Genomic DNA, 288,358 nt, shown 5'->3' with positions numbered 1-288,358 from the left:
AAATACCAGGAACATACTCGCCGAGATATGTGACATATGAAGAGCAAATAAACCAACAGAGAGCAACACTGGGGCTCTGCCCAGTGCCCATCAGAGGAGCAATACCTGTTGAAGTGCCAATAACCAAACAACCATGGGCTGCACGGCACCCACTGAGACAACCATTCCGGCAGTTGACACGAAATGACTACTTACAAACTGTCCGTGAAGAGACCCAAAGGGCACTTATTGAAGGCGAATGATGACGACATAATGGCCCACACAGAATTATAGATGAACCAAACAACAAACAAAGGATGACACGCAGAGATGAATAAAGATGTAAAGGACTTAAAAGAAGAGACGATGTTGAAATATAAAGAAACGTAACCATAAGCAGGATGGAAATATTCAACCGGCTAATGCCTGTAAATAGCCTTGGAACGCAAGAAGCTAAGGAAACAGTACTGCTTGCTATGCTTAGTAGAAGAATAGAGCGGCAAGCGCCAACTATATATCTACCTCAAAAGAAGCACATTATTCAAGTGTGACTCCATTTTACAAAGGCAGAACTAAGCCCAGAATGGTAGGGGTCAAAACAAGCCAGGATTCATATACCAGCACAAAGCCAGACGAAAGAGCGTAATCGAAACTTAGCAGGAAGCAGCTCATGCCTAGGAATTCGAGTTCACCCAAGGATGGGAGGAGAGCGGCTACTTCGAAGAATCGAAACTTAAGAGCATAGCAGCCTGCCAGTGAAGGTCAATATAAAGAGGCCCAGGCAGGTGGCAAGGCTAAAGGAAGAATCACATACGCAAATGGAGGAAAAATGAAGCATATTCACGGTGTACTGACATGTGACCAGCCAAGCGCGAAGAGGTACCAACATCTGATGTCATCCAAACCCAGAGGATGCCATAACTTCTCCTGATAAGAAGCTACAGTTTCGAGGCCATCCTCTGTCAACTAATTGACACATAGCCCTAAAGTACTGATTGATGGAAGGGAGGCAGGGTGAATCTTTGGGCACGCTGCATCTGGGTGAACATTCTGCATGCTGCTAATTAAAGTGGAGATCTATGCCTAGGGGTGTAACCCACCCAATCACAATGGACCAAATAATCTAGGGTCCTATAGCTAGTAGACCCAATGAGACGTCATACCTTTTGTGATGCCTAGCACAAGTGATGTAGAGGGATGGGCTTAGACGCCCACCCGATAAGAGTTATCCAATCCTCACACTCTGTTACCATATACAGATATAGCACCTATACTTAAGTTTTCTCTTTAACCAATAGAATTGCATGACAAATTTTTGAGTGTGACGCGTCAATGATGACGAGAATTTACTATAACTATTGCTGTCTGAATGAAGAAGGGGGAAGTTGAAGCGAGACGGGCGATCGCATCACTGAAGATTTCCTGTTGTTTCCCGGTTTTGTACTTGTCATTAAACGAACCTCCCTTTGCCAAACCATTGAGTTATCCTTATTGATTGGTGTTGGAGTAAGAGAATCCCGCAACTCATCCACCTCAAGGTGCAGCTATCTAGTCTTAAGGTACTCGAGGGTGAGCTCTGATCCCATTGGCCCGTCAGAGGTCTCTCCGCCCTCCTGTACACTTGGTAGCAGAGGATGGTTATTCACCATCTATTATTGACCATTGATTAAAATGAGACACCTATTGACCGTCGACACGAAGTAACTCTCGGTCTTTGGCAATATCACAAGTCCTTCGCCATTTGGCCGAGTCGACTGTGAAGCTTCCCATGGAAAATGATAGTTAAATCTATCCAAAAACTGCAGTGGGTCTGAAGGGACCCGTTTTATAACATAAACCCTCCCATTCCTATGGGCAGCAGAACAGGCGAAAGACTAAAGAAGGCGGTAACGGAGGCAATGATCCCGAGGATCCAGAGAGGAACCATGCGAGTGGTGAGCGAAACAAAAAATTGAATGCTTTGGCAAATGTCATAGGTATTAGAACAAGTAAGGGAACACGTAACGGAGGAAGGTGGAGAAAACAAAATAGTCAGAAGTAGAGAAGACTGTATACATATATAAGGGGATAATGACTTGAGAATAATGGAATAAAAAGAGAAAATACTGGGGTAGACACCCGAGAAAAAAGAGAATACCGGGGTAGACACCCGAGAAGAGAGAGGATACCAGGGCGGACACCTGAGATAAAAGAGAGAGGATGCGCCTTATTTCCTGCGCTTTAATATAGCGGTCAGAAGAAACGTGAACTCAGAGCCCACATAATAAGGGACGACTAGGCTACTACTGTCAGGTTTCGTGGGATTTGGATGAATGTGGTGGAATAAGGATATGATTAACAAAGTATGGTTTGGGCCTTAACTTTCTGTGCAGAGTGTGGAGAGCTTCCCAAGTCAAAATGGAGAATTCCAAAAGGATCAGTGATTGGTCAGAAGTAAAAGAAAGGCATTGTTGGAACATTCTAAACCGCCTTTCATTGTCAGAAGCCCAGCTGGAAGGTCTTATGTTTGAAGCTCTTAAGTTTTTAGAAAACTTTAGTTAGGCCCTTGTGCCTAAAATTAGTTACTTGGACCAGGAAAGTGTTGGAGATTTAAGAAGAAACTTAGAAAACGTTCCGGTGAAAGAAAGAAGCAAGCTAAGTGAATTCATTATCTTTTATGGAATTTTATTATTTTCAAGCAGGAGTTAAAAATCAAAACCATTAATTAACTTGTTCCTGTTTTTCTTAGTTTTTGTTTATATAGTAGTGCATTTCGTTCTTTCAAGAATTTATTTTTTGAACTTCTAGAACTGTATTTAAATTAATTGAACTGCGTCACATTTTTTTTGCACCTGGCAAGTTGGAGTGAGGAGGTCTGTTTATCTTTTTAGCGTCGTGTGTTTTTTCGGCCGTATAAAAGTTTATTGAGTATTGTACCTTTTGTCGGTAACAGTGCTTTTCTTAGCGTCGGACTAGCGTTAGAAATCTTACACTGTCTGCGCAAGTGACAGTGTGGTAGCCACGCGACTCCGAGGCGTTATGTTTAATTTACTAACATTCTAACCTGGCGCGTGATCTTCACTGGGCTGCCTCTTCAAGGATTAGTGTCTGGAACTGAGGAATTTCTTCTTTCATGTTTGAACAATTCATATTAAGAAGAGTGGAATACTATTCCTTTACGCATGCGCCTATGCCAGTTTCCTTTTTGAACTCAATTCCTTGTTCATGTGCGCTTCCATTTTAGAAGGAGTAAACAATATCTTCACGCATGCGCATATTTTGGTTAAAGGAACGCTTCTTTTATGAGCGATCTTCTTTGCAAGCAAAAGATCCAATTAATGAACACTTTTACACATTCAGGAAACAAACAATTTGAAATTGAATAGCTAGAGTGTCATTCTTGGAATTTGTGTTGAAGCTAGACACTAATACAAACTTTGAACTGCTTGAAGACAAACTCATTAATCTGAGAGAGATTAGCAGTTTTTTGCAAAACTGAATTGAAGAAATTAGTAAGAGCATCTGAGACTCTATTTTTAAGTTTTCTTCAGTAGAATTCATACTCATCCTCTACGTTATTCACAGAGGATAATCAGGTATGGTGGCGTGTTTATTTACTTAAATTTATAAAGAGAAGTCAGAGCCAAGGAATTCAAAGGTTAGTGACTAAAGTGAATTTGTTGTTATTTTCACCAACAGGTTGACAGATAAAGAAGCTGAGCAAAACCTGAAGTTTATTATTTTGTCCCATTTTCCCCCTTTCCCTTGGGGGTGCTCTCAACTGAACTGTTTGATACCAGTTAGGAGGTTAGCATCCAAAGGGGACTGCGGGGTTCAGCAGCTTCCGGGGACAACATCAGTTTTGAGAAAGCCTGACAGAATGAAAGGCCAGAAAAAATAGTCCTCCTAAGCTGTCATGAACCCCGAGTTCTCAATGGAAGCGTTAAGTGTTTTAGTGAGGGAATTACAGGAGGAATTAAAGGTGGCATATCAAGAGAATAAAAAATTAGGACAACGAGTAGATGAGTTATGTGAAAAGGTGGCACAGACGCAGGGGATTGGGAGAGAAGAATTTCCCCCGGAATTGGTAAGGGCTGGTGAGGAGAGAGGTGTGGGTAGAGGTGATGGGGCAGAGGGAGGTTTTAGGGCATTAGTTATGCCAGTACCTTTGGCAGCTCCAGAGCGTTACTATGGAGATTCAAGTAAATATCAGACATTTGTAACCCAATGTGAGTTGCACTTTCTTAGTAGGCCCGAACTATTTCCTTCTGATGCTTCCAGAGTTACTTTTATGATGTCTTATTTATCTGGAGAGGCTTCTACTTGGGCAGGTTTATTGGTCAGGCAGAAGAGTTTATCTTTAAAAAATGTTTCTCTTTTTATGGAAGAATTTAAGAAAATGTTTGATAAAAGACAAATGTCCTTAGAAGTTGATGGGGAATTATTAGATTTGCGTCAAGGAAACAGAGACTTGGTCACATATATCACACAGTTTAGGTCTTTGGTTTTAGAATCCCAGTGGCCAGCAGATAAGAGGTCTTCTCTTTTTTATAGAGGCCTCAAGGAGGAATTGAAGGATGCCTTGTCCAGTGTAGCCCAACGCCCTTCTTCTTGTGAGGAATTGATTGATTTAGTAGTTCAGTTGGACTATCGTATAAGTGAAAGAAAAGCAGAAAGGCGTCGTTGTACTCAGGGGGAGGCGAGGTCAGTCATTAGAGGAGATCGTTCAAGGCTTGAGGTGGGTAGTAAAGAAGTGAAACCAAGGTTAAATGATCAACAAATTAGAATAAAAGGTCCTTTATCAAAGGAGGAAAAGACTAGGAGGCGTGAGAATAATTTGTGTTTATATTGTGGTAGGGGCGGTCATTTTTTAGGAAATTGTCCCTTTACACCCAAAAAATTTTCATCAGCCGGAGGAAAAGGACAGCAGGTTGCAAATACAGTTCAGTCAGCGGTTCCACACATAACTGTAAATGTATCCTTGTATTTGAAGGAGGAAAGGAAAGGGTATGGACCGGTAGTGATTGATTCAGGAGCCACCGGGAACTTTATGGATTGGGGAGTAGCTAAGGCATTGGGAATACCACTTGTGAGGAAGGAAGTGGTGGAACAGGTTCGGGCTGTAGATGGAACTTCTCTTTCATCAGGTCCTATAACTCATGAAACTGGTGTCTTGGTTATGGAATTACTTGGCGGTCATAGAAAAGAAATCTCATTTGATTTAATTGATACACCAATTTTGAAAATAATTTTAGGCATGCCATGGCTAACCTTGCATAATCCTCAAATTGATTGGAGTAGGCGAGTGGTAGAATTACAGTCTAGTTTCTGTTTAGAAAATTGCCTTTTGAAAGGTAATCCTGGGAGGGAAGAAACACAAGGTTTGGTTTCCTTTTTTCTGACTGATGCAGGTATTACAGGACATAATATAGGAGCGGTGTTAGGACATCTTCCGGAGTGCTATCAAGGGTACAAGGAGGTTTTTGATGAAAAAGAGGCAGGAGAATTACCTCCACATAGGAGTTTTGACTGTAAAATTGATTTGGAGCCCGGGCGGTTTTACCAAGTAGTCGAGTGTATGCATTAACTGAAAAGGAGAATGATTATCTTAAAGAGTACCTTGCAGAAAATTTGGCTAAGGGTTTTATTCGTCATTCTCAATCTCCAGCCGCATCTCCATTATTTTTTGTACCAAAACCAGATGGGTCTCTCAGAACATGCATTGACTATAGAGCTGTGAATAGGATTACAATCAAAAACAAGTATCCTCTCCCTCTAATTTCGGAAATCTTGAATCGGGTCCAGGGAGCCACAATTTTTTCCAAACTAGATTTACGTGGTGCCTATCATCTGGTGAGAGTCCAGGAGGGTGATGAGTGGAAAACGGCATTCAAAACCCGATTTGGGCTTTATGAGTACTTGGTGATGCCTTTCGGTTTATGTAATGCACCAGCTGCCTTTCAATTCTTTATGGATGAAATTTTAAGAGATTTTTTAGATATATTCGTAGTAGTATATATTGATGATATTTTGATTTATTCTCAGGATTTAGAGTCTCATAAAATTCATGTGGGAAAGGTTCTACAAAGACTCAGAGAGAATCATTTGTTTGCTAAATTAGAAAAATCCCAGTTTCATACTAATTCTGTGAAATTTTTAGGATACATTGTTTCTCCCAAGGGATTGGAGATGAATCCGAACAAAGTTCAAGCCATCACGGATTGGCCAGCACCAACGAAAGTAAAAGAAATTCAAAGCTTTTTAGGTTTTGCAAATTTTTACAGAAGATTTATTGAAGGATTTTCTCGGTTGATTACTCCCATAACAAAACTCTTAAAGAAAGGTGCCAAATTTGTGTGGTCGACAGAGGCAGAGGAGGCATTTCAAGAATTAAAGAAAAGGTTCAGTTCGGCCCCTATTTTAATTCATCCAGATCCATCTCAGCCTTTTTATGTAGAAGCGGATGCATCGAATCTTGCTATGGGGGCTGTTCTTTCTCAGAGACATCGAGAGACAGGACAACTTCATCCAGTGGCTTACTATTCTAAAAAATTTTCTATGGCAGAACAAAATTATACGATCTCAGATCGAGAACTATTGGCAATCAAGTTTGCTTTTGAAGAGTGGAGGCATTTTTTAAAAGGAGCAAGACATACAGTGACTGTGTTAACAGACCATAGAAATCTGCTTTTTTTGAAATCAGCCAAGACTCTCACACCAAGGCAGTTAAGATGGTCATTGTTCTTTGCTGATTTTGATTTTGTAGTGACATTTAAGCCAGGTAGGCTTAATGGAAAAGCTGATGCTTTATCACGTCAATTTCCTGGAAGTGAGATGGAATCAGAAAAGGAGATGATATCCATTATCGATCCATGCTGTTTTATTTCTGCCGGAATACAGAAAATTGAGGATGTTGAGGAAGAAGTTTGAAAGTCCATGTCAATTGCACAAATGGAGGAATGGGTTCGAAAGGATCCGGTTTGAAAAATTGAGAAAGGATTGCCGTTTTTTGAAAATAAACTTTACTTACCTATTTTGGAATTGAGAGAGAGAGTAATAAGAGACTGTCATGAATCTATGCTGTCCGGACACCCAGGTTTTAGAAAGACGCTGGAATTGGTCAGGAGGAGCTTCTGGTGGGAAAAAATGCGTCAGGACATCTTAAATTTTGTAAAAACCTGTGCTATTTCCGCTCAAATGAAGAATCAAACCGGAAAACCAGTCGGGTTGTTGGAGCCGTTGCCTATTCCACCTTGTCCTTGGCATACAATCTCCCTGGACTTCATTACAGATCTTCCTTGTGACAAGGGTTGTACATCTATTCTAGTTGTGGTGGACCTCTTGTCAAAAGAGGCTCACTTTGTTCCAATGGAGGGAGAGGTTACTGCAGACGTTTTGGCCAAAGTCTTTTTGCGAGAAATAGTTAGACTGCATGGTCTTCCTAATCAAATTATCTCAGATAGAGGTCCTCAATTTATTTCTAGATTTTGGAGGGTTTTTTGTAAGGATTTGGGTGTGGAAGTCAGTTTATCATCAGGTTATCATCCCAAGACCAATGGACAAGTAGAAAGGGTAAATCAAGAACTGGAGAAGTATTTGAGGTGTTATCTACAGGCAGGGGAAGAATGGGTGGATTTGATTTGGCTTGCCAAATTTGCTTATAATAATTGTGCTAAAGATTCAACTAACATGTCTCCGTTTTACCTTGGAAGAGGTTTTCACCCACGGTTTTTAAGTTTTGAAATTACTGAAGAGTCAGAGAATCCTGGAGTTGAGGTTCGATTAAAAACTATGAGAAAGAATTTGGAAAGAGCAAAAAGGGTACTTTTTGATAGTAAACAGAAGTACAAAAGATTTGCAGATCAAAAAAGGAGGTTGGGTCCTAAATATGAGGTTGGTGACTTGGTTTGGCTTTCGACTAGACATTTGAGAATTAAGGGCAAAAACAAATTTACTCCACGTTTTGTAGGTCCATTTAAAGTAGAAAAGGTGATCAATCCAGTGTCAGTACGGTTAAAACTACCTACTTCCTTGAAAATACATCCCACCTTTCACATTAGTCTATTAAAACCTGTGATTCAGGGAACTAGAGTTGTACCTCTACCTTCCCCAGTTCAGTTAGAGAATTCATCTGAAGAGTTTGTAGTGAAAAGAATTGTAGATTCCAGGAGGTTAAGAGGGAAACTACAATATTTAATAGACTGGGAAGGTTTCGGACCTGAGGAACGTACATGGGAGGATGAGGTGAATGTGCATGCACCACAATTAGTCGCAAAATTTCATAGAAAGTATCCTTCTAAAGTTGGCCCTGGGACAGGGCATTAAGGGGGGGGTACTGTCAGGTTTCGTGGGATTTGGATGAATGTGGTGGAATAAGGATATGATTAACAAAGTATGGTTTGGGCCTTAACTTTCTGTGCAGAGTGTGGAGAGCTTCCCAAGTCAAAATGGAGAATTCCAAAAGGATCAGTGATTGGTCAGAAGTAAAAGAAAGGCATTGTTGGAACATTCTAAACCGCCTTTCATTGTCAGAAGCCCAGCTGGAAGGTCTTATGTTTGAAGCTCTTAAGTTTTTAGAAAACTTTAGTTAGGCCCTTGTGCCTAAAATTAGTTACTTGGACCAGGAAAGTGTTGGAGATTTAAGAAGAAACTTAGAAAACGTTCCGGTGAAAGAAAGAAGCAAGCTAAGTGAATTCATTATCTTTTATGGAATTTTATTATTTTCAAGCAGGAGTTAAAAATCAAAACCATTAATTAACTTGTTCCTGTTTTTCTTAGTTTTTGTTTATATAGTAGTGCATTTCGTTCTTTCAAGAATTTATTTTTTGAACTTCTAGAACTGTATTTAAATTAATTGAACTGCGTCACATTTTTTTTGCACCTGGCAAGTTGGAGTGAGGAGGTCTGTTTATCTTTTTAGCGTCTTGTGTTTTTTCGGCCGTATAAAAGTTTATTGAGTATTGTACCTTTTGTCGGTAACAGTGCTTTTCTTAGCGTCGGACTAGCGTTAGAAATCTTACACTGTCTGCGCAAGTGACAGTGTGGTAGCCACACGACTCCGAGGCATTATGTTTAATTTACTAACATTCTAACCTGGCGCGTGATCTTCACTGGGCTGCCTCTTCAAGGATTAGTGCCTTGAACTGAGGAATTTCTTCTTTCATGTTTGAACAATTCATATTAAGAAAAGTGGAATACTATTCCTTTACGCATGCGCCTATGCCAGTTTCCTTTTTGAACTCAATTCCTTGTTCATGTGCGCTTCCATTTTAGAAGGAGTAAACAATATCTTCACGCATGCGCATATTTTGGTTAAAGGAACGCTTCTTTTATGAGCGATCTTCTTTACAAGCAAAAGATCCAATTAATGAACACTTTTACACATTCAGGAAACAAACAATTTGAAATTGAATAGCTAGAGTGTCATTCTTGGAATTTGTGTTGAAGCTAGACACTAATACAAACTTTGAACTGCTTGAAGACAAACTCATTAATCTGAGAGAGATTAGCAGTTTTTTGCAAAACCGAATTGAAGAAATTAGTAAGAGCATCTGAGACTCTATTTTTAAGTTTTCTTCAGTAGAATTCATACTCATCCTCTACGTTATTCACAGAGGATAATCAGGTATGGTGGCGTGTTTACTTACTTAAATTTATAAAGAGAAGTCAGAGCCAAGGAATTCAAAGGTTAGTGACTAAAGTGAATTTGTTGTTATTTTCACCAACAGGTTGACAGATAAAGAAGCTGAGCAAAACCTGAAGTTTATTATTTTGTCCCATTTTCCCCCTTTCCCTTGGGGGTGCTCTCAACTGAACTGTTTGATACCAGTTAAGAGGTTAGCATCCAAAGGGGACTGCGGGGGTTCAGCAGCTTCCGGGGACAACATCAGTTTTGAGAAAGCCTGACAACTACCATGTTTAAAGATGTCATAAAAGGGGTTTGTTTAAACTCCATGTCGGGGTACAGATTAGAGGCAGAGATATTTGTGTCCAGCTGGTGTCTGTCTAGACTGTCAAATGTCTGTTGTACGTGTTCTGTTGTAGGCCACATGTAAGGACATTTGTCTCCTTGTTGTTTGAAATTAAGTATGGTTTTTACGCAATCCTATAGTTGAAAGGGAATCGCACATGGATTGATGTTCTTGAGGAAATTGCTGATACAAAAGTTTTGGCGGGAAAAGATTGGATTGGAGCTTGCAGTATTTGGTGCTCGCTCATATTGTTGGGCGTCTTGAATTTGCATGAAAGTATTGTTAGAAACAGATCTAAACATGGAAGACATTACTCCATTAGCACACCTATGTAAACAACTGCCGAAACATGCACCCAAGGTTAAGAAATATAGCACCGAGTGGGTTAAGGGTACTGCCCATAGATGTTTATGCCATGGCCACAAAATGGGTCTTTATCTAAAGCCGTCTTACAGCATATGACGACTTACTTGCATGCCACATATACAGGAAAAAACTAGAGAAACGCCTTGCTGTTCTAGAACTTTGGAAAATGTTCGAACAGTCGAAGGAAGAAGAGCCACCTGCTGACTGCATATTAAACGTATGCACAGAGGGGGGTGATACGCCTAACGTGCCACCTTCCCCACCTGACAGAAACCGAGGGAAGTAAGCCTGAGGGACTCTGTCCATTAAGAGAGCTTAAGGCAGCCACAGGGTATAGCAACCCTGCATATGAGTCACCTACGTACAGTAGTGACAAAAATAAAGGGAGGGATCAGGATAAGAATCTTACCTCTGCAATCCCGAGGGACAAGGAGAGGCGTGATGATGAGAGGAAGGAGCAGGCACAGACAAGTGCATCTCTCGATAAAGAGAGAGAGGGAAAGAAATGGAAAGGAAGTGAAGACAGAACTGATGAGGTAGCACTCACAAAAGATGAATGGATCGGGGGACAGATATTGCTGAAACTTGAAGGAAAAGGAAGTGATGATGTGAGACCTAAAGAGAAGTCAGATGAGGCACAGAGAAGGGAGATGGAGAAGGAAAAGGAGTTAAGAGACGAAAGGATAAGAAGGAAATATAGGCTGAGGTGAGAACAGCTATATCACGAGGAGCAAGAAAAGCAGCTCAATCGCAAACAGAAAGCAGCCTATGACCAGTACAGACAGAAACAGCTAAAGTTGGAAGAAGAGCAAAGGGTACGTGAAAAAAGGATAAGGAGATGAAAAGATGAGGAAGCTCGAAGGGCAGATGAACGTAGAAATGAAAGGAGAAGGGAAGAAGATAAGGTCAGAGAAGAGGCGAGGAAGCGCAAAGAATTTGATGATGACATTGAACGTAAGCGTAGACAGAGGGCACGCAATCTCGAATATCGTGGGGCGGGAAGTTAAAAAACCTGATCCTGTTGTAGAATCGGAAGACATTGAAGAATTCTTTCCTGCGTACGACTCAATAGCAGGCATGACCAGGGCAAATATTGAAGATGACTTCGACACCAGAAGCATCAAGGAAACGATCGATAAAATATATGATGAAATGGGGCCAGAGCAAATATCCCAAGGGGAAAGGGAAGACGGGCGCCTGGAGAGCACTCAGCTGTATGACACCGAGGATGTCACCCGAAGTAGTGGGAGCAGGAGACTGTCCTTGGACAGACTAGAAATCAGTAAAAACGATGATGACACAAGCAGTTGTGTGAATTGGGAACAATCAGTGTCTGACTTCGGAGAAGAGACGGAGAGCAAGACAAATAAAGAAGGGAGATGGTGTGAAAGAATGCTCCCAAGGGACAAAGGGGTAAGATGGTCAGACGCTTGCGAGTCCGCACCAAGGACATCAGAGTCTGCCACGCAATCCGACCAGCATGAAGGGACACCCCATTGTCAGAGAGGGGTGTCGGCACCCACCTATGCAGACAGGTTGAGGAAATTGCCAGGCAGATGGCGATGCAGGAATATTACCCCAGCAGGAGGCAGGAGAGCTATGAGGTAAGAGAAAGAAGGCTGTGCATTCCAATTTCCGCTATTAGAAAAAGGGGGAGCAAGACCACAATATATTCCATGGCCACACATGGATCGGGAAAACCTGAAAACAAGCTTCCAATGCTGACCTCCAGAGCCGGGAAGCGGATACACGAGTTAGAAAAAATGACAGGAGGTGTCACATTAGCTATAGGGGACATTAAAGGTCTCTTGATTGCCATACTTGGTGAGAGAGCAGACGATGTGTGGACACGGGCAGGGTACCCTGGCGTAACCATAATCAACACTGCACACGACAGAGCACCATTCAATAATTGAAGAGCAGCTGTATGGAAAGCACTACGAGTGCTTTACCTGGACACTTCCGATATGGGAGCTATAATGACTCGTAAAATGAAGGAGTCAGAAGACCCGTTGATTTATATCCAGAATTTCCAAGACGCGTGGGTGCTCGAAACGCATGAATCTTGGACCAAATCTATTCCAGTGTTTTACCACATTTTATGCCAAGGGTTGCCAGAACCAGTGCAGAAACAGCTCAAGAAATTGGTAGGGTTTCAGGCTAAACCTTGGGCTGCAATACAGTTAACTATCGCACATTACTGTAGATTGTTACAAGAGAAGAATCGGAAAAAGGAGGCAACTTGAAAGGGTGAGGAAGCGAAACTGATGTAAAAGAAGTTATCAAAGTATGCTCTTGAAGGAGAAATGCTACCAAACCCAGCTGAACAGAACATGCAACAGGTGGCTAACCCACTGCAGAATAACCCGGGTAATGTAGGACAGTACCCAAGGGGAAGAGGATTTAGAGGAAGAGGATGGCAGAGCAATCAAGGAGGGTTCCAAGGCAATCAAGGAGGCTTTCAAAATGTGCAAATGGGCAGCCTAGATATATCAAATGGGCAAATAATCCGACCACCACCAATATGTTGGCTGTGTGGACTGGCGGGGCATTTAGCGTGCACGTGTAGAAGCCAAGACGAGCAGCAGAATAGCCAAGGAATGGGAGCAGGCACGGAAAATCCGCCAGCGATCTCACAACACGGCAATGCACAAAATCACACAGTGCAGCAGCAAGCACCAGGCGTGCAGCAGGGTGCGCAGCAAGGGGCTCAACCCTCAAACATGGGGAATTTGCCACAAAAGCAATTTCAACAGGCACCACTGCAACCGTTTCAGGGCACAAACTCTGGAAGGGGAGGCAACACTGGGAATAGGAAAAATCCACAGTGCACAGTGGGCCAAACTTGTATATGAACTAGGACAGCTCACTGGGAACCCTAATGTGCTCTATCCAGTCAGTGACACCAGACCCTAATAGGGAACATAGGGTGAATGTCGTCATAGGGGGTATTTCTTGGCACAGGTGCAACACGCTTGTGCATACGAGAAGGCAAGTTTTCCTTGTCCGGCGAGGCCATAGATACTCAGAGTTTTACAGGAGCTCACAGTCGAGTTCCCTTTACAGACGCACTCCCAGTCTCCATAGGAGAGTGCGACATGAATGTACCGTTATTATATTCACGTCAGACCCCAGTAAACATTTTGGGTCAAGATTTAATGACAAACTTGAACATGACGATCTCGTTCACGGAGGAGGGCATAGTATGCTCCACTCCAGGAATGCATTATTCAAATGTGTGTGAAATGATCAGGGAGTACTCAGGACATATAGCCATGAGAGCTATACTATTAGAGCCAGAAGTTTTCACATATGGCATGCATGTGCTTATGGCAGGATTACCAGGCCTTGCCGATAGAACTATGAGAACCCCTGATGAATTTCTATTCAGACCAAGAATATCTATGCATGAAGAGGAGGGACAAGTATTTCCCTTGATGATACATGCCGCAGCAGTGCGAGGGAAAGTAGCATTGGTTGAAGGTTACGATGATGAGGGCAGACAATGGTGCGCGATTATTGCCATTGAAGAAGAGTGACTGACGTCACTGATGATGATCTATTTGGAGAACAACCAGACTCAGAAGAGACAAGAGCGCAAGTGAGTCTCATATTTTGGGTAAAATTGATCAAAAGAGAAGTGCCTCAGAGAATGATGTTGGCACTGATATGTCCAGAATACTTTGATGACGACATGGCCCAGGTGCCTGTCTCAGTATGGACTACAGAACCATATGACGTAGGCCTCCTGGAGGGGGTGGGTGAAGTGAAAATTAAGCTGAAGCCAGGAGCAATTTTACAGAGAGCGCGACAATATCCCATGTTCAGAGAAGCAGATGAAGGGATCGTGAAGACAATTTCCACCCTGATAGATCAGGGCATTTTAGTGATGTCAGAGTCACCCTGTAATACATTGATTTATCCCATCAAGAAATCAAAGGGAGGGTCTTGGCGTTTAATCCAAGATTTAAGAGCATTAAACGATATTGTTGAAGCCGAGTTCCCTCTCGTCCCTAATCCATCTACAATCCTATGTAACATACCCATTGAAGGCAAAATATTTCACGGTGATTGATTTCAAAAATGCCTTTTTCTCAATCCCGTTGCACCGTGACTCTCAAGATCTGACGTCATTCACATTCAGACAAATGCATCTGAAGAGCACGAGGTTGCCACAGGGGTACTGTGAGTCCCTGTCCATTTTCAACAGAGTCCTACAGATGGACCTAAGCAATATTACATTAAAAAGTGTCGTCTTGCAGTATGTGGATGACATCTTGATCTGCAGCTCCACGGAAGAACAATGCAGACGCGATTCTATTCAGCTACTGACTATACTGGCTGAGAAAGGTTATAAGGTTGACAAGGAAAAGTTGCAATATTGTCAACAGGAGGTGCTGTACATAGGCCAGCTAATTTCACGTGAAGATAAAAAAGTGACCCCAGAAAGGGCTGAAGCCATCATGAACACGGCTTAGCCACTCACGATAAAACAAATGCAGAGCTTTTTAGGCCTGTGCAATTATGTTAGAGCATGGATCTTCGATTACAGCTTGTATACCAAACCCTTGCTTCAGGCTCTAAAAAAGGCCCAGGTGACAAAGGAAAAGATTGAATGGAATGAAGCAATGGAAAAGGGGTTTGCAGAACTGAAGAGAGTGATTTGTACGGCTCCAGTTCTCGGGATTCCTAATTATGCAGAGGAATTCTACCTGTTCTCGCACACAGATGGAAGTGTCATGATGGCAGTACTCGTGCAAAAAACCTCATTGGGGTACAAGCCCCTGGCATACTACAGTGGAAACCTGGACCCAGTAATGAGAGGCCACCTCCCATGCGAACAAATCTTAGCTGCCGCAGCGTTCGCCATAGAGAAAGCGACGACCATTGTAATGGGATGTTCTATGACGTTATACGTTGAGCACTCATTATTCGCCATTTTAGAGAAACCAAAGGGCACATTGACATCTCAAAGAGCTTCTGCCTATGAAGTGATTATTTCGAATCCATCGATCAAAATACTTCGATATAAACAGTCAACCCAGCTATGTTCATAGCAGAGCCAGTCACTGAAGGAGAGCCGATACATGACTGTGCAAACTATGAAGAATTCTATGATGAAATCCCCAGGGTGAAAGAAAATGGAGGAGAGATCATTTTCATTGACGGTTCTTCGAGAATCGACCAATAAGATGGACAAAGATATACAGGCGTCACCTGTAAACACATGGCAAACAGAGAATTTTGAGTACTCGTCAGTGCACGATTACCACCTCATTATTCAGCACAGGCTGCAGAATTATTGGCGTTGATACTCGCCATAGAGAATCACGCAGAACAAGAAGTTACGGTGTACAGTGACTCCGCCTATGTGACTATGTGACTATGCAGGGCTAGCACGCTGGAAAGGAGGGGCTAACTCCGAGCAGACAGCACGCCAGTGCAGCATGCAGCCTTATTGGACAGTCTGATTAAGGCACTACAGCTCCAAGTGGGCATAGCGGTCGTGAAATGAGCCGCCCACACCAAAGGGACAGATTTCGTGTCATGCGGAAACCAATAGAAATTAATGTCTCGATAGCACACTGTTTGTCACACGTAGCAATGTGCAACAACATAGTACAGTTCATGGGAAGGGATGCCTCATTGATATGGGCAACTGAAACGGATTACCCCGATGAAGATGACTACGTCCAGGACATAAAGACAAGAAATAGAGCCCATACTAGGAATCACATGATCAGATAGAAAAGTCAGGATTAACCCAAGACTGATCGTCCAAGGAAAAACTCCAGAAAAAGCTCAAATTGTGAAGAACATGGGCCAGATGCAGATTTGGGGAACAGTGCTTTCACCAAACGGATGGGAAGAAGGAGCGGTGATCTGCCGAGCATGGATGGTCCTTGGAGCCTGCAAAGAAGCAATAGAAAACTCACAGAGATTTTGTAAACCTTTATGGCCGAAACTCACAAAATGACTGACATGGGTCGAAGACAGAGGAGGACCCTTGCAGATAGTGCCACTGGAGAACCCAAAATTGTGCTTCAGGAACAATGGCACAAGGAAGATGGGATAGAATCAGAACTGTGGACACATTTTTGAAGCTCCAGGAATGACTCACGGAACCGCAGTTATTATGGCTCATTACTGGGCGTGTGGAGTCAAAGCATACATAAGACTGCCGAAAAACTGGGGAGGCATATGCACAATAGTGAACGTCCACATTCCTGCACTAGTGATCCCAAAAAGTTACCTGAATATAGACAGTTTTCCAAAAGCAGATGCACACTTGAGGAAAAGGAGATCTGTGGAGCTGGTATCCCGAATGAAGAGAGAAAACTACTTTTCTGCCGAATTAGAAGAGGCATTCCATGCAATCCCGTATGAACACAGGCTTTTCAGCCTCACCTCATCAGTGTTCACAACGATCTTCATGCCAAGAATCCAAGTGGGAGTAAATACCAAATGGTTGCATATAACCAGATGGGAATTACTGCAGACCATCAACACTACCATAAAAGGATTCAATGTGATTAAGGAAGAACTAAGAGCAATCCGATTGATGACTCTACAGAACAGATATGTACTTGACATGATCACAGCAATGGATGGAGGTGTTTGTGCAAAAATCGGAGAATCATGCTGCACATTTACACCTTCACATGATGAGGAAAATGGAACGTTAACAGAAGCCATAAGTATGCTGACAAACCTACAGAACCAGATGACCAATGAAACTGACGAAGTTGATGATAACACTATTCTGATGGGTCCCACAATGGATGGCAAACATATTCAAGTTCTTGGGAGCCCTGCTTTTGATGATACTATTAGGGTTGTGTGTCATTAAGATAATAATCTCACAATGCCAGAAGATTGCGAAGAAAGCCTTAGGGATGAAGATCATGATCAATGTCAAACCAGGATGGAAGCACAGAGACCTGACTGATAACGAAATATAGACTTTGTGAAGGCCAGCGAATATGTACCCCAGGAAACGTAGAAATTATGAAGGAAAATTGATCTATTGTAGCCCAAATGGACAATGTCAGCTAATGACATGAAAAAAAGACAAACATGTGAAAACAGCAGGAATTTTGAAAGGAGTGATAAAAATATGGACTCTAAAGAAACACACGTTCACACCATCATGTACAAACACAGAAGACGAAGAATTGGATGCAGAAGAACGAACTAAGAGTAGTCCAAAGGAAAAAGAAGGAGTGAACCGACGAGAGGGGGGAGTGTAGAGGAGGTCCCAGATATAGCCTGCACTCCAGCCACCCATTTTGAAATACCAGGAACATACTCGCCAAGATTTGTGACGTATGAGGTGCAAATAAACCAACAGAGAGCAACACTGGGGCTCTGCCCAGTGCCCATCAGAGGAGCAATACCTGTTGAAGTGCCAATAACCAGACAACCGTGGGCAGCACGGTACCCACTGAGACAACCGTACCGGCAGCTGACACGAAATGAAGACTACTTACAAACTGTCCCTGCAGAGACCCAAAGGGCCCTTATTGAAGGTGAATGATGACGACACAATGGCCCAGACAGAATTATAGATGAACGAAACAACAAACAAAGGATGACACGCTGAGATGAATAAAGATGTAAAGGACTTAAAAGAAGAGACGATGTTGAAATATAAAGAAACGTAACCATAAGATGGAAATATGCAACTGGCTAACGCCTGTAAATAGGCTTGGAACGCAAGAAGCTAAGGAAACAGTACTGCTTGCTATGCTTAGTAGAAGAATAGAGCGGCAAGCGCCAACTATATATCTACCTCAAAAGAAGCACATTATACAAGTGCAACTCCATCTTACAAAAGCAGAACTAAGCCCAGAATTGTAGGGGTCAAAACAAGCCAGGATTCATATACCACACAAAGCCAGACGAAAGAGCGGAATCGAACCTTAGGAGGAAGCAGCTCATGCCTGGGAATTCGAGGTCACGCAAGGATGGGAGGAGAGCGGCAACTTCGAAGAATCAAAACTTAAGAGCATAGCAGCCTGCCAGTGAAGGTCGAGATAAAGAGGCCGAGGCAGGTGGCAAGTCTAAAGGAAGAATCAAATATGCAAATGGAGGGAAAATTAAGCATATTCACAGTGTACTGACACGTGACCAGCCAAGTGCGAAGAGGTACCAACATCTGATGTCATCCAAACCCAGAGGATGCCATAACTTCTCCTGATAAGAAGCTACAGTTTCGAGGCCATCCTCTGCCAACTAATCGACAAATAGCCCTAAAGTACTGATTGATGGAAGGGAGGCAGGGTGAATCTTGGGGCACGCCGCATCTGGGTGAACATTCTGCATGCTGCTAATTAAAGTGGAGATCTATGCCTAGTGGTGTAACCCACCCATTCACAATGGACCAAATAATCTAGGGTCCTATAGCTAGTAGAACCAATGAGACGTCGTACCTTTTGCAGTGGTCGAAGTGTACCAAAAGAAGTAGTGGAGCTATGTTCCCTGCTGGACTGCTCTCGCTCCCTACAAACCCCATCACACGCCCCCTCCCAAACACAATACACACACCCAGACACTTACACCTGCTGTTTAGGGGAACGTTCAGTGCAGTGCACTGAAACTGCAAGTTTCAACTTCTCCCTACACTTTTATTTTAAAACTAAACCATTCCGGAACGGTCTCTTTTTAAAATAAAAGTATAGGAGCTGTAAAAGGTAATTAAAAAAAGAAGAGGAGCACCGCTCCCGACCGCTCCCGCTCACTTCGACCACTGACCTTTTGTGACTTCTAGCACAAGTGATGTAGAGGGATGGGCTTAGACGCCCACCCGATAAGAGTTATCCAATCCTCACACTCTGTTACCATATACAGATATAGCACTTATACTTAGTTTTCTCCTTAACCAATAGAATTGCATGACAAACTTTTGAGTGTTACACGTCAATGATGACGAGAATTTACTATAACTATTGCTGTCTGAATGAAGAAGGGGGAAGTTGAAGCGAGACGGGCGATCGCATCACTGAAGATTTCCTGTTGTTTCCCGGTTTTGTACTTGTCATTAAACGAACTTCCCTTTGCCAAACCATTGAGTTGTCCTTATTGATTGGTGTTGGAGTAAGAGAATCCAGCACTCCATCCACCTCAAGGTGCAGCTATCTAGTCTTAAGGTACTCAAGGGTGAGCTCTGATCCCATGGGCCCATCAGAGGTCGCTCCGCCCTCCTGTACAGTGTAGTGGTAAAAATGCAGCAGTAACACTATTACCGCCGCATTAATGCATTACCGCAACTATAAGTTTGCTGGAAAGTTGTGGATTCACCTACAGCTCTCAGCTGGGGTATGTCCGCTGACTTTCCACCCACAAATTGTTCCGGAAATGCCCTATTGTATAAATGGGGACTTACCACCCCGCCGCAACTTGGGACCCATTGCTAATAGCTCCAAACCAAGTTACGTTAATGCTAATAGCGTAGGGCGGTATCTATGTGGATTTAAAGCCGGGATACCACCCACTCGTGATGAGGTGCAGATGTGTGCCCTAAGAAGTTTCAGTGGGGGAAATTGAAGTTAGGTTTCATGAAAATGTCATCCAGAGTATGGTCTGTCATGTGGGTGGGTTCACTTTTCAGGAGATGTAGAGCTAGTGATTCCAGCATCAGTATTATGCTTTGGGCAAGGCCACTACATGTGAGTTCTAGCAAGTATCCACCAGTTAATCACTACAGATTTCATTAGGTTTCTTTGAAGTATGAGAACCAGGAGATGGTCATGTGATCCTTGAATGCTACTGCCACCCCTCCGGCTCTTTCTTATCTGTTTTTCAGGATTATCTTGCACTCTGAAGACATAGTTTCAGTAATAATTGGCCTCTACTCTTATTTGAGCCAGGTCTATGTATGGAATGTTGTATTTCTTTTGATGTTTGGATAAGAATTGGACATTTTGGAGAACTGTGTTTTTCCTGTGGCCAGTTGTTCAACATATTGACGGAATTAGATGGTAGGAGTCTACATGTGGGGCAAAGCATAAGGCCCTGGTCCCAGCCATGTGAGTGCTCTGAGTATGACTGAAGAGAGCTTTGCCAAGGAGAGGATTAAAAAGGGGCTGCACAGCATAACCGTGTCGCTGTTGGAGGCAGAGAGTGAGAAGGAGGTTGAGAGAGGGCTGTAGGAAGAAGCATAAGGAACCATAGTGACAAAGGTCCTGGGGAGCCAAGTGTAAAATAGGAGTACATCTGGTCTCATATTTGCAGTGGATGGGTTCTGAGAGAGAGTTATATGGTGTCAAAGATTTGGTGGTTCTGAGAAAGGTAGTGGAGTGGCAGGGAGTCGACAAATGAAGTAGGGGCTTTGTGTTGTTGGCAATGGGTGTTACTGTTTTCACATGGGCTGGGCAGCTTTGTACTAATGGTGTAGTGCCTTGCTAGGTATTAGGATATTACTGTGTCATAGGCCATGGATTCTGCTGCTCTGGGAAATAAGGTTAAATGTAGCGATACTTGAGTAACTAGTCATGAGAAAGTAGGAAGAGTGTCTTATTACTGGCTTTGAGTTCGGGACAACTAGTTGGTAGGTAGCAGGCACAGCTGCAGGCGATGCATGTACAGCTAAGCAACACTGCGTGAGTAATCATAGCTAGCAATGAATAGGTAGAATGATCACTATGCGTGTGGCACAGCATGCCTACAAAAAGGTAAGAAGTACTCTGCTCACATTATAGCATCTGGTGGGAAATAATGATCACATGGCGTCCAGGGCTGTACTACAGCTGCAGAAGGTGTGATTTCAAATCTAAAGACTGATGCTCAGGTCAGGTCAGAATTGAATGTTCTCCAAAGGAATACAGTTATAGGGTGTGGATGGAGCAGGAAAGAGAGCTATGTGAGTATGAGGAAGTATAGAGTTGAAAGATGCGTCACCAAACTTCTGTTGGTACTTTAACTGTCTTAGTATGCAGTGAAATCCTTGCTACCCCAATTTCAGTTCAATCTAGTTCAACAGCAGTCGCCAGTATTCAGGAAATATCTGGTATCGGTCGGAGGCGATTCCCCCATCTCCTTACATAGCTTTGTTTGATTAGCAAAAGAAGATAAAGTCAAGTAAAACAAACATCCACACACAAAATAATGAATCAAGTAAAATCCTACATTGGAACTGTTTGCTGAGCAGTTTTACATATCATACAATCTTCTATACATCTAATAGCGGAAGAATTATGCAAACCATTTCAATAGGTAGAGAAGAGGGCCACCTGCCTTTGGATATGCAATGTCCTCACAGCATCTATCGCAACACAATAGTCACTTAAAATAATTACACATGAAGCCTCTAAAAATGATTCTTCTTTGTAGTTTAAGGCCAATTACATGTGTTCTAGCCTGGGCGTCGATTTAACCTTAAAGAAATACAATTGCATCATTTACAGTCTGAATTCCTTCCACTGTCAGCCAAGGGAGTATCCTATTATTTCTCAACGTCTTATACAGGGAACAAATAAATGAAGTATGTAAAATGTTTCTACCATTTACTGTTGACAACTGCATAGACTGGTATGACTCATTTTCCATTTCTTATCATTATTGTTTAGCAACAGCCTGCTACATCTAGCCGGTGCGAATAATTGCCTCTCTTGCAACCGAGAAAGAAGCTAAATGTAAAGCTGATTAAAGTCTTCGGAAGAACATATATGATCCCATTCTGGAGGAACCAATTTGCAAAGGTTGTTCAGGCGACATTGTTTTAGCTTCTCAGCTTGCTACATTGTATCTCTCTTAAAACCACTTCTCTCGAGCCGGACAGATGTATTTTTAGCAACTAAAGGACCTTCATGTCCAGCAAATATATTCTGCTGGCAGACGTTTCACATATGAGGGCTGAGAAACATGTAACTGGTGCCTCCATGACTTTTCTGCCACATTTCCATAATTATAAAATATGATTCACTGCAGAGCATGCTGGGCTGGTGTGGGTCCAATCTGCACATGATACCGAAGCCACATCTTTCCCAACTGCACCATTTGGAAAGGTCTTCAGGAAATATCGTTTTTACTGCAAGAGATTTTATGTGATTGCCATTGTATGTTATCTAAAACGGTCACTCCCAGGTAGGCATAGGTGACCTGCTCTAAGGGTGCACGCCTTCCAGAGGAATGGCCTCACTCTTCTGCTTCTCGTAGATTGACCAAACATCAGAATTTTAGATTTGTTCTCAATTATTTTGAAATTGTTCTGTTTCCATTATTGACCTATGGCTTTTACCTGCACTTGCAGAGCTGTTTGCATTCTGGCCAAGGGTACACAGTCATCTGCATATAAAAGCAGAAGTACCCCTTTGCGGGACATCCCCAGATACAGCTAGTATGTTGTCAGTCATGTCAATTACATCAAGTGAGAATAAGACGTGAGCAAGAGAGACAACCCTGCCCAACTCCCATTGAAGTGCTTATACTGCTAGTTAGCTACCATGAGTGACCAAAGCGAACATGTGCGGTTGTAGTCTCATACAATCCTTTGACAATATTCAATGAGGAGACCTCCATAACCATATTCACAAGCTTTCTACATAGTATGCCCCTATCAACTCGGTCAAATGCTGATGAAAAATCTAGAAAGACAACATATAGGGGCCTCTTTTTTAAGGTTTAAAATGTATGCCTTGTATGTTGCTTAACAAAAAGCTAGACAATGGTCTATAGACATGGTCTGAAACTGCTGTATTTGGGACTCAATAAAGACTTCTTATCTAGCCAATTGTTTATCACCTGCAAAGTCATTTGGCAACAGATTTTATAATCAATATCAATTAACCTCATTGGCCTATATAATGTTGGAATATTTTGTGGGCATTCTTTATACAAAGGTACAAGAGTAATATTATGACAAGACAATTCTCTGAGAAGCACAATGAAAGCACTTTTAAAAAAAATCAAAAGTGACCACCATGAGAGCACATTGGACAAGCTTGTGGGGACTCACATTGGGACCAGGGCCTTTCATTTTGCTAAGCTGTTGATTGCTAATTCAATTTTCTCTAGTGAAAACCAAGTCCATAATCTGTCCTATAAATCATAAAACTCCTCCAAGCTAGACATATTTTTTTTACTAAGGATGGGCCTTGTGGGACCCCAATTTCTATGCCATGAGACTGCAAAATCGGTACCATTGGGTGTTGCACTGTGCCCATTCCTCCCAAACCCATTACAGAAAAAAATCCTTAGAGAATCTGAGGCATTCATCGTCGGACCAGCAGAAAGACCTTCTACCCTTGTCTGATTTTCCAGATCCTTGTCATAAGCTACGAATCATACAACACCTTTTTGTTGCATGTCAACCACTCTTCCGCTCTTATCCTAGCATCTATATAAGACCTATAGGGTCCCACGTGATTCTGGTAATTGGATAGTCCAACACACTCAGACTGAGCTACTTAATTCTCTTCTAGAATTTACACAAGAAACGTTGTTTCCAATAGATTTTGCCAATCATTAATGATTCCTTAAGCTGGGGCCCCATTTTACTCTAAATTTAGATGTGATTTTGAAATAGTAGTTGACTGCATCATCTGAGTCAAAGGGGTTTTTACAAATATATTTCTTTTGAAGGGATAAACCATTGTGATTGCTTTTCATTCTCTTATGTATTTCAAAATGTTCATATTTGATTTATTCATCCATGTTTATCAGAAGTTTTCTTGAAACCACATTGGCATAGAGGTAAAAGATGGGTTACTGGACTGCTGTTGGTAACATAGCTGTTTTAGTATGCAGTAAAATCCTTGCTCTCCTAATTACAGTTCAATCTAATTCAACAGAAGTCATCAGTGTTCAAGTAATATCTGGTTTGTTTATTTTTGTAAAGCGCACCAAACCCGGAGGTAACTGGGCGCAAGCAGTACAAGAAAGCTTTAGGCTTAGGTTACAGAGAATTACAATCATAGTATTACAGGCACAATGTTGGAAATATTCACAGTTCACATATCGCAGATAAGCATTAGAGATATATACAATTACATTTGCTGGATGCTATCTACCTATCTCCCTACATGGATAAAGCTCCAGCAGGTAGTCAACTTTCCTACAGTGGAAAGGGGGGATAGTCCGGGACCTATTTGCAGGGAGGCATCCGTATTTGGTTATGATGGAAGCGAGATGCAACTGTTTGCCAGGCAATGAAGAAGGCGGAGGACACTCTCTTAATTTCCCTCTCCACAGGCAACATATGGGGTTAATGTTCCAGCATGATCATCTCTGCCTAGCTATGTGTGGCAACTTTGACATGGTGGGGTACTAGAAATGTTTTGTTTGGATCTGATGCTTTTTCATTCTTTTTGAATGGTTTATTATCTCAGAATCCTGCTGTATATGGGTTTTGTAACCGTACACTATTCATGCCCTAGCCAGGGGAAAATCTGTCTATATTGTGAAATATAATCTAAGGCATATTCACCATGTCAAGACTATACATGAGATAAACTCTCTACTAGTTAATTTATTGAATTGTGATTTTGCAGGTTATAAAGACAGAATGTATCGGCTTAATGTATGGACACAATTTGGTGTGATAAGAATCTTTATGAATTGTGGGTATATGTTTGTTTTTAAATTCTTTAATATTTTGTATTTTAAGATATGATTGTTTATGATGTGTTCTCAAATAGGATGATGTCGCATTGAAGCTCTTAAGCATATTTCATATGTATTGAAAGTTTACTCTGAGTGGGCATTGTATTTGGTATGTGTATTTTCTTTCTTTTTGATCTGATTTTTGATGGGACAAATTGTCCTGCAATATAGAAATCAATGAATGAATGGTTTTGCATTGAAGTATCATGTGAACTCATGTTAAACATAACAAAACCAAGTTTTTTATTCAAAACTAAAATTAGTTAATGCAAAGGAGCAGCTGTATACTGCCATGTGAAAGGGACTATATTGAACTGTGTGATTTGTATTTTTGTATTGTGCAAGGACATGATATGAAGTTAATTGCAAATCACATGAGAGCTTTAGTATGTTTATAAACAGAGCAATGTATTATTTAAGTGTTATGGTAATAAAGACAAGGTAAACAGTGCATTTTGTAGCATGTGACAGAATCGCTGGTATAGTTTTAAGCACAGACCCAATTGCATTCAATCCCTTAATCCAATGTAATGACACAGCTGTGTATATCCAGGACAAAGACATGTGTGTAAAATACAAAAAGCTAAGAGGAATTACAAATCCAGGGTTTTCATTTTGTTTAAGCTTATGGGACGGTCTACACGATCAACGGCTGGTGGAATAGTAGAGTACATTCTTGGGAGAAGAGTATTGAAACGACCCCGGAACCTGACCCTCGCAGAGCAATACGTTCAGAGGTAGAATGCATAGACTCCATTACAGCCGCCTATTCAAATGATCCTTTTGTTTTACAAAATTACTGTCTGAGCAGATAAATTCAGCTCATAACAATGGGCCAAGACGCACATACACATGGTATTCAAGTTGACTTGTTCAGTAAAATGTGCACTGAAAAAATATTTTTGATAATGACAAGGAGGAAATAGATTAGTGGCTCTAGTTTTAGAACTGTTCTCCACTTTGGAGAAAAAAAATAGATCTGGTTTTCAGAGTGAATGGGAAAACAACATACACATTAACAGGATATATTTAAATGTATGAATTGTTGATAAAGTTGCATATTCTAATACATGTGATATGCCCGCATCCACAGAAACATAAAGTATGTCTCTGGATTGAGACAATTCGTACACATTTTAATACATAATTATTTTTAATTGTATTGTTCCATACCGGAGATTATAATGAAAAGTAATATTTAATTCCAATTTTAATTTGATATTCCTAAAAGGCGATTACCTTATAGCTCCCTTATAACATAAAGAATGCAATTGGTCAATCAAATCGAAGTGGAGGTTCCGAGTGGGTTTGAGTCAATGAAAGAAACCTATCACAGGCTCTACCCAATCCAGAATTGATAGCTGTATCATATGATTATGCATTGGTTGACTTTGCTGGAGTATTTAAACTCAAGTAGAGCTTTTTTGCAAAAAGTGACTGTTTGCCAGGTGAAAAGCAGTGTGGAGTTCCACATAAATGTAGCTGATTGAACATCTCATTAAGAAAGACTTTTCCAGATGGGGCTGAATGCAGAGGCCTTTCCTGAGGCATATCCAGATTAATTTAGAGGGATTTTGGGAGCAGGTGGATGGACTGAAAGGGACAGACTATCTTTCAGTAATACCAGAATCTCTTTGATGGTCATACCCATCTTGGGTCTTTCAAAGACAAACCAGAAGTAAGAGCAATAATCCCAGAGCATTTAGATAAGTGTTCCACAAATTGATTAAATCCGAGAGTGTAATGTGAAGTAGTTTGGGGAAACCTTGTTTATAAACTATGTTCATGACAGCGGGTCATTGCCAAGGGTGCTTCCTTTATTTCTCCCACACATTGAAGAAAAGGCTCCAGACTCAGAAGAATCAGACCTTGCATGAAGCATGAAATGTCAACTCTGCAGCATGTGCTTTTGGGAAAAGCTTGATGCAGGAAAAGTGGCAGAGTGCACTCCCTTATATACTCCTCCAACCTTAACTTTAATCTAGAGCTTGGAACTTTGTCTGTGAATCTCTTAGTGTGGTAGCATGAGTGGATATAAAAAGATATGCAAAGCAGCACGGTGATAGGGCAGCTGGTTAGCCATGGTCACTGATCTCCTATGGGGTCCATAAGAGATGGGCAACTGGGGCAAGAGGGAGGGATGAAAGGGGGAATGTGCAAAGCGTATGGAAGTCATAGAGCATTCATCTATTGTGGAGGAGTCAGTGTGAAGTGCGGTGATCTAGTAGTCACACTCGAGGATGACATTTTAAGATTGTTTATGAACTAAAAAAGGAAAATGGCTTCCCTGTCACTATGAGGAATCCCCTACCTATAAACTAAACCAAGGGTGCTCGACGTCTGCCAGAAAACCCCCAAATCAGTCCTCTGTCCAAAACCTATCCACTACCTAGTCCTACCACTTTAGAAAGAAAACCAACATAAAAACTCAGCCAGAACAGTAGCCTTCTAGCTCAGGCTTTTTCCGGCCAGTGCTATTGGGACTTCTCCCTAAATAATGTTTGTAAGGCAACTGTGTGTTCTTGATAATTCCTCAAATCAAAGTGCTCTGACCTTTTAACTCAGGCTTCTCAAAACAAAAGTTGTAAATCCTTATACAAAAAAAGTCTCAAGTTCGTGAAGGGGATGGAGGATTCCCTTATTTCGTTTCCAGAATGTGCCTTAGTTCTCTAGGGCTGTCCAAACTCCTCTGTCTCTCTGGGTTGCTTAACTCAGGAGATTATCTCTTGGCCTCTGTCAGTGTCCAACACTCTGATTTGACATAGTGGATCCTTCCAGGTTCCCTTCTTCTCACAGGTTGAAAAATATCACTTATCAGAGCTAATGTTCCTCTTACCTCATGAAGGCTATCTATACCCCTCTGGGTTTTTACTTTCTTGATTCTTGGGGCTGTCCATTGGCTTCTCGCAATATTCAATACTCAGGTTTCTAGGGCTCTCATTACCCTTTGAATATTCTCCCACTGGGGTCTGGCTGACCCGATTGAATACTCCAGGTTCCCTTCTTCTTGCATGTTGCAAAATGTCACATTTTCTTCTAGGCCTCTCCAGATCCTTGCAGCCCTCTTGCACTCAAAGAGCTGTCCCTTGTGCCGCTGTCAGTCCTCACTATTCAGGTGTATAAGGCTCCTGTAACCCAGCTGGATGTTGAGCCTCTGCAGTCCTGGTTGACCTCTGTGTGGTGTTATTCCACTTGTTTTCCAACTTCCTTTCTTGCTCTGTATCCTTCACAGATTTTTTACCATCAGATATCATGTCAGAGGAGGGTATAACAGTGGTGTTAGTCAAACAAACAGGCTATAACACATTCCGAGAGGCAACATGCTTCTGCTTATAAGAGTTTGGGTTTGAGGAGGGTTCTGCGGTGATGGTAGTAACACGACAACATCTTAACATATTTTTAACTGTGATAGTTCCCATATAGACAGAGTACATATTGTATAGGGGCTCTCATTCTATCATGGGACTCCTTGTCCACAAAGAGGGAGTCAATCCCAGTGAGGTCCTGCTTGCCCAAACCCTTAGAGAGGATCTTGCGCAGCTGGCTCACCTCACTAGCCTCAAAGTGGTGGCTCCCATTTGGCCATTCTTTGTGCAAAAACATATGTCTTGAAATGTGTCGAAGTTTGAAAATAATTCTTTGCAAGTTCTACATGAGCACCTGTGGTCAGTGAATATCATAATCTGCAGATCTACATTGTGAAAGACTGTACTGTATTTAAAACATTTAGATTGTGGGTTGGTGGTCGTTATAGTAGGATAATTGCACACCCCTGTTATATCACAAAATGAGCACAAGGTCTGTAAATTAAGCAAAGGCAATTATCCAAAGAATTTGGAGTACTCGCGAGGGACATAATGCTGATCCCACACAGTGCATAAAGTTATTTCCAAAAGAGCAGATCTAGTGTTTACAAACTAGGTGCAGACATGTGCATAGTACAAATAGGGAGTTTACCCTAAAATGTGTGCCTGCATAATGTGGCACATACGATAATGAAAATGTGGAGGATGAGTGTGAAAAGAGGAGTTGTGTCGTACATAAGAGGGGAACAGGCAAGAGTGAGAAACACTTTTAAAAGTGGATGGGCCAGTTAAAAGTAAAGGACTTTTTTTAAGTTTTAGGGAAAATTTGAAGGGAATCAGCATGAAGTGGTAAGTTTAAATGAACTATGGGTCATTGAAAAGGAGAGGTCAAGTTGATGCAAAACATTTACTGTTGTTTTCCCATTTGATGTTACTGTCAGAATGATTAGGAGGCAGTCTTTAGCAGAGATTATCGACACTGAGGATTCTGATTAATTCAGAGAGCATCAGTTTTTTAAATCATGCACCAAAGTCCTTTACACGCTGGGCTTCATGATGTGATCTGTACCCTGGCATCCTCCTCGAGCACGGGAAGCTGCTGCATCAGGTAGCGTATTACCTCCTCCCTCTGCCCCCCAGCTAGTTCTGGCTCAGGGCTAGCTAGGATTCACATATTGGGCACACCAAATATTTATTTTTCTGATCATTTAGTATTTTAACTTAGCCTGACAAGTGTTTGCTGTAAATATGATTCAGTCATTTTTTGTCCAACCCTCCTCCAGCTCCGATGTACCAGCTTGACAGCTTGACAGTTAATTGAGCTTTGCACTCAACACTCACTACTGTCACATCTGCTGGCACAAAGCAGCAACATAGTAGGCATTGTTATATGTACCAGTAGCCAATAAGATTGTTGCACTACTATCAGATCTCCCTGCACACATCCTAGCAAGCTGGTTGCAATTGTTGACGTAATTGACCAAAACAGGGCATTGGCGGATGGTCCTTGCAGTGGTGTAAAAAGGCAAGCTTTGCCTTTCAAGTGCATGCAGTTTACTGATTGAGCTTGACAAAAATGTGTACCACACGCTTGGGAAAAAGAAAATGTCAACGAAAAATGGGGACTAACGAGATGGGCGAAGAAAATTGATGCCAGGGAAAAGAAAGCCAAGATGACAGATTTTTACTGCTATCGGGTCATGAAGGCAAAGAGAATGAGTTATAAAATCATTAAGAACGAACTTAAGAAACTCCACAGGGAAGCCGTAGAAAAAAATAATAAATCAAGACCTTTCAATTGAATAAACCAGTAAAGTTATTTACTATAAAAAAAAATTAAACAAAAGACATCCCTCACAGTTCTGCTATTGAAAACTGCAATTCCAATATACAGAGACCACTGGTCACCAGGGTACATTCCAGAAAATATTTGGTTTTGTGGGGCCCCTCCACACATGGATTATATTCGCAGTACACAGCCCTAGCAACCCAATATCTGCCCCTTTAGTTGTGGCAGTGTCATTGGTGTTTGTGTAGGTGTTTCCAGCCAATGAGATTGTCGCTTTGCCAGTAGGCCTCTGTTATAGCTCCTCTGCTGCTAGCCAGAGATCAAGGGTAGACCGCTGGTAACTGTGACATTTGGCCAAAAACAGTCAGGGACCCATAGAAAATGCGGCTGCCACCATCTTACCTTCTCAGCCATGGCAGCACCATTGATATTTTAGTATATGACACCAACTATTAAGATTGCTGCATTGCAGTCAGACACTTATCGTTTTAGGGCATTGAGCTTCCCAATCAAAACTGCAATTGCAGGACATCAGCAGGGTTCCATAATAGTTTTGCAGGCTGTCACCCAACAAGGGGCTCCTTTCAACAATTTGTTATCAGCAACTGCTTCTTGGCTGTAGTAGCATCATCATTATTTTGGTATGCAATGCCAACCAATGAGATTGGCTTTTTTGGGAATACTTGTATCACTCCCCTGTGGACCCCCTTGACTACTTGAGAGCTACTGGAAAACAGCAAGAGACATACAGCAGTTTTAATGGAAACCTCCATGTGGTTATTTCCTTCCCGTGATGCAACATCAGCAACTCCTTCTCAACCTCTTCTCGCTTATCTTGTGCCATTGTGAGGCAAAAACCTCAGTGTCATCTTTGATTCCTCTCTCTCCTTTTCTCCTCACATCGCATACTTTACCAAGAAGGCCCTCTATCAGCTGCACCTCTTCAGAGGTATTCTCCCTTTCCTCACGTTCCCACAGAAACTCAATGTCTGCAGAGCTCTGGTCCTCTCTAGGCTTGACTACTCTAAAAGCCTCTTCCTCAATCTTCCTTCATCCTCCCTCCGTCCCTTCAATTAATCCAGAATAGGACTGCAGACATTTTCTTGGCCTCAAGCCCAGGGATCGCATCTCTCCATTGCTAATTTCTCTCCATTGGCTCCTGGTTGCTGCTATGATAGAATTCAAGACCCTCTGCATCATCCACAAGGCTTTCTGGGGCCTGGCACCCTGCTACATCCAAATCTCTCTCCCTAAATACCTCCCTGCTAGAGCCCTTCGGTCTGCTAGTTCAAACTCTCTGTGAATCAGATGCTTCTCTAAGAAAACAGTGAGGGTAGATGCCTCTCCCCTGCCTGAGCCTCCTTCTGCAATGGTCTCCCTGTCCCTCTCAGGCTTGAGCCGGATCTCCTTAAGTTCCCGAAGCTCATGAAGACGCTCCTTTTCTCCTCCTCCTTCACTCTAGATCTCCCCTTAACACCTTCTTCTGCTTCAGTGATGGGGTGCATGTTTCTCTCTGAGTACTACAGGGTCCCAGCCCACCCTCCCAGTTCAGCTCCCCCTTACCTGCACTTAGCTGCCTTCCCTGGCACTTGCCCTCACTTGCACTTCTCCCCTTCTCCCTTTTCCCTTCCCACCTGAGCACTTCGTTTTGCGCTGACCGGCACTTCCGCCTGGCCTGCCTCACTCGCAATTATTGTTCTGCACTTGCACAATCCGAATGTCACAAGGCCTAGTAGGACTGTTATTGTTATCTTTCTCCCGTTTCCCCCTTGTTGTCTTGTGGTGCCTTGAAACACCATTTGTTGTATAGGTGCCTTACACCTATCCAATAAATAAATAAATAAATACATTAAATCAGTTTTGCCCAGATCTGATGCCAATCCCATGTGCATATTTCATTTTACAACACTGGTGAGCATTAACATACTTTCTCAAGTTCCAAAAATGTAATTTTTATTAAAGTCATGAATACACCATGAATTTAAGCGTTAGAGACAACCCCTGTATTCTGTTTCCAACTTCTTTCTGACGTATTTTTGAGGGTACCTCTATTGGTAAGACATTGAACTTTCAGGCAGGCTTAGAAATAGAAACACAACGGGCGAAGCAGGTTTTAACATCAATGCTAAACAAATGAAAGCAAGCAATCCTTTACTATATTGTGCAAGTAGGTCAGGCCTATAACAAAGGCCCAGAACACATGTCAGGGAACCTGGAAGGACAGGCAGCAACTTGCAATCTCCTACACGCTGTTTGCATTCTTTGGTGTCGCCTACTCCTGCAGCAACACACCCTCTCAATGCGTGTTTCCTTCGTCACTGTTAAAAACAAAGTACATCAAATGGAAGATTCCGTAACTAATGTCTGCAATATATATGTGCATCTGCTCCCAGTGACAGGAAAACTAAAATATGGCCACTCCCTGGACCCTGTTTTCATTGACTTGTGGAACACGGTGTCCTGTGTGTAACAGGAGATGTTTGCAAACACAAAGTTCTTGGCACAAGCTAGTGTCATTATTTCCTAAATGAACATTGCCAAGCGGTGTGCAATGAACGGAAAATGTTAATCCACTTATCCCTGCTTATCCACTTATCCAAAACATTAAGATACTCCTCGACTCCATTGCTTCATTACTTAAATAGCTCTCCAAAAAACAAACAAAAACACAATCCGCAAGACCAACTTGCCCCGCCTACTCGCACCGGCTGATCACCCAAAGATTCAAGCGAACAAGAGCAGGCGGGACGAGCTTCCCAGTAATCGCCACCAGGAACTGGAACGCTCTACCTACAGCGCTGAGAGCAGAGCATTTCTACTGAACCCGTTCGAAACACCTTATGACACTGCTATTGTCCCAGGGCCCCTCGCCAGACTGATCGCCGACCGCTGTTTCTGACTCTCTTTACCAGACATGGTTTCATTAACCTGTAACGAGCGCTTTGATGCCCATAGGTTTAGTGTGCTTTATAAATGCATGAATAAATAAATTAATAAAATAATGCTTTGCATCGATTTACTGTGGCATTCCCTGGCGCTGTGGATCCAGGGCTGGATGTGGCTATATGTTTGTGTCTTACTCTGGCCTCAGGAACCCAAGTGTGCTAATAAGTCATACCAATAGGGGTTGAGGAGAGCATAAACTAGATGAAATCTTATTTTGTATGTCGATTCTTACCGACTCTTTCTAAATGCCTCACGGTTGAATCGCAAGGATGTATGGTGGTGCTTCTGAATGCATCACGTGTAATTCTGGTACTGGACACAGGATTGGGCAAATGGTGTTTTTAAGCAGATATCAGTATTTGTTTATTCCTGTTCCACATTCAAAGGTCGACCATCAGAAATAAGACTGCCATGTTTTTTTGTTATGTGAATCAAAAATCCATCCTACAAAAGTCAATAATTTTCACAGCCAACACTTTTTTAATGCTGTTTCCTTCTTTTAAGTCTGGATCGACAAAGCTTTGCTCCCTACCAGAGCTCTTGCTGCTACATATTAAGACGGTCCTTGGATTCTGTCAATAGCTTGGTCATGCATAGAATGCCCACATGGAGCACATTCAGAGCTGCCATCTTAGATTGCCTCAACACCCTTCATAATTAATGACAATTCATGTTTTATTCAATGCTTGCATTGCTGTAAAAATAATACACTTAAATAAGCATGTGTAACTTGTGTGTATTAACCTTTCTGTCCAAGGCAGCTGGTGGCAAGCAAGCTTTTATCATTGTGTCATTGTATCAATGCATTTCAGCTAATGAATTTCTGCAGTGTACCTTGGGGAACAAGGCACTCGAAGACACAAGTGGTGTCACTGTTAATGTGAAGTGGTATTGTGGCTGAAAAATAACATCGTCAGGAGAACAATGATTTTCTCTGACTATCCAGCACCTTCTCGGCATATTCTAGGACTGGAGTTTGTTTGTACAATTACACCTTCACTGGAATGTACTGGTAAGGCTATTTAGAGGGAGACAAAATGTCGATCCTGAGTATGGTTTTGTAGTGGAAAATCTCATATAGAACTGCTACAAAGATGCTGGCTGGAGGGCTGTGTTGGGTATTGTTTCTGCTAAGGCAAAGGCAGATTGTCACTGAAAAGTAACTGCCTGCCGGCCCATTTCGAATGTTACTTTACGCCTGACAAGGAATTATTGTCTTAGGAATGGGGAATGGTGGTTCGAATTGACTTGAACAATGAAACTATTTGGATCTAGATTTTGAAATGGTTTGAATCTTTCAAGCTGGAATTCGAGCCGCTCATGAGTGTTTGAACTGAGATTGAATGATAGTGTGTGGAAATACTGAGTTCTGGGATCCTGGTAGCTTAGGAAATGTGGCAATTGGGCTATTATTTCCTGCCTGGGAAGATTTGGTTGCAGAGAGAGCAGAGAGAGTCCAACCTCTAGGCCCAGTGTGCTTAATTCCAAAACCCTACTTAGCACAGTCCTAGTTTTAAAATTAAACAACTTCACTTTATTTTTGTAGTTTAATTCTTTTATATTAAGAAAAGCTGTTTATTTTGGTTTACTTTTGGTTTTTACTTTGTGTAAATTAAAAGAAAATAAATCAGTGCCTGATTCCAGGTTCCAAGCACTAAACACTTAACATCCATTGTTTGGAGCCACTTTCAAATCAAACCTGAAGATACTACTGCGGCTACCTGTACTATATGTAATCGGAAAGTGAGCCATAGAATACAGGCACGCCGAATCAGTACCTCTTCACTTAAGCACCACCATGATTAATGTGAACCAATGGCTCTTTCTAAACATCAAAGAGACAGCACAATGTCTTGTGACCAGATAATCTTGGTTGAAAATGAGAAGAATGATGACAGTCCTTTGAGAAAGACTGATCTTCAGAATGTAGTAGAACACAGTTTTGCCAGCTAACTATAAGTCGTATGGTAGAAAAGAGGACAGCCTGTGACAAAAACCATAGGGTGTAGCTCTGAAAATCAACCAGTTGAATGGAGAGCTAATAGCCATTTTCATACAGCGCGTCAGTGTTGGCAAGACAGTGGTTCCAAAGCCCTTATAAATTACTTTGCACCGTGCTGCAACAGACCAAGCCATTTGTTTGTTTGCGAGCTGTGTGTTGGGAGTGAAGCAGTACCTGCACAAACCTATGTGTGCCTTTCCAGGAGCCTTGCTACAGTTTTCATTGCCAGAGGAGGTTGAGTGAAAACTACAAAGTCCTCACACTGGTGCAGAGCATGCGCAGTGTGTGAGCTGTGTATAGGGAGTGAAGCAGTACCTGCACGGACATCTGTGTGCCTTTCCAGGAGTCATGCTACAGTTTTCATTGCCAGAGGAGGTGGCGTCAAAAGTACAAATTCCTCACACTGGCGTGGAGTGCGCGTGGTGTGTGAGCTGTATGTTGGAAGTGAAGCAGTACCTGTACGCACCTCTTTGTGCCTTTCCAGGAGTCTTGCTACAGTTCTCATTGTCAGAGGAGGTGGAGTCAAAACTACAAATTCCTCACACCGGCGTGGAGTGCGTGCAGTGTGTGAGCTGTGTGTTGGGAGTGAAGCAGTACCTGAACAAACCTATGTGTGCCTTTCCAGGAGCCTTGCTACAGTTTTCATTGCCAGAGGAGGTTGAGTGAAAACTACAAAGTCCTCACACTGGTGCAGAGCATGCGCAGTGTGTGAGCTGTGTATAGGGAGTGAAGCAGTACCTGCACGGACATCTGTGTGCCTTTCCAGGAGTCATGCTACAGTTTTCATTGCCAGAGGAGGTGGAGTCAAAACTATAAAGTCCTCACACCAGCTCAGAGCGCGCGTGGTGTGCGAGCTGTGTGTTGGGAGTGTTTGGAGTTTTTGGAGTGCTGTTATTGGCCCTGCTGATCTGGAGGTCTGATTACTTAAGCAACAAGTGCCAGTGAGTGACCTTGAGACTTGTTCATGCTGAACATTACTCTCTCTCTCTAACTCTTTCAACCCAGTGCTACTGTGATTTAAGTGTTGCACCTTGCTTAATTCTTGTGAAATCCAGGGCTGCGACATTCCCTAAAACAAGGGCTCTTGCAGGTATTTAATCCTCACTGCATAGTAGTTGTTACCTAAGTGGCACAGTGAGCGCGGAGTGTGGATGTACGACCTTAAAAGTGGAAATAAAATGACGCCACCTTTTGTGCAAATAATGTTGCACTCTGAAATGTTAGCCGCTGTGAACCTTCCTCTTCCACTTTCTCCAGGGCAAGGTTGATGGTCAGAGACTCAGGAGACACAAGTGATCTCTTCTGACTTGACACATTGGGCCTCATTCATGGAACGTTTTCCTATGGGATTGCGCCATTATAAAACACTTCCATGAATCCGGCCCATTGTAATGACATCCATGTAACAAAGAAAATAAATAACCTCATTACATCGTTCTTTTCTCTGGTAACAGGGGTTATTAACTCTTACACAACTGTAGCTATCGGTACTCCTGCAAGCTCCTTGGAGCTCCTAACAATGGCGACCGTTGAACCTACGGGACCCTCAACAACAGCAAATTCTCGCCTCCCTTTTGCAACCAATGATATAGCCTCATTTAATTTAAGCCTGCGAGGATACTACTCCTGACCTGAGCCTCATGTCTAATCTGCCTGTACAAGACAAGCTGCACCACTCAGGGTCGGATGTGTTCTCATCCTCTCCAGCCCCTTCTCCAACTCTCTTGTCTCCTCAATTGCTTTCAGCAGTAATGAGAAGAATGGAAGATGGCTTGCATGATGGCCAAGAGGGGCTGTTTGCAGAAATTAATCAAGTATTGTGCATTTTGGGGATCGCTGCTGGAATCACTACTGTTTAAGTTTGATCATATGAACCTTTATGTTGCTGCAAAATAAATGTTATTCTCATGGATGAAAATTCTTGCAGAACCTGTTGAGGCGGTGGTAAACAGGGAGCAACAATTTGATCCTTGCAACGCAGCAGGTAGGGGCCTCCAGGTACAGGCCGATAGCATGGCCACATTTTTACAGTATGACCACAACCCTAAATATCCATCTATCCCTAAAGAATTGGTAGGGACTGTTCATCAAGAAAGTGTCTGTCAGCCCTCTCTTGGCTTTGTCAAATCTCCACAGGGACAGGCGATGCCAACAGCCTCTAATAAAGAGGTTCATTCAACGGGCAATATATATGTGTGGTCAAAGTGATTGGGTTTGATGGTGAACCAACAGAAGAACCCTCAAATCTCACTGTGATTTCAGAGGAGTCTGAGTTTCGGAAACCTCCAATACGGGCCAAGAAGAGTAGTGCGCATGTTAAGATATGTAAAAATTGTAATCATAAACACTCAAAGAAACAAGTCTCGCACAACTTCTTGCATTCTCTTTTTCCAAGCCCGTAGTGAAGACAGCATTGGCTAATCATCTGGCCATATCCTCCCAGGTGAACGCTTCAAAAAGAAGCCCAAGTGGTTATATTAGCGGGATAAGAGCATGATAGACTTTTTGTTTGCTGTTATCACAAAAAATGAGTTCATATATATCATCCTATTAAAATAGTATTCTCTATTTTAAGTTCTGTAGATCACTGTGCGTTTTCGCACATGAAAGAAAAACACGATCAATAGCTCCTGAGGTAGGGAATTGCTTTCCCAAAACACCTAGTGCACATTATTCACTGCTTGTTGATACTGAAAATGTTTATTTCTTTGAAATATGTAAAAATGGTTTTGTAAAATCCTGTTTTGTGCATTAATCATATGAACAATCAAGATTGTAAAATGTAACTTTGAGTGAATGATTTTTGATAAAATTGACAATATATAAGGTCTTATTTGTTGCTTATTACACATTTACCATAGGTGTGCAGGGTACGGGAGAGTTTCACAATCTGTGGACACCTGTTTGTTTGTCTCATTTGTATTACAACACATTGTCATGGTTGTTTTTCTCCTCTGCACTCTTCTACCTGATAAAAAAAATGCTAACCAAGACTAAAACATAGGTGTGCTCCTGGCTGATGGAGAGAGTATTGCAGACTTACTCCCTTCTCCATCACCATATCCATGGATGACAACCCATGCAGTTACCTCTGCTTCCATGAATTGAAATATGCAGCAAACTTTACAAGAGAGTTTTATATGTCTGCAAATTAAATGTCAAATCTATTCAGCGTCTTTCACTGTGTTGTCCATGAGCAGTCCCCACAGCCACAATTCCCATCTATTGCCCAACCACAGCTTCTTCCTATGTCTTGCATAACAATAATGGCAAATAAATGTGATCTGGCATGTAAATGCTAACCAGGGCAATCGAAGGGGAATATTTACAAGCAATTACTCAAAGGGCATTGTGGGCAAATGAAAGGGGCTGTGCACCAGTTAAGGGTAGGAAAGACAATACAGAGTGAAGGCATGGCAAAAAAATGTAACATAGGTATGACATATTATTATAAGTAATCGTATAATGAAGGGGCAGCAAGGAAATGTTGCAATGGAAGAACATCATATGGTGTGGTGTATTTAAACTAGGGTAAATAATATAGAGATATACATCATGAACGCTGTCTAATTACATTGAGTGGCTGTTGTAAAATATTTATTCATGACTTTCAAGCCAATGAAACTCCTGCTGGAACACAATTAATAGTTATTGTTCCATCAATCCATGCCCTGAGTGCAGGATGCATTTTAACAATTGTAATACATCATTCATTTGTTGTATTTAAAATATTCAAGTGTGTGATTGCATTACTTACTGTGGATGTTCTATTTCTCATAATAAACAATGTGCCGAGACTATTTACAAATTGTTTGAGAATAAAAAACAGATGTATGTAGAAATGTTATCAAAAAAGATTTTACAATTACTTGGGAAGTCGCATACTTAAAGTTATCAAATTGACACTTATTGTTGTAGTATAAATCAATGATATTGAGGGAAATAAATAAAAAAGGCAAATAAAATACAACTATTAATGCCTGTCTAGTAACATTCATTCACAGAAATAATGTCAAATAAAGTATTGAACAATTGCATTGCAAATCATATACTATTCAATTTTTTGTATAATCAAAACAGTTTCCAAATATTGTGCAGAAGCTCCAAACTGGCTTTGTTAAAAATTGTGAAGACAGCCACACATCATTTGAATCTTGAATGCAGCAAGTTCAATTTTGGGAGGACAAACCTCTTTTGCAATGTTCTGTGGCATAAACTGGGCTCTGGCAACATAATCTAGAGCAATTACATTTGTTTGCATGACAAGCACATTCAATGTCAGATCTTTAAGTAATTCAACTTCCAACTGCTGGAATATTGGCTTTGCCACCCACTGTTGGCTTCTTTTGGTAAACTCCATGCTGTAACGAAGCATCCCAAAAGTTCCAGCAGTTCTTGCTTGTTCCGTAGCAACATTCTCATTGTGTGCAAGTACAGCCAGTCTTGTTCTGGCCTCACATCGTCTTAGCCAAAATTTAACCTTTTAGGCCTGCACTTTAGGCACATGCTATGGAACACCTCTAAATCTCCAGTGTGGCAGAATTCGGTTAGTCCCCTCATGTCTCTTGAAAGCATTGTGTCATACACAATCTTCTCAAGTTCTGTGTGAGGAGGGGAGCCTGGCACCAGCCACTTTTTCTTAAGCTTCTGTCCCTTGCTCAATGATCCATGTGCACATTCATGGAAATGTTTGTTCTCTTCCAAGGAGTGCATGTTTGAACAATCGTGCAACACTGACAGACATTTTTCAAGCAGAATATCTACTTATCCATCACACATTTTTGAGCCACACCAAAGATGGTTGCTGATAGACTCTGACCAATTTAAAATGTTTGCTGTAGCCTTTTTATTTTTACCAGCATCTGTAATTTGTTTAGAAATGTATTTTGCAACATGCCATATATCATATTGATGCTTTATGTGTGGGAACTTCTCTAGCATGACCTTTGCTATTTTTGCGTGCCTGTTAGTGGCTATCAAGACTATTTGCATTCCTCGGGATTGTAGAAGTTCAATTAATTTAATGAAACCATATGTTTCCATGGCAACATAGGATGTGCATTCAGACACTTGCACACCGACAGAACTCACTATATTTCTGCTCTCCCTGTATTGGAAGTGGTAAGTGCAGTATTTAGCAGAAAAACCAGGCCTGTCACACTGTCCATAAATAGTTTGTGTTGTTGTCTGAGTCTTTAACTTCTGGGGCCTCTAATCGATTGAAGAAAAAACATGATTCATTTGTAGCACACATACCGAATCTATGAATTACAACCTCAAAATGTAATATCATTAAAATAACTTCCCAAAAACTATTTTTGTTTGTCATTTGCCCTTGTTTTTCTAATTTGCCTTGTAGCTGTAAATTTTTATTTGTCGACCTCCAGAACAAGCTGAAAAACAGCATTTTGAAAATGTATAAACCATGCAATTTTCTCTTGCACTTCAAGAATCATATATACATATCTACCAAATGTCCCAATGGAAACCATTAAAACAAATTAAATATTGCATGATAGGTAAAATGTATTATAACTGATACTTTACAATATTTTATGCATACCTATGGTCCATGTATCTCTTCAATATTAACCGCTTCAGTAGTACATTGCTTGTACATAACAAATTCAACAAAAATGGTTCATTTGTTAAACAATTTAATGTTAAAATCTTTGCTCTCACAAAGTACATCCGGAGAAAGTTGATTTAATGATTGTCGACCTTACAATATCAGTTACATTTTAAAATAATATACGGTTAGTCGACAGATTACAATTTTTACATTATTACTAACATAAGACGAATATTCTGTGCATGTAACATTTTAAAAAGACATATGTGAAATTGTACCTGATAACCTTCCGAGAATTTGCAGAGAGTTGGTGTGAGATTATCCTGCAAATCATAGTGAGTAAATGATGTCCCTTTAATGTATGATGCATTTCAAAGTTTTTTTTAAACCGATTACATTTTTCGCTAGGCAGCAAATGTTAATGAACAAAAACATACACCATTCATATAGTGAAAGGGTCTATGTTATTCATTAATAAAGAACGTTTTAGCGAAGGTTTACTTTCATTGTTGTACATGTTTTTGCGATAAATAGCACTAAACAAGATATTGTTAATCAACAACTATTAATACAATTCAGTACATTTTCACTTCTCATACCTCATACCGGTTGCAGTAGAAGAATAGTATGTTGTTGAAGTTCCAACATCTCCCTAATATCAAAGTAATTGTAACAATAAGGATATAAAAGCAAAATACAAAATAATTACATGCAAAAGATGGTCGATATTGACAAACAAGCCTACATGCCACTATGTATCAAAAGCTAATATAATACATAACAATAATCAATATGTTTTAAGCTGAACTTGACCATATACATATATTGTGTAGTCGCATCTGAAGAAGTAGTTTAAAAAAATGAGTTGAAAGGTGAGTGTGGTTTTGTTGAATCCGGAATAGTGGTCGATGTAGAATCTCGGTCCTTTAATAATGAATGTATATATTCATACCAGTGTTCAATAGAAAATGTACATTAGTATTATAATACAGTCCACATCAAAAGCTACAAAATTAGTTTATGTGCAGGTCGCTTGTCCTCACCATATGGATGTTGGATGTGTCTGTGGTTTCCTCCATGATAACGGTCTCTACTTCCATCAGTGTGGTCTCATAAAGACAGACATGGAAATTAACACATGAAACAAAATGATCTATTTTTAAAGGACGCAATGTAAGTGTTTGGAAAGGCTCCCATTGCACTAAACTATTAGTGTATCCTTAAAGTAGGGATACATAAAGTAATCTAAAGTGAAAAATATATATTGTGTCACTATGGAAACTTGTGTAGTAAAATATCAATGATATTGTTCCCAAAAAACTTAAAACCGTTCATTATGTTACCTGTTTAATATATTGATTGATCATTTAGAAGACATAATATACAGACACTATTAGGAATTAGTAAAATATATTAAGACATTCAGTGTCCACTACTCACCTGGGTCAGTGTGTGCTGAAGTTCAGTTGGAAATGCATTGGGAAGTAATTTGCAAAGGAGTCTGGGGTGATGCATTTTAGTGTACTTTGATGGTTCGTACATATCTTCTGAGAAGTGCATCAATTGCCTCTCATGTCATCCAAGACATCCATGGCTCTCCTTCAATCTTAGATACTGGAAATCTGCAGTTCAACAGCCATGTTCCTATTACATTTAAATCCTTTGACAATACATGCAGGACAATACTATGGGCCTGATCACGACTTTGGCGGTAACCCTTAAATCCGGCGGAAGCGCTATTACCGCCAGATTTAAGGGTCCACCAAATCAGGACTTCGGCGGATTTCGCCCCAGCTCTGAGCTGGGGGGAAATCCGCTGAAAATGTGCGCTATTACCGCCGGCGGGAAATCCGCCGGCGGTAAGAGTGCGAAAATTCCCCATTGAGCCCAATGGGGAATGGGGCATTCCCGAATGGGCTCAATGGGGAATGGGGATTAGCATTACCGCCAAACTCGTGATCCGGCACCATTAGCGCCGGGGAGTTCGGCGGTAAGGCTAATACCGCCGGCGGTATTACCACTGGCGTTACCGCCAAAGTCGTGATCAGGCCCTATGACTTTTGGCATGGCTGATATTAGGGCAACCCAAAACGATACATGAAGGCATTGGTAGATTGTCCATATGATATGTTAAAAATATATAAAGAAATATTACTATTACAAAAGTATCAAACATCACATTGCTTTGATATTACATTTTTTGTACATTATATAAAATATCACAAAAGGCAAACATGCATTGAAAACATGCACCACGAAAGATTAGATTTGAAAACAATACTCTTTAATGTTATGTGCTCATCCCAGAGATAAACTTACATAGGACGATTGATAATGGTGAAGAATTTTTTAATCAATAAAAATGAGAATAGGGTGTACATTGAGTAAAAAGCAATAGAAAGTGGCCAAGCAGAGAACGTTGACACTACAAAAACAAACGTAATATTTGACTAAGCGTTACTTAGAAGAAAAGATGAGCCGATGCAGCAAGCAAGGTGAAAGTGGATAGATGGTGAGATCTGCTGTCGATTTCAGAGATGTTTTCTTGGTAATTTCCACAGTGTTTATAAAGGCTTACAGAAGTGGGTGTGAAGGTGAATGTCTGACATGTTCGTTGACAACCACCAGGCCTCTATGACAATGTTTGACCTCCTCAATACCTCCAGTGTAGCCCATGTCACGAGCGCACAGCCACAGGTGCAAACTGCCATTAATATGAGAGGGGGATGGATGTGGATGAGGCAAGTGCAGTAGGCCCAGAACATAGTCAACAGACACATGCATATGATCATTGCAGAGACCAGGTCTTCAAAGGGGTGTCCGACGACACCACGACTGTGGTGGCCATGTGGCCAATAGCCCCTGTGTGTAAACACCCTTTGAGGTGCACATGGTATTCGGCACCTTCAGTGTTCCCATCCACCCACTCCCCTTGCGAGCACATGGTCATAGGCATGAACTGCCATTGATACTGGAGGGGGAATATATGTGGATGAGGGGAGTGCAATGTGCCCAGAATCAATATTCAAGGGACACCGAGATATGCAGATTCCAGGGACGGGGTCTTCAAAGGTGAGTCTGGCCAATTGGCCCCCATCCGAAAGAACCCTTTGCGTTGTACATGGTATTCGGCACCTTGAGCATTCCCATTCACCAAGCCCCCTTGCGAGCACATGGCCATAGGTGAGAATTGCCATTAATACTGGAGGCGGGATGAATGTTGCTGAGGGGAGCGCAGTAGGCCCAGAATCAATGTTCAAAGGACACTGATCTTTACTGATTCTTAGATGTGTTGTGGACTTACAAAAATTGTATAACAACCTTATTAGCTCTTTTATTTTTTTATTTTCTTTGGTGAAGTGGATGGCAATGACAAACTACAAATTGTACTGCTGAAGCTGAGGTACTGTCTGTATAAATCCCCGGTATTGCCCATAGCCACTGGGGAATGTCTCACGAATGGCTCGAACCACACAGGCAGGTATTGTATTACTTGTCGAACACTGAATCCCAGTCTTCCATGAATACACCATGTACCCCCGACTCAAAGCAGCATTGAGAACAGTTTTTTCATGGAGGTGTCCCCTCTGGTGGTGCTATCACCGCTAGCTCCCATAGAATTGTTTGTATCCGGATCGACCGACATGTATCTGGTTTTGAACGACAAGTTGCTGCATCTAGCATCTAAAATAAGAAACGCTGATGGCACCAACATCGCAGCTTGCGCACAAGTAGCCACAATCACAAATCCAATAACCACCATGTTCAAGCAGGAGGACATGACACTTGTTGATTGAAGGATAACACAGAATGATAATTATAGAGAGCATATTAAATGATGGCACTACATGCAGATCTTTTCTAACAGGATAAACTATTGTTCAATGAGGTTGACCTTAAAGTGAAACTATCTTGAAACTGACACTTTCTGTCTCATGAGCAGGGATACCAAACTATACAAGCTAGTCATCATAGTGGCTAGTTTTTTTCGTTAAACGTGTGAGTGTCTCCCCAACCATTAGACAAAGATGTTGCAAATATAGTATCCCATTGAGTGGGTAGCCTTTAAAGTCTTCAGCATTCCAACAGGTAGCTGGAATACCAATCAAGACAACCCGTTCCTTGAACTGCTGCCAAAAATAATCATCATGGGGATTGTTGAAACAGTGTCACTCACTGGTGTATATGATCGAAATCCCTTCAAATTCAAACACTGTAACATGAACTATGCAGCACTGCACTTGGATGGTGTTTTCATCCTAGAAAAAGCATACTCTGCTAACTTTGGAGTACATGGGGCTGGTGTCTATTACGTAGAAGCGCATGTGTGTTGCGCTGGTTGCACTCACATGTAGCAACTTTGCCCTCAGATAAACGCTACTGGCCTTCTAGTCTACGACCCAACAACGATTCAGCAGGACATGTCAACCTATTGAGAAGTGGGAACCTACGTGCTGAGATAAGGTTTGAAGGCAACCTAGCTGCTATGCACTCCTTGCTAGTGTGGAGCGTTTTTAGATAGCGTTCTCTAAATCAATGCGCAAAGAAACATACTCTTTGGTATTTAATGGATACTCTAAAGATAAAAGATTTCTGCATAAACATAGACATGCTCTGAAAACATTTCATGTTGTGTATGCCAGCGAAACATATCCCATGCTACTACCCAGGAATTGCCCTGTTAGCCTGGTGGTGAACACTAATCCGCAGGCCCAGGGCGGAACTAGAATTGGAAATATATTGTTCCACTATCTATAATCCTCTAAAGTCGCTGTTTTTAAATCAACCAACAGATACCCGTAGGGTTGACTGGTCGCGTCTTCAAAAGCCTCCAGGAAGAAACGTGTTTGGACGGATACAGCTATTGGTGATAGTTGTTCAGTATCACAGGGGGGGTAAAATAACATTGTATAACTAGCGGTTAGCATTAAATGAGCTGTTGCTCTTACCCTTTTTGAACAGGTTCTGCATGATATAACAAATGCTCAGATTGCAGTAATCGGAATATTGAGTAAAAGCTTTCTCGAGTTCAGCACTCTAACCTCCCTCTGTTATCAAATCATCAACGATTATCATATTCACCATGTTCAATGGTAGTAATGATCATCATTGAGACCTTCCGGCATATCTTCTACAAATCAAAGGTTTTTAAACTGTTGCTGTAAAGTTGTATAAAGAGGCAGCCAGCAGCTGTACAACCATGTAATATTTAACCGACATGTGAGTCATCGTGGTGTGGGCATTTTCTAGAGGTTTTCTGACAAAATAACTCTTGCTGCAGCTGGAAGGGCGAGCCAGCACGCACACAAATGGATGTTGTAGCCTGGAATCCATAGCACCTGGTAATCAATAGCCGCAGGGATGCGTCAAGACCCTGGGGCCAGTGCCCTTTTATTAAACATGATGCTGAGAGTCTTCTGTAGAGTGCTCGTGCTAATCTTCTAATGTTTTTTGTCACGTACGATACACAGTTGTGTAATGGTATTAGCCCTCGGGGTGTTACAGCATTTTCCTGTGTATAGGACTGTACAACATCTTTCAAACTGTCAAAATGTATCTTGGCTTTATTTTTAACATTCAAAGTTATGCCTTTCACTTTCATACTGACTGTCCCTAGCAATATGCGGTAGGCGTATGTTTTGGGGCCTGCGAATACAAACTCCACAATGTATTCATCAGGGGTTTACTCCAAAGTTAGATCCCCTAGATAATCTCCAGTGCACTGGTCGACATCTCCTGGGGTACCTACAAATCTAACACTATCAGTGTCATGATATAGAATCTTCTCTTGCAATTGCTCCATAACAGCATACAGCTTTAAGCGTGTGTGACCAGTTGTGAACACGTCAATGAATATATTGGTACTGTTAGAAGTTGTTGGATATTTCCCGGCATATCGCCAGCATGAAAATGCTGTTTCCTCATCTATGAACATGCAGCTGTTCATGTCGTAAGAATTATCGAACAGATAATCGTGAAGCACATCGGGGTCTGTGATGATGGTTGTGTTTGGCAAATGAACTCTATGCGCAAACATGCCCCACAGTGAATTAAGGCATTGTTTTGCCAACAGCCGCTGAGCATGGTTCTTCTCAATGTGTTCCATATTCAAGCGTATGCCCTGATGTTTTACTAATCATCCACATTGGCCTATTTAGTGGCATCGTCCACACAACCCGGAGGACTCTTATTTTTGTTGGATGAACATCTAAATATAACTACAGAAGAGCTCTAGGGTGATTGTTTTAAAATGCCATATCTCGTGTATGTGCCTCAGTCGATGGCCTGCAATTTAATCATACAATAAGTGCCTGTCAGCCTCTGAAATTCATTCAATCATTAATTGTTTTGTCTTGACGTATGTGCGAAAAGCAACTCAAAGGAACTTTAGCTTACCAGCACATCTACAGGGCAGCATGGGTAAATAACGATTGCGGGTGTGTAAACCTTGCACCTGATCAAACCAAAATACTCGTCTATATGTGCGCAAATTGTCACAGATGATCTCGGGTGTCCTAGAGCATATGGTTTCTCATTGTTCACAGAGGGGTAGAGACCCCCAGCTCTTTTGCTGGACTTAGGACTTTTCAGTTTTAACCCTGAAGTGAGTGAGACCTTTTTCTCACTCTCTAATATATTTTTACCTGATTCAGATTTTTTGTTTTCACTGTCATGGAGTCTGACAAACTCCATAGGGATCTGCTTTTTGTATGGTGACACACAGCACCTTCAGTGCAGTGTCACCGGTTTAAATAACTTTTCTTGTGTGAACTACAGTTCCCAAGAATAGCAAAGTGAAATTGACTTAACTTCACTTTTCTCTTTGTGGGTCGAGCACACACCATTTTATTTGGAGTGCTGGGGGCTATTAGTAGCCCCTTATCCTACTTTCTCATGTAACATTTTTATGTTATTGTCTACTTTAAATGGCTGGTGGTAGTGGTTTAATTTTTCCTACCATTGTGATTTTATACCGCAGGCTGAATATTCAGCTGCAGTACAGCACCCATGGGGGACCATTTTGTCGAAATGGCCCCAGTATTATTATTTTGCCATTTTGAGTTTGTGAGGTGTTTCTTGCGTTTTACGTTGAGACAGGTTTGAGCCCTTTGTTTGTCTTGCCTTCGGCGGGCTTCAGCCCTGAAGCCCGCCCCTAGCTCCAGTGTGTCTGTACGTACAGGATGTGAGGGAAGGTCCAGAAAACTCCCCTGTACTTGGTCTCTAGGAATTCCTGATTGCAACTAATCCTGATTGGCTGGCTGGCTGTCCTTGCAGGACAGCCACCCTGCTGTTTGATTGACAGCCTAGGCTGTGCATGAATGAGAAAAACCGTCTTAAAAGGTGAGGGTTTTGGGACTACAGGGAGAGTGGACCACTGGAAGAAATACCCGAGAAAGAAACCGTGAACAAAGCTTGCTGCTACCTCCTGGACCTTTGAATTGCCCGGTGAAGCCCTGCTGCTTTGCTGAACTCCTTGTTCACCTCAATAGAGAAGCTCTGGACAGAACAACTTCTCCCCTTGTGTTAGTGGGACCAACTAACTCCGAGACATACTCATCTGGACCACCACCTCCGACTTGCTGTGCCTGTCCGTTGCTTCGGAAGCCCAATGCCAGGGGTCCAGTGTCTGTAGTCGAGTGCAATGTCTGTCGCAGAACCAATCCGGCTAGAAGCTCCAGGAGACTCCAAAGTACCATCCTGAAGCAGGACCTCTGATCCAGAGTCCCCTCAACAGAGTGCAGGACTAAGGGAGCAAAGAGAGTCCAACTGGCATCCAAGATCTGCTGCAGTGCTGTTAGCTAAGCGCTGAAACTGAAAAAGGGCCGCTCAACCGAAAAGAGCCCTTAGCTGCCAATGACCACCCAAGTATTGCTGCAGGAGCCCTCCAGACGTCCTCCCTCTTGTCCTTAAGACTGAGGCTGAGGGTCCAGGGTCTGCACCGCTGTAGCAAGCCGAACCACTATTCTTCAAACCAGAGGTATTGTTTAGGCTTGGGGTACTTATCTTATTGCTGTGTAGCTGTGCTCTTCTCAGTTGGGAATTGCATTGGCTTACTTTTTAGAGTTGATCTCAACTCTCTTTTCACAGGCTTAACAGCTTGTGACCCTACAAGTGATTTTTCTACAAACTCTCTAACCTTGTGCAGGACTTTGATCTAAGAAGCGTATCAGATCCATAGACTATGTTCCAAATGACTTTGGCTGTCCTGGCTCCCTGAAGACTCTTCAAGTCCATTGACATTGATACTGTTTGTCCCTCATACGTGTTAGCTTGTTGTATACTGGTGCTGCTGGGAAAGGCTTATCTAGATTTCATTGGAATATTTAGTTGTCCTCATATATACTGAGAAACTGTCTAACCTTTTTCCTTTCCTAACCTTTCCTTTCTGCAAACTCAGAACCTGAAAATAAATGCCATTACTGTCCTTGTGATTGAAGTCATCTCAGGGTGTAGGAAATGTGCTAGAAACATATCTAAAGATTATCCACTAACTTATTTTGATTCTGAAAAGTATTTTAAAGTGTATTTACATTGTTACAAGGAATTGCCTTTTTAAAGAACGCTTATTTAAAAAAAATGTATGTTAATTAAATAAATAACTATTTATAACTGAAATCTTGAGTGTAAGTGTTACTTGGCATACGTACGCCCTCCATATCATGTGTAATGGGTTCAGGCAGTTTCTTCTCTTTAAGAAAATGGCCCACTTTTGGATTGTTTTGTACCATCACGCGACACTCATGATCCCAGATACTGACAACACGAACACCCTGGCTAGCCAGGAAAGTCTTTTTCAATAAGGTGCATCTATACAACTGCTCGTAAATAGTACTCTTCAAAGTATTGAAACCCCCGGCCAGATACCAATCGGGCCATCCATGATTAAAGCTGTCATTGAATTCGTAGGCTGCTTCCACACCTCGAACTAGAGCATATCCATCCAACCAGTATGTACTGTAGCTTTTGTCACCACACCTGTTAAAACATGTTGTATAGCGATGTTCTCGGTCTCAGCCACTGTATAGCTCATGTGGAATAACATTTCTAACACCCTAGGTATAAATCCTAGGGCAGCAGCACGATTGTTTCAGGCTTTATTTATTTTGTATTATTTTTATTTTTGCATTTATAGCAGCACACAAAACCCTAAGGCATCTAGTCACTAGGTACAGGAAGTGCAAAGTAGCATTAAAGTGCAAGACCCTGCACAGCAGTTACAGCATACGGGGGGTAATTGAAAGTACAATCTTGCAGATCCACGCCTCAAGATGCGGGGTGCTAATACAGGTGTACAAATAGGCATGAAACACAAGTTTGGGGTAGGTGCACAATCTGGTAAAGCCACGCCTCATGGTATGGGGGGGCTACATCAGATATGCAGATACGGAGTAGGACAAAATTAGTGTAGGTGCATGGCCTGGCAAAGACACCCCTCATGGTACGGGGCTACATCAGTATGAAGATACACAGTAGGATAAAATTAGGATAGGTGCACGGTCTGGCAAAGCCACGCCTCATGGTACCGGGGCTACATCAGGTATGCAGATACGCAGTAGGACAACATTAGGGTAGGTGGGTAGTCTGGCATAGCCACACCTAATTTTACTGGGGCTACTTCAGGTGTACAGATAATCATAAAGGACAATGTTAGGGTGGGTGCACAGTACGGGGGCTACATTGGATATACTGGTTTACAAAAAAGAAAAAAAGTAGACAGGCTCAGTCTACTAGTCCAGTGCAGGGTACAAAGGTGTTGTAAAGGAAGAAACAAAAGGGGGATGGCGAGGCGTGCACTCCATGTCCCAGTCAAATTAGACCAGATACAAAAAGCAACTGGGTTAGATCCCAAAAATAATTTAATACGTATTAACAGGGTTGAATCCCAAAACAGTCAAAAAGTATTAACAGGGTTGGATCCCATCTGCTGTCCAGTTTCTCTGTTTTTGTTCTCCTCCTAGCACTTTCCTGTCACAAACAATCATCAGGGAGGCTGTGCTGGTATGCAGGTGATTCCAATGAGTAGCTATTATAGTCTCTAGGGATTCTGGTAGCTGTAGTTTTCACATGTTACCAATCAGGTGACCAGGAACCGACACACCTCCTAGTGCACAAGTCTTTCCCAAATTTGGGGTAGGGAAAGAAAAACAACAATGTGTTCTCAAAGTGGGACACAGTAACCCCATTGCTGCTGCTTCTGGAGCCCGGGACTCCAACATTGTAAGAAACAAAAGGGGGATGGCGAGTCGTGCACTCGAGTTCCCTGTCAAATTAGACCTGATACAAAAAGTAACTGGGTTAGATCCCAAAAACAATTTAATAAGTATTAACAGGGTTGAATCCCAAAACAGTGAAAAGTTATTAACAGGGTTGGATCCCATCTGCTGTTCAGTTGCTCTTTTTTTGTTCTCTCCCTAGCGCTTTCCTGTCACAAACAATCATCAGGGATGCTAATTGGAATCACCTGAATACCAGCACAGCCTCGCCATCCCCTTTTTTTCTTACTGTGTTTTAAAGGAACAAGCAGGCAAGGGGAACCGAGATATCATGACAAGTATAGTTAGAATTCCATCACTGGGCAGCCACGTCAAGATAGGTGGATTGCAGGCAGGTTAAATTACAGATACAACACATGGCTGACAAGTCAAATCTGGTAGTTGCAGAAATAAGTCAAATCTGGTAGACAGGTTAGATTGCTAGAACAGCAAAGGGCTAAGTGATGCAGGGCATCATGGTTGCAGGTTTAGTGAGGTGTAAAGTGAGTGGTGGTAGTGACATCATAATGCATTTAGGAGCACGTTGAGTGCTGGCCAGGGGTAGTTTTGCAGGACATTTATTTATTTATTTATTTATTTATATAGCGCCAGAGTGTGCAGGCACCAGGGCGCAATCAAGAGAAGAGCCCATAGCCAGAAACAAGTATTATCATTCAAACAAGACGGTTGTAGACATAGTTGTAAAAGCAACTTTTCGGTAGGTGAGCATCAAGCTGTTTAGTAGTCACAACAGGATGCACATCACGATCAGGACATGAAGGCACAATATCAAACGAGGGCCGATGGTTTTGCTGAAGCAGTGGGAGCCATGGAGTTAGATTGGGTAGGGCTGAATTCTTGATGCCTATGCCATGCATTCACGGACAGGTGCAGACAGACAGGCAGAAGGGCCTTACTTCTGTGACTTGACCCCAGGCTGGCTTCACCTGCCAGCACACCTGTCATAGGGCAGGAAGTGCGGGTCTCCTCCAATGGTGTTCCTCTGATGCGGCGGGCCCCATCCCATCCTGCTGGGTGTTGTGCATTGATTTGCAGGGGAGAATGATGACGGCACTATTTTAGAGGGCGGTAAGTGCTCCTTGCTGGAAATGGTGAGTAAGCCCATTGCAGGCTCACCATGATGGGCATACTTGACAAGGCAGGTTGTGGGGGTACCTACCTGGGAGCACTCCTTCCACACAAAAGCAGGCACAGAAAAGCAGGGAAAAGTGAACAACCTTAAATACAACAATGGGCCAGTGTGATACTTTTAAAAGGATTGATTTATGATACGTGTAAGCCACCCTGTATAGGTGTTTCCTGATGGGTCATTTCAAAGATCCCGTCCCTGAACAAATTACAAGCTTGTCTTAAAATGTTGACATCTTCTTGACAGTAGGCCCTTAACTGCTGGTGGAAGTCCAACATGCTGTGTTAATTCCCCTTATACCACATCATGAACTGGTCTTTCTCGCTCGGCATCATGTACTGACAGCTGTATTGATCTGGGGGCGGGATCGGACCTACATAGTTCTAGTTAGCCGCTGTGTTGAAAAGATGTGGAAACAAGCCCTTTGAATGGGAGAAACTGAAAGCTGCTGGGAGTTTACTGATTTCATGGGTAAAAAGTTCAAGGTGTCCATAAAACGTATTTGTAACGCTACCACAAACAGGGCCATAAGCTTAGCACCCTGTGTGTTAAGTTTCACTTTAATTTGCTCATTCACCAGTTGTTTAAGTATAAAATACCCATTGTACCCTTTGGCATTATGACCTAAAAATGTGTAGCTTGTGAATTTAGTTGTTACAAAGGTGTTAACAAAATCACTCACACACAAATCACCCTCTAACTCCCAACAACTGTAGCCTTTTAAATCCGGGACATAAATATAGTTTGGCTGGTGCATTATATTCTCCTGGCATACACAATATAATCCTCACTATTATTTTGAGGTCTACCGGCTGTCATATAACACAGGTGTTCTTCCATGTTGGCAACAGGCCTTTCACACATGATGGATTACCCCATTACACTTGAGACTCTCTGGGAGAAATGTCCCACACGCTGGACAGTCAAAATGGGGCTCACACATGACAGCCCCAAAGGCCGCTTTCTAAATGTATGTGTCCAGCCACAGCCACAACTTCGCAAAGGTGTGACATTGCAGATATTTTGAAGATTACTCCTTAAGCACTTGGCATTCCTCTCTTAAACACAAGCAACAGTGATACTGGCAGATGTGTTTATTTTTGTTGTTGAAAATCTGGTGCAATGCTTAGAGGTATTTAGCTCCCAGAAAGTTTTATAGTTGGGTTATACCATAGAAATGGTAAATCTGGTGTAAAAAATACAAAGTGTTTCTGACTGTTTTATCCGTTAGCGGGAAATACTGCCACATACCTCGGTTAAAGGGTATGCAGTGATTATATGAAATAGGAAATAACAAATGCAATTTTACTGAAACAAATACAGAATGCTATATATTAAGTGGTGGGATACGGGGTTAAAAGGTGGGGGGGTGGTTCGGTTCAGGTTAGAAGCATGGGTAAACACTGGGTTTTGTGCTGGGGGCAAATAGAAAAAATTGATATTTGCATTTGTTATTTCTCAATTCGTTATACTCACATGTAACCAGTCAACACTCTGATCAATGCATGCAACTGTTTCACTTACAGCAACAAAATGAATGATCCCACCCGCTTCAGCATCAACAGGAGCAGCCTGGGGGGTATCACATGCCTTTTCAGTTAGAACATCATAATCAGCACGTGCATTTATACATCGGCCATCAGTAAATGTTTCAGGGTGTATATTGCAGATAGTGTGCGCTATGTCGGAAAGCTGTTGAGTGGACAGGTTGATATGTTTCTAACATTAACATGCAGCGCATCCAGCGTGGTGTGTATACAGTCAAGCTGCGCAATCGCATGAATGGGCCTATCACCATCCTCCTCACGCTCATTCTCCCCTACACTGATGTCTTCATACTGGGGAGGGGCAGGTTCACGCTATTGAATAGCGCCTGTATGTGCTGGTGAGGGATGTCCCTGGGCACTGTTGGCATACATTAACAATACTATCTATAATATTTTCAGCTTCACAATTAACCACATTATTTTTTAATATACAGTTTTAATGTACAGTTTTTAGCTGATACACCTTGCCCCGAAGTTACTACTGGAAAAAGGTTTTTCAGCATCATCATCACTAATCACCAGCACCCCTTGAGCCAAGTTTAACACAGTTGACTGTTGTTGCTACCCCCTCAAGCTCAGGTATATCTGCATAAATCATGGATGCAACACCCCATTTCCACCTATTAGGCCCACATTTGGTTTTATTTCAGCCTTAAATGAGTCCCTCTCTTTCAACAACAGGTTCATTTACAACGTCATGCTAACACTGATTATTCAACGTGTTTAATTTATAACTATTGCCTGTCTCTGTTTGTATAGCCTATGTTTCTGCTATTGTACCAAACGCCGTGATACCATTGAGTCTGGGCGTTACCGAAATGTTATAAATAAATCTAAATACCTTTTTTTTTTATGCTGAGGGTTTTGTCTTTTGGAAGACTCAGCATTTATATCACCATATTCCTGCTCACGTTTCAACTCCAGTCTGGCTTGAGGTTGTTGAACATTTTTAAAACACTGGTTCAACCACAAACCAGTCATTGGCATCATTATTATAATTATGAAGGAATGCATGAAGGATGAAGGAGCCGGTAATACATGCAGCACCATCCCAAGACCTGCAAAAGAAGCTTCCACATTCAAAGAAACGGTACTGTCCACCCAGACATCTGGCGGCATTGGCTGAGGGATCGGACCTCCATATCCTGTTGCATTCCCAGGCCAGCCCCCATAATACGGGCCCTCTGAACTGTTAAAACATGGGCACCAGGCTGAGGGTCGCAAGCTTCACCCCCTCCCTTGAAGCATTCCTGCAGTGCAAAGTGCTAAGACCCATTGTTGAAACATCCCCATTCTGCACCATTGGGGGCCCCCAGATTCCATTGGCCCTTGAAGCACCACAAATAAATTATGCACCATTGTTTGACACCCACATTCGTCGTGCCTTGCTGAAGCACCACAAAAAACATTCTGTGTCTGCGTTGGACCCCCACATCCGTTGGGCCTTGCTGAAGCACAAAAGAGTCCCCTTCTAATGTCACATTCTTCACATCCATTGGTAAACATATGTCTGGTATAAAATTATACCAGACCTGGTGATGCCAATTGGGGGGTAGAAAGTACTACCATGTGTAAATACTACAATAGTTCATGCTGTACATATTGAAGCAATAGAACATAAAAAGTATTAATAACAAAAAGCAGATGAGAGTAAAGTAAATCTTCTGTTTTAATCTTCTCTATGTGTGCAAAGACCAACTTCGCTGATGCATTTCAGACTCATGTCCTTCATCAGTGCGTTGTCTACAAAATGAATTAAAGCAAAATAATATTACCACTTCAAGGCAAGGATAATCTACTGGTTTAATCAAAAAAAGATAATAATCCTAGCACTTACAGTCTAACACACATTTCATTCGAGAAATAGACATGTGATCATTGCAGCAATTATTATGAGCAAAAATGTTTAATCAACACTTAAGGAGACCATGCCCCCGTAGTACCTGTTGTCTCTGTGTGGATTCAGACAGGGAAATCTGGATTGATGATAAGAGGTCTGTGTGAATCACTGCAAGGGAACTTGAAATTCAAGTATGTCTGCCACCTTCTCGTCCTTTCCTCTATTCTCCCCTGATGAGGTCGCTAGACAAGTCCGATTTATGAAAGCCTCATCAAAACAGGTTCATCCCTGTTCCTCTAAAACCATCAAGGACCATATTGACACCCTCGCTCCAGCCCTTCGTGATTTCTGCAACCACTCGTTTGCCTCCAGATCCTTCCCCTCCCCGCTGAAGCACTTCCTTGTGCATACTCTTCTCAAGAAACCCACATCTGATCCTTCCTATCCTGCTATCTATAGCCCAATTTCAATTACTCTCTTTGTGGGCAAACTCCTGGAAAAGCTGGCCATCTCCCAGCTTAACCTTCATTCCGATTCTGTTGGCTGTCTCCACGACCACATGTCTGGCTTCAGAGCAGCCAGAAGCATGGAAACTGCTCTCCTGAACATCCAAGAAGATCTGCTCGCCAACCTTAAATCTAACGTTCCCTCTGTCCTCATCCTACTTGATCTTGCTTCTGCCTTTGACACCGTCAACCATACCATCCTGCTCACTCGTCTCCGTGATAACCTGGGCAACACTGATCAGGCTCTGGCCTGGTTTACCTCTTTACTCTCTGATCGACCCTCCCAGGTCCAACTGGGGTCCTTCCTATCATCTATCTTCCTCTCTACCTGTGGTGTTCCCCAGGGGTCTAACCTCTCACCCTGGCTTTTCAATCAATACCTAACAACTGTCGACCACTGCATTGCCATTTTCTGCTCATATTTCAAATGCTACGCTGACGACACTCATCTCTGATTGCCTTACTGGCATTCAAGACTGGTGTTCCGCCAATGATCATTGTCTGAATGCCAGCAAGACTGAGATCCTCCTCATCGGCACACCTTCATCATCCTTTTCCCTCACTCTCTGGCCAGTCTCCCTTCGCCCTCCTCCTATCACCCACTTGCAAGGCTAAGAAACTCGGGGTCATCCTTGATTCCACACTTTCCTTCTCCGCCCACATCTCTGAGGTCTCAAAAAGTCTAACTTCATTCTGCACCTGCTCAAAGGTACTCTCCCTTTCCTCTCCTTCCCACAGAAGCTTATGGTCTCCGAAGCTCTGGTTCTCTCTAGGTTAGACTATTGTAACAGCCTCTTTCTAAATCTACCTGCCTCTACTCTCCGCCCACTGCAACTCATCCAGAACAGCACTGGTGAGACTTGTCCCTGACCTCAAGCTCAGGGATCATATCTCTCCAGCCCTGAAATCTCTCCATTGGCTCCCAGCTGATGCAAGGATTAAATTCAAAACCCTCTGCATTGTCCACAAGGCTTTCTGGGGCCTGGGTCCAAAATACCTTCACCTATCCCTCTGCATATACCTACCCTCTTGAGCTCTCCGCTCCTCTACCTCTAAATCCCTCAGGGTCAATCGTTTATCTAAGAAACAAGCTGGGGTAGATCTCTTTCTTCGGCTGGGGCCTCCCTCTGGAACAGCTTCCCTACAACTCTAAAACTTGAGAACCATCTCTGATTCCGGAAGCACCTTAAGACCATCCTCTTTGCTTCTGCCTTCGCCTCCACTCCCCTCCTCTGATCTGGTCTCTCTTGGCACCTGGCCACACTCTGTCCTCCGGGCCCAGGCTCCTGCTTATCATTCCACCCTCCCGCACTGCCTCCAGGTCACCCTTTGCATTGGGGTTTGTATCTGTACCCATACAGTCCCCCCTCTTCCTTCCTTGCACTTATCTGACCTACCCTGTCTGCTTCCCTTAATTTAGCACTTGCCACTTGCTGGCTATACTACTTTTGTTTGCTGTTATTATTTATGTATTTATCAGTATTTATTCCTGCTCTCCTTTTGCTCTGCACTTCCCCCCACCCCCATGCACTTGAGCGTTCTCAATGTCACCGGGCCTCGTAAGATCATTGTTTTGTTTCTCCCCTTCCCCTACTCCCCTCCCTTGCCTTAATCACTTAAATTCGAGTGGGTCAAGGATATGGGGCCAACAAGAGCTTACCTCTATATTTTCAAATACGCGTGACTTTAGATCCACTCGATGCCTTGAATCGCAGTCATAAATCAGTTGGGCGCAGGGTTCACTTTTTGGAGAATACGAGTGGCTGTGAGCAACAGCACATGTTCACGTAAGAATAATGTGAGCAGATGATAGACAGTCTGTGTGACACATTGCAAGGGATCCACTCTGTGAGAATATGCGTAGCTGTGAGCAAAAATACATGCGCGCGGAAGAATAATGTAAGAAGATAGTTTACAAAGGTTTGTTCTATAATAGTAGTGTGGAATTTCTGGCTACTAGAATGGGTGTAAGTTTCTTAAAAACATAGCTGAAAGTTAAACCTTTGTAATGATTTACAAAAATGTAAGACTCAAAGTTGCTGTTGTTTTTCAACAATGATTTTTATCTGCCAAAACCATAGTTTTCTTATAAAAAGAATAGTCACTAATACTGTCTTAGTGAGGAAGAGTTTGCCACTGTTAACTCGTTGATCAGACTAAGTTATGCCAATGCATTTCGGAAAAGGTTTTCCTTCATCAGGGCCAGTCTAACCATAATTCATACAAATTTTAGACATAAATAAACCTTGGCAACTTCAATATAGTTTACCACGTTGGACTTATCTGTCCCAGGTATTTGGCTATCTCCTTGATCTATGGCTACAGTAACAAAATTACTCAGAACAGCGACTGATTTTTTCTGGTTTTCTTTTTCATCCTCGCCCTCTCTGCTTCTACTAACACAACTTGTTGGTATGTGCAATTTTACGTTTACATTTTTGTATTTTTCCTGATGATGTTTGTTCTAATTATGTATGTGATTTTGCACTGTTTATTTATATCTGAAAAAATCACAGCCTAATGCTTACAGACAGTACTGTCATACTCCTCATTTGTGAGAATAAATGTATAAATGCATACATCATGGAACTTAACATTGCGCTTACTGGTGATAAAACATTTAAGATTAACAGGCCGATTCATGGAATAATTAGCGCGGCGCAAGTGGGCATAAACGTGCGAATCGCAGTGGAATAGCGAAAATCGCAGTGAACGTGCGAAAATCGCACGAAAAGCAGCGCACGTCGATTCATGGAAGGCCGTGCGCGAGAAAACCAGCGGATGTGCGATAAAAAGTGCGCGGCGGACGTTAGCGCACAGGCCATCTAACAGCGTGCGCCAGGTCACAGCGAAAATCGCACAGGCCACAGCGAAAATCGCACATAGCGCGGCGCACGCAATAAAAGTAGGCGGAACACGGGCGTAACACTCGGAATGGGGAACAACTTGCCAAAACGTGGGCGTCACGGGGGAAGTACAGGGCACAAGTGCGCGGAACGCCCACACGCTCGCCTACAACACGTATTCATGGAATAGAATAGGGGAAAAAAGCGCACGCTCAAACCAGCGCACAGGCACAAACACGACCGCCACAAGAAAGGAGGCGGTAGCGTCTCTGCGGCTGTAAGAAATGTGCGCCAAAAGGTGCGCCAACAAATAGCACCTATATACTGCCATGATGAATGTCCCATACTGTGGCCCTCCAGGAAAAATGACGTGCAAAGGGGTACCCACAAACACGGACACCCGCTGACAAAAAATACGTGTGCATGTATACCGGGGTGCGCGGGAAGTGTCACACGCGATTTGCAGGGTACGTGCATCACAGGGGTTCGCGTGAAGTTATTCACGCGATCGGGCCTGGGGGAGCGGGCTACGTGTATTACAGGGGTTCGCGTGAAGTTCCACACGCGATCGGGCCTGGGGGAGCGGGCTTCGTGTATTACAGGGGTTCGCGTGAAGTTCCTCACGCGATCGGGCCTGGGGGAGCGGGCTACGTGTATTACAGGGGTTCGCGTGAAGTTCCTCACGCGATCGGGCCTGGGGGAGCGGGCTTCGTGTATTACAGGGGTTCGCGTGAAGTTCCACACGCGATCGGGCCTGGGGGAGCGTGCTACGTATATTTCAGGGGTTCGCGTGAAGTTTCACACGCGAATAGCCTGGGCGCGTGAATTTGAGGGGTGCGCGGGAAGTTCCTCACGCGATCGGGCCTGGGGGAGCGGGCTACGTGTATTACAGGGGTTCGCGGGAAGTTCCACACGCGAATAGCCTGGGCGCGTGTATTTCAGGGGTGCGCGGGAAGTCCCACACGCGAACAGCCTGGGCGCGTGAATTTGAGGGGTGCGCGGGAAGTTCCACACGCGAATAGCCTGGGCGCGTGTATTTCAGGGGTTCGCGGGAAGTTCCACACGCGAATAGCCTGGGCGCGTGTATTTCAGGGGTGCGCGGGAAGTTCCACACGCGAATAGCCTGGGCGCGTGAATTTGAGGGGTGCGCGGGAAGTTCCTCACGCGATCGGGCCTGGGGGAGCGGGCTTCGTGTATTACAGGGGTTCGCGTGAAGTTCCACACGCGATCGGGCCTGGGGGAGCGTGCTACGTATATTTCAGGGGTTCGCGTGAAGTTTCACACGCGAATAGCCTGGGCGCGTGAATTTGAGGGGTGCGCGGGAAGTTCCTCACGCGATCGGGCCTGGGGGAGCGGGCTACGTGTATTACAGGGGTTCGCGGGAAGTTCCACACGCGAATAGCCTGGGCGCGTGTATTTCAGGGGTGCGCGGGAAGTTCCACACGCGAACAGCCTGGGCGCGTGTATTTCAGGGGTTCGCGGGAAGTTCCACACGCGAATAGCCTGGGCGCGTGTATTTCAGGGGTGCGCGGGAAGTTCCACACGCGAAGAGCCTGGGCGCGTGAATTTGAGGGGTGCGCGGGAAGTTCCTCACGCGATCGGGCCTGGGGGAGCGGGCTACGTGTATTACAGGGGTTCGCGGGAAGTTCCACACGCGAATAGCCTGGGCGCGTGTATTTCAGGGGTGCGCGGGAAGTTCCACACGCGAACAGCCTGGGCGCGTGAATTTGAGGGGTGCGCGGGAAGTTCCACACGCGAACAGCCTGGGCGCGTGTATTTCAGGGGTTCGCGGGAAGTTCCACACGCGAATAGCCTGGGCGCGTGTATTTCAGGGGTTCGCGGGAAGTTCCACACGCGAATAGCCTGGGCGCGTGTATTTCAGGGGTGCGCGGGAAGTTCCACACGCGAATAGCCTGGGCGCGTGTATTTCAGGGGTGCGCGGGAAGTTCCACACGCGAATAGCCTGGGCGCGTGTATTTCAGGGGTGCGCGGGAAGTTCCACACGCGAATAGCCTGGGCGCGTGAATTTGAGGGGTGCGCGGGAAGTTCCACACGCGAATAGCCTGGGCGCGTGTATTTCAGGGGTTCGCGGGAAGTTCCACACGCGAATAGCCTGGGCGCGTGTATTTCAGGGGTTCGCGGGAAGTTCCACACGCGAATAGCCTGGGCGCGTGTATTTCAGGGGTGCGCGGGAAGTTCCACACGCGAATAGCCTGGGCGCGTGTATTTCAGGGGTGCGCGGGAAGTTCCACACGCGAATAGCCTGGGCGCGTGTATTTCAGGGGTGCGCGGGAAGTTCCACACGCGAATAGCCTGGGCGCGTGAATTTGAGGGGTGCGCGGGAAGTTCCACACGCGAATAGCCTGGGCGCGTGTATTTCAGGGGTGCGCGGGAAGTTCCACATGTGATTTGACAGTGTGGCTCCTCCCAGGTGTACCCTGTACACCCTCCACGGCCCCTGCAGGCAGCCCACACCACAGGGGACTACCCTGCATCCCTGGTCATGTCCCGCAGGCAGCCCACCCAACATGGGCATGCCCCCCAGCAAAGGCACATGTCTCCTTGAACTAATGAACACCAACACATGTCCCCTTGCACCCCCACCCCCCAGCACTGTGGGGCACCTGCCAGCAGGCCCCCACCCATGTCTCCCACCCCCCGACCCCCCAGCACTCTGGGGCACCTGCCAGCAGGCCCCCACCCATGTTTCCCACCCCCCCACCCCCCAGCAGTGCAGGGGCACCCTCCCCCAGGCCCCCATCCATGTCTCCCACCCCCCAACCCCCCAGCAGTGCAGGGGCACCCTCCACCAGGCTCCCACCCATGTCTCCCACCCCCCCTCACCCCTCAGCACTGTGGGGCACCTGCCAGCAGGCCCCCACCCATGTCCAACTCATGTTCCCCACCCCCCCACCCCCCAGCAGTGCAGGGGCACCCTCCACCAGGCCCCCACCCATGTCTCCCACCCCACAGCAGTGCAGGGGCACCCTCCACCAGGCCCCCACCCATGTCTGCCACCCTCCCACCCCCCAGCAGTGCAGGGGCACCCTCCACCAGGCCCCACCCATGTCTCCCACCACCCCCACCCCCCAGCAGTGCAGGGGCACCTGCCAGCAGGCCCCCACCCATGTTCCCCACCCCCCCACCCCCCAGCACTGTGGGGCACCTGCTAGCAGGCCCCCACCCATGTCTCCCACCCCCCCACCCCCCAGCACTGTGGGGCACCTGCCAGCAGGCCCCCACCCATGTCCAACTCATGTCTCTCACCACCCCCACCCCCCAGCACTGTGGGGCACCTGCCAGCAGGCCCCCACCCATGTCCAATCCATGCCCCCCTGCACCTGGGTCCCAACATTCCCCAATCATGTCCGTAATGCCCATCCTCCCCTGCCAAAAGGCCCAACCAACTATCACACCCACCCACATATCAAAGCCAATTACATGTTACACCCCCAATGTAAATAATGCAATTTAACACATGTCTGTCACACACAATGGCTGCAAGTGAATGACAAAACACCCAACATGACATGCCTGAAAGCAATGAGATGATACGACACATTGAAGATTAAAAAAATAATATGTATTGAACAGCAAATAAGAAAAAACACAAAGCAAATCAAACAAAACAAGATGAATGTCCAAGAAAAAATTATGAAAAATTAAAATAAGCCAATCAAGAAGATAATCCTGGGTCCATGAGCCCTACCAAATTAAACCTAACTGACTACTAACTAAAAATGGAACTATATACAAAAAAGTGGTGCATTGTCCAATCGCAACCCAAAAAAAATTCAAAAAAACAAAGGAAACCTAACCCTAACTATACAACTATATACAAAGGCAGCGGGCTATTCGGACGGCTCACTGGTTGTCGTCATGGGCCAGGGCATCCTCGAACTCCTGGTCAATGGCTTGGAGGCGGGCATGTTCCCTGGCCCCGAGGTCCCACAGGGATAACGCAGTGTCAAGCTCAAACTCCCTGCGAAGACCCTCGAGGCACTCAGCCCGCCTCAGCGCCCTCCGCATGGAGTCCTCCGCCCTGACCATCGTGAGCCGTTCCTCCTCTGCCCGCTGCCGCTCCGCACCTATCCGCTGGCACAACCTCTCCCACACGGAAGCCACTCCCATTCCAGGGTTCTCCTGCCCTCCGGCCGATGCCTGCACCCCTGATGTTGATGGCCCCGAGCCATGATGCCTCCCACGTTGAGCCTGCTGCTGCCTCCGACGCAACTGCCTGTGCCAGCACGACGGCATCCAGGCTGATGGAAACCACCGACGCCGTCGTGCACGTGCCCTGCCCGATGATGCCGTCACATCCTCCATCTGCTGGGGTCCAGTTGCTCTGGTGTCCACCCCTGCTGGATCTCTGACTCCCGACTGTGGCAGGGATGGGATCCCCACCGAGCTGGCTGCATTGGTCGGGGCAGGTCCACAGGGGGCCCTGGTGGCATCTGGGCTGGAAGACGGCAAGGAGAACGACTGGTGGATAGCCTGCACAGAGGAGGAGAGGGCCGCCACATTGGCCAACACATGCAGGAAACCCCCGAACATGGCCGATCCCAATTGGGCCACGTCGGCACGGTGCACTTCGTGATGACGTGCGTGCTCCTCCCGGGAAGCACGCACGGCATCATGAATCGCAGCCGTGCGCAACGCGACCCCAATCAGGACCTTCTCCGCACGGCCAGGGGTTCCCACGTCCGCAGGTGGAGGGGAGTCAGGTGACATGGACATCCCCTCTACCTGCGGACAGGCCTGGGACGGGGCATCCCTGCTGGTGCATGGTGGTGCACTCACAGGGTCAGGGACAGCGACATGCACAGGCCCCTCCACGGTGACCTGTGCTGCCTCCTGCCCCTGGCCCTGGACTGCACCACTTGCACCAGCAGGGATGCCCCCACCAGGCCCCATGTGTGCCCCAGTGGCAGCCTCCTCCTCCTCTGTGCAAACCACCAACCTGGATGGCTCCTCACCGTCTCCCACCGTAGCAGGCCCCTGTGGGGGCTCACCCACCCCTTCCGCTGCAGCCGTGGGGGCATCCCCGCCGCCTTGCTCCACAGCGCCGTCTCCGCCCTCTTCTTCACTAGCCGCTGCGTAGAGGGAGACAAAGAACACAAGCATCAGGGCACTGTACAATGGTCCCCTAGACAGGAAGCAATAGCAGATGAGCACCACTGTCAAAGTACACTTCCATCATGTCCCTCCACAACACATGGGCCAGTCCAGGCAAAACACACACAGTAACAGGCATGGTGCATGCCATGGACATTTCCATGCATGTCCAATGGACTCTTGAAACATTCAATGATATGTAACTCACATGCATCATGCCTCATGCCCATCACATGCACACACATCACCTCAGTCACATCCATCTGGCCCCAAACACACCAAACACAGCGGATACAAGGGTAATTTTGCTGCTTTACTGAATCTCTGCATTGTCACACACATGTGTCATGCATCCATGGCATGCACAAGTCACAGACACGCAGGTCAGGCACACAGACATGGCTACCATATATGTACCTGGCATCAGCACCCATCCCTCACCCCCACCCATGTTCAGGTACAGAGACTGGCATGCTCTCATGTTCATAATCTGATTAGGGCTCCCCATGCGGCATATCAACACATGCAACAACCATGTGCATCACACATCACTGGTCGCACATGCATTACCATGATGTCCCTGCACACATACATGCATACATGGGCTATGGCACACATACAGGCAAGTATCATAGAACCAGCACACCGCAACATGCCCTGTCTCACACAGTAATGCATGGACACTTACCGCTCAACTCCAGACGGGCCTCCCTCTCAAGGATCTGGGCGTGGAGCGCTGGGCGTACGCGTTCCAGGACCCTCATCTGGATGGTACTCATGCGGCCCCGGCCCCCCTCCACGAGGCGCCGGGCCTTCACAAGGGTCCTGGACCTCAAGTCCTCCCAGCGCTTCTTGATCTTCAGGACGTCGCGGGTTGCCACCCCCTCCGCGTTGATGGCAACCACACAGTCGGCCCAGATCCTCTGCCGTCCTTCCTTGCTGGCGCGGGACGATCCAAAGAGGGCATCATACTGCCCCAGGACATGCTCCACCAGGACACCAACTTCGGTGACAGTGAAGCTGGTGCCCCTCTGCCCCTCTGGCCTGGGGTTGCCACTGGTGCCAGATGTGGAAGTGCCCGACATGGCAACCCCAGAGGCAGGTGTGGGTGGGCAACTGGGTCCTGGGGCTGGGCTGTGGAGCGATGTAATACCAGTCGGGAGTCTTCAGTTCCAGCAGGGGTGGACACAGCAACTGGACCCCTGCAGATGGCTGATGTGCAGGCACCAAATGGCAGGGCACGGTGGCAGCAGGCAGGCAGGCAGCAGCAGATGGCACGTGGGAGGCTGCTCGGGGCACTGGGGGGCAGTAACTCGGCCTTCTGGGCAGGAGCGTGGGCTTCCGTGTGTTTTCGCGTGGCCAGCTTGATACGGAGTGATTTGGCACGTGAAAATCCTGCACGTCAGCGTGAAATCCGAGGAAAGGCCCTTAGCGCGTAAGCGCGTCAGCACGCATACGCGATTCTATTGGACCAGAGTCCCTCAGCGCGTAAGCGCGTCTGTGACGTGACCCGCACGGGTGTTCCCCACTCAGGACGTGATGACGGGGCACACGTGGAGATACTGCACGTCAGAGTGTCATCGCGTGTAATTGGACAAAAGTGCGCGTACACGCGATTGGCCTATGTACGTGTATTTAATGGGTGCGCGGCCACTTACACACGCAAGTACGTCAGCGAACCTGTATCCCGTGGTGCGTGTGAATTTCCACACGCTATTGGACTGGGAACAGGATTCCAGGGCTGCGCGGGTCACACGCTGTATCCCGTGGTGCGTGTGAATTTCCACACGCTATTGGACTGGGAACAGGATTCCAGGGCTGCGCGGGTCACACGCTGTATCCCGTGGTGCGTGTGAATTTCCACACGCTATTGGACTGGGAACAGGATTCCAGGGCTGTGCGGGTCACACGCTGTATCCCGTGGTGCGTGTGAATTTCCACACGCTATTGGACTGGGAACAGGATTCCAGGGCTGCGCGGGTCACACGCTCGCCTAGAACACGCGCTAAGCATAAATTGCGGACTTTAACAATAACAAGCTCAGACGCCAGGATGAACATACCGTTCCTAGCAGCAGTGGCAGTGGGCTACCAAAGGAGGAGGAGGAGGATAGTCAGGGCCAGAATATTCACACCCAGAACCAGCCTTTTCGGGATGCCTGATGACCAGGTGTATGGGAGGTACAGGTTTCCACCACACATCATACTGGACCTGGTGACTGAGTGGGAGGATGACCTCACATCACCCACCCTGTGCTCCCAAGCACTCAGCCCCCTGGAGAAGGTCCTCAATGTACTGCACTTCTTAGCCACTGGATCATTTCAGCGGACAAGTGCCATAGTGGGTGGGGTGTCACAGGCCACCCAGTCATGCTGCCTACACCAGGTCTTGAACATCATGACTGCACGCCCATCAGTCCGCAGGCACATATACCTGCCCAGAACACCTGCAGAAAGGCATGCTGCCGCCCTGGATTTTTACGCAGTGGCACGATTCCCCAAAGTGCTAGGTGCCATCGACTGCACCCATGTGGCTCTACGTCCCCCCAGGGCATCTGAGCACATCTATAGGAACCGCAAGCACTGGCATTCCATCAACGTGCAGGTAGCATGTAATGCCAAGGGAATCATCACCTCAGTATATGCCAACTATCCCGGCTCCACCCACGACAGCTTCATTTACCGAATGTCCACCCTAAGCCGGGACCTAGAAGCTGGGCGGCATGGCGATACATGGCTGCTTGGTGAGTATGTATGCCACTGCACATGCATGCATGTTGGATACTGAGCAAGGTCACAACCTCACCAATGATACCAATCCCCACCTCCACAGGGGACAGTGCCTACCCTCTCAGCCCCCACATGATGACGCCAATTCGGAACCCCACCACGCCACCCCAGGTAAGATTTAACACAGCCCACATTACAACCAGGGGCATAGTGGAGCGCACATTCGGAGTGCTGAAGTCACGCTTTCGCTCCCTTGACCGTTCTGGCGGGCAGCTGTTATACGCTCCCCCAGTAGTGTGCAGGATCATAGTGGCAGCATGTGTCCTGCACAACGTTGCAACACGCCGGGGCCTGGCCATGGACATGGTGGTGGCCCCACATCCCCAACCACATGCACAGCCGCTGCGCATGGGAGGGGAAAGGGCACGGGGGGAGGCAGCCCGTACACAGCTAGTGGCTAATTACTTCACATAGAAATCACACCCCTGTGGAGTGCACACTGCCCTGGCACATTCCATCTGACAATCAATGATGACTCAACCTGACACTGATCCTGAATGTGTGGAGAATGAACCGGGAATTCCATGTCAGCCTGAGATTGTTCACCTGGAAGTGTCACAATGTGTGCATCCCTACCCACACAGACACCACCAATGCAGTTTTGTGAAGTTACACATTGAAGCAGCTAAAATGAATACCCACTTGCAAAATGCAACAAGAGGACAGTGCCATGTCAGCCAACCCAACCCCAGCACTGCCACACGACACACCGTGCCATGTCATGCTAATTGCAGGTAAACAAAGTAATCCCCACAACATGACATCACTCTCACTATGTACAGTGGCACTATTAGAAACCTGCAACACCTGAAATGCTCACAGCAATGCCGGACCAACAACATACTTGAGCACGTAGTACCATTAACATGACATCAAAAATGTAACATATTAGTAGTCTCACCACCTGGAAATGCCTGCACTCCCACCACTACCAACTGTGCAGTGTTGGCGCCATGTAGAGTTGTAGGTGCACTGCTGCCAACATGGTCCCCATCGCCAGACTAGAGGTCCTTGTGTGGACTTGAGGAAGGGACCTGCAAATTGGGAGGTAGACACAGAAGAAGAGTTACACATCAATGCAACATGCAGTGTACAACACAACAGCAATATGCACTAGGAATGTATACACAGTATTGACTACAGACTGGCCACACAGCTCATGGGAGTCCAACGTCACTGTGTAATTCACTGTCACTTGGGCACACCCTTTGCAAGCCCATGGAAACGGGAAGCAGGAGGGGTGTGTGTGACTCAAACCCAAGCATCTGAACCAAATACATTACAAGCCTGCATGTGCCCAGCCACAATGCAGCGTATGCCCACAGGAACCACGGAAGCCAACAGATCGGAGCCAACAGATCGGAGCCAACAGATCGGAGCCAACAGATCGGAGCCAACAGATCGGAGCCAACAGATCGGAGCCAACAGATCGGAGCCAACAGATCGGAGCCAACAGATCCTCCCAAAAAAATTGGGAATAAAAGAAATCAAAATCAAAATAAAAATAAGAAACAATCAAAAATGGCCATTGATGGGCCCGGGGGGGTTGGGGAGGCCACCCAGGAGGTCCGAGGACAGGATGCACACCAGAACCCACCTGCGTGGATCCTGGGAAAATAAAACACCTCCATGGGCTCATGGCCCACACGGCTACCCTATTGTGGGAGTGTCACTGCTGTCGCTATTATCACCCTGTGCAGCTGCATCCGGAGGTGGTTGCACTATGGGAGGCAGCCCACGCAAGGCCCTAGTCTGCTCCTCCATGGCTGCAAGCATGCGGGTGTGGTAGGTCTGGTTCTGGAGGATGAGTGTGCGGAGGTCCCCATGCAACAACTCACGGGATGCCCGGACCTCCGCCCTCGTTGCCTGCATCTCAGCTGAGAGCGTACGGGTGAGACGCTCCAGCTGCTGTTCTGTCCTTTGGTGTGTTGAAGCCTCAAGCTCAACAAGAGTCGTCCTGAGGTGTAGGAGCTCCTGCCTCAGGGCTTCCCTGTGGCCCTGGGACTCAATGGAGATGGCCTCCTGCAGAGTCGCCAGTGCCGCCCGCCTGTCCCTGTTGGACCCCAACATGTCCTCCCTGTGTGACTGGCAGATGGAGTCAGTTGCCTGCTCTAGTCGCTCCATCAGCCTTTCTGGGGGGACAATGGAAGTGGCCACCCTATCCATGGCCTGAGCCATCATCTCGGATGATGCAGCCTGTTGGGTAGCCATACCGTAAATGGATTGCTCCCATGCGGTATTGCCAGGTGGCGTACGGCCACCACGTCGGCGGGCACCACACCTGTCTGGGGCAAGGCGAACTGCGCCTTGCTGTGCCGGCACTGCCTGAGGCTGCAGGACTGCATTCCCCCTCTGATCTGCTGGCCCAGGAACAGGATCAGATGTCGCGGAGTGTGACCCTGCATCCGTAACCACCGAAGGCGTAGCTGCCAACACTGACATCCCCATGGAGGGTACTGACCCTGGTGCAGGTGGGTGAGACAGAACAGAATCCCTCCCTGGAACACTCACCTGCGACGGCACGTAGGTCTCATCCGAATCAACACCTGAGTACAGCTCGGGGGAGGTGCAGCCAGAGACACCCCTTGAGAGCACGACCTGCAGCACTTGTGGGTTCTCCCCCACCACCACACCACGTCCCTCACTGGTGGTTGGTCGGCCCTGGGACACCTCCTGGGTCTGCACCATCTCCACAACCCCAGCAGTATCAGGTGCGTCTTCCCCTGCAAAGACATGAAAACAAAGTAATGGAAACAGGCATTAGCACCATGGCACACATTGAGGGCTGAGAAGCAAGAGAACCAGTACTTGATTGACATGTCCCACATGACTAAAACCCTCCCATGCATGCACCCACACTGCGTATGAAGTGCAGGCAAACGGCACACACTGATGACACCAAGATGGAAGATGAACAAATTTTCTGCATGCTGCCTGGCAGTGGCATCACACATTGGCCTGTGATTGGCAGGTGAAACACACATGCCATCACACAGATGGCATGTACCATTGCTATTGAGTGAAGATGGAGAGGAGGGCAGCACCTATTCATTCAGTCCAGTTCCCGCATGTAATAGCTTTTCTGATTCTAACAGGTCAGATTTTTCACCTGGAGCTGCCAGTCTGTAATGGTCAAATTGCACAGGGACATGTGTGTACAAATGATATCCAGGTAACAAAGTCACTCCCCTTTACCATACCCATGTCAGACATGTGACTAGTGGACAGCGACATGCCTAGTGAAAGTGGTGGAATGCAAACAAACTGACTGAATGAACAGTGAAAAATAAGCAAATCTGTTGTGTCAAGGTGACACTTCAAGGGCAACTGGCGTGCAGTTGTGCTAGATGTCTACTGTTGGCAGAAGGGATACTGCTATGGCCAAATGCAGCTGCGCAGGAAGTATTGCATGAAGCACATGGCTGACCCATACGACTGAGGCGCACACACTCTCTCCTGCCACCCAAACAGAAGCCCTCACACACACACACCATGCACATGTATGACACACACATGCATGTGCACTCACCGGACAATGCCTCGTAATCAGCCAGATCTCCCACGCCTTGGATCTGTTCCTCCGTGACGTAGGTCCCAGCGACTGACTCATGTGGAGTGAGTTCCATGTCTACTACTGGAGACCCACCTCCAGTCACTAGAGTTGCGGCATGACTTGAGGCCAGCTTACTCTTTGCCCTGCGCTTTAGGTCATTCCAGCGCTTATAGCAATCATTGGCTGTGCGCCTCACGATTCCAAGGGCACTTACGATGTCCGCAACGGTCTGCCAGTGTGCCTGGCGTTGTGCAGGTGTGGTCTTGGATCCTGCAACAATGACCATCTCGTTGTCATGTCCGGACACATACTCGACAAGTGCATTCAGTTCGTCATCCGTGAAGCTGGGCTTCCTGGACGGGCCGGACTGTGTAGCCGTGTCTGGGGCATCAGCCTGTGCCGGACGAGCACTCTTCCTCTTCCGCTTGGAAGGTGGTGGTGATCCTGAGTGTCCTGCGCCGCTCTGGACACTAGGGGCAGGAGCCCTGGTGGACTCTGTATCAGGAGTGTGGGATTGCACACTCAGCATGGGAGTTGGTGCAGGCATTGGCTCTAGTGTGATGGTGTCAGGGGGAATGTCAGCAGCATGGACTAGGACCGACACTGTCCTGGCTGGGTGTGTGAGGGCTGGGGTGGATGGAGCCGCAGCTGCCCCTGCAGCCACTCCGCCCTGCCTCCTTGGTGCAGCAGATGACCTTGCTGCCCCAGATCCACGTGGCATGATGGCATCAACGTGCACCAGCGCACGTGTCGTAGCCCTGCTGACCTGGAAGTCAGCCATGGAGTCAGCCAGGTCTGGTGCCACAATGGGCTGGTCCAACAAGGGCTGAGCATGGATGGTGTCAGCCACTTCAGCCTCAACGGGAGGGGGGGAGGGGGGGGGGGGGTGATGGGTGCCCTTGACTGGTCCTCCACACATGGGGGGACAGGCTCACCCTGCAAGTTACGACCACGTCCCCTACCGGATCCACCACGGCCACCACTTGTGGCTCTTCCACCTTTGCCACCCTTACGGAATCCTCGCCTCCCAGCCATGGCACTGATATTAATGTGCGTATGGGAGTGGCTGTAGACAATTGTCCTGGGCAATTGGGGGTCAAAGGGGTTGGGTACCAGATGGTAATTGTACCCTAGTGCTCTAGCACGGCTGATTGTAACCCCTGGGGAAAGATGACGGGTCACGCAACGCACAGGAGGCCCAATAAAGGGAGATGACGTGCACGCAACCCCTCCTAGACCACGTGTGCAGAAAGAAAAACCTGCACTACGCTGTGGCACCCAGTAACACAAGAATGAACGTATGCGTGTCACACGCAGCCTAGAATGACCTCTGAAGGGGTAGGCAACACACGGGGCAAGCACAGAAGTTGGATACGTGCGTGACTCACCGTCTGCCAGGTAAAAGAGCGTGAAGAATGAGCGCGTTTGGCTGGCTAAACCCCCGCCAAAAGAAGATGTGTACGCTGTCTGAGAAGACAGGACAACAGTAGAAGGGGACACTGTTTGAGGGAACAGGCCCAGGTAAACCAGTAATAGAGAAAAAAGAGAAAAAGCTGTCAGAGGTAACAGGGAATACGAACTGGAAACGCCGTGAAGTAAATCGCGTGTGAAACGACAAGAAGTACAGATTTCACCCACTCGCTCTCCACGAAAAGCACGTACAAGGAAATGGTGTTCTACATGTACCTTATATACAGGCCCACACGTACAGCGTCACTTACGCGGCGTGTACGTTCACCAATCACACGCTTTGTCACTCCTGCGTGTAGATCCATTTTCACCAATCACACGCTTTGTCACTTCTACGTGTACATCCATTTTCACCAATCACACGCTTTGACACTGGGACGTGTCACGCAACAATTTCCTGCACGTGCAGGTGACTATAGGCGCGCATATGCTGTTGACGGGTTTACGCGCTAAGGGCCTTTGCTGACGTGTGGGATTTCACTACCTATCAGGCTGTCCACGCGTTCACACACGAGAGACCACGCTCCTGGCCAGGAGGCGAAATTACTGCCCCCCCCAGAGCCCTGAGCACGCTCCCACCTGCCATCTGCTGCTGCCTGACTGCCTGCTGGCCACGTGCCCCACAGTGCTGGTGGGTGGGGGTGTTGGGAGACATGGGTGGGGGCCTGGTGGAGGGTGCCCCTGCACTGGTGGGGGTGGTGGGAGACATGGGTGGGGGCTTGGTGGAGAGTGGGAGACATGGGTGGGGGCCTGGTGGAGGCTGCCCCTGGTGGCGGGAGGGTGGGGGTGGTGGGAGACATGAGTGGGGGCCTGGTGGAGGCTGCCCCTGCACTGCTGGGGGGGTGGGGGCGCAGGGGGACATGAGCAGGTGTGCAGGGTAGTCCCCTGTTTTGTAGGCTGCCTGCAGGGGCCGTGGAGGGTGTACAGGGAACACCTGTGAGGACCCACCCAGCCTAATCGCGTGTTAAACTTCCCGCGTACCCCTGTAATACACGTACCCTGGCTAATCGCGTGTATAACTTCCCGCGTACCCCTGTAATACACGTACCCTGGCTAATCGCGTGTATAACTTCCCGCGTACCCCTGTAATACACGTACCCTGGCCAATCGCGTGTTAAACTTCCCGCGTACCCCTGTAATACACGTACCCTGGCTAATCGCGTGTATAACTTCCCGCGTACCCCTGTAATACACGTACCCTGGCCAATCGCGTGTTAAACTTCCCGCGTACCCCTGTAATACACGTACCCTGGCTAATCGCGTGTATAACTTCCCGCGTACCCCTGTAATACACGTACCCTGGCCAATCGCGTGTTAAACTTCCCGCGTACCCCTGTAATACACGTACCCTGGCTAATCGCGTGTATAACTTCCCGCGTACCCCTGTAATACACGTACCCTGGCCAATCGCGTGTTAAACTTCCCGCGTACCCCTGTAATACACGTACCCTGGCCAATCGCGTGTTAAACTTCCCGCGTACCCCTGTAATACACGTACCCTGGCTAATTGCGTGTTGAACTTCCCGCGTACCCCTGTAATACACTTACCCTGGCTAATCGCGTGTTAAACTTCCCGCGTACCCCTGTAATACACGTACCCTGGCTAATTGCGTGTTGAACTTCCCGCGTACCCCTGTAATACACTTACCCTGGCTAATCGCGTGTTAAACTTCCCGCGTACCCCTGTAATACACGTACCCTGGCCAATCGCGTGTTAAACTTCCCGCGTACCCATGTAATACACGTACCCTGGCTAATCGCGTGTATGACTTCACGTGTACCCCTGTAATACACTTACCCTGGCTAATCGCGTGTTAAACTTCCCGCGTACCCCTGTAATACACGTACCCTGGATAATCGCGTGTATAACTTCCCGCGTACCCCTGTAATACACGTACCCTGGCCAATCGCGTGTTAAACTTCCCGCGTACCCCTGTATTACACGTACCCTGGCCAATCGCGTGTTAAACTTCCCGCGTACCCCTGTAATACACGTACCCTGGCTAATTGCGTGTTGAACTTCCCGCGTACCCCTGTAATACACTTACCCTGGCTAATCGCGTGTTAAACTTCCCGCGTACCCCTGTAATACACGTACCCTGGCTAATCGCGTGTTAAACTTCCCGCGTACCCCTGTAATACACGTACCCTGGCTAATCGCGTGTTAAACTTCCCGCGTACCCCTGTAATACACGTACCCTGGCTGTTTGGCTGCCCTGTAAACTGGTCCAGAGTTAGCGCAGCCCTTTGCGATGATTTCGCGATTTTGCTGGCTTTTCCTTGCGCGAGGGCGTTCTTGGGGGCGTTACTGGCGCTGCTGCAGGGTCGCTGCGATACTCTGCGCCACGGCTGGTTTGGGAGCATGAAATCCATGAATACGCTGTGCGCGGAAATCGGTTTTATCGCACGTGCCTGGCGCAGTCAATCGCACGCGGACACTCTGCGCCAGCCGCTTGCGACACTTTTCTGCGAAATTCTATGAATTACCCTGTGAATGTCAAGCAATGTGAATGGACTGATGACAAAATCACAGCCTAATGTCATATTCTTCATATCCGAGCATATCATGACAAACTATTTTGTCAGAAAGAATTGCAATCACGGCACTGAACATGTTTGGATAAGCATACATTGAAAATTATGAAATATAAAGACAATAATCCAGCATAGTACGTTACATACAGTAAACATTTAACGCTTACTGTTGATGAAACATTTAGGATTGAAGATCAAGCAATGTGAAAGGACTTATGAGGAAATCACAGCCTAATGCTAACAGTCAGTACTGTCATACTCCTCATCATATCTGAGAATATCAGGCCAAACTGTCTTGCTTTTAGTAATTACGTGCCAGCTGTTTCCGGTAATTCCTCAGGGCAAGGTAGACAGTGAGCAGTGGCTGTTTCCTTTCAGTAGGCCTCAATACCCACCCAAACCCTGCAGAAATTAGATGACACCACCCTGCGTGATTCCATCCAGCTAAACCCGCTGCTGCATCAATGTAGGGCCATCAGTGTGGCTAGAAAGTAAAACCCCCCCAGAAACTCCGCAAGGAGGAGCATTGAGGCGAAAAGTGTGTGCATCTTCAGGCATCCAAGCCTCTCATTTAATACATTTGAAACAGCAAAAGTAAAGTAGAAGGGTTTAGCGTGCCGCTTTGTGACATCACAATATTGATGCTATTTTCCTTACAGGTTTTCGCTTTGGTACTGTTCTAGTTAACCCAGTTACTGATGGAATAGTGGTTTGTGTATTTCAGCTGGCGATAGAATGTCAAGTCGTTTCAAAGATGTCGCACATCACCACTCAAGCAGAACAAATGCAAGACTGGAGTAATTGAAGATTGAGAAGTAACAGCTGTACATCAGGAAAGAGACACTTGACTTTTAAAAACAGGAACTGTGACGGGGAGAGCATTAGACTATGTTATGTTATGTTCTTATACCATGCACTGTCACCACTTGCGTGTTTCCTTGGAATTCTGGCGGATCTCTAAAGCAAGAGGGTAGGGGGGTGGGTTAGCAGGACTCAGCGGGAAAAAAGAGCAAGAGAGCTGTGATGTGCTGTTGGCAGCTTCAGTTCAGTTGACACTGTTCGCTGAGCGTAGGCGTGTTTTTTCCGGTTGGTAGCCGTCATGTGCTGTTCTGCAAGGCTTTTTGTGGTTTGTTTCATTGTTGTGGTGTATTGAAGTGCAAGTGGTTTCTTCTGCTGCAGAAGTATGGTTGTGTTTAGTTAGGAGTTTGAGAATGTATGCAGAAGGATGAGTTTTTTAGTAGCGTTGGTTAGTGGCGGTGCCTTACCCTGTCCATCCTGCAATGACTGATGAGAGGAATGCACGACAACATCATGCCCAACAGTGACTTGTAACTGTGGCCTGGCACCTCAGTGGAAGTGCTCAGCTGGTGCACCTTGTGATGGAGGGTGGGCACCCGCTCCTGGGAAGGCACAGCTTTGCAGGACAATTGTGTTGAGCTTCGATCCCAGTTACAACGCCTGCTGAGCTGGAACCATGCAAGATTTCAAGAAATGTATGGAGAAGCCGAGGGACTGTAGGCATTTCATGGTGGATGAGGTTTTCTGTGTCACCACAGCATAGGATGGTGTTCGTACCAACCAATCATCGAGGTATCGTTACAGGTGTATGCCTGCTCAGTGTAGATAGGCAACCACCGGAGCTAGGCATTTCATAAAGACCCTTGGGGCTGACCGAAGGCGGAATGGCAGAGCTTTGAATTGGTAATGTACGCCACCTAATACAAACTGCAGGAAGTGGTGGTGTGAGAGGTGAATAGGGATGTGAAAATATGAATCCGCCAGGTCGAGCAACGCTAGAAAACTCCTTGTAACTGAGAGAGTACTTGTTGGATGGAGTGTTGCCATCCAAAAGGTTTGTGCCCTGAGGATCTGGTTGCGCATTCTTAAATCCAAGATGGGTCTCCAACCCCCTGACTTTTTTCTTACTAGGAAGTATCTTGAATAGATCCCTGCTCCCTTCTGTCCATCGGGGACCTTCTCCACTGCCTCTTTCTTTAGCAAAGCTTGCACTTCTTGATGTAGCAGGTTGTGAAATATTTCCGCATTGCTGACGGGAGAAATGGCTGGCAGAGTTTGGATAAAAACGCATCATGGTAAAGGACAATTGCAAATAAATGTATTGGTACTTTTTGTATGAAACTGCATGGCATTTAGCCAAAAAATATGTTATCAAGTGAAGAACATTTGCATAAAATCCCTCAGTCGATAGCAGAATGTCCCTATTTCCATTTCGAGTGTCGTGTGCAGTAAAAATGTAGCAAAAAAAAAAAAGGCCAAAATCAATTAAACCAAGAAAGTGTTTCGACTGAGGCAAAACCCATAACCCATAGCAATTCAAGTGTTAAAATACTTCAAAAATAATATAACAATTACAGCATGATATATGGTAGGATAACCATATTGTCAAAATAAAAACGAGCCCAGCCACAACCATAGCATATTTTTACTCCACCCCGTCCCTCACCTTTCAGCTCCCTCCTACACTAAATAATGTCTATTTCCAGCGCTGCCCATGAATATTAACGGTGTGGATTTGGCTGTGAGCATGTTAAAAACAAAGGAGATTTTGCTTTAATTACTATTACAGGCATTGCTACCAGCAACAACACATGTTATTCGGCTTCCACCATTAAAATACAATACAATGATATATAAATGCACATAGTTAAAAGACAGCAGAGCAAATACCGCATTGAAGTACTGCTTAGCCCGCTATGGTCCGCTGTGGAGCTTTGGAACTGTGGCACGAGATACAAGATACGCTGCATTGTGTCTAAGTGCAGACTTGTTTCTAAGTCTTTGGACACTCCCCCAGGGGGGCTGGACTCTGCATTTGTCAATTTAATTGTTTCCGCTCACGCACCCACCCGCGCGCACCTGCGGAGCAAGTACTGCATGGAAGTACCGCTTAGCCCATGTGGTCCACTGTAGAGCTTTGGAACTGTGGCACGAGATACGAGATAAGCTGCATTGGATCTAAGGTACATCTTCCTGTGGAGATTAGAACGTTGATTCTGCAACAGACTATTTGGCAGAAGATTTACGCCTGTCTTTGTTCGTTTGTTTCAGTGAAGACTTTTTTCTAAGTTTTTGGACACTCCCACGGAGGGTCTGGACTCATTAAGAGCAAGTACCGCATTGAAGTATCGCTTAGCCCGCTTTGCCCGGCATGTCCTGGTGTTTGGCGGACTTTGATTCAAATCTTGATAGCAGTATCAAAACGGTGCGTTCCCTGTAAGCAGTAGTTATTCTGTATAATTATTCTCTTTTTTTTGTGTGTCTGTGCATGTAAACAATGTATTCATTAAGGACCTGCATGCCTGCCAACTCTGCGTACAATCCTAAATTGGCTGCCAAGGAGGGCGGGTCTCCAAATGCATGTATATCCCGCATATCCATTACACTGACCCCTCATAGACAATCTAAGGCACCGGCTATGGCCATAGCTATGACACCACACACTTCTAAAAACCCGCCTTTAAAAACATTTCAGTGGGGCGGAAAAGGTCTTTCCGATGCAGCAAAAGCTGCTCCCCTTTTCGCACCATTTTTAAATCACCTAACTGTTCTAAAAGAACCGGCTGGTTTAGCAAAAACGTGTGTGAGCACAGCTACACAGAAGCCGCAACTTCTTTCAGATAGAAAAATACTACACACTAAAAGCGGGGACTGTAATCTGCATATTAACAAAACTTTGGCCGTGAGCCCCTCCATCTCAGCAGCTAATATATCGAATATTAGCCACCATCGAGAGGGTGATATCTTGCTTTATGCAAGCCAGTGTGAATCCCCCACAACCATTTGTAGCGAATATTCGCTTTAGGAGAATACCTTTGCGTAGGGAGGGCGACCTCTTAAAGAAACATCAATCTATGTCCATCCGTCACCTCGCCAATGTCGGAAAGAGCCTCCTTTAAGCTCTAATATGCACCAATCAACGATGTTGGAAGTAACTTTATCAGCAATAAATACGATAATGAGCCTATTCAAACTACTCGAGAGCCTTGATTCTAAACTTTCAACTCAAGCTTGACAAGTAGAAGACATATTTAAATGGATGCTGGCTGCGCAAACATCCGCAAAGGTAACTCTACGCCTCCCATCTGTATCGTTGTGCAAACCTTCTTCTGTACCAATATTCCCTGAAATTATTAAACCAACAGAGCCTTCGATGATCCCACCGATTAAGCCCCCTATTGAGACATCATGGATAAGCATAACTCATGAGAATGAGGATATATTACATATTGTACCAAGAGTTATGGTGGATTCAAGCCACAAACAAACACGTAAAGAGAAAAAAGTGTATCGGCAAAATATGTTGAAAAAATCTAAGAATATGCCTGTGACGAAAATCTCTAGAAATAATGTGGCAGCTTTATTTAAAACAGCCTCAAAGAAAACACCAATTTTAAAAGCAGGTATGTCCGTGGCGGAATGCAATTCTGCTCAGAAAAATACACCAACCAATGTCGGGTCATCCTCTGCTCAAACTAGTGACTGTTGCGATCTACCGAGGCTGAATCCCTCTCAGACTCCTTCTGTGAATGATTCTCCTCTGACCAAACTAGTACAAGTTCTGCAGACTACAAAGCCAATTGTGAAATCCAAGGTTGTCTTGGAAGCCTCAATTCCTAAGAATCCAACAGAGGGGGAGGTGGCCTGTCGTCTTAAAGACATGAAGAACATGGTTGAAGAATACTTAGAAGCAAGATTAGCTTTAGAACTAAGTAATAGAGAGAAGTGTCAGAAGGATTATAACCAGATGGATAACATGCAGTGTAAAATGCCAACACTGAGAGATTACAATCAAGCAATATGGCAGTTACTCTGGTGAAATGGTAAACCATGCATTTCAAACCAGTTCTATTGGCCTAAACGGTCACAGACTGGTAGATCAGCCTATAACAGTCAACACAGAGTCATTAGACCAACAATTGAAAAAGTACTTCAACCAAGCTGTTTCAAAGATTATACCATATATAGATGCCAGTGTTAATCTAACATCTATACAGAATGTGTCCCGGAATTTGAGACCGAATTGTCATTCCTTGATTATGAAATGTCGTGGGGGTCAATTTAATGCTTATGATCTGAATCAAAATAGTGTGCTTAATATCTTTAATGATGTGATTGAATTGGAGGATGTTTCCTCCAGTGATATAGAGCTGATCAAGTTTATAGCAGGTAGAGACTTATCTGTGGTTAGATTGTGGATCCCCTGAGGAGTAGTTCTTAATGCAATTTGGAGAGCCAAAATGCATCTCTTTGACATGGGCTTCTTGAATGCTCAGGTTCCGATCCGTCTTCAAAAGGCGAGTAATTACCAAACATATAACCCAACAGTTGCTGGAGTGAAATCAGTCCAACATCAAGAGGTAAAATCACACGCTCAGTCAGTAATGAAAGCATAACTGCCTCAAGGGAACGCATTTAGCCTCCTCTCGTTATGTTTTTGGAATACGAGAGGGCATAAACATCTGGAAACACCAAATCCGTAACTTTGCGATCTTTTTTGACCTCCTTGTTCTGCAAGAAACGTGGTTGTTGGAAGCACCTGTTTGGGACAATTATTCAGTCAACCTGGTACCAGCATTAAGAGAAGTTAAGGGTAGGTCATTTTTGGGACTACTTGTGACAGTGAAAATAACTCTGGAACTTGTAATACAGCCATGGTTAACATATGGCGTGTCGCTACAGTTAGTGAAATCGGTGAGCGCCTATGGTTCGATTGCTTTGATAAATGTATATAGTAATCCGGAGAAAATGTCAGATGACACATTCTATTTAGAACTTTGTAACATGCTAGAAATAATAGCTGTATCCTGCCACATAACAGCTACAATCATAGCAGGTGATATTAACATCGATTGTCTCAAAGAACAAGGAGAATGTACCAACCAGGCATCCCGAAGATGGTCTCATTTTATGGGGGAAAGAAATGTTGCCATGTTGAATGGAGAAGTGAAGGGAGACATACCGGCGCAGCCAACATGGCACAGAGACAAGTGGTCAAGTACAATTGATTATATAATGGTAGATATAAAATTCTTACCTTATATTACCTCATTTACTGTATTAGCTCAAACTTTCAGTGATCATAACACCCCATTTAAATGGACAAGAGCTGCATCTAACACAGTTTGAGATTTCATACCCCACCCGCTTGTGGTTAACAATGCTAAGGGCCTCATTACACGGACGGCGGTGAGCCATGGCGCTATTAGCGCCATGGCTCATGCCGGTAAAATACTGGCACCGCCTTGGCGGAAAGGGGATTTACCGCCCCATTCCAAGGTTGGTGGGGCGGTAAATCCCCCTTCCGCCATTGCCCTTCCCCATTCCCATTTCTGCCCCATAGGGCTCTGTCAGAATGGGGAAGGCGCTAATTACGGCACCGCAATTTTGCGGTGCCGTAATTAGCTTCGAGGTCCCTTAGCGGGTTGGTTTTTAACGGCTGCAAAAAGCAGGCGTTAAAGCACCAACCCGCTAAGGGACCTCGTAGTAAGGCGGTAATGGTTAACGGTCACCGTTACCATTAACGTTGGCCGTTAACCATTACCGCCTTCCGTGTAATGAGGCCCTAAATCTCGTTTCTCATGGTCTTCTCAAAAACTCTTGGCATTTAATAATACTATTGAATGGTATGTGTCCCATAACATAGCAAAGAGTACACACAAATTATTGAACACTTTAAAGATATATAGTAATTCGATAAAACCGACCTATTAAACATACTCATAGATTTAACCGAGAGGTTCAAGAAAGAAGAGCGGCTTACCGCAAAGGAAGGAGAATAATATTAAAATCACCTAATCTGCTAACTCAAACAGCTTTAAAATCTGCTAGTTGTCGTTATACCAATTGGGTACGAGCCCGATGTGCCAGACTCTTCCAACACGATAGTGAAGCATTTCTTAAATCCATAGCCTCCAAGAATTCTGCAGAGACATGGCTTCTGCTTAACAACTGCAGTCACTTTCAGCAAATTGATGCCCAAGCAAATGGTGTTAAAGAACAACAGTGGATTGACCATTTTACACAGCTTTATGTTGACACTGAATTTGCAAACTTTGAATATACTATACAAACTAAGTGGGTATTGAAATGCTCAATTGAGACTATCATGGATTTCATTAACAAGCTCAGTAACTCTAGAGCAGTGGGCCCGGATGGGTTACATAACGTCATGTTAAAGGCTGATCCTGAGGTATGGGCAATAATTTTGAATACATTTTACCAACAAATTTTGAAAAACAAATCTCTTCCTATTTCGTGGAAATCTTCGATAATTGTCCCGATATTCAAGAAGAGTGACTATTCCTTACCAACAAACTATAGGCCAATAGCCCTTCTTGATATCCCGGGGAAGATCTTTGCAAAATGTGTGTTAAGAGAATTTAATGCCTGTACTGTTTCCCAGCATCTTCGGGACACACAACAATCTGGTTTTGTAGTTGGGATGGGCACTTTTATAAATCTACTATGTTTAAATGCGCTAAAATTTCAATGCCAACAAGTAAAACAGCCTTTATATTTCACGTTTGTAGATTTATATGCAGCGTTCATTCGATTCAGTGTCCAGGACCATATTGTTATCTAACCTCAAGCGATATCTGTGCCCCCCCTCTTTATGTGACATTATCTATAGTTCCACTCCAATACATCCATCCGTATTCGGGGAAATTTGAGTGGTTTACTATCAACTTCCATACCGACATCACGTGGCCTAAAACAAGGTTGTCTTTTGGAATCAGCTGTATTCAACTATTGTATACATGATGTGAAGTATGCATTCGACACAGTACTTTCCGACTCTCCAAAGATGAATGGGGTAGCCAGAAAGGCTTTAATGTACGCTGATGACCTGGTATTGATAGCAAAAAGCCCAATTAGCCTACAGAAGCTTCTAACTGCATTTGAACAGTATATTAATCTAAATGAATTGCGTATTAATACATCCAAAACACAAATAGTCAGATATCAGCCATTAAAAATGGGTAATAAGAAGCAATATTGAAGTATTAATAAGATCCAACTGGATATAGTGCCGATGTACACCTATTTGGGTTTATCGTTTGAAGGCACCATTAAAGCAAAAGACCAAATGATTTGCATCGAGCGAAAACTAACTACAGCCATATCTCAAACTAACATTATATTATACAAATATGGTAAATTCTCAATATCTCCAGCTTTGTTGTATTGGAAAGCCAAATTTATTCCTACCATTCTATATGGCTTAGAAACCGATACACCAATTCCCTCCCAGATTTTTGATAAATGGGAAAATAAATATTGGCAACAAACACTACAACTCCCACAATGCATACCTATCCCATGGATTAGATATGAGATGGGTCTGATCTCACTCTATATAAGATACTTATGCACAGGGGCGTTGCTAGGGGGGGGCTAAGGGGGCTATAGCCCCTGATCTTTTGGTTGTAGCCCCGGATAGAATCTCAGGAGCTACAGCCAAAAGACTAGCTAGCCCCCAGTCCCAACAGTACCGACATCAGCTTAGCCCCGGGTCTTTTCCAGACCTAGCAACTCCCCTGCTTATGCATGCTGAGATCCCAATTGAGATGTTAAAAAATAACCTGGATGGAGCTAAGATCAAACTTTATCGTATGGATTGGATTGATAATCGCCAGGCTTGTCTACAATATAACATGGTAGCGCCGGAAAGATTTCGTCACAAATCAGCAAACATCTTGGAAATATACTTGGAGAAGGCCCCTAATATTGTGTATAGGCATGCCATATTAAGATTTAGATTTGGATTATGGCCCACCAGAGAATTGGCGCTCTAACGACAATTGCTAAATAAAGATCAAAGTGGTTGCCGATTTTGTAAAGATAAACACATGTTAGAAACTGTTAAACATCTAATTGTGAGCTGCCCAGCCCTTATTAAACAACAGAATATTGCATTTCAGGAAGTATCACACCTATCTTGGTAGTATGAATGAACATTCGTGTTGGTCTTGTATCACAGGTGCAACTCATCTTATGTTGCAAATTGCTACTGTACATTTTCTGTTTGTTTTAAAACTTGATGTACATACTTAACCATATATTCTATTGGATATAGGTGATCGTGATACATATTTGTTTGTCTCCTGATGAATAATTAGAAATTGAATTTGATTAAGCTTAACTTTTTTTGATACATTTTATGTAAATGAAATTGTAAAGTTGATTAAATTCAGCTGTTTCAATAAAAAAATAAAAATACAAAAAATAAAAGACAGCATGGGGCCTACACACCATTATCTTAGTCACCCATTATGGTCATATAGCTATTTATAACCCACCCATAAGGGTTCTTTTCAATTTATAAACATGAATTTGTTCATTTATTTGTGTCATTAAATTCTCGGGTCCAGATACATTTATAGGGGCTCGGGTAGGGCACCTCTATGTATACCCGAAATAGGAGTTCTTATCAGTTTTATATAAAATGTAAACCTAATAATCTACAGCTATTTACCACTCCAACCATTCCTTTTATGTTTTTTTTCTTTTTTGGCTGCATTTAAAGTTATCGAGGGTTCGGATACATCTCTAATTGTACACTACACCAGGGGTCTTATCGCGTTCAAATTTATATAAAATTAATATAAAATGAATACAACAAATGTTGGGGTTCTTATGAAAATGTATATTAAACATTGTTGGGGTTTTATCCAAGTTATATCAAAATCATCAGGGTTCTTATCAAATGTATATCATATTTATATCAACATTATTGGGGTTCAATTACATTTATAGGAGTGTAGGGGTGTTGTTAGGCGAGTGGAAAATGAACGGGCAAATGTCACTTTTAACACTGATGAAAAAGGTATTCCACCCTACCACTGACATCCTTTCAGAACATCACTGTAAACTTTCAGCTGTAAATGTAAAGTGTTCCTTCAATTCTTGTAGTGTTCACGTATTCTTGATATTTCAAGTCATTTAGCAGAAACTTAAAAAAAATGATAAGTTCTTATTTTCTGTTCCAATTATTTAACTTAACGATGATATATAAGCTCAATAAAATGAACATTGAAACATGGCGCCTTTATTTTGTGATATCACATGTGTGTTCTTCTGTTTTGGAACATGAATTAACATGAAAGCATATGTGCCTCACTATTCCGCCGACTACTGGCCAACTATTCACAATCAGGCCGAATATTATATGTACTATTTGGCCCACATCTAATTTTTCCTGTGTAGTGGCAATAACATTATTTGAAGGAAAATTTATGGAGGACTAAAAACGATTTGTTTGTTTGTATTTTTAAGATCATTAAGTGCAGAAATGCACACTCTGTATTTGGTTGCAGTGTGTTACAGCAAGGGGCACATGATAATCAACAAACATTGATCACACCAGCAATTCAAGCAAATTAAGGATTTTAGTTCCAAACCAATTGAGGAACTCCTAGAAGTGCTGTGTGACACAGTTTATGTGAGTGTATGAGTGATCAGATTGGATAATAACAGTTCATGCTTACAATGGTCAAAGTAAGAGTGGTAATTAATATTGAAAATATTTCCTTTCCTATGCAATCATACCTATCCACAACACCATCTTAGTCATTTACCCCTCTTGTGCTCGCTTGAAAGCCATATTACTCACTTAAGGTTGATCGGGAAAATATAGGTGTGGTTGTCAGGCTCATAGTACTCCTGTGCTTGACGTTGGTTGTGACAAATGGGCTGGATATGTTTGTAGTCACAATTGGCCATGACAGTATAGGGCAGGACTTATTGTTGCCTGGTGAGGGAAGTTTTAGCCTGGCCTTGCACATGCAAGCCAATTGTAATATTACATTCCATATGGAGAGCCTTCTGTGAGTCCTGGATTTTGCTTAGAAAGCCATACATGGGTGGCCCCAGGCTCCTGGAGCAGGTCAACATATATAATATTCAGTAAAAAAACTTTGCTAAAGGGACGTTATGGTTAAGTTGCGCTACTAAAAACCTATGAAATTCAGTACAAAAACGTTGTTAAAGGGACGTTATGGTTCAAAGTAAACCCAAAAAATCCTGAAATTCGCTAGTTATGGTAGCTAAGCAACCATAACTCGCACAACCAACGTGCATTGCTAAGACTAACACCCAGGACATTAAAGATGACATCACAAATGTCATTGATGACATCACTGATGACATCACAAAAAAAGATTTCGCGAACATCTAAAATTTTGGGGTGCTGCCCTAGCAAAACCATTGCACTTTTCTCTGGGAGGAAGTGTTGGCTCTGAAAAGAGCCTTTTGGTGGTGTTTTTGTGTGTTTGAAAAACTTGAAATGGTCAACACCTACTGCAAAATAGATGGCTCTAATTCCAAAAAAGGTTGCAATGCATTTTGTACATTTCTCAGAAAAATCTGATTGCCAGCATAACTAAGATGGACTCCATCTCTGCGAAAAATGTATGTGCTACGAAACTTAATATTTTCATTGTGAAAAGAGGACATGCCAACATCTCTTAGAAAGGCACAAACAGCCTTATTGACATTGTGCCTCGCTTTCTCCATTTGGGGACCAAATGAAGAAGAACGCAGCCACATTTGTCTCTGCGTAATACCAGAAAAAATTACTTGGGAATTTGGAAACACGTCCATGACCTTCCCAAACCCTTCTTTCATTGCAAATTGCAATGAAATTCCAGACACATGTCCTAAACGGTTCCCTCCACAATGAATTATAATTATGTCTGGATGATGCTCTGTCTCCAAAGTAGCACAGAGAGGTACCAAGTCCAGCCACTTCGTTCCACGCACTCCATGGCAGTGCACTTCCACATGTGGGAATCCAAGATCTACAGCTACTCCACAGCGTTCTGCATTCACATCCAACCAATGTATCCATGAGTCTCTCAAAATCCAGATCATCTTTTTTCTGAAACACACAGCCATAGCTATCTGTTCTTATCTCAGGAAAAATACTTTCTAACAAACTCTCTCCTTACACAACACACCCAGTAAACTTTACTGAACAATCCCTTGCTCTGATCATTCTCATTTGCATACCTCTCCACCCCAAAATCCCCATATGTAATATGCGCTGTCCGCAGACTACCGCCATGTCTGCGGACATATCTTCACATAACCTTCTCCACAGCAACCCTTACATTCCAAACCCGAATGGCATTTCCCATAAAAGATAAGGAAATGCCATCTTCTTTAAAATAAACAGCATTGGTGGAATAAATATTCTCATTATTACAGAAGAACATACCAGCTCTAAGCATGAAAGCACACATGCCTCGATTTATTGCAAACCTAGCAATGTTTTGCTGAGGATAAAAAACAGAACCATTGTCCCATATTGCCCTAGGTACTAATCCAGAAAAAAATACTTTGGCATTTGGAAGGATGTTCATTACTGCTTGAACCAAGTTTTCCAAATCTGCCAACAAAGTAGGGGCACTGACAGAGCCCAAATTGAAAGCACCATAGTGCAAAACTACCACATGGGACTGTTTATCCTGCCCATATCTACACAAACTTGTACAATTCCATGTACATTGCAATCAGGCACAGTGCTCCACACCACCTCCACTCCTTTAACATCAAAATTGTTTGCCACATGCCTGCATTGAGCATACTGCTGTAAGCCATGCACAAACATATCTCCAAGCACCAACAACCTGACTTTCTTCACCTCTGCCATTTTCACTACACACATGGCCTCATTACACGGAAGGCGGAGGACCAAGGTGCTATTAGCACCTTGGTCCATGCCGGTAAAATACTGGCACCGCCTTGGTGGAAAGGGGAATTACCGCCTCATTCCAAGGTTGGCGGGGTGGTAATTCCCCCTTCCACCACTGCCCTTCCCCATTCCCATTTTTGCCCCATAGGGCATAATGGGAATGGGGAAGGTGCTAATTACGGCACCGCAATTTTGCGGTGCCATAATTAGCACCAAGGTCCCTTAGCGGGTTGGTTTTTAACGCCTGCATAAAGCAGGCGTTAAAGCACCAAACCGCTAAGGGACCTCGTAGTAAGGCGGTAATGGTTAACGGTCACCGTTACCATTAACGGTGACCGTTAACCATTACCGCCTTCCGTGTAATGAGGCCCACAGTCTCTTTCAACACAAATCCACAACCTCAACATCTGATTGGCTGATCCCTACAGTCCCCTTTCCGTGCTGGATTTGCTGGAAAACCCCGGATGTGGCACGCCCTGTCCGCGGACAGCCGTGGTGTCCGTGAAGCGTGTAACTCTTGGGCAGCCCTCTACCCTTTCCACTTCACTCTCTGTGCCATTCCCTCATTGGATACAGCTAAGCAGTCACACAACCATCCACCAATCACATCCAAGACCTCTACATCTAACTCTATCATCATAGTTCAGCACTTCAAATGTACTGTTGATCACTCTGAGTACAAGTCTCATATCATTGGATAGTACCTACTACAAAAACTACTGCACATGTCTCCAAGATTTCTACTTGCATCTGCATGTACATCCACATACATCCACATGCATGAATACAAACTACAGGTATGCATATTTTCTGCACAGTACATGTACAACTCGTATTAATGCATATAAACAGAGTAACTGCCACTTAACCTGTATAACCTATAAAATGAACTTAATGTCATTTTTCCCATCTGCTATAATCAACTGTCACTTCCAAACCTGTCTGCTATCTAATTTTGTTTTTACACACACAGCTATCTAAAAAATTATAATAACAGACGATGGGAGAAATAACAGTATAATTGTAGAAAACACTTAGTAGTGTATTATAAAATTACACACAGTCAGGATAAGCTCATGCATATTGATACACTCACACAGATAGACACTATCATTTAAAAGCTCTCAGCTGCAATAACACCACTGCCTGTAAATCACATCCTTCTGCTTTATTACCCACACCTTCACAAATGCATACATTCCATGCTTTTCTATACATTATCTGCCATTTAACTTATAAAAATTGCAAAATAAGTATATCATTATTTCTTCTTTCTCCTAACATTCAATAACACAGCCTTAAAAAACCACGTGAGTTTCATAAACTTAGTATTTTACTCATTTGCAAAGCATGTTGAACTAACATATTGAAAGTAAAATATAAAGGCTGCACATAGTCAAAGGAAACTGCATGCACACACTATGTTCAGATATCAAACAAGAACACTACTACAAAAACATAAAAATCAACGTCTAAATTAACATCAGTGCTATAAACACACACAATTACTAACTTCTTTCTTTTACAATTGCAGTGAAGACCACTCACATGAAAAGCAGCACCATCTGAAGTACAAACAACAACTCAGAAGAAACCTGCTCATTCCACACAAAAAGAGCAAGTACAATACTACCATCATATTCTTATTGTTACTCAAACACACTGTGGGGTGGATTCATGGAATTTGTGCACCGAAAAATGCTGATTTGTGCACCATTCTGCCCTCAAATCCCCATTTGTTAAACAGGGATTAGCAGGTAGAATGGCGCACAAATCCCCGTTTTTTTCGGCGCACAAATGGCATAACTCAGCCCCTAGAATGTTAGTATTACAGAACAAAGAACTGTTTTAGTTCTATACCATTAGATGTAGTATTAGTGCTTCTCCTCACCACTTGCTTACTTTCTACTGTCATCTGAACCCCAGTATAGTAACACACAAATAGAAGAATAGCCTTCCCAACTAGTTGTAGCTGCCCAATGTACAATCACACACCACCACATACATGCTTACCATCATACTCAGACACTCATGCACACAGCACACATACATTGCAAAACAGCCCAACCTATACCTTCTTTTTTTTCCCAACAGACCCCAAAGAATGCCTACCAAAAAGCAAGTCCTTAGAAAGCAACGGAGAAGTAGAGCAAATGAAAATAAAAGTGTCCAAAATAAGTATCCATCTCTAGCAGAATTTGTACACAAAGTTCAAACAAAACACCTAGTACAGTCATTAAGCGAAACAAAACAAGCTTCCAGTACAGAAACTTTGTCCACTGCGCAAATACACAGGACTACAAGGACATTCATTAGCCTGCATTTCAGGATCTATTTGTAGAAGCACCTTCCATCATATCAAAATGATATCAACACATCATTATAAGAAATCTAGTCTATAAACTGTACTATGCCATAAGTCCTGTTTTAGCACTAGCCAATTGAAATAACAATCTTCTACATGGTACAACCAAAGACCTAACGTCCAGAGAAAATATTTTGGAAGTGAAAGCCACTTACAAAATGCAATAGCTTTACAACAGACTACCAACAATTGTACAGATGGCAACCTTCAACTACACACATACATTAAAGAAATACTAAAATTTAAAAGTACATCCACTGAAGTACCAAACCATATGTGTGTGTGTGTGCTGCCGAAGACATTTTTATAAAAGTAACGCAAAAACTGTAGACGATATATACAAAATAGAAGACAGTGAAGATTCCAAATGGTTTGAATTAGCTCTCTACCTTATATCAGAAAACAAATACGAAATAACTGACCCCTTAATACTTTGCAGTTACTGCACTACAAAACTTGACAACAACCAAACTCCTTCATGTGCTATCACAAATACCTTAGAATTATTCCCACTACCAAAACTCCTGCATCAACTCAATATATACGAGAGCATCGTAATTCAAACAGTGCACCCATTTCAAGCAATAATACGCCTTCAACCAAAAACAGCAAAATTACCTCCCTCTGAATTAGTGAAAGGCATTCATGGCAAAGTAGTTTATTTACCATTAGATCTAAAAGAAAATGTGCACACTCTGGGAGTGCAACGTCCAATGGCGCAATCTTTAACTGTCTTAGTAAATGGTGTACCTACAAAAGACAAATAGATTTGGCAACAACTCATAGACTTACATAAAGTTAGACAAGCCCTGCAATATCTAAAAGACAATAATGAATACTAAAAAGAAATGAATATTGAAGAAAACGTAAGGGAAACAACTGAAATAATTCAAGAGTCACCAGAAACTGGACAATTTGAACTTCTAGATCCTGCTACAGTATCTAATATTTCAGACCATTATACAATTCATCCATTACACTCTAATGACACCATAGATGATGCACTAGAAACCTACCAAATGCGACAAACAAAAGGATCACCAATCAGTATATGGGAAAAAATATAGAAGCACATGCTTTTCCTCTACTCTTTCCTACTGGGAAAAGATGAAGGTACAATGATAGATCCATTCAGATATACCGCTCGTTATGAATGTATTCTGAAGATCCACATTTTGTCTAAATCTGGGAATACATATTCCACCTACTCTTTGAAAGTGAACTAGCAGCTCTATGTTACAGAGTTGCACACATATTGAAATCAGGAACCCACTTTCAAAATATGTCAGCTACTCAATTACTACAAAAAGTGCAAGAAAAAGATGAGGTTTTACAATCAAGCATTACAAATCTGTTAGCAAACATGTGTGGTACTAAAGAGTACTGTTCCGACGTCACGGAGATGTACGTTGTATAATAAGAAATGTTTGCCCACCCACTTGGTTTGTTACATTAACCTTTTAACTGCCATGGGTTTTCCCCCCCCAGTGCCAAGGCCTTTTTTGGTGATTTCAGTATTTCACCATTCAATGCCTTCTAACGTTTTCTCTTTCATTAACCCGTTAAGTGCCAATGACGAGATATCTCGTCTTTGGCAACAGGGAGGTAATCCCAAGGACGAGATACCTCGTCCATGGCACTTACAGGGTTAAGTTGTGCAGAATATGCATGGGAAGATTTACATGATTTCCTACGCATATCAAACAAAAACAAAACAAACATAGATATAATAGATATACTAACACCTGGAGAACTTTGCTCTCTAGATCCTGTTAATTTTTCAAGATATTTCCATCATTGCTTCAATGCTATGCTACACTTTATTTGTAATCAAACTGTTCCTCCCCTCGGAGAAGTGCAACAATGCTTTTGGAGAAAAGAATACCAAGCCAGAGGAGCACCACATATCCACATGCTTTTATGGTTTAATGATGCTCCTAAATGTGGTCAAGACAGTGATGCGACTGTTTTACAGTTTATCGAAAAATATGTCACCTGTGAAATTCCATCAGAAGCAACAAATAGTGATCTTCATGCACAAATTGTACAATTTCAAAAACACAAATGTGGGAAATATTGTCGTTGCAAATACAAAAACAAAGGGAAATACTACAACAAATGCCGCTTTGGTTTCCCTAGACCAGTTACAGAAACAGGTGAGGTGAACAACTTCATGGCTTCAGTTAGACATAGTGTTAAAGGTAAATCACCTAAGAACACATATTACATAAAAAGAACAGAAGAAGCACAATATATCAATAATTACAATGCAATCATTGCCCTCTTATGAAATGCAAACATAGATGTGCAGTAGGTGCAGACAATTCCACTGCAGTTGCACGATATGTTACAGCCTACTTAACCAAAGAAGAAAAAACAGAGCTTCAAGACCTCCTAGATGACCCAGCATCAGGCAAAACACTATCTCAGAAATTGTACAGCTTAGGCATAAAAATGCTCTCTCGTAGAGAATGTGGCTGCTATGAAGCTGCAGATCATTTAACCGGTACTGCTTTGTATGGAAAATGTGAAAATATAGTATGGCTAAGTCTTGGTCCTGCTAAATCTAGAAAAAGTGTTCTCAAATCATACAACGACATAGAAACAATAGCCAAAAATTATCCCAACAGCCAAGACATTTTAAAAAACAATTTACTGGACACATACTACCCAAACAGGCGTACCACTTTGGAAACCATGTGTCTATACCACATAGCCAAAAACTTCACATACAAAAATAATATAAAACCCGATGAAAAAAAAGGTAGATACAGAGTGACAAATTGTGAAGGCAGCTTACTGAAACTTACCAAATGAAGCTTAATTAATCATATCAAATTGTCAATAAAAACTCCTCAACATAAAGAACTATATTACATGTCCCTGCTACAACTTTTTAAACCATGGAGAAAAGAAGAAGAGATACTAGATATCTATGACTCCTATGAAGACGCTTTCAAAGAAAATGAAAGCACTATAACTGATGTAAACTTTATACAGTACAAAACAATGTTGCACAATGAACATCAACACGAAGAAGAACTCCAGGCCCAACTAGAAAAGGACACTCCTGACAGAATTAGAAAACATGATGTGACTGTACTACAATCAAAACTGAACAAAGAGCAGCGTACCATTTTTGAAGAAGTAAAAGAAATTGCACATGGTGTACAACATGAAAATAAAGAATGTACCTGCCAAAATTACAAACCTATACTACTATACATCAGTGGTGAAGCTGGTTCAGGCAAACATTCCTTTTTTTTAAACGTGTTTATTTTAAACAGGCAGGTTATGGCAACACAAAGCTTAATCACTTGCGACATGTAGCATACAGTAATACCATTTGACGCTCCTCCCACCCCACCCTTTGGTCTCAAGTTCCTTCTTCACTTCCCTGTAGGGGGGTCTCCATCCTGAATAGTTCTCCTGGCCAGTTGGGGCTTGAAAGTCAGGGCTGGGAACCTTTGGTCAAACTCCAATACCGGACCCCAGATGTTGTGAAAGCGATGCAAGGTGGCCGCTCCGGCAGCCGTCACCTTCTCGGTGATCAGGATGTCCCAGACTTTCATCCACCAGGAGAGGGCCTTCCGTCGTTTTCCAGGTGCGGGCTATCACGTTCCTGCCCGCAAGTAGGCATTGTGATAATAGTTTGGCCTTGGGGCCAGACCTGGGGTAGATCCCGGAGATCGGTGCTCCAAGGAGGATAGGTTCAGGGGCCAAGGGCAGTCGCACCTGAGTGATGTCCGCTATCGTCGCCAGGCATTGTTTCCAAAAGACTTGGGCCTTGGGGCAGGACCACCACATGTGGAAGAAGGAGCCTATTTGGCCGCACTGCCTTCAGCATTGAGGGTTGATCGTGGAGTTCATGTGGTGGAGTCTTAGGGGAGGGTAGTACCACTGGAGGAGGATCTTGTAGGCGCACTCTCTATTTGTGATGCATGATGAGGAGGTGTGAGCCCGGGACCAGATGTCAACCCACTGTTGGTCTTCAATCGGATGGCCCAGGTCCGCCTCCCATAGGACCATATATCGGGTCTTGGAGGTTAGGAAGTCCGTTTGGAGGCGATTGTATAGAGTGGAGATTCTTCCTCGGGCGGGTGCTCCTTAAGGGTCAATTTGATGGCTGTGGGGGGACGAGTAGCCGCCTGGCGAGTCTGTGGATGGGTGCACCAGTGGCGTAGCTGGGTATAGGTGAACCTATCTTGTTCCTGGATCCTAAAGAGTTCTTTGCATCGCTCAAAGGTGCAGGGTTGGCCCCCTTCAAAAAGTTGACCCAGGGTCTCTAGGCCTCCCGCAATCCAGGCCTTAAAATTCCGGGGAGACAGACCAGGAGAGAAGGCCGGATTCATGAACACTGGGGAGAGGGGGCTGAGCCCCGTCGGGATCTTCTTCTGTTTCAACGCCTTGTCCCACACCGAGATGGTGTGTTTGGTGGATGCCAGGAGATTCCGCCACTGTCGCCGTTCCAGAGGGGGGACATGTGGGAGAAAGCGTAGCGGGAGGGGCAACTGCGCTCGAGTTCCACCCATTTAGGGCAGTTGGTGAGGACTTGCCATGATTGGATACAAGACAGGTGAGCCGCCATTTGGTATTTCTGCAAGTCAGGGACCCCGAGCCCACCCAATTTCGCGTTGCCCAGAATCGTGGATTTAGGGATCCTGGGCTTTTTCCCCCTCCAAATAAACTGCAGCATTTTCTTCTGTAAGCGTTGAAGGGCTGACGCCGGAACCGGCACCGGGAGTGTGGAGCATGCATACAGAAATCTCGGTAGTAAGTTAATTTCACAGGCTGTAATACGGCCCATCAGCGATATCTCCTGTGTCGCCCAGCGTCTCAAGTCTGCCTCCAAGTTTGTAAATAATGGGGGAAAATTAGCTCGATAAGTCTCGCTCGGACTGGCCGGGATCTGAACTCCCCAGTAGCTAATTCCTTTGGTCGACCATTGTATTGGGCACAGCGGGACCAGGGCTTCTCGGGTTTCTCGGGTCAAGCCCACTCCCATGGCGACTGATTTCCGGTAGTTGATTGTGAAGCCTGTGACCCCGCCATAGCTCGATATCTCAGCCAGGGCTTGAGGGAGGCAGGAGCAGGGTTTTGTGATAGTCAGGAGGATATCATCTGCATAGAGGGCCAGCTTGTGGTGCGCTGGGCCTGATTGAAAGCCTTCGACTGCAGGATTCAACCTGATCCGCTGGGCAAACGGTTCCATAATTAAAGCAAAGAGAAGTGGCAACAGCGGGCACCCTTGTCGGGTTCCGCAAGTTAGGTTGATGGGGGAGGAGAGGGTGCTGTTAACTCTGAGAAGGGTTTTGGGGGCTTTGTAATTTTCCAGCGTCATGGTGCAGAACTCCGGGCCAAATCCAAACGCCTCAAGGGAGAGCCTCATGAAAGTCCAATCCACTTTGTCAAACGTCTTGGTTGCGTCCAGGGCCAAGAGCAACTCCTGGGAATCTCGGGAGGCGAGTTCCACCAGATCCAAGGCTCTTCGAATGTTGTCGGCCATGGAGCGGTGTCTGAGGAAGCCACTCTGATCCGCACTGATTATCTCCGGCAAGAATCGAGACAGACGAGATGCCAGGATTTTAGAGTAAATATTAGCATCTATGTTGAGCAGGGCAATGGGTCTATATGATGCAGGGTTCTTCGGATCGCCCCCAGGTTTAGGTAGCAAGACCGTAATTGACTCCTGCATGGACAAGGTTACAGTGCCCGTGGTCCTGAAAGAGTTAAACAACTGTACCAAAGGTGCTAATAGTTGGGGTTTTAAAATCTTGTAGAACCTAGTTGTATAGCCATCAGGGCCAGGGGCTCGGGATATAAGAGCTTTTATTGCCTCGTCGACTTCTTCATCAGTAATCAGCGCCTCCAGAGAGTCACAGGCTGTTCTTTTTAGCCGGGGAAGCGCTGCACCCCGTAAGTATTTCTTCTGTTCCTCCATGTCCCGCGCTGGAGCGGTCATCACCTGAGTCAGGTGGGCCGCAGTGAGCTGCAGTTTGTCCTGGTCAGCGTAATGGACCTTGCCTCGTTGGTCCCGCAGGCCCACAATTGTATTGTTCCTCTTCGCCTTGGCAAGTTTGGCCACTAGTAGCTTATTTGCTTTGTTGTTTTTAGCATAATAAAACTGTTTTGCTTTTGCCATTTGGTGGGCAGTGTGTTCAGCATAGCGGGCCTCGATCTTTTTCTGTGCTATCCGGATGGCCCGCTGAGTTTTAGGGGTCCAGCCCTTCTCCTTATGGGTCCTTTCTGCATTTTTAAGATCTTCCTCAAGGCCCTGGCAAGTTTGACGCTTGTGTCTATGATAGGCCGCTCCTTGCGCAATCAGTTCACTCCGCACTACTGCCTTCATTGTGTCCCAAGTGTTGGCGGTAGAGGTGTCCTCACTCGGGTTCTCCTCAAAGAAGTTGGTGATCGTGGTTGCGATTGTGTCCCTGAGTGGCATCTCATTGAGAATCGGATCATATAGAGTCCATCTGCACTGTTGGGGGTTAGCTGGTTCCTGCACTCGGATTTCCAGGGTCACCGGAGCATGATCAGACAAGATTCTGGAGCCAATTGTCAAATTGTTAGTAAACGTGAAGATTTGTGGGGACACTTAGGAGAAGATCTATCCTGGAGAAGGTTTGGTGGACATAAGAATAAAAGGAAAAGTCTCTTTCGGATGGGTGGAGTACTCCCCATGAATCCACCACCCCCAAGGTTCTAAATAGTTGTAGGAGAGCCAGTGCTCTGGTGAGGTCTCCAGCACTGGGTGGGTGTGACTGGTCTTTCAAGGGGTCCGGGACACCATTGAAGTCCGCTCCAATCACTATCTGGCCTTCCAAAAATGGGGAGAGGGTTGTACTCAGGGATTCATAGAACAGCGCCTGGCCTGAGTTGGGTGCGTATACAGAGATTATAGAGTAGAGTTGTCCTAGTAGTAGGCATTTCACCGCCATGTACCACCCCTCCGGGCAGCTTATAGAGTCCAGAATATGAGGGTTCAGGCCCCTCCCGAATAGGATAGCTGTGCCACCCCTCTTGGAGTTCCCAGACGCTAAAAGTTGCTTCAGAAAGTCTCGGGAGCGAAGGCGGCTGTGGTCTGCCGGCAGCAGATGGGTTTCTTGTAGCATAGCCACAGCTGCACCGTCGTTCTGAAGCTTCTGTAGGATAGACCTGCGTTTGGCGGGGGAATTTAGTTCCTTGACATTCAGGGAGATGAACCTCAGAGTACGATGTTCCAGGGCCAGGTCCGGGGAGGTTGACGAGTCCTGGGGGAGAGGGGGAGATGTAGAGGAATCAGCCATCATGTCGCGGAGTGTGTAGCCATTCCCCAACCTGCCTGTGGGGTTTTTTCTCGGGCCTCCAACGGGAGGACCGAGTTTTAACTGAGGGTGGCTGACCTTTTGCGGGTCTAATGCCTCCCTTTTCCAACAGGGCCATCGAACATTGTGTAGCCAACATGGCTAACCTTATGAGTAATCTTAGTGGTTTGTTTCAAGGACTTATAGATGGATTGTGCCTTGGAACCGGCATGAGCCGTGGAATAATGCCCGCTGCTTAAAGAATAAAGCTTATCTGTGTTCCTGAGGGTGCAGATCGGATCATGGTGCCAGGCTGCGAGCCGGGATCGAGGTGGAAGCTCCAACATGGGGTCGCATCTGGCTATTTCCTTTTCCGGAATCTGGGAAACCTCGACCAAGAGTCTTGTGTGGGATTAGGGGAGGCCACCAGGTCCGAATCAGCCGCTGCTTCGGAGGTCGGGAAAGATGAGGGTTTGGAAGCATCTGGGCGCAGGATGTTGGTAGCATCTTCCAGGTGGCTAATTTTCCTGAGCGAGCCCTTGTAGTAAAATTTCAAAGCTGTGGGAAAGAGACATCTGTAGCAGATTTTTTGAGCCTGAAGAAGGGCGGTTAAAGGGCAAAAGGCTCGCCTCTTTTGAAGAGTAAGCGGAGAGAGGTCTTGGAAAATCTGGAGAGAAGTCCCTTGGAATGTAATTTCGACTTTAGATCGGCTTATTGCCGAGATGACTTCCTTCGTAGTAAAGAAGTGCACCCTGGTAATGACATTGGGGGGGGCCATCCGATTCCACTCTGTGTCGGGGGTTCAGCCTGTGGGTGTGATCTAGGAGAAGCAGTGAGCCTTCGAGGTCAGGGAGAAGGGATTGGAAAAAGAGGCCCACTAATTCAGCTAACCCCTTGTCTGGGATCAAGGTGGGAACCCCCCGGATGCGGAGGTTGTTGCGCCGGGCCCTATTTTTGAGGTCTTCTTGCTTGTATTCCAGGATGTCGTACTTGTCCTGCAATAGTCCGATTGAGCGTTGGACCTCCGTTAGTGCGGAGGCATGGTCTTGGATATGATCCTCAACAACTCCTACTCTTTGTTCAACCTCCGAGACCTTTTTGTCTGTGCTTTCCAATTTAGTTGGGAGTTCTGCCATACAAGAGCGGATTTCTGATTTGATATCGCCATGAATTCACGAATATTTTTTTTGATCGCCAAAGGTCCCTTGTTATCTAGGGATTCCCGTGAGATAGAGAAGCAGGAATCTTGTTTTTTAGCTTTGTCGGAAGTGGTCAGCAGAGTTGCTATGTTCGAAGACTTGGTGGTCTTTTGTTGTTTGGACATCGCGCTAGTTGTTAGAGGCAGGACAATGGCCGCCGGGAGCAATGTAGCGGTGGAGGGGAGCAGGACGGTGGGCCGGGGCACCCTAGGAAGAGCTCAGGGAGAAGCGCATGCAAGCTAGGCCTACCTTAAATCTCTTAAGGGGCTCCCGCCGAAGGCTCCCACCACCAACCATTGGGGGGAGGGTCTCCCATCTTCGCTCCAGGAATTGAATCGCCTCTAGGGCCGTTACATGTGTCCATGAGCCGGAAGGTGGGCCCCACCGAGCATCCAGGTGGGCCACTAATGCAGCCGCGTAGATCTCCGTCCGCTGGATGTGTAGCTGTAGGGCGGTGTGGGCCGGGGCGCCCCAGGAGGAAAAGGGAGAGAGTGCACAAAGTGGGGCTGATGTATGTGGGGCTCCTTGCCAGTTCCAGGGGGTGTCCCCGCCGGCCGATGGATATAGTGCCCGTTTGTCTGGATATCCAGATGTCTGTCCATCCTCTCCGGCTCGAGTGCTACGGGGAGGATCGCCTCCGACTCCTGACTGTGGGTGTCATCATACCTGCGCCCGCCATCTTGGATTCTCCGAGCCGCAGAGGGGGGGACCGGGATTCAGGCGACGAGTATGGACGTAGTGCTCCCTCTCCCAGCTTTCATCTTTGAGCCGCTAGTGCCCCATCGGTTCCGATCCACATAGCTGGCGTCGATGGATCATATAGGCCACAGGAACCACGCAATTTTAGCTGAAGCAGCGGGCCATCCACGGGCAGCTTTAGAGGAGCGACTGCATCACGTCGGCTCCAAGCCACGCCCCCCAGGCAAACATTCTTAATCAAAATCATCAGCAAGTTCCTTCAACAATTGACAAGCAACAAACTGTTAGCTGTTATAACTGCCCCCACAGGTTTCGCTGCCTACAACATAGGCAGTGTCACTTTACACCGATTACTACTCATTCCACCAAAACAAATTAGAATATTACAAACGTTCTTCAGAAGCTGCAATGGAACTACGCAGAGTGTTGAAACAAATGAAAATGCCACTAACAGATGAAGTGAGCATGGTCTCCAACCTAATGTTGGCTTTGATTCACCTCAGATTACAAGAGGTACTCAAAACAAACTACGAAGAGCTATTTGGAGGAAAACACATTATTGTTTTCGGAGATCTTCTTCAATAGACACAAGTGAAAGGTGAACCTATTTTTAAAACCTTAGGACACAAACTCTGCTGTAAAACTGTTGGCAGTAAAGGAAATGTTAACCTTTGGCAACATTTCCAATACAGACAATTAACATAAAAAATGCGCCAGCCTGCAGACCTCAACTACGCCAACATTTTAAAAAGTATTAGAGTTGGTGTACTATCTCAAGAAGCACAAGGAATATTAAAAACCGGGCACATCCATGCACTCTATGGCCATAACTCATGTGCTACTGATGTCATGGAACAGTTAGCACACACAAATGTCAATTGTATGTCCTTGATGCCAACTCTTGCAAGCTGTTCCAAATTCAATGAAACAATGTTGAAAAAAGAAATGCAACCAATAATTGAAATTTGCTCCACAGACAAACTGGACGTACATGGTATGACACTACCCATGTGTCAACCAGCCACAACAAGACTAAATACCTTAGAAAACTCTATCTCCAACACAGCTGATTTGGAGAAAATATTAAAATTATCTTTAAACTGTAGAGTAATGCTTAAACGTAACCTTGACGCGGAGCAAGGACTAGTCAATGGAGCACTTGGTACAGTTGTTGGTTTTCAAACATACTCATGTGACAACAACATTCAATTTGTCAATATTCTCTTTGACAAACTATCAGAAGTAAAAAGGATAGGACTCTCAACAGCTCGATTCCTTCTTTTCAAAGACATGTATGTACACAGAGAACAATTTTCTCTAACTCTAGCATACGCAGTCACCATTCACAACTCACAAGGTCTTACCCTAGATAAAGCATTGATAGATATTGGGAACACAGTCTTTAGGGAAGACATGAGCTACGTAGCACTATCACGCTTACGTACACTTGACAGTCTATTTTTAATCAACTTTGATGCACGTAAAGTAAACGCTGATATTCCTTGCATTTTAGAATACAATAGACTACATACACTATAAACCCCCCCATCTAAACACCTATCCTGTTCCACAAAAAGGAAAACATTGTAAAAGAAAACTACTTCAAACAGAAATGCTAAAGGATCTCACTGCAAATCCTCCAAAGAGAATAAAAGAAGCTAATACTGCATCAATTACTACAAACAAAGCATAATATACTACTCAAAGTAGCTCAGGTGCTTCTTCAAAGAAGCAACACACACTCCGAAGAAATTACTTGGACACAGAACTATCTGGTCCATTCAAATTTTCAAATATAACTTTTGTAAATTGCTACGCAAATGTAGCAATAAATATTCTATTTCAATTGCCACCAATTGTTGACAACATTTACTTACACAATACAGACCAATTGTGTTTGCAAATGCTAGTCCTTCATAGAAATGCAAGCAACATAGTGGTCATGGAACAAGACAAGAATTGGACAACTGTGCTGGAATGCTGAAATTCACTATAAACTCACAAGAAGATCCACAAGAATTTCTAAGGTACTTACTACAAGTACTGGAAAACAAAAACATACCTATAAATGAAATCTTCCAGATTTCATACATGTGGAAACATACATGTACTCTGTGCAACAATATTGCACAGGAACAAATCCCTAATGAACGTTTTGTGTATGTATCCATACCTAATAATCCGTTCCATTTTAGCAACTTGTACAAAATGCAAACCATGGCAGATTATGTACTACCTACAATTCAGATAATTGCTCCACCTTACAAATATAAACAAATACGTAATACTAATGCTTTTACGTTACAATGCAGATGGTACCAAAAACAACTGCAAGCTGACTGGATTCACACATGGTCAAGCATCACATGGTAAGAAAACCTTCACAACAATAGGTATAATCTACCATGCAGGAGCCACAACCAATGCAGGTCACTACACTCCATATAAAAAAAATAATTGTGGATGGTTCGAATGTAATGATAGTACCATTACTCTAAAGCAAAGATTACCAGCAAATCTTATAAACGCTTATTTAATATTGTTAAAACCAAAATTTAATAACAAATCTGTGCATAAACATGAATAAAACTTCAATTAGAAAACTATAAACAGTTAGAATACGCCAACAGGTATCTAACTGCCCCAAGGTTCTGCAACAACCAAACAGATAAATCAATACCACTAAATTCTAAGAAGAAATAAACTGTTAGAATACGCCAACAGGTATCTACTGCCCCAAGATTTTGCAACAACCAAACAGATGAATCAATACCACTGAAAAATAACAAGAAATAAACAGTTAGAATACGCCAACATGTATCTAACTGCCCCAAGAATCTGCAACAACCCAACAGATAGATTAGCAACTTGAGAATATAAATAAAAAATTATAACCAGTTACAATTCGACAACAGGTATCTAACAATCTGCAACAAGCCAACAGAACAGAACATTAGCCAGAAACAAGTAAAAACTGAAATCAAAGAAAGAAATGTACTGTACCATAACAAAAAAAGTTTTTTTTTAATCCAACAAGTATTTTATTTCCCACAGACCCAATGATTTAAGGAACAACACAGAAACGGAGCAAATTGCACAGTACACTGGTTTGTAAACTACTAAATATGAGGGTCGAAATAAAGCAGAAATGTCTATTAGGCAATGTAATAAGTCTTTATGAACTACCTACACTAACATGTCTTTCTTCTATCACAGAAATTGACAAAGACTATATCAACTCCAGTTACCCATGTCCTGAAAAAAATATATCCAATCACAAAAAATCAAACAGTAAGTATATTATAATAAATACAACACATAAGTACTGCTCCATAACGCAACCATTGAAGCAAACATCTAACCATACACCACAATACAAAATGTTTACTTCCATGGATATGTTATACTGCAGTGCTTGTTACCAAACTCTACAATATTAATGACATGACGCAGCCAAAACACATACAAGCTATACAAATCAAACAGTACACAAACTGTAGATTTGTGGATATTTGATAGATGTTTGATTCTATGGGTGTGTTATGCTGCGGTGGTTGTGGCCAGGGCCTAGAGTCTTGGATGCATGGCCTACGGACTACGGCCTTCGGCCATGCACTGAAAACTCTAGACCCTTGCCACAACCACCGCAGCATAACACACCCATAGAATCAAACATATTAACTGTGCTATATGGGCTACTGCATTTTTTATGTCCGATGACAGCCGCATTGACCGCGGACATGACAAACACATCAGGGGTGCCTGCCACCTAAACAAATACAGCATTTGACCCATCTCTTACTCCCCCACCGTCCCCAAGCACTCTTACACACCAACACACTTGCCAAACTTGTATTTCTCCCCCGTTCGTCGCCGCGCTGATCCTCGACGGCGGGCGCATCGAAACAATACGACGCACCTCACGCTTCATTCCAGCCAATCAGCAGACACATCGCTTGTCCGCAGACATGACGCAAGCCGATTAGCCAACGGAGTGAACAGGGAAGTGTGTCCGCAGACATACATATCACTCATTTTTTGTGACCTACTTTTTGGTCATTTTAAAAAAAACTACTGGATGGATTTTCACCAAATTTACAAAAGCATGCTTTTGGGACCAAGCCGCTGCTCCTGCCGCAAATCTGGTGAAAATCCATCCAGCGGTTTGGGCTGTAGGCGTGAGCAAAGTTTGTTCCCCATTCAGTCTATGGAAAAAATAGAAATTTTGGGACCCCCCTATAACTTTGCCCCCCCTGGACCAAACCTCACCAAACTTTGCAAAAAAATGTGGGCCATATACTTTTTTTGCAAAGTTTGGTGTGGATTAGTCCAGGAGGAGCGAAGTTATAAGCCGCCCAAAAAGTGCTCTTCCTATAGGATTAGCAACTTAACCATAACTACACAGCCACTACCGTGGCTGTGTAATGCATGTGGGGTATATGATGCATCAGAAATCTGCAATAGGCCCATTTTATTTTTTTCAATGGGCCAGTCTAGAAGTCTGCAGACATAGATAGATGGAGGGTAAGACTAACTTGTTCAGTCTGTCACTTATAATGTTCAGGAAAATATTTCAATAGCACTAGGCCGGTTTTCAGAAATTAAATCTACAATGCCCAAGGTAGAAATCCATCTACAAGGTGTTGAAGTAGCAGTTATAAGTTAAACATAATGACAAGGTTGAGGAAGCATCAAGTGCACATAGTGGCAGTCTGTGGATTTGAACTATCACATTCTACCCTACAGATCAAAATTAGATGTTTAGAAGTATCAGAGATACTGGAGAACACAATGCATTTGGCATTGACCTTGATAAAATCACAGATGCAGCCTGGATTGATATGGCATATCTTGAAACCTTGACTCTCAGATAAAATAGGAGAGATGACACATCATATACTTGGGCAAGTTTAATACATTTCAGATTAAAGGGCATGAGTGAAACTGTACAAACAGATCAATTGAAAAGGCCGGGCCTTAATGTTACTACTGCATGATGAAAGCACTGTGACATCCAGGCATAGGTGTGCTCTGAAAAAGTATAAATATACTTAAAGAACCATATCTGCAGGGTTGCTATCGACTCTTTAATACATACATATACAAATTCCTAAAATGTTGGAAACACCAACATTAAGATAGATACGCTCATGACAAATATTTCCCTAAAACAACCAAATCCATCACACTTCAGATTATAGCTTAAGCCAAGCTACACCACTACCACTTGCTAGTGTGAGTTAATGTTTAATTTGTTTTTGGTTGTCCTTTGTTCGTATTAGGGAAATACCTTATTTGTACTGTGAGTGTTTGTATGCTAAGATTGACCTTCCCAACATTGTAGACTTCAACCTTGTAGAGTTAGTAACATTAACTCTCTTTTAAAACTCGTTCTCCCCCCCACTAATGTCCTCTTTTTTGGTATGACTAATATTCAGAATAATATGCTCAGAATAACATGTACATAATGCAAATAAGTGTGTCTTGCTGTTGGTGATGGTATGCTCATGTTGTGAACTTCACCATAGACGACACCTGGTGCTCCAAGGTGCAAGAAGCCCTCATTAGAAAAATCCTCTGCCTCCAGGAGAAATCCTGCACCAAACAACTTGCCATTCACGCCAAACATTCACCCACTACCTCCATGCCCCACAAGCCCCCAGTCCCCCCTCCCCACCATTTGAATTCCACCCTGTATCAGACCAGGATGTAGCCAACATTATCAAGACGGCGCTGAGGCACTCACACTTATCAACAGAGCAATTATCAATTTGTCCTTCTCAACAAAGAAAGTTCCAGCCACCCTGAAAGAAGCCCGGATCTTCCTGTTGCTTAAAAAAACATCTCTCGACCCCACCATTCCTGCAAACTACCACCCGTGACTACCGTTTCATTCATCTTAAAAATCCTTCACCATGCAGTTTACATCCAGATTAAACACTAATTCGAAGAAAACCACATCATCTCAGTCTTTCTGGTTTGTTGTACATATAGCAGTTAAAGAGATATAATCATGTGGTTTCTTTTCTGTGGGACTTGGCAGGAGTGAAGCAACATTCAGAACTAGACAATGAGTTAAAGTTACATTTTCAGTATTCAAGAAAATTAATTCATAGTTTGCAGGTCGGGAAGCAGAAACAAGTTGTGTTTTTGTTTTCAAATGAGCTGTTACTGCATGAGTTACTGCTACAACAAGAGGTGAACCTAAACCCAGCTGCGGAACCAACAGGAAAGTGGAAGCCTTGCTGCAACTGTCTCCAGTATTGTGCTCCAATAGGCTACAGGGCAGTGCTTGTCACAGTAACTTTGTGTCAGTACTGCTTGAACATAACTATCCCTTTTTACTGCAAAATAAAGAAAAAGGTTATTTAATCATTGGGAAAACCAAGGGATGGAGCATTGGAGAGCACACGCTTTACCCTGACAAATACCTGCACCACCTTCAGGACCATTCAAGTTATTCATGGTGTCAACAATATCCAGTTGCACTTAGAAAATAATCCATTTGTATAATTGTTGTTGACTTAAGTAGGTAACATCAAAGTGTTTCTACTCGGGAGACAGTTAGGCTATGCATACAGGCAGAAATATTGTCACCTAAGTCATTCACCTTTGATTTACATAACTATAATGATATGCTCTATGCCCTTTACTAGCTAATGCAGTTAGAAGTACAAGCGTGTCCAGCTCATGTAATTTGTGCATGGGAGATGCAATTAGGTCATCTATGTAGAGCACCATTAACAAGTCACCTGGGAATCTAATACCATCCAGATCCTGCTTAGGAAGCTGTGAGAAGAAGTTGGACTCATAGTATACCCCTGTGGAAGCCTTTTCCAGCTGTACTATAAACTGGAATGTGAAAGGGTGGATACATAATGACTATCCAGCTCTATCAGGAGAGGAAAGAAAGCAGTGCATAAAACAACTAACGTAAAATGCATGGATGTAGCTCGAATGAAAGAAAGGATAGTTGCTGGATTTGGTACTGCAGGGAACATGGGCAAAATCACCAAATTTACCACTCAGAGAGAGATCCTGAATAAAGTGAAATCTGTCCCTGCTTGACATCTTTATTAGCCGGATTGGTTTATTATATGTAATGACAGTTGCAACAATAAAAACCTTGCTTCAGCAAAGATTCAATTACCAGCTTAATAACCTTTTCTGCTTTGGTTTTAAAGGGTACTGGGGCTTTCCTGGAAGGGGTCTTGAAGGATTAACATGAAAAGGAATATTGTCTGTGTTTTAGATCAATCCTACTTATTTGCATGTTGTGAACACACATACTCAGGGTCATTCAACAATAGTGTGACACGGTCTGTGATCACCTCACTCTCTTTAGGGGCACCTGGTAGTTCTTCCTGTAAGTTTGCTAACACATTATATGCATTTTCATGGAGTTTATCCATTGACAGGTTTAGAGTAAATGATGCATCTCAATTCACACAATGGGCCACGAGCCAACAAAACAAATTCACTGGAGAGGGTAGGATCAGTAAAAATATATGTTGATCTGAGATTGGACCTAAAGTTACTGTAAGGTGAGATGTAAAATTATGAAACACAATGTTAATAGAACTACCAACATCTCTTACAGTTTCTGAAAATAATAAAACTGTAGGGAAATCCATATTGCAGAGTGCTTTGGTCCAATATCTACCAAAAGTTGTATCTCAAATTTTGCAATCAACAAAAGGCCCTCCCTCCTCTATTGGTATCACATTTGGATGATGTCACTTTTCCTCCGGCTCCCCTAGCCTTCACTTTGCTTCACCTGCACATTCAGGAAAAGAGGGGGCTATGGTCAGCTGGGACACCCATAATTCCACTGGTCCTCCTGTTTGCATTAAAGACAAGCAGTATTAACTGAGACTACATTATTATGAAATCCTGGTGCATTGTGAGGATTGGGGGCACACTGTTTTATACCTCCACCCAGTCCTTAACTTAGAATTTTGACATTCACATTTACACCTGGATTTATATTTCTCTTCCTGCCTTTCCCTTTTAAATGTAGTAATTGCCATGAAATCAGTTTTCATTCATTAATTTCATGTTTCTGCTCCTGACAAGACAAACAGTGATTCACAACTGCCACTAATTCCGTTAGGGGCTTTGTGCGCCACCCCACACACATGGTCCTTAACTGTTGTTGAAGCTTGGGCATTATCCTTTGAACACAATTATTTATGTAAATCTACCATTCTAGGGCATTCCACATGTATTGTAATTTATTCATGTGAATAAAGGCATGAACGTGTTATTTATATGGATAACTGGTGGTCTACTTGAAAGATGAATTGAATGAGTAATTCAGTATTAGAATAATGTTAAAGTTATGCTAAAAAAATCAGTTTTCTACAAAATTATATAACTATGAATTGATCTCATCTAAAATATTTGTTTTTTGAGATTGTTTAGTTCCCCTGTTTTGAGATGTGTGTTTTTTGGACAACCATATTCGGATGTTTACTTATCACTGGAAACCAGAACACATCAGATAACATCAGATTATACATCACTAATAGCATCACAAAGGTTATCACAGAACATTGTCCATCAGAGTAAAAATTGATGTTATATTTTCAAACAAAATGTGACAAACATGTCGTATGGGGTTATGGAGGTGTACTATACCCGTGGACCTGTTATGTGGATCCAATTACCTCTGGGTTTGGCTGTAGAGCAGACAATGTGGCTACTTTGGGTGAACTGGTGGGCATGCCGCATGGCTGAAGGCTATGTCATGATAGTATTGCCAATGTTCATGGCTAGTTTCTCACAGACCGACTATGGGGGTAAAGTGGCAACTGAGTGTGTCACACGCCAGGCCCATTGACTAGTTTGGTTGCTTGGCAGGGGTTGTGACATTGCCTTTGCTCACAGCAATATAGCAACATGCCATGACTGTCATCAGTGTGCTCTTCTTTCCATTGATATCATCAATGATCTAATAAGTGGTATCATAAGTATTAATTGATTCACTGCTAAATAGAGTTCTTAGTCAACATGTCAGCTGGACAATTCACATTTTAAAAATTAACAGAAATTAAATGTATGTCTCTATTGATGAATTATACAACTTTACATCTAAGTTATTACCCCGTTAACAATTATGTGTCATGCTAAACAAGCATTTAGGGCTCATCCATATTAGTGTAAACAATTTGTGTTTGATTGGAATACTGTTATTGTATACAGGTTTCTATTAAAACGTACATTTTATAGCTCATGAGTGCTGTTGAAAGACATGTGGCCATGCCTGTGGCCATAGAACAATATTGAGGTTAAAAAAAAATAATAAATCTGCATTTCAGAAATGTATTTCCTTACTTTGTTTCTTGGAATCTCATGATGTTTGTACCACTGAGATCCTAGACAAGATTGCCCAACTAACGACTTCAAACAAATGAACAAAGCATGAGAGCTGGTAGGAAATGGTTTACGCCTAATTTAAATATCTTGAAGTTAGAATTCTAGAGAGTTGTTGGTGTCATTTATATGACCCCTCGGCTTTAGAACATTGAAACAACAACAGCGCTCCTATAAAAATATAAAAAGGACATTTTCAAAGCAAGAAAACCCTTTTTGGGTCAGGTAATTGATTATACTTTTAATACTGCAAAAAAACTGTTCTCACTGGTGAATGAATTGTATGACGGACCTGATACCCCTGATCTATCTCTCTCTCAATCCGCAGTGGATAATTTAGCCTCCTATTTCACACATAAGATTGAGGAGATTAGGAGCAAAGTGGAACACAGACCCTTAAGAATGGATGTACCCAACCCACCCTGACCTAATATAGAATTCCCAATTCCCACAACACTTGATTCCTTTGCACTTCTCAAGGAGAATTCATTAACACAAATTCTATCATAGACAAAATGCTCAGGATCTCCAGTAGACACAATTCTGCCAAAAATAGCCAACAACATATTTTGACTTTTCTATGAGGACATTCTTAATTTATTTAATGCCTCCTTAATTTCAGGAATCGTTCACTCTACATGGAAAAAATCAGTTATCAAAACATTTCTTGAGAAGCCGTCACTAGAGCCATGTTGACTAAAAAACGCCCATCCTATCTCACAAATAGCCAGAGAGAGTGGCTGTTTCCCAAATACAGACCTTTATATTCAAATCAAGTTGGTTTTTGGCCCAGCGAAGTACTGAGTATATTACAACCTAAATTGTAGATTAGAGGCAAAGTGGACAAAAATCATTATTGCATTCAAAGTCTGTTAGACCAGAAGGCTGTGTTTGACACCGTCAACAATTTTGCTGTCCAGGTTTACAGACTTTGGTTTTGGTGGTACAGTGCTGAGGTGCATACACTCCTTTTTAACAGACCGATATCAACAAGTCCGACTAGGTCACTTTGATTCACAATTTTCGCCTGTGAACTGCAGAGTACCAGTTCCCTGCCATGTCATGCACATTGTTCAACTTGTAATTCCATCCCTTAATGGAGATTATTCATCAGCACAGCCTAGCCTTGGGAAAAATGTTTTTTTTTGCACCAACTTGAATTGTTTTGGTTCCCTTATTTGTTTTCAACTTGAAAGAAAAAGATATTGCAAATTTAAGCTAATGTCATACATCTATTTGTCTCTCAGTTTGCCTCTCTACATGAGTTTTACTGTTCCTATTCAATTTAGAACGGATCTTCAGGAGGTCAGTTGGTTCAGTTGGTCTTGAAGCTGAGTCACTAGTGGTTTCATTGTCAGTTGAGGATGATTGTGAAATGTTACTGGCCAATTGAGATTTCGGGTTAAATTTGCTCTTCATGTTGCCTGGTTAATCACATTTTCTCTGATATGTATAAACCCTATGATTTTTATAATAATTTTCATCCCTAATAAATGTTTTCTGTTTCTTCATATTTAATTCCTGTTCATAATTGGTGAGGTAATTATGTGTGCTCAGGATGGGACACACGGTTAGCAGAGGCTAGTTTGAAATGGAAAAGGGATCTTCAAATACAAACAACTGATCACCAGTGGAGGTATATAGTAGGCATACGGAGGAGATCTGACTGAACTACACACTGAAGCTGATTCACTTTACGTTTCTACACCCAATATAACTGAAGCCACAGAAGCATAAAATGTACAATGATAGATCGGATGTATGTGTGCGGTGCTATGCATCAAACACTGGGTTTATGCATTTGAGGTGGGAGTGTTTCATCCTTTTGGAGTGAAGTGCTTGAAATTGCAACTGCAATGATTCAACTGAGTACCCAGTTCCTTGAAAGTACATCTTACAGATTGAATGCCAGGAGAAAAGATAACTTTTTAACAGCTCTCCCTTCCTTAAAGCCTTACGTCCCATTGGGAGTCACATGAGCTAAATATTCTTGTTGTGGCCCAGATCTTGGAGATTGCCTCCCTAATATACTGATGCCAAGATTCAACCAGAAATGCCACGGAGCATCTTCCTTCTCCTTCCTTTCAACCATACTATGGAATTCAATGGCCAAATATCTGTGTACAGAGAAAAAGTACATGACCTTTGGGAAAACCCAGCTATTCAACTAACAGTAGCATCAGAGCAGCACAAAATTCTCAGCCAACAGACTCCTGCTCTCTGCAGCAATGATCAGACAAAATATCTCCTGCAAATACGTACAAGAAATTGCTACGAAACTAAGCACAACTCGGCAGCCAAAGAATATATTAGATCAGGCTCTCTAAGACCGGGAGCCCAGCGACATCTAAAATTAATGGAATCAGACATTCCATTGAATGTAGAGTGGGCCAGCACAAGGAATACCAGCCAAAAGGTACAGGAGATGGGACTCATTTGGGTTGGTCATTCCACACTCTTTAAACCAAACCGGAACATCAAGGACTATATTCACGGAGATGATAACCAAACACTCCTACCCTACCAAACCAACAGTCCTGAACTAAAAGGCTCCCTCTCGCTTAAGCCCTCTGCATAACGATCTAACGTTTCATTTCTGTTCACTTTACACTATGCACGTAATCAACCTTCGCAGAGAGGAGCAAATGACTACAAAAACAACACACTAACCGAACAACACTGTGTACATCTCTTGGCTTAACGCCCCACACCCCACACACACCAGAAACTTGTTAGGTCTTTAGAAGACTGGTTACAACCGATTGACATTGGGGCCTCTCCTCTTCAGGATAAAGCATAAAATCAAATCTGTCTTGCCGAAAACCCAGCTAGACTCATAACGACACTCAGGATTCAGGTATTTTGGACCTGCAAGCTTTAACTCCACATAATTTGCATCTGCCTCTCCCTCTATCCCACTAAAAACCCTGTCCCACTTTCTGTGCAGGACCATGCACAAAGCGTTCATTCAAAATAGCAGAAGAGTATTATACAAGAGCCCTGAACATCACATTACATTATATTGGATGTACAAGACTACTTCCTCTCCAATCGACCCTCCCAGGTCCAACTGGGTTCCTTCCTCTCTGACAACTTGTTCTCTACCTGTGGTGTCCACCAGGGATCTAACCTCTCCCCCTGGTTGTTCAACCAGTATCTAGCACTTCTTGCTCACCGCATCGCCGCTCTCTGTCCCAACTTTCAGTGCTATGCGGATGATACCCAGCTCATTTTCAGGCTACCCTCGGCCTCCTCTTCCCCTTCCCTCATCTCTGACTGTCTTTCTGCTATCCAGGAGTGGGGTGCCGCCAACAACCTCTGCCTTAATGCCAGTAAGACTGAGATTCTACTCATTGGCACACCCACTCCCTCCTTCCCTGCAGCTCTCTGGCCGGCCTCCCTTAGCCCTCTTCCTGCTCCTACCTGCAAGGCAAAAAACATCGGGGTCATCTTCGACTCCACACTCTCTTTCTCTCCTCACATCTCTGACATCTCTACCAGCTACACCTCCTCAGAGGTATCCTTCCTTTCCTCTCCTTCCCCCAGAAGCTCACTGTCACCAGAGCCCTGGTTCTCTCGAAGCTGTAGTACTGTAACAGCCTCTATCTAAATCTTCCTGCCTCTACTCTCCGCCCTTTGCAACTCATCCAGAACAGGACTGCGAGACTTGTCCTTGGCCTCAAGCCCAGGGACCGTATCTCTCCAGGACTGAAATCACTACACTGGCTCCCAGTGGCTGCGAGGATTAAGTTCAAAACCTTATTACAAAGGTAGCGGGCGCCCCTCTCTCGCAAGAACAGACATGATAACCTGTTCAGTGGTTATTAACCACTTGAGAGTTCGCAGCCACTGCTTTTACTCACTGTGCCTTTCACAGATGGGAAATATCCATTTGCATATCAGTCTTTGTCCTGCCCAGGGGCAGTCCAGCACCGAAATACAATGGCAATTCCAATCTGAACGAGAGTACCACCAGCAACCCCATACACGTGTTTCACCCTTGTTGGGGATCATCAGTGAGGTGAAGCTGATGCCTCTCTAAGCACAGTGAGAGGGAGACCACGTCTGGTTGCCCCCAGGAGACCTAGGGTTACCAATCCCAGGTTCCTTAACAAATAGTATTACAAAGGTAGCGGGCGCCCCTCTCTCGCAAGAACAGACATGATAACCTGTTCAGTGGTTATTAACCACTTGAGAGTTCGCAGCCACTGCTTTTACTCACTGTGCCTTTCTCCTGGGGGCAACCAGACGTGGTCTCCCTCTCACTGTGCTTAGAGAGGCATCAGCTTCACCTCACTGATGATCCCCAACAAGGGTGAAACACGTGTATGGGGTTGCTGGTGGTACTCTCGTTCAGATTGGAATTGCCATTGTATTTCGGTGCTGGACTGCCCCTGGGCAGGACAAAGACTGATATGCAAATGGATATTTCCCATCTGTGAAAGGCACAGTGAGTAAAAGCAGTGGCTGCGAACTCTCAAGTGGTTAATAACCACTGAACAGGTTATCATGTCTGTTCTTGCGAGAGAGGGGCGCCCGCTACCTTTGTAAAACTATTATTTAAGGAACCTGGGATTGGTAACCCTAGGTCTCCTGGGGGCAACCAGACGTGGTCTCCCTCTCACTGTGCTTAGAGAGGCATCAGCTTCACCTCACTGATGATCCCCAACAAGGGTGAAACACGTGTATGGGGTTGCTGGTGGTACTCTCGTTCAGATTGGAATTGCCATTGTATTTCGGTGCTGGACTGCCCCTGGGCAGGACAAAGACTGATATGCAAATGGATATTTCCCATCTGTGAAAGGCACAGTGAGTAAAAGCAGTGGCTGCGAACTCTCAAGTGGTTAATAACCACTGAACAGGTTATCATGTCTGTTCTTGCGAGGGAGGGGCGCCCGCTACCTTTGTAAAATTAAGTTCAAAACCCTCTGCATTGTCCACAAGGCCTTCTGGGGCCCTGGCCAAAATACCTTCAACTCTCTCTTCCTAAATATCTTCCTTCTCGAGCTCTTCGCTCGTCCACCTCCAACTACCTCAGGGTCAGCTGCTTCTCCAAGCAACGAGTTGGGGGTAGATCTCTCTCTGCAGCAGGGGCCTCCCTCTGGAACAGCCTTCCTGAAACTTGAGGAGAACCATCTCTGGTTCCGGAAGCACCTCAAAACCTTCCTCTTTGCCTCCGCTTTCTCTCCCTCTCACCCCTGCTAAAATCACAGAACCTACACTGAATCTGCAACTGGGCCACTCACCGATCTCGATCCTTGGCCCAGCCACTCTTCCCTGCACTGCCTACCTGCACTACGGGACTGTCTCTGTTTCCTACAGCCCCTTCTCCCGGCACTTACCTTGCACTTGCCACCAGCTGGCCCTATTATTTATCTTGTATTCTACTAACCATGTACTGCACTTTCCCCTCTCCCCTTCCCTTTGCACTTTTCCCATTCCCCTCTACCCTGGCGCTTGCGCGATCTGAATGACACCTGGCCTAGTAGGATCGTTATCTGTCTCCGCTTGTTCACCCCCCCCTGCCTTGTCGCGCCTTGAAACACTTGTGTATAGGCGCGTTACAAATGCCATATCATATCATATCATTATATTATTAGCAGAGATGGCACGAAAACCATTCTTTGTGGTACTTTTCTTTTACGTCTTCTTTCCCTTGATTGAGATGATGAGATTGCTTCATATGTAACGGTAAATATTTTGTTAATGGAACTTGATATGAGCAACTAGAATGTCCCTGTGTCACTCTCCCTGAACGAGTCTGATCCAGGCACCTGGTCTTTAAAGATGTTTTTGTTTTTGAAAATAAATGTCCTTTTGTCAATGTGGTTGCTGCCAAATAACATAAGAGTTCTCAACAACACAGTGTGCAATTTCATAGCAAGGCCACCTCCCGAAGCTCAAAGGAACGATTATTTAGCAACAGCGTTGCTATTACATCAACACGTGTTTATGGGCCTTTAAAGATATCCATGTGGTTCTACTTTCACTTCTCTTCTGATATTGTAAATGCACTCAGTTCCCAGAACTCACATACGCGAGGGGTGGAGGGCAGAAAGTCTTCTGATACCCCCTGACTCCCAAAAGAGGCAGGCAGCACAGTCGCCCGTGAAAGTAAAGCACACAGGGACTGTGCTGCCTGCCACTCAGGGGAGGTGGTGGCCTGCCACTCTGGCATGGGCAGCTACCTGCCGCCCATAGTGAGGGGCAGCTACTGCTCATCATACTGCCTCAAATACTGCCAGAGCAACTTTTCACACTGGGGAATCGTATTTTTAGCCATGAAAAAAAGAGAAGTGTTTCATCATCTGGAAATTGTGGTCAACAACCATGCTCCCTCAAAAACTAACATCATAAATGGTGCACATTAATTTTTAACAATGTACATTTATTTTATACTGTTATGGAAATGTGAAATTTCTGAATAAAGTTAGTTCCTGATGATGATAAATGGTGCAAATAAATTCTATCATAAATACCCATCTTGAAGGAGCTGTGTTGAGTGTCCCTCGCCTACATTACAAAAAAGCAAATTGTAACTAAGAGGCCCTCTCAAGCTACCAGGCCAAAACACACCATCTCCAGAGTTCAACACAAGAAACCAAGACATAGCCAGGCTTGAAATCAAGAAACGTGAGAAGGAGAAAACAAGGAAAGAAGCCTTTTCATGTGGTGCACCACTACTGTGGATGCACTCCAGGACGGCTCACTTGCTCACCTATTTTTCAGAAGGGAATGGAGACACTACTCTTCAAAGAAGATATTGCCACCCACTCATCTGCCTATCCAGTAGAACTCTCCCATCTGTTGTGGATCTCCCTCTACCCGGCTATTTTATCTCCTCCCCTTTATTTTACACGTCTGTGTGATCCCTCAGCTAGGTTTGCACTATAGGGAACTAGAATTTTACACTACCCCTATTCTTTTTGCAGTCATGACTAATTTCGTTTCTTCAACTCTCTTAGCAATCCTATTTTGAGAAGTTGCTTTAATCAAATGGTATCAGCATTCATGTGACAGTTTGGCACCTGCTGGATGAATATCAGTGAGGCATGACTAGATTCTGGGACACCAGCAAGGAGAACATTGCTGTCATTCATATCTCAGTAAGCAATGGCTTGGACAAGGATTCAATAGTCAGAGGACAGAAGAAATAGTTTAATCTTGCATAAAAGAGCATGCTGGTACCAGGTAATTTGTGTTTTCTTGGTGGTGTGACCCTGAAGGATATGCTACTATCCCCGGCAAGCCCACGTGACTTGGCACTAGGAGTGACTGGGAGGAGATCCATCAAACTTAATTTTTGTCTGCCAGATTATTACCTGGAAGCTCATAGTTGATCCTTCTTGGAGGATCAATGTATCTTTGTGAGATTGACTTTGGCTAGCTACTTGTCATCCATATCTCTATGTGGCAGAGGTAGAATTGCTGTCAACTCGCACAGAAGAGTTGCACGTCATGAGCATATTGGTGTATCGTGTGGTCATGGTTGGCCATGTAGAAGAGCACCTGAATGGGAGGGAATATTCCTTCATTTCATATATACATGTGGCCTCCTCCCAGATTTATGTGCTATTCGTGTCACGATGACCCCTAAGGTGGGCAAGGGACTCTGAGCTCCTGCCATGGACTATCAGATCACTCGCCAGGTAGTAGCAGACTCCATATGCCGGTACAATCAACAATAGGATGGGGCTGGAGTTTTAAACCAAGTAGTCTGCTGGATGCAGTCTTTAAGGAACAGGTTTTGGACGACATATTAAATTACGTTGGTGATAACATGGGTTTAGTGGAATCGCCTTCAGTAGCAGTGGAAGCAATTTCAGTTTACATTCAGGGAATGTGCCTGTCAAGAGAGGTGGGAGTTCTTAAGGACTTGAGGAGGTCCTTTGAGGGGGCGGAACTTTGACAAAAGACCACAAAACCCAATTCGAAGCTACCCATCACCAGGAGCTTTTGGTTAGGATTAGAGAAGAAATTGATAACTTTCAGGAATTGGAACGCAGAGAGGTTAGATTCCTCTCAAGGGAGGCATCAGTAAGACAATATGGGGAAGAGGATAGAACAGGCAGGATGTTGACATGGATGTTAAAGGGGGATATGGGAAGCGGCCTAATTGATGCCATTTGTGGGGACGAGAGCTCCTGGAGTAGGGGCAACAAGGCGATTCACAGCTCCTTTGTTGAATACTATACCAAGCTTTCTAGTATGAGAAGGAACCGGTAGCTAACATAGCTCAATACCTAGAACGGGTGTAATTATTTTGGGCAGAGGGGGCAGTGAGTGAAATGCTTAATTAGCCCACAATGAAGAGGGATGTCCGTGAAGCCCTGCTTGGCCTCTCTGGAGATATATCTCCAGGCCTGGATGGAATCCCAGTGGAATTTTGTAAAGCCTTTGCAGGCCTGCTTATTCCTCATTTGGCATCAATGTATAATGAATCTATCCGGAAAGGTATACGCCCTGAATCCACTAGGTAAAAGTAAATTATTTCAGTTTTGTTAGAACCAGGGAAAGTGGCAGAAATGTGAATATAGTCTTATATCCCTTATAAACGCTGCCAACAAAATCTTTGCAAAAATACTAGCGGCCAGACTGATGCAGCTTCTGCCAGCGTTATCCAGGGCGGGTCATGCTGGGTTTGTGCCGGGGAGGTCAACCACCTTCAACCTTCAGAGAGTGTTTTGACTTCTTGAACAGCTGGAGCCGACACTGGAGGCAGTTGCGGTCACTCTTGATGAACAGAAGTCATTTGACTCAGTGGAATGGTCCATTTTGTTTGAAAAGCTAAGGAGGTTAGGATTGGTAAATATATTCATAACATACATTAAACTGCTATGCTCATCTCCCAGTGCTAGAGTGTGTGCAAATGGAAAGGTTCACCCAGAATCCCGATGTAGAGAGAAAGGGATGCCCACTTTCCCCATTATTCTTTGCTATTGTGATACAGCCCCTCGCCGAGATAATTAGGGCAGAACATATGAATAACAAGCTTACACTTTATTCTCATAAGCTAGTGATCTTATTATATGATGACGATATCATGTTATTTATAACGAACCCTGAGGCCAAAGTAGATGTCATAATGAGGGATGTCCAGGAGTTTGGTGCATATTCTTTCAAATGGGTATGTTCCTGTATCTCTGTCCTTCCCATGCGATGAGGAGGCTCTGTACATCATGTCCGCAGTGGCCCCCCCAAATACTCTCCATTGATGGACATGATAGCCAGAAAAGGTGGGGACAGGTTGATTTCAGTCCTCTACAGGGAGGTGTACTCAGGATGGGACACACGGTTAGCAGAGGCTAGTTTGAAATGGAAAAGGGATCTTCAAATACAAATACCCGATCACCAGTGGAGGTATATAGTAGGCACACGGAGGAGATCTGACTGAACTACACACTGAAGCTGATTCACTTTACGTTTCTACACCCAATATAACTGAAGCCACAGAAGCATAAAATGTACAATGATAGATCGGATGTATGTGTGCGGTGCTATGCATCAAACGCTGGGTTTATGCATTTGAGGTGGGAATGTGGCATCCTTTTGGAGAGAAGTGCTTGAAATTGCAACTGCAATGATTCAACTGGAGGTAGCTACCTCCCCATTGAAGGGGTTATTTGGTGGTAAGGGGAATATTGGGGACATCTAATCTAATAATGGGCTTGGCGAAGGGATGTGTGGCACAATTCTGGTTGAAAAGTCGGCCCCATCTGCTAACTTTGGATAAAGGAAATAGCTAAATGCATTGACTATGAGATTGAATATGCAAGAACGTTGCCAATGGCCTGCAGGTCCAAAGATATCCAGGGACCATATAAAGCATACATTATTAATAGGGAAGAAAGGGAGAGTGAATTGCAATAAGAACAAGTGGGCAAAAGGTTTGGGTCCCTCCTATACTAGGCAGTTGTATTAGCCCGGAAACCCTGTGGTCTGTTAGAGATCAGGAACGAAGACTCCTGATGGACATCCTAGAACTACCCTCCTTATTGTGATGTGATGATTGATGTAATGAATTGCCCCATAGTGTTGTATTGTTTATTTGAAAATTGATATAGAGATTGAAAAACATCTAATACCTATTTTCAAACTGCAAATACATTGATAAAGTGCACTATTGTTTATCCCCTAAAAAGCATTAAACCAACTCACCCACTTGCCCTCGGGAAACATATGCCTCATGTATGCAAATTCCCCACATTCTTTAATTATATATTAGTTACTAACAAGTTGCTGTTAGTTTTGCTGCAGGAACTCAACACACCTTCTGCTTCCATTAAAGATGGTTAACCAAAGTGTGCGCATCCTCAGAATAGTTGGGTTAACCTTAGAGTTCCTATTTGATTAGGGTGAAATATCTTCTACCCTCAATGCATATTGCTAAAACACTGTTTTATTTTCAGCTGTAATCCATTTTTGGTGCTAGAGAGGGAACAGGGTTCAATGTTGCCACTATCGAAGAGAAACAGTTTAATTTAATGTGTAGGCCTGAAGGAGTGCCCTTGGGTACAAAACATGTAGACTATGGGTTTTCATGATATGAACTGATGTTTGAAGAAATGTTGTCCTAATCAAATAGGAACAGTAACACGGTGCCCTTGCATTAAGCATGTACTGTCCCCTCAGCCCTTTTATATCCTATCTGTCTCCTGTATTCCTAGAAAAGTACATTACCCCGCCTGCACGCCTGCACAGGGGTGGAGGACACCCACCGTATCCCCCGTTAACAGTCCACTGATCTGACATTATGGGAATTACTTTATTCAACATCATTTTTGATCATACATGTCCATCTTAATTTCTGATGTCATTTTTCACGATTGTATGTATGTATTTAATGGATGCTAAATTCTCTGCGCCTCTCAGGCAATATCTATCTTTACAGTTCTCCAAAATCTTTACCAATACATTTTCAAAGAAGTGCCTTCTACTAGAAGATATTCTCAAGTCTTCTTTCAGTTCCTTATATTTCTGGAAGCCCCAGATGTCCTGTCATTTTGTGTATTAAACCCCTGCCGCCTCCCCACTCCTAACTTCAAGGAGTCTCGCATTTGGACTAATCACCACTCAGAACAGTGAGTCATTCTCATTCACCCTCCTTTCTGTCCTCTATGAACAGTTCCTGTGTAAACACTTCGCAGAAATCTCAGAACATGTGACTTTCAAAACAGCCTTGGTCTGAATATTTTTACTTCTAGGGCAGATGCCCAAAGTCCCATTGTATTGACACTTTTACGCTGTATCTACCCTGCATCCGGTTCTTATGGTATCAGGTAACAATGTCCCCATACATAATGTCGCCAGGAAAAGCCTTTGGTGACATACATGGTGACATTATTTATGGGCACAGGTTGCGGGGATGTCCACTGCTCCCCTTGTGAAAGAAAATAATAATCAGGGTTTGCACGGTGGTCCCGCGCATGTTCAATGTAATAGTGGCTCTGCAAAAAACGGCACATTTTTTGTCAGGAGACATTTTTGCAGGGACATCATTACATGGAACTGTTCTTCTGGATAGTACTTGTGAGTTTTAGCAGAAGTCGTAATCAAACCAGGCAAACTGGAAACAGCTATACATTTTAACTTGAGAAAAGTCACAATGTATTTGGAAGGTATGTCACTTATTTCGATGAACATTGAATTATTTATAATGTAACAGTTGGAGTGCTTACAGGCCCGTTTAAACAATGGAACAGTCATAAGGGGCATCTGCACAGCACACAAGTGTCAGTGTGGTTTTATTGTCCAAAAACGAATGTGTGAGAATGATGCCTTTATGGTCTCGGGTTATTCATTTAAAAAGAATAAATTACACTTATAGCTCGGAATGCTGCAGAGACAGAAGTCTGCAGAAATCTATCCTGCAGAATGTGGGCCTTACTTACTGATCCTTAGCTTCTATGCAGCCGTAGGAATGTAGCATCCCATACAGTTCTTAGTATCTCAGTCTCAGAGTTTAGGGTTCAGCCACGTCGGTGCTCTACTCGCATCTTAACGCCCTGCACCATTTCGGTGCTCTACTCACAGTCTCAGGGCTTAACGCCCAGCACAACTTCCGTGCTCTACTCACAGTCTCTGGGCTTAACGCCCGGCACCACGTCCGGGCTCTACTCACAGTCTCAGGGCTTAACGCCTAGCCACTTCTTTGCTCTAGTCACACTCTGTAGGCTTAGTTTCTAGCCGCTTCTTTGTTTCAGAGTACCCAGGCTGCAGCACCCAGCTCACTCCTCGAATTTACCCACCAGCAAGTTCATCTCAACTTCTGCCCTAAGGTATGCAATCAGCGCAGATATTGTTTCCATCTGGCCCTCAGCTGTCCTCCTGGGCCAGCAATGTTACCGTATGACTTGCTCCTACAGCAGATGATTCCTCCTTGCCTAGGGATTTTTACCTCCCGCCCCTATTTAGGCTTTATGGCCAAACAAGTCCCTCCTGGTCCTAGCTCTTCTCAGTTCTCTTGGACGGTGGTCCCTGCCCCGATTTGTGATCTAAATCTCAGCAGCCCCTGTGACCTTTCCTTCTCTAGCTCTGCTCTCTGCCTGTGTCTGAGACAGCCCTCAGCAAACGTATGGCTCCCTGTACTCCTTCTCTGCTAGACTCTGAGATATGGCGCTCAGAATGCCCATAGGTTTCTCCCTTAGGTTTGCCATGTTGCTTTCTCTCAGGGCTTGGTTCCCTTGTAGGTCTTCTCTGCTACTCTTTCTGTCTTCTGGATTGTAACCCGATCTCTGGCACCCCTGCTTTTGAGCTCTGGCTTTTTAAAGGGGGCTTGGATGTTCTGATTTCCCAGTGCACCTAATGGTTCAGACTATGGTTCCTGACTATTTCCTCTTTCAATCCTGCTTTCCCCAGGTTTTTCCTGTGCTTCAATTAGGGAATTCCTCTGGTCTTAATTCTCTACCCTTGCTATGTTTTTGTTAATGAAAGGTTTTGCAGCGATGACCAGAAACTAAACTGTTATGCCGCCATTTTGAATTCAGGTGGAAGGACCGTCATCTGCGCACAGCCCGCTCTGGAAACTGAAGTCCATTAGAACAGTGTAGGTATGGTGCTTGGTGCCTGAGATGTCTGCTCTAGTATCTTCCATTCCTGTTGAGGAATGGACAGGTGTAATGGTTCATAGCCGGAGTGCAGAGTGCTGTTCCCACTGTTGCACTCCTGGAATCTCCCACCACTTGGCCTCCATCTTTATGCCAGTGATGATGTTGTTTAAGGATGAAATTAGTGCTACCACACTTTAGGAGGGGCACCGTGCGGCTGAATTAGGTGGAAGTGGGCACTGCTCAGTGAGGATGGTAGCCCCGAGGCTCTAGTATATTGAAAAGTAGCTAGGGTTCAGGTGCCTGTTGTAATGTGCCGTGGGGTACTGTTGGTTATTATAACAGTTTCCCATGCTGAAGTAAGATAAGCATTGTATAGGGCCAACCTCTGGCCCATCCCTATGGGAAGCCTGTGTGTAAAGCGGGTGGTACGTCTACTATGGTGCTTCTCACCCTTAGGATGTAGACACCCTGTGCCATCTTTAGGGTTGGGTGGAGGATGTAAGCTGTCAGGTGGGAAATGGAGGAGATCTTTGGAATCCCCTTGCTATCAGCTCCAGGTAGCACTCCACTTAGCAGGTGGTCGTTCTGATCTCCACAGCCCCCTAGTGTAGAAATGAAGCATTAGATAATGTGACATGGTGCAGGAGCACCCAAAAAGGTTTTCGTGCTAAGTTGAAGCCTTGCATAAAGGATATTTGCAGCAGGTGACAACCATTTACTTTGCAATTCACAGGCATATAGTCAAAGACGTGTTGTGGCAACAACAGTTGTAATTAGGGACAGTGGCACACATGCATCAATGGTGAAATGCCTCCTGCATAGGGTTTTTTCAATTTTTGATTAGCACAAGAAGTCTTTTAACTATAAGCAACAAACGGTATACAGTATTTATATCCATTTTTTTTATATTGAATGCTCATATATCGATTTTTTTCTATATTGAAAACCTTTATAGTGGATACATTTAGGGGTGCGGTAAAGGGTTAAATATTTTTGGGAAATGGTCAGAGGGTTTTTAGGTTTTTAGGGGTTGGTAATGGGTGTTTTGGGGAGACAGCCCCAACAAAAACTTTTTAAAAAAGCATTCACTATAAAAGTTTCAAATAAAAATATTGGAGATATGGGCATTCAATATACAATATTACGGTATAAAGACATGTAACCGCAAGAAAGATGTCACATGCAGCTCATAGACTGTACCTGCCACCGTGGTGCACTTGCCCTTGTGAGTCCACTAGTAATGGTAATGAAACTGTCAGAAACATGACATCGGATTTATTACTTTGGCACCAAGGGCGGGTGCACCAGCGAATCAGGTTTTTCGGGAACGCTGGTGTTATCCGCCAGGACACGCTTGAATTCGTAGCAAGCTCGAGGCCAGTGCATTCTCCGCTTCCTTTTCTTTTCAAATGAGAAATTAAAACGTAACCTTTTGTTTGTTTGCTTGTTTACTTTATTTGTATAGTGCCTTCACCATGGCCCTTTACCACATTAATGAGTCAGTACAACCAATGATATCCAGAAAACAACATACAATAGTCCTTTTTCATTCTTTTTTATGTGAACACAATGAAGAGGGAAAGCAAACTGGGTTGGCATTGGAGCAATAGAATAAACCCCTGGGCAACAATTAGAATGTCTTTTTTTAATGACATCAACACCCAGGGATTGCAACCTTTATCCATGGGTGGCAACATCAATCAATAGTGGCTGGTCTGAGCAAGCAGAAAGCCCTCATTAACAGTGTTCGAAGTGGGTGGGAGTGGTTGGGAGCGATGCTACTCTGCTTTTTAAAAACAAGCGTTACCGTCCCTTTACTTTTATATAAAAAAGAAACCATTCTGGAATGGTTTAGTTTTAAAATAAAAGTGCAGGAAGACGTCGAAACTTCCACTTGAGTGCACTGCACTGAACATTCCCATAAACCGCAGGTGTGTTTGTTTGGCGGTTTGGATTGCACGTGGGAGGGGGCGTGATTGGGTTTGTGGGGCGCGGGGGCAGGCCAGCAGGGAACATAGTTCCACTACTTCTTTATCTGCACTTTCACCACTGCTCGTTAAGCGCCAAAGCTTCACTCAGCTCTTACTGCAGACAGGATGGTCCGCCCATCAGGGCATTAGCGCCTAAATGTTGTGAGACCAGGCCTGTGTTCTAGCCTTGTCACGAACGGGGGATGGAGGCTCACTGCCACCCACCAGATGAATGCTCCAGCCTCAGTGTTGCACTCGGGAACCAGGACACACCACCAAGCAACCGCAGTGCTGAAAATGCTTTGTTGCAGATCTCAGGAACATGAGCCCAGTCCTCACCCGTATACCTGGCAGTTGAGTTGTTTTTTTTTTTTCAGGCGAGGAGACGAGCTGATGTAGAGATGGTGTAGAGATGAGACGAAGAGACGAAGAGAGGGCACTTGAGGGTAGCTGCAGAGGAAAGAGAGAGTGAGCTCTGCGGACTACAGGTAGCCACCGATGGCTGTGACATCCATCGCGGCCTGACCTACCCACCAAAGAAAGGTGGAGGGAAAAGAGCCTGTGGCGCAAGTATTGGAATGCAGAACTTCTGCTCCCATCTCTACAATATGGCCTACTTAGGGCTGGCCCTAGAATGCACTTTAATGTCACTTTTATGTATTCTTGTGGGTAAGCGTCTGTATTGGAAACATGACAACCTGGTGTGAAATCCTAGTAGATGAACACTTTAGCAAGCACATTTTTTTTGAATGGTGGCCTCAAAAATACAGAACCGGGGTTGCATCCATCCGTTGAAAAAAGTTGGGGACACTGTCCACTCACATGTATCGATGTGTGCCCTGAAAATCAGTACAGGACCAGAACCAGAGAATATATCCCCTCCAGTGTCCAGGATGACAACCTCTCTTCTCACATCCTTGGTAAAATATTCATGGCTCACTTACATGCTTCATTTATAATGTACATAATAGTAGTGGGAGGGCTGAGATTATCAAAGGATGGAGGCATAGGAGGAGTGAAACATCAGAGCAACCAGAAGACTGGTGGTAGGAGCCAGGCACTATCCCCTTGCCCCTAGAACTCTAATCACTAAATAATGTAGGGAGAGTTAGAACATCTTTAGGGAGTTAGTGAGCCGACATTTAGAGAATAACCTATGGTGGAAGATAGTTACAGACAGTGAGGGTTAGCGGACTAACCAGGGATAAGGACGCCTAGGTTAGGGAGGAAATGGCAGAGCAGATGAGAGCCAGAGGGACGGGGCCCACAATCTTAAATAAAGACCCTTGCACCGGCCTTGTCACTCTGAGAGTTTGTGTTCTGTCTGTGAGAGTTGACAGAGTTCAAGATTCCTGCAGGATATTTCTTCACTGATGTGCAAAGATGATAACTTACACACTTTGTGCTAATTACCGAATTTTATCAATATATGGTGTCTTTTACAGAAAAAAAAAACTCCTTCTTTATAATTATGTATAGTAATTCAATAATCAAGATGGTTTCCAGATTTAAAAAACATTAGTTTTCCAAATAGTTAGAGTAGCTGTATTGAAATTGTGCTTCGGTGCTAAGCGTAGTGCATCGGTGCTAAGCGTAGTGCACGTGAGAAGCCGATTCTCAAATCCAGGAAGGGATGTAGTGCTTTAGAGAAATGGAAGAACGTGAGTCATTAGAGAATGATGCATACACTGGAGCCACCCAACTGCACATGCGCGAACCGAGGACAGCGAAAGATGCCATTGCTGCCCAGTGGAAATACCACTGGGCTGTTGCGCCACCCTAACATCTAGAAGGAAGCACCTGTACATAAACAGATGTAGGGCTTTGCAAGATGTATTGTGTATACTTGCAGCAAGGTATGAATGGGCTGGGATCCCTTACAGTGCATACAGGAGATACCAATGGCACGCCTTCCAAGTTTCAGCCATACAGAGAAACTGCACTGAGAGACAAAGCTGAAACGAAGATGACGCTTCCGAAGCTTGAAGATCACTTCATAAACACAAGAATTTGAATTGTTTATGTGTAGCCCTAAGGTGTGCTAAAGGGGTGAAACATGTACCAGTTCAAATCTCTCTCTCTCGCCCCCAACACCTTCGAGTATGTGACTTCTGGGAACTGAGTGCATTTACAATATCAGAAGAGAAGTGAAAGTAGAACCAAATGGATCTCATTAAAGGCACATAAACACGTGTTGATGTAATAGCAACGCTGTTGCTAAATAATCGTTCCTTTGAGCTTTGGGTGGTGGCCTTGCTATGAAATTGCACACTGTGTTGTTGAGAACTCTTATGTTATTTGTCTGTAACCGCATTGACAATAGGGTCTTTATTTTCAAAAACAAAAACATCTTTAAAGACCAGGTGCCTGGATCAAGCTGAGACTCGTTCAGGCAGAGTGACACAGGGACATTCGAGTTTCTCATATCAAGTTCGGTTAACAAAACAACTTTTAAAATCATCCCGAAACCTACCTTCAGTAGCAACACAATTACATGTAAAGAAATCCAGCAGGGTGCCTTTACATATGAAGAAATCTCATCATTTCAATCGAGGGAAAGAACAGGGACAAGGAAAGTACCACCAAGAATGGTTTTCGTGCCATCTGTGCTAATGATATAAGTAGTCTTGTACCGCCAATATAATGTAATGTGATGTAAAGTGGTCTTGTATAGTGGTCTTCTGCCAGGGTATATCAACGCTTTGCGCGTGGTCCTGCACAAAAAGAGGGACGGGGTTGTTAGTAGGAAAAGAGAGAGAAGCAGATGCGAATTATGTGGTGTTAAAGCTTGCAGGCCTAAAGTACCTGAATCCTGAGTGTCGATATGAGTGTAGCTGGGCTGCCAGTCTCAGTGAGCCTGATCTACTATATTCCTTGGCTGACGAGTTGTGCTTAGTTTCGTGGCACATTCATGTATGTTTTTGCAGGAGATGTTTTGTCTGATCATAGCTGCAGAGAGCGGGAGTCTGTTGACTGATGATTTTGTGCTGCTCTCATGCTACTGTTAGTTGAATAGCTTGGTTTTCCCAAAGGTCATGTGCCTTTTCTCTGTACACAGATATTTGGCCATTGAATTCCATAGTATGGTTGAAAGGAAGGAAATGGAAGATGCTCTGTAGCTTTTCTGGTTGAATCTTGGCATCAGTAAATTAGGGCGGTGATCTCCAAGATCTGGGCCACGACAAGAATATTTAGCTCATGTGACTCCCAATGAGACGTAAGGCTTTAAGGAAGGGAGAGCTCTTTAAAAGTCATCTTGTCTCCTGGCATCGTAAGATGTACATTGAAGGAACTGGATAATCGGTCTAGATTCCTTATTTACTTCTAACATTAGAGTTTATAGAATGCTGAAAAGACCTGAACAGCGCTGGAGAGCTAGGAACTAAACATTATTGAAAAATGAGGAATTAATTAATTGAGAGAGGAAAGCCATCTGAAATTCCTAGAAAAACTAGAAAATGCTCTTCCACCAAAGCTTCCCTCAATGAGTGACGTGGTCCTTAGCAGACTTACTCAGTCTACAAACACTCACTGGTGTATTTAGGCTTTCTGCTGCCCTAGGTCCAACTAATTGTATGCACCCCACCCCAACTTTACCCCACCTCTGCAAGATTCTGCATCTTCACCAGATCCCGCGCCTTCAACAGACTCTGTTCGCTTTGGGCAAACTACACCCATTCACAGCCATTGTGTCCCATTTTGGCTTCATAGCAACAGAAGGACGTTTTTAAGGCTGAAAGGATTAGGAAGTTATTGCTTCCACTCTCATTGAAGCCTGCTATTGTCTGTTATGTTTTTGAAACAGTGTTTTCAGATCTCTGCTACCCAGTATTTGGAGAAATAGTGTGTTCTACAGTTAAGTTCACTAGGGGTACTTGTTGAGGCCAACTGCCTATTTTCGATTAGGTCAGAGAACAATCTTTTAGAAAAGCAATCAGAGCATACGGTGTCTGCCAAATGGACACAAGTGTGGGAGGATTGGAACAAGGAATTTCGATTTCAATGATAATATCTGATTTCTCCAGAGTTGCTTGTAGTTAACCCTTGAGGAGCACTTAGACTGGTCTGTAATATGAATGTTTCAGGCAACATAACTACAATTATGCCGAAGTGAAGTTGCTAAAGTGAGTTGCTGTCTCGCTGTTGCTGTCTGTGGACAATAGTTTGGATTTGGATTCTGTTGCTGCATAACCCTGATTGGAGCGTGTCTGCCCCACCTCCATACCAAGAATTCCTTATTGCTCACTCAGTGCGCGCATTTCCGCGCGCGTATTTTGCCAAAGTGCAGTTGCTAAAGTGAGTTGCTGTCTCGCTATCGCTGTCGGTGCACATGCATTTGGAATTGGATTTTGTTGCTGAATAACCCTGATTGGAGCGGTACGAACAGAACTCTTTCTCCTGGACTTTTATGTATATTTAATGGCCAACGGCTGTTAGCAACTGCTAGCAACCGTTACCTACCCACTCCACTTACTTTTATTTTTCTCTTCTTTCTTAATAGTGTCTGCCCGCCTCCATACCCAGAATTCCTTATTGCTCACTCTGCACGTGCATTTTTCGCGCATGCATTTTGCCAAAGTGCAGTTGGTACAGTGAGTTGCTGTCTTGCTGTCTTTTATTTTATTAAAATTGTATAGGTGAGCTGAGATTTTCTTTTTTTCGGGGGTGGTATTTTTATAGCCCTTTTTAGTTATGTCAATCAACATTTATTCACTTAAATCAGGTATGCCATTACATAATGTAGTTCACAAAGGGGCATTCGCGGATATACCTAAAGCTAAGAAAACTTTGTCAGTAGATATAAGATCCTTTTGCACCTCCGACCCTAAGCAAACTGTACAGGCAGCGGCAAGCCCAACTGTAATGGGCAGAGATGCCGTTACAGTGGTATCAACAACGGGTGCAGTCAGCGAAGAGGGTCCCTTATTTACAGCCTGTACACCATCATTACAAGACGGATCTAATTCACAAAGACCTTTGGAAATGTATGATTCCATTTTGGAATCAGCCTGCCTATGTGGGGAAGTTGTTTCCACGCAGGTTGTACATTCTAGTGAAAAAATGCAGTCTCAACTATGTCCACCACATAGTGACTTACCACAAAAGTCTCCTCCAGTGTGTTCAGTTCAAGCACAACATAATCTTCATGCAGCATATGACTAGTTAACAGTTGCAGGTGATATAGATATGATTGATTTTATGAATACACCTAACAATGCATGTCCTGAATCTGAGGACATTATGTATATATGTCCGAACACAGGAGACCTAACATAGTTACATGAAGAGCCAAGTGCACATGCCCTGTGGGCTTCTGGTCAATATGGCTGCGCATGAACTCTCAAAGTCTCCAGTTATGTTTGACAAATCTGATATCCATTCCCCGAGCAATTCACTGTCCTCCATAGCCCCTACACCACGGCGCTCGAGGTTCAGTGAACTGGCCCGTGATTGGCAATTTTTCATTCAGGATCGCCAATCACAGCTCCAGTGCTAAATAACACACTGAGTGCAATGAATACTGCAAGACTATATGAAGTTCTGGAACAAAAAATGGTTAGACAATCTGATTTATTGACTCAAGTCTTGAAAGAAAGTACATTAACAAAATCCTTATGCGAATCACAAAATCGATCGCTTATATCACTGACAACTTGAATGACACAAAAGACGTTGCCAAATTCATCCTGCACCAATATAAATTTAAATGAATCTGTACACAAACCTGATGATTCCAATAAGCCAATGTTGGTTAAAACAATTAATCCTGATCCCTTACAAGTGGTGGAAAGTAATATCATCATACTGGAACAACCTTGCAAAAGTCATGAATGAGTAATCTAAAATGACGAATGTGGTCCCCACTGCGGAGTCAGATCATCCACCTACTGACTCCGACTCTAATATATTACGGAACCCATTCAATATGTTTACCAAGCCTCTTCCTTCTCTGCATAAATCCATAAGGAAGCCTTTAAATAAAGTGAAGAGAATAATATTAACATCTAAAAGTGCTTTACTTGGTACACAAAAATCTAAACCAAGGCGGTTTATTAAACTATTGACCACCGCAATCAAATCAAAATGCCAGGGAAGACACTGTCCCAGGGCAAACAGAATCCAAATGATTGCCAGGACAAGATGGCTTCTATAAAACCGGTAACCTATCAACCTCTGAATGATCTAGTGGCCATGGTTAATCTGAATGAAGCAACCAATTCCCCTCCATCACAACCTCTTGGAACTCCAACTCTAGAGGCCGACTCTGTAACATCAAATAAACCTGTGATTCTGATTATTCAACAGCTGAGAGAAGAAATAAGGAATTCAATCGCTCAATATATTAGTGACTTTCGAGGTGTGAGCGAAACGAATTCTCGAAAGCAGTTACCAATAATACCATCATCACTTTTTGCTTCTCTTTTGAAAGGGCCTTCCCATTTTAAACCAGAAGTAAATCAAAAAAGAAATTCACAGACATAATTAAAACCATGAAAAATTCTAATGATGTCCTGCAAAGCTCTCTACCCACTCAGCCCTGGAGCAAGGCATTTACAACCATAAACACCAAAAGGCATCAATACAAAAATCATCACTGGTTATTGATAAAATGCAGAGACCATCCATTTAATCAGTATGTTCTTAATAGAGCATACATAATAAATGTTTTTAGGGATGTTCCAGCTTTGGCAGATCGTATCTCTACAGATATTGATCTAGTTGAATTCACAGATGACCGAGATCTGGCCAAAGCAAGACTAATTATAAAATCAGGAGCCATTGCAAATACATTATGGCAAGCAAGAGTGGCATTGTATAATTTGGGATTTGTATTATCTCAAGATACCTTATTAGACGATTGAGCTGCTTTTCAACAAGTATCAACTACCATGAGAATTTATAACAATACGTCAAAATTTTACCAGAATACTTCCTTTGAGCGTAAAAAAACAGGGAATTGGCAACAACGGCCTTAAGTTGGAAGACCATAACAATCCTTGTCCAATTAATATGTGAGTCTAATATCTTGAAACACAACAGGTCACAGGCACCTTATTAATACTAATGATGATGAGTTGAGTGTCTATGACATCATCATGCTACAGGAGACGTGGCTGACTACTGACCCAATATCGGACCCATTTGATATCTTCACAGTTCCTGCGATAAGCAATATAAGAGGATGACGGATGGCAGGTCTTCTAATAGCCATCAGGAAATCTAAGAACTTTGCAGTAAAATCTTATAATTCTTCCATACCTTAAATTCAGTTGATTAAACTTCAGAAAAATAGTTTATCTATTATTATAGTAAACATATATTGGGGGCGAACACATTTATCATCTAATATGTTCTTTGAACATTTGTTTTCTATGCTTGATGATATATCTTTGGATCCGACCATTAACCATACCCTAATTATGGATGATTCAAATCTTCACTTAATGTTGATAGATAAAGCTCAATTATCACCTGACAAGCTTCAATGGATGAGGCTAATGGAAAACAGGAACTATATGATGTTGAATGTAACCATTAAGGTGGACATACCGCCAAATACCACCTGAGTAGGGGATCGGAAGAAGCAACATTAGATAAGATCTATAGTGATTCTAGGTTTCTAAATATAGTCTCCTCATTCTTATTAAATCCACCGAACATAGTGATCACAAACAACTCTGTTTATTATGGATGTGGCCCTCAAGTCAAACATCTAGCCTAACAAATACTAACCTTGCCCAGATTTCTGTAAATAACTCAGGGATTTCTATAATTTGGACGGAATCTAAATTAGTACAATTCGAACAAATGCTTAGCACCAACTCTTTAAGGTTGAACCCACTGGAGGGTGGTTGCTATACCTTGTCAATGCAAAGGTTTGCACAGAAAGGGTCACGAGATGGACAGTGCTGTCATAAACATCTCCATGCCTTTGATCTGGAATTGAAACAAAAGAAAGCCATTCTAAGGCAAAACATAACAAATTTAAAAAAACATCTCTTCCCTTTCTAGGCATATGCAAATAAAAAATCTTAAATCAGTTTATAAAAAATGGTTAAGGGGGAGAGGTTATCGAGATATCAAAAAGATGGTGAGTTGATGATGTCCCAGATCAAGTTGAAATCTACACAGGGAATTTGGGCATTGTTGAATGAAGCAATATATAAAACCCATGTTTCCATCCAACTAAATCCAATTTCAGAACAAGTCTGGGGAGATTATTTTAGCGCCGTCTATCAATCGCCCTTTTCGGGTGCGTTACCAATTTTGATATGATAGATCTTGATCACAACTTTCATTTTCATAGAGATGACATAATGCATTGTATATCGAAACTCAGCAGCTCAAGAGCGGCAGGCCCTGATGGCCTTCATAACTGTACAATGAAACAACATCCTCATTCATGGGCATGAATTTTATATCAAATTTATATGCAAATAATGAGAACTGGCTCCATCCCTCCTTCTTGGAAAAAAATGTTTTATTCTACAAATCTTTAAAAGGGGGAATAGATTAGATCCTAAATCATATCGGCCTATTGCCCTGTTAAATTGCCCAGGCAAGATATTTGCTTGTCTAGTGTTAGTGGAGTTTAACAAATGGCTAACAAAAGCAAGATTAAGGGACCCTTTCCGGACAGGTTTTATGCCAGGTCTGGGGACAGCCATTAATTTGATTACCCTAAATTCTATAATCCATCATGAAAGTCATGGGAAGCAGCCACTTTACACTGCCTTCATAGACTTTAGAACAGCGTTGGAGTCAGTACCTTGTGAGTTGCTATTTAAGAAATTGATAAACCTTGGATGTCCATGGATTATACTAAAATGGTTATACAAATTGCACTCAGATACTTATATACAAATTCGGATGAGTTGAGAGGGCCTAGTGTCACAATCAATAAAAACTGATCAAGGTTTGAAGCAAGGTTGCTTACTAGCCTCGGCCTTATTTAATTTTTTTATTGCAGATGTAAGTGTCAGCTTTGAAGGAATAACAACTGAGACTTAAGGGAATGCTTATACATCAGTTAATGTATGCAGATGATTTGATTTTAATATCCAAAACTATACAAGGGCCAAGATTAATACTAGACGCACTAGAGGTTTATGCTCAGAACAACTGTATTACTATAAATACAACGAAAACTCAAATTATACAATTTGGGAACAGAAAACAATGGACTATGCGTCATACATGGGCTCTCCAAAAGACTAAATTAAAAGTAGTTATGAGCTACACTTACTTAGGTGTGTCCATTAACAATCATCCGCAGGATCTGCCCTATGAAGATAATGTAAAAATCAAAATAACCACAGCGTTATTCCAATCTAGAGTGATTAGAGCCAAGTATTGTAAATTTACAATTGGTCCAATAATAATGTACTACAAGCAGAAAATGACACCTATCTTGCTTTATGGTTAAGAAACTAAAAGCTGGAAGCCTTACTCATACTGGGTAAAAATTGAGGGTGGCTATTGGAAGAAAGCCTTGCTTCTTCCTATGTCAGAATCACTTGCAATAATTAGACACGAGCTGGGTCTGATTTCACTCCATGCTGCATATAAATGGAAAATATGTACATTGTATAGAAAATGTATTATGAGTGACAATAACAATGGACTGCTGGCTATAATATCTGACTATATAAAAACTTCAGATGATGGTTTTGCTAGGCTGTGGCGATCTAGGGCACTTAAGGTTTTGCACAATGCTGATATTCCCATCACTCTTTTAATCGAAAATCCAGATAAAGCGAAGCAGAAGCTATGGGAGCATGATTGGTATCAAACTCGGGAGCAATGTATGCGCTGTAAAAAATGTAATCAAAATCCTTTTGCCCTGAAAAAATATGGTATAACAGCATCATATCTGTTAAAATCACCAAATCCTTATAATCGTGCAGAATTTTTTTACTTTCAACTAAATCTGTGGCCTAACAGGGAAATCCTATGTAGATGGAAAATCTTGATCCAGCCAAATTTAAGGTGTCGTTATTGTGATCACAAACTTGAAACATTACGACATTTGATGATAGATTGCCATGAACTACTACACTTAAGGTGTATCTACTTCAAATGTTATTTTGAGGATACAATTGTGGGAAGCATTGTATCATACAGAAAAGTGTTTGATCAGATATGCCATTACAAATTATCTTCATAAATTAAATTTGATGGTCAATGATATGAATGATGGCTAGCCAAATGTATGTCATGCTTAATTGACTCAAAAATATGATCTGTGTTGAGGTTGCCGTTATTCAATAATTACTGTACAGACAACAAGTCTTTAAATCCGAGGACTTTGTGAATGAGACACATAATATGGACGAGATTTTAGAACTTGAGTTGTGTTGCGTTTAGTTATTTAGTTATGTATCATGCAACAAACATGAGTTTAATTTTAGGAAATGTGTGTTTTTTGCCTTTTGTATTTTGTATTGTTTTATAATTGTATTGTTAATTGTCATATTATGTTATTTATACATTGAAAGGTTGATAATTCTCAGCAGAAACAACGTTAATAAAAGAAAATAATAATAAATAACTACAATTCTACATGTGGTCTTGTGAAATGGTATAATTTACATATGAAATATATATGCAGGCTGTTCAGGCGCATTACGAAAAAATGTTGATTAAAAATAACTAAACCTCCTTCCCATGGTTACAGCTCTGGTGTTGGAAGGGTCCATAACGGAGATTAAGCAAGTTACCACCTGCTGCAGCCCATTTACCTCCAAATCCCTGGGGCTGGAATACCATTAAAAGATGGCAAAGTTACAAGTGAAAATTGTAAACTCTGCTTGGGCATAAACACCTCTGTGGAATCAAAATAGTTTGAGAAGGTTCTTGGGACGTTTGGCTGAGCATTCCAAGAGTGGTATAATGGATGGGTATCAACAGCATTCCCTGTAGCTGTGCAGTCCAGGCAGCTTTTATAACAAATTAGGTGGTACATACTGTTTACATCTTTGCTGTTTGTGCCATTGTCCGAAACACCCAACAGCCCAAGAGTGAAAATGAGTAATGGGCCAGGCTTTCCAGCACAACATTACTTTTGAGGGCGTGGTTTTGGATATGGGACTTGCCAGCTCATTTAAATTGTGTGTTAAATCCTTGGAGTTGGTTCGACTGTACAATACAAGGGAACAGCGTCATGGTTTATGGATATAGATTTTGTACTGTCATTTGATTAACTATTTTACAGTAAAATTCATACCTTGTATATTAAATCTAATTCATGTAAAGGTTACTTATAAGTGTAATTGCTATGCATTGTGTGGCATGATTTACAGTTGTTCTCCTGGTAGCACTGAGCATGAAACTTAATGTCATCATAGGCACATGATAAACCCAGCAGGGATGCCATTTGCCTTCTTAGCACTGGGCAGCTTCTGCAAAGATGGCCAAATGGATATCTTGAAGGGACATCGCAGACCTTTTTTCTCTACAGCTCTGAAATTGTGTATGCCTTTGGCACACCGTTTGTTTTCTCTTTCACCCTTCTATGGCTTTGGGCATCATTTCACAGGCTTCTTGATGCACTTGGACATTTAGATTTACTCTTCGACATTTTAACCTCAGTACAATCAATTTCATGTTTACACCTTTTGGGCAGCCAGAGACCTCTGAAAAGTGTACCTGGTGAGAGAAAGTGGTGCTTGCTTCTGGACATCATTTTAGGGCCTACCTGTGTGATTGCTGTGCTTGACGTAAGCTTAGTCATGCATTTAATACTGTTCTGCAGGGAAAACACTTATTTTTGCAATGGTTTAAAAAATGTAGGTCATGTGTATTTGAACATAAAAGTGATTTCTTAACACGTTGTATGTAAACTGAAATTACAGTTGTTCTCTTGGGAGCACTGAGCATGCAACTTAATGTCATCAAAGGCACATGATTAACCCAGCCGGGATGTCATTTGCCTTCTTAGCACTGGGCAGCTTCTGTAAAGATGGCCAAATGGAAATCTTGAAGGGACATCTCAGACCTTTTTTCTATACAGCTCTGAAATCGTGTATACCTTTGGCATGGGTTTCTCCGTGGGATTGAGCTCACTAAATTATGACATTGAATATCCAGATTCTATACATAGTGGCGGCACTGCCTGCAGTCTATTAACTACTTATAGCTAGCCTTTACGATGACTTAGTCTACTTGCGTTGCAGCATCTGTACAGTTATAAAACAGCTGGCATTTTCTGCTGTGCTCTTCACACATGCAATCTTCCATCCGCATGTGAAAGTCTTCTCGATTCTTTACTTCGTCGTCAGATTATATACGGTCTATGCATGCTCTTCTTCAGCCACTCTTCTTAGTGTGTCACCCTTGCTTCTTGTGACGTCACCAATCTTCTCTTTCACTCATCTGCATATTCCTTTGCGGAATTCCTCCGGGAGATTGTCAGTTCTCTGAGGATACAAAAGATAGGGTTTTCTCAATGGATACCGAGTCTTGAAGATTCTTCATGTTATAGGCACCACTATTGGCATTGCGCATGTTGCAATTTCTGATTTCCAACATACATAGCAGGGGGGCAGGACTTCTGGTAGCGGCACTTGGCTGCTCCTCTCCACTACCCTCTCTGGTTGATTCTTCGACCACTCTTTCATCAATCTTCACATCTAGACATCCTCTTTTGAAAAAGTGCTTCTTTGGAATCCAGATATTCACTACTCCCTTCAGGGATCCTGCTGACTTTATATGTTCATCAACGCTCCAGGTCATGTGGGTGCATTGTCCTTTCGGATTACAGCAAATCCATCGTCCCACATACTTCTTATGATTTCTTGGATGCAAGAACTTTGTTCCTCAGGTGCTAGAATGCTGGCTTCTACATATTTTCTGATTCCTTCTTCTGTCAACTCCTTGGGTCCAAACCCTGATTCAACATCGATCATAATCTTCATTCCTACTGCATTTTTCGCTGTCTTCCTACACTGTGTAATTATTATCCTGATTACACAGAATCCAAACATGATCATCACCAATAGTGCTCCAAGAAACTTAAAGATGTTCACCATCCATTGTGAAACCCATGAGAAGATCGATGCAAACCAACTGTCATCTGCTATATCTTCTACTTCATCTTCCATTTTGTTGTGCAGGTTTGTCAGCATCGTTATGACCTCCGTCAAGGTCCCATTTCGTAATGAAAAAGTATGAACATGTAACATGACGGCCCAATTTTGGCACAAACACCTCCTTCCATAGCTGTGATCATATAAAGGACATATCTATTTTGGAGTGGCTTTAGCCTTATGGCTCTCAATTCTTCTCGGTTAGCATTAAATGCAGGAGCTCCCAGCGAATGATTTGCAACCACTTTGCATTGGCCATTGTCTGGATTCCTGGCATAAAGTTAGTTATGAATATTGCTGAAGTTTGGCTGAACAACCTGTGTTCATACGGAATGGCATCAATTCTATTGACTGAAAAGTAATTCTCCCACTTTGTTCGGTTAAGATATCTGAATGATCTTCTCTTTCTCAAATGAGCATCTGCTTTTGGAAACTCAATGTTCAGGTCACTCTTCGGAATCATCCATGCTGGAATATGAATGATCACTATGGAACACGTTCCTCCCCAATCTTTGGGTAGGTTCATTTAGGCTCTGGATCCCAAGGCCCAATATCGATCCATTAGGATGACTGTCCCTTCTCCCATACTAGATACATCATAGTTTTGCCCGTACATTAGTTCCCACATGCCTTTTACCTTCTCTTCGAAAGCACAATGTTGCTTTTGTCAATGGGATCACCATTATTGGACCCGAGCAGTTTAGCATGTTCGGCCCATGACTTCAAGCACTCATCATTCACCTTTTGCACTTCTTGCACGTTTTCTGACTTCAATAGATGAGATGCACAGGACATCAGTCCTTCTTGGTTTTCACCCGTCCATAGACTAACATCTGCGATCGTTCCCAGCATCCAGGCGCCCAAGGCGTGTCTACCTTAGCAGGACAGTCCATCTTCTTCATTACCTTTATGACCACTTCATCCTGTTCTGCCCTGGGATACGTAAGCATCTTGCTTTTCCATGCAGGCTCTTTTTCCATTTGCATAGTCTTGATATAATCATCCCGAAACGGAAATGACCATTTCGATCTCCATCGCAAAGTGGCCCGATTCCCTTGAAACTGGCCTCTTGTCATGCATGCTGCAAGATGAACGAGACATCTGGCATTGAACTCCTGGATTTCTCTGGCAATGAAAGTTCGAGCAGCAATCATGGCATAAGGTATGAGAGCACAAACGTAGCAACTCTCATTGGATGTTCTCTCTCCCACCTGTTTCATGTGCTGTTACCACATGTTATGACGCAAATGTGCTGTGCTGTCTAGATAACTATTTATTTCATCACTGTCTTCCTCTGCACTCCTCCTGTATCTCCCTCTTAACTTGTCAGCAACCCATGGAAATAGCGCTAAAGCAGCTCTGCTCTGGGGGAATAACACAAAAGGTCTTGACTCTTTCATAAAGGAGAAATTAACAAGAGTTACTGGAGTGGGGAGGATCAAAGGGACTTCTGCTTTACTTGGACCAATAAAATAAAGAGTATAACCCTGAACCTGAAGAAACAGGATGACAATGATAGAAGCTGTATCCACAATTTTGGAACCTAGTTGGGGGATCTGAAACTCAAATCTTCCCTATCGTTATATCACAATTTGATTTGAGTCAATTTTATTCAAGTATTGCTTTTCCTTATGAGGTTTTTTTACTCCACACTGTTGGATTCCTATTCTTGCGTTCTCCTTCAAGGTTTTTCACATAATCTGTTGTTTCCCAAATAAAACATTACATTTTTATTTTGTTTCTTTGGAATGCAACCTTTATTAAAAAATTAGAGGTGTTGATCTAATATCTTCTCGGCTGCAAAGGAGATTATATAAGTCGAGAGATAGAACTCATGAAACTGTTACACAAGTCATATTTGTTAAAAAAACATTTTTTGGAGTGTATGGACCAGGGATAGTCGAAAACAACTCGTATTCCTTGTGATTCGGAGATGTATTTCTTGATGTGGACTCCGAACCTCAAGTTTTAATAAAATTTAATTTACACAATCCCTTTTCGTGTTGGGATCAGAAGTGTGACTTGATTTTGGGATATCTCTGATTCATAATTATTCCAATCAGGTCTCATAGAAGCCGACCGGTTTCTATGGTATTGAGGTTATTAGAACCACTTTCTTCAGGGCTAAGGACCAACACCCCTTAGTGTGTGGTCTGATTTCTTCTGCTAGTAGCGGTGAATCTCTAAATTCAGAATAGGAGATTGCCCTATATTTGAAAGAGCAAAGGGGGAGAAAAAAAGAGAAAAAAAGGGGGGAGAGTGCCGTTAGAGACATATCCCGTGAATAGCCTCATAAACATAAGAGGTCATAAAGCATACATCTTACCCATTACAGGTGAAGCAACTCCCCAATGTCAGGGTCCTTGGATGTGGGCAGGTAAATTATTTACAGATTCCCGCATCCGAGATGATCGCACATTCCTTGTTCACCTACAGAAGAAATGTATTCTTATAAGTTTAGGTGAAATGGGAAGGAAACTTGAAGGATGACTGTGTTTGCATCAAAGAGCATTTAAAATACAAGATCATTAAAAACTAGCTTTTTTTTCAATTTGCAGGTCGACTCCTGAGGAGTTTGAACTGTAGAGCTCACACGCCCAGCAGGGTATCCCCAGGTAACGTCATCATGGAGCAACCCATCTGGTCACTCTATGTTGTTTGTAGCGCATATAGTACTAGCAATTTCGACAAACTATAAACTATAGTTTCCCATACATAGAACGAAAGGGCATCTAGGACAATGGAGGTGAGGGTTTTTTAATTATAATGTTAGTTAATTCAGCCCATGGTCTGGGATTTCAAGAGGAGACAAACCAGGGCACAGTTCACATTTGTGGGTACTGGGGTCTCACCGCGTATAAGCAGTGTCTATTATTCAAAAAACCTGTGTGTTTGGTTAGAATCAAATGAAGGGAAGGAGCGGCTGCAAAACGTCTGCAAAGGGCCGTGTATGTGCAGCGTTAGCATCTGCATATTGGGTATTGCTTACCTCACGATAGATGAAAGGTACCCCTCGAGATTCAAAACAAAGTCCGATGTCGATACACGGAGCGGCGCCTGAGCTGTCGTGTATACAACGCGTTGTCAATCACGTGACAACCTGCGTGTAGATCTCGATGGACACTAAAAACGGACTAAAAACGAACTGCATAGATGGCGGCCAGCTTGGTATGGCATGTTGATGGCAGAAAAATGGCGGATCTGTTTATAAATTGGCCACCAGGCCGGTTTTCCAAGTGACACGTCACTCACATAGATAGCCAAATTATTTTAGCCAATCTACAGGCTAGGTTCTTAAGGAACCAGACACGGTAGTAATGGCTAGATCAGCTTATTTAAAGATGACATATTTGAAGTAATGTACATGTACCGTCCTGGTGTTCTTAACAGTGCGAACTCAGGAAATTAGCTTACTGAGGTTAAATGCCAGAATGACTAATGGTGGTGGGGTCTCATAGTGTGTAGGTCTGAGTGGTATCTCACATCATCACAAGAAATCAGAAAGAGATTTTTATACATCGATACAGTGAGTGAAATGATAGGGGATGTAGTTTTATCTTCAGAAACACAGGATAACAAGGGGGATTGCAAGCTCTATATAGGTTGTGAGGCAAAGGCAAAACATACAACAGATAGCCAGCAGTGCAATTTGTTACACACATTACAATCACGAAACATGTAAATGGGAGTTAGAGGGTAGCAAGTGATTGCCAACACATCGATTCATTTAGGCCTTCCACATCAGTTCTTAATCTGTATATCCACAATTGTTCACATCTGAACAGTAGATTATGAATGTTCCCTCCTCTTGTTGGTATCTTCACTTTCTCAAGGATTGTCCATTGCATGTCTTCAGGGCTGTGCTTTTTTTCTAAATAATGTTCCACCATGGGGGCTGTGATCTTTTTTGTTCGTATACAGGAGCGATGCTCCGCCAATCTCGTTCTAATTGGTCGAGTAGTCATCCCTACATATCTGAGTGTGCATGGACAGGTAATCAGATAGATAACATTTTTGGTATTACAATTAGTCATTTCTTTTTGTATCCATGGATGGTGCCATCCAATGTCTATGGTTTTGGTTCTCGTAGTTCCAGGGCAGGCACTGCATGACCCACAAGGGGTATGTCCTGTCGGTTTTTCATAGTTCCAGAGTGTCTCATGAGGCAAGCTCTTTTCTTTGTAGGTTTTGACAAGGGAATCCCTCAAGTTCTTACTTCTTTTCATGGCAAAGCATGGAGTGGCCAAATTCAATTCCCCCACATTCAAGATTGGCCATAGTCTTAAAACTTCCTGTTTGAGTTTATTGGTAAGCGGTGAAGACGTGAAGACCGCTGTAATTTTATCATCAGAACTTTTTTGTTTAGCGTGTTGATCTAACGTAATGTCACGTGGGATGTTACGTGCCCTCTTTCTTGCCTGCTGGATGGTTTTTCTAGGATATCCTCTCTTTTTTAATTTATTGGCCAAATGTTCTGATTGGTTTTCAAAATCTGTGATGTTCGAGCAGTTCCTTCTGTATCTTAAAAATTGGCCAAAGGGCAGGTTGGTCTTGAGGCTTGCTGGATGGAAACTTGAGAATGTCAACAAAGAATTTGGTAGGTTTATTGAATACCGAGTTAGTTATGATGTTGTTTTTGATTTCAAGTTGGAGATCTAAAAAATGTATCTCAGATTTGCTGTGCGTCTCGGTGAACGTCAGACGTCTATTTCATTCATTGAGCCAGATCATGAATCTTGTGAGTTCTGGTTCAGTGCCTTTGAAAATCATAAGTACATCGTCGATGTAGCGTGACCAAAGTTCTATATGGGCTTTGCAAGGATTTGTGTCAGGGTAGATGGTATCCACTTTGAAGGCTGCTACATACAAATCGGCAAGGCTTGGCGCAAAAGTTGCGCCCATAGCTGTGCCCGATATTTGTTCAAAATATGTCTGTTCATACAGAAAATAGTTCTTGGTAAGCGCTATTTCTGCCATCTGCATAATTAAAGTAACCGGGGTATCTAGGGGTGGATCCAGATTTCTGAGGATATTTTCTACTACTTGTAACATGGCCATTTGCGGGATCCGTGTGTACAATGACTCAATGTCTAGAGTGACGAGTAGATGAGTTTCAGAGTCAAAGTTCCGGTTTTTGAGAAGCAGTAATGCCGCAGTGGTGTCCTTGAGGTAGGAACGCATTTTGTTAACTCTAGGTCTCAAAAAGAAATCTACGAATTTAGAGAACGGTTCCAAGACAGATCCTATGCCTGACACTATAGGCCTTCCTGGAATAGGTATTTTTTCTTTATGAATTTTAGGTAAGGCATAAAACCTGGCCAACAGTATAATCAATACAATAGGAAGCGAATACAATCACGCCCAAGACCAGCGAACTGGACTTTTTCAAGTGGGAGTTCAAGTGGAAGCAACCAAAGCTTAGCAACAGCAAATGGCTCTAATCTACCGGCTTCCTTAAGAACCTAGCCGGTAGATTGGCTCAAATAATTTGGCTATCTATGTGAGTGACGTGTCACTTAGAAAACCGGCCTGGTGGCCGATTTATAAACAGATCCGCCATTTTTCTGCCATCAACATGCCATACCAAGCTGGCCGCCATCTATGCAGTTCGTTTTTAGTCCGTTTTTAGTGTCCATCGAGATCTACATGCAGGTTGTCACGTGATTGACAACGCGTTGTATACACGACAGCTGAGGCGCTGCTCCGTGTATCGACATCAGACTTTGTTTTGAATCTCGAGGGGTACCTTAAATCTATCGCGAGGTAAGCAATACCCGATATGCAGATGCTAACGCTGCACGGCCCTTTGCAGACGTTTTGCAGCCGCTCCTTCCCTTCATTTGATTCTAACCAAACACATGGGTTTTTTGAATAATAGACACACGTTATACGCGGCGAGACCCCAGTACCCACAAATGTGAACTGTGCCCTGGTTTTCCTCCTCTTGAAAACCCAGACCATGGGCTGAATTAACTAAAATTATAATTAAAAAACCCTCACCTCCATTGCCCTAGATGCCCTTTCGTTCTATGTATGGGGAAACTATAGTTTATAGTTTGTCGAAATTGCTAGTACTATATGGGCTACAAACAACTTAGAGTGACCAGATGGGTTGCTCCATGACGACGTTACATGGGGATACCCTGCCGGGCCTGTGAGCTCTACAGGTCAAACTCCTTAGGATTCGACCTGCAAATTGAAAAAAAGCTAGTTTTTAATGATCTTGTGTTTTAAATGCTCTTTGATGCAAACACAGTCATCCTTCAAGTTTCCTTCCCATTTCACCTAAACTTATAAGAATACATTTCTTCTGTAGGTGAACAAGGAATGTGCGATCATCTCGGATTCGGGAATCTGTAAATAATTTACCTGCCCGCATCCAAGGACCCTGACATTGGGGAGTTGCTTCCCCTTTAATGGGTAAGATGTATGCATTGTGACCTCTTATGTTTATGAGGCTATTCACGGGATATGTCTCTAACGGCACTCTCCCCTCTTTTTCTCTCTTTTTTTCTCCCCCTTTGCTCTTTCAAATATAGGGCATTCTCCTATTCTGAACGTAGAGATTCACCACTACCAACAGAAGAAATCAGTCCACACACTAAGGGGTGTTGGTCCTTAGCCTTGAAGAAAGTGGTTCTAATAACCTCAATACCACTGAAACCGGTCGGCTTCTATGTGACCTGATTGGAATAATTATGGAACAGAGATATCCCCAAATCAAGCCACACTTCCGATCCCAACACGAAAAGGGATTGTGTAAATTAAATTTTATTAAAACTTGAGGTTCGGAGTCCACATCAAGAAATACATCTCCGAATCCCAAGGAATAGGAGTTGTTTTCGACTATCCCTGTGCCATACACTCCAAAAAATGTTTTTTTAACAAATATGGCTTGTGTAACAGTTTCATGAGTTCTATCTCTCGACTTATATAATCCCCTTTGCAGCCGAGAAGATATTAGATCAACACCTCTAATTTTTGAATAAAGGTTGCATTCCAAAGAAACGAATATAAAAATGTAATGTTTAATTTGGGAAACAACAGATTATGTGAAAAACCTTGAAGGATAAAGCAAGAATAGGAATCCAACAGTGTGGAGTAAAGAAACCTCATAAGGAAAAGCAATACTTGAATAAAATTGACTCAAATCAAATTGTGATATAAAGATAGAAGCTGAACATGCAAATATTATACACCAGAATATTAACTCACACCATTTATGCCATTCTGGAATTTGTTGGGCTTGCTCATTTTCTGAAATTATTCCACCTTCCTCATGTTTGCTGTACTCACTTTTAGTAAGGAAAAACACTTTTTTAATCATACAATTATACGAGGTCTGGTAGCTGCAAGATTTCCTCGACTATTGCCACAAGCAGCCTTCTAATCACAGTACCATTCTTGGGATCTTGCAAAAAGGTATATATGTCAACATCATGCCTAACAAGAGTAGGGTAAGCTTGAACGATAAATATAAATACAGCAAGTAAAATTCTATGGGCATCGCCGTTTGTCAAAACAATAGAATCAGCCAAACAGTTGTGTGGTAAGGAACGAAACAGGGTATTGCTCTCGTTTCCAATTCTTAATCAAGTGTTGCCGGTTAAGCATAATTTATGACATATGAACAACTTTCTAAAGTTCATTTTCAAAGGATTCCTGTGGCTCAAGCAATGGGTTTGCATGCCTGATATAATATCTATATCCAAGGAGAGCCACAGACCAAATGCAAAATTGCATTCACTTAATCAGAAACTTTATCGTCCTTCTTCCTCGTCATTGATCGAGTCTGCACTCGCTAAATTCTTCTTCTTGTCTTGCTTCCGGATTTATCATTGAGGGTACAACGGTCTCACCAGTGTATAACTTTACATCAATGAGGTGAATCCAAACTTGTCTGCCTTGAACTTTCACTGCTGAGAGAGTAACACCCTCCACCACATATGGTCCAAAAAATCTCGGCTCATGCCACTTCCTAGTGAAGTTTCTAATCAGTACATTGTCACCAGCAAACACTTTTGGTGCTGATAATAATTCTGAAGATCCGGTTGCTGAATGGTTTTCATCAGTGTTCTGAGACTGACTCCCCTGGTGCTTGAGTTGATCTAAAATGACAGAGATACTAGCGGTCATACATGTCAAATATGCACATAGCTAATTTCCTAACAATTCTGCAGTTTTCTGGGCATCACTTCTACTCCTTGATGGAGGAGTCAAAGGCATTCTCATTTGTATCCCTGTCACTAGTTTGTGGGGTGTGAGATGGTGATCCGAACCAGGCTGATTCCTTAGGGCATATAAAGTTAAGGGCAGGCAATGTAGCTATCCCTTCTTCAGCATTAACTTAAGCTTGGTGATCCTCTCTTTACGAAGGATGTTGAGTCTGTCACATATCTCATTGACTTGCGGGTGATAAGTAGATAAAAACGTGTTTAATACTCAATAACAGACTTATCTGTTCAAATACTTCAGTAACAAAATGTGGACTGTTATCGGATCTCAGCACCTCACACACTCCCCATCTTGGAAAGACTTCTCGTACTAAAAACTTTACTGCACATGTGGCATCAGGGTATATACAGGGACCTGCTTCGATCCACCTGGAGAAGGGACACACCACCACTATCATATACCTGTATCCAATACTACTTGCAGCATATCAACATAATCAATATGTAAATGCTGAAAAGGATCATTTGGTCGAGGAATTACTCCTTAATCGTTAGCAGTGTATGCCCAGTGGTAACCTTTTGACATACGACACAGTTTACTACATAAAATGCAATGTGTTCTAACAATTTACCACTAACCATTCTTGTGCAATTGTTGCAGCCAGACTATCCATAGTTACATGCAGTAGTGCAGCTGTTCAAGCACTACCTTTAATAATGCTACTGTAATTGCTGGCTTTCTAGTGCTGCTGTCCTTTCACCATAATGCATCTGTGGGGGATGAAGAACACCCCATTTGATTCTATAATTCCTGCTCTTCCTGTGGTGCACTGCCTTGAATCTCCATTTATTGTGTTCTCGGTAAATGATTAAATCCTTCGCTCACTACCATAAAAATGACTACCTTTTCCTTAACATCTAGAGAGGCAAAACTTAAAATATCGGGGGAATATGCAGCCCTTTTGGCTTCTGCATCTGTGGCTTTGTTCCCGCAAGAGATAAAATCAGTTTGCTTAGTATGCGCTGCGCATTTACCTATGGCTACTGGGAGTTGTAGTGCCTTAATAAGCCTGTCCAAAAAAGATGTTTGTTGCAGTGGAGTGCCGTCTGCTCAGAGGTAGCCCCTCCTTTTCCAACGTGCTAGCCCTGCGTGTATGGTTGATGTCACATAGGCGGAGTCACTGTACACCGTCACTTCCTGCCCTGCATAATTTTAGAGCATGTCAATAAGTGCATCCAATTCTGCCACTTCTGCTGAAAAGTGAGACAGTAGTATTGCACTTGCTAGAACCTCAAATTCGCCATTTGCTCTATGTCTGACTACAGCTGCGCCAGAATGCCTTTCTCCACTTGTTTTCTCAATTTTCGAAGAACCATCAATAAAGAGAATCTCTCCTCCTGACAGCGCATTTATCTTTAGACGCGGTATATCATCATAAAACTCTGTGCAATTTGTGTAGTCATGCAAATGCTCGCCTTCTGCTACAGGCTCAGCTACAAGTGTGGCAGGGTTCTCTATTTTACATCTGACAATTTTAAATCGCTGGATTTTATAATATCACCTCATACGCAGAAACTCTCTCAGATGTTAATGTACCCTTGGGTTTCGCTGAAATGGCAAACAAAGCATGCTCTGCAAAAAGCGTCATAGAACAACCCATTACAATACTTTTAGATTTCTCAATTGTGAACGCGGCTGCTGCAAATTACTTTTTGCAGTACAGTGAATCCGTAAGCTTCACTGCACTAGCCTTTGCTCATATGTTATGAGGAAACTAACTGTGCGCAAGGGAAGTGTCCTTTCATAACTGGATCTATAATCCCACTGTAAAATGCCAGAGGTTTTTTACGCTAATGTAGACCCTCTGTGTAAGCAGTGCTGTCATGACCGTTCCATTTGTGTGTGAAAACAAGAAAAACTCCTCAGCATAATTGGGAATTCCTAAAACAGGAGCTGTACAAATTGCTTTCTTCAACTATTCAAATCCTTTCTCCATTTCCTCAGTCTATTCTATTTTCTCTTTGTTCACCTGTGCTTTCAATAGAGCCTGCAAAAGGGGTCTTGTGTACAAACTATAGCCAAACACCCATGCTCTAACATAATTACATAGTCCCAAAAACTGTTGCATCTGTTTTACCATGTGCGGTTTTACAGTTTTCATGATCGCCTCAGCTCCTTCAGGCGTTAACTTCTTTCCCTCATGTGAGATCAACTGGTCTATGTACAACACCTCTTCTTGACAGTACTGTTACTTCTCTTTGTCTATCTTGTATCCCTTGTCTGCTTAGATAGTCATTAATTGAATGGAGTCCTGCCTGCACTCATCTTCTGTCATGCTACAAATTAAAATATCATCTATGTACTGTATCATAGCGCTCTTCAAATCAATATTGCCTAGTACCATCTGAAGGACTCTGTTAAAGATCGATGGGGACTCACAGTTCCCTTGAGGCCAACGAGTGTCTTTAAGTCGAATTTGGCAGAATGTAAATGATGTCAAGTCTTGTGAGTCCTTGTGCAACAAGATTGAGAAAAACGGATTTTTCAAATAGATCACTGTAAAATATTGTGCTTCTACTGGAATACTGCATAGTATTGTTGCAGGATTAGGAACTAAGGAAACTCTGCCTCTACAATCTGGTTAATTGGTCTCATGTCCAGTATAAATCTCCATGACACTCCCTTTTATTTTTTCACAGGGTACACCACAGTGTTTCATGATGATTCTGACAGCGCAGGATACCTTGTTCCATCAGTGCTAAAATAGTCCTGAAAATACCCTCATCAGCCTCTCGAGACATGGGGTACTGTCTTGCTCGAGGTAAAATCAGGCTTCAGTTTTATCTTAACCTCCCCTACCCTCTTAAATAGGCCCACATCATAAAGACCTGTAGTTCATAAAGTGCTTGGCACCTTTTCCAAGTCTTCCTCATTCAATGTTGGGCGCTGCCGCCTTATCGCCATTAGCTGTGGGATCTCTCTTTTCTCTATTCTAATCCAATATGTAATGCTCATAAAGAATACCACTTCATCATCTGAAGGGTCATCTCTAAACATGTAATTGTCAGTGATGTCAGTCAATCTGCATCCTTCCCCAATGGCAATCAGTGTTCTCCACGGTCTACTCTTCACATCTGTTCCTTCGAGCATTGCCATTTCACCTTGTCCTATGGCTGCATCTAGTTGTAGGGGAATGGTCTGTCCCCCCTCTTCGTCCAAAGGTATCTGTGGTCTAAATAAAAATTCATCAGGTATCCTCATTGTTAGGAAAGATTCTCTTTGCTGCACCTTTCCTTCAATCTTTATAGAACCTCCAAACTTTTTGCTTTTATTTTTGAATCTGACCTGTACTTTTTGCAGAACAGTGAAGCCGTAAGCTTCACTGCACTGGCCTTTGCTCATATGTTATGGGGAAACAGATATGTCCTTCAGGCTTCAGGCTATTAGTACTGGGGAACAGTGTTTCCCTTAGTCCTGTTACTATGTTGCAACTTGTGGTTACTTTTGTATCACCTATGGTAACTTTTTATCATTGCACAATGCAGTTTACATTGCAGTGCAATGGGGTGCATTTTTGTGTTGCCCTAGACTAACACTCAGAGGATTTATGGTTACTCTAGAAGTGCTTAAAAGATGGAGTGGTGGCAGCAGTGACTTTTCCCCACTTTTTGGGGAATTTTGTTTTAGCTTCAGCGTGGTTGGCTGCTAACTGTGGCTACGGGTCAAACATGGCCGTGCCGTGATATTTTTCACCTGTTATTTTTCCATCTTGTTGTTTGGCATTCTTCCTGGCCTCGGAGGCCAGGAAGTTCCTTATAAGGACTTCAGGTGCCTGGGAAAGCAGCAGCTTGTGGCAGGCTATTGGAGGGCTATGTGTGTTTGCAGGCAGGATGTGGGCTGTGTCAGTCTGACTTCAATCCACATTCTGGTTTCTGTGTGTCTGAGTGGTATGCATGAACGTTCCCACCCATGGTCCTGATTGGACCACTGCTGGGGGGTGGGGTGGTGTGTGGGCTAGTCCTGCTATTGGCTAGTGGGAGTTTCGGCTCCTACCTGGCTTTTAGGATAAGAAGAGGACACCTGCACCCATTCTTCAGAGATCCTGAAGAAACCTGAAGGAGCCAAGTATCCTGTCCAGCAGTGAGACCCGAGAAGAAACCTTAAACCTGACTGAAGGATCCCTGGCAACCAACTTCTGCTGCAGCCCTTGTGGAGCCATGTCTTGCTTGTGATCTTTACTAGCCCAGGCAAGGTGGTACGACCCTTGGAGTGGAGGGACCATCCATTCCCAATGTCTGTTTGTTTTTGGGCTACCGTGCTAACTTCGTCACCATACCGAGTTCCGGCCTCAGCTGCCACTGCAAGGTTCTCTCCTGTGAAATTCCGGCATCCTAGCACAAAGGGGACCCGAGCTAGACCAGAAAGTCTGACCGCGGCTATTGAGTCCTGTTGCATCGCTGTGCGCAGTGTGCAACATCCGAAACCTGCTTAACTGACACAAGTGCAGTCCCGAGAAGGGTGCTGCAATGAGACTTTTTGCATTCTTTAATTGAGAGTCCTTGCACCAGCAAAAGACACCAACCGGAGTGAAGCTCCAACATGCAACCCCTGGAAATAGAGGACCGAGGATTTCAGCGGGAAAAGCAATGTAGGCTTCCTTCGTTGTACCAAGTCTGGGGAAGATTCAGAGTAAGGGGGTAATTTATTGAGATTTTAACCTACCCCTATGCTCCCATTATAAGTCAATGGGCTTATAATAATCCAATTTCTAACACTTTTGGCTTTGCCAAAGAGTGCCTTTGCAAGACTTCTGACTGTTGAGGATAATTTTGGGCATTAGTCTACTTTGAATGCTAACTCTAAGAACCCTTCACTGGACCCCAGATACCCTACCTGCATTTTCTCCTGCATCCTAAATTCTGTGGAACTGTATCCTGAACTATTAGGCACGAGCCCCCAGGCAATTTAGGACTGGACAATTTTAGAAAGGGATCATCTCTGTGGACCCTTTTGTGCATAATACTTGATTTGTATTGTGCATTTGAACCAAGTGAATGTGTATATGTATTTAGTTTGATAGTGTTGTGTGATAAGTCTACCTGCTTGTATTCATTTTTCTATAGTGTGTTTCAGCCATAATTAAATAACTGTATTTTTATACATCCTGTCTAAGTGAAACTTATGATGCCCATTGTGTGACCTCATTGTGGACCCTTTACAAGCTAATCCTCTCTGCAGAACTTAGCCTAGACCACCTGTCAATGCTACCTACACTGGCTTGGCTACTGCTTTCCAGAGTTGTTCCTGTCACAATATAGGTTGGCCTTCGATACATCTGTCTGCCAGAACAGAGTATAGAAAATCAGTCCTAAAACTCATAGTCCTTCCCACTAAGCCAAGTAGCCAAGTTAACAGAATGCTCATCCCATAAAGGAAAAATTCCGGTTCCATTGGCACCCCTCGCAGAGCAATTTGCCCCAATATAAATATGCCCACATTCATATAATATATCCCAGGAGTGGAACACACTTAAAAGAAATCATCATGTTATGCTTCGTCATTAAATCTCTTCCCAGAATGTTAGCTGTGAATACAACAATGGAACAGACATGTTACACTTTCCTATAGAGACTGGCAATTCATCAGTAAAAGGAACTCGGCTTGTAGCTCCAGAGAATCCCTGCGCTCATGGCAATTCCCGACAATGGGTATTTTCCCTCTCGTATACAGGAGAGAGTTGTACCAGTGTCAAGTAAGAACGAAAAAGAATTGCCTCGTATCGTCACATCAACTTTTGGTTCCTCTTGGGGGTCTGGTGTCACTGATTGTACTGAACACATCAAGTCACCCTGTTAGCTGTCCTATTGTGGATACATGCATACCCCTGTACCTGTGAAATGATTCCCTCCCACCACAGTGACGCCCTCTATCCTAGGTGTCAATAATTGTCCTGTGTTTGCATTCTGCTGTATCTGCATGGGTGCATGCTGTGACTGTCCTTGCGGTGTATAAAACGGTGCTTAATATGGTTGCAGTGCCTGTTGCATTCACAGCGTGTGTGCCTGATACACCATCTGATCTTGGGCAAACCCTTCCATAGCTTGTGAGCCATATGCTGGAGGATAAGCTGTCCCACCCACTTGGAATTGTCCATTCTGTACATACCCTTTGCTTCTGCATCGACCCGCAATGTGCCCTGTTATCCCACATGTCCAACATATAGGAGGAGCCCTTCTAACTAGTCCCCCTTGGTTAAATCCTCCTTGCACATTTGGACTATCATTCTGCATGTTCTGAAACCCACCTTGATTGTTCTGAAAACTACCCCTTCTTCTGTAGCCCATTCCTCTACCTCGTGGTACAAACCCATTTCCTCCTTAGTTTATTGGGCGCTGAGTATTCGCCTGCGATGTACCCGCTGCTTGCAGCACTCGCAGCCCTTCTCCGCTTGTCAATACCACCCCTTCTATGGTGTATTTTGACAATTTTTTCTGAACTAACTTGGCTTCCTCAAGTTTTCTAGCAAATTCTCTCTTCTTATTTTTCTCCTGTAACAGTGAACAGTGATGCACTATAATCAACTGTATTTCAGCCCACGGCTTCGCTTCCATTCCCACTAGCTTCTTGAGACGCTTCTGTACCTGCTCGGGCAACCCCTGACATAAAATGTGGTAAAATACTTACTGGCACTGTTTTTAGCCATGGCGTACGTGTTTCAAGGGTCCACCATTCCTGAATGTCTTGAATGTAAGCAAGCAGATCCTCGTCCTCTTTCATCTTACGATTGCACCCATGTCTGATGTGTCAGGATACTGCACCCTGAGAGCCCTCCAGACATCTTCTCTAAAGTTATTAAACAGTGCTCCATCATGCTCCATATTCTGTGCCGTGACACTTGAATAACCTGCTCTCTTCCAAATGTCATCATCTCTTTCCTCAAGAATGGTTGCTAGGAAACACATAATGTCAAAGTATTTCCTCCTGTCATTTCTTCTAATTCATAAATCCATTTTCTCGCACCCGCCATTAAACTAGGGAGTTTGCACCTTAAATGATCCTTGTCTATCTGCGGCCATGGAACATATTGTGGTCTTGCTCCTCCTTTTTCCAATGAGGGAAACTGTGTAAACCCTAACCCACAATCAGTCTGCCTATCCATAGTAGGGACAATTGTTCCTGATCGCCTTCTTTCTGATAACGATCTTAACCTGTTCACATATGGCAGTGATTCACCCTTCTCGCTATGTGATCGTCCTTTGGGACTCTCTGGATATGCTATAGGATCTGGCGTGCTATCCTTCGGTTTCTCTAAATCAGAACATCCTACTTTCTTGTCTGCCTGCAGGCCTCCCTCGGGGGTACGTGCACCTCCTCCCTCTTCTCCAAGGAAGGATTCTCTCTCTTCATCTGACATATCTAGCCCCAACTAGTGTGACTCTTGTCCTTTTCACCCTTATCTAAGGTCAATCTGTTTAAGGACAAGGCTCTATGCTTGAGCTCCCTTCCCTCGGCTTCCCAATTCACTATCTTCTCTTAAATCTTGATAGGCTTTATCAATCCTATCTCCAATGATTCCTATATCAGACTTCTCTTCTAGGGCTACTCGAGATGGTCCTGGTATTGCCTCCTTTAACAAAAGAAACTCCTCTATATTGCCCCATTGTATTTTGATTTTGATTTTGATTTTGAGTAATTTCTTGAGCGCACCAGGCAAGTAACTGCATTCGGGCGCACATGTTAACTAGAGGTTGAGTGTATCGCTGTGGGAACCTGAAGTAGCCCTAAACGGGTATATTAATTTCAGTTTATTTAAATAGGAAGGTTTTGAGTTCTTTTCTAAAGCCTACCAGGGTAGTGCATGAACGAATGCTAAAGGGCAACTGGTTCCACAGCTTGGGTCCAAGCACAGAGAATCTCCTGTCACCTTTAGAGATACATTTCGCGTAACAGGAGTTTGTCTCCTGATCGGAGGTCTCCAGATGGATAATAGTGAAGGTTTCTAGTGTTTAGATATCGGGGTGCAACTCTATGGTAACACGTGTATACCAAGCATGCCACCTTAAATTTGATACGGTCCTCCACCATCAGCCAATGCAATGCTTTTCTGGCTGTGGATACATGATCTCTGTTGCCCAGCTGGGCCGTTAACCTAACTGCCGCATTATGGGCCCTCTGTAATCTTACCATTTGTTTCCCAGGGATCCCTGTCATAAGACTATTACAGTAGTCTAGGTGGGAGTTCACCAAGGCTCCCACCACTACTAGATAATCTTGGGGAATTAGAAAGGGGAGTATATTCCTAAGCAGGTGCAGGGAATAGTATACTGTCTTTACTTTTGCCCCCACCTGGGCTTCACTGGCAAGATTTTCTTGCCAGATACACCCAAGGTTCTTCAACTTTTTTGAGAACGGAATGCTCACACCCAAGATCTGTGGGGTGGTATTTATGACTTCCTCTCTATTTTTCTTCTCTGATCTAAATAATATGACTTCTGTTTTGCCTGCATTAAGTTGAAGTTGGTTGCAGGCCATCCGTTTTTTTATATCTTGCATACATTGGTTTATCCTTTCAAATGCCTAAGATAGATTATCTGTTTCCACATAAATCTGTGTGTCGTCGGCATATGAGTGAAAGCATAAACCATGTTTCCTCAAGATGTCGAATAGTGGTTGAATATATAAGTTGAAAATCAGAGGTGATAGTGCTGATCCCTGTGGGACTCCGCACCTCAGTTGTATTAATTCTGAGAGAAATGCTCCCAGTGTCACTTGCTGAGTTCTGTCCTGTAGAAAGGAGTCAAACCAGTCCACCACTACTTTAGCTGCTCTGCCAATATTTCCGATCCATTTGAGTATAATCTTATGATTAATAGTGTTGAACGCCACAGACAGGTCGAGCATCAATAATATTGAGTTGCTTCCCCTGTCTGCTGCCTCCAATAGGTCATCCTGGACTGCTAGTAGGGCAGTCTCTGTACCATGGTTAGGGGACGAAACCCCGATTGATGCTCATCCAAGATGTCTCTACTATCAACGAACTGCTGAAATTGGTTACAAACAATTTTTTCCATGATTTTGGTAGGCCAACATAGGTTGGCTACTGGACGGTAGTTTTTAAGTATCATAGGATCTAGATTGGACTTTTAAAACAAAGGTTTCACTGGACTTGGTTCCATTATCTCCTTTTCAATGCGGTCAATGTCGCGCTGCTGCTGTCTCCTTCTTTGTTCCAATTCTTCGTCCAACTCTCTTTGCTTTCCCGCTTCCCATCTAACCCTTTCATCTTCTTATCTAATCTTCTGTCTCCTTATGCCTGCTCTTCTTTCTTCTTCTTTTCGTCTCTGTATTCTGTTGTCCCTTAATTTCTGTGCTTCCTCCTCTTCTCTTTTCCTTTCTTGCCTGTCCTCTTCTTCTTTTGCTTTCTGCCCATTATCATACTTTCTTTATTCCTCTGCTTGTTCTTCCTTCTTTTGGTGCTCCTCCTGATACATCTGTTCTCGCCGTTGTCTACTCTTTCTTTTGCTTTCATCTTCCTTCAATCTCTTTTCTCAATCTCTGTCTTTTCTATCTTGTTCGTCTAGATCTCCCCTTTGCCTAACTTCCTCTATGCTTTTCCCATCTAGCTTGAGTAAATCTGTCCTCCCATCCATTTGTTCTGTACGAGCGTTACCTCGTCAGCTTTATACTTCTCTCCTTTCCATCTCTTAATCTCTCGTTCTATGACTGTCGATGCATTTGATCGCTCACTTTTCACCGTCTTGTTTTGCAAGATCTTAAAGATCTCCTTTCTCTTGGTCTCCTCTGGATTATCATCACTGCTATATGCAGGTTGTTCATATATTGGATTACTATATCCCGTTGCCGTTTTCAGTTCTTTTTAATGGATACAATTCTCCATCTTCCGTACTATCGCTGTTTACTTCAGGTGAGACAAGGGGAGCAGAAGGCTTGACACCTTCCTCCCTGCATTGGTTAAGCATCCACTCCTCAGGTGGCAGATCCTCTCTCTCTTCCTGATACATCTTCCAAAGCTCTAAAATAGTTAACCTTTTCTCCAATTATTGCCTCTTGTATGCAGCATGCAAGTATGTAGTCATGTGTTGCAATACTGCTTTTGACAGCAATTCCCCTTGTGGCCATGACATGAACATCTTGTCTGCTGTGCCATTCAGCAATTCTGCACTGTACTGTCTGAGCTTGGGCATATGTTTCGGCAATGTCTTACATAAATGAATCAAAGGGGTAATGTCTCCCTTTATGACGAGTCGCATTTGACTGTCAATACTTACCAGCATTTACAAACAATATTCTATGAAAAAACAACAAACATGAGCGCGCTTCAACACTTGCTGCTCAAAATCTATATTTTTCAACATTCTCAATCTGCCTCTGAGTCAACACCAACAGTTTCTCTCGGTAGACAATATAATTCCTTAATTTTCTCCTTCACTTCCTTTACATATGTCGCTTTTCAACGACTTAGTTTGAAACAAATACACAATCAGACAGACTAGTCAACTTTTCACATTAAACCATGGTGATCACCCTTATCATCCTGCCCCTAATAATACCCTGATTACAGTGTTTATTTTTACTCCGATTGGAGTGTGAGACAATCTCTTCTAGAACCCCTTTGGGTTAGGAATCTCTGTCTTTTTCTTCTCTATCTCTCATTAAACAAAAACAAATTCTTGTTATTTTTATAATTTCCCCGTTACTTTTCCTGTTACTTTCTAAATTACCACAATCCCATCCCCTCAGTTTGCAATTCCCATTAGTCTACTCACCATTCGTTCGTTCAGCTCGAGGCCTTTGGAATCAGCTTCCCCCTTCAATCGACCACTTTTGCCTTCCATCTGCAAAGCGCCTGTGGAAACCAGGTAGGGATTTCGCCAAAGAGGGACCCTGCCCACCGTCTCGATTTTCTTGCAAGTTTTCTATTTGGCCGCCCTCCATAGGAAACCTGCGATCTTCCAGCTAGATAGTGTAGGGTGTTCAATGGTCCAAAACTCTAGAGTCTACAGGTCAAAGGGTCTTACTTCCCAACCAACCGACATGCTAACAAGTGAACCCTTATGGTCCTTTTAATTGAAGTAACACATCGTACGATGGAGGGGGATGCAGAATAACTCTTACACAAAACGATAAAACCGATGCAGGAAATTGGAAAGTGTCTCGAAAGACTGTTTTAATTTCAATTGTCTAAAACAGGGAGTTGCAACGGACATCAACGGATGTCACACATCATAGTCTCGAAGCATTACATAAAGAATTATACTTTTATAATGAAAATTCATCATACGTGACGTCATACTACGTGGCAAACTAAGAAAACCTATGTGAGATTGTGGTTGGCTTAAGGGGAACATCTAAGTATACTTTCTATAAGGGATTGGATTGTGATTGGATCTCTATAGTCAGGTGGACAACTTCTGCCCACTCCTGGTGCAAGTCATCTTCAACAGTTATTAAGTACACAGCATCTCATTGGCTCTCAAACTAGAAGGCCCTTTATTATATGGCCCTCTACAATTGGTTGTCATGCTTGTAGCCTTCTGGAATATTCGCCTCACTAGCAGCACGTAAACTGGTACCCCATGTGTCAGTGGGTGGACTTGACTGTGTCTCCCCACCCAATTAGCCCAGTATCTCTCAACATTAGTGCCTTCTGCCATGCAATTTGCCTTTGAACTTGGCCTTGTAGTAGTTTTTCTTCTTTGGGAATTATACGGGAGTGTGAGCACATGCATATCAAGATTCTATTCTGCATGCCCATTTCTATTTTCATCCTCGACTCACATGACAGGAGACCGTGAATTGGTCCATATTATAGCATTTAATGGTCTTTAATAAAGAAACTTGGCACTCATCTTTGCAACTTAACAAGGGATGTCTCAGCGTCTCACATTCACTGTTCTTCAAGGACTGATAACCAGTTTTGGCTGCTTCATCGTTTGACACCAGGCCAGACAGCCTGCCTTGGTCTACCTTCGAGCTTCGGCTTATTTCTTTGCTGAGACACGTGCACAGCTATCAATCCTCCTTTCTCCATGGGTTTGCGCTTACTAAATTATGACATTGACTACCCAGATTCTATATATAGTGGCGGCACCACCTGCAGTTTAAGAACTACGTATAGCCACCATTTACGATGACTTGGTCTACTTGTGTTGCAGCATCTGTACAGTTATAAAACAGCTTGCATTTTCTGCAGTGCTCTTCACACGTGCAATCTTCCATCCGCATGTGAAAGTCTTCTCGATTCTTTACTTCGTCGTCAGATTCTATATGGTCTATGCATTCTCTTCTTCAGCCACTCCTCTTAGTGCATCATGCTTGCTTCTTGTGACATCACCAATCTTCTCTTTCACTCATCTTCGTATTCCTTCTGGGATTTCCTCCAGGAGACCGCGTCTGTTCTCTGAAGATACATCAGATAGGGTTTTCTCAATAGATACCTCGTCTCGAAGATTCTTCGTGGTATAGGCACTAGTATGGTGTTGCTCATGTTGTAATTTCTAATTTCCAACATACAGTTAGCAGGAGGCGGGACTTCTGGTAGAGGCACTGGTCAGCTCCTCTACACTCTTTTCCTTTGACCCCATATATTCTCTTATCAACACTCCCGGGGTCTTTAGAACTCTGTCTAGATAAACCCCCTGGATTTTTAGATTTCCCTACCCCATGAGGAGAATTATGTATAATTTTAGGTTCTTTCCTGACATATTCACTTTTTATGCGAACTTCGTACATGTTTACTAGCCTCCAAAAAATGTTGGGCAGTTTCAACAACTCGAGATAGATTAGGTTCATTAATCTCTAGAATGGCTTTCTGTAGGAAGGGAGGTACAGCATTAATATATTGTTCTATATTTAAGGTTTCTAATACATCTTCCAAAGTTTTCTCTCCCAGCCCTAAGGATAAAGTGTTTTCAATCCTATCAGCTAATTCTATAGGAGTTTCATCTGGGTTTAGTTTGATACTCCAAAGTTTCTGTTTGTGAAATGTTTCTGTCTGACTCACCTTCTTTAATGATCCTTATTTTATTTCAAAAAAGGGTGCTGTGCCTTCTGGGTTAAGAAGGTGGTAAGAATGTTGGATTTCTCCTTTTAAAATGTTTGTCAAATAACAGGATTTTAGTTCCTCACTCCAATGTAACTGATGAGGTAGTCTTTAAAAGTTGAGAAAAACATTTCCCAGGTCTTACCCTTCCTTAAAAGGTTGCAAAATCCCATGTGGGATTACTGGTGCTTGAGAAGAGGCTATAATATAGAATTCAAACAAGGGCAGCGAGCTTAATGCCCTGATGATGTGGAATAAGCACTGTTTGGCAGTATTAGAATATCACGACATTAAACTATCAATGCCGTTAGAAAATCCAGATTTAGCTAAAAGGAAATTATGGAACTCGGACTGGCACAGCACATGTGAACAAAGGAGGAACTCTAGACTCTTGGCGGAAGTACCGGGCGAGGCAAGAGCCTTAGGGAAGATACAACCCTATTGGTTACTAGTTCCTAATCAAAAAGCGAGATCCGTATACATGCAGTTTCGACTCAACTTACTGAACACTAAAGAACGGTTGAACCAACGCAAACAAAACAATACAGACGCGACCTGCCATTTCTTGAAAGCATGTAAGGAGACTCTAAAACACCTAACCTTGTTCTGCCCAAGTTTACGGAAACTAAGAACTCGTACTCTTTGTCCTGTTATCTGGGAACAGCCGTCACTCAGTACGGCTGAATGGTGGCCGATCTTATTTGATGGGCTAAATCGAAAAATAATGTTTGCGCTGGTGAAATTTCTTGAAGAACTAAAAAAATGGCTTGGAAAGACAGAATTGACTTTAAAAGTGCTGTAGTCTAAATTACATTTTTTTGATGGCCCTGGGAACTGTCTTAAAACAAATTTGATGCCGAGAGGGGAGAGGGAAGGTTACAGATGGGGAGCGCTGCTAATAGGGCATAGGATGTGACAAGATGTGGAGGATGTCATTATGTGTTTTCTTTCTTCTTATATTGTCTTTTTAAGGTTTAAATAAACTGTATGAAAATTTAAAAAATGTTTTAATAAAGAAGAGGCTATAATTCTTTCCAGTCTTTCCTAGCTTCCGCCTGAATCTGATGTTCAGTCAATTTTATCAAAAGATAATTTAATGTAGCCATTACGATACTTCCAGCTGGTATTTCCTCAACAGAGGTTCCCTCAGGATCTTCATAGGGGGAGTAAAATACTCCTAACTAGTCTCAGATTTTGATACTATATCTACCGCAATAGGTGTTTCAGCTTCCACTTCACTCACTGTTTCGAGACACTCAGCCCCACTGATGTTAACATCAGATGGGGTTGGGGGAAAAAAAGATAAGTCCTTGGTTTGGGTATTAGGATTAGGGCTAGCTGGATATAAAACTTTAAATGATAATCTGATACTCGCTTAATGTTGGACAAAGGTCTTTGACAGAAAAACAAATGTTGTTGTTCGAGGGGAAAGGCAGTTTTGGTCACTATTTGCTGTTTAATCTGAAAGATAGTATCCCTGGGTTTTGCATGTACCACAAATTCCTCTTCCTCTGTCGGACGTATGATTAATTTCATACGGAAATTCTAATCCCCCACTTTTTTGTGGGCCCCTAGTTTTTATCATGCTAGTTGCATCCCACCACTGACACCATATGTGAAGGGTCAGCAATGTGAGGCGGACAACTGTTTGATTATTGTTCAAAACATGCCATTTTCATTAAGCATAAATAATATTAAATGCTTCACTATCCCTACTCTGATGAGGATTTCCCTGCCTAACAAACCTAAAGGGAAACTCACACTTGAACATCAAACACACAAAGAAAATACATGGTAATTCAAATAAACATTTATATTCATTTCTTGATAACCTTGGAGTAACCTGGGTGAACTCCCTTCCCAAGGACTCAAGGTAATTTCAGGTCCAATGTTCATCAAAATAAATTAAGGAAATACACATAGGTAGCAAAGTCTCTAGTCAGTTCTGGAAGTTTCAATGTCACAGTAAAGTTTTGTTAACCAAAGTTCCAACAACAACAAAGTTTGGTTTCTTGGTGAAATTGCGACTTTCCACTTCCTCAGAATAGCATCAATGTCATTCACAGCCACGATGATTTGCCACTGCCCCAATTACCCAAGAAGACTTGACACAGTTCAGAAGAAATACAACTTCTATAAATGTCAGTGAAACACCAGTGTTGGTTCACAGTCAGTTACTATATCTTCATTCACAAGATTAGGATTCAAAGTAGGTATATTTATCAGGATAACTTCACAGTGCTTCTGCTTCTACTTTAACAACTTCACTTCTACTAGAGTATAGGATGAGGACATTATTCTTTTCCTCATAGTGTTCCACTTCATTTGTACTACTGAAGTCTTGCAAATGGTGACAACCAGATATACCACCAAAGCTTCAGTACTTTGTGACTTACGACAGGTTCTGACAAGATTCACCTTCAGGTACTTCAACACCACCTTCAAACAGGCAAGGCACTCTTCCTCTGATCATCTCTCTTCAAAAGGGGCAGCCTCTTTGCCTCTCTTGTCTATCTGCCATGAAAACAACCTAGGTTTGCCTTTAGGAACAACTTCTCTCTTTCTCTTACATTATTTGGCACTATAGGTTGTGTCAACTGCAAATTATCTTTAAGAGCAGGAATGTTTCCTTCCCCAACTATGCCTTCACCTCTCTGCCAACTGTTAGCCAAACAAATCACCCGGAAGCCTTGGTTCTACTCTCTTGGCTTCAGGTAATGCTTGCACACTTGTATGTTAGGCAAGGTTAAACTTCTATTGGGCCCACAGTACTGCTTAGATTGTTTTCAAGCTTTAGGAAAGGCTGTTTTCAATTTCAACAGGGAATACTCTTGGCTTGGGCAATACTTGCTTTCTCTCCATTGCAGTTACAAGGTTCAAACACTTGTAATGATTGTTCACGTAAATACCGATACAAATTTCACTCTTCCCTTAGAAATCAAAATTAGGCACAAGCAACCAATTCTTCATAAGGTTTTACAGGGTTGAAATGTTCAACAATAGCTGTTTGTCATAGTAAGGGAAACGTCACCACTTCTTCATAAGGTTTTCAAAGGGTTTAACAATGGCTTTCCGCACCATTTGTTTTTCACACAAGTGTAAGCGAAGCTCCCCATCATACGCGAGTGCTACTTTTCTATTGGCCTATTGTTTAAAGAGTCAAAAAACAACTTCAACTCCCTTCTACTTACACATAAGTGAATATTAAAGCTGGATACTGTTGCCTGCAGTGCTTGTGCAAGGTTTTAGAATGCCAGGTTTGACTTACTGGCTTCTGTGATACTTTCTCCATGGCTTGAACAACTTCCACTGCTTCTACATTCACTTGGGACCCAAGCCCTTCCTCACTGAAGGCGTCTCCAGTCCACCCATTTAATTAAGGAGTCTTTCTTGGTCCTGAGACACACGGCTTCACTACAGCTGCTCACCACGGTCTTCGACACACTTCTCGCTGCGCAATCTCAGCAATTAGGCACACATGGGGAAAGGCAGCCTCGCTGCATGCCTTCCGCTGCACAGCCTTTGCACTTCAGAGTTTGGGGAACAGGACCCTTACAGAAGAAGCAGGTGAAATCTGCTGTATCAACATTCCCTCTGATTCTCCCACTTCTGGGTGGATTGCCAACACTGTGCCTTCTTCTTTCTGCCTCATCTACTACTGCACGCTCTCCAGTCACAGTTCCAGCTCCTCTCTATTGCCTTCACCTGAGGGGGCCTTTCATGCCACCCAGGTTCTTTCAATCTGGGATGTTAGGCTTAATTGCCTGATTACCACTACAGCATAACTCCTCGGTCCCCTACCTCTTCCCAGTACTAGGATGTAGTCCTGATCAACAAAGTTAATCTTTTTAGTAACTTCTGGGCTTTAAGGGTAGATTTATTTCCCCTACAATCATTTAAAGATGAACCATTACAATTGGTTGTTACAGGGGAAAACAGTTTATTTATAGTAACAGTTTTATATTTATTTCCATTATACCTTTGGTACTAAGGAGGATTTCTATCCTGAAGTACCTTACATGGTCTTTCTGTTGTTAAGGTCTGTTCAGGTTTTAAAGGTATTTGTGCCCAGAGCCACGGATACTATGTGTGGTTTAGATACATCAACATGACAATAAGCCATTATCTCTTCTGGCACTGGAAAAAGGTTCTACCTTCCAAAGGCCACATACCATGTCTCATCCCATTGGATCTCCTCACTACCCACGGCCTTGCCTCCTCCCAGGTGATCCTCCGCAGCACACCACCCCCAAGGTCAGGATCAGGAAGCGTCTGCCTTTTCCTGGCCACCAGGGAGCAGAATTTAGGCATGGTGAGGGATCTGTAGGATTCATGACAATATGTTTTGATTGCTTGTCGCAGGTAGTGGAGCCACATCAGTAATATGAATGTAGAACTACAGTAGCATTGCTGCCTATATTGGAGGGTGCAACATTTTCAAAGTGGTTTAGACTAAGATTGCTGGCATAGATAGTGTGCGTAGCTTCATGACAGTTATGTACAGGAACAAAGTTGATATATATTATAGGAACAGCCCAGGACTGGCAGAAAAATGTCCAGGCCCATTTCAATATGATATTTGGGGGTTCTCTTGCCTACAGCTAAAATAAACTTGATATGTTAACAAAAATGCATTTATTACATATATTTTCCCTGTGTATATTTTTAATAGTGTATGATAATTTTCTATGTATATTTTATTATATCATTACAAATGTTTTTTTGTTTTTTTGCCTACTGTGATTGACTTAATTGTTTGTTAAATAGGGTGATAGTTTTCAATGACGGTGCCCTTTGAAAACTTGCTTGGACAGTTATTTACTTAACAATACCAGAGTTTGTGCTTGTATTTAAAAAACAAATGTTTTGGGGTACTTATCTTAAATTCCAAATATAGCAGCCTTCGGTTGTGTCATGCTACAGATATAGATATGTGTGTTCTTTGTACACTGTGATGGTCAAGCTTCCACAGATTTTGCAACCTCCACATCGGTTTCACAAGTAAAGGCCATACTGTGCAGCCTTTCACAGATGTCCCCCTCTTTAAGGGGTGGCCCAGTGCAGGCAGCGGACCCAAACCTAGTCTGGACCTGACCCCAAAAACCATGGCTTGAGCTAAGTATAATTACTTACAATAGTCAATGTTAATAAGGGCCAGATAGGCGACAATGGGGGCCCAAAGGTGGAGCGGGAGAAAGTGGAGAACTTTCTGAAGTATCTTAAGATGGAAAATACTAGATTGAGATACTGCACTAATCTGGGCTGCGGGCAATAGAGACACAGACAACTTCACTACCAGGTCCTTAACAATAAGAACTGGGGAAGGGACCAATTGTTGAAGGCCAACAGTCTGGAGCCCAGAGTGCGGTCGCAGAGGCAGGGCCAATAACCATCACCTCAGTTTTGTCCCCATGCAGCTTGAGCCAACTGTCACTTATCCAACAAACAACCACCTCAAGGCAAACCCTCAGCTGGAACCAAGAAGAAGATTTAATCAAATATTGAAAATAATGATGTGTGTGTCATCAGCATAGGAGTAGCAACGAAAGCCATGGGAGTGGATGAGCTTACCAGAGGCTGAATGTAGAAGTTAAACAGGTTCAAGGATAAGGCAGAGGCCTGAGGAACCCCACACATCAAAAGATCTGGAACGGATCTATAGGACAACAGGGAAAGAGATTGAATCCGGCCAGTTCGAAAAGATTGAAACCAAGACAGTACCAGAGATGAGTGCACAAGATAAATGATTGAGCAAAGTGGTGTGGTCAATGGTGTCAAATGCTGCTGGCAGATCTAAAAGAATCAGTGCACCCACACCAGACTTATCTGCAAGACAAGCTAAATCATCAACCACTGAGACCAGCACACTCTCCGTGCCACACCCTGGGCAGAAACCTGACTTATAGAGATAACAAAAATGGGTTTCCTCAAAAAATGTACTAGTCAAAGGAGTAATCAATGATTTAAGGAGTTTCATACGGAAAGGCAGGAGTGATATCAGGCGAAAATGTGCCACAATAAGTGGATGTAGGGACGGCTTCTTTAGAAGTGGAATTATTAAGGAATGCTTCAATGCTGAAGGAATTAGATCAGAGGAGCATGAATGGTTTACTGCCTGATTGAATATAGGGGCAATTTCTGGCATGATGGCTTTTAATATGTCAAAGGGGATAGCATCCACAAACGGGCCAATTTCAAGTTGTTAGTGGCATCAATTTTAAACGAGCATTCTGATCGTGTATGCTGGCAATTTTCTGAATGAAAAAGGAGAATCGCAAAAAGCCTGCGATGGAGAAATCAACGCCCGAGCGGCTGAGTTAGAAGAGAGAGAATGCACCAAGTTGAAAAGCTCATTAGGCTAGTTAGGAGCAGTCTCAACCCAATTTTAATAAAATTTGATGCTGCATGGTCTTGTCAGTACAATAAGAGGAGTGCCTTTTTACGCTCAGCTTGACAACGTTTAAGACAGAGCTGCCTAAGTTTGCAGCAGAAGTAAACATCTGTACCATGGTTGAAAGATCGACAGTTTGGAATGATGCACTAATTCATTAATGAGAGTTGAGATACAACTGATGTTGATAGAACACCAATTATACTTTAGAGCACTACAGGAACCAGAATTAGACAAGAATGGCTTAGCTTCAATGTTAAAAGGTAAAATTAAATGGTCTGACCATGTCACTCGAAAGGCTGGAAAAACAGCTAAGTGCTTCTGGTGAGACAATAAGATGCACTGTATTTTTTAGTTGGCTCATTGACACATTGCGAGAAACCCAAATCACTCATGGTAGCAATAAAATGAGAAGCTGGCCAATCACTAGGCCATTGGGTTTAAAATGAAAATTGCCAGCCACTACTAAATTAGTATATTGCAACTGAACACTAGCAGTAAAATCTACAAAGGGATGGTGAAGAGGTGGTCAGAATCCTGAGACCACCACTCCGACCAATCAAGTTCAAAACAAGACAAAAGCCCAGAAATACTTGCAGCCACCCATCTTATTTCGGATGAATCCCAAGTGCACCAATGATTGACAAGTACACTGAAAGGTACCCTCTCAGCCAGCCATACTGACCGAATACAATGAAATCTTTCCATGTATGGGAGAAGAGCCTGTGGTCCTGGACAGAGACGTCTATATGGACAGCCTTGACTGAGCCCCACAAAGCCACCACTATGCTAACGTCACTAGCGACACCACAACATAGCAGCGTTAGACATGAAACACATTTGCAGTCCACACTGTATCACATAAACACGCACTCGTATGCATGACAAACAAAAGTGAACAGTTCTATAGCTGGAGGACAGATACATATACATACTGTCATTGCTTTTATTATTTTGTCATTTGCCAAATGCAGAAACGCAAAACCCCAAGGCACAAGAGATCCTGAGCAAGCTTGCAGATGCTTAACGTGAATAACCCTATGGGACTACAGTTGTATAAATGGAGCTGGACAGAACCAACAGTGACTAACATATATAGAACGTAGCATAACATGGACTATGTAGAAACCGCATTAAAAGGTTTAGGAAAATTACAGCCGGCCACACACCACTGAACAGAGGACGAACCGAGCTGACTCAGGCTGCATAGAAAGCAAGACATGCAAGACAAACCCGCAGCCAAGGTCAGAGATATGAAAACACATTGAAATCTCCAGATGACAAAGAGACCACCTGCAGAGAAACATAATACATCCTCATAATTGTGTGCTACAGAGCTCAATTTTGTGGTCCCTAAACACATGCTACAATCAAATGAGACAATGGCCAGTCTTCCGTTGTGGGAAAGAAGAGCCAATCCCTGCAAACCAGCCACAGACTGTAACTGGTATTGCAACAGAAGGAGAATATTCTAAGTGGCAAAGGTGCTAAACACACATTACAATACAGATACATAACTATTCACATCACCTTGAAGAGGTGCACAGTGAGCTGAGAACTAGATCGAGTCCCAGGCATGGGGGGATCAGCTCTAACCAATCACAGTTTAGTATTCCAGGGGTGGATGGCAAGGGGCAAAGACCAATGGTAAGCCCACAACTCTGCAGCAATGTAATAGATAGTTCTTTTGGGATGGGACAGGCCAACCACCTGACATGTAAGAGGCAGTAGAATACCATCTATAGCAAACTGTATAGGTTATAGGTTGCTCAATACCCAATCCCTCATGATGGTAGGTTGTTGGAGGAAGGACTCAGGAGAGGACATAATATCACAACAAAACTGGGGAGCATGCATTGTAACTTCGAGAGATACCTGAATCTTCCTGTGTTAGTGTATTGATCCCTGTTGGTTTTCTTTACAATAATCTACGGTTTGTACTTGCCGTTGACTGAGTCCTCCATTTGTTCTGAGGAGGGTGTTGGGCGCTCCAAGTTTGCCGACCCTACAATCACTCTGGCATACCTGGGAGTCCCACCCAACAAGTTGGTATCAGCGGTGATGGTTACCTGCACCAATCTGGCATGAAACCGTCTCCTCCACCGCAGAACCTGAAAGGCTGAAGGACCCTCACACATTTCAAGACAGATGGGGAATGCGTACCCGTGGAGAAGCCGTCAGGAGCCAGCTTGGAGAATATCCTGCCTGAAGTCAGCGAAGCGTCCAGGCAGACCAGGAGGGGGAAGTGGCAGCTTTGGGGGACGCAGCAGCCGAGCAGCGCCAGCAGACCACAGAGTGAAAGTATTGACCCAGTCACACAGCATCATCGAACTATCATTTAACATTGTCAAACTTAGTAGGGACCGGAGCGGAGGTAGTAGTCATTGTTTGTGGTTAGGACCAATGTTCCCTCTAATTATTTTTCCCTAAGTGGGGAAATGCTTAGCTTTCGTGCGCAACTAATTTTCCATGTGCGCAACTGAATTACGAGGTAAGCTACTTTGTGAGCATGCATAGTTAGTGAGCTACCATCTCCAAAGAGTTTGCGACGGAATTTCTCCTTCCCAACCACTGCGATTCTTTACGAGTCAGTGTAAAAGGTGCATCTTGAAACACTTCTTCCCAACATATAGGCTTAAAAAAATATATATATTTTATGTGGTTATAAGGAGAGCTCATCAACTAGTCCAAGACTTCAAGATATGCTATAGTTCCTTACCAAAATTACCCATGTGCAGAGAAAAACATGTGTATGCACAAAAAACTTTGTATGGTCGGGATAAACACTCCAAGACAATGGAGAAAATGTGTAAAACCATTTGAAAAAAATATGCATGTTTATTAATGCATGTTTATTAACAAAAGCAAATATCACTTATCACTGATGTGGGTGCCACAAAAGTTAGACAGGATAACATTTTTGCAAATTAAATAAATAATGGCTACTAAAAGGAATGTGTCAGAAAATATGCAAATAGGAATTCATGTGTAACTTTAATGAAGTAATTCAAGGGCCAAGAGAACATGCCTCAAAATGTGTGTAAGGACGATAATTGCATTTGAATAACTGCACCACAGAATATGATTATCAGAATTGCTGGGCCTCTGCTTGCTATCCACATTACGTGGTCCCTTGAGTTGAGCCATTTGCCTATAACCAGCCTTACACTTAAGAGGCATACACGATCCATTGTTACTCTCTAAAAACAGGAAAATGTTCCCAACAAAAACGGAAACCATGAACATATAGGAACCAACCCCCGGCTTCTACCCACCAAGTTCCACTGATATTTCTTTGAATCAGTGACCCGCAGAGCAGTGGTATTGGTAGAAACTCAAATAATACTACTGCACAATCTCAAGAGGTATTTTAAGGGAAAACAACATATTTTAATGAACATGGCTTATCCCTATTGGCAAAGCTAATTACTTTCTTACTCCCTGAAAATCATTTGATTCGGAGTAGGGAGTAACGTCATATCAGAGCCCTCCTTGTAACCCTGACATAGGATGTGATCTGACAGGATACATAAAACTGCTTAAAGTTTTGCCCACCTTTTCTCACCACAGCCTAGACACAATTCCACTAGAGTCTTACTGGGGTTTTTTCTGGAGTTCCATTGAAGAAAATCACATATATTTGCCTTTTAACTCAATAGCAGCAATGTTCAGAGGTACAACAGAGTCAGTGCTTTCTTCTTTAACTAGGGACCCCTGTTATCAGTTGGACAAGATACATGAGGATGCTAGAGGCAATAAACACGAACATATGTGTGGTAGAGTCAAGTATGGGAGTCATGGGTAGTGAGGAGAGATAATTTGGTGAATGCATGCACACATCTCTTAATTATATCTGGTGTTCATGCAATAACTTTTTCATATTCGTTTTTTAACCTATTGTGGATGCATTCTACCTTTAGAGTTTGGGGGGTTTTAAGGTCAAGTTTGCATAACACGGCAATGTAAATAAGCTAGACCAGAATATCAAAACTAGTTCATGTAATTTAGCTTCATTTTGAGAGAAAGCAAATATTAGGTACCTGCTGTGCCTTTTGCATTATTACATCTTTTGGAATAGGTGTGAATTGTCTGTGTGCGCTGCTGAAATTCTTCTGAGCGGCACCCAGAAGGAATTTGGACAAGCGCACCTACGCACAGCTTAGAGGGAACATTGGGGCATAGCAATGAATGAGTGGATAGGGGGACAGATCCTCTTGAAGCTGGAAGAGAAGACGGATGAGGAGACAGAAGGGGAAGCTAAGGCAATGGAAGGCCTGAAGGGGAGAAGTGAAGCAACGGAGTGGCTGAGATAATGGAAGAATCAGACAGGAAGGGGAAGGAAAGGGAAGAGAGGTTGGAGAGAGAGGGCAGGGAGAGGAGAAGAGAGGAAGAGACAGAGCAGGTGCAGAAAGAAAGAGGGGAGAGACTAGAGTGAGGAGGGGAGAAGTGGGACAGGAGGATAAGAGAAGTAGAGGAGATCGAGAGACGAAGGCAGGTAGTGGAGCAGGAGAAACGCAAGTTGATTGAGAGGGTAAAGAGGAAGTTGCAGGTAGACAGATTAGCAAGTGAACGAGCACGCAAGGAGGACGATGAATGAGCAATAAGGACTGTAAGGACACAAAGGGTAACGAGTCTGGGAACTGAAAGAGCTGGAGGGGGCAGACGAGCAGAAACAGACAGCACAACCACACAGAATAGGACTGCCATGGCATCAAGCAGAGCAGGCTGTTAGGGAGAATTCTCTGTTTAGGCTGAATTTCCTAACCTAGTGAGTCCCCCAGCAGCTTTGCTGGATTTCTGGAGTTTGTTTTTTTCATCCTGCCAAGAGTGAGACTCTTTTCCTCCCACTCTTGGACATGAATGTGGTTGATTTCTTTGAATATCAAGGTGTTCTATGGGCTATGGGGTCTTTTACTCCATAGGGCCTCATGTGTTTTGCTATGTGTGTTACACCGCACCCTCCGTGCCGTAACACTGGGGTGTCCTAGAGGATCCCCACCATAGACTCCATACCCTGGGACTGACTACTGTCTCCCAGGGCATGTAAAGTCGCCAATGGCTTTACTAGACCTAAATTTACTAACATAACTAGTGCAAACCATCCTATTGTGGATGTACTGTTAGGGGTAATTCGATTACCCCTGGGTCTGTTGTTCGAGGGGGCACTGTTCCAATTCCCCTCGTCGAGTTTTGGCTGGTGGCAGTGGATACTACTTTTTATATTCGACCGCGAAGAAATTCCTATGGGATTCTTCCCATTGTTGGAGGGTAATACTTTTTCACATTAGTATCTAACATACCGCCAGTTTATTTGTCTTAAATAAATCCACCGGTTGGTATTTTCTGCCAGAACTCGGTTTTTAAAATGGCGTATGTGTTCTCCTCTGTAACTCCGAACCAAAGGTTGAGCCCTTTGTTCCACTTTTAGCGGGCTTCTACACAGAAGCCCTCCAGAGCGGTGCCATTCTGTCTGGGTACCACAGGGGGTGTGGGAGGGGCTTTAGGCACCCTGGACTGAGTTGCCTTGCCAACTCAAGTCGCACTGTGGTGTGATTGGCCCGAGTGGTGAGCCGCCCCGCTCACCACTTAGCATGTTTGATTGACAGCTAGGCTGAATGAATGGGGGTTTTCTGCATAAAATCAGGGCTTTTGGGACTGGAACTGCAGAAGTTGCCACAGGACCTAAGTATCCAGCGAGGGTAAAGCTGACACGACCTGCAACGACGACACCTCCGGTGGAGCCCTGATGAACCGACTCACCCCTTCCCAACGACAGAGGGGATCTCCCTGCTGGAGAGTTTTCTTCCCCTGACTGGTGGGAACAACCAGTCCCTTGCTTTTTCTTCGCTTCCTGGACGTCTAGTGGTCGAATTGCCCGTGCTGAGCACCCGGCAACCGGATAGCCACTAACCACTGTACCGCGACCAAAAGGTGGTGCCTTGTGATTGAGAACTCCGTGGCTGGTCTCTTCCCTGGTGGTGCAACGATCTTCAACTTTCCTCGACGACAAGATCATCTCATCTTCTGGCAAAACCCCGACTTGCATCCACCACCAGGAACAACTGCCCCCGCCGGAGCTGTCTCTTCACTTTCAAGGTACTGTGTCCGCCTGGCTTCCCTTGAAACGGTTAGCATGAGGTGTCTTAAATCCCTAACTTTCCACTGGGTCGCCTCCAGACCTTCTTAACTTTTTGTTCTAAAACTGGTCCAACCTTTCTGTGACATTTTGCTACAAAGACTTGAAGTGCATTTCCACTGTGATACTTTTGGGACATACAGCCTTGCCTCTCTCCGAGTGGGCCTGGCCTCTGAACTTTGTGATTTACAGTAGACCCTGCCTTGCTCACCTTGCATTTGTTTCGTAAAAGTGTTGGTACTGAGTTGGTTTCATACCCTGCCTTTTTCTCTCCCTTTCTAACGAATACTAGAGTGCCATATAGATTAAAGCATTCACCTCTGTCTGCAAATAAGTGGTGCCGTTGAACCTAGACTTGTCGAAATATTGTTATGGGATTTATATATACTTATAGTAACTGTGATTGAAGTTGTTTGCTATATTAGTGCCAGTGTGTTTTCCATAGATGTGTTTTTAAATAAATAATTATATATCTTTACACCCAAGCTCTGATCCGTGTCTGCTTGTTCTACTGTGTAAATTGCCCTATCTTGTATACTCCAAATACGGCCTAACTCGTATTGAGAGAAGTCTGACTGCTCAGCCACAGCTACCAGGTAAATCTGGGTGGTGCAGACTGCTACCAATTGGGTTTACTGCTAACTCCTGTAGACTTAAACTTTTTGCAGTGGTCCCAGAGTGAACTGCACAGGTTTCTGCCTAACACTGGTGTACAGCGATGGGATTCGTATCGAGTATACAGTTTAGAGTGCTTTTCAATACTTTAGGATAGCTAACCACAAAGCTTAGCACTAAAAAGCTACTTTCTAAAAACATATCTACTATGGAAGTTTACAGTCAGGAGTCCTTGTCAGGAAAAAAAAATGAGAGTTTGAGAGCTCTCTGTAGACAAGAGAATCTTTCTGTAAGAGGCAAGAAAATAGAACTGATAGCGAGATTGCTGGAAAACCAAAGTCTGGGTACTGGTTCAGAGGAACCAACTCCTCCAGCAAATGTATATAACAGTAATGGTGTTGATCTAAATCAAAGTTCTGATGATAGTGATGAAGAGGCTGATGAGGAAGGAGAGGCTAATGAAACTGTCTCCCCTGCTCCTCTGTCTGCCTTACCAGCTGTACCTACTGGGCCTATAACAGGTCCCACACTAAGTCCTCAAGTCCTTGAACTAGAAAAAATGAAAATAGACTTGGAATTCAGAAGGATTACTGCTCAGACTGAACAGATACACCAAGAAATGCAACAAATTCTTAGGCTCAGAGAAATGGAGCTCAAGCATGAGTTAGAAATGAAAAAGTTGTCTGTCGAAACTGCTTCTGTCTCTGGCTCCTCTAGAAGTTCCAGTCCCAAAAGACCCCGGATGCCTAAGGAATTAATTGGTATGTATGAACCAAAGTTGGATGTGTTGGATTGGCTGAGTTTGTTTGAGTACAATCATGGGCTCCAGAACATCACAGGTAATGAGCTACTTACCTGGTTGTTCTCTAGGCTCCCCCCTGTTGCAACTGATGTGGTAATGGAGTTGGGGGAGGAGGATAGGAAAGAGTATGAACGTGTGAAACTAGCTTTGATAGCTAGATTTGGGAAGACCCCTTCCCAGTATCTTAAGAGGTTTAGAACCCTCAAAAAGCATGATGCTACCCCTTGGGCTACCTGGGTGAGTGAATGGTTGAAAAACTTAAAGGGATGGATTAAGGGTTACAAGGTGAACACTTATGAGGGTATGAAGAATCTTTTTATGTTGGAGTCTATTTATGATGCCTGTTCTCCTGAGCTCAGACAGCACTTGGCTGATTCGAAGGAATTGGATTCCAGGAAACTAGCAAAGGCTGCTGACTTGTGGGTTGCCAACAGGGCTACTCATAAGGATTCTGGGGCAACTCAGAAAAAGGATGAGGGAAAACAGCCTAAAAAAGACTCAAAAGAGAATTCTAATAACTCAAATTCCAAAGAGGGCCCCAAACAAAACCATAAAGGTAAGCCACAAGGAAAACCACAGCAGAATAGTGTACCTTCTGGTGCCAAACCAGAGGGAGGCCAGAACAAGCCACCATTCCAGAAAGCATTCGGAAAATGCTTTGTTTGTGGCTCTACTGACCATGTGAAAGGAGATCCCAGATGCAAGGGTAAACCTTCAGGGGTCCATCTTGTCTCCTTAGCCTTCGCTCCAGAGGAGGAAGTCAAAATGACAAGTGGAAACTTTCTACTGCTGGCTGATGAACCCATTGGAGTCTCAGCCCGTGTTTCTTTAGTTTCTCTGGGTTTGTGGGAACAACAGAATTTAGATGTCTATAATTCTATCCCAGATAATACTAAAGAGTATTATAAGGACAGTGTCCAGCTGAATGGCCAGGAAACTCCTGCCATTAGGGACACTGGAGCCAGCATAACTGTGGTGGATAAATCTTTTTTTCAGGCTGAGGATGTTGCTAAGGCACCCAAATACCTCACCAAGTTAGCTGGAGGGCCTGTGCAGATGCTTCCCCAATTACCAGTTCGCATCCAGTGTAATGACATGATTGTGAAGATACCTGTCAGCATACAGAGTGAGGTACCAGGATGAGTTCTGTTGGGTAACGATTTAAAAACTCTCAGAGTTGTGTCTCATACCCTCAGACCTCCTAGTAAACAGTTACAGGAGCTAACCAGACCTGCAAGGGAGAGAACCATGAGAGGTACTCCTGAGGAGATGATGAAGAAGGATATCACTCCTGCTCCACTGGGTTTGTCAGCAGCTGTCTCCAAGAAATCAGAAGCGAAAGGGAAACCTAAAACTTCTATACCGAAACCAGCAGCCAGCACTTCAGTGCAGCCAACAAGGACTTCCCCTCGGTTGTCCAAAGTTACACCAGTAACTCCCCCTCCAGCTGAGGCTGAGAGGGTGGTACAACTCTGTGGTAGAATTAGACTCTGAAGAAGAGCTAATGGAAGGCCAGGAACTCATTGGAGATCTGGATCCTGTTGACCATCCTGAGCTGCAGTCTTTACTGGCAGAAGGTGGACCCAACAGGGCAGACTTCACTAAGGGACAGAGAGAATGTCCAACTCTGGAAGGTCTTCGCCACCAGGCAGAAGCTCCGGCTGAAGGGCAAGAGCCTGGGAAATACAGGTTGCACTGGGAAGATGGCCTCTTCTACAGTGAACCGACCGAGTCTGAACCTGGAGACTACAAACGACTTGTAGTACCCCAAGAGAACAGACAACAGTTCTTGCAGTTAGCCCATGAGATTCCTTTGGCTGGGCACTTGAGTTTCAAGAAGACTAAGGAAAGGCTCTCTCTCTACTTTTATTGGCCAAAAATGGGGGCTGAAGTAGAAAAACACTGCAGGAGCTGCCACACCTGCCAGACCTCTGGTAAGGTTGGCGCCAGGAATGTGGCACCTTTAGTGCCTCTCCCAGTTGTGGGAGTCCCATTTGAGAGAGTAGGGATTGACATTGTTAGTCCCCTTGATCCTCCAACCTCCTCAGGCAACAGTTTTATACTTGTTGTAGTAGACCATGCTACTAGGAATCCTGAGGCAATTCCTATGAGGACTCTTACAGCTCCAGCTGTGGCTAAGGCCCTCCTTGGTATTTTTACCAGGGTCGGGTTTCCTAAGGAAGTAATCTCTGACAGGGGGTCAAACTTTATGTCCCACTACATGAAAGCCATGTGGAAAACCTGTGGAGTTACTTACAAGTTCTCAACAGCTTACCACCCACAAACCAATAGGTTGGTAGAAAGGTTCAACCGAACCATGAAGAGCATGATAGGTGCTTTAGAGGAACCCCTTAAACGGAAGTGGGACCTTCTACTGCCATGCCTTCTCTTTGCTTATAGAGAAGTCCCTCAGGAGGCAGTAGGTTATTCTCCATTTGAGCTTCTCTATGGTCATCCCGTCAGTGGTCCATTGGCCCTGATTAAGGAGGGGTTGGAGAATGCTCCTTCCCCCAAGCCAGTCAGAGTGACTGACTACGTGATAGGTCTCCGGAGGAGAATGTCACACATGATGGCGGAAGCAAGTGATAACTTGAAAGCTGGACAAGCATTGGTCAAGCACTGGCATGATCGAAAGGCTAACATGGTTGAGTTCACTCAAGACCAGCTAGTTCTCGTTATGATCCCAACAAGGCAGAGGGCCTTGCAAGACAAATGGATGGGACACTTCAGAGTTGTGGGTAAACTTGGAGAGGTCAACTATCTGGTGGACTTGGGGCATCCCAAGGAGGCTCCGACAGTCTTCCACATCAACAGACTCAAAGAGTATGTCTCGAGACCTGATGTAGGAGTGTTGCTTCTAGCATCATCCGAGGAAGAAGAAGAGAGTGAAGCTCTTCCAAATCTCCTCAGAGGCTTACCTTTAGATGAAAAAATTGAAGGAGTAAATCTCTCTTCAAATCTGACACCTGGCCAACAGGAAGAGTGCAAATCTATGTTGAATCAGTTTGCCTCTCTGTTCTCACTTTCACCAGGCTTGACCCCTTGGGGCCAGCATGACATACTCACTGGTGACTGTCTGCCAGTCAAAAGCAGAGGATACAGAATGTCAGAAAGTGTAAGAACCCACATCAAAGGTGAGGTCAGCAAGATGCTTGATCTCGAGGTAATAGAGCCCTCTACTAGTCCATGGTCTAGCCCAGTGTGTTAGTACCAAAGGCAGGATCTAAAGAACTTAGATTATGTGTGGACTACCGAGCTCTTAATGCAGTCACTAAGACTGATGCCCAGCCTTTGCGAAGAACAGATGAGTTGGTGGATAAACTTGGTTCAGCCAAGTTCCTCAGCACATTTGACTTGACGTCAGGCTATTGGCAAATAGCCCTGACAGACCATGCCAAGGAGAAAACTGCATTTTCTACCCCAGCTGGCTTATACCAGTTTAAGGTAATGCCTTTGGATTGAAAAATGCACCTGCTACATTTCAACGGATGGTAAACCAGTTTCTGAATGGGATGGAGGACTTCTGCATGGCATGCTTGGATGACATAGCAGTGTTCAGCAATTCCTGGGAAGAACATGTAACCCACCTAAGAGATGTTTTGCAGGCTCTTGGACGAACCAATCTGACCATAAAGGCGAGTAAATGCCAAATTGGACAGAGTAAGGTAGTCTATCTTGGACATGAGGTAGGAGGTGGAGAAATAAGGCCTTTGCTCAGTAAGATTGAAGTTGTGCAAAATTGGACAACACCTACTACTCAGACCCAGGTGAGAGTAGGTGTCATCTCCTCTCCAAAATTCCCTAAGAAGGTTAGATGGAACGAGGAGTGCAATCAGGCCTTTGAAAACCTGAAAAAGGCTCTTTGCCAAGCCCCAGTACTCAGAGCTCCTGATTACCACCAAACTTTCATTGTGCAGACAGATGCTTCAAATGTAGGAATAGGTGCAGTACTCAGTCAACTGGATGGGAAAGGTAGGGAGCACCCCGTTTGCTTCATCAGCCGCAAGCTGAAGGATCCTGAAACAAGGTGGGCAACAATCGAAAGAGAGTGCTTTGCTATTGTGTGGGCTCTGAAGAAGTTTAGGCCATACTTGTATGGTTCTACTTTTGTCATTCAGACTGAGCACCAACCCTTGAGATGGTTAATGCAAATGAAAGGGGAAAACCCAAAACTACTGAGATGGTCAATCTGCCTGCAAGGGTTTGATTTCACCATTGAGCACAGGTCAGGGTGTCACCAGCAAAATGCTGATGGTCTCTCTAGGATGTATATCATCGACTAGAGGTATGAGATTCATCCAGGAGTGGATTAAATCCTCCTGTCCCTTAGTCTGGGGGGGGGCGAGTGTTAGGGAGAATTCTCTGTTTAGGCTGAATTTCCTAACCTAGTGAGTCCCCCAGCAGCTTTGCTGGATTTCTGGAGTTTGTTTTTTTCATCCTGCCAAGAGTGAGACTCTTTTCCTCCCACTCTTGGACATGAATGTGGTTGATTTCTTTGAATGTCAAGGTGTTCTATGGGCTATGGGGTCTTTTACTCCATAGGGCCTCATGTGTTTTGCTATGTGTGTTACACCGCACCCTCCGTGCCGTAACACTGGGGTGTCCTAGAGGATCCCCACCATAGACTCCATACCCTGGGACTGACTACTGTCTCCCAGGGCATGTAAAGTCACCATTGGCTTTACTAAACCTAAATTTACTAACAGAACTAGTACAAACCATCCTATTGTGGATGTACTGGTAGGGATAATTCGATTACCCCTGGGTCTGTTGTTCGAGGGGGCACTGTCCTGTCCCCCTCGTCGAGTTTTGGCTGGTGGCAGTGGATACTGCTTTTTATATTCGACCGCAAATATATTCCTATGGGATTCTTCCAATTGTTGGAGGGTAATACTTTTTCACATTAGTCTCTAACATACCGCCGGTTTATTTGTCTTAAATAAATCCACCGGTTGGTATTTTCTGCCAGAACTCGGTTTTTAAAATGGCGTATGTGTTCGCCTCTGTAACTCCGAACCAAAGGTTGAGCCCTTTGTTCCACTTTTGGCGGGCTTCTGCAGAGAAGCCCTCCAGAGTGGTGCCATTCTGTCAGGGTACCACATGGGATGTGGGAGGGGGTTTAGGCACCCTGGACTGAGTTTCCTTGCCAACTCAAGTCGCACTCTGGTGTGATTGGCCCGAGTGGTGAGCCGCCCCGCTCACCACTTAGCATGTTTGATTGACAGCTAGGCTGAATGAATGGGGGTTTTCTGCATAAAAGCAGGGCTTTTGGGACTGGAACTGCAGAAGTCGCCACAGGACCTAAGAATCCGACGAGGGTAAAGCTGAGCCGACCTGCAACGACGACGCCTCTGGTGGAGCCCTGCTGAACCGACTCACCACTTCCCAACGACAGAGGAGATCTCCCTGCTGGAGAGTCTTCTTCCCCTGACTGGTGGGAAAAACCAGTCCCTTGCTTTTTCTTCGCTTCCAGGACATCTAGTGGTCGAATTGCCCATGCTGATCACCCCGGCAACCGGATAGCCACTAACCACTGTACCGCGACTAAAAGGTGGTGCCTTGTGACTGAGCACTCCGCGGCTGGTCTCTTCCCTGGTGGTGCAACGATCTTCAACTTTCCTCGACGACGAGATCATCTCATCTTCTGGCAAAGCCCCGACTTGCATCCACCACCGGGAACAACTGCCCCCGCCGGAGCTGTCTCTTCACTTTCAAGGTACTGTGTCCGCCTGGCTTCCCTTGAAACGGTTAGCGTGAGGTGTCTTAAATCCTTACCTTTCCACTGGGTCGCCTCCAGACCTTCTTAACTTTTTGTTCTAAAACTGGTCCAACCTTTCTGTGACATTTTGCTACAAAGACTTGAAGTGCATTTCCACTGTGATACTTTTGGGACATACAGCCTTGCCTCTCTCCGAGTGGGCCTGGCCTCTGAACTTTGTGATTTACAGTAGACCCTGCCTTGCTCGCCTTGCATTTGTTTCGTAAAAGTGTTGGTACTGAGTTGGTTTCATACCCTGCCTTTTTCTCTCCCTTTCTAACGAATACTAGAGTGCCATCTAGGTTAAAGCATTCACCTCTGTCTGCAAATAAGTGGTGCCGTTGAACCTAGACTTGTCGAAATATTGTTATGGGATTGATATATACTTATAGTAACTGTGATTGAAGTTGTTTGCCATATTAGTGCCAGTGTGTTTTCCATAGATGTGTTTTTAAATAAATAATTATATATCTTTACACCCAAGCTCTGATCCGTGTCTGCTTGTTCTACTGTGTAAATTGCCCTATCTTGTATACTCCAAATACGGCCTAACTCGTCTTGAGAGAAGTCTGACTGCTCAGCCACAGCTACCAGGTAAATCTGGGTGGTGCAGACTGCTACCAATTGGGTTTACTGCTAACTCCGGTAGACTTAAACTTTTTGCAGTGGTCCCAGAGGGAACTGCACAGGTTTCTGCCTAACACAGGCCTAGCAGGCTGGGCAGGAGGAAGCAGATACGACTTGTAGGATATCAGCAGTAACTTGAGACCCAACACAGACACAACTACTAGAAGGCTGTGCTTCGTGCATGACTTTTGCAGTAACATGGCCTTGGGATCCCACAATGAAGGACGAGACAATGAGGACTTGAGGAAGGACTATGTAGGCCCCAGTCGATGGGGACGGGTGTAGACAAACGGGTGACATGTGAAAGTGGGACCGGCACAGAAGGAACAGGATGCAACACGGGTGAGTGGACACCACGGTTAAGGGATAACTTATGTAACATCGATGACATGGCACCATATACATAGAGAGGATCAGGGACCTCCCAGGATGAAGGAAGGGGGAAACCACTATAGTTTGTTCAAGAGAAAGGTTAACAGGGCATCATGACACAGTGTCCGAACACCCATACCGGAACCGATAGATGTGCACGCAGGCATGGGAAGTGAGGACAAGCAGATGACTAGAAGCATGCATGGGGATGTAGGGTTTACACATATGCCCTTGCTGGAAAGGGGAGGGGTGCAGGCTTAGTATATACCATGGAAGCACACAGACACGTAGAACGTGAGGTGTAGGTTGCCTTCATTATCAGAGGGGGCTGGGAAGTGGATATACGAGATGTAAAGGATGACAGCGTGCCAGATGCTAGCAGTGGGGGCTGTGAAAGGACTGTTGGTAGCGATCCTCTGGGAATCTGCCGATGACGTATGGAAGAGGGCGGGGTTCTCCGGAGAGAGGGCATAGAACACGGTGGATGATGGTTCACTGTTCGCAAATTGCAGGGCTGCCGTATGGCAAGCCTTACAGACACAATATCAGACATTGGTGCAATTATGTCTCGCAAAATGGAGCTAGATGAAGACCCCTTACACGGTTACCAGACATTTGGTCGAATGCATTTGATCGAATTACAATATGGTCGAATCAATTTGGTCGAAAAAATGGTCGAATTATTTTTTTTTTTTTTTTTTTGGGGGGGTTCCCCACAACCCTAAACACCTTTTTTAACCTATTTTTACCTATTCTAGAGCAAAAAAAAATATATACTTTAAAAAAAAAATTTGACCTTTTTTTTTCGACCAAATTGATTCGACCAATTTGTCATTCGATCAAATATATTCGACCATTTGACTGGACAGTCCCTTACACTACATTCAGGCGATCCAAGAACTTTGCCACCTTGAAACTAGAGAACCGTTTGACAAAAGGGTAGCATTATTTTATCACATATTATGCCAGGGGCTACCAGTGCCCGTTCAGAAACAGTTAAGGAAGTTGTTAGGCAAAGAAGCAAAATCTTGGTAAAAAATACAGCTTACGGTGGTCCAACATTGTCGGTTAGTACCAGAAAAGCTAAAGAAAAAAGAACACAACAGAAGTCAGAGGAAGTGAAGCTAGTGCTGAAGAAACTATCAAAGTACGCCAAGGAAGGGACGGTGCTGACAAGCATGAGCGCACAAGAGACAGAGCAACAGCAGTACACACAGCCACCAGCAGTAGAAGGATTCATAGGGTGGGGAAGTATGCAGAAAGGGTTTCGAGGAAGAGAGGGGCCATTGAGAGGATGTGGGTATGGACCACAGATACATCACAACCAAGGTGGATTCCCAGGGGGGTTTTGGGGATATGGGCAGCAGATGCAGCAGGGACTAGGGGACTATGCAGGGTGTTTCCAAGGTCAAGAGAGAGAGCCACCCCAGTGTTGGACGTGCAGGCAGGTAGGGCATATTTTGAGAGTGTGTAAGAGCAGGGGGATGAAGCAGAATTGTGGAGAACAGTACCAGCAGACATATCAGGGGGACCGAGATGACTATTACATGCAGGTCCAACACCAACAGCAACAAGGACAGATACAGAGCGCACACCAGCAGACACCACAGATACAAGCACCCATATAGCGGATGCAAGCTCCAGTACCACAGTATTTGCAAGCACCACAGACTCAAGGAAGCGCACAGCAATTGCCACAGATACAGAACAGCGACACAGTGACACACATGGATATCATGGCAATGGTCCCCGTTAGACAACTGGGAGGAGTCACCATGGTGGGGAACAACCTCTTTACTGGGAATGGGATGTCCATATACCCTGAAAATGACAGCCCACAGACGGACTTGATGTGTTCCATCCTGTTGATCACACCCAACCCTGCAGAGGAAACTCGCATAAGGGTGGCCATAGGTGACAAGACTGTTTCCTTTCTTTTAGACACAGGGGCGACAAGGTCCTGCATTCGAGAAGGAGCATTTAGATAGTCAGGTGATGCCATGAATAGTCAAGGATTCTCTGGGTCTCAGGAAGTGGTCCCTTTCACAGACAATATTTCCCTTTCTCTAGGGGAACATGACTTCTCTGCCATTACTTTGCTCTCGACAGACTCCTGTAAATATATTGGGACGAGACATTATGAGCCGATTAAACATGACAAAATTATCATTTACCAACAAGGGGATAATATGCTCCACACCAGGAATGCAAATGCTCAATGTAAGAGAGAGCATTGAAGCTTACTGTGGACAGACGGTACAGAGGATGGTGCCAGTAGACGAGGAGCTGCTGCAGTACAGGACTGAGATTGCCATTGCATGGCTCCCAGGGATTGCAGGAAAGATGTGGCATGTCCCCAATGATTATCTGTTCAGACCAGAGATACCATTGGATGAGGTAGAAGGGACAATAGTTCCAATAGAAATAGAGGCAGTGGTGGTAAGAGACGAGTGGATAGCCGTTCAGGGAATGGATGACACAGGACGCCCATGGCGAGCTGTGATTGTGGTGGCAGAGGGGTGCAGGCTGACCACAGTGACAGATGAAGAACTATTCAGGGATGAAAGGTCAGAGGTTGAGATGGTGTTCGAGATGAGTGTGACCTATTGGCTGAGAATACACTACAGGGAAGTACCACAGAGTATGGCAATGGTGCTGGAAGCACCACCATCCTTCTGCAAGGAGGATCTGGATACGTCCCCGGCACACTATGGACTACAAGTCCCTATGATATGGGGCTTCTGAAAGTAATAGGGGGAGTGAAAATAAAGCTAAAACCAGGAGCGATCTTACCCAGAGTCAAACAGTATCCATTCACAAAAGAAGCAGATGAGGACATTTATGAAACAATTGCAGCACTAGTGGAGCAGGGCATCTTAGTACCCTCAGAATCACCATGCACCACAGCTCTGTGTACCCAGTCCAAAAATCAAAAGGGGGCTTGTGGTGTTTCATCCAGGACTTATGGCCTCTTTATCACATTGTAGAAGCATAATATCCTTTGGTTCGAAATCCAGTGGCAATTCTGTGCAGCATTCCGGTGTACATATAGGCTCATTACGAGTTTTGCGGTAAAATCTGGACTTTACCAGTATGACGGTAATAACGTGTCTGAGTTGCAACCATGGTGCAAATAGCGCCAGATTGCGAGAGGTTGTGCACACGTTTACCACCATGCCGGTAACGTCCCGCACTGCTGTCCCGGTAAAGGCCCAAAACCTCTGTTACTGCCATCATGCTAAGCGCTAACTCCTCCTCTGCCTACCACTAAATAGCGGGCCAGGTTATAGCGGGCCCGCTATTAGCGTGCCCGGTAATAGTGAGCCCGGTAATGCCGGAAGCGGAAATAGCGTTGTCACTCCGGAATGGGAAATGCAATGGCAGCCATCTCGAAAAACACAATCCATTGCAATCCTCCATACACAGGACCTGCATCAGCACAACAGCAGCCCCAACTTCACATACCACTCCATCACCATGCCCAAGGCCATGAAGAAAGGTGCTGCGCACCAGCGCAAGGTCCGTTTCTCAGAATAGGAGCTAAACATGCTCGTGGACACCGTTGCCGAAAATGGGGAGGTCGTGTTTGCGGCAGATCTGCGGCGAGCTGCCCAGATGAGAAAGAAGGAGATCTGGGAGGAGGTGGCAATCAAAGTCAGTGTGGTCGGTACCACCCCCTGCACTGTAAAGGACGTGTGCAAGCACTGGGATGACCTGCGCCTACGCGTCAAGAACATTCCTGCAGCCAATCGAAGCCAGGGCCTGGGAACAAGTGGCGGAGAAGGCTCACCGATCAAGATGACTCACTGGAAGGAGACATGTGCCAGCACAACTGGCATGGAGTCAATTGAGGGAGTGGGGGAAATGAGGCGTGGAGCACCGCCATCGGCAGATGGCGGTGAGTGTCCACACAAACCACTGTAATACAAAGCATGATGATGTCCCCCAAATGTGACAGTGTAATGAGCCAATGCATGGGCCATCACACACACATGTACACAACCCTGCCTATAGGCTGTCCACAGCACCATCACATCCACATGCATGCAGCACCTCATACATGTGTCACCCAGACGTATGCCTGCATGACCCACCCACATGGCAAGCAACCTGTATGTCACAACTCCAAGTCCAAATACCCTCAACTGTAGAGAACTGCAACAATACCAATATATGCATGATGCACGTAGAAGCATCACTGATGCTGTCCCTCTCTTGGTCCCCCACAGGCTCACAATCTGACAGCAAGGCCCAGGACTCCGCGGCACAGGCCGCAACACCCATGAAGAAGGCCAGGGGCATGGAAGGAGGCAACAGGCCTTCCACATCAAGGGGCACAGGCAAACCTGGACTGCCACAGAAGCCCAAAGCAGCTCAGGATGCAACAGCACCGAGGCGTGAAAGGGGCACTGACACCGCGATAGCACCCACACCAGCTGCTAACACCACACAGGAGCCAGTGGCAGATAGCTCACTGTCCGCTGCCTACAGTTCTGTTGGAGAAGCAGCTGCCACGGCACCCCTGACGGATGAAGAGGTACACTGCCAAACACCCGGAACACATGGAACACTCAGCCCGCAGCTGTCACACCACCTCACCCCACACCCAATGCCAGCAGCCATGAGCTGTCTGGAGGTGAGTCATGGCCAGGGAGCTGGAGCCCCACGGAGAGCACACATGATGCGGGATCCATGCCGCACACTGCATCAACATCCACCGGTGTCAGGGACAGAGACCAGGGAATCAACCTCATCCAACAGTGCCAGGAGGAGCTCACAGCACTTGTCAGCCAGCACGTGAGCGAAGGTGCCCTGGTGAGGGAAGAGGGCTGTGAATATGCTGCGGCCATTAAAGTCGTGACAAAAGCGAGTACCACACGCATCTGTGATGCTTTAGCTGCTGTGAGGCAGGTCTTCAGCCACATCGTGGATGCCATGGAGACCCAGCGTCAGGCACAGGGACTGGAGCAACCAGGCACCTCCTCCTCTGTCAGCTCCACGCAGACGAGCCCCCTGCGCAGGTCCGCACGGACCTTGTGGCGGTCAGACATGCCGCCACCCGATGCTGGTAAAGGACATGGGAAGTAGGGGCAACCTGATAATGGGAACTATTGCAGAATAATGCTGCATTGAAGTGCACACCATGTGTGGGGGAGTTGTGGGGGGAGGGGCAGAGGGAGGGGGAGATGATGTGTGGGGGAGTTGTGGGGGGAGGGGGAGGGAGGAGAGGGTGTGTGGGGGAGTTGTGGGGGAGGGGGAGGTGGGAGAGTTTGTGTGGGGTGGAGGGTTTGTGCACTTTCTATATACTTTATGGTTAATACACCCGTTGTGTCAAGAAAAATCACATGACTGGACATTGGTTATTGTGTATGTGTGCTTTATTGGTGAACAGTGCACAGTGTCCATGTCCCCCACACCCAGTGCCCTGAGGCCCACCTCCATGGCACCCTCCTCATCCATGTGTTTTAGAAAAATTAGTCTATCACATTCTGGCGCAAAGCACGTCCCTCCTGTGCATCGCCACCTGCCTGACGTGCAACCCCATCTTCTTCCTCCTCCTCAGCCTCACCTGGCAGTTGCAGTTCAATGTCAGAGGGCAGAGGCACATTCCGTCGGATGCACATGTTGTGCAGCATGACACATGCCATGATGATCTTGGCCACCTTCTCATGTCCGTACAGGATTGCCACACCCGACCTGCTGAGGCAGCGAAACCATGCCTTCAACAGGCCAAAGGTCTGTTTGATCACCACACGGGTACGGGTTCCGGACAGGGGTAAGGAGCCACCTCTTCAAGGGATAGCAAGCATCACCTGCATGGGTGCAACGTTGGGTATGTGTGAGTGATTTCATGAAATGGAACCTGTACGTATCACTCACATGCCTGCAGTTATTTGTTGCTCACATCCACATATCCCTGCATGAATGGAGATGTTGAAATTAACCCCAATGTGTGAAGTCACATGGTCCACAGGTGTGGGTTGCATCGTCAAGTTTATGCAGGGTGTCCTATTCCTTGCTAGTGTTCATGCACTGTGGTTGCCTACGGCAGTAGTTGCCATGATCTATGTGGTGTGTAGTTAATCGTATGCATTGATCCTGGCACCGTTGCCACCAGACGCATAAGGATCTGCCATTCCACGCTTGATGTTCTCAGGCTGGCATGCTGCACTTCTGTGGTGGTGTGCCAGTGACAATCTGTGTATTGCCTTCGTGTGATTCATTTGTGTGCACTCATGGACGCATGTCCGGTGTAATGCTGTTCAGTGGTCATTTGCATTGGGCATACTCACAGCATGTTGCTGTATTGTGTTGCAGAGGGTATGGTCTGATGATGTGCAGTATACGTGTTGATGGATATGGCATGGTTGCAGTACTGGCATGTTGTCATTGTTGTGCAGTTTACGTCTTTCAGATTGGTTTCAGGTGTCAGGTTCAGTCTGGGATGCTTTGGGGCACAGTGTATTGCAGTATGGGCATTGTCCAGTTGCACACCTAATACCACCCAGGGTGAAGTATGCACCCCCCAATCTCACCCAGGTGAAGTATGCATCTCTCCCCCCCTAATCTCACCCAGGTGAAGTATGCATCTCTCCCCCCCATTCTCACTCAGGTGAAGTATGCATCTCCCCCCCATCACACTGCCATGTGCTTGCCATGCAACTCACCAAGCAGCCAGGCACGTCGTCTGGCATGTCACTCCATGTAGCGTGGTATCGTGGAGTTCCGCAGGACCCTTGAATCATGGGTTGATCCGGGATCTCGGGCACAACAATGTGTGATGATCTTGGTTGAGTCACATACCATTTGCACGTTGACCGAGTGGTATAGCTTACGGTTGCGGTACACTACCTCCATGGCATGTGGGACCACCAATTCCACATGGGTGCAGTTGAGGGCACCGATGCAATTTGGCATGCCTGCCAGTGGATGGAAGCCTATTTTGGTGTTGGAGATCTCCTGGGCAGTCCGTGGTAGGGATGTGTGGTCAATTGAGTGCTTCAGGAGGGCCTCGAGCACTTGGTTCAGCGTGCATGAAAATAATGGTTGTGATATGCCATACATCTGCCCCACTGTGTGCTGGTAGGTGCCTGTGGCCAGGAAGTGGAGCACAGACATCACCTTCAGTAGAGGGGGGATGGCGGTACGGATGTCAATGAGGCTGGCGATGTCATCGTGTATCATGTCCACTATGGTGATGATTGTGTCCAGGTCCAGGCGGTACAGGGTGTGGATCTGCAAAGGGGTTAGGTTGATGGGACTGGCTCTGATGCGAGGGATTGGTGGCTGCCTGCGTGGTAACACTGACTGCATTGGGTGGACTTGCTGGGCCTGTCTCACCCTCCTTCTCCTCCTGCGTCTCCTCTGTTGAGCCTGATGTAGTTGTTACTCATGGCGTAGCTCTGCGAGCATGTCCTCCAGGCCCAGTATTGCAATTGCAATTGGGATCATTTTGGTGTGGGAAGGGGTGTGTTGTGTGGGTGTGCTCCTTTTGTGCTGGGCCAGACTCCATTGGCTCCACCTGTGCTGATTGTGTGCACCTGTAGCAGTTAGTAGCACAGCTGATTGCTGTGAGTGGGTGGTGCGCGATGGTGGTAATACCGGCAATGAGGTATCCGTTATTACTGCACTTGCGGCACCGGTAGGGGCATGTCCGCATAACTTGGGATCTACCCTTGTTAGCGCCATCCAGGTAATGCCGGGCCAAAGGGCCGCGTGCCCTCACCCATGCCGCTAATCAATGTTATTAGCGGCAGCGCTAATACCGGGATGTACACTCGGAATGGGCCGGAGCGGTATGCGGTGCCGGTATTCCCTTACCAGCATCATTTTTCCTTTACCTCCAACCTCGTAATGACCCCCAGAGACTTGAATAATGCATTTTTCTTATTACCATTACACCCAGACTCACAAGACTTGACTTCCTTTATGTTTAGAAACCAGAAGTGGAAACATACAAGACTTCCATAAGGGTACTGCAAGTCACCCTCTATATTCAATAGGGTCCTCCAGATGGACCTGGGTAACGTACAGATGGAGAGCACGATCCTTCAGTACATAGATGACATTCCAATTTGCAGCACGACAGAAAACCAGTGTAGAAAGGACTCAGTGCACATGTTGACAGTGTTATCAGACAAAGGATACAAGGTGGACAATGCCAAATGACAGTACTGTCAGAAGGAAGTGCTATACATTCGACAGACAATCTCACAAAATTTGCCGACAGATCACACCAGAAATGGCGAAGACAATACGCAAGACAGCCAAACCCACGACAGTGAGGGAAATGCAGCAGTTCTTGGGGTTCTGCAACTACTGCAGAGCATGTTTTTTTTTTTTCGATTACACTACATACATGAGGCCTCTACTGGGTGCTCTGAAAGAAGCACAGAAGGGACACAAAACACTGAACTGGACGACAGAGATGGCTGAGGCATTTGAGGAACTGAAAGAAGCCATATGCACTGCACAAGTGTTAGTGATCTCAGACTACAAAAAGGAATTTTTCCTGCTCTCACACACTGATGGTGTGGTGATGAAGGCAGTACTGACACAGTGGACAAGCATGGGACACACACCCATAGCCTACTACAGTGAGAAACTTGATTCAGTAATGAGAGGACATTATCAGTGTGAGCAAGCTTTGGCTGCTGGCGCATTCGCAGTGGAGAAATCAGCAGCAATTACCGTGGGGTGCACTATGACTCTTTACCTGGAGCATGCCCTCTTTGTGATACTGAATAAGCCGAAGAGCACACTGACAACACAAAGAGCATCAGGATACGAGGTGATACTATCAAATGCGTCTCTAAAGGTAGTGAGGTGCAGACTCGTTAACCCAGCGATCTTTCTAGCAGACATTTTGCAGGAAGGAGATTACACACACGACTGTGCCAAAAACATACAGGAATTCAGTGACACTTGTAAAGTACATGAGGACGCACTTGAGAGGGGAGACGTGCTGTGCATTGATAGGTGCTCGACAATTGATCAGACAGATGGGGTCAGGCATACATGAACTGCAGTGGTGGGATTGAGGGGAGATGGAGCAAGTGAGGTAGTAGCAAGTTTGCGGCTACCATCAGATTATTCAGTGCAAACAGAAGAGTTAGTGGCCCAAATGCTGGCATTGGAGCATAGCAAAGGGAAAAAGGTGACTGTGTACTCTGCCTAGGTGACGTCAACAGTACTCTCAGGACTGGTACGGTGGTTGAGGAGAGGTTTCAGGAGAACAAATGGGACATCTGTGCAGCATGCACTATAATTGGGTAGGCTGATTGAAGTCCTACAGTATCCCGCGCAGATAGCCATAGTGAAGTGCCAGGTACACACCCGAGGGGAAGATCCTATCTCATGTGGAAACAAAGCAGCAGACTCAGAAGAAAAATGTGCAGCATATTTTGGAGAGCCACTAGAAATGGAGGCAGACTCACATGCCCGAGAATATGCAAGGACAATAGTGCTGAAGGAAGGGTACAATGCATTGCCAGACGCACATATTATAGAGTTTCAGGGAGATGCACCCAGAGAGGAGAAGGAACTGTGGACAAGGAGGGGATGCACAGTATCTCCCACAGACACCCTATGGCTACAGAACAACGCAGGGAAAGTGGTGATGCCACTAGCTTTATTGAACACTACACTGAAACAGTTACATTAACCAACGTACAAAGGGAAGGAGGTCATTGCTGCCCAAATTGGAGGAACATGGTTCTTTCCTAATTTGGCGGCACATGTGGCTGAATTTCTAAGCACTTATTTGACATGTAAACAATTCACAGCAGGACATACACTGAGAGTTATAAGAGGAGCCATACCTTGACCAAGAGGCCAATTTCAACACCTACATGTCAACTACATTGACATGATCTAAGTGTGTCAAGGATACCACTACATGATAGTGGTTGTATGCCCATTGTCCAGGTGGATTGAGGCAGTTCCCTGTTGACATCCTGATGCTCTCAGAGCAGTGAAGCTTCTGGTCCAGGAAGTATTCTCACCATGGGGCATGTGTGAGGTACTGCGGTCTGACAACAGCCCTCACTTCGACAATGAGATGTTCAAGCACATAGCCAGGTTGCTGGGCATTCAACATAAGTTCTCCTGTGCATTCCACCCACAAGCAAATGAGGAGTGTGAATGCCTGAACGGCCTCTTGAAAGAGGCAATAGCTACAACAAAGTAGAGCACAAAGGAGAGTTGGCTCCACTGCCTACCCCTTGCAATGTACGCACGGCAGACATACAGCAACAATTAAGAGAATCATTCAGTAACATTGGCATATAGCCAAACGTAACCTACCGGAGGACCTACCGCCATAATTTGCATATAAGAGGGCCAAAAACCTCAAAGATCATTTAGTGCATTCCCTTTTCCAAGCTGAATCTTTTCAAACAGGACAAAGAACGTTACGTCCAATACAAGGGCACCACCCCTGTGGGAATTGCGTGGCATGTCAATTTACGAGGAAAATGAAAGCTTTCAAGATTGGCCAGAGGGAATGGACACTTAAAGACTTCACTAACTGCAAGAGTTCCCATGTCATCTATTGTGTCGAATGCCTGTGTGGCTTGAGATACGTAGGACAGACAATGAGATCAGTACATTTAAGACTCTGAACACAGATCCAAAATCCGTTGCAAAACTTTGTCAGCACCTTTGGTGTCACATTTTATGGAGGATAGACACTCACCCAACGACATTAAGTGGTGGGTACTAGAGAAAGTGAAGGGTGGAGCTGATTTAACACACAGCTTATTACACAAGGAATCCAGATGGATTCACCAACAAAACTCTTCCCACCAGGGATTAAATGAAATTTTTCAACCGGTGGTACACTGAGTCGACTCCACCACATACTATATATGAGATCCTAAGCCTGGCACACTTCTTTTAGGCCTCACCACATAGATTATATGTCCAAGTTCACATTTATGGTGTATACCAACACCACACTTGAATAATGCAATTTTAGACCCGACAGTGCAATTTTAGATGCACATTTTACATGCTTCATATTTAGACCCTAGCAGCATTTGAGCCATAATGGGGATAGCGTGTTCTGTCTTTTCTTTCCCCTCAAATGGTATTTGCCAGCACCATTGTGTAACCTCTTGCAGATCACACACTTCCCAGCAAGAAAACCGTATTTATTATTTTACACGCTGTGCCCAGTTACATACCTCTGCCCTTTACACTCGACACAGACTCAGAGTCAGGATGAAGGATCAGCACAACAAATGGAAGCAGCCTCGTCACCTTGACTACAGCATACAACATTGCACATAGCCAGCCCCGAGACGTGACTTCCGGGTCACGTGCCCCAATGCCGATGCAGAACCTCCGTCTGCAACTCCCTAACAACCAGCGCGCCTCACGACGCACAGAGCCGCGGACCTCGGAAGACACAGACGCATTTGTGTGTGTCTGGATCCCCGTGGTACCTACAAGGGCTGAAAAGGTAAGCGCAATTACAAACTTTAAGCCCTACAAGCCTCCCCCGTATTCATTACTCCAAGAGCATTTATGCTCCACAATAAGCATGCCACTATGGATTTCTTTTCCACACGGCTCACGGCATACAAAGTTTATGAACCACGATCCATCAACACTTATTAGCAGTTTTTTGCAATTTTTATGAATACATGCATTTTACAACACACGTTACAAACAAACACCCCACTGACATTAATGACCGCTTCATTTATTACAGGCTCATAGGGGACCCCCCTGGACCCACAACAGCAATTTTGGAGAGCATATCCCGTAGGCTAACCATGTACAGGTACCATTTGTCTACAATTGCTGCTCACCTACTGCAACTCCATTATTAGATGTTTTAGTAAATACATAGCTCCATATGGGTTTGTTTTCCAGCTGCAAGCGAACGCCATAGGAACAATTAAGGCTGGAGACGATTTCTTCACCTCATGGTATGCCCTACCACCACTTTCCAGTCCTCTCCACGTTCTGAGAATCCTGGAGACTCACCTAGGTAATCCACCAGGGCCCTTTGCATTTCAAGATGGCGCCCCACTCTGCATGAGAAATGCACCAGACCAACGGTTGCCTCTAATATGAGTTTTCCGCCATTGTGTTTTACACCCATAGGGACCAGAGCAAATACCTTTCAGAAAAGGGCCCCAGGCAAAGCTGCACCTCAACCTTTGAAATAAAGATGTACAGTAGCAACCACACGGGAAGTAGAGGGATGGCCTAGCACTCCAGACCGGACACGACACAAGACTTCAGATTATAGTATCGGCAGGTAATTTCACAGCCAATGCATAAGAGGTTTTATTCATACTGCAGAGGGTCTGATACACTCTGACCAACACTGAGATGGGGAATTACAATTTCTGTTTTTTGCATATCTATAGAGGGTCTTCAAATGAGACGCCCTGATGAAGGCGGACGAACAAAACGTCTAACGACCGCTGAAACGTGAAGAGCTTGGTTGGAAACCAAGCCCCACATAGGCAAAGAATTCTTTAACCATAAAGACCCAGATACCAGGCTACATTGAAGTGCTAGGACATTCTTGAACCTTTACAAATTCCTGCCTCTTTACCAAACATAGCAATCGCCAGGGAAAGATACAGGGTTTTTTTCTAAGACACCCATAACAGGGTGTACAATAAGGGAACTGTATTTAAGTTTTCCACTTTTAAACTCACCCTCAATGTCACATTCGGAAACTTTCATTTCTGTTTGTTATGTTGTTCAATGTTTTTTTTCTCATGAATCATGAAGACACATTGTTTTCTTTTGTTATGATATGTTTATTATTGAATGTTACACAGATATCACTGTTGAATTCAAGCTCTCTTTGTATAAATGCACTTTACTAATGTGAAGTAAAGAGCACATGTGAGTAAAAAATGTCTTCCCTCTCCGACCAGCTCAATTATCCCAAGACTTCTATGAGTAATTGAATTGGATGATTGATGGAACTTAGATGTCACCCCTAAAGGAATTATCGAGTGATCACTAAAGATTTCTTTTCAGATTTCATAGATTCAGGGTGGGATACATTCATATTTACATATTTGCAATGCGCAATAAGCCTGGTCCGACCACCATTTAATGCCCCATGAGGTGGTGACAGGACGACGCATGCAACTGCCACTGGCTCCTCCCACAAGGGCATTGAAAGATGCAGTGAGTATTGCAGATGTGTTAGGTCAGGAAATGTACAACTACATTACTTCCTTGATGTAGGAGGAGGGAGGGAGGGCTAGAAGACAGCGGAGAAGGCAACAGTGATGATGGACTGAAGGACTCTGGGATAAAAAACAATATTAAAATCGGTGACGCGGTTCTCCTTGGGAATTTCATGAGGAAGTGGGATGCTCCCAGATTGACAGGACCCCACATTGTCATGGCGATAGCAGACTAGGCAGTCCGACTGGAGGGGAAAACAGTCTGGAATGATCTCGCGGACATCAAGCCCTACCAAGCAGCGGCCTCGCTTGGCAACAAGTTCAACAGGGACAACGATCAACAGCAAGAGGAGCAAACTGGCAATCTCAAACTTACACTGCCGAGTGGAGGACACCCAATGGTTACTCGCTCGAGTGTAGCAGAGCTAGGGAATGGACTATTGATAGATTTTGAGTGAGGATACACTGTCTGTTTATTATTTTGTTCTCTACATACATTCTTCGAGAAAGCTAACTGAATTGATTGGAGAAAGCTAACTGAATTGATTGTTGAGTGTTTATGTTGCCCGCAGACTACCACGCAGACACTTTTAAGACCAATTTATCCACAATGCGAGAACACCCAGTAGTTTCCGAGCACGATCACCCAGAGTATATTATCTCACCTTTGTAGAATATTTGTCCCAAGCTTACCCACAACTCAGACATGGTAAGCCTTCTGTTCTCACCACACTGAGAGACCCAGTAGTAAAAGCAGTGTGGGAACAGGTGTTTATCTTTGCAGTGAATTACTATATAATCCACAGGGATTAAAGAAATAACTAAATACTAACCCGATAACGCACCTTTTTGCGCATTTCAGGTGGACAACTTTAACATCAAAAGACTACACAAGGATCAGCCACCACAGGTAAAGATGGGTGAAATAATACAAAAAATGTGATTATATTTTGAAAAACAAATTTTTCAGCCTTTGTCAGAAAGCATCAAGGCAATCGTACCTTGCTGCGAGAGATACTTACAGGAACAATAAAAGGTAACATTGTAAACTTTATTTTTTACCCCTTTCTTTGCCCCAACTAGTACTTTTAATATATTTGCATCCTTTTTCCATATATCTACTTACCCAGCAACTTTTTGCTGGTTTTTGAAACATTTAAGAATAGAAAGTATGGGGAGATTAGACTACATCTTTATATCTCCAAATCTCTAGTGAGTTATATTTTCAAAAAGAACCTAGTAAGCGAACCAAAAATAAAATTTTTGTATAAGATCAGTTATTCTATGTACTTATTCACAGATTTTCTGAGAAATATTGAAAATACAATTTCTAAAAAAGGTGATTGAAAAAAGCGCAACTATTAATATCAACAGAGATCAAGAAAACAGTAACAAGGGTGAGTGGGCTTATGCAATTTTTTCAAAAAAATCAAAAAAACTAAGATCCTCTTTTTCACATAAAAGATAGGTGTGTTTTTGTATAAATATTGACATAATTAGGAAATGTTGTTTCTTTTTTCTCTTTTCTTTTTGGTTTAGAATCTCTCCTGAGGAACCACAGCTAGAGCTGTGGGGAAACACGTGTTGGGAGATTGTGTAACCTAGTTTGGAACTGTATATATGCATGATTCAACTATTGACAACAAGGTGTTATGTACATGTGTATGAATATAATACATACTGAAAGTACGGAATAAGGACATTGCAATATCTAAATGTATGAATCAAATACATGAAGAAACTGGTAACACACAAAATAAACAAATTGAATTATATTGGAAAATTGATTGTATCTTTTCTGGGAATCGCACATTAAAAGAGTGCCAACTATAATAATTACAAATGTGATTATATGTTGTGCCTCCTTATTCCAAGTGGAGAATTTGCATTCATATTTTGGAGAATGTCATTGGTTGCTAGCGCTACCGCTGTGTCCTCTACTAACATTACCCCAACCCCAGCAGGAGGAACAAGCACGTCAGGTGGACAGGAGAGCATTGCAAGCACAGTAAGGCAAGGTAAGCGCAGTGTTGGCACTAATAAGAAAGGGGTAAACATGTATCACAACGACACAGCTGAAGTGTCCAACAACCTCTGGTATAAGCACATAACAAAGGTAGGTAAGGAAACCACTGGGAAGAGCGGTTATGCCTGCTCATTAATTCCCCATGCAATGAGTGCCTCCCGAACATTTATAGTAACTGAAATACCAGCAGCAAGAGCTCAATGCCTGATGTACCTGGTGATGGTGACCACTTGAGAGAAATTTCAAGGGAAGAAAGCAACACTGAGATGGATGTCTCAAGTGACGTTCCCATATGAGGACAATTACATAAAGACTCTGAATATGATTAACAATTATTTGCAGCTAGCCGAAATGATACAGTATATAACTGATACAGTATATAACAGGAGATACACGGACTACAATGCTGAAACCATTGCCTTGCCAATGGACAAGGGTGAAAGAAACAGGAGGTGAGCCTGGATGCTGGGAAAGACCACAGCTACTCGTGTATGGCCAAGTATACACAGAGGAAGGATGGAAGGATGGAGTGGTGGGGAGCAAGGCACTCACCCTAGCACAATCCCCATTAAACAAGGTACAGGAAGAAAAAGGAGTGGGACGCGAGTGCAAAATTGCTCACTTGGGTGGATAATGAAGCTGGACCAGTGCCTATGATACCCATGAAGACACCAGCACTGTTATCAAAATGACGGTGAGGTGGAAGTTGGGGAAAATACAGGGTGCCGGAGCATAGAAAGCCACACTTTAATGAACACAGGCAGAGCTGTATTGATGGATCACTACTGGGCATGCAGATCCAAGGCGTACGAGAAGCTGCCACCCAACTGGGGAGGAGTATACTCATTGGTACACATCAATATGCCATCGTTGGTCGTGCCGCAGAAGGATGTAAAGATCGAAGAGTTCCCGAAGATGGACACTAACAGAAGGAAGAAAAGGTCAGTGGGTGAAGAACAAGCAGACCAAGAGGAAAAGCTGGCAAAGTTAAGTAGAGTAAGAAGGAGTGGTAACTATTTCTTGCTGAAATCAGAAGAAGCTCTGGATGAAGTGCCTGGAGAATACCGAATGTTTAGCAGGACGCAAACGTTCTTTGCATCATTCTTTCCATTTGTGCAGGTGTACACAAATGTGAAATGGCTGCAGATTACCTGGTGGGAGCTGATGAGGATGATAAACTCCACAGTGAATGGGTTCAACGCAATAAACGAAGAGTCCCAAGCAGTGAGGTTGGTGGCGCTCCACAATAGATATGTTTTGGATTTGCTCACAGCAATGGAAGGTGGAGTTTTTGCAAGAATTGGCAGTTCCTGTTGCACATTTCTACCTGCCAATGACGAAGATAAGGGCACACTGACAGAAGCGGTAACGCAGCTATCACAGATGCATGCTAGAATGGAGGAAAAAGCAAAGGGACTGGAAAGGACCAGAGCTGGATAGCATACATATGGTCTTGGATGCTTTTGTGGCTATCAGATGGACTGAAGGTCATCTTGGGAGCACAGATATTGGCAGGAGTAACACTCTGCATGGTGAAGTTCTGTATCGTCCAGTGCAAGAAGTCGGCAGAAGAGACTATTGAAATGAAGGTCCTAATGGATGTGAACATAGGAGGTGCCAAGGACAAAATAGTGGAAGAAAGAGACAAGCTGAGAGAGAGAGAATAGCCAATAGTGAAGCATTCCCACTTGAGGTGATGAAATTGGACAACCCATTCGATGCAAAGTAATATGAAGGAAAGTGGGTGTGGTGCAATCCGGAAGGAGTGTGCAGTTATATGGAATTAACTTTTGATGACCATGTGAATTACTATTGACAGGTTGGAGGAATTACAAAAATATGACAGCCAAGGGCGAAATGATTACCTTATCGGATGCAGTCGACAGGTCTACCAGAGGGGGGACTGAAGAGGGAGTTGAAATCCCAAGACCACCCCGTCATCCTATCAAGTTCATGATGAGACGAAAGGCCAGAAATGCCCGCAGCCACCCATCTTATTTCGGACGAATCCCAAGTGCACCAATGATTGACAAGTATACTGAAAGGTACCCTCTCAGGCAGCCATACCGACCAAATACAATGCAAATCTTTCCATGTGTGGGAGAAGAGCCTGTGATCATGGACAGAGACACCTATATGGACAGCCTCGACTAGGCACCATGAAGCCATGGTGCTGACGTCACTAGCGACACCACGACGTAGCAGTGTTAGACATGAAGCACATTCTCAGTCTGCACTGCATCACATAAACACACACCCGTATACATGAAGAGCATAAGTGCACATTGTTATCGCTAGAGGACAGATACATATACATACTGTCATTGCTTTCATTGTTTTGTCATGAACCAAATGCAGAAACGCAGAACCAGAAAGGCACAACAGATCCTGAGCAAGCTTGCAGCTGCTTAACGCGAATAACCCTATGGGACTAGAGGAGTATATATGGAGCTGGATAGAACCAACAGTGACTAACATATAGAGAACATAGCATAACATGGACAATGTAGAAACCGCATTATAAGGTTTAGGAAAATTACAGCAGGCCTCAAACCACTGAACAGGGGACGAGCCGAGCTGACTCAGGCTACACAGAAAGCTAGACGTGCAACACAAGCCTGCAGCCGAGGTCAGAGATATGAAGACACATTCCAATCTCCAGACAACAAAGGGACCAGCTGCAGAGAAATGGAATACCTGAATCTTCCTGTGTTTGTGTATTGCTCCCTATTCGTTTTCTTTTCAATAAACCACAGTTTTCACTTGCCGTGGACTGAGTCCTCCATTTTTTCTGGGGAGGGTGTTGGGCCCTCCATGTCCGCGTACCCCCAGCATCGATGTGGCATACCTGGGAGTCTCACCAAAAATGGATCTGAGCGTGGAGGTCGATATACAATCAAAACATAAATGGGTGAGATGATGTGGATTTAAAAACATATGATGCAGGAGAGGTAAACACATGAACCAGCGACAAGGACAGTAGAGCATGATGTAGGAACAGGATAGTGGAGGAAGTGCTAACTTTTAGGATGAAAGGGTGAGGGATAATTGCTGCGGAGTTGTCGCAGAGAGGTAGGGGGAGAGGAGAACAGGGAGATGTGGTGGTGTTGAATGGTTTGCAAGTGGCTCTTTGAAAAGAGGATAGCTAGGAGGTTGGATTTAAGTAGAGAACAAGTGGGAGTAATGCTGAGAGGAAGAGCATTCCAGAGTAAGGGAGCAAGGAGAGGAAGAGAGGGGGAAACAAGAGAAAGCGAAAGTACAAGGGCACTAGAGGTGGCAAGGAGTTGAGCCGAGGATGATCACAGGGAGTGAGGGGAGAGTACGGAGTGAAATAGGTTGATATGTATGGTGGGCCAAGTCCTCGTATAGTTTTGAAGTTTATGTTTAGTTTTCAAGATGATGAGAATGAGTATCTGTCTCTTAGATAACCAGCCTAACTGAGGATAGGCTGGTAAGTGAAGGTGAAGTGGGGAAGGTTGAAGAGTTTATGGACAGCTAAGTTGAGTACTTTATCGAGAGGTGAAAAGGCATAGTTGGGAAAGCCATATAGTAGACTTGCACTTTAGCCAGCACTAAAGATGAGATTAGATGCTTAGCAGTGTTGAAGGAAAGAAGATGTCTTATTTTTCTGATGTTGGGGAGATTAAGTCTGGCCACAGCAGCAGATTTGGAAATGAAGAACAACACTTTGTAAGATGGGTGCTGTGTTTCTGAAGCTTTGCAATTATTTTACATCCCCTTAGCTAGGGACTAAACTGGTTATTCAGAGATTTCACTCTGAGAAAAAAAGTCTAGAGTGGTCATTTTCATGGGGCATAGTGGCATTAAAGCAAGCCGTAATGTTTTTATGCCTTTGTTTACAGGGGAACAAATCGAAGTTAACATCTTTGCCATGGATTCTTATGGAATCCATCTCAGTTTAGCAGATGCTAGAAGCAGGTGAATTGAATAGAAATTTCTTGGTAAATGCTGCTTTCAAAGTGTAATGTGCAGGCCGCATTCACTCTTTCATGGTGCAGAGAATAAAAGTAAAGAGATTTTGCCTGATTTTACTCTTCATTTGTGCACTCTGTCTTGGAAAAATTGCATGCAGGGAACCGAACAGCATGTACTGTAAGAGCTAGCATTGGCCGTCCCTGGCATGCAATTAACAATTAATAGAAAATGACCCCCCAATATATACTAATGGAACGGAAACTACTGCTTGCTAATACTTTTAAGAAAAATGGCATTAAGCCAGCATCTCTGCTCAGGTCTATTGAGACAGTCATATCATGCATGCCAACATGTCTTATTTCACTTTGGCGATAGTAGTCCAGTCCCGTTTTTTCGTTCTATTCTGGGACTTGTAGTCCTGGATTTCCCATGCCACATACAGGACTACAAATCCCTGAATGACAAGAAAACAATGGACTGGACTAGCATTTCCGGACTGGATTGGAGCATGCTGGCATGCATGTCATGTACTACTTGATCCCCAATGAGCTTTCTGCCTGAAATCCATGTCGAAAAGGGCCAGTCCTCACAATCTAAGCAGTTGGTTCATCCAAAGCTACCACTGTGTTACCATGAGCAGTTCAACAGTGCACACTTGATAACCCAAGAAAATACATCTGTAGAATCGTTCTCAGTGCTATTGGTTGTTCTCTTTTTTTTTTTTTGTTTACTCTTAAGACATGCCATGAATAGCGAGGTACTTTCCTTAACTACAAAGATAGCAATTAAAAAAATGTACCTCTGTGTGTCGCAATCAACAACTGTAACACCTGATAATACTGGCCCATTAAGATAATCTCCTTCGGAAAGGTACTTTCCTGGCACTCCTACCTTTACAGAAACTAGACTTCCTGCACGTCATCATTATTTTGCAGGTAATTCATTGCTGTTGGTGTTATGCTTTTTGCAATCACCCGTAAATTGCACCCCGATTTGTTTAATCCGTCCACGCGTCAATGATTTTATGCCAAGCTGATAGCTAACTCAAGCCCTTTTCATGCACAATGGCGAGTGTCCTCGTTAAGAATGTATGACATCACGCGTGGAAAGTTTGGAACTTTCCGTGTTGGAATTCAGAAACGCACCTAATGATTAGGAGTACAGTATTACAATACATCTCAAAACACATTGATAGTAAATGAGACTGCACCTGAGACGAGTGGCAGGGTAGCGGTGTTAATCCTCATTTTTGAGTTCAGGTTTTGAGCATTGACCATGGCTGTTAATTTATCCTTCAGTAAACCCCCGGTTTTTCCAGCAGCAAAAACCTCCAGCTAATTGCTGAAGGTTTCCCTCCAACACCAGACAAAGATCGTTATGTAGTGGTTTGGAAAAATTGGCAGTAAATCCGTTACCACTGCATGTTTTTCTGCACCGCCATACTATGGAAAAAATGCATAGAGTGCGGTTCCATGTGTTAATATCCCTGCAAAAATATCGGCATACAAAAATATCGCCATATTTTTGCGGCAATATTAAGGCATAGAACCTGCGGGGGACACCCCTGCAACCCCTGCATTATTTTTAAAGGGGCGGGGGACACACCTGGCAAACCCGTGCTCCCAAAACACCCCAAAATGAACCCTCCCCCAAAAAATATTGGCTATGGCCTTTCCTGACGACCATATATACAGCAATATTTGTGGTGGGGATAATATGTAGTGATACCTAGAGCGCGCATTCGCCAGAGGCATCTTGGTGCTAGAGACCCAACCCAAATAGGCAGAGCAGCCATACAGCTAAAATAAAAGAGTTTTCAGAGGACGTCGGAACCTTAGATGATTCCCTATAATTCTAACATTTCATGGTAAGGCATTCCACAACTTGGCAGCTGCTACCGAGAAAGCACGGTCGCCTGTTCTGACCAACTTATAGTGTGGAATCACGAAGAAGATGCTATCCTGAGCGCTTGGAGCAAAGAAGGCGCTATCCTGAGAGCATGGAGCCCAGGTAGGAAGATAAAGCTGCAATTTAGCCCGAAGGTATTCTGCACCCAATCCATATACGGCATGATGGACAACACAGAGTGATTTAAACTTGATGAGCTTTGCCATCAGAATCCAAAGGAGATTCCGTAGGATAGGTGTAATTTGCGAGACACACAGGGAGGCGGTAGCCACCCAAGCCACTAGATTCTGAAGTCACTGAAGATGCTTGATGAGATAAAGGTGTTGTGACAGATACAGCAAGTTACAGTAATCAAGGCGACTCATTAGCAGTGAGGCTACCACCGATGCACGGAGGTGTCTACGAAGGTATGGAAGAACCTTTTGAAGTACATTGAGCTGCAAGTGTCCACCCTGGCAGACAGCATCAGTTTGGGGTTCCATCAAAAGAAAGATTCACTCCCAGATGCCTCACAATGGTCAAGGGAGAATGAAAAGGTGCCAAAGAAAGTGGCCAGACAGAGGTCCAGCCACAAGGACCTACGTCATGTCCCCATTCAGTCTGATCAAATTCACGCCTTTCAACCACCCCACAGCCTCCAGGCAGATCCTAAACTGAGATGACGTGTTAGAATGCAGAGCATTCAGCTGGACACGAATCTGTGTATCATCTGCATAAGAGTTACACCTGAATCTGTGGGAGTAAATTAGACCAGCAGATGTTGCATATATACATTAAAGAGGATAGGGGACACAGCAGAGCCCTGAGTGACACCACAGGACAGAGATACGGTGACGAGCAAAAAGGAGAGAGAGATAGGATTTGCACCCTTTCAGACAAAAAAGAAGAAAATCATGTCAATGCCGAGATGAAGATACCAGCTAGAGAGAGGAGATCCAGCAGGATGGAGTGGTCAACTGTATCAAACGCAGCTGGAGATCTAACAAAATCAGCACCCCCACTCTGCCCTGATCAGAGAGCCGCACCAGATCATCCAGCACTGAAACAAGAACACCCTCAGACCCACGGCCCAGGCAAAAACCAGACTAAAAAGAACTAAAGAAACCGGAATCCTCCAGGAACTGGCTAAGTAAAGGAGAGATAAGGGAATCAAGAAGTTTCATGGGAAAAGAAAGAAGAGAGATTGGCCAAAAATGTGCAGGTATAGAGGGGTCCAAAGACCTTTTTTTAAGAAGAGGGACCACCAATGCCTGTTTCAACTCCATAGGCATCGACTCGGTGGCACAAGAATCATTCACCACCTCAGTGTCCCAGGGACCCAGGGAGTGATCTTGGGCATCATTTCTTTCCAGAAATCCAGGGGTGCAACACCTGGTATCTGCCAAATACCAGGTGACCAGGCACCGATGGCCTGCAAGCCAGAGACAATAGTCCCAGGAAATGGAGGTTCTTTGCCAAGCACTGCCACTACTCATTTTATTCAACAAGAATTTGAAGTCTTTGTGCTCCGAGTCACTGAAAACATTTGTTTTCTCATTAGATAATGTTTGTGTGATGCCCTGATTCCTTGAGTAATGTGAAGTTTATGAAAAACATCTGTGTCCAAATACTTGGTGCCAGGGAGTACACTATCAGGTTAAAAATATATTAGGATACACCTCCGAGTTAAAAGAAACCTAAAGAGAACTATGCACAAGGCAGAACAAATGTTGTAACGCAAGGGAACGAAAACTACCCACAGGAAAGGGGTCCGAGAAAGAGAAAAAATGGAGGGCCATTTTGATAGGGCTCAAACATGGAGGCAGACTTGCACTTAGCTTGAGACACACTTTTGCCTCGAGACTAAGCCTGTGTCAACATGTTTCGGAATACCCTGGATCATCCACGTGTTGGGGCTTGTGAGCATTTAGAACTTCTCTGGATATTCGGTAGGGGATTTTTAGTTCATTAGAGTGACAAAAGGAGGGTGCTGCAAGAGAGGGCCGGCTGCTGCAATCCCCTGCAGAGCACTACTGCATGCCCCCACTGCCCTATTTGCGCCTGGCAGGACTCTGCAGGGCAGTGCGGCACGTTACGCCTGTTTTTTTTTTTCTATTTGCAGGACACTTGCACTGGAAATAGAAAAATAGTAGAAACTATTCTGGGGGTTGCTGATGTAAGGCCAGGGGGAGCATTGGGTTGGTGGGGGATCTGGTGTGTTTTACGGTGTTGCGGAGGGTGGGGACTGCTTGTAACCAAATAGTGATTTGTAAATATTATTAACAGGCCATCAAATGTTTGGGTCGATGAACAGTGAAAATGTGCGGGTCTTTTTTGGGACTGTCCATCCACCCTTTCTTGAGACCAGCTGCATTGTCAATCGTCTAGGCTAAGGTGTAAATGTTAATTAAGCACAGGCTTTTATACTGCCTCAAAGCATCAGCCAAAACGCCTGCTTTTTAATTTGGGCTATAAGGTGGCACCAGCATAAAGCAGATTGACTCCATGGGGATCCATTGTAAATGCTGCAGGACATGGTTTACTTCTCATTATGCAGGCACGGTAAGCAGTGTTCACAATTGAAATGAAACCCTGCCTGACATACAATGTACCTGGAACTCGAAAATGAGCCCCAGTGTGTTTTTAAATTCACCATTTGACACATCTCCAAAATTGCAGCTTTCGGTGCTATTGAAACAGACGCGATCCGAGAATGCCAACCTTTATTTTGGTTCTGTACCCTACCTTTTCCCCAGTGAGACCCCGGCTCAAATCAGATACAATTTTTGCTGAGGTTAAACTGCAGATGTAACTATTCTAAAAATTGTCCTGGGGATCGGTGGCGAGAGTTTGAGGCATTGTCCACAGCAGTGAACACTCTTATCACCAACGGACCACTGGGGCCTGATAAGAGTTCAGGTCCTGCCATGAACCCTAATACTCAGAGCATGGCCTGTAAATACTGGGTCTCATTTTTGAAAGTACGGCAGGAAATAAAATCCTGTGTTTGTTACTGCTTGCGCCACTAAGAACACAGTGCGAGATGTTCAAGACTTCACACTTGCCTCCTGGGGTTTTTACAAATGTAACCACATTTTATGTATTGCTCCTGTTCCCGGAATAATACTTCTAGAGGGAAACATGTATTAGCACAACCAATTAGCTTCTGTCTCGGAACTGTGGAACAGCGCTGCATGGCATTCCACTGCTGTCACACGAGGCTGCTGCACGTGAGCCATGGCGTGTCTCTGCTGACAGGATTCACTTCAAGTCTCTGACGCACCAGAAAAGCAAACCTCTTAATAATGCCTCTTCAACCAGCATCGCATGCTCCCAATTTGCAATACAATAAGCGCTGTCTACATCTCAATGGAAACACCTCGAGCATGCCCTCAGATTCACACACGCTAGCCTAATGCTGCTTGCCCCCTCAATTAACTCACTCACACAATAACAAGCAAGGGCAACCGTTTAGGCGTTTGCACTTGTATTGTATTTTACATTTAAAAATATAAATACAGTAACTAGTTGGGCCCTGCATAGCCACTTAAAAGATAAAAACAGATGCTGCAAGTTACAGTTATAACAGTAGTAGACGGAGTAACAACACTTCACAGTGGTGTACATAGTCATTTGACTACGGTCTCTTAGCGTTGCCAATGCTTGCTCTTCATGTTTTCCCAAAAAATGTATGCTTGGTTTTTCAACTGTTTTTTTTAAAACTAAAGGACACAAAACAAAAAAAAACGTCTAGTAAACTGCTTGGGCAAACAAAAGTAGTACTGTTGCTTTGTGCCAATCGAGACTGTAACCCGTTGCCAAGTGAATACCTTGTTACTAGACTGATGGCCTCACGTGCAAATTCTTGACTTATCATTAACATGGCAAACAAAGGTAAACTTCAGTTGGTTTCTTGTAAAAACGGAAATGCTTTAATGGCAGAGTGTGTGAGGGAGCAAGGATGCATGTGAGCGTGAGATCTCCGGGGTGCATAGGAGAGAGAACACTATGGTGCAGGTTTAATTCCAAGGGTGCGTGTCAGAGGAAGAGATAGGGTGCCAAGGCGAGAAAGAGTCAGGTTGTACGCGTGAGAGAGATAGGGTTCAAGTGGGAGAGCGCAAGTGTGAGAGATAGCCAGCGTGCAAGCCTGAGCGGTAGGGTGTCAAAATGAGAGAGCGAAAGTGCAAGCGTGAGAGAGTTAGGGTGCAAACGTGAGAGAGCTTGGATGCAAACGTGAGAGAGCTAGGGTGCAAGCGAGAGAGGAAGCTCGAGCGCAAGTGTGAGAGAAAGCTAGAGTGCGAGCCTGAGAGGTAGGGCGTGAGCGTGTGAGAACTAGGGTGCAAGCGTAAGAGCTAGGGATTTGAGCATGAGCGATCTAAGGTGCGAGTGTGAGAGAGCTAGGGTGCAAGAAAGAGAGAGCTTCGGCGCAAGCGTGAGAGATAGCTAGATTGCAAGCCAGAGAGCCTAGTGTGAGTGTGAGAGAGCTAGGGTGCAAGCGTGCGACGTAGAACGTGAGCATGAGGGAGCTTACGGTGTGAGTGTGAGAGAGTTAAGGTGCAACTGAGAGAGAGAGAGAGCGTCAGCGTAAGCAGGAGAGATGGCTAGAATGTAACCTTAGAGCTAGGATGTGAGCGTGAGAGAGCGGTGCAGCGGCGAGAGAGCTAGGGTGCAAGCGAGAGAGAGGAAGCTTGGGCCAAGTGTGAGAGATAGGTAGAATGCAAGCATGAGAGGTAGGGCGTGCGCATGAGACAGCTAAGGTGCGAGCGTGAGAGAGCAAGGGTGCACGCGAGAGAGAGGAAGCTTGGTCGCAAGCGTGAGCGATAGGTAGAATGCAAGCATGAGAGGTAGGGTGCGACGTGCGAGCATGAGAGAGCTAGGCTGCAAGCCTAAGAGTTAGGCTGCACCTTAGCTCCCACATGCTCATGTGGGAGCTAAGGTGCAGTGTGAGAGAGCTAGGGTGCAAGCGTGCGAGTTAGAACGTGAGCATGAGGGAGCTTACGGTGTGAGTGTGAGAGAGTTAAGGTGCAACTGAGAGAGAGAGAGAGCGTCAGCGTAAGCAGGAGAGATGGCTAGAATGTAATCCTTAGAGCTAGGATGTGAGCGTGAGAGAGCGGTGCAGGGGCGAGAGAGCTAGGGTGCAAGCGAGAGAGAGGAAGCTTGGGCCAAGTGTGAGAGATAGGTAGAATGCAAGCATGAGAGGTAGGGCGTGCGCATGAGACAGCTAAGGTGCGAGCGTGAGAGAGCAAGGGTGCACGCGAGAGAGAGGAAGCTTGGTCGCAAGCGTGAGCGATAGGTAGAATGCAAGCATGAGAGGTAGGGTGCGACGTGCGAGCATGAGAGAGCTAGGCTGCAAGCCTAAGAGTTAGGCTGCACCTTAGCTCCCACATGCTCATGTGAGAGCTAAGGTGCAGTGTGAGAGAGCTAGGGCGCAAGCGCGGGAGATAGCTAGGTTGCAATCTTTAGGGCTAGGTTGTGAGCGTGAGAGAGCGAGGATGCAAGGTTGCAAATGAGAGAGCTAGGATGCGAGAGGCAGAGAGAGCTAGGGTGTGAAAGTGATAGAGAGTTAGGGTGCAAGAGTGAAAGAGAGGTGTAGGGTGTAATCGTGAAAGAGCTAGGGTTCACCCGAGAGAGTTAGGATGCGAGAGGCAGGGAGAGCTCCGGTGTAAGAGTGAACGAGGGGTGCAGGGTGTGCGAGTGAGAGACCTTGGGTGCGAGAGAGACCTAGGGTGTGAGAGAAAGAGTTAGAGTCTGCGCTGCAAACGCGTCAAAGTCCAAGATTGTAAGAAAGCCAGGGTGTCAGAGATTGGAGCGTGAGAGACTAGGTTGCCAGAGGCTAAAAGGGTGTGTGAGTGAGGGCAAGGGTGCTAGTCGGAGAAAGGATGCATGTCTGTGGCTTGCTGAAAGAGTGAAAGTTAGTCCAGGACGAGTGACACCCCACAAATAAGAGTTGCGAGCAGTGCTTTAAATGGAAATAATGCAGTGCAGGTACTCGCCAATCTAGGCTGTGTGTGGGCCCGGGTAATGAGGGATTGCTAGTGCCCGCCCTTTTCAAGCACTGGTTGAGAGGTGAGAAGGCTGTAGGTGAAAGAGAGACACCCAGAGAGACAGAGTAAATCAGAGAGAGACGCATATGAAGAGAAAGAAAGGGGCACAAAGTGAGAAAGAGAGAAACAACCAGGCAGAGAGAAGAGAGAGAGAAGAGAGACTGACTGTGTGCAGTGGTGAGAGTGTGTGATAGTTGAAGCCTAGCATTTTCTGCATTCATTATGGGAGTTCAAAACCTTCACAGATTAGCCAATCTGAGACCATGCCATATGGCACTGTTATAACCATGAAGTGTGAAACAAAAGATGACTGTTACCCTGAAAGAGCTGTGAGAAACCCAAGGGTGTCTCATCTGCTAGTCCCCGTGGATCGATCTCTCAGGTGGCCAGGGCATGGCCATCATCTTTGGATCCAAACCCTGGGGGTGGACCAGTGTGGGAAGATCATATTGGTGAGGGGTCCTCGGAGAGTGGGAGGGGGACACCGGATGGTGAGACGCGGTATCCCTCTCTTCCCTTTAACACCTTTGTCCCATCTTACCCAATAGGATATTGAAAAACTCAACCCCACCCCCTTTTTCCTGCATGAACACTTTCTCATGGACAGCCCGCTCTGGGAGAAAACAGACTCACACCTGAGCCATGTACATGACCTGTCCCAATACTATGGTCAGGCAATTATCAACAATTACTCACGCCTGACTTCCATTACACTTCCCCACATGGATAAAAGGCAGAGCAAGAGAACACACTCTGAGCAAGGCAAAACACACAAAAGTACAGCAGTTTCGAGTTGGCAGTTGAACGAGGGGAGAAAGACTGCCAGGCACGAGAGGTTCGTGAGAGGGGAAGCACTCTTGACCTCGTTGACATGAAGCTGTTACTTTCAAGAAACCTTCAAGGCAGAAAACGCAAGACCAGGAAACAAGGCTAAAGAATCCTGGATTGTGTGTCAGAGATATCGAGGGTCCTCCTGCGTAACTGACCAAGGCGGGGAGGAGGAGCAGATGCTGTGGTATCGTCCTTGGTGTCCTTCTTGGCCGATTCCGCTAACTCCCGTTCCTCCCCACTCTCCTCACCTGATTCAAAGTCCACTGGTTGCAGTTGCCTGTGAGAGAGATAGTCCTTCTCCTTTTTGTGTTGAAAGTATCTGTCTCGAGAGGAAGCCACAGTGAGTGCTAAAGTATAGCAAACCTGGGGCCCCCTTCCCGAGACCAGACAATACGAAGGGAAAAAGCCTGTTCAGGCAGAAAAAACCCTCCGAGGAGTGCAGCGGTTTGAGAGGATCTGGAGCAAGCAGTTGTAGTGGAGTTCTTGAGGCAGGTAGCTGATGGGAGCAGGCGAAGCCGGACATCCAAAGCAAAGAAGGATCCGGAGAGAAAGAGAGCCACCGGAAAGGGTACCAGCAGAGAAAACAACTCCGGAGCAACAGGAACCAGGGCGGCTGAATGACAGTGCAGCCGAAAGGTAAGGCAGAGAAGGCGGGCGTGGAGAACATCGCACCGTAGAGCTGAGAAAAGAGGTGAGGCGAGGAAAGGAAGACAGAGAGAGCGATAGTCCGGGGAAGGCGGACCGAAAGTACAGATAAGTGACCGAGGCGGTCAAGGCTGGAAAACTAGCGTGTAGACCCAAAGGAGCGAGCTAGCGCAGTAAAGGGGGTTGCAACGCGGCGATCGCTGGGAGAGGAGGAAAGAAATACTCACCAGCGGCGCCATGTTGGAAAACCACTAGACCGTAGGGTGCGTAACAGAGAAATCACGTAGCGGAACCTCCGCTCGCCCTTCCAGCACGTAACCGCCAACGCGGATACAAACGCCAAACAGGACGGCGAATGACACTTGGCTCCAAGAACAAAGACACGACAGAGAACAACACAGCCTGTGAGTTGGGGAGACTGGTCTGTCTTGAAGTCAAGGTTGCAAGCAGCAACATTGTAAAGTGAGCACTGGAAGGAACATTGTTAAATGCGTAGGATGAAAAACACGAGTGAAGCTAAATTGCTGGTGAATATTTGAACATTAGATGAAAAGCTACGATTCCATTGGCATAGTGGTCCGGCACTGTTAATGTGCTCACTCGAAGGTCTCTGTACGGTATCTTGACAAAAGGAAACAAAAGCAGAAGACCAATGTGAAGAGTAAATTGTGTGAAGTGAATCAAAGTGGTCCTAAAACGGTTTAAGCAAACCCCATTGCACAATCGAAAGTCTTTGATTCTGCTATCGATAGGGGATTTGAGCCGGGACGAGGGAGATCCATGGTCCGAACCTGAACGAAGGAGACCAAGTTGTGAATCATGTGGAAACAGGGATCTGAGACTGGACAAGAGGGATCCCTGGTCTGAGCCCGAACGAGGGAGAACAAGTTGTGAGCATTGTAGAAAAAGTATCTGAGCCCTGACGAGTGGGATGCGTGGTCTCAGCCCGAAGGAGGGAGACAAATCTTGAACTGGTGAAAGTGAAAATGTTCTGGAGGATCCAGTGCCCTCCCTAGGGTCGTGACATCTCTCTGGATCTGGGAAGGCATTCTGAGGGCCAAGTATGGAAGCAGGTAAAAGTCTCATCTGGATTTACAAAGTCATCCTTATTCTTTCAAAGTACAGCAGGGCAAGACACAGCACAACAGTTATAATACATCAGGGCTCCAGCAGATCTCCAAAAAGCTATACATTTTCCCTCCTAATATATGCTATTCACTTGGCTCATCTCCCTAGTTATGATGCAGTGCACTCTCATAGGTTTAGGCACTCCAAGACAAGCCCCTTCCCCTTCTAGGATTGGCTGACTGAAATGTCACTCGCCAAGTACCTAGGTCATACCTATGCATGTAACTAATTAAAATTGTGTATGATACACCCGACCTTTACATTGAATACTTTCAAGTATCAGGAGAGAAAATTACTGACATCAATCCTGAGATATTTTTAGCAAACAGCATCATATCTCTCTGTCACAGAAGCCCAAATATGGGCATCAGCTACGTGCCTCCTATGTGAACTCAGCAATTGGTGCTAGTTTAACCAGATGTCTGTACTCGTGTTCTCTTCCCTTGATCAATACATGGCTCCCCCAGTCTGTCACTGTCAAGATTACAGACGAGAAGTCCAGACACCATGTCCTTGGCTATTGAACTGCCATGAGGTAATGATATAATTATTTCTGGCATGACTTGCAAAAGTCTACCATTTTGTATCTAGCATCCATCTTAGAGTTTGTCTGAGAGTTTGCCTGACATTGTCCCACTTAAAATGGCTGATCAAATTACAAAATGTCTGACCAACCTATTTTTACTTAAAACTACTTGGTACCTGCTCAGTTTCGAATCTAGATTATTTGATAATTTATCATAAACATGTACTACTTTACATATTCTCTACTGTGCACGACATTCTGACCCCACAAAATAGATCGCCCTTCAAAGTGCTTTCTGAAAGGCACTACATTTCTTATTTTTGCAATATTAAAGTCATTGATCAACCCAAAAGGTTATCTACGTTCAGTTTGTGGGGGATGTGGGCTACCTTCTATAAATTCAGTTTGAGGGGGACAGGGACTACCCCCTGTACACTCCCCCCTCTGGATTGTATTTAGTCATCTACTCAATACAAACCACTACACCCATGTCCACCCTCCTCAATCTTTAGTGTATCTACACATCTCTGGCCTACTCACCCTCTTCTGTGAGACAATTCATTTCAACCTGGGAGGTATCCTAAACATTTCTACAACATCAGTACTAACACATTATCCTTTCCTAGTCTAAACATGTACGTGTCCCTAAAGAATATCTTTATTTAGTGTTGTCTCATTTTATATTTATACTAATTATACATTAGGTCATTTACGGCCACTATGAGAATCAAAAGTTGGTACCTAATTTGAGGAAACCCACCAGCCCATTTCCACAAGTTTGATCACGTCTGATTTTTACTGCACACTTCCGGATTACTCCCACCCCATAACGACATTTGATGCCTTGTTTCTTCATTGTCTACCCCATGCACATTTTTAATATTAATTCTCCTTTCATTCGTTCGTCTTCCACCCGATTTTTCTTGGTTTGGCATCCAGGAACTGTCTTTGTCCAATTGAATTTGTCCTTTTTTGGGCCGCTTTGCAACAAGTCTCCCAAGCCTTTTTGATGCTTTAGACTAGGAGTCCATTAGTGTTATCCAACAACAATACATTTTTATTTATGTCATCAAAGAATAGTCAATCGAAAAAAGCAATTGATGGTTTTTCCTGGGGGAAACGAGGAAGGGGGAGTTTTGTGGGGGTGTCTATGATTGGGCATTTTGGTTGGGTCCCTTGACCATACTTTTTGCTCATAGGTTTGTGTGCCATCAATCTCTTAATGTGTATGCCTCCTCTCCTGTCCACCTGTAATAGAAAGCTGAATGAGTTTCCTTTGAAAAATAAGTATGTCCATCATCAATACTTTTCTTCTTGACCCAACCCTTAAAAGATCCACTCTTATGTTTCTGTCACTCCCTCCTGCCTTCTAAACAAACACCAGTATATCACCTTTTGAACATCCCTGTCTCCTAGAAAAAAAGTAATCATTCATTTTGGTTCTTTATATACCAAAGCTATTAATCCTCTCCCTTTTTCATACATATTTACTTTTTCTTAATATATGCTGTCTAATACCGGAACCTGGTGTGTTTTCAATAAACACATTCACCTGTGTCTAGTTTTTAGGCAATAAATAAATTTGCCTATCTCATCTTTGCCCTTACTTTCTGTGGGCTTGTTTTTTTATTACAAAATTGGATGTCCTTTCAGGGGACTTTCTTATTTACCCTCTACATCGACATTCTCAGATGTAGAGGTGCTAAAAATAATAAATGACAAACCAACAAATTTTAAAAACAACATTTTAAAGAACATGTTGTATTCTCCATCTCCTAGGTGCATCCGTAGCAGAAAAGGACATTGCTGGAAGGGATCTCTGTTCTCTGTAGTAAATGGAAATAGAGACAAAAGTCATTCGGGGACTGGCAAGGGGGTCAAGTGTCTTCCTAACCTAAACTCTTTCTCCTTGCTGCTAACAAAATGTATTTTTATTATGGTAATTTCTCACTATATTCAGCCCATTTAACTCATAGGCTGTCTCTTACTTGTTGGTGCACATAATAATCACACTCATTTTCTTTGGGCCTGTACAACATTTGAACCTGTTCTTTGTTTTTTCCCAGCTCAGCTGAACGGTCTTCGTCTGCTCTGATGTAAATGATTCATCTGCTTTGCTATATGTGCTTTATCTTTCCTTCGCCATCTTCCTTTCGATCGCGTAGGACCGGGGTCATTTAACTTCTGTGCTGTGTTTTCATCCTGTTTAAGACACAATAAACATGTTGCTGTGCTACACCAATCTAGCCTACCCCTGTTTTTCTAGAATCTGGCAACGATACTTACTACGCGCCTTCCCTTTTTTTACATAAAACACTCATTATGTTGCCTATTCTATACATTTCCTATATTTTTTACCAAATGTACCCTTTTTGGCATCCTGCAAATTATAAAAATTTAAAAAGGTTACCCACCTGTTATTTGTCGTCTTCTATGCCATGCGTTGTCTGAGGTGACCATGCTTGCATCTATATGATACTCTATTTACACCTATTTGCACCTAAAGAAAGACCACTTCATCCTTCTTTAAGCCTTATTTTAATTTGTCTTCTTTAGTGACGTTTGATCAACCTGGACCTTTCTCTTGAGAACCATCACTATCCTCTGTGGTCCATTTTCATTATTCATTCCTTGATCACATGCCATTTTGTCTTATACTCTGGCTGTTTCTAATTTTATGAGGGTCATATTTCCCCCCTCTTTGTTCATAAATATCCATTGTCTGAGACTACATCCATCAAATATTCTCACCACTTTTCCACTAGGTCACACAGCCATCTGAAACACTGTGCTTTTATTACAACAATAAAAGCCTCTGGTTCTACCAGAAACGTCTCATGGGACCTCTTGCCCTGTATAAACCACTAACAATACATTAATATTCAAATGGTGCACTTCAAAAAGTGGAACACACTATCCTTAATTCACTAAACAAAATCATTGTGTTTAGGCTTTTATCATCCAATCCCCTTCTCAAAATATTTGACAGGTGCCTCTTGCAAATATAACAAAAACTCATCATAACACACTCTCCTCCAAAGATTCTTAATTCATCAGTAGGCGAAAAAACTTCATTTATAGTCTTCAACAGAACCCTCATTTTTCTAATAATCATTCAATACCTTTCTGTCTTTGCTGCATGGAAATACAGTCCCAATGTCTACCTCTAGAACAAAAATTGTTCTCCCTTTGCCATATTAATTCCCGGCACTCGATGAGGCCTAGTGCCACTAACAATTCTGAACACATCAAGTCGCCCTATGAGGCTGTTCCACTGTGGGTGCATGCACACCTCTGTCTTGTGAAAGCATTTCTCCCTTTCACACTGACACCTTCACTCCTGTGTGTCACTATTTATTCCATGTTTTGCATATTTCTGCATGTGGGCTCACTGTACTTGCCCTCTGTAGTAAATCAGTTTAACACTTTTCCTAAGCTGCTGTACCTGCTTCACTCCCAGAGCTTATGTCTAATATAATGTCTGATCTTGGGCAAACCCTTCCTTGACTTGTGAGCTATATACTAGGGGTGTGATGTCCCCCTCTTGAGAATTGCCCATTTTGCACGAATCCTTGGCTTCTACACATGCGTGCAAGGTGCCCTGACATACCGCATGTCCAACATACAGGAGGTCTCCTAATTTGCCCCTCCTGTATGCCTTGACTATCATTCTGCGTGCCTTGAAAGCCACCTTGGTTATTCTGGAAATTTCCCAGATTATTCTGGAAGCCTCTACCTCGGAAGATTCCCCTTCCTCTTGGTACGAACCCATTATTACCTTGATCGTACTGCCTTTGGTTTTTCACCTGTGGCATGTCTGTTACTTGCTGCAAACCTGACCTTTCCCCACTAGGCAACCTCACCCGTTCTACGGCGTATTTTGACAATTTTTTCTGCACTAATTTCGCTTCTTCACCTTTCCTAGCATCATCTTTCTTTTGATTCTTATCTTGCAACAGTCTGCAATAATGCGCAATGGTCAGCTGAATTTCTGACCATGGCTTTGCTTCGCTGCCCACCAATTTCTTGAGCTGCTTCTGCTCTAAGTCTGGCAGCCCTTGGCATAGTATATGATAAAATACAGGTATAGATTTCCCCCAAGGCTCGCGTGTCTCCAAAGCTCAATTCTCCTGAAAATTCTGAATGTAAATAAGAGGATCATCCCCTTCCTGCATCTTTTTTGTCATTATAGCTCCCATATCTGACGTGTCCGGTACAGCACTCTAGGTGCTTTCCAGAGTCCCGCCCTACAATTGTTAAACGGTGCTCCATCATGAGCGGTGTTCAACGCAGTAACACTTGAATATCCTGCTCTTGACCGAACGTCGTCTGCTCTCTCCCCAAGAATAGCAGCTAGAAGACCTTTAATGTCTCCTATAGCTAACGTGTTTCCTCCTGTCATTTTTTCTGACTCATGTATCCTTTTCCCAGCACCGAAAGTAAAACTCAGGAGTTTGCACCTTAAATTATCCTTATCCATCTGTGGCCAAGGTATATACTGTGGCCTTGCTCCTCCTTTCTCTAACAAAGTAAACTGTGAAATCCCAAACTCACATTGGTCCCACATCATCTGTTGGTTCATAACAGGGACAATGGCTTTGCACTGCTTTCTTCCTGGCAGTGACCTTAACCTGCACACACAGGTGGTAAATCCCCCCTCTCACCATGGGATCGCCCTTTAGGTAGATCTAGTCACGTCAGAAATTCTGATGCCCGAAATATAGGTAGGTCTAGATCTGACCATCTTACTTCTTTGTCTGTCTAAGTACACCCCTCCCCTCGGGATCATGTGCACTAGGACCCTGCCTCTCTTGAAAGGTTCCCCTTCTTGATCTGCCATATATTTTGTCCCTAACTAATGTGGCTCCCATCTTTCTAGTCTCTATTTTAAATCAACCTGTCCACAGACAAGGATCTATGCTTGAGGCAGAATAAGACTCCTATGTTTAGATCTGACCGAACTGCATATTCTAAGTTTTTCATATGTATGTACACTGTGCAGTCTGTTGTCTCACACATTTAATGCCCAGGAAGAGTTCATCCAATTAGCCCTGTTTGCACATTAATCATTCTGCAAATTTCTGAAATCCATCTTGTTTTTTTCTGAAAACCATCTCTTCCTTTGAAATCTGTTCCCTTTGCTTTTGAGCATACACCCACCCTTCCTTGAATCATCTGGCACTTAATTATTTGCCCATAGCGTGCCCACTGATTGCTGCATTCCAACCTTTCTTCATCACTAGCCAGCATTGACGTTTCGCAGGATGCCCAGAAAATGCTATAACTGCTGCATCCTTCTCTTGGTGATCTCACTGGTACTCCCACTTGTTCCCAACATTCTTTCATATCTACTTCAAACTGTTTTTTGTTATTGAACACAGTAAAACATAATAATATTTTCCACATCAGCTGTCATGCTAACTGTAAAAAGCCTCCTGTGTGTGTGTGTGTTGTGTATGTGTGCAAGGATACAATATCTATAGTGTACTGATTGCCTATAAAATCATGTGTGTATTTGTCTGTGTGTGTGTGTGTGTGCTTGCATATGTGCACCAGTGTGTGTGTTCTCTCTCAGGTCAGTGCATCTATGTAAATGCCTGCACATGTCGGTACAGCTACTCCAGCACTTTCTTCAATGCTTACTGCTTCCCTTATGCTAAAATATTTAAAAAAAATAATTTTCACATATATCCCAAAACATTTTTTAAAAACAAACCTTTTCCTCATTTATTTCTGTCATTTCCCAAAACTATTTACTGTACCTAGTTCAAATACCATCTATTTAGCATATTGGTCTGCTTTTTGCCGCAATGTGCACACAAAATGAAATTTTTGAATCTCAGCTACACTTCCGATTTTGTCTCCAAATGTCCTCAAATTTTACAGACATAATATATAACATAGGAAACATTGCTCCCCTGCTCACCACTTGTCTACTGTGTTTCCAATTGTATTTTATGCACTTTTAAAACCTACATGCATTTGCACTTCATGCTACAATTGCAGTGCCATATTTCTCTTTTCCCAACTCCCAGTCTTCTCCTCATTTTGGTTGCCTAAAGCACTCCTCCTGCATTTTTCATTTGGCTATTTATCTACGTTCCTCCTCATGGCACAATAAAAAATAATTTCAATTTCTCATTCCCTTCCCATTAACACAGTCAACTTACACACGTCTCTCAATAACTCATGGGCATTTCTAAAGGTCCCAGGTTTTTGTCACACATAAAATTAATAATTTAAGGGCATTTCTCAAAATGCACCCACCAAAAGCATTCATCACCATCTAGTCTAACATGACCAAAGCACTTCCCTCACAATGGGACACAGGCCATACATAAATAGTGTTCAAATAATACTTTCAGAGAATAGAGACCAGACTGCCCCTCCCTTACACGCACAAGGGGGAAAAACCTATTTGGAGCCAGTAATTATTAGAGCAGTGTAAAGGCTGAGGCCTTGTTGGCCTCCTTCCAGGTGCCAGCGCCACATCATGTTAACATTCTGAACTTCACCATTTTTTCACCAGCTGAATGAAATGCAAGCTAAGTTTATCGTCATTTCATTATTCTGTCTTCTATGAAGGATGCTTCTGACATTTGGCTGCATTCCTTCCACCTGCCTTATGGAAAGAACAAGAACAGACAAGATTTGGGGGGGGGGGTGAAGATGTATTATGGGAGAATAATGTGTGAGGGGAAGATTTAAAGCAATATTTATCTGAGGAAGACGAAGAAGAGGGATAAAAATGGAAAAAAGAAGGGATAACAAAGGCTGTATTATAAGAAGAAAACTATGTCAAACTTGATTTAATAAATAAGGAATAATAAGGAATTTTGTGCTTTCCTATATCATAATTCTCTGTCATAATCTCATTCTAAAGTACTTTGTGCCCGGAGGTGCAGCTCCCCTTGGGGTTGTGGACTCCTTCAAAGTTCTTGATGAACACCATTGGATACTGCACAGTTCTCGTTACCGTTCTCTGCTTCACTGATTGCGCTAAACTATATTAGATTCATCGTACTGACTTCGCCTCAACCTGTTATATTTTTTATTGATTTTACTGTCTTTAATTTTTCTGATTCCTGGCTGGAGCCTGAGGTTACTATGGCCACTGCTAAGAATAATCCCAAAACGCAAATTGTCAATAAGGACTCTAACCCTTCTTCCACAAATCTGAAAAGGCCTAAAAGTGACTCACCACCTCCGCTCGCCCTTGCTGATCAAGCTGTTGAGATTATTTTGCAAGAAATCAGAGCACTGAAACCTTTCATTGAAACTACAAATCAGAAACATCAACAATTGAATGACAGATGCAAGAGCTTTGAAAATAGAATGGATGAAATGGAAAGAAGGGTTGAATGTGTTGAGAATGTCTCTCCAAGGGTTGTGCTTCTTGAAAAAACGGTGAAGGACTTTCAGAAACACAATGAGAAGTTGGAAAATAGGAGCTGCTGTAACAATCTGTGAATCTCTGGTCTGCCTGAAGGATATGAAGGCACAGACCCCATCACTTTTATTCAGAAGCTGCTGCCTGCCTTGCTACACCTACCTCCAGAATCATCATTCAATATGCAACGTGCTCATCGCATTAACCCCCCTAGAGGTTCTGCATCCCCTCGTGTTCCTCCCCGGACCCTCATTTTCTATTTGCTTGTACACACTCAGCTTCAATTTATAATCCCAAGAGTCAAGCAGAAAAGCTCCCTCATTTGGCATGGAAGTAAACTACATATCTCACAGGATGTGGCCAGGATTACAGCTCAGCCCAGAAAATAATTTGTATCCTTCCGCTCTGCTTTGAAACAGCTCAATGTTAGATACGGATTATATTACCCCTGTTCCTTCAAAGTGACTCATGAAGTTCGCACTACCATCTTTGATGGTCATGCTGACCTAAAGTCCTTTATTTGGTCCATCAAACCTGAGGGCATGGACATGCCAGCACCTCTGAAGGCCCCCTCCTCTTCTGGAACTTGATGCCCTTGACAGCTTACCTGTGCAGGCTCTACATACTGCCATTTCTATCTCTGTATTATAAAAACTGGTGGGTCGGGCGCTGGTGTGGCGTCCATCTCCTGCTTTACGTCGTCTTTTTGCTTTTGATTCCTACCCCTATTGCTTTTTCTCCCTTTTTTCCCCATTTCCCAACCTGATCATCTTCTGGTTCCTATATCATATTCGTTGTTGCTTGTTTTTTTTTCCTGACTCAGAGGCTTTGTCCTCACTTTTTGACTCTTAATATGCAGTCCTTGGTCAGGTTTCCCTTTCCTCTCCCCTTATCCTTGTGTATTTTCCGTTTATATTTGGTTCCAGTAATGGGACATCCTGATTTTGTCTCTACTTCTTTGATTCATGTTGCTGAGGCACTGCACATTTTCATTACAGGTCTATATTTTGCTTCTAGATTTGTTTGACTGTTTCCATGATATTTAAATGCGTAACTTGGAACATTAAGGGATGCAATAATCCAATTAAGCAGCACAAAATCATATCACATCTCATTACATTTAAGCCATCACTGGCATGTATACAAGATACTCACCTATCAAGTGCTGAAGTGATGAAACTCAAATCTTTTTGATCAAAGCTGTCAATGCAAGTCCTGCGGTGGCCAGGAAAAATTGAGTGGCTATTCTTTTCAACAGAAAATAACATTCAAGGTTCTGGGCCAAGACGCTGACTCTAATGGGCAGTGGGTATGGGTCAAACTTCTGATTGGGATGGATCATATTTCCATTCTAAATATCTATGGTCCTACCCTTCCTGATCCAGGCTTTTGGGTTTCCATGAAACAAAGGATTCTCAAAAATGATCTCACCAATCTTATCATGTATGGCAATGTTAATCAAGTCATTGAGCCTTTCTTAGATCGGAAATTTAAATGTGTGTTTAAAAGCTCCAAGACCCACAAATCATGTGTAAGCTTTCTTGCTTAGACGGGCGTAGTGGATTCTTGGATGCTTTCTCATCCAACACAATTAGATTATGCATTTCACTCACCTCCACATGACACACTCCCCGCCTAGTTTAGATCTTTTCATGCCCCTGTTTGCACCTCCTTCAACTTTGAAGATATCAAAAAGCTGTTGTCTAGATGGCGATTCAATAACTGCTTATTACATGATGAAGGGTTACTCCAATCTGTTCAATTATTTCAGCAACCAGATTTTTGCTGAAAACCTAGTTTTTGATACCTCAGTAGTTACCAATTGGGATGCTTTTAAGGCTGTACTCAGGATCCATATTATGGCTTACTAGGGCAGGAAAAAGAAACAACGTAAAAAGCATCTCGAAGATCTATATCTCCAACTTTCTAATGCTGAAAAACGTTTCTATTGAGATTCCAATGTAACGAACCTCCGTTTGGCCACGGCCTTGCGTTTCCAAAATAATAAGGAGCTCACTGAGTTAGCTGCTGGGACTCTACTAAAATATAAGACCAAGATTTACCAGACTTCCAACAAAGCTGGGAAGTCACTGGCCTCTTATCTAAAGACTGGGAAGGAAAAAACATATATCTCACACATTAAAGACAAATCTGGTACCTCCTTAATCACCCTGAAGATATTTTAAATTGTTTTAAACAATTCTATTCTAATTGATACACTCCTGAATCCTCTGTTCCCTCTGAGAATATTGATTCCTTTCTCAGTAATATTTATAGACTTTCTCATCCTCAAATTGATCTTTCTCATTTAGAGGGCGATATCTCACCTTCCTGAAACTACGTGTGCATCAAGGGATTGGGTAAAGGAAAGGCCCCCAGGCTGGATGGTCTTTCTAGTGAATTTTTCAATAGCTTTGTCCATTCCCTTACCCCTAGACCTAAATTGTTATATTTCTACTTCATCTCCTAGAAATCCTCGTTACTCATCCTATTTCCCAAATCTGATAAAGATCCCATGCTTCCCAGCAACTATAGATCAATCTCTCTCATTAATGTGGAAAGCAAGATTTTTGCTAAAATTCTCGCCAACAGAATTGAATCTTCTCTTCCTGCTTTGATCAAACCCGATCAAGTCGGCTATGTGAAGGGGTGGAACATATCTGCCAATGCTAGAATACTGCTCGATGCCTTTCATGTAGTTGCTAAGGACAAGAAAGATAAACAGGGCTATGCTGCAGTTCCACTTGATGCAGAAAAAGCTTTTGATCGGGTCAACTGGGACTTTATGTTTCAAGCTCTCTGATAGCATGGCTGTGGTGAGAAGTTTATCTCCCTCGTCAAACTTCTCTACTCCTGTCCCAAATCATCTATTAGCATTAATGGTCAGTCCTCATCCCTCTTTCCCTTGCGTAGAGGAACTAGACAGGGCTGTCCCCTCTCCCCTATTCTTTATATTCTCTCTCTAGAACCTTTGTTCAAACTCATAAGATCAGACAGAAACATTCCTGGAATCCCCTATGGGAATCCACTATTAAAATTGCTGCATATGCTGATGATATCCTTATCCTTATTAAAAATCCCAAACTTCACCTGCCTCATCTGCTCAATAGACTTCATCAATTTTCACTAGTCTCTGGCTATAAACTTAACAAAAATAAATCCAAGATTGTACCCCTTAACTCCCTCTGTATAAAACATGATTTAGATGTATTAGGGCTTAAATTGTGCAATGATTCAATTAAATATCTTGGTTTTCGTTTTGCCTCCTCAGTATGTGATACCGTCAAACTTAACATGCTGACATTGTTAGACAGACTTATTAACCTCTATGTGGTCTCCGCTTTACCTCTCCTGGTGGGGCCCCTTTGACACCATTAAGATGATGCTGTCCACCCTTCTTTTATATTATTTGCAACTCCTCCTGGTTCCCTTGAATCCGTCATTTTTTAAGTCTATCAATTAAATTCTTCTCAATTTCTTATGGGGCTCAGGAAAATGTAAGAGGATTGCACTTGCCAAGTTAAAAGCCCCATATGGTATGGAGGGGCGTGGCTAGGTTTCCGGACTTCAAATTATAACATTCATTGTTTCTTATTAAACAATCCCGCTGCTGGTTTGCCCCTCCTAATTCCTCAGAGATTCCCTCCTGGTATGAGATAAAAAAAACAACCGGTACTCCCCTGTAATGTAGCTGACCTTATCTATGTTTTTAGTCACTCCTCTGTGGCCTAGTCTGACTCCATAAAGGCCTCTATTTCTGCTCTAAGATTGTTCCTCTTCCCTCACACTAAATCCTCATCCAAGAACATCTCTCTGTGGCACACGACTATTAACAACAGAGCTTTGTATTTTAAATCCTGGTTAAACAAAGCCATCAGATGCATTCAGCAAATTGTTAATGGTTCCTCCATTCTCTCCTTCCAACAACTGAGAAGCCTCTTCTCCATCCCTATTTCTGACTTCAACTTGGTTAATGCGTGTTTTGATGCACTCCATTATTTCTCCAACACCATCCTATCACCTGATGCCTCAAGACATTTTCTACTTACCATGGTTTCCGATACCAAAGCTTCCAGATTTTATAATGTTTTGACTTCTGTGACTGTTGTTTGGCCTGTGCACCTAAAATAGGAACAGGACATTGGTTTTGTTCTCAGTGACCACACCTGGTCTCTTTTGTACACTAGGATCAGGGGCATCTCAGCTTCTGCCAACAAAACACAACATCTGTTCTTGTTCATTTCCAGAGCATTTATTACACCCTTTGAAATTATCCAAATCTACAGAAGGTGCAGATGATAAATGTTGGTCGTGTGGTGGTGCCCCAGCCTCCTAGAAACACATGTTTTTTGACTGTCTATATGTATTTAAGTTCTGGCAGGAGGTTTGGAAATTCCTTAATCTCATCTTTGCGGTTGATGTTCCACTATCTTTTTTGAATATTTTTTTAGGTAGCCTAGCTGCCACCAACATCAAATTATGTGCCTTGGCCAAGCTACATGACTTGTTCATTGCCCTTGCTCTTACGCTCATCACTACCAATTGGAAAGACTCACACAATTTATCCACTAAGGGTTGGTGGAAAAAAATTTGTCATGTGCAAGGAGCGGAATTATGTATGGCCACTTGCCTTGATATTATACCCAAGTATAATGCCAAATGGGCTTTTTTTATTTGTTATCTAGATTACGTTAATGTGTCAACGCATGGGTCCTGAGCTTTTGGCATTTTATATATTTCTCCTTTCTGTCATTTGTCTGCCATAGCGCTTTGGGCATTGCCTGATCCTTGGTATTCAACCTTTAGATTTTTCAAACGCTATGAATCAAAGAGTCCAAGTATTATACTTTTTATTTATTCCTTCCCTCCCTTCTCCCCTCTGTACTCTTGTTTGTCTGTCACCTTGTTTGTTCCCCGCTAGTCTTCTACTTATGAACCTCAATTCGATTGCAGTTCTCATTGTTTATATACTTTTCTCATTACTATTCCCATAGCCTTACTCATTAGGCTAATAGTTTTTTTTTCGAATGTTCTACCGTGTAATCTTTAATTATTTTGCGATTAATGCCATTCTTCATGAATGCCTGCATTGTTATTATTATATATTGCTCTTAACCTCCTGTAATCTCAATAAAGCTTATTAAACAGGTAAGGATTGGCAATAGGTTAATTAGTACAGGCCCTTTTATTTTGACAGACTCCACTAGGACTGCCTTATTATTATTTGATAGTCATAGATTGCCCCCATCCTCAGATTTAGGTTTAGATAGGCATTTTACCAACCCATTGTAGTTCAATAAACACTCTTGAACTGTGATCACTTGAGTCTGACTTCACTGTTTGATACCATGCCTTCCCTACAGAGACCTTGGCTTGTACAGACCATGTCCATAGTCGAAAGCATGGAATCACTTTTAGGAGTCATGTAGACTTCAAAGAAGAAAAGCAATCAAGATTGAACGGTAGGGATATTGCGCTATTTTGTCTTTTTTTTCCACACCAGTACAATTTAGGGCAAAATGACCAGTGCCTCAAAAGAGCCCAAACATCTAAGTAAAGCTCAAGAAAGAACATCTGTATGTTCCGGAATGCGCCAGCGTGCATTCAGTTTCTCTCTGGTGGAAAGGCAATGTAATGCATGTTGAAGATGCCACCTTCCACCTTATTTTTAATATTTTTTATTTGTATTTGGTTTATTAGAAACCTTTTAGCAACTATCAAAAACATATATTTCCAAATGTATAAAAAGTTCAAATATAAAGGCATCATAATCACATTTCGCATCTACATAACTATTAATACTACAGTGCAATTCCCTCACCTTTAGATGAATTTACACAGATATAGTTTCCTTTAAACAATTAGAATATAGAACCCTTAGTCTGCAGTGATGCAGGTGGTAAAAGAGTTAAAACGTTTATGCCTCCTCGTGTGTGCGAATCCAGTCCTCTTTCCACAATTCCACCTTGAATTTATCAGGGATACCGCCCAACTCCAAGGCCGTAGGTCATCATTTGTCATGCTTAGTTCAGCTAACAGACCTTTACAAGCCATTCCCCACTTAGCTAAAATCCCATCTCTACCATTGTCTAGTGCAATTTTTCAACATACCATGGCTCGTAAAGACAAAAGGCCTAGATTTGGTAACATCCGGACCCTCTTCCAAAATATTCCCTCCAAAATTGGCCATAGTGCATAGGGTAGGAACAATGAAGATTCAGATCCATAGGTCAGTACTGTAACCAGCTTCAATTTGTAAAACTGCAGTACCGGAAGCGTGGAGAGACGGGCACATTTCCTATGGAGTATCGCACCCTGGGTCACCAGGCTTTTCACTTTCATTCTCAATGATTTCCCATTCGGGGAATCAACCAAGCTTGAGTTAACACATATGTCCAAATATCTAAATGTTTGTACACACTCCAAAGGCTTTTTCTTTAGCTGCCAATTAAAGGATCCCTTCTTCCTCACATGGCTTGATTGGAGTATGAGCACTGTTGATTTAGATGCGTTAATCTCCAAGCCATTTTGCTGGAGATACTCGCTCAGCTTGTCAAGCTATCGCTGCAGGCCGTTTGCAGTCAGATCCAGAAGGGCCAGATCATCAGTATACAGCATACAGATCAACAAACTGCCTTCTAACCATGGAGGGAAACATCCCGCTTGCCCCACGGTGTCTCCCAAGTCTGAGATAAACATATTAAATAATGCAGGTGCTAAAGGGCCACCCTGTTTCAAGCCCTTATAAGTTGGTATCTCACCCAAGAGGCATCCTGCATAATTGAGTCTCACTCTCGGAGAGATTGAGGAGTATATGGCTTTTACTGCCTCAAGTATGTCTTTCAGACAATTCCAATTCAACATTTCTACCCATAGAAGTAGCCAGTCTACGCTGTCAAATGCTTGGGCTAAGTCAATGAAAGCCAAATATATTTTCAATTTCTTCTCAAGCATTCTACCTTTGAGTGTCTTAAGAAAGATGGTGTTTGCACTGGTCCCCATTCCTTTAACAAACCCAGTCTGAAAGATTAAAGAATCAATGAGAATACAGGACTCTGCGCCATCAAATATAAAGATAATTTTATGTCATTATTCCTTTGTTGTTCATCAAAAACGTTGAGCCCATAAATGATAACATGTTTCGGCTCTGCTGAGCCTTTTTCAAATCCGGGCTAACCAAAATTGCATAAAAAATACAATATATCATAATCAAAAAGCAATTTGTATAAATGACATTGTCAAATAAAACATTATTCCAGCATTCAAATATCATGCCCAAAGAGTATGCATAATAGCATAAGCGAAATTAGACAGAAACACAAGGATGGGCAAAAAGGAAGGAATCATGGGTGTACCAAAAAGACAAGCATATCATAATATATTATTGTGTATGAAAGTACATAAAAGACAAAACAAAGAAAGAAGGAAAACCAATTATTAGTCTTTGTTCTTCAATTTATGAATAATATAACCAAATTATTCCATAGATCCTTAAACTAATCTAACACTTGATGGATGTCCTTACCCGAAATTAGATGTAACCAGTTCATAAGACTGATGTCCATGTAGTATTAACGGGGTGAGATCCCCAGTAACAATCTAAAGAAAAAATGGAGGTAGGACAAATAAAGTATAATATTTCTGCACTTCAAGTTGCATTTCTGAAATGTTGGTCATTCTCGACCTTCTTATTTCTTGTTGTTGCCGTCATAAATGGCTGAATTATACATCAATTGTGTGTTTATAAATTGCCCATAGCAACTGCGTATTTTCACTCGTACAAGTAAATCTAGCCCGTTACCAATCAGGCTAAAAACAACTCTACTTATGTGTCACAAACCATCACTATATATCAATGTATTAAATGCCATGTGTATTGTGACAAAAATACTTATCCCCCAAAATAGAGTATTTATTGAACCATTGTGACTACCGTAGTGAATACAATTATAGTTAACCATCACTATATATCCGTGTAAGTAAACCACTACGTACCATGACAAAGTATTTCGATACGGAACAAACAACATTTAACTCATATTGTTGCTGTCCCTTGCATCCGTTAATAAAGAGTGCCTTTACGCTAAATCCCATCAAAAAGTAAGCCCTAACATAGGCTGTCCTCTCTTACCTGTTCCTGGAACACAAATAGTCGCACGCGTCGGCAGGTAAGCCGAGTGCTTGCTGAATACGCCTTCTTATACTGAGTGTCATAACTACGCACGGTTGCCACGGCGACGCAAAGCTCGTGTCGTCATTAATCACTGCATTCTATCCCACGGCATTCTACACTTACATGCGCCGTGTGGATAAGTATTATAAACTTATGAAGATTACCAGAAAAACTAAAAATGTATGTATAAGCTTATCTCTTGACCTAAATTAATTACTTAAATTCTTGAATAGTTTCTACCTAAATATTGGTTGTTCATATTTAGGGCACTGTTGCACCTGAAAGGAATTTGTTAATAAACATTATACAAAAAATATATGTGACTGTTACTAATAACCACGCAATATTCAGGGTCTTAAACTACTGCTTGACTAATGGTTGTGATTTACTAATAAACAATCCATTGTAATGCGGTATCCCTATTAAGCGCCCTAATTTACATGTAACCTCAAATTGTAAGTTGTACCCTGTTCTTTTCTGGAATAACAATAAAAAATGTTCAAAGAATAAGAATCCAGATTGCAATGTACTAGAGCTCACAGGAATGAAACCATCTCATTATCTGTATTGAGGCCTGTGATTGTCGAGTTGAAATAGCAAATTGTTCTTGCTTCCACTTGTCGTAATGCTTTCAATCTGTCACCACCTCTCTTGTTCAAAATTACTTGTTTTAGACCAATTAATCTAATTTCCGATTTATGATGTAACTGGTGTGTTTTTTGCCAATGTTCAGCTAATGGAAGTGATGGGTCTTGACTGCCAATCTTGGCTTAATGTTCACGGATTCGAACTCTTAACTGTCTCTTGGTACTACCTATGTACAGTTTATGACAGACACAGATAATACCATACACTACAAAAGTTATTTTGCAGTTTATTCCTTGCTTGATAGTCCAATGCTTCCCATTAACATCTTCAAATTCCGTTGTTCGTTGATATGCATATTTGCACTGTGGACAGACACCACATTTCCTGAAACCAGAATCTTTCTTATGTAGCCATGTATCTTGGGTAGGGCTATCAATGTCTGGTAATAACGATGGGCTGAGGATAGATTTGAGTGTATTTGCTCTTCTGAAAATAATACATGGGTGATCACTCACAAAATCACCAATATGACTGTCCAGTTTTAATAAGTACCAATGTTTATTCAAAACTTTATGTATTCTCTGATGGTCTGAACAATATTGAGTGATGAAGCTGATTGGCATATTAGATTCTGGGTTGCTCACTTGTCCGTGTTTCAAACTTGCTGCTGCATGCATTTGGTTCTCTTATATGCTTTGCTTATCGCTTTCTGGGCATATCCCCTTTTTCTGAAACGTCATTGTAGCAAATTGCATTCCTCTTCAAATTTTGAGTTACTATGGCAATTGCGCCTCGCTCTGATATATTCACCCAGAGGTATGTTGTAAATAGTTGGTTGAAAATGACAGCTCTTAGCATGCAATATTGAGTTAACTTCAGTTGGTTTTCTGAATGTACTTGTTTGTAGCATTTGGCCTTCTGAATATATTGTCAAGTCCAAAAAGTTAATCTGATGTTTATTACATTCTCCAGTAAATTGAATATCAAAACAATTGAGATTTAGCCTTTCCACAAATCCGTGAAATTCCTCTATACTACCATCTACGATGCAGAAAACATCGTCGATGTACCTTGTCCAAAATTGGATTTTGTCAATGAAAAATGGTTCTGAATATACTGCTTTGTCTTCCAACATCCCCATGAAGATATTTGCCAGTGCTGGGGCATATTTAGTACCCATAGCTAACCCCTTGGTCTGTTGGTATACCTTGTTGTCAAAGGTGAAGACATTAAGATCAAATGTAAGATGTAACATTTCTTTAATCATGTTCAGGTGATTGTAATAAGAGGCTGATTCATGCCTGAAAGTATAGTCGACTGCAATCGTGGCCCATTTATGCTGGATAGAAGTGTACAGCGCCTTCACATCTAGAGTCGCTAGAAGGAAGGTACTTTGCCAAGTAAAGTTTTGTAGCTTCCGTATAAGGCTGGTAGTGTCTTGTAAATATCAGTGAAGTAACATGGCCCTTGGTTTAAATATTGAATCCAGGTATTCTGAAATATTCTCTGTAATCCACCCAATCCCACTCATGATCGGGCGGCCCTCTGGTATCCTTTCATAGGGCTTATGTATTTTCGGTAAAAAATACATGGTAGGGGTTACCGGTTCTTTTATCCATAAGAAAGTGCGTTCATCATCCGTTATCAATCCTTTCCTGTGCCAATTGAGTATATGTACTTCAACTTGTTCCAATGCTGATTTTTTCGAAAATTGTCCGTTCTTAGTTCATAGCACCTAGGAGTATTAAGATGTCAGGATTCCATTTTCAAATAGTCCTCCCTATCCATTAGCACAATATTGCCTCCCTTATCAGCCTCTTTGATCACTGTCCGTGAATCCAATTTGAGGGAGACAAGTGCTTTCCTTTCTGATCTAGTTAAATTGTTCTTAGTGATCCAAATCTTGTGTTTGATACGATTGAGATTATGCAGTTCTCGTGAAACTGCTGTTGGAAAGTATCAATGACATTGTCAGGTGCCAACTGTGGCATGAATTTTGAACGTACTTTGAGTTCCTTTGTTGTAAGAGTATCAGATTTAATCTTAAAATCGTCTAATAGGTGAAATACCTAATATTGATCATCCTCAATCAATGAGCGCAATGTATACGTAGCCCAACCAATTTTTATATTGCTGTTTCCTCTTGGTCAAAGCTAAAAGTGCTTCTAATAATGGTAGTTTTTGTATTCGATTTAGGTCCTGTCTGAATTGTTTCCTCTTGTCCACTACCTCCATGTCACAGACATGATGATGACTGAAGACCCTCTTCCCGCTCCCAGTGTTGACCTCCACAAAACTCTGCAATATAGGTGTATACTCAAGTACTTAACAGATATTTTCACTGATCCATGTAGCTATACAATTTCTATATTGTGCAGTAAGACTTTACATTTTTTGACCGTGGCCATTCTCAGACGATTCCTCCCCTGTGTTATTTCAATTTTAAGGTTGTATTAACTGCCCCACCCCCAGCCTTTTCCCTCCAACCCATCGCAGTCTTAAGAGGTTACGATCACTGTTTTGTATGCTGACCACCGAAAATCTTTTATAAACGGCAACATATTTTTGGACACGCATATATATTCTAATATCACCGCTTGGGTTCCTCTGGCCCAAGTCGATTTGCTTGGTATATTTTCCTACATGTGTCCATTTAAAATGTGTACGTCTCTAGACTCCATTGCCTTTAACCAACTCAGATCTCTCTTTTCAACCGGTTTCACCGAGGATGTTATTGCCTTGAACAATCCTCCCTTCTTATCTTTTCCTTCCTCTCTCCTCTGTTAAATTCGCACCGTTGATGGGATTGATGACTAGGGCCCTTATGTGTCCTCCCGGGTCATGGCCTGCCACAACCAAACGCATAACGCCTCACCGCTCCCAGCACATTTCCTTGCCACAAACTGGCCTGTGCCACCACAGGCCTGCAATCACTTATTTATTGGCAGCTGATCACTCCACCTATGCAATTACAGCTGCTCATTTGCTAGCACTTCCCGCTTGATACACCTAGCACTTACCCTCCCCACTCCCTCATCCTTCTCTCTCCCTCTGCACTTGCACGTTCTGAATGCTCACAAGACCTAGTAGGTCCACCTCTATCTTTTATTATTATATTTGTTTTCATTCCCATGGTCCCTCCCTATTGCCCTGTGGGCGCTTTGAAACACTATTTACTTGTTGTATAAGCGCCTTACAAATGCACAGTAAAATAAATAACAAATAAATAATCCCTAAAACCTATGTTTAAGTCTCCAGATAGTATAATCGTACAATGTTCCCTCATCAGAAATTGCAGCTGGGTTCCAGTATACATTCATAATCATGGTACCTTTTCTGTCGTGGTTATACAATAGGCCCCCTTTTTGCCCTGCCTTTTCCTTCTGCTTTGTCAGAAAATTGGATAATTCCTTGCTGGAGATACACAGCCATTGGCTCGTTCTTCTTCAGTCCTGGCTTCAACCTCGTCTCTTTCTTCTGTGATTGCCGAGTTCGTTTGGCCTTGGTCCTCCATTAAGAAACGTGTCTCAATGGCATTCAGAGGTGGAGGCTGATCCAGTATTTCCATAAACATTTTATCACTGTTTGATTTCCTTCTAGTTTGTGCCTGCAACTGGCAGCCAGAAGTCACAGAAGCATTTGTCGCTTCGAGAATCATCTGCTGATCATTTCTTTTTTCCTTAACATTTCCACTCGCAGGGATATTTGGGTATCCAGAGGCTTAGTCGCCCAATCGTGGGTCTTCTCTCAATGCCACCGCTACATGGTCAGTTCTCGCCACAGTCTCGTTTCTTATCCCTGTAATGAACCATTCTGTGAATATCATTTTCCAATGTAGCATTGCCTGCCAATTAGCTTGATCTTTCATATTGTCACTGATTGACTCATATAGCTTCAAAAAAGGAACTAGAGCGATTGTTAGAGCAGGCATTATATTAAAGATTTCTGGGACAAACTGATTCAGGTTTTCACTTCCAGGGATGGCCTTGTTCTTCTAAACTCCACCTCTGAGATCGTAGAGTCAGATGTTGTGGAGGACATTGGGCCTCATTATACGGTTGCCGGTCCGGGAACTACGGTACCGGTAAGCATGCCAGTACCGTAGTTCCCGGACCGGCAAACTACGAGTTGCGCTCGTGGGTGCCTTTCTGACCACCAGGTCTGACCTAGCGGACAGTGCAGCACCAGCGAGCACAGCATGTTGGATGTACCGGCACCATTCACAAATGGTGCTGGTGCATCCGACCTCCCCAGTTCCAGTTTCTGTCACCCACAAATGGGCAATTACCTGGTCCAGCAGGGACGTAATGATCGGTAATTGCCCATTCGTGGGCGCCAGAAATGTTCAGATGTTTGGCGGCAGCCTGCGGGTTTTACCGGCAAGGTTACTGCCAAACTTATAATGAGGCCCATTGACTCTCGGGAAATTCCTTGGATCCAGCTCATCCATTGTTCCCTACACTCTGCCCTTGCCAACAGCATCTTTCTTGGCAGGGGTCAAGTGGCCATAATCTACCATCTGTCTCATCCGAGTTATTCGTTCAACGTCCGTAGTCAGTCTCTTCTCCATAGTCTTTTCAGAGAGTACTTTTGGACTGCTAGTATGTAGCATCACCTTGTAGGAGCTGATAGGAGAGATGATAGCCTGGGTGGATGGGGCAGGCAATGCCTAAATGAGAGAAAAAGACCGAGGTGAGCAAAGAGGGAAGTTCCACCTTTATGAGTGCTTCCTCCTCACACAAACCACTCAGTCAGTTCTCATTACCCATTGGGATAGTTATCAGAAAGTACACAATGATTTTATTCACTCCTTGATTAGGTACAGCTGCAGACTTTTGTCCCACTCCTAGAGCATTAAAGATGGGTGGGTTTGTTTGACCTAGTGATGGGGTTAGGTGCGATCATATCCTCCCCCATAATCTGGTGCATGACTTTGTCTTGGCCTGAGTCTACACCTAGGCATTTGATACTACCCAGTGTTGCAACAGCAGTTTTTAAACAGTCACCAGCATGCACAACTTGTGAGTCATGCACAAGCGCCTTTGTTGTTATTTTTCCTTCAGCATCAAACGGCTTAGCTTGATGTCATAAGTCATTTTTTGCAATAACTTCTTCAGATGCGTCACTCACGTAGTCATCAAGCTCGCCAGTGGGACCAAGGTTTGCAGCACATGATCCTTGTTCACGTCGTTCATTTATCCCTGGTTAGCAACCTTCTGAGATCGATTACTTCTCAGGCTGTATCCTCCACCCTTCATTGCTCCAGAGTCCTCCTGCAGGCTGACTGCAGAGTGACTGTATTCTTCCATCCTCTTCACGCCAGCGCTTCGCACCCGGCACCATAGTTATACTCTCTGCCTCCTTCCGTTAAAGGGCAGGTTCCAAAAAGCAGGAGGCACTGAAATGGAGACACACGCTGAAACGCTGTAGAGTGACTGTACACTACCGTACTCTTCACCCTATACAGAAGTGGGAGGGTGGGGTTGTGATCAACTAATTAGTGAGGTCATTTGGGAATGTTTGTGAGTGTTAAAGGTTTGAGGGGAAGGGGAAAGGAATGTGGCAGGGGTCTAACCTTCTGGCTATGAAAGGTGTGCACGATGAAGTGAAGTGTGAATGAAAGGTTACTTGCGAGTGTTGATGTGATGATGCAAGAGAGACGGTATGTGTATGTGAGGAATTCCTCCATCGGCTTAGTGGGCGTGTACTCACCTGGGCTTTTAAAAAAAATTTATTAAATGGAATCATGGTAGACCAACCTCAGGAAAATGTGTGGGGCTAATCCACACACATGTTCCAATGCTCACACCACAAACACATAGAGCCACATACTCTAGGTGGACACAGCCTACAGGCAGTCTGCCCTGTCATATTTAGTTGGAATATGACAGCCAGGAAGGGGGAGGACCAAGCTTTCCTTTGCCATGCCCAGCCTGATTAACTAACAATGGATCAAAGGATCCACCCTGCTTTTATATTAGGCCCTGCTGCTGGTGGCAGTGATTAACATACCAATAGAGGGCACTTCCACCAGGCCCATGTAGAGCCTGGCTGCAGAGGTTTACAAAAGAGACAGGAAACCCATCAACAGTTCATATGTAACCGTGTCTACCTGAAGCCAGTTTCTGCTCTCAGTATCAATGACAGAGAACTTTCATGTCTTGGACTGCTCTTTACAGTAAGCCACCCCACTAGGGGGGGCCCCAGTCATAAGGTAAGAGAATGTGGTTTCCATCAGCCAGAGAGTCTTGTCTCGCCGCATCTTCAAGGGAGACCTGCCGCTTTAACAGGGACCACATGCAGAGGACCATTAAACAGAGACTCTTTAATGAATAACAGATAGGCAGATGGGCGGCACTTAATATCGCAAGGGAATGTGGCCAGAGATATTTCTGATGAGAGAAGGTTTCTGAGATTTTTGTTCTGGGGCACACCTTGTTCCTGTTTTCAACCCCTTACCTTTCCTGTTGTAAAGCACTTTGGTTATGACCTCAGGCATACAGGAGATTTTGGTAGGGACGCCAGGATTGGTTCCTTACGGTAGGCTTCGCCTACAGGAATCACTGTGGCCCACTTGGCTTTAAAAGAGGGTTGAGAACCTCTTTTGGCTTATCAGCTGAAGACTTTGAAAGTAGCTGCAAGAAGAACTAATTCTTGTGCCTTGAATGAAGGTACAGTCTGTCTTACATCTTCCGTCAGTAAAGGAAGGCCAGGATATCCAAAGAGGGAAGCAAGAACCCTCCCGTAAACAACTCCCAGGGAACAGAGGAAGATACAGACCTCAGACGACCCCCCAGCTGCTCCAGAACCGGTCCCCAGCCAGCACACATCATGCCCTGCTAGGCTCTGCAGCAAGCTTCCTGGATAGTAAGTGCCAGAAGGTTTCTGAACAACCAAGGACAAGGCAGCTGTCTGCAACACAATCCTGAGCTTTGGGCCGTCCACCTTAAAGGATCACACAAGCAGCTAGCAAAGTCCACCTTAAAGAACATTTTTGAGCCAGTTGAGTTCCTCGATCTGCAACCGATGGCAACGTTGACTGCTGTCAAGCCGCCGTCACTTAAATGCATCCGAAACGCCTTGGCCAGTGCCCCAGAAATGCCGATCAGCACTGAGACAATGATTCCGGAGCCGTGTAGGGCAGTTGGCAGTTGTGCATGATATGATATGATATGGCATTCATAACGCGCCTACACACAAGTGCAGCTGACTCCTGGCAAAAGTCTGTTGCAGAAGCCTGCAAAGCGCCCTGAAGTAGACTCGACCCCGTCAAGCACCAAGAACATCTACAGCACAAGGTACATTGTGGTTTTGTCCCTCTGGTCCTTCCCAGAAGGCCCCTAGAGACATTTTTAAAGATGCATTGCCCCCTTTCTGCTAAAGCCATGAAACCTTAACAAACTGTTGTGGTTATTAACCATACCGACTACCTCCTGTCAGTATCCAGAGTGCATTCCTTTTCCTTCTTTGAAACTATCTGTCCTGTGCATTCGTTTACAGTTTGTGTTGTATTTTGTAGTGTTGTTAGACTGTTGTGATTAATAAAGTAGCTTTTTCAATGCAATCTTGACTGGACACTCGTTTTATCCAGGTACGTCATTTGGGGGTCACCAGGGTTCGCAGCTACGACACCCGTGTCCTCCCTTGCTATCCTAAAAAAAGAAAAAATCCCTTTTTTTAAATGGAAGATGCAGGTCTGTGGCCAGCATCATGTGGCTCTTTGTTTCTGAAGTGGCTGGCTTTCTTGTTCAGGCCTCTTCCACAAGTGTAACACGTTCAGCAGTGACCCAAAATAAGAAAGTATAGGAATAACAAATAATTTGTCTTTTTTGAATTCTGCACAATAATTGCAGACTCATTAAAGGTTTATTTCAGGCACACTTCAGTGGGTGAGTCACTGATTTAGTTTGTTCTTAAACACCTCAAATTCACAATGCAGACAAAAACTTCCAATAAGCATTTAGAGTAGAATAAGCATCCATTTCGGACTATGTATTTTGCTTTTCGCAAGTTGCATTTATAGCGTGTTTTTTCTGCCGTTGTCTCTGTTACGATCATCACAAGACATTCCATCTCGGTGTCCTCGGTCACTCAGCAAAATCATTGTGCCTAAAAGCTTGTGTAGAGTGTACAAATGTTTGACCATAGCACATCAAGTGGCCCTTGATTTAATTGTGCCACAATTCATTCTTTGTTCTAATGTGTCTATCTTTCTTATCTCCCAGGCATGCTATTCAGGATGTTTGTTTGAATGTATAAGGTAACGAGTGCCCAGAGTACGGGATGCTGTGTGAGTGCGCTGCTTTCTCTGCGCTACTCAAAATTCTATAACACACAGTTATGAACCCTCCCAATGGCATATATTTTGCCAACCTCTGAAGCCTGAAAAATAGATCCATGCAGGCTTGACATGTGGCCAACTTTGCACCAGACCTGCAGATGAACTGGACTGTTGTTAAATTTCAGTTACCAGTTTTATGGCATCCACTACAGAGTGTAATTTGCTTTTTGACTTTGACAACATTCAGACATGTAATTGCTCATTTTACTATAGCCGGTAAGATAGCTATAGCCAGTAAGATAGCTGAGTGGGTTGAGCGCTCGCTGCTGCGATGTGTGTGTGATCCGCAGGTTGTAGGCTCGAATCCTGGCAAGGCCAACTCAGCCTTCCACCCTTCTGAGGTCAATAAATCAGTACCAACACAGACTGTTTTATGTACATTTGTTCTATATAAATCACTTCAGCCTAGGTGCAATATAATAACACATCATTATCATTTGGCCTTGGACCTCTGCTTGCATTCACAGCAATTTGGTAATATAGGCCTATACACACTGATAATAACGATCCATATCGTGATCCATTCTTGTATGAAATGTCTATCAGATGACAGTGATATCGTAACCATATTTCTCGTGATGTACTTAGGTACAATGCTATGTGATGCCAATTTCTGTTTTGTCAAGTGGTGAAAGGTCGTGTTCCGTCGCTTCCACTGATGTCACTTTGGGGTGGGCCAAATGACATCACTTTCTGTGATGTTATCAGAGGTCAAGGGTCATGTGATGTCACTTCCGCTACCCCAGGCATTTTGTTGAAATGACACCCCTGCTTTTATCATTGGGTAATAATTGTATTTTTGCTGTGTTGCAACTATCCAACGATCTACGACCTTTCGGAGAAAAGCCTACCATTCCATCCACGTTACCAAGATTGGACAAGGAGGTTTATAATTTGCTTGTTATTCCAATCTGTTTGGATCCCATCTGATGTATTAGAGGTGTGTGGCTGATTGATGGTTTAGAAATCAATATTCACCCCTGGACCACTGGCACCATGCACGTTGATTCGTCACAGTGTGTGTGCAAGGCAGCGGCAGTGAGGGAGGACGGAAGAGATGGAATAGGCAGCACACTGTAGGCAAAGTAGCAAAGAGTGGGAGGAAAATGCAGCACAAGAGTTACAAGGAATGCAGGATAGATTATTAGGAAATGCACATGGTCAAAGGGAATAGTAGCAGAGCGAAGGAGTGAACAGGAAGCATAGTAGGTGAGGAGGGGAAGCACACGGTAGGAGGACAGTTGGAGTGGGGATTGTGCAAGCAGCACAGGATACAGCATGGCAGGAAACACGGGGGAAGAGATGTCATCCAGCAGGAAGCAGTGTGGGGAGTACAGGTAGGATGGAACATGCATCACAGGGCAGGAGAGGAGGACAAGGCAGGGTTGTACAGGAAGGACGTACTAGGAAAAAAAGGTAAGAGAGCTGCCAGCAATAGAGGTCAGACAGAAAACACTCGAACAGTGCTGAAAGGAAAGGATATGACAGCACAAAAAACAATGTGTAGGAGAGGGGCGAAGTATGCAAAGTAGACTGCAAATAGCACATGGGGGAGAGGGCAGCAGCGTGCACACATCAGTTTCAGGAAGCGCGGCGTAGGAAGCAAAATGTAGGAGTGGGCAGGTGGCATTGTCTGGGCCTGTGGACATTGGAGGCTCTGTGCTTAGGCCTGTGCATTGGATGTGGGAGTTTCCCTTGACTACAGCAGGGAGGCCCCTGTATCTGGGATGGCGGTGAGTGGCATTTCCAGCAGCAGATCCTGGGCTCCGTGCTTGACATTAACGACGGTGGAGAGGCTTCGGGTGGAGGGTAATATTTAGAGGCAATCTGACTCAACCACACCTCCGAACATTTCCACCATATTTATTGTTGCGTCTTTGACTAAAGGCGCACATGCGGGAGCCTCGTTCTGGGCTGCACATGCGCGGAACAAATAAAGACGGTCCGTGCGGCAGTTGCTGCCGGGACCCCAGAAGCTACAGACTTGTGTGCTTTAGTCTCATTGCGTGTATGTGCGAGTATGGGGCAGCCCGAGGCACGGGCTTAGTCACCCCATTGGCGATGAGGACGGATACGAAGAGGAGGGCATTTTGACACACGCGAGCGTGTCAATCATGGATCCCTTCCCCTAACGCAGCCCGGACCCGACACGAGTGATGGTGGCCATTTTCTCAGTTTTCACGCATGAGGCAGTAGCGGCCCGCGAGGGCGCTCGTGCGCTGCCCATGTGTTGAGGAAGACATACTTCAATTTTTAGAACCCCTGTGGTCCTCTAATCCGGATGACTGCAGACACTGCTGGTGAGGATATATTTCTCCACGGTAGAGCGCTGGAAAGGCCATCCATACCCTAATCCACAGCGGGTGGCAAGTGCCAGGGCTGATGCCCAACACAGTGTTGCAGTATATACAGCAAGGTATGTCTGGGTCCGTGTGAAACCAGGTTTGCGGCCTCCAGAATAAAAGGAGGTGCCTGTGCGACCTGTGAAAATGACGGATAGTGGCGGCGAAGCACCCACGCTGGCAAGAGAGACACGACGGCAACATGGCTCATTACAGCCAATGCAGGAGTTTGACACCTCAGGCCCACATTCAAAATTGGGGCCCAAATGGCTCCTGTGGATAAAGAAATTAGACATGTTTTTCACAGCGACCGGAAAGACCGACGATGACGCGAAAGTAGCCACACTACTCTACTCGGCAGGCATGGACATTCTGCAGATATATGAATCTCTGAACCTGCAGGTAGTGACTTATGCAGCTGTCAAAACGGTGCTGCACAATCATTTTATTCCGTTATCCAACGTCGACAGATTTCTCATGTGTGGGGAGAAACAGCACAATGATGAATCTCTTGACCAATTTTGTGCACATCTGAGGCAGATGGCAAGCACCTGCAGGTGGGACAATGAAGAGGTATGATTCGCAATCAATTGATCCAGGGTTGTAGCTCCAGCAAATTGCGTAGACAGATTCTGCGGGAGCCAGGCATAACACTGACACAGATATTGGACAATGGCAGAGTGTATGAGCTCGCCGAGAGTAGAGGTGCGAAAATGGATGCCGCAGTGCGCCCGTGCAAAAGTGAGGAGGCGTTTGCAGTAGCGAGGCAAGCCCCGTCAAAATCACGCTGGAGCCAGAAACGCCAGGAAGCAACACCTACACACGGGACCTCAGCTGTGTGCCAATACTGTGGGTATGATCTGCCACACTCAGAAGACTGTCTGGCGAAGACTAGAGTCTGCGGGAGGTGCAACACACCAGGACAATATGCCAGGATGTGTCGTGCAGCTGCCCCAGTGACCACACACAGAGGGCCAGCGAGAGCTAGTGGAGGTGGGTTCAGGAGACAACGTAGCATCGCCAAGCTTGAGCAGGACACCCAAAGGCTTAATATCGTGGAAGAAGAAGAAGAGGAGGAAGAAATCTTCTTTATCTCGAATCTCACTATGGGGACAAAGAAAAGGAGACAACCCACATGTGTTGTGGACATTCAAGGAGCCCCTACTCAGGTACTAATTGACACAGGAGCCTCGGTGTGTGTGCTTGCCACTGAGTACTATGAAGCCATTTCTGCCCGTCGCCGCTGGACAAATCAAAAGCCAAAATATTCACTTTTGGGGGTGACACACCCCTACCGATTCAAGGGGTGTTCGTGGCGACCGTAACCTGAGGAACCAAAACCATCAAAGCAAGATTCTTCGTCGCAGACTCTTCTTCGTCGCAGACGTTAGCCCGAATTCACTGCTAAACTGCGCCGCGTCGGAAGCTTTGGACATTGTACACTTTGCGCTAGAGGTATACCAGGTGGACGTCGATCAACTCCTGGATAAGTTCTCCAGCATTTTTCAGGGAGTGGGCAAGCTGAAGGCAGCCCCAGTGCTTTTGCACATCGATGACACAATTCGGCCCACAGCACTAAAACATCGAAGAATACCTTTCCACCTCCGGGCACAGGTCGAGAAGGAACTTCAATCACTCATTGAGATGGACATTATCGAAAGAGTTGAGGGGCCAACTCCTTGGGTCTCGCCCATTGCCATGGTGCCAAAACCGAAGCAGACAGGTGCCATCCGCATTTGCGTGGACATGCGACTCCCGAACGCTGCCATCAAACGGGAGAGGAACATAACACCTACGCTGGACGACATCGTGGGCGAGCTACAGGGGGCCAAGGTGTTCTCCAAGCTGGATCTGAGGTCGGGGTATCACCAGCTAGAGCTCCACCCGGACTCAAGGTATATAACAACCTTTACCACCCACAAGGGCCTCTACCAGTTCAAACGTCTCAGCTTTGGTGTATCCTCCGCTGCAGAAGTTTTTCAAAATGCCATAAGAGGAGCACTAGCTGGCCTGAAGGGGATGCTCAATATGAGCGATGACATTTTAGTATTCGTAGCGTCCCAGGCTGAACACATGAAGCGATTGGAGTCCACCTTACAAAGGCTGAAAGAGCTGGGCCTTACCCTTCATCGAGGGAAGTGCGAATTCTTTAAGGATCGCATCGGATTCTTTGGGTTCATCTTCCATGCGAATGGAGTATCGCCGGATCCAGAGAAAATCAAGGACATCTGTGAGGCCGCAGTGCCCCAATCCCCCACGGAGGTGCGCAGTTTTCTGGGGATGGTCAATTACTGTGGACGATTCATTAAGGGTCTGGCATCCCTGTCCGAACCACTCCGGGTTTTGACAAAAAATGATGCCACATGGGTGTGGTACAAGAGAGAACAAGAGGCATTTCTAGAAATCAAAAGGGCACTCTCTGATCAAGACACAAGTCGGAGATTGTCATTGATGCCAGCCCGGTAGGACTGGGAGCTGTTCTCATGCAATCAGGTGCCAGAGGTGACATGCGCCCCATTGCCTACGCGAGCAAGGCCCTCACAGGCACCGAAAGACGTTACTCACAGATCGAGAGGGAAGCATGGGCGATCTTGTGGGGTTGTCGGCATTTTCGTCTGTATATACTCGGGAAACCGGTAACAATTGTGACAGACCACAAACCATTTCTGCCAATCTTAGCAGGAGTATCGTCGAAGCCCCCACCTCGGATTGAGCACTGGATGCTTGCTCTCATTGAGTATGGGGTTAAGCTGATGTACAGGCCCGGAACAAACAATCCGGCGGACTACCTGTCCTGCCACCCGAACTACGAGAGAGGGCAAGGTCCCAGTGAACTGGTGGAGGGTCAGGTGTTCACAACATCGTTGAGAGTGCAATGCCGGTTGCGCTGTTGAGGGAAGTCGTGGCCGAAGAATCATCGGCGGACAAAGTATTTAAGATCATACACGCCGCGATATGTCGTAGGGAGTGGAAAGAAGTACTCCAGAACAACACCAGGCGAGAGGACAGGGCCCAGAGAGACCTTCAAGTCCTTTGGAAGGTGAGGGATGAACTTTCCATTGTGGATGAGGGACTACTGCTGCGAGGACGACAGATCGTCATTCCACAAGCACTGAGGTCTCGGGTCCTGGAACTGGCCCACACCGGTCACCAGGGCGTTGCAAAGACGAAGGCACGACTGAGACCAAAAGTTTGGTTCCCTGACCTACAAAGCCTAGTGGAAATTCACGTGCAGAGGTGCCTGCCATGTAAAGCGGCGAGCCTGTTGGAAAGAGCTCCACCAATCAACTCCATGGAAAGAAGCAAGAGCCTGTGGGGCACAGTTCATGCCGACTTTGGGTCTACCGGGAGGGGCATGTACTTTTTGGCCATAGTCGACCAATGGTCGAGATATCCGGAATTGGAGCTAGTGGACTCAACAGCAAGCAACCACACCATGTTAGCCCTAGACAAGATGTTCGCAACTCATGGCTTCCCAGAAATCTTGTGCTCCGAAAATGGGCCACCGTTCACGGGGAACCAGTATGCGCAGTATATGAAGGAGAAGGGGATCCAGCAAAGAAAAGTATCACCACTCTGGCCCCGTGCAAACGGAGAAGCCGAAAGACTCATGAGAACGCTGAACAAAGTGTTCCGAATATCAGCAAACGGCATGGGAGAACTGAAGAAGAACCTGGTTGAGTTCCTCCGGGAATACCGAACGACACCCCACCAGTCGACAGGAGTCGCCCCGGCTGAAGCCTTGTTCACACGCTGCCCGAGGGGCCTCATCCCGGAAGTCAAGGCCGCGAGCCGGGGGTTATTGACAATGACAATGACAAGGTCCGAAGGGAAAGAGCAGCCCGCAACGAGAAAGAGAGTGCGAGGAGAGGCCTGCAAGAGAAGGAGGTAGCGGTAGGAGATTCGGTGCTCGTAAGGAACCGTGACCTGAAGGAAAATTGTCACTCCCATACGAGCCACAACCATGGACAGTTACCCACGTAAAGGGGACCATGGTAACAGCTGCCAGCGAGAGAGGGACCGTCACCCGCAACAAGTCTTTCTTCAAGAAGGTAGAAGCCCAACAATGAGGGGAAGAGCCGTAAGAGGTCCCTCCAGCTGAGCAAAGGGCCAAGATCCCCGCAGCCGACACGTCAATGGACATGCCATCACGGGACGAGACACCGCTACCGACCCCACGGAGTAGCAGCCAGTACCCGATGCAACATGGTCACAAACTGCTTGTTCGTCTTAAGGACTACGTCCTGGACTCAGGAGACTGAGCCGACACCCGAGTCAGGTCAGCGACCCAGGTTGAGTCTGTTTAAAGTTGTTATGTTAATCTTTCTGTTTAAAGAAAAGGAGGGATGTTACGTCCTTGACTAAAGGGGTGCATGCGCGAGCCTCGTTCTGGGCCGTGCATGCGCAGAACAAATAAAGACGGTCCGTGCGGCAGTTGCTGCTGGGACCCCAGAAGCTACAGACGTGTGTGCCTTTGTCTCATTGTGTGCATGCGTGTATGTACGATTATGGGGCGGTCCGAGGCACGGGCTTAGCCACCACATCTATGTGCTGGAATAAAGACTCATGCAATTATTCCCCACCCCTGGGCACCTGGGTTAGGCGGTGGCTGACAGGTGATGTGAGGACTTGCTGGCACAACTGCGACGTGTCTAAGAAGTTGCAAAAGCAGTCAATAATGAGAAATTAAGTAATGTTCAGTAAATACGTATAATTTATCCTGCACTGCTCTCAAAGTCGAGTTTGCAAAACAAATGGGAATAAGAATGTACTAGATACTAATTGAAGAAACCAACCGCGTTATAACTGGCCATTTGTAATGTGTTTGCTTGGTCGCCTTTTGTATCTTTAGGCATTGTAAAGTCTGTTTTCATTAAATAGACCAAAACTGATTTTTGGTTGACAGAAATCCGATTCCTGTTGCATGGCAGGATGGACAGTTAAGAACAGAGACACTTTAAATAGTGTGCAGGTTTGCAGTGATCTCCCAATCATAATTCAGTGTCTGGTTGCGATTTAGAGCGTCAGGGTCGATCCAGTGTAGATACTTCTCCATGTCTACTGCTTGCACGTCATGTGGCTATGGCAACATATTTTCTTCAGTGCTTTGTGCTCCTAGCAACTGGTTCATGCATAGCTTCACTGGGACTGCTGTTTTTTCGCCTTTAAAAAAAAAAAAGATATTATTGAGCATTTGAAGATTATAAGGCCAGTATCAAACGTCCATTACCCAAGAGCTCGAACAAAATGAGCTAGAAACAGAAAACAAGCAAGAATGAACATTTATTGACAGAGCTCAACAGCGACCCCAAACATAGGAGAACACCCAAAGCAGGAAGAAATAATACATTATAGCACAACTGGGGTCACCAAGGATAGGGGCATTCTTCCCCCCAATAAATAACAGCTGTTTTATCGTTGGTCTACTTAAGCTCCTACTCTTCTCTTCTCTTGCAGTGGAAGCTCTTTCTGGATGTTGTGGCTTGTGCTGCCTGTTAAACTTATTCTTTGGTTGCTTTTTTCTTGGATTCCTGACCCTAACTTTCAATATTAAATGATTGGACCTGTATTCTGCTTACCTGGTGCCTCACCATTGGGTAGATAAAGAAACGTCTGAAACTGGCCATCAGTGTTACCATAGTCTTGCCTACCTGAGGCCTTTTCCCTTCAAAGGAACCCTCTGCTTAGATCTTCTTTCTGTTGTTATATGTTAGGGCCAGGAACATTCACAGTTTCTAAACATCCTCCGAAAGCATCTACAAGGTGTTGGCACCGTTTGGAAGCCCATCTATGATTGATTTGGTGACGCAGTGCTTACACCAGATACAGAGTTCCTCTTCTTATCTATGGATTATTCTATCAATACTGCTGTTAGCAGGTTGTGGGAACCACCATCCTATAAGAAAAATATTGTATTAGAAATACACAACAGAATACACAAATTGTTCATACTCGGCAAACTCTCGTGTGTCCACTTTATTTTGCAATATGGGAAATGCTGCCCCATAAAGCTAATCAGTTTTCATACTGGCAGGAAAAATACAGAACAGTGTAAAATGAGGTTCCCTTTCATTCCAAGGATGCCACGGGACCCGCTGGCATCTCTTTGAACAATGTGAAGTGCTAAGCCTTTGTGAACGCTTTCCCTCATCATCTGTCTTCTGATGTGTCTAGGATGGCATTACATCTTGCGGTATCAAACTCATTTGGAACATGGTTATATCCAACTGCAGATCATAAGCTGTATTATTATGATTGGCACAATCACCCTGTATATTTTTTTGAGGACATTATCAAACCAATTCAATTACGGTGGCCTTGTCAAATTGAGTGTGGGAGACATTCAGGATATAATACTTAGTTCCGAGTCCACTCCTCAGCCCTGAAATATCAACTGAAATAGTCACAAGGCCAACAACCTTTGCCTACTTTTAATAAGACCATATTATGCCATTACCAGTGGAGAACTGTATGATAACACCTGCTGACAAAGTATATTGTGTGATTAATTTTGAGTTGCTAACCTAATAGGGGTTAGTACTGCTAGCATATGCGTGGATGCATTACCCCAGATAGAAATTGAGGAATTACCTCCAGTGAAATTACCTTGGAGGTAATTGCTCATTTCATAAAGAAGTCCTATTGGACTTTAGAATAGGGACTAAGCAACCTCAACAGGGTGAGAATTCACCAGTTACCACCTCTGCTATCTGTAATTCTATATGGAGGAATTAGCAGTGATTATAACCTCCAAACTCGTATTTATGCCCTACATCTTAAATCTCACATGTCTTTGAGTTATAGTGATGGTTTTCCTCTTCTCTGACAACCTGCAGTATGGATAGTCTGGTGCAAAATGTGCAAAGGCATAGTGCACGTTTTTCAAAGCACACCAAATTCATGAAGTGCAAATTAGGAAGGAACTTTATATATGCTTATTGGGGAAATTAGGGTATCTGTCTAGTAGTGAATTTGCAATGTATGCATAGCTAAACCGATCCCAAAGAGAAAACGTGTATTCAATTTCAAAGTCATCAGAGAATGTACACACACATTCAGCTTCACAATAACACTCATGCGCCATGGCCCAGCTGGCCGTATTCTGGTCTCTCTACACCTGGGATGACTCAGAGACTACCAATTGGATTTCCAGGGAATTGAGCACATCCAGCATGTCACATGACTTCATTAGGATTGGAGGAAAGGCAATAACAAGTCAGAGAACAGGAGATTTGTGAAAGGTGTTTGGCCCTTCTACACATGGGATTATTGCTAATTTCGAGCAGGCAACGTAAGGGGGTTGTCCTGATGTATGTGATAGAGGGTTTACTCTATAATTTATGTAAACACAATGTTATTCTGTCATGTTGAACACACTCCAACTAATGCTGTGTGCAATGAAATTCAAGTGACTAAATAGTCACGGACAGAAGAAACTTTTCTGAACACCTCGGAAAACAGAACTCCAGCATTCTATGCCCTGCCCAAGCTCCACAAAAACAAATAAACTCCCCCAGGAAGACCAATAGTCTCAGGATGCAGGTCAATATTGAAGCCGGTGTGCAAATTTATTGACTATTTTCTAATGCCACTAAGCCAGCAAATGCCCACTTACCCGAGAGACACAATGTCCACAATAACGAAGTTTGAATAACAAAAATTCAACCAAGATCGAGAGTGCCTTGTAACAATGGATATAGTCAATTTATACACCAACATTCCACAAGAGGCAGAAGTGGAATATATTAGACCTCACTTGACATACTACATGTCCCAAAAAAAGAGTCCCCACCAATTGTATTGTGGAATTACTAGAGCTGGCTCTTACTAACAACTTCTTTACATTTAATGACACCTTCTACATCCAAACAAGCGGGACAGCAATGGGAGCAGCATTTGTACCTAGTCTGGCGGTCATTTTTATGGCTGAGTATGAGCAAAACCACGTTCTCTATACCTCCAACCCCTTCCAAAGCAAGATTTCTTCATGGTTCCGCTATATAGAAAATTTAATTTTAATCTGGAAAGGTGACAGTGATAGTTTGATCAACTTTTAGAATTGGATCAATACTAAAATGCAAGAAATCAAATTTACCATGATAAGCAGCAACAAAGAAATCAACTTCCTAGACTTGTCTATTACACCTCAAAATGGATCCTTGACGTGCACATTATTCACGTAAGAAACAGAAGCACTCTTTTGCATTACAGTAGCCACCATCCAAAAAGTCTCCACAACAATCTCACACATGGCCAATTTCTTAGGCTGAGACGGAACTGCACTGAATTGAACCATTATAATAAACATGCCAAAGTGCTACAAAACAAATTGCTGGAGAGAGGCTAGCCGAAAAAGCTCATTAAGAATATGGTCAAAAGAGCCAAATACACACCGCGAGAGAGTCTACTTACACCTAAGATCGCGAGTACCAGCAGCAAGGATGTCTTAAGATTTGTATCGACCTTTGGACCAAATACTACCAAACTCAAAGGTATACTAAAGAAATTGTAGCCCCTTGTACAACTTAGTTTACCCGAAGAGAAAATTCCTAGGATGGTCCTCAGAAGATCAAAGAACCTGAAGGACATACTAACCCACGCCAGAATAGATAACAAAACACAGAGATCTGCAACCTGGAACATGAGAGAAATCTGTGGTCACCATCCATGTGGTACATTTACGGCCTGTCGTTTTACCAAAAAAATGAACTCTTTCTGGATTGGCAATAAGGAATGGCAATTAAGACAATTCACTATTTGCAAGACAGCCAATGTGATCTACATAATAGAGTGCCCCTGTGGCTTACGTTCGTTATGTAGGACAAACAACAAGACAAATCCATAAAAGAATAGGGGAACATAGATCCCGAATCAGGTGTAAGTCCTTAACAGCCCCCATCAAACGAGCTAGAGCAGGTGGAATAAGTTTCCCCTACATGGCCCCTAAGCTATGGAATGCACTACCTAGCACGCTCAGAACAGAAACCTCTCTCACTGCCTTCCGAAAAAAATTGAAAACCACCTTGTTTAACTAATTCCTCTTCCTTTGTGTCATTTACTCTTTTCTCCTCCTCTCCTGTAGCTACTACTCTTCGCTTGCAACTAAGTAATGACTTCACTGTATGTACAACAAGTCATTTTCATATCTGTAACAAGCGCCACGATGCCCTCTGAGCTGCCTGTGCGCTCAACAAATGTGAATAAATAAATAAATAAATAAATGGTCCAACATTACATGGAAATTGACAAGGGGGGTCCTGGGAGTCTCTCTGCCAGACATTAGTCCTGGTTGCGAGAGACTTACCCAGAGTCTTTAGCTCACTATCTTTCACAGAGAAGAAATATCCCAAACATATCAGTCTTTGTCCTGCCCTGGGGCAGTCCAGCACCAAAATGCTAGGCAATTCTCCTCTGAACAAGAGTACCAACAGCATCCCCAGACACGTGTTTCGGGCTGGTTGGACCTCATCAGTAGGGAGGAGCTGTGCCTCTCTAAGAATAGTGAGCAAGGGGTCCACGTCTGGATTCCCCTAGTAACTTAGGGTGAGACCCAAAGTTACTTAAATATGCAAATTGACAAGGGGGGTCCTGGGAGTCTCTCGACCAGACATTAGTCCTGGTTGCGAGAGACTTACCCAGAGTCTTTAGCTCACTATCTTTCACAGAGAAGAAATATCCCAAACATATCAGTCTTTGTCTTGCCCCGGGGCAGTCCAGCACCGAAATGCTAGGCAATTCTCCTCTGAACAAGAGTACCAACAGCATCCCCAGACACGTGTTTCGGGCTGGTTGGACCTCATCAGTAGGGAGGAGCTGTGCCTCTCTAAGAATAGTGAGCAAGGGGTCCACGTCTGGATTCCCCTAGTAACTTAGGGTGAGACCCAAAGTTACTTAAATATGCAAATTGACAAGGGGGGTCCTGGGAGTCTCTCGACCAGACATTAGTCCTGGTTGCGAGAGACTTACCCAGAGTCTTTAGCTCACTATCTTTCACAGAGAAGAAATATCCCAAACATATCAGTCTTTGTCTTGCCCCGGGGCAGTCCAGCACCGAAATGCTAGGCAATTCTCCTCTGAACAAGAGTACCAACAGCATCCCCAGACACGTGTTTCGGTCTGGTTGGACCTCATCAGTAGGGAGGAGCTGTGCCTCTCTAAGAATAGTGAGCAAGGGGTCCACGTCTGGTTTCCCCTAGTAACTTAGGGTGAGACCCAAAGTTACTTAAATATGCAAATTGACAAGGGGGGGTCCTGGGAGTCTCTCTGCCAGACATTAGTCCTGGTTGCGAGAGACTTACCCAGAGTCTTTAGCTCACTATCTTTCACAGAGAAGAAATATCCCAAACATATCAGTCTTTGTCCTGCCCAGGGACAGTCCAGCACCTAAATGCTAGGCAATTCACCTCTGAACAAGAGTACCAACAGCATCCCCAGACACGTGTTTCAGTCTGGTTGGACCTCATCAGTAGGGAGGAGCTGTGCCTCTCTAAGAATAGTGAGCAAGGGGTCCACGTCTGGATTCCCCTAGTAACTTAGGGTGAGACCCAAAGTTACTTAAATATGCAAATTGACAAGGGGGGTCCTGGGAGTCTCTCTGCCAGACATTAGTCCTGGTTGCGAGAGACTTACATGGAGCACCACCATGACCCAGATGCCCTACTATGGTGGATTGTTGATTCCATTTCTAATACCACCAATGCCTCAAACACACTCAACCATAAGGAGGCCTGGTGGATTTTTAAGCTGAAAACAATTACCAATGGGCTCAATGAGGCAGAACCAATTGGACCATTTGGCTAATGGGTTTTGTACACAGACTCCAAGCTACCCAGTTCTGTAGGATATACAACAGCCGCAGTTTACCACCCCACCTACAGCAGTATCCTCACCACTGCCAGCCTGAACTCTGGTCTAACACCAACACAAATGCGAGGTCTCTGAGCAGCTCTTATTGTACCACTCAGGCTCTAGATTAGTGCCCCAACACACATTGACTAACTTGGTTATGTACCAGTTTTTCCCATCATGTTAAGATTTAGTTCTCCTCAGAAGCCACTTAATATTACACAGACCCTGTCACACATTTAGAGAGGCCACAGGGGCACCAATACAGTATTCCTACTTGTCAAGTACCAATTAACACATCTCGGGCCCCTCGCTAAAAAGCCTCCTTTCCGTAATTACACATGGCCGTAGTAACCATGCCTTGGCCCACATAGCATTACGCATCACCAAGACAATGCGAATCATTCCCTGCGCGCATGCGCCAAATACGAACACTAAGCTTTTGCACCCATGCACACAGCTTGTTCCCGACACAACTCGGCGATTCATGCACAATGCCAGCAGACTCCCAGTGGTTTGTACCCCTGCCAGCATACATACGTAGCCTTTTCTAGCGGAGCACAAGCCCGCAGGTAAGCGATTGTGTATTTCCCAATATATAGCTAACAATTCCCTCATTTAATGTTGACCTCAGAGCAGTCCCTTGCAAAATACTGTATATTTTCCCCTTTTCTAGGCACTCCAACTTGGGGATTTCTAATTGAATGATCCATTACCATGATGAAACTCACCTTGCATGGTTGAAAGACAAGGCAGCAAATCACGCCCACCTAGTAAGGTATGAATTGCTTCTGCCGTTAACATGGGCACTTAAATCCATGTTTCACACAATTTACATACACATCGTGTCGGCACAAACAAAGTACTTGTGCATTTCTTTATCTCACAGCATTCGTGCTTTTGGAAAACCTTTGATTCCTACAACTCCCAACGTTTTATACATGGATGGCACAACCCAAGGACATACCACATGCAATACCTTAAAGGTCAGGATACTGCTGCCCTGTTTACAGTTCTTTTAGGTGTGCCATAATTATGGTATTTTCTATGTCATGTAAAGACTTTCAAACATCATCACCAGGCACTAATAGAGTCCCTCACTTATTTTATGTCCCACTTATAGAGAGACCTACTCCAGGCCCAAGAAGAAGGCTTCCCGCTGAAACATCTCAGGACAGCGCATTTCATAATGCCATCACTGTCCCCATAAATTCATGTGAACTGGTTGATTTACATCAAGACGTAGACCATGTGCATCAGCCTCTTGCCTGGTATTGCAACTTAGCGTGTTACTATTAGTTGCTTTTTATGAATGAAATTTATATATGTTATATCACAAGTCACTATAGGTGGTGATTGCACACAATTTTCACTGCGCCATTGTGTAAATATATAAAAAAGTCAAAAAAATGTTTTATGATGATTCTTTTCAAAAAATAATATGTGAAAAAAAGTGAAGAAATAAGAAAATGATACAGAAGTATGCATTCCCAAATAAGCAAATGAAGCAGCTAAACAATTAAATGCTGTTTTTGCTAAATATTACTGTCTGACTATTTAGTCGCTTGAATTTCATTGCACACAGCATTAGTTGGAGTGTGTTCAATATGACAGAATAACATTGTGTTTACAGAAATTATAGAGTAAACCCTCTATCACATACGCCAGGACAACCCCCTTGTGTCTCTAGTTTTGTTCAGCCCATAGTCCTGACATACCTGGGGCTGTCCCTTCAGTTAATGACCAGGCAACATAAACCAGTCTATAAAAGTCAAAGCCATTGTGACACCTCACCAGTAACAACCTACATAACCAGTAGTATGCCTTCAAGCACACAATAAAAGGAAGGTGCCAGAAAACCTGACAGCACCACAATTCACAGAAACGGCAGAGATTAAGTAAACTGCATACAAATGATGGGCAAGAAACAGATGGATTAGTCACAAATCTAATTTATTTTAATAGATAAATTAAAGGTGGTCCCCCAGACTGTATGCATGGGAAGCCACCACAACATTACAGAATAACAGGCAGCTTTTCTAGAGAAAACAAAATTAACCTGCCTGCATGGATCACACTAGTTCACCCACATATGTATTCATGTTCATGATCATTTATGTATATATCTTAAGCTATGAATAACACTCGGCATTTTAGTTGTACTTCTACTGCTTATCAATCAGTATATGAAAATCCTTGCCTTCACAAAAAACATCTCCAAATTACACAAACTCGTAATAAGAAATTCTTCAAAGAATGTTTGCTTTCGCCAATAACACCAGCAATTTATAGGATCAGAAAACTGCGAATGTTCCACATTTATCATGCAGATACAGTGATGTGGGCTGCTAACATACGTGTGCAGTTTAAAATAGGCATAAAAGAACCCTGCATTAGAATTTTGCAGATTTTGGTTTAGGGATGCTGCGTTATTGATCCAGAACCTGCAGCATTTCAGTTACCCCATTCATCCTGTACTAATGATGTTAAAAATGGTATTACATAAGTATAGGTGCCCCTTCCCTCTCACTTTACTTATAGAGTCCCACTGTGCAGTTTTATGAATGAGGGGTATATGGGATTTACACTCACATCATTTGTATGGGAGCAGAATTGACTAAGTTAAACACACTCTCCTTTCCCATCCCTTATTAAATAGCTCAGGTCTTCACAGAGCACACATTATGAAGAAACAAGCTCATTATGCTCTGATATGGATGGCTATATATCACAGCCCAATGCCAGCTATTTCTGTGAAAACACTTTGGATATCATTTAAGGAACTTATGATGTTTAAAGAGTGGCACTCCAAATACACAGAGTGCTATTTATATCACTATGTACACTACTAGGAAGGTAATTTAAGTTGGATTGAACTGACCTTTCCCTTAAGTTTGCATGCAATGAGATTGACTGTTTATTTCCCATTTAAGTCAATGCATTTTTATAACAACTTCCCAAAACTCCCTTTGCGGGATTTAGCAGGAAAATAGTTATATAGAGAATCTATAATTTATTGCGAGGAAATCTCATACTTACTTTGATTAGACTTTCGAGGCATGAAGCCAAGCGAAACCCTCATGTGTTCCAAGCAGAGTCTCAATCATCACCAGATTCCCGTGTGGACATGAATATTCCCCTGGAACAGGAACCTTCCTTTCTGTAGCCCTTAAATTGGTATATCGCTTTAATCCATCCAATAGCAACAGGTGGTGTTCTTTCCTGTAGCTCTGTCCAGTGTCCGAATGTTCTCCGCTGTGCTCACACTATTCTTTAAGTGTCCAAAATGACCATCGTTTCTCATAATTCAGTAGTCAAGCCTAGAGAGAACCAGGGCTCTGGAGACATTGGATAATTTTTTGATTGGCTTAATCCTTTAATTGGCTTACCAAATAGCAAGACACACCTCCACCCCAATTTTCATTGGGTGATTACAATTTCTGTACTTGTGGCCAGAAAATATTGGGGGCAAAACTACACTTAAATATTTTACATGCTAAATGTTTTTTCCCTCCAATAATTCAGGGTTGTAACATGCAAATTCAATAAAATCTAGATGATTGGGATCTCTGCTTGCAGATGCTCCCTTCAATATGCAATAGGAATGTTTTGCTTATTGCTTAATAAAGCTGTATATTGTTCCAATTTTAATAATGTCCGATTAAGGTATTGTGACAAATTGACTTTTGCCCCTGTAACAGTGCAGGCTAAAGCACTCTCATTCAGCCCTCACACTTCTTCAAACTGAGAGCCAACACAATCATAAAGGTAAAACAGGCACAGCCTTTTGTGGCAATGTGGGCCGAGGGAAGACTATACACTGAAGAGGGGTATGAATGTGGTTCAGTAGCAACCTAAACAGTGAAGTGTAACCGTCCAAAATAAAGCAATGTCCAATTAAGATTGTATATATACATAAAAATATACTTTAATCATACACACCAAGTACAGTATTAACTAACTAGGAAACTATACAATAGCCCACCCACCCCTATAGAAATGAACACAGAATATGCAAAGATAGCAGATACATAACTCTGGGTAATGAGACAGGGGGAGAAAAGGCAATCAAAGACCACAATGTTCATAAAGGATATGTTCTTGGGTCCAACAGAGGTAGAAGTGACCTAACCAGTCTCTAGAGCCCAAATATTGGACCAAGGCAGGCCATTTCTTTTATTTTATTGGACATTTGTAAAGCGCCTATACACAGGTGTTTCCAAGCGCCACAAGTCAAGATGACAGGGAGAAGGTAAACCATAAGAGTGCAACAGCAAAGAAACGGTTATATTGGCCTTGTGACAATCCTACCGTACAAGTGTATGACACAGTGATAAGTGCAAAGGGGGGTAGAGGGAAAAGTGCAGGAATGGGGTGCACCCATGGGACGGGGCTGGCAAGTGCTGGTCGCGCCAAGGTGGCAAGTGCGAGGGGGAAGCGGGGGGAGAGGAGGAGTGCAGTGGACAAAGAGGACTAAGTTGGGATAGTCTGGGAAAGGGGGAAAAGGGACCCCATGGGCAAGTGTTGCCAAAGGATGCTGGGGACTGGTCGAGGGTGGTCTGGCCCCTTTATGTCTCCGAAGGGATCAGGCCCCAGTCACAGCTGCAGATGGGGAGTTTAGCAAGGAAGGGGGAGAGGGAAGGAAGAGGAGAAAAGGAAGGTCTTGTGAAGTTTCCAGAACTTAAGGAGATCCAGTTCAAGTCTAGGGGGACATGCGGGAGGCTATTCCAGAGGGAGGCACCAGCCATGGAAAAGGATCTGCCTCCAACTCTCTGCTTGGAGAAACATTTGACCTGCAGAGAGTTTGAGCGAAAGGGCTGAAGGACTCTTGCTCTGAGGTATTTTGAAAGACAAAGCTGGATGCAGAGAGGTCTCAAGTCCCAGACGGCCTTGTGGATGATGCAAAGGGATGTGAAATTGATCCTTGCAGTCACCGGGAGCCAGTGGAGAGATTTTAGGGCTGGAGAGATGTGATCCTTGGGCTTGTGGCCAAGGCTAAGTCTTGCTGTCCTATTCTGAATTAGTTGGAGGGGGCAATGGGAGGAAATAGGCAGGTTGAGGAAGAGGCTATTTCAGTAGTCAAGCCTAGAGAGAACCAGGGCTCTGGAGACATTGAGCTTCTGGGGGAAGATGAGGAAAAGTAGAATGCCCCGGAGGAGATGAAGCTGAAAACTGGACTTCTTGGCAAGGTCAGTGATGTGTGAAGAGAAAGAGAGAGAGAAGTCAAGGTTGTTTGCCTCACAAGTGGGTGAGGGGAGGGGGCCCAAGGAGTCTGGGCAGAGAGTGGAGGGAAAACAAGGAGCAGGCATCCCTATGAGAAGGATCTCTGTCTTACTGGCATTCATGCAGAGATCATTGGCAGAGCACCAAGCCTGAATAGCAGTTAGGCAGTCAGTTTTGAGGGAGGAAAACGAGGAGGTGGAAGTAGGGGAAGGCAGCCAGTAAAAAAGCTGTGTCTCACTGGAAATGACGGGAGAAAGTGGAGATCAGGCAGCCAGAGGTGCCACGTAGATGCTGAAGAGCCATGGCGATAGGATAGAGCCCTGAGGGACGCCGTAGGTAGAGAGTGAAGTGGAGGAGAGAAAAGGTCCCATTTGCACTTGGGAGGGTTTGTTAGAGAGGAAGGTCAGCAAAGCCAGTGCCCTGTCCATGATGCCAAGGGTATAACGGAGAAGGTTTATGAGGATGGAGTGGTTGACTGTATCAAAAGCAGAAGAAAGATCGAGGAGGATCAGAAAAGATGCAGTGTTAGAGTCCAAGTTCGATAGTAGGTCTTCAAGGGTGTTCAGGAGAGCAGTTTTCTTGCCATTTTAGTGTGGAGGGTCAGTTGGTGGATGACCAGCTTCTCCATGAGTTTGTCCAAGAAAGGGATGATAGAGATAGGGTGATAGCTGGGCAAGAGGGTTCAGCAGATGGCCTTTTTAGGATAGGGTCTACAGGAGAGTGCTTAAGGGGTTGAGGGAATGAGCCTGTAGCCAAAGAGTGGCTTCAGAGATCAGCCAAGGCAGGGGCGAGGGTGGTGATGTTGTCCTTGATGGTTATGGAGGAGCATGATAGCACCTGTTTAGAGGAGAGTTTCCTAGAGCAGACAACTCTAGAGATCTCATCTGGTGCAATGGGAGAGATGGAGGGGAGTATGGGAGGCAGAGAGGAGCCAAAGGAGGTGAGAGATGGTGGGCGGTACGGTGGGGAGCAGATAATAGAGAGGACAGGATGTCCAGAGTTTTGGAGGAAAAGTGGGCGGCCAGTGCCGAGCATAGGGCCTGGGAGGGAGGAGGAGAAGAGATTAGCCGTGATATTGGAGGCTTTAGAGAGGCGGGATTGGACATGAGCCCTCTTCTTGGAGCAGATCGAGAGATGGCTTTGCCTTTGGAGTACATGGCAGGCCAGTTTGTCAGAGGATGAGCTAGATGACTGCCACTTCTGCTCTGGTGCTTTACACTTTCGTTTCAGAGAGGCTAAGTCAAAATCATACTAAGAGTTGCATTTGGAGGAAGTCTTCATGTGGATCCCCATGACAGGGGCAAGGATGTCCAGGGTGTTAGAGATAGAGAGATGGAAGTTAGTTAGAACAGAGTCAGAGGAAGAGTCCAACTAAGGGGGAGGCAGAGGGATGAAGGAGGTAGCGAAAGACGCGACTGACACACGCTTCATCTGTGGAATGACAGAGAAGGAGACTAGCAGTTTGGGGGGAGGAGTTAGGGGACAGGAGAGGTCAAGAGGGAAGAGAGGAGAGAGTGGTCATACCAAGAGAGAGGTGTAGTGAGAGGGTTGGAGAGTGGGATGTCTGTTGAGATAAGAGCATCCAAGGTGTGGCCGGCAGAGTGATTTGGACCAGAGGGAAAGAAAGTGAGGGAGAGAGTTTTGCAGAGGTGACAGAAGGGAAAAGAGGTCACATCAGTGGAGTCAAGATGGATTTTGAAGTGCCAAAGGAAGATCAGTTTGGGGCGAGGAGGCAAGAAGAGAGGAGGAGCGCTTAGACCATTTGGAGAGGAAGAAGGAGGTGGGTACCGGGGTCTGTAGATGGTAGCGAGAGTAACAGAGAAAGTAGGAGCGACAGATAGCCTGCAGACTACGCTTTCAAAGGATGACTGGATTTAAGTTGGGATGATGGAGGCAGGAACCCACTCAGGGAACATCAGAGCCACTCCACCATGAGTTAGCAGTCAATAGTACCTTTTGCAGTCCTTGGTGGCCCGGTGACACTGAATCAGAATACCTGGCACTGTGCAAGCAATTTAATGATTGGGAGAGCGCAAAAGGCAGCACCAGAGGGTCCTGGTCGTTCAAATGTGTTGAATGATTCTTGAAACATGGCTCCAAGCAGTTCAATGGCAAGATACATTATGCCCCTGGCTGTCTTGGCACGCAGGGCTCTGTGAGTGCCAATACAGGTGATCAGGGACAAGATGAATCCTTTTCTCGTGCTCCCAAACACAGGGGAGGCTGCCACATAACTGCATGGGTCATTGAACATGGTGAGGTCCTGGGTACCGCTGTGGCTGGCAGAGAGGCAGGTCTTGCTCAAGCAGTAGGTTCACCCCCAGTGGTCCCTGGAGAAGGTTAGGGGACAGAGCTCACCTCTGCTTTGTAACACATGCCTTCACGTCACAACTGGAGGACTCTGGAAAATACTCCTCTTCCGGCATGGTCAAAATGAATTCTTCTTCAATGTTTGGAGTCCAAAAGATGATTGAAAGAAGTGGTGTTAGACCACTTCTTTTAAAAGTAGAAGCCCACAGGTGATTGGACTAAGGCTAGCCTACTTTAGTGGTCCAATCCCTGTTCTGGAAAAAAGTAGGCTTTGCCCTTTTGACATCACACACAAAGTGCTTTGTGCTAAATGAAGTGGAGGGGACAGGAAGGGGAGGCAAAGGCAGAGAGAAATAAGATGGTGGAAACCTCCCTCAACTATACAGATCTCTCCCTGTCTGCACTATCTCCACCCCTTCCCATCTCAATAGGATCAAAGGTCTTTAGATTAGCAAAACCCTGGTGTGAGGCAAAGCCTTTTGTTAATGTGTGTGACCTTTGATTCCTGTTCCCAGACCAGCTTGCTGTGGAGTGGCTGTCCCTGGGAAAGTGTGTTACCTGCCCCTACAAAGGAGCCAAGAGAGGCAATCCCCTAAACTACATTCCTGCCAGTAGAGCAAGGTCCAGCCTGTCTGGGGAGAATATGCAAAACCCTTTCAAAGCTGAACTGGGCCTATGGGGCTGACACATGTATGATATCAATTTGATGTGTCTGCAAGGATTATGAGAATGCCATAGACTGTGCCCTATCTCAGGCATGGATTATTTTAGCGTTTACCCTGCCACCAGCATGCGCTACATCTGATCATCTTAGTTTTGGTACAGGGGATCATATCTTAAATGCAGCTGTTGCACTACAGAGATGTGACTGTCACTGTAACTGTCAAAAGGGCACCTGTGACTTCTGGATCTGCTCTGTGCCACAAGTAGAGCAGGTGTGCAGATCAGGATACTGATGCAGCAAGGCACACAAACAAGATATGCTTTTGGCATGGATCTTGTGGAGAGGGAATCTGATCAGCAGATTACCCTTTCAGAGAGGCAATTACCAGAATCATGTATTCATTAGCGGAAAGTGGACGTGAAGTGTTCTGCGGTGTCTGCCGCAGTGTTTTTTCAGTCCCAGTGACTTTGGAGGTGTCGGGGGGAAATTCTGCCGGGGTCGGCCGGGCCGTCCGCAGACCTCCAGGCAGGGAGGCCCCAACTCCTCCCGTGTATCCCAGATGAGATAGAGTATGAGACACACACAAGGAGCAAGGTGACTCTGCTGTTTATTAGACAAAACGGCAGGGATGGGTCAAGGAGCGTACGCGTCCGTCCTGACACACACACAATCGTGGGGCTCGCAGGCCCTTTTTACTGTATTATGACGCGCTACTTGCGTCACCTCAGAAAGTTAACAAAAAACCTATCGCCACTCTTAATTGGTTGCTCGAGTGGTAGGGTTAGTATAGCACACATATAGAGAACAATGTTAGTGGACAAAGGGTAGTCAGGTGATATATCTGGGTTGTCCCTACGATTAGATACATGAGAATTGTTACATGAAGACTCCTGAGGATTGGTTAATATTACTGGCGTCAGTGATAAGAGCCCCATGTTCTGATTGGTGCGCCCGTGAGCTTCCCAGCCTGGGACCACCGCTGTTCCCAGCTCTCGGTGTACCTGCAATTTGCAACAATGTTTCACTATGGGTACGTGCAGACAATGTGAGGATTTATTCATAGCTGGAAGGCTGACCGCTCCCACTGTCGCAGATGTCCATTGAGCCTTTCAAGTGTATCTGCCTGTGTCTCGTAGCGAGGGATCCAGACGCCTCTTCTCTCCTGGGTTTGGCATCTCGTCAGGTTCGGCTTGGTCACGTGGGGAGGGACCGTGTTTGAGGCAGAATTCTGCACAATTAATATTGCTTTTCCACTGTGTGTCTGGTTTAATTTGCAGGTGTGACCTTAACGTTGGTGCGCGGAGTGCGAGGTTGCAACATCGTGCCTTTGATGATTTGTTCTTGGAATGTGGGTTTGCAACATTGCGACCTTGGCTGGTTGCTTCACCGGGCTCATTCTGCAGGATCAGCAACCTGACTCTTGCTTTGTTAATGTCCACGGGAGCTCTTGTTTGAGGCCTACTTGGGCCTGGTGCATAAGTGGTCCGTTTGGTGCATAGGTGCTTTAGGTTATAGTAGCATATAGTTCCATGACCAGTATCGTGTCTTCATTATACCTCTCATGGTGGTAACTGGTTTCAAGAGAAGCGCGAGCAAGCTTTGTAGATGAGTTCATGACGCGTCTTGCGTTTCTGCATTCTGAAAGCCTATGTAAAAATAATAAAGATGCACGTCCGTGAATATGCCTGTCGCCTACGTCATAGCACTGAGTATATTCTTCGTGTAGATCGGTGTGGGAATGTCCAGTGTGTATATTTGTACCGATGTGCTTCCCGTTGTCTAGGTCGTCATGGCATCTCTAACGACGTGTAGATTTTAGTCTAGTTGGTCCGTGCCGCAGGTGTCGGCATGGCCAGTGCGGGCTGCTGGGTATCTGGTCGTCTGGTAAATGGACAAACTCTTCTCGTGGCGCGAGAGGTGAAGGACGGGAGCCTGGTCTTCCATTCTCCCACTTCAGTCCCCCCTCTGGTCGACTTGTCGACCACAAACATATCCTTCTCGTTATCTCCTCTTACTCGCCATATCTTAGTTATTCCTCCTAGATGTCCATAATGGTTTACATGATCTTCAAATGACCAATACATATATTCACAGGTTCCTACAGGAGTACAGTATACCCATTTCCCTATGTAGCTCCTGGGGTTTCTTGGGTTCTCGATCTTCACTGATGGTGGGTCTAGATGGTTGGTGATGATTTGGGTGCGCAACTTCTCCCTCTCCTGTATTATCACACCTGTATGTTGGCCGTCATCTGCTGGCATCAAGGGGTGCATTCCCACCATTTCGAGCAACTCGTCAGTGGTACGTGCCTTCCGGGCCTTCCAAAATCTAATTATGATCAGCGTAGCTCCAGCCAAAATAGTACAGCCCACTATTATTTTCAGTCCATCTGACAGCCAGGATGGCATCCATGACCATAATAGTGAAAACCAGCTCTTATCCTTGTTTACACCGTTACTTTCATCCATCATTTTGGAGTGCATCTGGGCCAATTGTGAAACTGCTTCTGTCAGTGTACCATTGTCAGCATCGTTGGCAGGTATGAACGTGCAGCATGATTGTCCTATCTTTGCACAAACTCCTCCTTCCATTGCTGTGAGAAGGTCCAATACATATCTGTTCTGCAGTGCTACCATCCTTATAGCTCGCAGCTCCTCTTTTATTGCGTTAAACCCATTTACTGTAGAATTGATGGTCATCATTAGTTCCCATCTAGTTATTTGGAGCCATTTTGCGTTTGCGTAAGCCTGCAGTCCCGGGTGTATTATTGAGGAGAAGAACATTGCTGCTCTGCTGAATAGTCTGTGTTCTGGCGGTATTGAGGTTAGTGCCGTTTCCGACCTTCCCCACAGGTAGTTTCCTGTCAGTGGCTCTCCTTGTCTTTTTCTTCTATTTAGGACAGTATCATTGCTGTTGGTCCTGTTCCCTTGCTCCTCCTGAAGTGGTGCAGATCTCTTTTTTCTCTTGTCCCCTTCATCCATTTTGGGAAAGTTCGCCACATTGACATGCTTCTTAGGTACCACTAGTGATGGTACATTGACGTGCACCATTGTGCACACACCATTCCACAGGGGAGGCAGTGTATGGTATGCCTTTTCTCCACAGGCCCAATAATGGTCCATTATTACTGCTGTTCCTGCTCCCCCCTCAGGTAACTCCATCACACTTGCACAATTGGTGTTATATCCTACGTCCACCTCTCCTTTATGCTGGTAGCATACCTTGGGCGCAGTCAGCGGTAGTATTGTTATTGGGTCTTCATCTGTTTCTACCCACGTGAGCATTGGTACATACTTGATCCACGTCGTCCAACATCGGTGATTGTGTGCCTCGATAGTTGAGATAGTTTCTTTTGTTACCATGTTGCTGCCAATCACTCCTATCTCCCAGCTGTTGTCCAGATACACCTTTCCTGTTATCGTCACCAGCGGCCTCTCCCAACATCCTTGTTTACCCGGAACTTCAGTGGCGTACCAATCACATGGTAGATACTGCAGTGTTACTTTCTTTGTTTCTCCTTTTGCAGGGCCACTTGTTATGTATCTGAATGCTTCAGTATGTAAACTGCTCTTGTGGTAACTCAAATAGGTCTTGAGGAAGTTGTTTTCATTTGGGTATGAGTCTCGTGTTTTCCATGTCATGTGCACTACTGTCCCTTGAAATCTTCCTTTCGTTTGGAACAGTGCCAAGTATATTATGCACTGTGCTGTCTTTTCATCTATTTCTGTGGCAACAAATGTTCGTGAAGCACTCATGGCGTATGGTATTAATGAGCAAACGTAGCAGCTGTCCTCAGTTGTCTGCTTACCAATGCGGGTCATGTGTTGGTACCATATGTTGTTTGTGACGTGTGCTGAATCTTGTATATAATTATCAATACCTTTATTGTCTGAGTATGTGCTGCGTTTAACTCTATTTTGCTTGGGTGCAATGTTACTACTATCACCTGACGTAACACCTGTTGCAGCAGGGGACGGGGGTATATTAGGTTTGGGTGCAGCAATAAAATTAATAGCATAGCTGTACTGCCATACAGAGGCATCCAAGAACCCGGTGATCATCAAAATCCCTAATACTTTTATTACATATGCTAATCTCACCGGCATTTTGCTCTTACCTTGCTGCAGTCCTGGCAGCGTATTCTTGCGACGTTAAAGTTGCCCGCCTAAAAATTCTCAAAATGCTTGTTATTAAATGTTAGTTGTTTGTTTCATTTAAGCTCTCCCTATCAAATAGTCATTCAGTGCCCAGGCGAAGAGCTGTTCCCACGCTACTCTAAGTGATCTGTCTCTTAGGACCGGCAAGTATGGGCGGAGGTGGGGCATGGAATATTCTATGGCCAGGAGGAATGCTGTGTAGTAGACACGTACCCTTCTCCTTTTTAGGTACGTTGGCCTTTTTATTTCGTATACAAATTGGTGTGACAATTCTTCTGGGTAGTTATCGTCTGGGAGTACCATCTACGCCTGGGCAGTGAACTTGTTAGTTAGCTTTTTACTTAACAATACAATGATACGCAGTTCCTGTATGTGCGAGAGAAAAAAGAGAACATTCACGTGTTTACATGTGTATTTGTGCAGGCAATGTCTTTCAGTTCAGTTATAACTATACTTGGGGGTCAATGGGCGGGGGGTTTGGCCTCAGATGGCGGAAGTATTTTTACTCTTTGAGCGTGTGACCATGGGGTGGGCAGTATGGGGATCACCCCTTTCTTCGTCAGTTATTGTCTCCGGGGAAGCTGGGTAGTTACACGGTAAGGGAACAATTGGGTCGTTGTCTGTGGTAGAACTTCCTTCCGCTGTCGGGGATGTTGTTGCTGTTCTTCCAATGGACCTGTCGTTGGCGCTGGGGCGGGTCTGCAGTTTGTAGATCTTTACATCATGTAGATGGTTCCAGGCACGCTTGTCCTTTAGTTTTACTGCTCTTGTTGATACGTCCTCTACCAGATGGGGGCCAGTGAACCTCTTATCGTTCCACTTCCTATTGAAATTGCGAAGTAGCACGTGGTCACCTTTGGCAAGTTTGCACAAGTTCTCCTTTTCCAATTCTGTACTGGCACCTTCTTCTTGATTGCTGGTAGACCCGCCCCGTGTGCGCTCGAGCTGTTGAGACACAAACACAACACTAGTAATCAAAGAAGACACATATTGATACATTTCATCACCTAACACACTCGCTGAACTTTCGTGGTCAGTGAATGCCCTTGACGTTGGCGTTAGGGGAAGGCGCATTTGACGTCCAGTAACCACCTCGTGAGGGGTGAGGTGGTGGTCAGACCCTGGCCTATTCCTTAATTCAAATAGGGCTAATGGAAGGCAATACAACCAGCTTTTCTTTGTTGTTTGTTGTATTTTTGCAATTGCCTCCTTCAATAGGCCATTCAGGCGTTCACATACACCGTTAGCCTGTGGGTGGTATGCACATGCAAATTTGTGTTTTATGCTCAGCAAGGATGTGATATGCTGGAACATTTCGTTTGCGAAATGCGGGCCATTGTCTGACCTTAACACCTCGCACACTCCCCACCTGGGGAAGACCTCCCTTACTAGGAATTTGGCTGCTCTAAATGCATCTGGGTGTGAACAGGGCCCTGCTTCAATCCACCTAGAGAATGGACATACTACTACAATCATATACCTATTACCTTGACATATGTTGATCATATCAACATAGTCAATGTGAAGGTGCCGAAAAGGTCCCTCTGGCCGGGGTATGGTACCTCTTATCACTTTTAGGGTATGACCGGCCGTAAACTGTTGACATGTGAGACAATTGCTGATAAAATTCGACACATGAGAATTTAACTCGGGACAGAACCAATCTTCTCTAATTCGTGCTGCAATTATTTCTTTGCCTGTATGGGCTGGGTGATGTAATTGGCTCAGGGCGGTGTTTAAAAGTGCCAACGGTATTACAACTTTTCCAGTGCCACCCTGGCGCCATAGTGCGTCGGTTGGTGACATTGTACATCCTCTTTTTACCCATATTTCTTTTTCGGCCATGGGTGCAGCCGCTTGTAGCTCCATAATCTGTGTGGCTGGGAGATGGGTGTACCCTTCTCTTATCAACATCTCCCTAGCCATTCCCCTCCCTCTCCCTCTCTGTGAGTCTGTGGGGTTCCATATCTCACCAAAGTATGCAGCATATTTCGCATGTGCGTCTGCTGCTGCATTCCCTTTTGAGACGTGGTCTTCACCATTGGTGTGTGCGGTGCCTTTTACTAGGGCTAGTTCTTGGGGGTCGTTTATTACTTCAATTAGTTCAGCCAATAAGAGGGCATGTTGCACTGGAGTGCCATCAGCTCTCCTAAACCCTCTTCTTCTCCATTTTGATAGCCCTGAGTGGACAGTGGATGTAACATATGCACTGTCGGAATATATGGTTACTCGTTTGTCAAAACTTTCCTTTAATGCCAATATTGGTGCAACCAGTTCCGCGGCTTGAGCAGAGTAATGCTGTGGTAATTGTACACATTTCATAGCCACACACACCGGCGCCTCCATCATTTTTACCACTGCTGCCCCAGTCCTCCGTATCCCATCTCCTTGATCAATAGTTGATGACCCATCAATAAACAAAAGCTCACCTCCCTCGAGTGCGTTTTCTTCAACTTTTCTAGTACATGAATACATTTCAGTTATTTGGGTGCAGTCATGGGCGTAATCTCCCTCCTCAATTACTTCTGCTAGGAACCTTGCAGGGTTAACCGTGCTACATCTAACAATTGCTAGTTCAGCTCTAGACAAGATGATCTCATAACCTGATGCCCTCTGCGTTGTTAGTGTGGACTTAGGTTTATTCAATATTGCAAATAGTGCATGTTCCACAAACAGTGTAGTTGGACACCCCATGGTTATTGCTGATGCTTTTTCCACTGCAAAAGCAGCTGCAGCGAGACCTTGTTCGCAAGGGAAGTGACTTAACATCACAGGGTCTAAGTGACCGCTGTAAAATGCTACTGGTTTATAGCCCATGCTCGTTTTTTGGGCCAATACTGCTTTCATCACTGCTGAGTCGCAATGTGAAAATATAAAAAATCGTCGCTCATAGTCTGGGGATGCCAGTACTGGAGCAGTTGATATCGCGTCTTTCAATTCATCAAATGCCTCCCTCATTTCCATAGTCCACCCCAACTTTTTCTCCCCTTTATTGGCTTCCCTCAAACCCTCAAGCAGGGGTCCTATGTATGAACTGTAATCAAATACCCATGCTCTACAGTAGTTGCACAGCCCTAGAAATTGCTGCAGTTCTCTCACAGTCTGTGGCATTGGAGTGCTTGAAATGGCCTGTGCTCTTTGTGGTGTAATCTTTCTTCCATGTTGGGATATCAGTTGGCCAATGTAAAGTACCTGTTCCTGACAGTATTGTATCTTTTCCATGTCTACCTTGTACCCTTTTTCAGCCAATATCGTCAACATTTTTAAGGAGTCCTCTCTGCATTTACTTTCGTTTGTACTGCAAATTATTATGTCATCCACATACTGTAACACTGTGCTTTCCACTTCAACGTTACCCAAATCCATCTGTATTACTCTATTGAAAATTGAGGGTAATTCACAATACCCCTGTGGCAATCTGGTATGTTTCCACTTTGTATTTCGGTAAGTGAAGCTTGTCAAATCTTGTGAGTCTGGGTGTAATGGTATTGAGAAAAAAGCATTTTTAAGGTCAATCACTGTAAATCGTGATGCTTCTGCTGGAATGCCACACAATATTGTGGCCGGGTTTGCTGTTACTGGATACTCTGCTTCTACTATGTTGTTCAAGGGCCTGAGGTCCTGTATGAAGCGCCAAGACCCCCCTTTAGCCTTGCGCACTGGGTACACAGCCGTGTTACATGGTGACTCTGAGGGGACCAATATGCCATTGTTTATAAGGGCCGTTATGGTTTCATATATGCCCTCATCTGCCTCTTTTGACAGTGGGTACTGTTTCACTGTTGGTAGTATGGCACCTTTTTTCAATTTTATCCTTACACCCCCTATGCTTTTTATGCATCCCACGTCATAAGGGCTAATAGTCCATAATGATTTGGGCACCCTTGACATATCCTCCTTAAAGAATAATATCTGTGCAGCTACCCACTCATCATTTCCTATCTCTACAGTCTGCTCTTCTCCAATCCTCCCCTCCCCCACTGGCATCTTCCTATGAGCTACATATGGTGGAGGGCTGTATGCCGGGTTCGAGTATCCTTCAGCCGCCCTTAACTGTCCTTCTATTTCTCCTAATTCTCTTAAAGGGTACAACCCTCCTCCCTCTGTTTTTTACTCCCGGTGTTATGGGTATCTCGTTGCTGGGTTCCCTTTTTATGTCGTCTGATTTATCAATCTTTTCTCCTCCCTCTCCTCCGTTCCCCGTATTCTTTGTGCTTTCACGCCCCTTTTTCCCATCCTCTCCTTCTTTCTTAATTTCCTTTTCTTCCGGTGTTTCCCCCATAGTGAACATTCCATTTGGTCCTGGTCGGGACCCCTGGAACATCCTCCATAAGTTAAACACCTCCACATGGTTTGCCAACTTCTTCCCCTTGTATGTATTGTGCAGATGGTTTAGCAGTGAATGTTGGGCATATGGATCGAAACTACCATTAGGCGGCCATGGTGTTAACATTTTGTTATCCGTCCCCTGGGTCCACTCTATGCTGTACTTAATTAATTTCTCCCTATGGGGTGGCAGTGTGGTGCATATGTGTTGTAGTGGGGTAGTGAGGGTGTTCCCCCACCCTCCCGACCCTGTCCCGTATGACATAGTGGCGCTCCACTTGTTACCCTTCCCTTCACTAGCAGTTTACAATATACAACCTTATATTGTTTACCTGGCCCCGCAAGTGTGGGGACTTACGACAATCCTTTGACAAATTATGCAATAAAAAAAATTATTTAAAAAATAAAATAAAAAAAAAATATATATATATATATATGTATGGTTTTACATTTGTATATTCCCTCCCTTACGGCCCCCTGCGGCCGAAGCGCACGCAGCCCCCTGCGGCTGCGTACCCTTTACGACGCTCTTATACAGTCGTCCTGTTTCCCCGTTCTCCTCCCCCTTCTACACTTGCCGTGGCCGGCGTTCTCCGTGCGCAGCCACGCCCCTCTCCCCTTCTCCTTTTCCCGATCCACTCGTTTATCGTTTATCTCCGTGTCCGCTCCCTTATCATATTTCTCTTCCCCACCACTCTCAAAACCAAAGTTCCTTGTGCTCGCGATATCCTATTAAAGCCCTACTGGTGACGTCACCGATCTCTTCGAGCTACTGGTACATTCTTCATATGTTCTTTAAGTTCAAAATACACTTGCAATCTACCCCCGCTAACCCTACAGCTTCCTGTCACTCCTGGAACAAGGTAATCAAATCAATAATATAATCGGACTGCGCACGCTGCGTCGCCTCGCGTGTGATACGCCCCTCAACAGGAGGGCTTCTCGCAGCTCCGCGATGGTCCTGTAGTCCTCAGAAGGGGGCAACGGCAGAGGGGGCCGCGCCGCTGGGCCTCCTCGCAACGGGAGTGCCTGGAAAAAGTAAAAAATAAAAAGTCGATCTTAAACAGATCTCAGCAGTGCCTCCAACTTGTCGGGGGGAAATTCTGCCGGGGTCGGCCGGGCCGTCCGCAGACCTCCAGGCCCCAACTCCTCCCGTGTATCCCAGATGAGATAGAGTATGAGACACACACAAGGAGCAAGGTGACTCTGCTGTTTATTAGACAAAACGGCAGGGATGGGTCAAGGAGCGTACGCGTCCGTCCTGACACACACACAATCGTGGGGCTCGCAGGCCCTTTTTACTGTATTATGACGCGCTACTTGCGTCACCTCAGAAAGTTAACAAAAAACCTATCGCCACTCTTAATTGGTTGCTCGAGTGGTAGGGTTAGTATAGCACACATATAGAGAACAATGTTAGTGGACAAAGGGTAGTCAGGTGATATATCTGGGTTGTCCCTACGATTAGATACATGAGAATTGTTACATGAAGACTCCTGAGGATTGGTTAATATTACTGGCGTCAGTGATAAGAGCCCCATGTTCTGATTGGTGCGCCCGTGAGCTTCCCAGCCTGGGACCACCACTGTTCCCAGCTCTCGGTGTACCTGCAATTTGCAACAATGTTTCACTATGGGTACGTGCAGACAATGTGAGGATTTATTCATAGCTGGAAGGCTGACCGCTCCCACTGTCGCAGATGTCCATTGAGCCTTTCAAGTGTATCTGCCTGTGTCTCGTAGCGAGGGATCCAGACGCCTCTTCTCTCCTGGGTTTGGCATCTCGTCAGGTTCGGCTTGGTCACGTGGGGAGGGACCGTGTTTGAGGCAGAATTCTGCACAATTAATATTGCTTTTCCACTGTGTGTCTGGTTTAATTTGCAGGTGTGACCTTAACGTTGGTGCGCGGAGTGCGAGGTTGCAACATCGTGCCTTTGATGATTTGTTCTTGGAATGTGGGTTTGCAACATTGCGACCTTGGCTGGTTGCTTCACCGGGCTCATTCTGCAGGATCAGCAACCTGACTCTTGCTTTGTTAATGTCCACGGGAGCTCTTGTTTGAGGCCTACTTGGGCCTGGTGCATAAGTGGTCCGTTTGGTGCATAGGTGCTTTAGGTTATAGTAGCATATAGTTCCATGACCAGTATCGTGTCTTCATTATACCTCTCATGGTGGTAACTGGTTTCAAGAGAAGCGCGAGCAAGCTTTGTAGATGAGTTCATGACGCGTCTTGCGTTTCTGCATTCTGAAAGCCTATGTAAAAATAATAAAGATGCACGTCCGTGAATATGCCTGTCGCCTACGTCATAGCACTGAGTATATTCTTCGTGTAGATCGGTGTGGGAATGTCCAGTGTGTATATTTGTACCGATGTGCTTCCCGTTGTCTAGGTCGTCATGGCATCTCTAACGACGTGTAGATTTTAGTCTAGTTGGTCCGTGCCGCAGGTGTCGGCATGGCCAGTGCGGGCTGCTGGGCAGGCAGATGGACACATCCGTATGTTCCTGTACCAGGGTATCTGGTCATCTGGTAAATGGACAAACTCTTCTCGTGGCGGGTGTCTGGGTCGTGACCCTCTATGCCAAGCGCGAGAGGTGAAGGACGGGAGCCTGGTCTTCCATTCTCCCACTTCAGAGGCGTGTCCACTACCTACCCTGCATTGCCTTCATAAGCCACAGGAGTCCGCAGAACGCGGAGCGGAAAGTGGACGTGAAGTGTTCTGTGGTGTTCTCGGGGGCTCAAGTGGGGCTGAACACCGACGGAAAGCAAACAAGTAAAAGCGAAAGTAAAATTGCCATGACATCGCACCAGGACCAAGACATCCCCGTAGAGGGAAATAGGGAGAAAAGACCCCTGCGCATCTCCCGCCCGACGCAAAGGTTTGGGGCGAATTCCCAACACTGCCCATGCCCACACCTTCAGTCGCAAAACCTCCACCCGGGAAAGGCAGGAAACAATAAGAACATTTGATATCAGCCCGCCCAGGCGGCAACCGTCAGTGCTTCTGGCAGCGAACCACAGGCGTAGCGAAGACGAAAGCGCCATTAACATTGCCCCCAGCATAAGTCAAAACAAATCTCAAAACAAAGTCTTTTCAAACATGGAAACAAGGGCTGTCTCCCCCTCAGAGAAGGGGTTAAGCCCTGGACGGTTGGACACAGCAGAGAGCCCACAAAGACTCACGGCTTCCTCCCCGCCTAACTTTGACTTTGTTCCCCGCCCATCGCCAGCTGGAGGGCAGACGAGGGCGGCCTACGACGGGAGGGAAGTAGGGGGGATTACCGCGGCACAAACGAAAGTGGCAGCAGCGATGTCTGTGCACGGAAGAAACAAAAATCCCTGGCTTACCTCAGAGGAGGCAGCTCCGGTCCCCTCTCCCTCCACGGGGAGTGGGGGGGGGCTCTGTAACGCCTCATCCGGGGGGGGAGCCGGTGCTCAGGAGCAGTCAGAGAGTCCCGAGCGGAGCGGTACTCCGGGACCAGTGAAGCCGGCATCGGCACCAGATTTGGAGGATGCGCCTCGTGTGGCCTCAAGCTGCATTACAGCCCAAGTCCATTGGGCTTTGGATGCAGCAGACCAGCGCCACCCTCTGGCAAAGGACTTTCAGATTACACAGCCAGAGGGAGTAGAGGCGCAAAAGGAAACGGTACCTGATGAGAGGGAAGCGCCCTCCCAAAGACCCACAAAGGACAAAACTCAAACTATTACAACAGATGAAATCAGTGTGGAAGGATAAAACATTGCAGCCACTTCCCCGAAAAATAAAAATATCAAATAAAGAGAAACAAATTATAACACAAAAAGGAAGTCAACGAATGGACAACTAAGAATGAAAAACAAGAACAAATCGCCCTCAAAAGATATGTGGATCGAGATAGATGAAGAAACAACCACGACCCCCCCCCCAGATCAAAAAACAAAAGGAGGACAAATGAAAAGAACACAGGAAAAAAACAAAAAAGGAATGACGAACATGGAAAATAAGCAAAGAACACATGCCAGAAAGACGCCTCTTAAAAAGGGGCAGATCAATTAGCTGATGGACTTTTTCAAAAGCCAAGGAAAACGAAAATATGATATCCTGGAATTATCCGACGCGGAAATCTTGGAAGCAATAAAAGAAACATCCCCGCCGCCCAAATCACGCAAAATGGCAACAATTGAAGAAACATCAAGTGAAAAGCCCCCAAGCTCGGCGAAAAGCTCACTTCATGGAGCCAAGTTGGTGGTAGCTTCAGGGACCACAGACATAGTAGGGGCAGAATAGCCCAAATCAGTGCCTGCGGACCCATCAAACGAGCACGTACTAGAGGCAAACAAAAAAGGCACTCCAAATAGCATGCGCAACATGGAGAACAGTGATAAAGAAACCAACTCCTCAGCAATCACCGAAATCCAGGACCAGAGAAGCCCAACGCCTGAGATATCATCAACAAAGGCGCCACAAAAGGTTCCTGCAGGAACTTCCCCGACATCAGCAAGCCCAGTTAGGCTAGACTGCAAGGGAGACGTCCAAGACCCATCCTTGACAAAAGAGCATCCCTCTAGAGACTTTGGACTGCAGACACCACCACGACCAAAAAACAAAACCCGAGAGGAAAGAATAAACGATGTGGAGAGTCCAAACTTGGTAGAGGAAAGTTATCACGTCATCAACAAGAAAATGGGGCAGAGAAGAAATCACAGGCTGTCCTCACCAACCCCACATCGGCAATCATTTGACCAGTGCTTAGACTCTCCACTGGGCTGCCTTACTAGAAACGACAGAGCCAGTCTGGCCCAAAAAGAGACGTCAACAAAAAAATCTGACCTGACCCCCATTATGTCCGCTATCTCCATCGCCCTTGCTCAATTCTGTAAACTGTACGAAGCTCTAAGCGACTCGATGAAAGACCAAACAACAGTCTCCGCAATGACACTGACAAAACTGACATACTTGAAAGGCTACGTGAAGGCATCGGAAAAACGCTTCAAAGAATTTCCCACCGCGAAAAACAAGGAAAATCAGAAACATCGCACGATAGAAGAAACGAAACATGTAGCAAAGAAAAGTCAGGGCAAAAAACCCTCATCAAAAAATGTGTCAACACAGACTCTGTTCTTAACAAGTGCTCTCGATTTGACCAAACAAATGGCAAATGCTGAATCTCAAACACAAGGGACCTTCAGCATCTTTAACACCAACCCGGGAAACGCCCACATCTTCCCTTTGCAACAGAACAAGGTTTTCAACTTCAATACAAATATGACAGAAGTGGACAGACCATCATTCTCAGGCCTGCAAAAAAAGAAAGTAGTAACACCAGAAAAAAAGAACAACAGTAAAGAAGAAACCTTGACCACAAAGTTAAACGGTCAAAAAACAAATCAAATACTCTTCAAAATACCACAGGAAATGACAAGCAAAAGATTATCGCCACAAAAAAAAGGAAGATAAAAACCAACCTCAGAGCAGAAGCCCAGCCCGAACAACAGTGAATGACAGGGGGTGACAAAAAAGAAAAACAAAACACACATGGGTCCCATGAACCAATCACCGAAGCAACTAAATAAGTCCCCAACCACGGCTGAAGATTTTTTGACAGACAGACAAATGATGGACATCTCCGTCTACGAAGAACCAGAGGAGGAGGTCGAATTGAATACTAAAGAAATGAGCCAACAGACATCTAGAAAGGCAGACCTCCAGACACGTACCCAATACCAAGAGACGACACGCAAAGGCTCTACAAACGACTACCAAGATAAAATCCCAAGACGCGAATGGTGGAGGAAAGAAAAAACACGTGAAGACTACGCTAGAACCTCCCCGGATCAAAGAGCGGACAGGTACTCCGATAGACGAACACAGCAACGCACTGTTCAACCCAGGAAAAGTAATCAGCAAGATCATTATGCAGGGCGAGAAACAAAACGCCATTTTCACACAACCTTAGACGAGAGAAGTGACTCAAGACAGCACGCCGACCACGCTCACCCAAGAAAGACACAGTCGGAAACTGGATACTTATCTATAACCTTGAAACTTGAACAAACAAGAGATAACAAAGAGGACATAATCCTGAACAGAAGTACAGTTTTAAAAATGTTCAGACAACTTCGGTCAGTTCATCACTTGTCAACAAAGGACCTAACTTTAGTGGAACCATATCACTCAGGGAGCAAGGCAAAATGTTACTTACACATAAGAACCAAGAAATATGGATTCCAACTCAAAGTGGCCCAAGACTTATTAGCAGAGAAAGGCCTCTGGCTAACAGAGATTACACCTAAGAGAGCCCCAAACACACCCAAAACACTGCGAACAATCAAGGAAAAGAAACCGCACTTTGTATCTAGAATGGAATCACTCTATAAAGACAACAGGTTGCATCATGACAAAGAAGTCTCAGAGACATCAAAAGAAAAGTGGACACAAAGGACAGCTGCGCCAAAAACAGCTGAAAAAAGCAAAATCGAGTAAAACAGAAAAGAAAGCAATATATTATCCAAATCAACAAGTCATGAAAGGTCCAACTCAGTGGATACCAAGCCTTTAGAACAGGCAGTCCACTCTAACAACCCCTCAAATGGGGTGGAAAACCAGTTCAGGTCTTCGGCAACCTCGAAACCACTCTGGGCGTGGTTGCCAAAATCACTTATTGCAACCCTGAACAAATAGCAACCAACAGCCTTGGGAGAAGGGGCAACAAAATCAACATCTCCAACGACTCGACCAGCGAAAGAAAAATCGATACAGATCGCCTCATGGAACACGTGTGGGTACAAGCATCTTACGACACGTGGGGGCCCGGACTTGGGCCTTTTCGATATAATCACACTAAAAGAACATTGGTTAATTGAGAAACCAGCGCTCGAGGGTTATGAGATTGCTTTTGCATCGGCAAACAAGAACAGACTGGGCACCCGTCATCAGGACTCCTGGTGGCAATCAGAGTGGACAGTGGATTAAACATCATAGAAACCATGACGTCCTCAAGCCACCACCAAGCGATCAGAATGTCATGGACAACACACGAGAAACACTCGGGGAAAAAAACAGCAATAGAAATTGCAATCATCAATACTTATTGGAATCCACAAGCAATCTCTGACAAAAAGTTCTTAACAATACTGGAAACAGAAATTGACAGGATATATGTGGAAAAAAACATCTCTCATGTAATCATCTGTGGAGATCTAAACTTGAAACAGAAAAACGCAATCAAACTCAAGATCCACAGAAAAAAAAAACTGCAGTAGAATCAAGAGGAGAACTGTGGAAAAACCTGATGTCATCAAGAGGCTTCCACAACTTAGACCAGACTTTCCCCCTCCCTAGTAGACCACCAACTTGGGAGAGAGGAGACTTAAAAGGCACTTTAGACTACACCTATGCGTCCGAGGCGATGTTAGAAGTGATAACTGAATTCGAAATTATACGCACTGAACCAAGTGATCACAATCTCCTAAAAGCAGCATGGATTTCAGTGGCTTGCAACCCAAAAATGAACTCAGAAATAGAGTCCAACGCACAGGGCAATCGCCTAAAACTGACTGCAGCAAGAGTTGAAGACCTGTCGAGAAACTACAAAACTAAATCAAAAGCAGCTGAACACGATCAAACAGTCATTGACTATCGGCCACTGCTGAGCCCCTATAAAGTACCCCCCCACACAAGGACTGGAAAGGTAGCACCAGGGCTCCATCAATACGACAAACACATCATGGCGAAATGTACAAGCCTGAGACAATTAAAACGCAAAGCAAAAAAGTACAACTCACCTGAACTAGTAGCTCAAGTGGCACTAGAGGAAAAAAGATATAAGACTTGGATTAAAACTCATTGAATAAATCTCTACCAGAAAGACTCAGAAGAGATATTAAGAAATGGAGCAGGGAAAAACACCAGAGAATTCTGGTCACTTCTAAAAAGAAGAACGGAAAACAAAATCAATGAACCATCAAACTATGTGAGTGAAGAAAAATGGTCAATGCACTTCGAAGCTCTCTTCAGAAAACCAAAGGCTCCCGACGGCCCAAATCTAAGCCAAAAGGATAGCCCATGGGTGGATGTATCCGATCAAGATGACATCAGAGAAACAATCAGGAAACTGAAAGACTCACAAGCACCAGGCCCTGATGGCGTCACTAACATTGACTGAAAAACTTTTCAAAAACAATGGATCCCTTTCATCAGCCTCATATTTAAGCAATGCGAAAAATCAAGAGCAATACCAAGATCCTGGACATCTGCAAATGTGGTACCCATATACAAAAAAGGAGATAAGTCTGATCCTTGTAATTACCGGCCCATAGCCCTTCTCGATACAATTGGCAAAGTCTTCAGTATGCTTCTCTTAAAGAGGTTCCAGACATGGGCGACTGAGGCACCGTGTAATGGCCCATTTCAAGCAGGCTTAAAAAAAAACTCATTAACGACAATAAACATCATGCTCCTTAGCATAACCAATAACAAAGCCACAGAGGCTTCGGCCAAAGTTTTTGTGGCCTTCATCGACCTGACCCAGGCCTTTGATCGTATGGATAGAGAGCTCTTATGGATGAAACTGAACACCTGGAACTGTCCGCAAACCATTTTGGCGCCGATTAAAGCGCTACATATGAGCACCTCCATGAGAGTGAAGTTAAACACAAAAGGTTTCCTGTCCAGCGAAATTCCAACACATAGGGGGGGTCAAACAAGGCTGCCCTTTGGCGCCAGCCTTGTTTGTCGCCTTCATGGGAGACTTTAAAGACACATGTGCCACGGTGAGAGCCTTCCCCCCGAAAATAGGGAATATACCAATGCCACATTTGACATATGCAGATGACATCGTCCTAATGGACTTGACGCAGATAGGACTGCAGAGACAATTAGACAATCTGTCAGACTATATAAAGCGCTCAAACTTTGAGGTAAATAAGGAAAAAACTAAAATCCTAATATTAGGAAAAACAACAAAGAAACAAAACACCTTCAAATGGACGGTGGAAAAAGTCCCGATCGAGACAATATCAAAATTCAAATTCTTGGGAGTTCTCAGACAATTCACTCCAAGAAGCTAGCATGCAAGCCCATCTGTGGGCGAAAGTGAGATCGTTATCAACGCAAGCTAAAATTTTGGAGAAAAAATATGGAAGATTCTCTCTAATTCCAACCATCAAATTTTACAAGGTGAAAGTAGTTCCGGCACTCACATACGGTACCGAGGCAATGCCGGAAATCCCTGGTGCTTTTTGGCTAAGGCTAGAGGGCTACTTTTGGAAGACAGTTCTGAACCTACCCAAATCAACGGCAATGGCCGGCATAAGGAGGGAACTTGGACTTACTTCGCTCAGAGCCACGGTGGAAGGAAACAGTATTGCGCTTTACCGGAAAACCATCAACCCGCAATGCCTCTTGCTATATCAACTAATCAAAGAAGAAAGTGCCATAGGAAAGTGCAAAATGCTTAAGAAATGGACAGCAAAGATAAAGCTCAAATTAGATCAAGTAGCCTGCACCGAAGCGGATCTAATTGAAAACCCAATGAAAATTAAAAAGAAACTGGCTGACTTAGACTGGATTGCAACTCTGGAAAAGGCGACAGAAAACAAACTTCTGAAACAGCTCCCACCGTATACATTAAAAAGGAACGAAACAGCTCAGTTCCTGAGAAGATTCCCGAGTAGACCTCTTCGCCAACTCTTCCTAAAAGCATGGTTGAACCTACTAGCCACAAATGAGATTCTCCAAATCAGAGGCTCGGAAAACAACATTTGTAGACTGTGCAAAAGACCAGACCAAATTGAAAACGTGAGACACCTGCTTACCGGCAGCCAGGCAATGTCCAGAATACGCCAAGCTTATTTACGAGAAACGCTGAGCTCATTTACAGAGCTGGAAGAAGAGCAGTGGTGGCCACGTTTAATTGGCAGAGGAAGAACATCTTGGACTATGGCAACAGCCAAGATACTGCAAGCAGCCTTGACAGAATGCAACCAGTTGACTAACAAACAAAGATTGGCCTCCGAAGTCCCACTACCATAATCTTAAGAAGCTTCACAACCAAAGAAAGATCCTTGTAAAATCTTAATTAGATATAAACAAGTTAAAACATTTTTTTTTTTTTAAATAAAACAAAATAGTGCTTCCACACCCCTGCCAGATGGCAATTCATCACAGGTACAACATTCACATTTGGTGTCAAATTAACAAGGACTTTCTGATATTCAAAACACTTCCATTCTCTTCTTCATGAGTCTAATTCTAAAAATGATTAAGAATATTCACCTTTGCGTAGAGAGTTAATGGTAAACTTGTTGCTTGTGGTCAACAGATGAGTAATGTAACCATCTCTTTGTGAGACCTTGATAAATGAATAATGGGAATCAAGTAGCAGGGCTCGTTTGTTCCACTTGCATTAAACCAATGCACATGCTGGCTTTTATGATGATGCATCCTTCAACATGTCATGTTAAGTGAAATAAAAACATTTCATGCTGGCCATACCAGCAGATGTTAATCTGTACATAGACTGCAAACCATGAGCAACTGTTATTGTAAATTATCTGTTTGAAGAGTCCCCTGTAAAATGCACAAAGGTGGCAGGGCAAGCTGACTATGAGTTGAAACAGAGTTCAACTTTAAGCCAGCACAATATCAGGCTGAATCAAACACCAATGTAATTCAAACCAACACAACAGAATCACTGATTGGCTACATATTATAAAATAGGATACTACTTAAATTCAGAATATAATTATTGTTGTTGTACAATAATCTGACAGTTGTTGGGGAAATAAAATATTACATGAAAAGAGTGAATGTTGATTACTTTCCTTCATTGGATGCACAGTAGGAAATGCATGTGTCCACCATTCAGAGCACTTGACAATAGCCTTCCACTGGAATGATGTAATTTAAAAATGTCTGTAGCACGGTCCATGGTCACCAGTTAACAGGATTACATTTTTGACAGATTCAGGACTCTTTGCCCTTTTTTAAATTAAGTTCCATTTTAAAGTGGTGCATTTGCCATCTACTGTTTTCTGTGACATTGGTAAAAACCCAATCTTTGGGTGGAATGCACTCAAAGGCCCTTTGGATGTTTTAGTTTGTGGCCCTGATCTCAAGTGTCAAGTGCTATCCCTCTGGTGTGCAGGTGATTATCTGCATCCTCTAGGTGCACCATTGTCATAGTAGCGAGCGAGAGGTGGAAATCATAACTAAATGAATACATTTTTGTGGCGTCTCCCTCACATAAACATGAAACAATCTCCATTGGTCTTTGATTCTGCAACACTGAACCATTTGTCTAACCGCTTAAAAGAAGCAGCACAATTTGCATTTTTTTGGTATCCATTTGCTTTATTGAAACAGTCTAGGGTTGCATTCATGTTGTCAGCACTGTGCAATTAACATTCACAAGAATCATGCTACAGGTACAAGTGCACTATGCTCACTGCCTGTAAACAACATCTGTGGCTGACAAATACTTTCAATGAATGGGTAATACACTGCGTCATGGGGATACACAGAGAGGGTGTGGATGAAAAATGACTGTATCGCATAGTCACCTTACCACTAAACACACACTGTATACACTACATCCTCACACTACAGAATGTTGATACAGAACAGGAAGTAGCTTACATAGAAGTGGAACAGTTGGATGTGCCACTGTCTATTATCACAGCATTAGGGCATCACCAACTAATCCCTCCCCAACAGAATGACGCTTCCTGAAATTGGAATGGCTAAGTTCAGTTTCCACATGATTTTCTACCCAGCCACAATCATAGCTGATTGTATAAGTATGCATAAAAGAAATGTTGCAACACAATAAGTAGACAGAAGTCATAAAAGAAAGTCTGCTGCCACCGCCACCCTCTTGAGCTTACATGATGACTAGGTCAGATCTTCTGTGAACATATGACATATCCTAGCCAGTGTGAATTAGACCTTGAAACACAAGCAGAAACACATCTCTGACTTCATGTTCCATAATTAAGCCCCTGGAGCGACAGCTGCCAGCCTGCCAGGGGATGCATTGCCCCTCACCCTGAATCACTGGAGCAACTATGCCTGGGGATGGTGTACACACACCCATAACAGACTAGTGCATCAATCGACACAGAGCAGACATCATGTGTTCACTGATAACCTGTATCCTTGCACATTCTGTTCAATAGTGACTAGCAAGGGCTGTGCTAATGTACTTCTTCATGTTTTACTCTTCAGTTTGTTCACAGTGCTGACTTGGTATTGGTCTTTTTTACGGGTGTTTGTGTTAACTAGGTTGGCTCAGGTGATGTTACTGTACATTTAGCATTTGTTATTACTGTGAACTGAATTGACTGCCATTGGACATAAACTGTTTTTTTGTAATCTTTGTGGAAGATCTCATGCTACTGTTGTGGGCATTAAAGTACTGAATGTTTCACAAACGCTGACGCTGTCTGATCTCTTCTGACTCTTTATCAGCACCTGCTGTTAGTACAGCATCACGTCATATTCCGGATTGTCCCTATTACTGTATTGGCTTTATACTGTGCACACATTGCAATCTTTCAGCATGTTTATGGGTCATACTGTAATACAACATGTGAGTGAGGTAGTCAGTGGTATGCCTAAGGATTCCACAGGTGTGCTATGTAAGACACTGTTCTTTGCTGGATTGTTCTAGACCTTCTCTTTTCCTGTGGGTCATGATATGGTGTCATGATGCATGTCATGATTCAGTACATATATAGTTATAAGTAACAATAACTGTGCACATACTCAAGCAGTTGTTTTACCTGGCTTACATCTACATTTATTGAGTACCAACCATCACCGTGGGAAGCTGTTCAGTGTTGGCATGGACTGCTGGCCTTGAGAATCTCTGATTCTTCATGGGCACTGCTCTGGTATTTTGTTGCTACATTCATTGATGATATGGTGGCATTGCACACCATCTTTATGCTTAGGGAATGTTTTTATCTTTCAGTTCCCACACTTGTGTGCAACAGTCAATCCAAAAGAGTAACCATATATAGCCCCCATAACATTTAAGATACTAACAATGAGATTGATTGTTTATTTCCCATTTAAATCAGAGCATTTTGATAACACCTTCCTGAACCAACCCCTTTCCGTGATTTAGCAGGGAAAATGTTATAGAGAGCATCTATCATTTATTTTGAGGAAATCTCACACTCACTTTTGATTACTCTTTAGCGGCATGAAGCCAGGAGAACCATTGTGTGTTTAAAGCAGAGTCTCATTCATCATCAGGTTCTCTTCTGCATGTCTCCTTGTGGGCAGGAATCATCCCCTGGACCAGTAACCTTTCCATCTGCAGCCCTTAAGGTGGTCTATACTTTAATCTATCCAATATGAACAGGGGGTGTTCATTCTTGCAGCGCTTTCCAGTTTCAGAATGCCTCCTCTGTGCTCAAACTATTTAGTAAGTGTCCAAAATGTCCATTTTATGTCATAATGATGTCAATCTATTTGATTGGCCTGATACTTCCACTGGCTTCCCCAATAGTCAGACACTCCCATTGAATACCCCCACCCCACCGATTTTCATTGAGTAATTATAATTTATATACATTTGGCCAGAAACGGGTTGGGGCCCACACAACTCCTAAATACTTTACACACTAAAGAGTGTTCCTTTCATAATTCAGGGTAGAAATATGCAAACTCAATGAAACCAAGATTATTGGGAGCAGTGCTTGCAGGCGCACGCTTGGATATGCAATATGAAAAATCCACATAGTGCTTTATAAAATTATATTTTGTTCTAATTTTAATAATTTCTGATTAAGATATTGTGACAAACTGATTTCTGCCCTGAATAGATGCAGGGATGAGCGGAGGCTAAATAACCCACTTAGCCCTCACACTTCTACAAACCAAGAGCCAATACAATCATAAAGGTAAGGCAGGTGCAGTTAAGAGATACACCTCTTTGCCTTTTTTCAGTAAAATGAGCCGAGGGAAGGCTATACTCTCAAGAGGGGTATGAATGTGGTTCTGTAGAAACACAAACAGTGAAGTATAACAGACCAAAACAAAGGAATACCCAATGAAGGTTCTATACAAATATATATACTTCAATCAAATACACCATGTATAGTATTAACTAACTGAAAACACTACAAAAAACAACCCATACAAAGAACACAGAATATGCAAAGATAGCAGATACAGCACTCTGGGTAATGAAACAGTGGGAGAATAGACAATAAAAGACCACAATGTTCAAAAAGGATATGTTCTTGGGTTCAAAAAGGAATAAAAGTGGCCCTGCCAGTCTATATAGCCCAGGGGTGGGGTGGCGGGCAGTTAGCAGTCAATAGTAACTTTTTGCAGTTCTTGGTGGTCTGGTGGCACTGAATCAGACTACTTGGCACTGTGTGACCAATTCAATGATTGGGAGAGTGCAAAAAATCAGCACCGGAGGGTCCTGGTGGTTCAAATGTGTTGAATGTTCTTGAAACATGGCTCCAAGCAGTTCAACAGAAAAAAAACACTAGGCTTCCGGCTGTCTTGGAACTCAGGGTGCTGTGAGTCCCAATCCAGGGGCTAAGGGACAAGATGAGTCCTTTTCTCGTGCTCCCAAAAATGGGGGGGAGGGGGACTGGCACACAACTGCATTGGTCCTACAACCAGGTGAGGTCTTGTTTCAGCAGAAGGTCACTCCTCAGGTTTCTGTGAGCCCCATTCCAGGCAGGAACTCAGGGACAAGATGGTTCATTGCCCCCAGGCTCCTAAAGACAGAGGAGGCTGGCACACACCTGCAAGAGTCCTTCAACACAGTGAGGTCCTGAGTAGCACTGTGGCTGGCAGAAAGGCAGGTCTTGTTCCAGCAGCAGGTTCACCCACAATAGTCCCAGTGGATGGTTAGGGGACAGAGTTCACCCCTGCCCTCACCCCTGCAATAGAACACATGCCTTCAACTCAGAACTGGAGGACTCTGGAAAAGACTCCTCTCCCACCAGGGTCAAAACAAAATCACCTTCAAGGGTTGGAGTACAAATGATGATTCAAAGAAGAAGTGGTGTGAGACCCCTTCTTTTACAGGTAAAAGGCCACAGGTGATTGGATTTCTGTAGGGTTTTTTAATAATTTCTATTATATCTGCATAATTTTAGTTTTTTTCTAAATGTTAACATTACTTGTGTGGTTTTCACATAGAGGTTGACCAGAATGGATTGGGCATTATATTGGCCCAATGATACATTTTAATATGTTTTGCACTTCAGATTCTATGAAATATTGTATAGATGAAAGAATGAGAGTTGAATGTTGGGATGCTTGTATTAGGGTCCCAACTATTTTAAATGCTATATGAATCTTTCCTTTTGTATATTTAGAAATAATTATATTTAAAAAATTAAAATGCTTTCAATGAAATCAAAAATATTTTATATAAGAGTTTGTTTTAAATCTCAGTCAGGTCTTTTCACTACGATGGCACATAAAATGAAGATGTATTAAATCATTGATTTTATTCACTCTCATGTGACACCAATTGTTTACATTATTGGTTAATTTGCCCCTGGTTTTGGTGAGTTTATGGGGCTCTCCAGACTTTTCTTTTGTGATGATTATGAGCAGCACCACACAAAATGCCCAACCTCAGGAATGGCTTATTTTAGAGTTTACCCGGCCACAAGCATGGACTACTTATGATCATCTTAGTTTAGTAACAGGGATGCATATCTTAAATGCAGCACCTGCACTTCATGGACTTGGCAGTAACTGCAGCTGTCAAATTGGCACCACTGACTTCTGAACCTGCTCTGTGCCACTGGTAGAGCAGGTGCTGCAGATCAGGAGACTGATGCAGCAAGGCACAAGTATACACTGTGCTTCTGCCATGGAGCTTATGAAAGGGGAATCTGATCAGCAGATGACCTTGTCAGAGATGGAATTAACCACATGATTGTATTAATTAATAGAAAATAAAACAAAACAGTGCTTTCACACACTTTCCAAATGGCAATTCATCACAAGTATAAAAATCAAATATGGTGTCAAATTAACAAGGATTTTCTGATCTTCAAAACACTTCCATTATCATCTTCATTAGTAGTTTCATTCAGGAATTATGAACAATAAACGCCTTTACATACATAGTTAATGGTAAATAATGTACTGTTTAAAACTAAGGGAAATGTACATTTTTGGACATGCTCTCTAATTCATTTGAAGTCTCATGGTTAGCAGATATGTTGTTAAACCATCTCGGGTGAGCTTTTGATTAATGATTAATGTGAATCAATTGGCAGGTCTCTTTTGTTCCACTTGCATTAGACCAATGTACATGCTGGCTTTTATGATGACAGATCAACATGTCATAGCAAGTGCAATAAAATTGTTTGAGGCTAGTCACAAAAATGAACATATTTATACCAACAAATGTTAGTCTCTACATAGACTAAAAACCTCAAGCTACTGGAATTTTAAGTTATCTTTTTGAAGAGTCCTCTGTATAACTCCCCAAAATGGGAGGGCAAGCTGACTCCGAGTTGAAACGGAGTTCAACCTGAAGTCAGCACAATATCAGGCGGTATCAAACAACGTTACTCAAACCAACACAACTGAATCATGGCTTTTCTACATATTAAAAAGTAGAATACTACGGACCGTTGTTGGAGAAATAAAACATTATATTAAAAGAGTCTGAATTAATGATAATTCCCTTCCTTCATTTGATGTACAGTAGGAGATGCATGAGTGCACCTTTCAGAACACTTTACAACAGCCTACCACTGAAATGTTTTATTTTAAACATTTCTGTAACATAGTCTATGTTCTCTGGTTAACATGATTATATTTTTGAAAGATTCATGGCTCTTAGCACTTTTAGAAATTAAGTTCCATTTTAAATTGGTGCATTTGCCATCTGCTGTTTTCCGTGACATTGGTAAAAAACAATCTTTGGTTGGAATGTACTCAAGGCCTCGTTGGATGTTTTAGTTTGTGGCACTATTCCCATGTGTCAAGTGCTATCCCTCAGGTGTGCAGATTATTATCTGCATCTTGTAGGTGCACTATTGTCGTGGAAGGGAGCAAGAGGCGGAAATCATAACTAAATTATACATTTATCTGGCGCTTCTCTGACTTAAACTTGAAACAATCTCTATTGGTCATTGATTCTTTCAACACCGATCCATCTGCCTCCCACTTAAAAGAAACAGTACAGTTTGCAGTTTTGCAGCATCTGTTTGTTTTAGGGAAACAGTCTAGGGTTCCATTCATGTTGACAGCATTATGCAAATCCCAATTAGCATTCACAACAATCATGCTGCAGACATGAGTGTACTATGCCCACAGTCTGTAAATAACATCTATCACTGACACATACTTGCAATGAATGGGTAATACGTGGTGTGGCATAGGGGCCCACGCCACCACATGTCCTGGGAGGGGGGCCCCATGGACTAAATAAATACATGTTTATTTATTTTTAGTGACTCTGCCTTCATAAAGATATTATTTCTGTTACGGTGTAACAGAAATAAATTCTTTATGAAGGCAGAGTGACTACAAAATTGAACTTTTTCTTTTTGAAGTCTGATTGCCCCCCACCCCATGACATGGAAGCCTCTAGGCTGGAGGCATTCATGTCACGGGGTGGGGGATCTCTATGACTTTAAAAATAAAAAGTTTCTTTTTGAAGTCACTCTGCCTTCATAAAGAAATGATTTGCATTATGGTTTGTTCCTTAACAGAAATAATTTATTTATGAAGTCGGACTGACTACAAAAAGAAACCATTTCTTTTTGAAGAAATAGTGCTCCCCTCAACCCTATGACATGTGCATGTGTGAGTGTATGGTGAAAGGGTGCGCCCTTAAATGTATAGGTGGCTGGGGGTGTGTGTCGAGTGTATGGTGAAAGGGTGCACACTTAAATGTATAGGTGGTTGGGGGGTGTGTGTCGAGTGTATGGTGAAAGGGTGCACACTTAAATGTATGGGTTGCTGCCTGCTTGTGCCTGTATGGTGAAAGGGTGCACACTTAAATGTATGGGTGGCTGCCTGCATGTTGCTGTATGGTGAAAGGGAGCACACTTAAATGTATGGGTGGCTGGATGTACGTGCGTGTATGTGTATGTTAAATGGTGTGTGCGCTTCTTTTCAGGTGTGCAATGAACCCTACATTTCAGAGGGTTGGGGGTGCTATCCTTTGAAATGTTGAGAGAGGTGCTAACTTCACGGGTGGTGGGGGAGGGGCAAACTTATTTGTGTGGGTATGTCTAACTTCTTTATACAATCTAATGAGAATGTTCTAGTGCATCTTCAATGTTACAAGCAGTTAATTCTCTCCTTTAAGCCTTAAAACACCCACATATGAACTGCGGTGAGAATAAGCCGTTTCCTGTCCCCTCTCTATCCTTCCAATCACTTCCCTGGCAGGCAAGCACTAAATCCACATCAAAATTTCAATTGCCTAAAGAATTATACATTTGAATACATGTTCTAACTGTGAAATGCTTTACGTTAGTAATTGCTGGGCCTTTGTTAACAGTGAAACCCAGGTGCCATTTGACATCGGTGTCCTGTTCTGTCCGACAATGGCTCTCTAGGTCAGCCAGGTCAAGTCAACATAGCCCAAAATGTCAAGGGGAGAGGGTGGGGGAGGGCTGAAGCCCAGTCAGCTCAATGGTGTTGCGCCCCTACCTGTGTTTAATCCCTGAGTTACATATTGATAATCTTCATTACTCATAGCCCTATGATTTCCTCGTCCAAGTTCTTGTGTATGAGGCACTTTGACTCATACACAAGTACTGGGATGGGGTAGAGGGACATGGAGGTAATGCCTGGCTTCATTACCTTTAATCTTCATTACTCCTAGTCCCACTTTTCCTCATCCCAGTACTTACCTATGAGGTCAGGAGCCTCATACGTAAGCACTGGGACAAGAAAAAGGGACGTGGAGGTAATTCTGGACCAAGAAGCTGATTTTGGGAGTTGGGGCAGGGGGTGGGAGTGAGAGGAGATGTGTGGGGGGTGGGGTAGGATGGGGATTGTTTGATAAATCATAATGGTCATCCATGTCCAGGCTAAGAAGGCTTGCTATGTGGTATTAGTGGCTATAGAAGCATTTTGGTGCAGCCAGTCTAGTAATTTCTAAGTTTGGCTTGACTTTTTTTTTAACTGGGCATCTCTGATAAAGCAGTCCTGCTAAATTTGATTACCTGGCTAGACTGGCATATGGGTGCTGCCAGTCTAGCCATTTCTTACTGCAGCATTGTATATTTTTCTGGACATCTGTGGTAAAATAACCATGATAAGTGTTATTGCTTCAACTGGCATTTTGGAGCAACCAGACTATGTATGTCTAAATGGGTCCTGGCATGCTTTACTGTAATATGTTATTACAGGTCTATACTGGTCTACCGTGTGCAGCCAGTTGGACATGTTTTCATTGTGGCATGGCATTTTTAATAGCAATGCATTATATTAATGAAAGCATTAATGTTCTTGTGCACTGTTGGTGACTTGATGTATTGGATTTTTAGATTGGTGTTGCCCTACAAAATAACTGCAAACACTCTGGCCTTTTGAGTTCATTTTTTTTCTGAAAGTGTGCTGTATAATGCATCAAAACACACATTTATATCTTTCTCCAAGTGCAGTATGCAGCGTATGGAGTGACCCGTGATTTGTTGCTGAGTTGGTGGGGGGGACCGACAGCATGGCTTGCATTGGGGCCCCCAAATTTTGTGTTATACAACTGGACCCAGTGATGTAACATAAAAAGGAAAAAAGATTACTGCCAGGAAGATATGAAACCCTTGAGTTTAGAATCAGCAGTCTGGTGAGAGCTGAGAGAGACTGGGAGATCCTATACGGAGAGGAAGCAACCAGCTGGCGTGTGCGAGAGCCACCAAAAGAGCTGAAAGAAGAAGAAGGCAGGACAAGAGAACCACAAGAGAGACCAGTCATGAGTGGTAGTGTGAACCCATGAGCGGTGGATTGTGCAGTACAGCAACAACGCTGAGACCACTGTTATTTATTTATTGATTTGTTGTGATATAGTTTCCACACCGAGAACTTAACAATAGAAAAACAAACATTTTAAAACACAAATATTGCACATCAAATGACAGTACTTTCACACTAGATATTTACATATAGAGCATTAAAATTCATTATGTTGTTAATTCACATTTAAAATTCAAAAATTCAAGAATTCAAACATTCCCTAAATATTGCAATTAATATATTCATGTTCGCAATGCATATTTCCATATTTATGCTTCATGAGTTCATTACCTAAGCCATGTATATCAGGTTAATTCACTACCTTTGTCCCGTTACATCCTAGTGTAACTCATGATACATGAACCAAAATTTAATTTAGAGTTCCCCAGGCAATGTTAATGTTAATGTTAATGTTAAAGGATATTTGTATCACGCATTATCACCATTAGAGTGTGAACTCACTACATTCATAATCATGTTTTGCTACTAGCCAACATACACATTTTTAAAATCTGGAACATCTTTAGCCTACATTTATTTAAGATTAAATACAAAAAAGACTATTATTGTATAAATGACAAAAATTATTCCAATAATAATAATAGCTATTCAAAGTGCACAGTAAGAAACAATTATAAAATCTCTCAGTAATGCAGCAATTAGTATAGGAATCATTCAATCCGAAAAGATCAAGTTAAAAATAGCTGCAACAGTTTATCCCCTGGATTTATCAGCAAACGATACCATCATCTTTCCCAATCAACTTGCTTTTCTGAATTACCACCATTAAAGATTCTTGGGTGACATTCTGCCAGAACAGGGCATGTTATCGTTAAATGTTTTAACCTCTCAGTGTATCTAGTATCCGACACAATCTCTCTTGTCTGGGATTTTAGATCTGGCCCCCGATACATCTAGCGCAGGGAACATATTGTACTTTATTTTCAGCATGACCCTCCAACAAACCCGTGAGGGGTGTTTTTCTAAGTATGGCTGTAATATATTTTGTGCCCGAATGTCAAATTGAAAGTTATCAAACATTTTGTAGCCAACCAGCTTTTCTTTATTTGCTATTCAAGCTTGCTCTTTGACCTTTCTTTTTACCCTTAATGTTTGATACATTAACTCGTCCTCAGAAGATTCTAGTTTAACCAATATAAGCTTTGTAATGGCCACCCATGCACTCACATTTTTACATACGTGGCTTATTGATAGCTCATAAAGAACCTCAAACAAATTATTTTCTGGCAGTAACACAACAGATTTTAGCAATAACAATCGTCCCCATTCCATTCATGAATTAAGTGACATCAAGCTGAGTTTGTGATAGATAGCAACACAGAGAGGCCCAACAGGGACACCAACACCTTCTTCTATATGTGTACCTCCATGCTTTCCCAATTCCAGCCATCCCATAGGATCTCATCCTCATGTATTATTCTCGGCACCATTTTTTTTATTGTACATTAATACTGGTTTTAATGAGAATCTGCCAAATCTATCTACTGTTTTCATCTGAGCTGCCGTATTTCCTATTAGGGATTTAATCAATGCCATTCTAGAGGACTGAGAGGTCTTGTCACAAAAATGGACCCCAGGTATTAAAGCTTTTTACCACATCCAATGATTGGCCATCAATTTTCCAATTTTACTGTTGTGGACTTGCTGTCCCATTCCCCGGGTTCAGCATCATAACCTTTGATTTGGGGATGCTAAGACCCAAATCCAAGCATTTAAAGTATCTATTAACTGCCTCAAGTGAGTGTTGCAGCCCAAACAGGGTATAATTAATAAGCACCAGGTTATCAGCATAGAGAAGGTAATGAACCCTATGCATACCCAATCTTGGGGGATTTGCTCTCACCTCCCTCAGGAATTCACCAATGTCTACAATATACATGTTAACCAAAAAAGAGGCCATAGCGCAAGCCTTGCGTAATCCTCGTCCTGTTTCAACCCAATTCGACAGTGTTCCAGCTTGGTCCAATTTTATTCAATCCCCTTGTGCGTGCATGTAATGCCACCAATATGAAAACTAATGGGGGGGGGGGGCATCCATTTTCACCCATTTTACTCAACAGTTTGTTCTTATTGACGCAATCACATGTATCGCTTATATATAAAAAAAAACAAAATACAACTTTCTCTTGGAAAGTGCTGCCTGGTCAGCTAGAAGCCTTACCACTAGGCAATTCAATGATGCATTGGTCCCGTGCCTAAATCCAGACTGGAAAGGGTCCAGGTAGTGTGCTTCCTTTGCCCATGAATTGAGTGCCGTAAGCTAAAATATAGAGAACATTTTATACGAGTCATCCAGCAATGAGATCGGACGATAGTTATTTGGGGTCAGCCGATTTCCTGCTTTATTTATAACCACTACGATTGAGTCTAACCATGAAGGGGGAAAAATTGACATTGTCACAATGTTCTTAAATCGATCAAGCAGGACTGTAGTCCAAAGAGAAGGACTGGATTTCAAAGTCATATTCGAGAGGCCATCAGGCCCTGGCGCATTGCGGCTTTTGGCCTTCATAATTGCGCCATACGTGTCCTGCTCATCTATATCCAAAATGTTCCAAGATTCTGTGTCTTTATATCGGTAAGGATTAAACCGGGCCATACATTAGGCCCATTTCTATCTCGGTACGGATCCTCAAAGTTGTCTTCCCAAACCAGACCCGAAATAGGTTGTACCTGCAAGGCTTGTTGTTGGGCTGATGATTTTAACAGTGACCAAAATCGCACCCCCACACAGGATGCATCGCGTCTATCATACATTCTGCATCTTTTTGATACACTGTGAGTGAACAGTCTTCATCCAGTTCCTGTGTGCCTGTTTCAGCTTTCCAACTTCCGGTGTGTGGATCTAAGTTCCCTTTTTTAACCTTATTGTCCAATTACATTTATGAAAACGTCTCCCCGCTACTGCAGCCTTATCCAGATTTTTAGCAGACACCAGACCTCTCAACAGTTCTTAAATTCAGGCTACATACTTAGCCAGTTGAAGCCTTCCAGCTATGCCCCCCTCATACCAGTCATCCATTTTGGCATTAAACCTGAAAGCCAATTATGTCCGCCAGAGGACTGCATGGTCTCTGCCCGTTATTTCTAGATGAACACAGTGCGTTTCTCTCAAATTTGGTCTGGTCATTACATACATATTTAATGAGTGGTCACTGCCTTCTCTAGAGGCAACCAGCAGATTCCCACAACTAGCTACCAAATCATTGGAAATGAACATGTAGTCCAACATTGATTCCACCAATGGGTTAGCCCAGGCATATTGTCCTGGAATGTCGCCCTTTTGGTTACCATTTAGTAGTACCATATCCCACATTTCTAATGTGGACCCAATGGATGACCCTCTATCTTTTGAGATTTTTTAGGCTTTCCTTCCAGTATTTTCATAATAATGCTGATCCAAACATTCACTATTGAACTCCTCAAGTATTAGTACACTAGTTCTTGAATCAGGAACCTCTCAAAGCATCAACAGTTCACATAGGTCTCCGTCAGTACCTTATTCAATGTAAATCTCCCTCAGCTGGGCTCGGACCTCCCAATCATAGCACTTGCAGGGGTTCCCTTCCCCAAGCTTTATTCACAGTCGTTAGGGGTTTCCTTCCCCTAACTTATTTAATAAATATTCCAGGTCTCCCTCAGTTGGGCCGGACCTTTCACTGATGTCAAAGACTTTAGAGTGTGCAAGTCTTTTTCCATAGACCTCTGCAGGACCACTTCGACTTTCACTTCAGCTCTCCCTTATGGTATTTGCCCCAGTGTGTCTTGGTCTTGGTAGTTCCACAACACAATCAGAAAAGTTCAAAGAAATCTTTCTCTTAAAGCAATCACCTTTTAACTTCGCCTTTCAACAGGATTAATCCATTGTGCATTTCAGAGTTCGTTCACTTTTTCGTTTTGTAACAAGACATCAAGCATTTTACCGAGACTTTAGGTTTCCTTTCACCAGACCACTCAGCTAATCTCTATTACTGGCTTCACAGTTATCAGTAACTTTAAAGTTCACTATCGGTTTGCTTTCTTTCGCGTCTCATCAGCATGAGTGCAACCTTCAATTGTAAGATACACTGCTGGGGCTTCAATCTTCCTTTGAGACACACCGGCCTTTCATGCCTTTCGATAATTCACTGGTTGTGTGCATTCCTTTCTTTTCTCTGTGGCTCTGATTCACGAGTCAAAGTTGATAACAAGGCTGTCTTGAGTTACAGCTTTTCCCCACCAGGTGGCCCTGGCAGTGTGCCAATCCCTCCCCGGAGGGAAAAGCTGTAATGCAGCCCAGCCAGAACTGCAGGGCGGTTAGGGGTGAAGTGCACGGCCATGGGCATTTGTTTTCCATGTGGGTCTATCTTCCCCAAGCCCAGTGGGAGTCACAGGGAGCCCTCTGTGGATTTCTTCCTAAACTTGGAATTTTGTCTACTTTTCAGAAATGTATGCCTTTTTGTCTTCCCATTTAGCTTTCCTACCCTCCTCTTCCATTCCGTCCACGCATGTCCTATTGGAAAAAAAAGGAAAATCGCCTACCGCTCACAAAACTGATGGTAACCTTATAAAACATATGTTTTTTTGGTTTCCACTCAACCTTTTCTTGAAAGCCTGGAAAATGTCAAATTCAGAACAGCAAACCATTTGTTCCTAGCTCGTACAAGGAAACATCCACAAGCTGCTTTGCACATCATTATATTGGCATTTTTTGAAAAAACACAAAATGTGCTCTCTTTTTGTTTATTTTCTCTCACCCCATTACGGCAAACTGGGATAACCGCCTAGATGTGGGAACAAAAGGGGCCAAATTCGGCAGAGATATCACATGTAACAAAAAAGTTACGAGGGATTGAATGGCGAGATAGCGAAATCACTAAAAAAAGGATTGGCACTTGGAGGAAAAACCATTGTCAGTTAAGGGGTTAATATTCTTAGATTTTTTGTTTTTCCTCTCTTTTTTTAACTGAAATTGATCATTCATTGGTACTTCACCTTCATACACAAACAATTCTCCAGAGCAAACTTCTTCAACCACATTTGTGGCAGGGACAGAGACTATAACATCGCCAGTAACCTCAAGGATCCCGCTTTCTGTATGTACATCAGCCTCATTAATATCCTGGATCGCCAAAACATGCTCCAATTCATGGGCGAGTACCACAGTCTGGCAGCTTATGGATTTCAAGGTTTTTCTTGTGTCCAATGGAGTGCCTCCAGTAAAGGGCACCCACCGTGCTGAAATGTGTGTATATTTTGTAAGCAGTTGGCCACTTACCATCACATACCCCTCAATAAAATTCATTTTAGCACAGAGATGGCGGAGCAACATCTGTATTTCCCTTAATTAATTCTGGACAGAGTCATGGCCTTTATCCATAGAATTCAAAATCCTCAAAAGCACACGAAAAGAGAAAGCATCTATGAGATGCCAGAATTATTATGATCCTGCAGACTCTGCTGGTCCACCCCACCCCCTCTTAGTAGGTGACGACTCTGCTGTAAGGAAGGTATCAGGAACACCTGTTGTTTTGCTGAATGAGGTCAGAGAGAGAAGCATAGGCTTCTTTTCTGCAGGTCTATGTAGTGAGACTTCCTCTCGACTATCTCACACAGGACTATTCGTCAAACAGGGCCCCAAGGACAAACTTGCCCGTTCCCCAAGTTTACGTGACATAGTGGGGCAATCAATGAAACATTCACGATCAAATCTGCGTTTCTACACATATTTAAATCCTCTGGATCAATAAGCTCTAATGAACATGATGCACCACTGTCATCAATGTTGAACTGAGGAGAGCCAATTGAATCGGTCTCTTGCACAGCAGTCTGCTCTGGAAAAGTGGTCAGTTATGTGGAATGCACTTCTGATGCATTTTCCCCATCATAGGTGGGGGGATTTTCTACTAGTCCCATCAACGCCTCTGTCATTGTTCTTTTCTGTGCATGGACCTCAGGAAGTGGCCAGATTTCATGGGAGATTTCAATTGCGACTTACTCAATAAGGCAGCAGCATGGTTTCTCAATCTGTATACCATGTATTTACACCCTTAGTCAACTACCA

The sequence above is a fragment of the Ambystoma mexicanum genome, chromosome 2q (assembly GCF_040938575.1).
Source record: "Ambystoma mexicanum isolate Mex_15411 chromosome 2q, UKY_AmexF1_1, whole genome shotgun sequence".
Lineage (NCBI taxonomy): Eukaryota > Metazoa > Chordata > Amphibia > Caudata > Ambystomatidae > Ambystoma > Ambystoma mexicanum.
Note: the sequence above shows the minus strand (reverse complement) of the source record.